Genomic DNA, 247,827 nt, shown 5'->3' with positions numbered 1-247,827 from the left:
CCCCCTGCCAGCCGCGCGGGCCCGCGGACGCCGCCGGTTCGAGTCCGCCCGCCGGACGTTTCTCAGACGGCAGCTGCTTTGATGCCTCCCCGCAGCCCTGCTCCGAGACGTGAGGCGCAGGTGGTTAGAGACGGAAGCGGGATCGGAGCCGGTTCGGGGCTTGGGTGCAGGGCGGGAGGCGGGTCCTGGGGGCGACTCCGACCTCACGCCTCACCCCTCCGACCCCCACCTGCCCTCTGCTCCTCTCTCGTTTCCTGCCAGCCGCCTGCGGGCCGGGGAGACGGGAGACTGACAGACACCCCCACGCCCCAGCACACACATAACGGATGAAGCTCTAGAACCTAGTGAGGTTCGGTGAGCTGAGGTCCGGAGCCGGTGACCAAGAAAGAATTCTTGAGACATCTTTGGTGCAAAATGGTGGTTTATTAAAGCACGGGGACAGGACCCGTGGGCAGGAAGAGCTGCTGCCCCGGGTTGTGAGGGTCGGCATGTTATATACCCCACGGTTGGCGGGAGGTGGTGAAGGGATGGGAGATTTCAACAGAGTTTTCCCATGTTAAGGAGGGCCTACAAGGTGCGGGGGGGGGGGCGCAGTCCTTGCCCATCTGGCTTGATCCATGTCGTCTTTAGGTCAGGCATTAACCTCAAGATAGTTGGGAGATCCTTGGTGCGGTGTTATGATCCTGCTGTCATTCACATTCCCTTCTACCTCAGTCTCCTCCAGTTAATGGTGGGGAGGGGGACATTAGGGCTTCAGGAACTGAGAGTTATTTGCCTCTGGAAATTTGTGCTATTGATCAGGTAACCTCCCTGTTTAGGTCTCTAGGACATCTGTAGGGCAAGGGAGATTCCTGTTCCGCAGGATTGCGATCCCTGCAAGTTAACTAGTTATCGTTTTATGGCAGTCAGGGGTGCCTGAGGAATGCCACACATATTACGGAGGGGAGAGGGGGTACAAGGTGCCAGCTTTTACTCTGTCCTACCTGCGGAAGCCCATAAATCCGCAGGAGGGGGACCTTCTAAAGACCTTAATCCACAAGGACGGGGAGAACAGGAAAGGAAAGAACCCTTTCGAGCTGAAAAGCCGGAAGACCAGTATTACCTGACTTAGCTGACTCCAGACTGCCAAATTATTATTATTTTTTAAAGATTTTATTTATTTATTTGACAGACAGAGATCACAAGTAGGCAGAGAGGCAGGCAGAGAGAGAGGAAGGGAAGCAGGCTCCCCGCTGAGCAGAGAGCCCAATGCGGGGCTCGATCCCAGGACTCTGGGATCTTGACCTGAGCTGAAGGCGAAAGTTTTAACCCACTGAGCCACCCAGGCGCCCCGGACAACCAAATTCTTCTGGACAGTGTGGAGAGCTGAGCCACCGTCCTCCATACAAGAGCCTTCTCAAAAGCTTGGGGACCGGCAGCTCTCGCCGCTTGTAGAGCTAAGGGTGAAAGAACATTAAAATAAAGAGGACTGTTTGAAGGTATCTCTGAAGAGCAGATCTTTAGAACCCTGTCTCTAGCCACTAAGTGATGCCCCTCCTTCATTCTGGCAAACATCTGGGGTTTAGCTCTGGAAAGGGTTGGATGGGCCAGGGACAGAGCTGAATGTGGGTACTTTGCCAAAACAGGTGAATACTGAATGCGGGGTGTTCTCCCCCACTAAGCTCCCAGAAACCCAAAGCTAGACCCTTACCCTCCACACAAGTGACTGAGGGACCCTGGGGAATCTGACTAGTCCAAGAAGAAATCTGAAAGACATTGACAGTCCCGGAAGTACCCAGACAAATGGGCCCCCAGGTTCCAACTTACAGTGATGCTAAACCAACAAATGCCATGCATAGACTTATTTTCTTCCCGCCTGATCATGAGCAGCCAGCCAAGAATTCCCAAGCATCTGAGGAAAGCCTCTTACAAACAGAAAACAAGAATAAAAAACCCACAATGCATAGGATTTAGATACTGAGAAGAAAATAACTTTTTTAAAGAAAACTATCACAGATAGTTGAGAGGTAAGAGAACTGGCTGTATCCATGAAAAATGAACAGAAAGGTATATTTAAAAAGAACATTTAGAAAGCAAATAAGAATCTCTTGGAAATTAAACATACTAAAGCAGGGGGGTGCCTGGGTGGCTCAGTCGGTTAAGGATCTGCCTTAGGCTTAGGTCATGTTCCCAGCATCTTGGGACTGAGCCTCACAGTGGGCTCCCTACTCAACAGGAAGTCTGCTTCTTCCTCTCCCTTTGCCCCTCCCCCTGCTTGTGTGCACACACTCTCTCTCTCAAATAAATAAATGAAATCTCAAAAATTTTCTAAAGGAAAGCAAAGCCATGTTTAACTCACAAGTTAGGGCGCCTGGGTGGCTCAGTGGGTTAAGCCGCTGCCTTCGGCTCAGGTCATGATCTCAGGGTCCTGGGATCGAGTCCCGTATCGGGCTCTCTGCTCAGCAGGGAGCCTGCTTCCCTCTCTCTCTCTCTGCCTGCCTCTCCATCTACTTGTGATTTCTCTCTGTCAAGTAAATAAATAAAATCTTAAAAAACAAACAAACAAACAAAAAAACTCACAAGTTAAATGAGAGGTGACCTTGGGGTAAACGGAGGAATCAGAGAGAATACCAGGAAGCCCCTGGGCCATTGGCAATCACCTGTTCCTTAACCTGGGGGGTGGATACTCAAGTGTCTTTTAAGTATTATTTTAAAGCATACAGTGTTTTATATACATTTCTGTTTGTATGGAGCATTTCACAATTAAGAAAACCAAGGCAGCAAATGTTTGTTACTGTAGAAAGAGGCATCTGATTTATTGTAAGGGGAAGAAAAATTATAAAATCATTTGTAGCATGAAGGCATTCTTGTAAAGATAGGTGTGATATGCTTAGAAAAATTCATGCAGGGGCACCTGGGTGGCTCAGTCCTTAAGTGTCTGCCTTCAGCTCAGGTCATGAACCCAGGGTCCTGGGATTGAGCCCCCGCCTTGGGCTCCTTGCTCAGCAGATAGTCCACTTCTCCCACTCCTTCGGGCCCTCCCTCTCCCCAAGCTCACGGTTGCTCTCTCTCTGTCAAATAAATAAATACAATATTTTTAAAAAAAGAAAAAGTCATACAAACACTCACTGAAGTGTTGACAGTACTTTGCTCTAGGCGGTGGGAGAGGAAGTTGCTTTATTTTTTTTTCCCCGTATTTTCCAATTCCTTTGCAATAAATTTGAGTCACTCATATAATTAATAAAATACATAAATGAAATACAAGGATATACTGTACTTGAATCACACCTGGAAACGGGAAGCTGAATGACCCACTGGTTAAGAGTGCAGATCCTGGGGGTACCTGAATGGGAATCCTGACTCCAAGGCTGACCAGCTGTGTGATCCTGGGATGTTCCCTATCCTCTCTGAGCCTGTGAAGTGGGGTTAATCCTCTGGGGCTTGGGAGGGTGTTGCCATGCCTTGTTCCTAGATCAACGGAGTCTACAGGTAGGTTTTTTGTTTGTTTGTTTGTTGTTTTTTAAAAATATTTTATTTATTTATTTGACAGGCAGAGATCACAAGTAGGCAGAGAGGCAGGCAGAGTGAGAGGAAGGGAAGCAGGCTCCCTGCTAAGCAGAGAGCCCGATTCGGGGTTCGGTCCCAGGACCCTGGGATCATGACCTGAGCAGAAGGCAGAGGCTTTAACCCACTGAGCCACCCAGGCGCCCCCAGAGGTAGGTTTTGCTTGTGTCAAATCCTCTAGGGTTTGGCCCAGACCTGGCCGCCCTGAGATGCTTAGGTATATATGCCAAATGCCCAAGAGAGGCTCTGTGTTTAGTGCTATGGAGTTCAGAAGTCATTGCCCACTTAGAATGGGGGTGGCCCAGACTTGGGGTTCTGGAAGAGCTTTCTGGCATGACACTGGAGAGCCATCCAACTCGGACATGTGGACTTGCCCAGGGTGGGGGTGGGGTCGGGGGTGACCTAGACAAGGGCATAAAGGTGAGAAAGGGTGGGGTGGTCAGCTTGACCCCAGGGCCAGGGAAAAGGATGGGACAGGACCCTAAGTAGTGGGAGCTTTGGAGGGTCCTTGCCAGAGGAGGGGAGTGGCAGGAACAAGAGGGGAGCTGGGGGCCAGCTGCGGCTGCTGCTCAGAGGAGGGACAGTGGCGGCTCCGGAGGGTCCATGGAGTTGGACAGGAGGGAGAAAGCAGTAAGGGGAAGCTTCCAAGACCAGTGGGGGGAGCATCTGCATGCAGACCTCCAGTGTGAACCCCTCTGACCCGTAGGTTGTGCGAGCTTCAGGAGGGCAGGGAGCCTCGAGTGTTTGTTCTCGGCCCCTCCCTTTGGCCCTGGCATGCAGCAGACACTTGGGGGCAGAAATTTCCTTGAGCCCGATGTGTAGTAGGGGTGAGGCTGGAGGAAGCTGCCTTGTCTCCTACCCCCGGGGTCTTCCAAGCCACAGGCACCTCCTTACAGGAAGAGGGTGAGGGCTGGCAGCTTGCTGGGAGGTGTGGCCAGACTGAGTTCATCCAGTAGGGCGGGTGCAGTGCCTAGGGCCACAATACTTTCAGGGACCCAGGGAAATGTTTTAACTTCTTTTAAAAATTAGGAGAAAGGGGTGCATGGGTGGCTCAGGGGGTTAAAGCCTCTGCTGTTGGCTCAGGTCATGATCTCAGGGTCCTGGGATTGAGCCCCCCCTGCTCAGCGGGGAGCCTGCTTCCCTTCCTCTCTCTGCCTGCATCTCTGCCTACTTGTGATCTCTGTCTGTCAAATAAATAAGTAAAATCTTTTAAAAATAATAAAATCATAAGAAAAAGAAACAGTCCAGACTGGATTATGCTTGTCTTTATATCAAAGCAGTCGAAGCAGGAAGGGCTCACAATGGCCAACATGGCAGGGCTTACTTTTTCCGTCTGCCGTCCAGGAGGCTAGCCGCTATGGCTGGGGACAAGAGTTCACATGGTCCCCCAAGGAGCGGTTTGGGCCACTTTGGCTCCTGCAGGCTGCGGGGCCCTGCTTGACCAAGTTAGCCCAAGGTGGCCAGAACAGACCCTGGGCTGCAGTGATAAAGCAGCACCCACAGGCGAGCTGAGGGGTCCAAGGCCTGCTGCTGGAGGTGCCATGCCCATCAGGGTGTGTCCCGGCCAGCTGGAGGCCACCTCTGGACCGTGACGGTTGCAGTCTCCCCTCACTGAGTGCCCAGCGTCTGCAGGGCGGCCTGCCCCATTACCCTGTAGCATCCTCATTAGTCCCACGATGTTGTGCCCATTTTACAGATGAGCAGATGGAGGCGGAGAGAACCAGTCACAGAGTGTCTGAGCCGGGACTCAGAGCCCCGCCTGCCGCCGGCCCCGGGCCCCAGTTCAAGTGACTGGGGTTTTCCTCTGGCGATGGGAGCCCAGGGCTACTGTGTGGGACGGCGTTCAGGGCTTTGCTTTCAAGCGCTGTAGTTCCCCTCTCTGAGGTCGGTCCCTGTTTTCCCATTTTACAAACGGGAAAGGTGAGTCTCAAGAAGAAGCGACCTGCCGGTGACACGGCCGGGACGGCGGCCACGGGAAGGACCAGGGCCACAGAGCCGCTCGGGGCCGGCCGGGGAGGTAGAGGTAGAGGGGAGCAGGCGCCGAGCGAGCTCTCCGGCCGCCGCGGCTTCCAGCCAGGCCGGGCGGGGCCGGCGCGGGGCGAGGCCGGCGCGGGGCGGGGCCTCGCGGCCCGGGCGGGGCAGGCCGGGGACCTGGGCCGCCACCTCGCGCCGCGCAGTGGCTTCCCGGAGCGCGTCCTCGTCGCTGGTGAGTGGGGACCCGACGCCGAGGGGGCGGCGGGCGGGGCGACCCCGCGCAGGTGCGACCCCCGACAGCGCCCGCGCGCCGGCGCGGGGCCCGGGGGCAAACGGAGGCAGGAGGGGGCAGGCTGGAGCTGCGGGGCGGGGACCCTAGCGGGCCGCAGGGGAGCAGCACCAGGGGCCTCGGTGCCGGGGTGGCGGGCTGCCGGGACCCTCACCTCCGCGGTCAGGGCTCCTGTGCCGCGGGATTCCCGGGGCGAGCGGGAGTTCGGAGGAGGGGAACGGGCGCAATCCGCCCCGGCTCCGCCCCGCCCCTCCTCCGGCCCCCGCGCCCCGCCCCCGCGCCCCCGCGCCCCGCCCCTCCGCTCGGGTCTGGCGGGAAGCGGAGCCACCGGGAGGGACCCGACAGTCCCGATTCCCGCCCCTTCCGCCGTTGAGCAAGCGGGATGGCGGTGGACGGGGAGGGCGGGGGTGGCCGAACGGGGCACCGAGAAGGTCACGAAGTGCCCTGGCTCCGGGTCCGCTTGAGACTTTCCGTTTCTAGGCGGGGAAACCCAGAACACCTGGGCAGGCTATTTGCGCACAGCCAGTTAAGGCCCCCGAGTGTCCTAGAACCGGGTCCCGAGCTTCCCAGTTCAGTGCTCGGGTGCGCGGTCGCCTGGACAGGGGTCTGGTGTGGGCAGAAGGTGGCCTGGGACCTGCCTGCCCGTTGCCGTCCTGCAGCGGTAGGGCGCTGGGGCTTCCGGCCGTGAACACCTTGCAGAGTTCTGGGAACCCGCCTGCTGGCCCGGCCGGCCGGGGAGCCTGTCTGGCTGGCCTGCTGGTGCGTCGCGGGACCCGTACCAGCCATGTGCTCTACAGGCGGGGGCGGGGGGCGGTGCTGGGCTGGGGCCTCCCCTAGGGACCAGGCTGCGGTGTTCCGAAAGGGTACAGAAGGGTGCCAGGTGCCTGGCATGCAGCAGGCCGTGGACCAAAAGACTTGGCTGGCGGAGTGTGGGCCTCGATCCTCCGGTTCCTAGGTGGGGTGAAGTGGGGAGCCCTGCGGGGCATCGCACTGGACGTCTGCTTCATGGAGAAACGCTGTTTGTCCACTGCCTTGGAAGGACACCAGGAGCAAGGGGAAGGGGGGGCGGGGGGCTTGTTTACAGATGGCTGCGCAGCACACCCAGAGGGGGGCTCAGAGGGGACCCTTTGAGCTGAGGGAAACTGAGGCTCACCCAGGAGCCCCTGTCCAGGGTGATATAGTGACAAGGCGGGGGGCAGGGCTTGAACCACTAGGGTTCCAGCCTCTGCGGGCTGGGTGCTGCTGTGTCAGGGGCTGAATCAGCCAGAAACCCTTGACCGTGGGTTGCTCAGGGGTGGGGTGAGGGGCTGGGGCTCCAAGGGAGGGAGCCTCCCTTTCCCAATATACACTTGCATCTTCATTATTTTGTTTCGGAATCTGTTTCTTTTATTTGTACTTCCATTTACTTATTTCTGATTGGGCAGCCATGCCTGAATATGCTCTTTGTATTTAGAAAAGGAGTCGGTCTCCGTGGAGCAAATTCCCCCTTGTCCCTCCCAGCCCCACCCCCTCCCAGACCTCCTGGTTACCAGCTGGCAGTGGACCCTTCCCCACCTGCTGGCTGGTGTACTGGGTACTTGCATAATGAAAAAGATTCACAGAAGTTCTAACGCAGATGATTAGCAGTGAGTCATTTTAGAAAAGAAAGGAGCCTCGGGGCGCCTGGGCGGCTCAGTGGGTTAAAGCCTCTGCCTTGGGCTCACATCATGATCCCAGGGTCCTGGGATCGAGCCCCGAATCGGACTCTCTACTCAGTGAGGAGCCTGCTTCCTCCTCTCTGCCTGCCTCTCTGCCTACTTGTGATCTCCATCTGTCAAAAAAATAAATAAGTTTAACAACCAAAAAAAAGAGCCTTAACACCAGTCAGGGGACAGCTCGTGGCTTGAGTGAGAGATGAGGCCTAGGAGGGCCGGGTACAGTGCGGGAGGAGGAGAGAATCAGAGAAACAAACTCTTTGTTCTGTGTGTGTGTGTGTGTAGGGGGGGCAGTTTCTGCCACCTTCTGCAGGGGAGGCCTTGGGGAACGGGGGGCCCCCAGGGACTCACTAGCCGAGCCCCCACTTTACAGATGGGGACAGAGAGGCCTGGGAGGTGGGACCATAGGGCCAGAAATGGGTCTGGAGTCTCTTGCCCGGATGCAGGAGTGCAACTGCTTGAGGACAGGAGATCCTGAGCGCCCCCACCTCCTTGGGAGGACGGAGAGGATTCAGTTCCTGTCACTGCTGCCCTTGGCTGAGAAGGGGTCTAATGCCCTATGGGGCCTGGGACGCTGGTGCTGGAGGGAGTGAGCCTCTTGGCCCTGAGAATCTTGTGACACGGGGCAGAGGGCAGGACCGCGGAGGTAGGGTGGGAGGCCCCTCAGCCCTCTGGGCAGGCCGAGTGCCATGTTGCGATGAGAAGGAGGTGACACGGTCATCGGGTGAAGTGGCCTTGTGGCCCAGATCTGAGGCCAGCAGACTCCCTGCTCAGGGGTGGGAGCGCCCAGGGCCCGAGAGTCACACAGGCCTGGAAAATTCTGGGACTCCCTGTGCCTCAGCGTCCTCATCTGGACAGTGGGACTAGTAGTGTCCCCTGTGGAGGCCAGGAGGGTGTGGCTCGGGGCCCCCAAGAGAGAAGCAGCTGGTGGCCACCCCTGCCGCCGCCGTGAGGAGTGAGTGAAGTCTGAGCATCAGGGTGAGCCAGCATGGTCACTGCTCTTTTCCCAGAGGCCTAGAACCTTCTCCTGATCCCAGGTCCTGAGCCCTCTGCTCTGGCTCTTCTTGGCCTCTGTTTTGGAAGCGCTCCTCGGTGAGTGGCCCCAAGCCCGGGGGTGGAGCCGTGTGTGAAGGCTTCTGCCCCGCTGACCGTCCAGCGCCCGCCTGGCTGATGTCTTCCAGCCTTGGGTCTGTGCCACGGGGCCGCTTCTTCCCCCAGAGGAAATGGGGCAAGTGGCTCCAGAACGGACAGCCACAGCCACTCACTGTCTGTTCCTTGTTTGAGTCACCGATGACCCCACAAAGCAGGCAGGACAGGTTGTACCTGCCTGATGTGAGGGAAACTGAGGCCCAGAGGGGAGCTTTGGCCTGGGATTGCAAAACAAATTGGAGGCAAGCCAACATCTGGGTTCACAGTCACCACTGTTGTTGATGGAAGTCAAGGGTGTGTGGGTGGCTTTGCCCTTCTCCCGAGTCCTTTCCCAGTCACAGGTGCTCCCTACTTTCCCCAGCCCTCCCTGGGACCCCATCCCAGAGCAGATCTCTCTCGGGTCTGCCTGGGCTCGCCCAGCCCAGCCCAGTCCGCTGAGCATGACTCAGCCTGGTGGGCCCCGCAGTGGGGTGATTCAGAAGCTGGGCAGTCCCCGAGAGGCCACAGGAAGCTCCCCATCTGGGCTTTCTCTGGGTGAGGCATCTGGCCTTTCTGTGTTTGACCTGTGAGCTCGGCAGACTCTCCGATCCCCGAGGCTCGTGAAACGTGAAACACAGCCAGGGTCTAGAAAGCGCAGCGGAATGGGGGCAGGAACACGGGGCTCAGACCCTGCTCTGTCACCGAGGCCTTAGGAAAGACACCACCCTCTTGCGGGCTGTGGTTTGTTCTGTACAGCAGGGGGCTCAGTTGATGGGCTCTAGGGCCCACTTGGCGGGCACCGCGGGCAAGTTCTGTGTGGCACTTCCTGGGCACGGGCTGGGATAGGAGTGCTCCTGCCCACCGAACCTTGTGGAGAAATATGGGCCGGTGCTGCAGGGTGCAGAAGCTCAGAAACATGCTTGGTGGCAGAGGCCAGACCCCAAAGGCCACATACTGTTTGATTCCATTTACATGAAATGTCCAGAAAAGGTAAATCGGCAGAGACCGAGGGCAGATTGCTGGTAACCGGGGGCTGGGGGAGGGAGGGCCACGGCGTGACTGCAGGGGGTGCGGGCGTTCATCTGGGTGATGGAAATGGTTTGGACCGTGGCATGGACGGTGATGGCGAGACGTCGGAAGTGCGCCAAATGTCCCTGAACCGTGTGCTCTAAATGCTTGATTTCATGTTCTGCAGATTTTACCTCGATTAAAAAGAAGAAAGTCCCGGGACAGGAGCCACTGACAGTCTCAGAGCAGGCGTGATGTGTTGGGAGGCGTGGGAGGCTCGGAGGGCCCTGGGGGCAGGGGGAGCGGGGGCTGGGGCTGGGGTCCGGGCAGAGGTCAGAGACAGTGCAAACTGTCATCCAAACCAGGACACTTCTTTTTTAATGTTTTACCTTGAACCAATTTTAGACTTACAGAGAAGGTTCCAAAGTAGTAGAGAGAGTCCTCCCCCCCCCGCTGGGAAGTCACCAGTGGTGTGGCTCTGACCGCCACAGCCTCCTGGAGCTCCGCCAGGTGGGGTTTTGCCTTTTCGGCGAGAATACCACAGCGCGTCTGTCCGCCTCTGCAGACCTTGTCAGGGGCTCGGGCTGCCCGTGTGTCTTGCCCTGGCGGCATTCACATTGAGCGCCTGTAGGAAGGACGCCTCAGAGCGTGAAGGGGACCCTCCGTTTGAAACAAAGTGGGTATAAAGTGGGACCGTCCCGTGCTGTGGGAGAAGGGACAAAGGGTGACACTGAGGAGACTCGAGGTCTGGCCCGCTTTGGTGCCTGACCCTCCAGCCCCTCCTCTCAGCTTGTGGGCCTCAGTTTCCCTGTCTGCATGTGAGGGTCAGGACGGCGTGAGGTGTCCCACCTGCCCAGCCTCGGCACGTTCCAGGGGAGGCCTCGGGCTTTGACCACAGCTCCAGTGGTGGCCCGAACGCTGTGGCTTCGCTGTGGACCTGACATTTGTTAGGCGGGCAGGGCAGGGCTGGGTCCCCGCGGCTGCTGAGGAGGCCTGAGCCCGCACCACGTGACCCGGTGGTGAGCCCACCGGGGCGGCCGGGTCCCGGGGATGTGTCTGGAGACCCACCCCCACCTGGCAGGGGCACAGAGCCAGCGTCGTCCGATGGTGGTGAAACAGACCCTCCCGCTCACCCAGGGACAGTCCTGTGCACCCCGGAAGCCGGCGGGCAGGGCAGGAGGGCAGGGGAGGGAGGAGCACAGAACATAGACCGCTGGGCGCCCGCATCACATGCCCAACCCTCGACAGTCACCTCACAGCGCACCTGGGTCTCGGCCTTGGGGGATGGAGGGACTGTCCCAATGCTACAGGTGAGAAGACCGAGGCCGGAGGAGGGAGGAGTCAGTCAGTCACTAGAGGGCAGAGCTGGAATCTGCATCTCCCATCGTCCTGTTTAAAATGATGCTCGTTGGGGCACCTGCGCGGCTCAGTCGGAGAAGCGCTTGCCTCTGGCTCAGGTCATGATCCCAGGGTCCTGGGATCGAGCCCCACATCGGGCTCCTGGCTTAGTGGAGAGTCTGCTTCTCCCTCTGACCCTCCCCACCCCGCTGTGCTCTGTCACTCTCTATCTCAAATAAATAAAATCTTTAAAATAAAATGAAGCTCATTATAGACCTTTTGGAAAACGATAAACAGAATTCTATCTATTTATTCTATTTTTAGAAAACAGAAACAGAATTCCCACTGCCAAGGGCAGCCCTTAGAATCCTCAGCTGCCCGCTTGCCGAGGGGCCCTGGGCCGATGCCTCCCTCATTCCCTGCCTCGGGTCTGCGCTGGCCGGTGGGATAAGAGGGGGCAGTTCCTGGCAGGACAAGCAGCGTTAGCTCTGTGATCATGAAGGCTGTGATTAGAACACCTTCGTGAATGTTAGTTTTTAAAATGCCTGTCTCTGTCATCTATTTTTTTTTTAAATCGGGGTGATTCTGTAGTCCACTTTATATGTCTCTTTCTTTGCTTAACGTTATGTTGAGGACAATTTTTACATTATTAGAGTCTTCAAAAGCTGGATTTGGGGGGTTGAGCAGGCCTTCATGGTCCCTGCTTGTTGGGGATGAAGGTTGCTTCACATTTCATGGGGCTTTCCGGGGCCCCAGGCTGGCAGCTGCCCCCGTCCCCAGGGCAGCCGTCACCCTTTGCTCCGAAGGCCTGATGACTGCACAGCCTTTCCCCTGCATCTGCTCTCCCTTCCTGTGTCCCTGTGCGGGAGGTGCTCACGGTCCTGGCCGGGGCCATCTTTTCCTTGACCCCGCATCCGGGGGTGCCCTTTCTGAGCTCTGTGGTCCTGCAGGGAGTCTCCCGTCCCGTCTGCCCTGGGCCCCCAGCCCCCACCCTAGCTGGTTGAGCTGCGGGTTTGCTGAAATTGATCTGGATGGCTTCCTATCTCATGCAAACAAACACCTCCAGTTTCTCCAGGTAGGATCAGAGTGGCAGTGGGGGCCTAGCCTCCTCATTTTATGGTGGGGAACCCGAGTCCCAGTCAGGGTGCTCACAGACTGGGGGTCCCACAGCAGGTCCAGTCAGAGCTGGCCCGAGATGCCCAGCCAGGGTCCCCCCGCCCACCGTCACTCTGGACTCTCAACCCCGATGGGCAGTTCAGCCTGTGGGCCTCATCCTCTGCTGGGCGCCTAGTAGGTCCTCGAGCAGACCTCAGGGCTGCTGGGGAAGGGGACATAGCTGATGGGCGCGATGGACAGACCTGATGACTGGGTCCCCAGCCCTCAGGGTGGCAGCTCCCAGGCTGGACACAGGGCCCTTCCCTGCCTAGCCCCTGGCGAGCCTCTCAGGGTGGCGAGGGGCCCTCGCTAGTTTGAACTCTCGTAAACTCCTGTTCTTTTCCGCCTGCCACCTCCGTGAGCCTGGGCTGTGGGGTGGGAGCCGCTTTTTGACTGGGCAGAGCCTGGCCCCAGAGTGCTGTGTGACTCCAAGCAGGCTGCTTTCCCTCTCTGACACAGAGGGAAGGAAAGGTGATTTTAGGGTGGGCCTTTAGGGGGGTGGTAAAATACCTTTGCACCTGGGTAACCCCCTCCCCCCCACCGGGCGGGGCCCAGGTAGACGGTGTTGCTATCCCACTCTACAGAGGGGGAAACCGAGGCCCAGAGAGTCGAAGGGACTTGCCTGAGGTCACAGGGAGGTAGTGGGGAGTCAGGATTTGAGCGAAGCTCTGTGATGCAAGTTATTGAATGAATGAATGATTGAATGAATGAATGAATGGTGAGAGAGGGAATGAGAGGTACTAGAACGTAGCGCACGGGGTGTGGGCCGATGCGGGCTTCTCCGAGCGCTGGGCTGTCAGTTGGGCTGGGGAGGAAGGGCTGGGAGGCTCTCTGGGTGGAGGGGACATGAGCTGGCCTTGAATCAGAGGAGGGGTCACTTGACAGGAGACCCAAGGTCAAGGGTGGGGGTGAGAGAGAGAGTACAGGATGCTGGCAGCAGGGAGAGGAGCCGAGGTGGGACAGGCTGTGGGGGCGGGGTCACCCAGAGGCTCCTGCCTCTCCGGGCAGCCTTTGGGTTTGGGGTGGGCGGGGCAGGAAATTTTGGGTGGAAATGTGCTCACTGGAGCCATTGCACGGGGCTGGCAGGATCTGCCCGGGTGTGCCCAGCCCCTCCCTGCCCAGGGCTAGGGAAGCCTTGCCCCAGTTCTGGAGCACCTCCTCCTCACCCCACCCCTGTCTTCTCTTGCAGAACTTTCCAGAGCAGCAACCACCACAGCAGCAATGGCCCCGCCTTGGGTGCCCGCCATGGGCTTCACCCTGGTGCCCAGCCTGGGGGGCTTCCTGGTCTCGTACTACGTCCGCGGGGAGAGGCTCCGCTGGTATGCCAGCTTGCAGAAGCCCACGTGGCACCCGCCCCGCTGGGCGCTGGGCCCCATCTGGGGCACCCTCTACTCAGCCATGGGGTAGGTGGGCTGTGCCATCCTCTCCCTCTCAAGGCCTGGGGGCAGAGCTTCTCCTCCATGTGCTCCTGCGGCAGCAGGCGTTTTCCGGGGCAGGAACTTTCTCCTCCAGGGCGTCTAGGGAGGGGCGGGCCGGATGGCTGGCACCCTGGCTGGCACCCTGGCTGTTTTCGCAACTCCAGGGGGAGGCGGGCTCAGTGTGTCAAGTTCAGACCTGGGCAGCTTCCAAGACCAATAGTGGCAGCAACAGTAACAATTCTCTTAGCTACCGCTGTTGAGCTCAGTGCCAGGGTCTGGGTTAATTTTCAAGACCACCCACTTGACAAGGGGCCTCCTGCAGGAAACCCTGTGACTACACCCCTGGAGAGGAAGAGTAGGATGGGGAGGGCACCCCCTGGTGGCTCTAGTGGGAACTGCACCCAGCCTGTGAGGCCAGCTCCCTGCCCTCCTTCTGGAATGTTCCCTGCATCTTGGGTCTAATGCCAGCCCAGTACAGGGTGGGGCTGCAGATGCCAGGCACCTGGGGAGCAAGTAGCAGAAACCAGGCTGGATGCCATGGGGTCCTGATGGGAATAGTCTGTACAACCTGGGGGTCATGTGGGCACCAGCCCCAGCCAGCCCTGGGCCCTGCCCCGCCAGGCTCCCAGCTCTTCCTGTGTCCTGCTTTCTCCTCCCTGATCCTGGCCCAGGCACCTCTGGTTCGGCCTCTCCTTGTTCAGCCTCCAGGCCTCCCCACTCCTTCTGGGCTTTCCTCCGCCGGTGAGATCCTGGTAAAGCCCAAATGTGACCCTCGTCTCTCCTTAGAGGGACGCTGCAGACACTTAGTGATACTGATAAGGTCAAATCTCTCATGGAGTATAGAGCTTGGACTCTGGCCCCGGCCACCTGGGTTCAAATCCTGCCTTCACCGGTTGCCTGCCAAGAGATCTTAGTCACTTTGCCGCTGCATGCCTCAGTTTCCCCACCTGTAACACAGGGGTGATAATACTGCCCATTTCACAGCATTATCATGAAAGTGAAATGAGTTAATACTTGGAAAGAGCCAGAGCAGTACCCACATGTGTACATGCTGGGGCCACTCGTTCTTATTAGCAGTGTAACTGCCTCCCCCTCGTGGTTCTAAGAACCCCCATGACCAGGTCCCCATCTGCCTCTTCAGCCTTGCCTCTCTGCTGCCTCCCAGACCTCAGCCTCCTGGCCCACAGGCCCCTAACCTGCCCCTAAGCGTTTGTAAACGCTTGTTTTCTCCCCCTAGCAGACTCCTACTTGCCCACTAAGGCACAGTTGAAATGTCCTGTCCTCTGTGTGGGCGCCCCATCTAGGTTAGGAGCCTCTTTCTCACTCCAGATCGTGATGATAATAATGGTAGATATTTACTGAGTGTCCCACATGCCAGGCGCTGACCTAAGCCCCGCCAGGATGTTAACTCAAATCCTCACAGCAGTCCTGGGAGCAAGAAAGGCCCAGAGAAGTCAAGCAACTTCCCTGAGGGCACACAGTGGTCAGTGGGAGAGCATGGCCGAGCCACCACTGTGCTGTCCCGTAGGTGAGCATGGCTCAGGGAGGCTTTTGGTCTCTTTCCTGCTGGTGCCCTGACTGATGGCCTCTGTTTCAGGTACGGCTCCTACATGGTCTGGAAAGAGCTTGGAGGCTTCTCGGAAGAGGCTGTGGTTCCCCTGGGTCTCTATACCGGGCAGCTGGCCTTGAACTGGGCATGGCCTCCCATCTTCTTTGGCAGCCAACAAATGGGTTGGGTAAGTGTGTGGCCTTGGCCAGTCTCCTTGGTCCCTGGAGATGGCTTGCGGAGGAGTGACCCTTCCTTGGGGGACACAGGGCATCACATCCTAGATGGGGTGAGGGTCTGAAGATCCAGGGGAGGGGATGGCACAAAGCATCTCGCAGGAGCTTTTAGGGGACCAGCAGCCTCCTGTGGAGCCCCCAGCTGCTTTTCCTCCAGTGGAGGAGGCTTGCGGGGTTCTGACAGCACCAGACGTGCTCACTGGCTTGGTTGAGGGCCATCGTATGGGGAAATATGACGCCTGGTGCCCTGTGTCCCTAACATGGCATGGATCAGGCGGGGGTGATTGTCCTCATTTTACAGGTGGGAAACCGAGGCAGAGAACAAGGGAGGGACTTGGCAGGGTCACTCAGGGTGGGATGGAGTGCTCCCTGGGTGCACCCCACGAGAGGCCAGCTGGGACACGCACCCGGTGAGCACAAGGAACTTCAGGCCTCCCTGTCCCTGGCGCCCCCGTCCGTGTCTCTGCAGGCACTGGTGGACCTCCTGCTGACGGGTGGGCTGGCAGGAGCCACGGCCGTGGCCTGGCACCAGGTGAGCCCGCCGGCCGCCCGCCTGCTCTACCCGTACCTGGCCTGGCTGGCCTTCGCAGCCGCCCTCAACTACTGCGTGTGGCGGGACAACCGAAGCTGGCGCGGGGGCCGGCGGCTCGGCGAATGAAAGTGCACCGTCCTCTGCAGACCCCAGCTGCTGCCGATCAGATGCTGCCCGGGGTGGCGGCCCATGTGCTTCTGTGGCCGCCCAGCCTGCGGGTCTGTCGGGTCTCGGCCCCGGGGGTCACCACCAGCTGCAGAGGTGCCCCAGGCCGAGCCTCTATGCCAGGAACGGCGTTCTGTGCTTCGTCCTGTGCTTCCTGCTCCGCTCCAAGTGCACTCTCAGAACACGGGAGGCTAGAAGCCAAATAAAGTTTGTAACCTCCTGGCCGTGGCTTTTTCACTTGGTGGGGGGACTCCTGGCTTTGGGGAGGGAGGGGTGCTTACCCCACTGCCAGATGTGGTCAGCGCTTCACCAGTGCTTCTCGGGTCCCTCCCAAGACCCTCTGAGAGGCGAGGTGGCCTTCCCGGAGCAGAGCAGCTCAGGTTCGGCCTGGAGCCCACACCCAGGCTCTGCTCTGTAGACTGGTGCACAGCAGGTCCGGGGTTTAGTCCTGTCCACTCCCTAAGCCCCCCAGCTTTGTCCACGTCCAGGTCCTCTGCAGGCAGCCGCTGGGGGCAGGGGAGGCTGGTGGAGGCCTGTCTCCCAGGCAGGCTCCCGCTGGGGCGACACCCCTACTCCAGCCAGAAGCCGTGGTCTGGCCCTCCACCGCATCGCCGCCGGGCACTGGGGCACCGGGGGGCCTGGGACCTGTGGGTCTTTGGCAGCTTGTTTTGTTTGGTTGTTGGTCACTCACACAGGCAAACAGGTTGTGTTTCACTGTCATTTGGGCAGGCCGGGTGCTCTGCTGCCGGCTCCCCGACCTTTGCCTTCTCACATTCAGACGGGATCCAGTTCCAACATCAGGAAAGCTCCGGGAGGGACAGCAGACCACACACTCGGCCAAGAGCAGGGATGGCTCTCTCCCAGGGCTTGTCACCTCTGCTGGGACTGGATGCTGGCAGATCGTGCCCGGCGGGGAGTGCCGGCAGCACCTCGGCCAGCTCCCAGGCTCTTTCTCCAATGCTCCCCAGAGGACAGGGCTCTGATGGGGGACTCTTGGATCATCCTTTCTATTATTTATAAAGTTCTCCAAGATGGTCTGGGTGGGAGGGCCCGAAGTGTCATCCCAGGCTCCCGTGGGCCCCTCAGATGTGCTGTACTTAGCACTTACGTGCCCCTGAGACTTCTTTAATCCTGTGATGCTCATGCAGGTTCTTTTTTTGTCTGTCCCACTCGCTGTGGCTTTGTTCCTCTCTAGCGGTATCCCACATGCCTCCTCCTGGCCACACGACACGCATAGCCACAGAAATGGCTAGGAAAATGGACGAGACAGATGTACTTAGCCATTGCGTCTGCCGCTTTTTTGTGACGCTCTGTCCCCCGCCCCAGTTCTTCCTAAGTAGACCGCCTTCTCTCATTTTCTGAGCGTTGGCTTCTGCTAGCAACCCGAGGCTCCGGACATGTCCACGTTGGTTTGATAGGAAAGTCTATTATCTCACAGATGTCAAGTCCTTCTGGTCTGCACTCCTTCCTGGAGCTACTTCGAGCTGTTGAAGTCTTAAATCTGGGCATTTGCTTTCCTCTGTAGCCAGCTGGCCACAAAGGACACAAACAAGGTGATTCACACAGCTCAGGAGGGCTTGGCGAGCTGGCCATCGGCAGGGACACAGCAGTGACTGTCAGGCATGTGCCGAGTGCTTTAATGTTTCCATTGGCCCCTGTGGATCTCTGGTACCAAGAGGTTCTATGTTGGTGCCTCTCCAGGAAGGAGCTGCCACGTTTGGTGGTATTTATGTGGCCATGGATCATCACTGAGGACCTTTCTAGATTTTGCTGTCAGCTTCTCAAGCTTTACCTTTTGGATTTCTTTTGTGTGGTTCTATAGAACTTTGGTACAATGATTACTATGGCTGTGACTCCCTGGTCAACTCCAGATTTCCAGCTCTTACAGATTTTGCACTCTGATGAATTCTGAACACGGAGGCGCCCGGGGGGCTTGTTGGGCGTCTGCCTTTGGCTCAGGTTGTGCTCCCAGGGTCCTGGGACTGAGCTCCGCATCGGGCTCTCTGCTCAGCGGCGAGTCTGCTTCTCCCTCTGCCTCTGTCCTTCCTTCCTCTATCCCCGTGCACTCTCTCGCAGATCAAGTCTTTTTAAAAAAAATTCTCAACACAAAGTGACCCCAGTGAAGATACTAGCAGAAAGAAGCATTTCCAGAGCTAAGAACCATCTACACTGCAAGCGGTCTGGTCTTGAAGCACAGAGGGAGCCCTGCCTCAGGCGTTGTCTGATTTCCACTGATGAGAGGCGCAAGGACGTCTAGAATCGGGGAAAAGCCCGTTTATAAATTATAAAGAGCCTGGATCATGTGGTCCTCTCATCACTGTTATCCTGGGTAATCAGGTTTGAAGTGAACTGGCAATGAGCAGGCCCACCCTCCCCATTGGGCATGCGGATGAGTGCCCTGTGTGAGTGCCCGTCCAGAGGGGCACAGGCGGTGCCCTGCAGGGCCTCTGCCCACCACGAGGGGGCGTCACTGGGCTGGCCTACAGTGCTCAGGCCCCTCCTGCATCCGCCCCCTGGACCCTCTGGCTGTCCAGAGCAGCTGGGGTCTCCCACTAACCCCAGCCCCAGGCTGAGGAAACAGGTAGGAAGAGAATCCCGTGTCCTGAGGCCCCAACAGCGTGCGCTGAGCTAGGATTCAGGGCTGGCACCAGGACAAGGCTCCTGGGCACTGCCCATGATGCAGAGGGGAGCCTCAGCTCCCCATCTGTCCCTGCTGTGTTCTGCTCTGAAATGGAACCAGTGCTGGGGAATCCAGCTTTGGGGGAGGAACCTGGTCAGAGTGTTCCCCCAAACCCCTATGTTGAATCTTACCCTCCACTGCGTGTCACAGGAGGTGGGGACTTCGGGAGGGGATCAGGTCACAAGGGTGGCGCCCTCATGAATGGGGTCAGTGTCCTTACAAGAGGCCCACAAAGTTCCCTTGCCCCTTCCAACATGAGGACACAGTGGCCATCCGCGAACCAGGACGAGGGCCCTTACAGACACCAAGTCGGCCGCCCCGATCCCGGGACGCCCCCACTCTAGAACCGTGAAGAAGCAACTTCTGTCGGGCAAGGCCCGGGGTTGTGGTATTGTTACCGCAGCCCTAACAGACCCAGACGGGCACCTGGCAGCCCAAACGCCATTTTCTCTCGTTTCTCCAAGGGGACGTCTGGATATTTTGGTTTTCTTCGACAACCGAACAGGAAGACGCTGACACACGGCGCCGGACCTGTGGTTCTGGGGCCTCCACACAGAGGGAGGCCGAGGTCAAGAAGGCCGAGTTTATTACGGTACAGGTCGCGTCAAGGAGAGGCAGGACGCCAGCGGCTCTCCAGGGGAAAAACCAGAGACCGTGTGTCCTGCTCGCTACATCACGGCTTGGCTGGAGGGAAGGGGTGTCTCCCCAGCCAACAGCTGAGGTTCTGGGTGACAAAGAAGACGGACACACACAGCCAAGTGGACACACGGACAGGAAGCGCAGCCCAGCCCAGTTTTGTTTCTTGGCTTCACAGTGAATGAAGCTCCGTGCCCCACCCCCACCCCCCAAGGAGGGGGTCAAACTCTCCCCCCAACCCCACTGTCAGCCAGGCCTGGGGCCACTGGGGCTACACAAAACACACCAGCATCCGACTCCAAATTTCAGAAACAAAGTTACGGAAATAACAAGAATCTTTATATATTCCTCCCATAAATGAAAACTAACAAAAATCCAACATTTTGACGCTAGACTCAGGTGAAAGGTAGCACCTGACAGTAACATCAACTTCTCCCTGGAATCCTCTTCCTTGGCCATCTGCTGCCGGGCTCCGCCACCCACACTTGTCCCTGAGGCCCCAGCCGACAGCAGGCGAGGGGGACAGCTCTGCCATGCCCGGCGGGCAGCCGGGTCTGCCGGGGTCCGAGGACAGCCTGCTCTTGCCACGGGGAAAGGGAAGAGCAGCCCAAGGCCATGGCCCTCCCGGCCGGGAACCTCATGGGAAGCTGCCTGGGAAAGGTTTGGTCGAGTGGGAACCAAGAAGGCGCAGTCCGGGAAGCAGGTGCCCAGCTGTTCTGGGGGGCAGGGGTGGGGACACCCCGCCCCAGCAGCCACGATACACGAGCAGGCCCCCTGGAGAAGCAGCCCACCCAGCTCCCCGTTCGTATGTGGGCTCTGCAGGTGTTGCTGGGGGAACCTCGTGCTCCCCAGAACCCGCAGCCGCCAATCCCCTGGGAAACGGCAGCCCAGGAACCAGACTCTCCAGAAAAAGCCCTCAGCGGAGCACGGATGGCGGTAAGGGAGCACGGACAGGGGCCTGGGACTCAGCGCTCGGCACACCCTGCCTGGCCCTGCTCCTGACCTCGGAGGGAGCAGGACACTGAGCCCCCCAAGGTGGCACCAGGATGACAGCTCCAAGACGAGGCTGTGCCCGAGGGAGGAGGGGAGGGGCTCGCGGAAGCAGCTCCGCCCGCTGAGGCCGGAAGGGGCTGGCAGGCAGTGCGGAGCCACGAGCACCTAGACCAGGCGGGTGACATGGCAGTGGCTGGGCTCGTCCAGGTACAGGGTGCTGAAGACGTCGTTGAAGAAGCCCGGGTGGTACCTGCAGGCCCGCTCACAGTCCGGGTTGAAGTTCACCTCCAGGATCTGCGGCTGCATCACTCGTGTCCCTGATGGCACAAGAGCACGGGGCACGAGCTCCCCCCTGGCTCTGCCGTGGCTCGCTGCCCTTCCCCCTCACGCTCTGTCCCGACCTGAAGGCCACCCCCTAATGGTGTGCCCCCGCCCCAGATCTCTGGTGGACCCGAGGCAGACACCATCTCAGATCTGTCTCTGTGCCCGGGCGGGGGAGGGCTGGATGATCGGCTTTGGGTGAAGCGGAGGGGGGGTGGTTTGGATTACGGGGCGGGGGCACCCCCTCACCATCTGGACGGTCGTCCCACTTGAGCATGAGGTCGATGGCATACACGGCCCGGGATGAGGGATAGTCGCAGAGGCCCAGGGGCGGCGGCTTGGCACACGCCACCTGGAACAGCTCCGTGAAGGCCTGGAAGATCTCAGCCTGGAGGACAGGGAGGCCGGGCTGGGGGCTACACAGGTCTGAGGCCGGGACCACCCCCACCCCCCCGAGCAGCTCCTTGTACGCCTCCCTGCCTCTACCTGAGCTACGGCCCCAAAGCCCACGATGCTTCCTCCTCCAGCCTCATGTCTGCACCCCTGGCTGCCACCGCCGTGTCTGACGACTGCTAAGCTGCCTGGCTACTGCCCCCGAGTCCCCAGTCCCCTCTGCGCAGAGGTGCATGCCTGCAGGGACCAACCTGGATCTCCGGCTGTGCCCGCCCCCTCAGGTCTGCCATTTCTGGGACCAGGTAGGGCCTACTGCCAGCGGGCGGTCCCAACCATGCTCCGAGTCCCTCCAGAACACCCCGCAAGGCCCGGTGTGGGAGGAGCAGGACCATCCCCAGGCCAAGACCCCCACCCAGCCCACGCCCGCCCGCAAGGGAAGGCCTGGCCTCTGCAGCTCTGCCCAGGACTCACCTGGACGCTCTTCCAGGGAAATTCCGGGTATTGCTTCTCAAACTCAGGGATGAACTCATCGTAGTGCACCTGCGACAGACACGCGGCCCATCACGCTCTGCCTGGGGCTACCTCGGGGCAGGGAGCAGGGAAGCCTGCCTTGCCTTCATATGTGGCTCTGGCACTCGCTGGGGCCACAGGTCAGTGCCAGCAGCCTATGAGCAGCCCCGCACCCGGGCACAGATGGGAGGCAGGAGCTGGAGTCTGAGCTCCGGATCTTACTCTGTGACTCAGGACAAGCAGATTTACTTGTCCGGCTCAGCGTCACCATCTGTGAAATGGGACAGTGCCCCTTGTCTGGCACGCTATCGGTGGGGCTACTGGGAGGCTGGACGGACATGGCACCACGTGGGTCTCAGAACAGTGCGCCAGAGGCAGAGGCTGGACCCAGGCCCGAGCTCGCTGCTCAGCACCGGCAACAAGCACGGCGCATAGCAAGGTTTCTCAAGCCAAGCCCTCATCTAAAACACACGGGCGCGAGCCTGCAGGGAGCTCGGGGGCCTTCCTCAAAGGATGAGCCAGGACAGGCTCCCTGCGGAAGCCTGATGCTCACATCCTGTTGGCGACACATCCCCCTACCCGGGGGCTTCCAGGAAAACACGACCCTTGGGGTGCTGGAGGGAGGCACTCTGTTCTCTCAGAGACAACTTCCAACCATGTCCCAGGGCCCTGCGGGTGGCGCAGTGTCCCAGGGACCTGCCTGCAACACAGCCCAGGATAGGCAGCAGCGGTGGGGCTGGGCGTGAGCAAGGGTACGGGCGCTCTGAGGCCGCCATCCACCCTCGAGGGCTGCTGAGACACGGGCACGGCGAGGTGTCCCCAGGAGTGTTCAGTGCAGCATATGTACTAATGGCGAAAACCCGAAATGACCTGAATGTCTACTAATAGGTGAATGACAAGAACATCCCAGGACAAGAACGCCCCCAGCCCCATTTAACAATAATGACAAATCTTGGGGCGCCTGGGGGACTCAGTCCTTAAGCCTCTGCCTTCAGCTCGGGTCATGATCCCAGGGTCCTGGGATCGAGCCCCACAGGCTCTCTGCTTGGCAGGGAGCCTGCTTCTCTCTCTCCCACTCCCTCTGCTTGTGTTCCCTCTCTCGCTGTGTCTCTAGCAAACTAAAAACAAAACAAAAAACAAAAAAAACCAACTTTATAAAAAGAACAATGACGAATGTACACGTGATGCTCAGAGAAGAATAAAACCATAGAAAGGTTTGCTCAGCAGGACAGCATTCACGCAAAACCTTACATACATATGCAGAATCGTCATCTGAAGAGTATTAGGATATACTCATGCTGAAAAGAATCGGAACACGCCTGGAACAGGTAATTCTCACATTCAGTGGCCGAGAGGGCCACCTACAGGCTTTGGGGTGAGCAGCGCGGGTGAGGGGGTGGGGAGGGTGAGCCCTACTTCCTGTAGACCTGAAACAACCACCAACCACTTCTGGGACGATGTGTGAGGCAGCCTTTCTCTCCTCCACCCAGAGCTGGCTCTGCCTCTGCCTGGGCTGAGCCCACCTAATCCAGGTGCACTGCTGGCCAGCCAGGGTCTGAGGCCCTCACCTCGGAAGGAGCTCTGCCCTGATGTCCCTTTGCCCAAAGTGCCCAGACAGCATGGAGGACAGCAGGGATCCAGGATCCAGGCAGGGTCACGGTCCAGCAGCAGCCTGCCCCGGGGGCCATGTGACTTGCACCCCTGTGCCGCCCACCCTCACTGGTCCCCGTGCTCGGGGGGATGCCGGACGGAAGGCAGTCTGTGCCTCCAGCTGAGACCTGCCACAGGACGTGGGAGGCTCCTGCTTTGGGATTAACACGGGTACCAGAAGGCAGCTGGTCTGCACAGTCTGCCCAGAAAACAGGCTGAGGGGTGTGGGGTCTGGGTCTGGCCTGCATCCAAGTGAACCCACCTGCTTCAGCACCACTTCCGGGTCATAGTTCATGACAGTGAAATGCTTCTCGTAGTCGTCCAGGTCGTCGAGCGCGAAGGGCCTGCAGGAGGAACACATGGACACAGTGCATGGGACAGTGCTCTGAGAGACCCCGCTGGACGCCTGCCCCCCCCATCAGAGTGAGGGGTGCCCCGCAGCCCCTCAGAGCTTGTCTGTGAAGACACCCGGACGGCCCATGAACGTCCTCACGACCTGCTCCGCTTGGTGCCCATTTGACAGTGACAAGCGCCGTCCGGGTCCCCGCCCGTGGCTGATGCAGGCTGGGCGAGAACTCCCGCTGGAGGACAGAGCTGGGCTCAGCTGGGCCACCCGCCAGGTGTGTGGCGGAGAAGGAGCTCCAGGACCGGCTTTCCGACCCCGCGATAAAGGGGGCCCCGTCGCCCACCCCCCCACCAGCGTCCCAGCTACCGGTTGGAGAAGCGCAGCCAGAACACGTCATAGACAAACAGCCTCAGGGGCTTCACCGAGCGCAGAAGCACGACGTAGCGGACATCGAACTTGACCCGCCCCACGTCTTCTCGAAGGAACAACACTGGGCTTTCGATGTACTTGGACACGACCTAGAAGACACACGCAGGGCTGCGGCAGCTCTCCCTTCGCCTGGGCCTGGCGATACCCCAACCTCGCCCCATCGGCATCTGTCCTCACTGGCGACGGGCTCACGCCTGTGGGACATCCAGACACGGTCCCCACATCCTGGAGAAACTGGCACACACTCCTGCTCTGGCCCCAGGAGCCTGTGCCCTGCACCTGGCTCCTTCCTCTCGGACTTTTCAAACCCTGTCTAGGCGGCGGCAAGTTCTGAATCTTCACCTTCACTTTAGCTGAAGGAAAAGGTCCCGACAGTTTTCAGGTTTTGACAACCGCATGCGAGTTCTCCGCTGTAATCTCGACTCCTCGTCCGCTGCCTGGAATCCCGCTCAGCCGTCATCCCACTGGCACGCTTTCCTCGACCCATAACCGTTCCCCTATCCCCCCCACCCCGATACTGTCCCTGCCGGGCTCTGTGTCACAAGAGCACCCTAGTCTCGGGGCTCCCTGGCTTGGCTGCCTCCCTCCTGCTGGGCGGTCTCGAGTGGGGCAGCGAGTGAGGACCCTGAGGTCAGACACGCCTGGGACAGCTCTGGACAAGGGCTTCTCCCTCCCCATCCCCGCTGGCCAGGGCACTGGAAGGAGCAGGGTCTGGGCTTCAGAGACACCAGGAGCCAAGCCCCGGCCCCGCCTGAGTCCCCGCCGCCGCATGGCCTCACCTTGGGGCTGCTCTCCCGGTGCCGGACGATACTGTGCAGGCTCCTGGTGACGTGGGTGTCCAGGCTGCGGGCCAGATTCCAGGGCTTGCAGATCCAGTGGTTGTCCTGGCCCCTGAGAGCACATGGGTTTGGCTAGGCTGTGCCCTGCACCCACCTTCTGGGGACCACGGTCGCCTTTGGAGAAGGACACCCAACCCCTCCCAGGGAGCAGTAGGAGCTGTCACAGCGGGGCCGTCAGGGGCTGACCTCACGGAGTTAGGAAGAACTTGCTCCAGCCAAGACATGGAGATGTCCGTGGCCATGGTCCCGGCCGTGCCCGGTGCCCACAGCCCTCAGTGCCGTGGCCAGCACGCAGCAGGGGCGAGCCGGGTGGGGGGAGGCTGGGGGGGTGGGGCTGCAGGAGTGACGGGGGCCCTCACCGCCTCTCCCGCTGCTGGAAGCAGCTCACAAACTGCGGCAGCTCGGTGCGCAGGTTGAAGGTGCGGGGCAGCCACGCCGGGCCCTCGGGGCCCCCAGCCCGGCGCGCGATGGAGGCCAAGCAGTCCTTCACCGTCAGCAGGTTCTCGCAGGGAAACTGGTTCAGCAGCACGTTGGGCCTCTCCTGGCTGAGCCTCCTGTGGGGCCGAGGCACACGCCCGTGGGTCAGGGGTGGCAGGGGCTTTGGGGGCATTCCACAACCCCAGGCCTGGCAGGGGGGTGCTCACCTATAGTCCTTGAAGTGGGAGAAGTTGTAGAGGATGTCCGCGTCCGCCTCGCTCTGGGCGAAGGTGAAGCGCGGGTGTGTCAGGTGCCTGAGCACCTGCTGGATGTCTGTGTAGACCCTGCGGGCAGAGTTGGGCTGAGCCAGCCGTGCCCCCCCACCCCACCCCGCGCCCCGGGGACTCGGGCGCAGCCCAACCTAGGCCGGCGTGGAGGAGAAGGGGACAGACGGATGGGCTCGGGCCTGAGGCCGGACAGGCAGTGCTGGCCCCACCCTCTCTGCTGGCCTGCAGGGTAGGGCGACGAGGATCCTTCTGACCCCAACGTCCCCGCCTCTAAGATGGGATCACAGCCCAACTCACTCTTGTCACTGGGGTGACACGGGATAACCCGAGTGTCTAACAGGTCCTGCCTCCCACATGGAACCAGGACGGACACAACCAGCCTCTCACTCACACACTGAGCATCGCTGGCCGAGAAGGCAGCTGGAGTCCAGGGGCCTGTGGGGGTGTGTGTAGCCAAGACGGGTGCCCCGGGCCAGGCCCTGTTCCACACCAGTCTTCACTGCTGCCAGCCCGGCCCGGCCCGGCCCCCACTGGCCCCGGGGAGAGGTGAGGACAGAGCCCAGGAGCTCAGGGGGCACGGCGCAGAGGCAGATGAAGGCAAGAGGGGGGCCCAGCCTGGAACAACAGTCCGGGGGAAGAGCTGAGGTGACTGCCAGGGGCAAGGCTGGCATGAAGCCCTCGGTCTGTGGCTGGAGCCTGGGGCAGGACTGGGAGCAGGAGGCCAAGACTAAGTTGGCCTCAGTGGGGCCTGTGACCCTGAGGGTGGATGGACACTGGGTAGTGGGCCTGGGCACCAGAAAGGACCCCTGGGCTGGCCTCAGGGAAGGGGCAGCGGGCTGGGCTGCCCATTTCTGGCTGGACCAGGCTTGGGTAGTAGCCAGAGGGAGGGACTCCCATGGAGGCAGAAGCCAGGCTGGGACCCGCCTCTGAGCCTGTGCCACATCCAGCGGCGAGCACGGCACACCCACCTCTCACCAGTACTACGGGGTGTCTGCTTCCACCTGGCGTCCAGCCTGCCTGGTGTCGCCTCACCTGCCAGCCCACACCTGCTGGCGCCTGCAAACCGCCCCTCGCGGCAGCCTGGCCGCCTCCGCTAGGCGCCCCACGCCTTCACGGTCGGCTCAGGCTCCCTGACTCCTGGGGCAGGCCTGGCTGTTTTCACCCCAGGACCAGAGGAACCCCAGCAGCCTGTCACCTTCACAGCATTCTCTCTGTGATCCTGGACTCTGCCCTGGGCTCCTGCCACTGCTGCCGTGCCACCGGGACATGGCAGGCTTTCGGAGCGCCTCCCTGTGCCAGGCGCGGCTCTCGGAGCCGGCGGGGGGCCTTGGGGGGTGCGGGGAGGCTCATCAGGAGCTGAGGGGGGCTACGCACTTGAAGACGTGGTCGCAGGGATAGGCCACCGGGCTGATGGCGAGCGGCAGCTTCTCCTTGTTCTCCTCCAAAATGGCCTAGAAAGAAAGCACTGAAAGTAGAAACAGACCTCCAAGACAGGAGTGCGGGAACACATGCCACCCCCCATCCTGGCATATCAGGGGGCACCCCAGACCACAGGTACAGCCTTCCGACAGGCCCAGCAGCAGCCAGAGCCCTCGGACCACCCTCGCCCCGGGACTCTGGGGCTCAAGGCCCCTCAAGTGCCAAGCGACCCATTTGTGTCAAAGAAAAACGGAAACACTGTTCAAAATCTTCAAAATCTCCGCGCTCCGCTCGCTCCAATGCGGGCAGCTGGGAAGGCATAAAGCCTGCCTGGCGGGGGGGGGGCGGGGGGCGGGTGCCTGATGCTAGCGGAGTGCCAGAGTGCGGTTCCAGCATACGCCACGTGATGGTTTAAAACACACCCAGACTGCGACTCCGACTCCGGGAGGTGGGAGGAACTCATCTCCTGTGGGTGTGGGTGGGGCCGAAGGGGCTGCTCCCTCGGGCGCAGAGACGGGGAACAGAGACGCTATGTGGGGAAGGCCCCGCAGCCCTCTCTCAGCTCCTGGGCTCTATGACAAGCCCGGCACACTCAGAGAGGGGCTCCGAGGCCAAATCCCCCCCTCCTGTCCACAGAAAGCATGGGGGATGACAAACGCGTGCCGTGTACCCCACGATCCTAAACTCATACCAGCGGCCCCCAAGCCCAGAGCACAGGCCCAAGCTGGATGTCAGATGGGGACAAGCAACCAGGATGCTCCGGCAACTGAGTTTGGCCTCCGGTGGGACGCCCAGGGCTGGCCCCGCCCCACCCCGCCTGCTGGAGCCACCCAAGATCAGGAAGCCTCTGGCCCTAAGCCACTCTGAAGGCTTCCACCTCAGCACGCACCCATTTACTAAGTACCTACAGGTACCACGACTCTACGGGGCTCTGAAACACGCCAGGGACTCAAGACAAGCGACCACACAGCTTCCTGTGCGGACAGTCCAACCACTACGGCTTACATGAATTCCCGGGAAAGGTGCCAGGAGGTCCCACCACGATGGCCCAGCCTCTCCCCAACCACAGCCACCACAGACCGGCTGACACCCCACGGTGCTTCCCATTCTCGCTCGAGCTAACCAGGCTGCTCCTCTGATCTAACACCCGCCGAGGCCCTCAGTGAATGTGTGATGTGCCCGTGTGGGCAGGCAGATTTCACAGTGGGGCAAGGCTTGTAGCCTCTGCCCACGGGCCGTCACAGGCCCCCTGGGGTTGTACCCCAGCTCTCCTATGAGCTGTGTGACCTTTGGCAGGTTACTTAACCTTTCTATGCCTGTTTCCTCATCCTCAGTAAAGACTGACAAACAGGACCTCATGCCCTTACGCTGCAAGGACTAGAGTCACACACGCCCACGGGTGCCAACTGCAGGCTCACTCGTGGCTGGGTTCCAAACTGCAGGCAGCCAACGGGAGGCGGTGGCAGGAGACCAGAGGGCAGGGGAGGGTGTTCCCTGTCCAGCCCTGCCTGGTCTCTTAGTGGCCATGTTCCTAGAGGCTCCACTTCCTCCCTGGCCCGGGGCCTCCCGAACCCTGACGCCCTGATTTGCCCGAGAGGCTGCCACAGATGAAAAGTGCCGCTAGTGTGGGGAACCGCAGCACGGATGATGGTGGGACTCGCTGGGGGCCTACTGTGTGCCAGAGAAGTCGCCGTGTGATGCTCGAACAGAGTCTTCATATCCCCGGGGAGGAAGAAACAGTACGGAGTTGGGATTTGTAACCAAGCTTGCAGCCCACACTGTGCCCCCCCACCCCAGTCCTGGCAAGGAGTCCCCGAAAACGAAGAGAGCAGCACTGACTACCAGCACCCAGCTCCGACCCTCGGACAGCATGGTCCCTGGCCTCTGGGCTGGACAGCCGCAGGAGGCCCCGGCTCACTGCCTGAGCTCGGAGACCCTGGTCTCTCGAATGTTCACAAACGCTTCACTCCCTCACAGGGCAGCCAGCTGGAGCCCGGTAGCATTTGGTGGCCCAAGAACGTTCCAGAAGCCACCAGGCCCCGAGGTCAGGGGCAGACGGTCACACCTGGTAGTGTTCGGCAGGCGGCTCGGGCGTGGAGAAGCTCAAGTCCAGCAGGTCGGCGGGGACCCAGGGCAGCAGCATGCACTTCCGGATCAGAGGGTCGGTCTCCCCGTAGGCAAAGTCCCGGGTCACCTCCTCTGCATCGAGACACGTGGCCCATCAGGGGGCAGCGGGAAAGCAGGGCCTGGGCCCGTCCTTTGGGGTGGGCGGGTGTGGCACTTACCGCCCGTGTCCAAGTCCCGCAGGGGCCACAGCAGCGTGTACGCCACCTGCTGGGGCATGTAGAAGAAGGGCGCGGTGGCAAAGCTGGGCGTGTCGGAGTGCTGGATGCGCGAGCCGAACTCGTCCATGATGTACCACACCGGCACCTTCTCCTCGGCCGTCTGCAGGCAGAGCACACAGAAACCGGGTCCACTGGTCCGGCCGCTGCCCCTTCTCAGGCACCCTCCAACCAGCCCATGCCCCCAACTCCCGGATCCTGGAGCGCCTACCAGGCACCCAAGCCCCTTCACTGGGCTGGATGTTACACAGTACAAGGGCCTGGACGAAGACACACAGCCTACCGGCTACACGGGTGTGTGTGGCAGGGAGAGGGCGAGGGGCCCTTCCTGGAGGTGGTGACGTCTGAGACCATGAGAAACACTCAAAATGGTGAGGCTGGGTCTGGGGAGGCTGGCAGGAGAGGTGGTGGAGGACACCGAGGACGTGTGCTTAAGGGACAGGACTCTTTGGATGTGAGCAAACCCTGACGGCTTTCAGGGGATGACAGAACCCGACGGCACTGGGCCACAGGAACCAAGTCATGAGGCCCACATCTAGAGGTCTGAGGTTGTGTCCTGTGAGCTCAAGGGCTCTGAGAACCGGGTGGCCCGAGGCTGAGTAACGGCCATGAGGGAGCCCTGGGGAAGAAGGGGGGCCCTGGAAGGAGAGTCTGCTCACTTCTGGGGCAGAGGCTCCTGGGGCTGGGTCCTGGCTCCCCCGGGCTGTCCCTGCTCACCCCGTGTGCCAGCTGGTAGGTCTGGTTGAACCGCCACATCTCCTCCAGCACCAGGTCCTCGGCCTCAGCGCTGGGCAGCTCGCCGTGGAACCCGATGCCCATCAGGTTGGCCATGCGGAGCAGCAGCCCGGGCACCTGCCGTAGCTGCTGGCGCGCGTGCTCCACGCGGCATGTCCAGGCGTGGTCGATGAGGAAGATGCTGTGGGCACAGCCGAGGGCAGGGGTGAGGGCCGGCGGGGGGGGCGGTCTGCCTGGGTGACGAGGGGGAGCAGAGGGGGAAGGCCTGCAGCTGTGGCCTGGCGAGCTTCCACGCCCTCTACCGGTTTCTGCAAAAACCAACGGGGTCCATACCTCCTGTCTGGGGGCCAGCGTGAGACTCAGAAGAGACAAAACACACAACCTGCTGCCTGGACCAAGTCCTTGCGTTCTCGCTGATCGTTACCATCGACTGCTGTCGCGGTGAGTGCCTCCAGCTGCACTTGCACCAGCCGGACCGGCCGCGCCCCCCACCCTGCCACCTGAGCTGTGGGCGCTCAGGACAAGCAAATGCCGCACACAACGGGAAGCCAGTGGCGGGGAGGCATGCAAAGGGGCTCCGGCTCCGGCGGGCACAGCAAGCCGCCACACATTTGGACCTCTGTGGCCCACATGCCCAGCCCCCCTGGAAGAGCCCAGGGGTGGGGCCACCGCGGAGGACCAGCCAGGCATTCCCACGGCAGGCCCAGGGCCACACCTGCCCTCCTACCCCTCAGGGTAGGGCTCCTGGACACCCTCCAGAGCCCTGCCGGAACGGGAAGCTCTGGCACCCAGGGGTGTGGTCTGCCTGCCGAGCAAAGCGACCCTCACCTCCCTTCCCTTGGGGGACAGCAAACATTCCAGCTCTTGGGCTGGGGGGCAGAATCAGCAGCACTTGTTCCACTGGGCTTCTAGGACTGTACGTCTGTCTGCACGCGCAAAGCAAGCGCTTGTGCTCAGTGGCTCTGACCACGGGAAGCTGCGCTTCAAGGTGGGACGATGCTCGGGAGGACTGTGCGGTGCTCGGGAGGACTGTGCGGTACACGGCAGGAGCGGGAGAGGATGAAGCTGGGGTGTGGCCCTCAGCGGAGACTCCGAGCTCTGCAGGCAGAAAGGCCCGGGAGCGGGGAGGGCCGTGGAGTGGGAGGAGCGGAGACCAAAGGCAGGACTCCGCTCACGTCCCCTCCGGTGCCCGCCTGGCAGAGGTATGCGCTCAAGGGCGTGGAGGGGCAGCGAGCTCCCGGAGGTGGCTGCGGGGCCCAGGCCCCAGAGCAGGTGCACTGAGCTGAATGTGACCGGTGAGCCTGCAAGTTTCTGAGTCAGACAGCCCGCTGGTGGAGGGGACCGGCTGCTGCTGTTCCCTGCGTGACCACTCCTGCCCCTCACAGGCTGCTCTGCAGACGAGGAGGCCGGCCAGACTCTTCCCTGAAGAGCTATGGACACAGGGGCCTGGGGACCCTGAGAGGCCGGCAAGTGTCCTCTCCAAGGGTCCAACAGTCTGACAGACGAGCCTGCAGGCCTGCCGTGGCTGGAGGCAGGAATCCCAGGGTCCAGTCTTAGCTGTGCCCCATGTACACAGAGGCCCCGGGCCACGCCAGGCCTGCTCTGGGCCCTGGTGTCCTCCCGAGGAATCAAGGAGACCACATTGCTCGCAGCCTGGACATAAAGCCCTGGGAGAGCCTGTTACAATCCCTGAGTAGCCCTGAGACTGGGATTCAGCAGGCCCGGGGGAAGGTCCTCCGAACAGTCCGGGCTCTGAGTCAGGCTGCCCGGCGTCCCACACGCCGGCTCTCGGCCGGCTGTGACTTTGGGCAGGTCCTTCCCGTCTCACTGGCACAATCGGCACACATCACCCCCCGACTGTGGGACCCTCCTGGTGGGGGGGGGGGGGAGTGCCGGGGAGGCTGCGCTCGGGTCTGTCGGAAACATGACTCACACGGGAACATCAGGAGCTGTCGGGGCCAACCCGACCACGGGGCCCGGCTGGAACCTCGGGTGGCCACGAGCACCCGGGACATGGCAAACATGAGGGCTGCCATGGCTGCTTCTCTCCAGAGGAGCCCGCACTGAGGACCACGGCACAGACCACAGACCACGGACCACGGGCCTGCTGCTCCTACCTGTTGGGGTCGGCCGCCTGGAGCCCGTTCTCGCTGGTCACGATGACCTTGTAGCAGAGCTCGCCGCCAGGGTTGGGCTGCTTCTTCCGTGCTTCCCGGGCCTCCTCGCCCTCACTCTCCTCCTCCACTTCCTGCACTTGCATTATCCCGAACATCTCCCCGGCATCGAAAACCTGTGGCCACGAGCAGGGGTGTTGGCGGGCTCCCCAGGCCAGAACCCCTGCCTCGCAGAGCGCCACACCCTGGCCTCAAGGACCAATCCAACTCCTCAGGGACGCAGGACCTGTTTATTAACCAACCACCCATCGTCTGGGTGGGGAAACTGAGGCTCCTGGAGATCAGCCAGAACTGCGACCTAACCAGGGTCACCAGCTCCTGTCCCGGGTGTGCTCAGAAGCGGGATGAAGGCACGCGTGGCCAGACCAGAGGTGAGTCTAAGAGCTGGGATCCTGGCAGGGCCGGGGATCTCACTCCAGTCCTCCAGCAGGACAGCAGAGGTGCCCCAGAAGGAAAACAGGTGGCTGAGAACCTCCCACAGCCAGGGCGCCGGCCCTGCCGAGAAGCGGCTCGGGCCTGTGCAGCGTGTGCTCTGGGCTGGTCTCCTGAGGTGCTGGGTCAGAAAGATAAGGACCCTGGTCCTTGAGTTTCCTTGCCAACCACACGCACATGAAGCCAGCCGGCCTGCCTCCCTCAGCCACACTCCCGCACTGTGTGTCTGCCACCACTTGGCAAGGGGCCTCAGGACAGATGCTGGAGCCAGGCCGTGGGGCCTTGAACAAGTCACTGAACCGCGCCGTGCCTCCGTCTCCCCATCCATACGACGGGAACAGCAGCACCGACTCCCCAGGGTTGTGGGAAGGATGAAATGATGAACAGACCTCCAAGGCTTGGAGGAAACTAAGCTGGGCCCCTGCCCTGTGAGCACACCACCACCGTTCTGCTGCGGAGAGCAGCCCCTCCCGGGGGAAGCAGCGTCCTCGGCCTTCCAGGAGAGCTGAGTGTTCCATCAACAAACAGTGCACGGACAGTCCCTGGCACAAGCAGGGACTCAGCAAGTGCCAGTTCCCCGAAACCCACTTCTCAGGACCCTGACGGAAGCAAGCTTCACGCAGATGCAAACCAGCTCCCTACTCAGGCACACACCGCTTCTCTGTGCCGGGCTCCAGCCTGTGAGGCCGAACCACTCACCATCTTGCCCAGGGAGCCGGCCGCCGGTGCGGAGCAAGGTGGGAGGCGCAGGTCCCTGGTGCTGGGGCCTGACGGGAGCTGAGTGGCACAGTAGGGCAAGATCTGAACACGTGGCTGGGGGCAGTGGCCCAAGGACCCGCAAGGACCCCTGGCCGGGGTACAGAGGCTGAGGGCAGGGAAGGCTGTGGAACCGGTGGAGCACGCCTGGGCCCTCCGAAGACAAGGGGAGTTACCTCAAGCCAGGATCCCTGAGCAGTCAGAAGTGGGGGTGGGGGGCTGGGGTGCAAGCTTCCCTCCAGGACAGAGCTTCTGAGAGGACTGGAATTCACTCTGGGTTTCAATCTAGAACCCAAATCCCCAGTCCTCTTCCCCAAATCATATGGGAGGGAGGGGGCACACAGTGAGGTAGCCTAAGGCCCTGGGGACAGAGGGCCTGCCTCCTCCCTACCCGCACTGTGAAATGACAGGTACCACGACCCCTCCATGGAGGAAAAGCCCCTAAGAGGTATCGAAGGGGAATGGCTTTAGCTGGGAAGTTCCTGCTGGGAGAGTTGGAATTGATCTTAAAACACTCCCCATCCTTTCCAACTGATTTGAGGCAAGGTACCAGGGTCACTGGCCTTGCGGGGAGGTGGAGGTACCCCATTCCTGTTGGCAGGTGCCCTCCCCCACACCTGGGCCCAGAGGAGAGTGGCAGGTTTCACGGAGAACAATGGATGCAGGTTTTGGGTCTAGTAAAGTGATGACTCACAGCTCTGCCCATAACCCCTCACGGCAAGGGAGGGTCATGGAAAAATACTGGCTGCCCCCTCGGTAGTGCTACAGCAGCCAAGCCAGAGGGGACGCTGCCCTCTGGTGACTGCCCTCCATGTGCTGGTGCCGGCTGATGCTCATCTCAGGCCTCCCCAACCGGTCCCCTCTAAAACTATGAGAACTGGGGCCCTATTCCACCATTGGGCTTTCCAGAAGGAGACTCTAGCTCAGATGGACTAGTGTTGCCTAATGAGGTTTTACTGCCCAGAGGCTGGCTAGGCCCGGGGGGGGGGGGTCCCCATATCGTGTACCTTTCACCCAGAATGAGGACCTTCTTCTCAGCCTAACAAACTGGAGGAGGTTCCCAGCATATGCCTGGGACCAGAGCCAAGGGCTCAGGAAACACTGGTGGAGTGGAGGGCGAGCCATACAGGAAGGAGATTCACAAGAGGCAGGGACCTACTGTGTGTCACTGACACTGTCTTTTTTTATTACCTCTTCCTAGCTCTGGGGCTCCGCTTCATCACCTGTCCCAGTCTGTCTAGGTCCCCAAGGCAGCCCCCCACCCGAGAAGAGCCTTGTTCCAGCTAAGAAGGCCTCCCTAACGGTCCTGTGTAGCGCTCTGACTTCAGCAGCTGCGCAAATGACCCCAAACCAGGGCCTGCTCACTGGCCAGTACCCATGGGGCGCCCCCCGGAGGCCCAGCTAGAGAAGGCAGGTGGGCAGAAGGGAGCCAGTCCCCACAAAAGGGCAGAGAATCTAGAAACATGGGAACCTTTTTCTTTAGATTTCCGTCTCCCACAATCTGTTTTCTTCATCTGCAAAAATGAGGGTGACCGGGGAATCCAATCAAATGATGAGACAAGAAATAATTCTGTGACCCGAACAGTTAAAGCCACACAGACTCTCGGGGCATCTACTCTCCCTGGAGGTGGCAGTGGCTGAAGGCGCGGGACAGGTTCCCAGCTCAGACAGGCTTTGGGAAACTCACTTCCTCTTCCTGTGACTCCGTTTTTTCAACCGCATAATGGGGATGACAAAGCTGCGGGACGCAGGCGTGCGGAGAACTCAGGGTAGGTCCCGACGCACCAGGGGAGTCGCGCACACAGCCCGGCCAGCCCCAGACACTGGCAGAACCGGGGCCACAGGTGCTGGGCCCTTGCTGCCACTCTTAGGCCCCAAAGTCTAGAGGCTCCTAAACCGCCGAGGAGGCGACGTCTAAGTCGGTCACCAGGGCACTGGCGCTCTTCACAGCCACCCCCCGCGTTTCTCCCGCCGCGTCCCAACACGGACACGCCCCCAGCGCGTCGCACCCCGGCCGAGGCTTCTGCAGCCCCGCAAGGCGCGCGCTCCCCTCCCGCCCCGGACACCCTCCCAGCCCCGTGCGCACCAGTCGTCCCGGGGGCCGCCGGCCGCCCCGCAGCGCCCCTGGCCCGGCCTCCCCGCGCCGCGCCCCCGCGGCTCTCGGCCAGCGGCCCGCCCGCAGCCACGCCCTTCCCGGGAGAAGGGTCCAGCGCCGCCCGCGCCCCGGCTCCCCCGGCCCCGCTCGGCGCCCCGGTCCTCCCGGCCGGCGCCTCGCCCGCCCGCGCCCGCACCTCGTGCTCCAGCTTGTGCAGGAGGCGGCCCCAGTACCGCTCGGGGACCCCGGACGCGCGCAGCGCCGGGCCGTGCAGCGCCGCGAACTCGGCCCGGGCCCGCGCGTCCTCCTCCGCAGTCCGGTCCGGGTCGCGGCGCTCCCCGTTCTCTGGGTTCTGCGACCCCGCGTCGGCGTCCATGGCGGCAGCGCCCGCGCCGAGTCCCACTCCGCCGCGGACCGCGGGCCCGGCCCTCCGACTCGGCCCGCCCGCGCGCGCCCCGCCCTCCTCCCGAGCTCTCCGCGGCCCCCGCCCACCGCCCGCCCGGCGCCGGCTCGCGCGGGCCGCCGGGAGCCAAGCTCCGGGACCCGAGCCCGGAGCCCGGAGGCCCGTCCGGCCGAGGGGCGCGCGCGCGATGCGTGAACGCGCGGGCCTGCGCGGGGGGGTGCGCGGGCGTGCGGCGCGTGGGGAGCTTGGCGCTGCTGGCCTGTGCGCACGCGCGCCGGCTGGGGGCGGTGTTTCCTCCCTCGCGCCCCGCGGCTGTCCCGGGGGATGCCGGGAGCCAGGTTGTGCGGCGTCCACGCGGTCGGAAGCGGAATTGTCCACGCACAGTCCGGAAAAGGGACCGGAGTCCGGCCTGGAAGCTGGGCTGTTCCGGGCGTGGACTCGCCTGTGACGCGTCGCAGACCCCGGGGGTGGGAGGGGGTCCCGGATGCTTCCGAAGGAGCCGCCAGGTTGAGGCTGCAGAGTCGCGGCCCTCCGTACTCTCCGTGCGTTCGGATCCAGCGCGTGCTTGTTCAGTGAAGCCCGCGCCGGTGCCTGGCCGGGGACGCGTCGCGGAGGCATTGCGCAGTGCGGGGGGCGGAATTGCAAGACCAGGCTTCGGACGTTCTGTGTTTCCTGGTGTCCCGCGTTTCACTGTTGTGTTTGCAACTTTGCAACCGTTGCTAAAAAGCGCGAAGGCTGATTTTATTTATTTTTTTTTCTTTGTGCTTTCGTTTCTGAGTACTTTGATTAAAAGTTTTAAGTTGTGTTTGGATTAAATGCAGTGGTTCCGGGGACTTGTTCAATCCTGCCGGGACACGTCACGTTGGTGTGCAAAGGTTCACACTTCCAAAGCACACTTGGTGAGGGCACAGGGAAAACGTTCCTCCGGCGCTCAAGGACTTTTATGTATCTGCCACCAGCTTCGTCACGGACATTTTGTACTTCAGTTACTCTAATGAAAAAATGTGAATTTTGACAACAACGATTTCTAATTCAACTGCTGTAATTTACAGCTTGTTTGGATGAAATTATTAACCACATCCAGTTCCAAGTACACTTCTGGTCTGTGGGGTTTTAAAAAATGCCTTTGGTGACACCTTGGTGTCACCAAAGTAAACACCTTGGTGCCTTTGGGCTGTGCCCATTGAACTTTTTTTTTTTTGTCTTATTTATTTATTTATTTGACAGACAGAGATCACAAGTAGGCAGAGAGGCAGGCAGAGAGAGAGAGAGGGGGAAGCAGGCTCCCCACTGAGCAGAGAGCCCTATGCGGCTCAATCCTGAGACCCTGGGATCATGACCTGAGTTGAAAGCAGAGGCTTTAATCCACTGAGCCACACAGGCAACGCCTCCTCCCTCCACCATTGAACTTTATATGAACGTTATCGTTGCAAAAAACAAAACAAAACATGGCTTTGGTGTTCAGCTTTTTAACAATTTAGCTGAATAGCATTTTTAATTTTTTAATTTTTAATTTTTTAAAAAAGATTTTTATTTATTTATTTCACAGACAGAGATCCCAAGTAGGCAGAGAGGCAGACAGACAGAGAGGGGAGGAAGCAGGCTCCCCACCGATCGGAAAGCCTGATGCCCGGCTCGATCCCAGGACCCTGGGATCATGACCTGAGCAGAAGGGAGAGGCTTTTAAACCCATTGAGCCACCCAGGTGCCCCTGAGTAGCATTTTTTAAAAATGATTTTATTTATTTGACAGAGAGGCAGAGATAGAGCACAAGCAGGTGGTGGGGCAGAGGCAGAGCCGCCTCCATGCTGAGCAGGGAGCCCAATGTGGGGTTCGATCCCAGTGATGAAGTCCCAGAACCTAAGTCAGGTTCAGTGGGGTGAGGAGGTTCGGAGCCGACGACTAAAGAAAGAATTCTTAAGACATCTTTGGTGCAAAATGGTGGTTTATTAAAGCACGGGGACAGGGCCCGTGGGCAGGAAGAGCTGCTGCTGCCCCGGGTTGTGAGGAGTGGTTGGTTATATACACAGGAGTTGGGTAGGTGAGGACAAAGGGGTGTTCAGAAGGGCTATTGGGGCAAAGAATACTATCAGGATATTGAAGGCTTAGTTGCTATCAAGTAAAGACAATTTGGAAGTCTGGTGGAATGTTACATTCCTGCTATCAAGCATCCTTGTTAATGAGATTTAGGTTTAGAAGAAATTTAACTTTATTTACTTTTCCTTCTACCTCCGCCTCCTTCGGTTTTTTATGGAGGGGAGGGTGACATTAGGGCTATTGATAAGGTAACTTCTTTGTTGTAATCTCAAGGATATTTGCAAACCAGGGGAGACTCCTACCTTGCAGGACTGATCTCAGCAAGTTAACTATTTATCATTTTATGGCAGTCAGGGGTGCCTGAGGAATGCTACACCTATGGAGGGGAGCGGATGAAGGGGGGGGGGTGCAAGGCGCCAGCTCTTGCTTTGTCCTCAGCCAGCCTCCTGCTCCCTCATCACCAGGACTCCAGGACCATGACCTGAGCGGAAGGCAGACACAACCAACTGGGCCACCCAGGCACCCCTAGCTGCTTAGCATTCACAAAAAGGTTGTGTGATGTGATGTGGGCCAGGAGGGAATGGTCAAGAATTCTTCAGATGTTTTCAGGGCAAGAGGGTGTTTTCATTAAAGCACAGGGCAGGACCCGTGGGCAGGAGGAGCTGTACTGGGGTCCGGAGGAGCGATGAATTATATACTTTTAAGTTGGGAAGGGAGTAGAGGTAAAGGAATTTCCAAATGGGTATTCATGTATTTCTAAGACTTAAAGGATTGTGAAGATCTGGCGGTTGTCCAGCTAAACTTGCTTTTTGCCTCTAGCAAAACATTAAGATGGTAGCGAACTCCTTGAGAATGTCAAACTCTGCTGTCTCAGGTATTTATCAGGGGCTGCAAATTATTAGGAAGTTGGGGCGCCTGGGTGGTTCAGTGGGTTAAGCCTCTGCCTTCGGCTCAGGTCATGATCTCAGGGTCCTGGGATCGAACCCTGCTTCCGGCTCTCTGCTCAGCGGGGAGCCCGCTTCTCCCTCTCCCTCTGCTCCTCCCCTTGATCATGCTCTGTCTCTCAAATAAATAAAATCTTTAAAATACTTTAGAAAAATGAGTGAAATGAGTGTAGAACAAGTCATATGCTGTAAATGAAGTCATGACTTCAGGAGTGGCAGGTCAGCCCACTTCTGGACACTCTTTGAAAATAATCACTGACTTGTGAAAATAGATGGGATGCTTCGGAGTCAGAATTGCGTCGTCTGGTGAGGCTTGTGGCTAGTGACGTCTCTTCGGCCCCCACAGTGGAAGCTAAAAGCCAACAAATATCCTGTGGAGGTCTCGGTTTCATAATTGGCTTTGAGAAATGGAGATTCAGAACCGATTTTTATTTTTTTTATTTTTTATTTTTTAAAGATTTTATTTATTTATTTGACAGAGAGAAATCACAAGTAGATGGAGAGGCAGGCAGAGAGAGAGAGAGGGAAGCAGGCTCCCTGCTGAGCAGAGAGCCCGATTCGGGACTCGATCCCAGGACCCTGAGATCATGACCTGAGCTGAAGGCAGCGGCTTAACCCACTGAGCCACCCAGGCACCCCAGAACCGATTTTTAAATGAAACATGGGCGCCATTTCTGTAAGTGAACTGCTCCTGAAAAGATGTACTGCCCAATCGGAACAAAATACAAATAAAAAACTTCTACCATACACGGGCCAATCTGCTGCCGCAAAATGTTCAGACTCTTCTGCACACCCCGGGGCAGGACCACTCAGCCTCTGCTTCCCCCGTCCGTCTCCTGCGCGCACAACTACCCTGTAATTTCCCCCGAAGCCGCCTGCGCCTTGCTGCCTACAGGATGGTGCACAAATGAGAAGGCAGATGGACGGCGGGGGCAGCTCCCAGTGAAGACTGAGTACAGTACAGAACGGTATTTTAACTCTAAGAACGATCCATTTCGCTGACCTGATCATCATGAGTAACCACTGTATGGTATTATTTATCATGCATTGCAGTCGGGTGCCTATGTAGATAGCGTGTGTCCTACATTATTATATTATGAGCAGCTACACGTTGTACCTGCTGAAAACCCACTTGTTCTCTTTGATACCTCCACCTCCGCCCCCTCCCCCTCCGCCCCTTCCCCTCCCCTAGGCTGCAGTTTATCTACTCCAAGGACAGTTAACTCCAACTGGGACTGGCTTAAGGATAAAGGGTATTTATGGACTCACACCGTATTATGCACTGAATGTTTGTATCTCTATAGATTCGTATGTTAAAGTCGTAACCCCCCCCCCCCCCGCATGACGGTATTTGGAGAAAAGGCCTGCGAGGAGGTGATAAATGTTAAATGAGGTCAAACGGGTGGGGTCCTTATCTGACAGGGCTGAGGTCCTTACAAGAAAGGGAAACTATCTGCCAAGTGAGGACACAGTGAGAAGCCAGGAAGCCAAACAGGCTGGCCCCTTGATATTGGACTTCCTAGCCTCCAGAAAACGAATTTCTATAGTTTACGCTACATGGTGTCATTTTGTCATGGCAGCCAGAACCATGGAACACATAGGCGTTCGTGTGGGCTTCAGGTCCGGCTTGATCGAGGGGCACACAGGCATCACAAGGATCCAGTTTTTCTGTCTACTCTCTCAGCTCTGCTCTTCTGTGCACAGCCTTTCCTCTCTGATAGGCTGCCCCCTTGGAGCCATAAAGCAGCTGCATCAGCCCTGGCCTGTCTCCTGCCAGAGGTCACTCCTGCTGGGAAGGGGAGCTTGAGGGTCTGTGTTTCTCTTGCATGATTGTTGAGTCCTATGAATATCGCTGACCCATCCCCCCCGACAGGGCAGGCCTGTTTCACATTCTCTTCATCAAATGCAAACCCAGCAGTATCAGGTCCCTACTTGAAATCGTGTGTTTCCCCAGTGCCTGGAAGTAAAAGTCCAGCCCTTCGTGGGGCCTCAAAGGCCCTGCTGACCTCTCCAGCCTCCTCTTAGCACGTCTTCCCTGTGTTTGACTCCTGCCGCTCTGGCCATCTCCAGCACTTGCAGGGGGACACACAGCCTCCGTCTCGGGGGTTGTGCTTCTCCTGCCTGGTGGCCCTTGCCCTCCAACTCCTTTCTGGGGTCTCAGCTGAAGGGGTGTCCCCTTAAAGAGCCATTAACTGTGCATTCTGGTTGACATTAATTTCTGTCTCTGCTTCCCTCACCCCCAGGGGGAAAAAAAGGACAGATAAATAGGAAAAAAGGAACTTCTATCTGGAAAATCACAAGCCTAGGGTGAACTTTGGCCCCTGAAAGCTTCTCCTGGGGAGGGCTGTGCTGGGAGCACACCCAGGAGCGTAAGCGCCCCTTTACCTGCTGCTCAACTGAAGAGGCAGCGGTCATCTTCTGTCATGGCCAGCACGACAAATTGACCAGGAAACGTGACGGTAAGAGGATGGTGAGAAGAAATTAAGAGACAAGGAGATGGGAACAGGAGAAGCACTGGGGATGATGTCCAACAGTACCGATTTTATTCCACATCTTACAAGCATTTATAAGGCAGACCACAACAGAAGGAGTAATACATCAGTCCCTAGTCGGGTGACCGCAAGTTTCTGTAACAAGTTTACATGAACTACAAGCAAACCTCCTGATGCCAGGTAGTCTCGGCTAATGCCATTAGCAAGACAGTCAACCAGGGAGTGGGGTATGGAGGTACAGGACCAACAAGGACCAACTAAGAATTCATGACCCTGACCTCATTGTTCCCTTCCGGAGGGAGAGGGTGTGGGAAGTCACGCAGGCGAGCGCACGACACAGAGCACAGACCCTTTCTCGGAGCTACTCGACTTTCCTGGCCTTGACTCCTTATCAAGGTGTCCGGACTTTTTTTTTTTTTTTTTTTTTAAATATTTTATTTATCTATTTGAGAGAGAGACAGTGAGAGAGAGCATGAGTGAGGAGAAGGTCAGAGAGAGAAGCAGACTCCCCATGGAGCTGGGAGCCCGATGCGGGACTCGATCCCAGGAATCCAGGATCATGACCTGAGCCGAAGGCAGTCGTCCAACCAACTGAGCCACCCAGGCGTCCCAAGGTGTCCGGACTTTGAAGGAGGCACAAGTCAGGGCCTGGTTTGATCCAGGACTCCCACCATGCCCTAGCCTCCAACATCTCCCCCTTCTTTTTTAAATAAAGCAAGCATATGAATTTGTGCCTGAGTACACAGCCGTTGTTGTCCTGTACAAAACAGGGAAACCCCCCATCCTATAATCAATATAGCCAAGACAATGAATATAATGATAAAAATCCAAAAGGGATATTTCATTGTATTTCCAGGATTAAACCCGTACAACCCATCCAAAATCTGAGATACTAGAGTAGCAGAATTTTGTACGTCTAGTTGTGAGTGCCCTGTATTAGCAATTTCCTTTCGCAACTCTGCAAGATCTAGACTTACGTTACTATGAAACCATATTCCCTGCAAATGTTGTTTAACAGCATCCCAAGAATAGTTCAAGGCTTTCAAGGGAGTGACACAAATATGTTGAAATCCTCCATGACATACTAAAGACATTGGAGTTCTTAACACCGATAATTCCCCCCCCCCCAAAAAAAAATTCTGCTTCTTCCACTCCTTCCAGCTGGCTTAAAATTTTTTGGTCTATATGCTCCTGAGTAGCCAACGCGTGAGAGAGACTTTGGGCTAAAGAACTCACATGTGTGGCAGTTTGTACAGATTGCAAAAGAGCTATGGTAGAAACAGTAGCCGTAGCAATTAGAGAAATTAATACAGTGATCCCAGCAGTAAGTAACTCTATGAAGCGCCTAACTCTTTTCACCTGGGCCTGTAATTCTAAGGCCAACTGATACCCACAACTGGCATACCAGGAACGCTCCACTTCCACCGGGAGGAGCACATATGGAGGTTGCATCATTACAAACACTATCATGGGACCTGTGCCTGCCGAAGGCAGGGACACAGGTAGACCATTTGTTAACACACAATGGTCACAATAGATATTATACAATAGATGTCCCCCTAGGAAAGAGGTGAGAACTTTTGATCCTGAGCCCACTACCAGTAAAAAAAGGTCCAGGAACACAGGCCCGCAAAGTCAGATTATCGTCTTTTGTGGCAGTATAACCACTCCTGGCTATTTGCACTCCGATTGGTCCCAGGGCAGCAAACAGTTTCCTGAGTTCTGCATGAAACATCCCTCTGGCTGTTAGGGGGGAGACGTCTTTTTCTCCGTCTGTTCTGGCCGTTCAACGTGAGGTGAGCCATCCTCTGTTGGAGCTGTGAGGATTCGGCACCATCTTTCTGGGAGCCATCGCGGGGTGTCCTCATCCTGTGGGAAAATACAAACAAACTTTCGCCCCTTTCGAAGCACTGGTTCTGGACCTTTCCATACTCCAGTCAAAGGATCTTTCTACCGAGTGTATGAAGTGGAGAAAAATCAGGGTGCCAGAAGCGCTCAGCCGCTGTCCAACCGGTATCATCCACATTTAAAAATTTTAAAACATACAGGGTTAAAGTTAAATGCATATATGGGGAATATTTTACTTTTCCCTATAGTTATCTCCCCCTCTTAATTTTTTGAGATATTATTTAAGGGTACCATTAGCTCTTTCGACAATGGCTTGTCCTTTTGAATTATAGGGGATGTCCATTGAATGTTCTGATTTGTTTGCAAGTAATTATTTTTACATTTTTGTAAGTCACAGATATCTTAAGAAAAATATCCATAGTCTGGAAGAGCAAACATTAGAGAAACAGCAATGTTTAAAATAAGACAAACATTAAGAGACACAACATTACAACTTCCTTCAGTTCATCTAGTCCCATGTTAGTAATTCTGGTTTACTCCGAATGTAGCTTTTTTTTTTTTTTTAAGATTTTATTTATTTATTTGACGGAGAGAGATCACAAGTAGGCAGAGAGAGGACGAAGCAGGCTCCCTGCCGAGCAGAGAGCTCGATGCGGGGCTGGATGCGGGGCTGGATGCGGGGCTCAATGCGGGGCTCGATCCCAGGACCCTGGGATCATGACCTGAGCCGAAGGCAGAGGCTTTAACCTGCTGAGCCACCCAGGTGCCCCCGAATGCAGCTTTTACTTCTGGAAATCCTTACTCATTTCAGTTCCCAGGATTTTAACATATCAAAGACCTGTATTTGTCCCGAACATCTCCTGTTTGACTTTCCTTTAGGGTGGTTACCCAAATGTAACGCGAGGTCTATCCTTGGTTCAGCAGTACTGAGTAACTTAGCATATCAAGGAAAAGCCTCGATTCAAAGAGGCCTCATTTACAACTCTGGGCAGGCAAAGAGAAAACCATTTACGGATCAACTGACCTAAGAAAACTTGGCCCTTTTAAATCGAGAAAACCAGCCTTTCTACCCCAGTGTTTCGTTTGTTCTTCCTAAGATTGAGTTTTCGGGGTCTCCCTCCCATCGTGAATGATGTCGCAGACAAAGGGAGGGGATCTTTCAGGTGCTGGCCTGCTCGCGTCCCTCGCGGGAACTTAGGAGCATCTTAGCTAAGGTCTGTCCGGATAAACCCCGGACCAGGCTACTCCGTGGAGCAGATGGAGTCGATGACCGTCATGCCATATGACCCCCCGCAAGACACAGGGTGCAGCCCACTCAAGACTCCATAGCGGTGGAGTCACACGGACACATTCACACAGCCAGGCACTCTTCAGATTCAAACAGGTTGGACACCCTCCCCCTTGGGGTATCCCTGGCTAAGGCGAGGTGATCAGTCTCCCCTTCCATTCTGTACGAATGGGTCTAGCTCACACAGTGGCCCTGGGGCTGGCTGTTACAACAGAATTCAGTTAAGCGCAAAAGATGTTTACCAACATTTCAAAAGCACAAACCTAGTTCCAGCGACCAGCGCTCTCGCATTTTATCCCATTTGATTTAAAGTTTCAGGTTAGCAAAGACTTTGAAAGCTACTTTAACAATTACCCATTAAAACTTTGAGACAATTAACCATCAGTTTAGTCATCTCTTTGCTAACAGAATTTAACCCAACAGATTTTAACAAATAACATGAGCTTATCTGACTTAAAAAGACTCTGAAGTTTCACATTTACTACTGTTAACTCAAAAGACATGTTTATCCTAATTAACCCAACAAACTTAACTTAGTTCAAATACTGATTTACGTTCTACCTGGTTCCACTCCGTTTCGAATGTTTATCTGAGACACAGGTGGGAAGATCTGGAGTGGGGGGTGGTGTTAGGTCCGGGGGGCGCTCTTGTTTCCCGACAGTGAGGAACAGAACAAAGTGCCACCAGGAGGCAGAGAAAGGGTGCCCAAATCTGTCCCTTTGGGAATGACAATCATTTGCCCAATGAAATCCTCATTGACCACGAGGACATAAGGCACTGGGAGCAGGCTTCCTCCCAATATTAAAGGAGGAAGAAGTTCCGGAAGGAATTACTCTCGATTGCTGGCGCTGAGCCTTAACGTGCTCAGGTTGTCCACATTGAAAACAAAGACGTTGTTGTAATTGCCCCTTTGTTATCTTAAGTTTTTGCATTTCTATTGGCGAAATACCCTTCAATGCAGCCACTAAAGTTACCCCTTGGATATAGGATGACCTGATCTCCGCACATAAGCACATATAATCCTCTAAAGTACCTGTTTTCTTCCATGCGAGGACAGCGGCTCTGCAGGCAGAATGAGCATTCTTAAAGGCCAATGTTTGACAGTAAGAGTTCTGGCTTCTCCACCTACCACAATTCTACCAACAGCCTTTAAGAGCGGGGCTACAAAATCCTGATAGGGTTCATCTGGGCCCTGCCGAATTTTTGACAATTCCTCCGTTCACACTCCTGATGAAGGAAGATGCTTCCATGCCTTTAAGGCACATTGTGAAATTTGTTGATAGGCAATTTCGGGATAATCAGTTTGTGTTTGTAGCTCAGCACAAGCCCCATCTCCTGTTAACATTTCGTAGGATATAGGAGTATTAGTTCTCCTGTTATAGCCATTTCCTTAGCCCTTTCAAAGAACTCTGTCTTCCATAAAAGATAATCTCCCCCTGACAGACATGCCTGTGCTATGACTTTCCAATCTCCAGGGCACAAGGCTTCTAAACTGATGCTATCCAGTAGAGACAAGGTATATGGAGCAGTAGGCCTATGTTGTGATGTGGCCGCTTTAATTTCTTTTAGCATTTTAAAATTTACAGTATTATAAGCCCTTCGGCCATCAGGCGGTTGTGTCACAGGGTAAGCGGAAAAGGCAGAGGTATCCTCTCCCGCCTGTTGGGCTTGATAAAGTGTCCGCTGTAGCAGCGTAGTTTTTAGTGGTTCAGCTCCTTCAGGAAGTTGTTTTGGATAAACGATCGAGTGTGGACTTACGGGAGACGTACTTTTAGGCATAGGCTCCCCATCTTTGTCAGGTACGCCAGATTGAGGATGCTGCATTACTGGAAATCCTACACTCAAGTCCTTAGGGGCAGATATCTTAAGTGATTCAGTCTGAATTTGTCTATGTCTCATAGAAGTTGTTTGAGCCCCAATAGACTCAAAATTTTTTCCAAAGTGGGGATACTCTGGCTGACAAACAGAAGGGCTTGGGCCTACAGGGCAGAGGCAAGCAATACTTCTTCATCATCGTTCAGAGGCACTCCATCTCCAGGAGTATCAAAAGGATCGGGATGAGAATCGGCGAAGCCAGCAACTAACTCAGGAGAAATACCTGCACTGAGAGGTTCATACTCATTCTCCAATTCATCTATGGCCAAATTACGAAGAGAATCACGAGAAGCTATAGAGGTTAATTCTATAGAATGTTGCGGATCTAAAGTCTCTCGAATATCTTCCCCAACTTTCCTGGTTCCTTCAGGGCAAGCACATGGTCCTCTAATTCTCAACTGATTTTTAATTTCTTGCCCTAGTTTCTGCCAAATTTGTAAATTTACCGTTCCTCTTTTAGAGAACCAAGGACAAAGGTCAGACACCACACCAAAAAATTGCGGTAAGGCCTTGAGTGCTGAGACCCCTTCTGCTTTAAAAGAGCCTGCAAGGCTGTAACAGAAAGATCCTCCTGTTCCATAGACTGAGACCGCCCCGTATTATCTTATTCCTGCCGTTGCCCGTCAACCTGGGCTCCTCTTACCGGAATCTTGATAACCAGTCACCTGTACTTGCGCGCTCCCTTGAAATGTGCTCACGGGTCTCTGTTCAGGCGCCACTTGTCACAGCATCGACCAGGAAACGTGAGAGCAAGAGGACGGTGAAAAGAAATTAAAAGACAAGGAGATGGGAACAGGAGAAGCACTGGGGATGATGTCCAACAGTACCGATTTTATTCCACATCTTACAAGCATTTATAAGGCAGACCACAACAGAAGGAGTAATACATCAGTCCCTAGTCGGATGACCGCAAGTTTCTGTAACAAGTTTACATGAACTACAAGCAAACCTCCTGATGCCAGGTAGTCTCGGCTAATGCCATTAGCAAGACAGTCAACCAGGGAGCGGGGTATGGAGGTACAGGACCAACAAGGACCAACTAAGAATTCATGACCCTGACCTCATTGTTCCCTTCCGGAGGGAGAGGGTGTGGGAAGTCACGCAGGCGAGCGCACGACACAGAGCACAGACCCTTTCTCGGAGCTACTCGACTTTCCTGGCCTTGACTCCTTATCAAGGTGTCCGGACTTTGAAGGAGGCACAAGTCAGGGCCTGGTTTGATCCAGGACTCCCACCATGCCCTAGCCTCCAGCAATCTTCCAAGCGGAGGAGAGGCACGGGCAGGCGGCAAGCTGGGCTCCAGGCTGGTCTCCAGGCCGGCAGCTTCGTAAGGAAATGTGTTGAAACCCACGCTTTGGCTCCGCTGTCCTGTAAAAGACTGAATGCATCTAACACCAGAGCGTGTCGCGTGGTCAGGCAACAGCGGCGCTGCCCCTTCCCGCATCACAGTCCCTTCCACCTCCGGGAAGGACGTCCTGCTGTGGGAGGGGACGTTGCTTACTTCCAGGCTTCAGAAAATTCCTTCCTCACATGTGTCTGCTCGTACGTACACAGTAGATTGTTTAGTTCAAGGATATGATGTGATGTTCTCAGGAAGCTTTCATTTCGCGCCACGTGGTGATGTTTTCTCTTGTTTAGATCGGAACCGGTTTTGCTCCCATCTTCGACACCAAGGGGCTCTGCACCTCTCTGAGTGTTTGATTCTGACAGTGTCTACCGGGAGTCAGCACAGGACCCACAGGTTAAGGGCTCAGTCCCCAAGACGGCACGCCCTGGGGACCCCGGGCATGTCCCAGATTGTCAGCCGCGCTCCTCACCAACCTGATATCAATTCAGGAGGTGCCCATGACCTTCTCCTTGGGTCTGATGACTTGCCAGAACGGCTCACTGAATCAGGAAAGTGCTTTATGGACTATTCCCGGCTTATCATAAAGGGTACAATTCAGGAACAGCCAGATGCAAGAGACACATAAGGCAGAGGCTGGGGCGACTGGGTCGGTGAAGCGTCTGCCTTCAGCTCAGGTGCTGATCCCAGGGTCCTGGGATCGAGCCCCGCATCGGGCTCTCTGCTCAGCGGGGAGCCTGTTTCTCCCTCTGCCTCTGCCCCTCCCCCTGCTCCTGCTCTCTCGCTCTCTCAAACAAAATCTTAAAAAAAGGCGGAGTCTACCTTGGGAAAGGGCTGTATGCCACCGTCGCAGAACCTCCACACATTCACCAACCTAGAAGCTCCCTGAACATTGTTATTTGGGGAGTTTTATAGCAATTCCATTATGTAACGAGTTTTGATTAAATCATTGGCCATAGGTCGCAGGTGGAACGGGAAGCTCCGATCCTCTGGTGACCAGCCCCACCCGGGAGCTCTCTGGGGCCCAGCGCCCCGTCCTTCATTAGTACCCAAAAGACATCCTTCTGGAGACTTCCATGGGTTTTAGGAGCTGTATGCCATGAGCTGGAATAAAGACCAAGTAACTGTTGCTTATTGTATCAGAGAACAAATTCACACCCCATGACGTTCGCCCCTTTAAGGTGTACAATGCTGCGAGTTTGAGTGTGTTCATTTTGGGAGGTGGGGTCGTGTGCAAACATCGCCAGGGTCTAGCTCCAGAAGACGTCCATCCCATGAAAACTCTCCACTCTTGGCAGCCACGTACCCACTTTCTGTCTCCAGGGATTTGCCCATTCTGGACGCTCATGAAATGGAACCACACAGAATCTGGCTTTTGTGACTGGGCTTCCTTCACGGAGGATTGGATTTGCAAAGTTCATTCATTCATAACTTAGCACGGATGGGTGTGTCATTTCCTTACACGGCTGAGTACTCCCATCTCGCTGTGTGGGTCTCCCACATTGTGTTTGTCTGTAGGGAAGGTCATGGGCATTTGGGCTGTTTCTACTCCTTGGCTGTTTTCCTTTTTTTGAATTTAATTCAATTTATTTATTTGTTTGTTTGTTTTACTTTTGGGGTGTTAACGAGTCACTCTGCGGTGAACATTCACGTACACATTTTCATGCCAACATTTCAGTTTTCTTGGATGTACACAACCAGGTGTGGAATTGTTGGGTCACAGACTGAGTTTACTAACTGGGGACCTGCCAAACTGTTTTTGCACATTGTTGTGAAATCTATTCCTAAATATTTTATCCTTTTTGATGCTATTGTAAATGGATTTCTTTTAAAACTAGGCGCCATGGGCACCTGGGTGGCTCAGTGGGTTAAAGCCTCTGCCTTTGGCTCAGGTCATGATCTCAGGGTCCTGGGATCGAGGCCCGCGTCGGGCTCCCTGCTCAGTGGGGAGCCTGCTTCCTCCTCTCTCTCTGCCTGCCTCTCTGCCTACTTGTGACCTCTGTCAAATACATAAATAAAATCTTTAAAAAAAAAAAACCCATAAAACAAACTAGGTGCCATGCCCGGTGGAGCCCAGGGTGGGGCTTGAACTCCCAACCCTGAGATCAAGATCTGAGCTGAGATGGAGAGTCGGACACTTAACTGACTGAACCTCCCAGGCACCCCTGAATGGATTTTTTTCTTAATTTCATTTTCAGATTATTCGTTGTTGATAGATATGCTGTAGTTTTTTGAATCTTGGTGTGTTGGTAACCAATGGTCAAGAAAGAATTCTTGCAATATCTTTGGTGCAAATGGGGGTTTTTATTAAAGCATGGGAACAGGATCCATGGGCAGAAAGAGCTGCTGCCCCCCAACGCCCCAACCCCCCCCCATTAGTGAGAAGCAACTGATGATAGACTTTGGGGTTGGGGGAAGTAAAGAGAAGGGAACTTTCAAAAGGATTTTCATACGCTGTAGAAGACACAAGGGGGACCAGAGGCCTCGCTTATTGTCAAACCAAGGTTGCTTTTCGCTCTAGCAAGGTGCTGAGCATCAAGGCAGTAGGGAGTTTCTGGGAGGAAGGTCGGTTGCTCTGTCTCCGCAAGCACTTTTCAGTGGCCGCAGGTTAATAAGAACAATTTTCTCTACTTTCCTTATACCTCGGTTTCCCACATCATAGGAAAATGTAATTGTTTTTTAAAGATTCTATTTATTTGAGAGAGAGAGAGAGAGAGAGAGAACGTGTTCACAAGCAGGGGAGGGGCAGAGGCAGACGTCCCACTGAGCAGGGAGCCCGAAGCGGGGCTCCATCCCAGGACCCTGAGATCATGACCTGAACTGAAGGCGGAGGCTTAACCCGCTGAGCCAACCAGGAGCTCCAAAATCCAAAATGATTTTTGCAGGTTGATCTTATCCCCGGTAAGCTTGCTGACCTCATTTATTAGCTCCAGTGGCCTTTCTGTGGATTCCTTAGGGTTTTCTGTGCACAGGGCAGGCTGTCTGTGAACGGAGACAGCTTGCTTCCTTCCTTGTCTCATCATCCTGGTGAGAGCCTCTCCTACTGTGACTGAACGGACACCCTGGTCTTGTTTTTGTATATCACATTAAAAAAAAATTAATTTAATGTGAATCCCAGTGGAACTAAGCTAGCAGTTACAAGAGTTTCAGGTGTAGGACGTGGTGATGCCACGCCTCCCCACAGCGCCGGCCGCTCACCGGGACCCGCTGCCCGTGCCCTGGCTGGGTGGCGCTCACGGCCGTCGGACAATCGCGTGTCCCTGCTGCCATCGCCCACGGACAGATGTTTCACTTCTGTAAATGCAAGGCTGGGGGGTAAGAGCCTCTCCGTTTCCATCGCAGAATTCACCCGCACCCCCTCCGACTCTGAGTCAGGCTTTATTTTTGCCAGCCTAGCGCCACAGTGGGGTCCGTATGTTGGCTTCCTTCGTATTTCTGTTTCCATTAACGGGGCTGCACATCTTTTCTAATGTGAATCGGCCGTCCCGCTCCGGGGCCGCCACAGCCCACGGAGCAGGCCAGAAGGAGCGGGAACAGGGGGCCTTCCGCTCTCTGAGGAACCTGCAATCCCTCTTGGGCTTGGCGGGCTGGGGAGTAAGTCCACTCACCCCACGTCCTCTCCTCTGCGTGAGCGGGGCTGCGCGTCCTCCGGCTCATCTTCCAGCCTGAAAGAAGCCTAGTTTTTTTTTTTTTTTTAAAAGATTTAATTTATTTGTCAGAGAGAGCTCGAGAAGCAGGGGGATCAGCAGGCAGAGGGAGAAGCAGGCTCCCCGCTGTGCAAGGAGCCTGATGTGGGACCCGATCCCGGAAACTTAAGATCATGACCTGAGCCGAAGGCAGACGCTTCGCCGCCTGAGCCTCCCGGGGAGCCGCTGAGCCTGTGCTCCTGGGAGCTTTGCGGCAGGGCGGGGGGATATAGTTGAATTGTCTGCTGTGTTGTATGTTAAGCAGATGTTATTATTTGCTTCTTAGACTTTTTAAACATTGTGGCAAAATACACAGAAGACAACATTTATTATTTTAATCGTTAAAAAACCATGCATTCTGATGGCATCAAATGCATTCATGTTGTTTACAACCATCACCACCCTCTGTCCACCTCCAGAACTTCTCCATGTTTCCTAGACTGGAACTGTCCCCACTGAACTTCCCCTTTTGCCTCCTCCCCAGCCTCTGACGCCCACCACTCTGCCTTCTGTCTCCTCTAGGAGACGCGGGAAACAGAGGCAGAAGGAAATGGAGATAAAGTTAAATGTCTTTATAATCTGTAGCTCGCTGACAAATACTTCAGGAGACAGATTATAACCTTCCTCCAGGAAACTCCCTGCTGTCTTAATGCTAATGCCTTGCTAGAGGGAAAAACAAACGTGGTTTGACGATGAGCAAGGCTCTGGTACCTTGTGTCTTCTTTTTTATTAAAAAAAAATTTTTTTTTAAAGATTTTATTTATTTGTTTGACAGACAGAGATCACAAGTAGGCAGAGAGGCAGGCAGAGAGAGAGAGGGAAGCAGGCTCCCCGCTGAGCAGAGAGCCCGATTCGGGACTCGATCCCAGGACCCTGAGATCATGACCTGAGCCGAAAGCAGAGGCTTAACCCACTGAGCCACCCAGGCGCCCCCTTCTTTTTTATTTTTTTAATTTTTTAAAAATATTTTATTTATTTATTTGACAGAGAGAGAGAGAGAGAGCGCATGCGAGAGAGAGAGAGAAAGGGAACCCAAGCAGGGGGGGTTAGAAAGGGAGAAGCAGGCCTCCCACTGAGCAGGGAGCCTAATGGGGGCCAATCCCAGGACCCCGGGATCCTGACCTGAGTGGAAGGCAGATGTTAACTAGAGAGCGACCCGGTGCCCCCTCTTGTGTCTTCTTTAGCATATGAAAATCCTTCTGAAATTTCTCCTTAGTTCCCCCAACCCTGAAGTGTCTCATCTGTTGCTCCTCTCTAATCCCTGCTGTGCTGGGGGTCAGCAGCTCTTCCTGCTGAATCCCGAGGCTTTAATAAGACCACTAGTCTGATGGAGGCATCACACTCCATTGTAATACGACCACATCTTCTTTATCCATTCGTCTGTTGAAGGGCGTCTTGGCTCTTTCCACAGTTTGGGGACTGTGGTCATTGCTGCTATGAACATTGGGGTACAGATGGCCCTTTTTTTTGTTACATCTGTATCTTGTATCAACATGGACGGGACGGGAGGAGATGATGCTGAGTGAAATAAGTCAAGCAGAGAGAGTCCATTATCATACGATTTCACTTACTCGCGGAGCACAAGGAATAACACGGAGGACGCTGGGAGATGGAGAGGAGAAGGGAGTGGGGGAAATCGGAGGGGAGGGGAACCGTGAGAGACTGCGGACTCTGAGAAACAAGCTGAGGGTTTTGGAGGGGTGGGGGTGGGGGTTTGGGTGAGCCTGGTGGTGGGTATTAAGGAGGGCATGACCGCATGGTGCACAAAAAATGAATCTCGGAACACTGAAAAAATAAAATCAAGTTTAAATAAAAACCAAACCAAACCACTACTTTGCACCAAGGGCCTCTCAAGAATTCTTTCCTTGGGGCGCCTGGGTGGCTCAGTGGGTTAAGCCTCTGCCTTCTGCCTTCGGCTTGGGTCATGATCTCCGGGTCCTGGGACCGAGCCCCCCCACCGCCCCATCGGGCTCCCTGCTCAGCGGGGAGCCTGCTTCTGCTTTCCTCTCTGCTTATTTGTGATCTCTCTCTCCATGTCAAATAAATAAATAAAATCTTAAAAAAAAATTAATTCTTTGGACACATGGGTGGCTCAGTCGGCTAAGTGTCTGCCTTTCGGTTCAGGTCATGATCCTGGACTCGAGCCCTAAATTGGGCTTCTTGTCAGCAGGGAGTCAGCTTCTCCCTCTGACCCTCCACCTGCTCCTTCTCCACTCTTTTTCTCTCTCTCTTCTTCTCAAATAAATAGAAACTTAAAAAAAAAAAAAATTTAGGATGCCTGGGTGGCTCAGTCGTTAAGCATCTGCCTTGGGCTCAGGTCATGATCCCGGTCCTGGGACTGAGCCCTGCATCGGGCTGCCTGCTCCATGGGAAGCCTGCTTCTCCCTCTCTCATTCCCCCTGCTGGGCTCCCTCTCTCGCTGTGTCTCTGTCAAATAAATAAAATAAAATAAAAAGACTAAAAAATATTCTTGGCTCTTGCCACCAGACCCCACGGAACCTCACCTACGTGTGAAAACGACACCCTAGGGACCTCGGGTAAGTGGAATCACAAAGTATTTCCCACGGGAAGTGGAATCTGCTGCTTGCGACTGGCTTCTCGCGCTCAGCACCAGGTCCTCCAGACTTATCCTGCTTGTAGCTGGTGGTCGAGCCTGGTTCATGCCGTGGAGGGACCGTGCGATTATCGGCTCATCCGCTGACGGACGCTTGGGTTGCTTCCAACTGTTGACTATTGCAAGTCACGCTGCTATGAACACAGGTGTACAAATATATTTTCGAGACCTAGCTGTGTATATTCTAGAAATTTCCTTAGACTTTTAAATCATTGCGTTAAACCAAAAACCAAACAAAATGAGCCAGAGTAACATTTGCCATTTCCTGTCACTTATCTGGAATATTAGTATCACTTATGAAATTGCTTTTTTCTCCTGTCGAGGGCCTGATGCTGGAGGCTTCTCCACATTTCTGAGGAGAGGAATGATTACCAGCCTTTTTGGTGATGGTCTAGGTTTCTTTGAGAATCTGATGAAAGCCAGGGGTCGTGTTCCCAGATAAACACATTCGCGTGTGCGAGCATACACGGCACTGACTGTGCGTCCAGCTTCGAGGGGTCCTAGATCTCCCGAGGCTCAAGGTGACCGTGACTCCGAGATCAAAGCCACGGCGGAGAGGAGCAGCTCTCACTCACGCCGTCAGGCATGAGAAACAGTGGACCTGGAGCTCTGGCGGTCCACCTCCCTGCGGCTCATCTAGGAACAACTCTGTCCCCGAACTTCGGGTGCCCTTCACGTGCGGATCTCAAACCTACTGCTTTGCCTTCCAGAAGCTTCCGGAAGCTCCTTTACTTGCAGCCCTTAATGATAGCCCAGGAATGTCTGAAAAGTTTTTTTTTTTTGATTCTAGTTGACTTTCTGTCCCGGATCATGACCTCCAATGAATGAGAGAAAGGAGCAACATTTAGGTTCGTTTCCTGTTTATTATTAAAGTGATTTCCACAAATGTTTAATTACATGCATATGTATGAACACGATGGAGAAGACAAAAACCTTGAATATTCAAGGCAACTAAAAGAAAAACATGATTGTGCCGGTATAGGTCACTCTTGTAGACAGAGGGGCTGCCAAAGCGCCTGGACAGTACGGCACCTGTGCGGATCCCGATGGGGGCTGGGGGACGAGGGCCCAGCTCTCTGCTCCTCTTCCCCCTCCCTGGCCCCCTGCCCCTCCCCCAAGCCCCCCAGTGGTGTTCAGATACCCCATTTCAAGAGCGGTATGGGCTGGGTCTGCCCAGGCTGTTCAAGGTTCTAATCTCAGCGGGCTAGACCTTTCCTGGGGATCTCCGTGGCCTCTGAACAGGGAAACAAAGTCCTGGGCATCAGCGAGTTTTCTTTTTGCCCCTACTTTTCAGTCCATGGTCTGCTGAGGGACACCCACATTGTCGCACATTTGTGCGCTCGAGTTGGGAAGAGGGGCCGACGGCGGGCAGCCAGCATCTGTCCGGGGGTGCGCAGGGGGGTAGTGCCGGGCTGCGGCTTACCTTGCTCTGTGGGCCAGAGTCTCCAAGGACACGTCCACCCTGTCCACGCAGCAGAGAAGGCAGAAGCCAGGCTTCCTCTGGGTTTCTAGTGCTTGTCCCACAGGGAGGGGAGGTCACGATGTCCACACCTCCTCTGCCTCCCTCCTCTCTACCTGCCACATCCCTGCCCTGGAACTCCCCAGCGCGTTTCCTAATCCATACAATTCAGTCGTCGGTATCTCACAGACAGACAGACAGACATCTCCTACCTTGGGTTTCGATGGGCTTGGGTTTGAGTCTCAGTTCCGCCAACTACTAGCTCTTCCTCGCCTGAGGCATGTCACTGGGCCTCCTAGAGTCTCCCCGTCCACATCCGAGGAGTGTCCGGCCCCACGCGCCCCGCAGGGCCCTGAGGATGGCCCCCCGCAGCCTGGCGACTGGGGGACTCAGGCTTTCACTGCTTCCTGCTGACACTCGAGGGGCCCAGTTTCAGAGGGTCCATCCGGGGGCTGGGGGTCCTCAGAGAAACAGAGGGTCCTGCTTTTGGGGGCCGCCTGTGCAGGGTGCTGGGAGGGAAGGCGCGGCCATGCCTGCGGCCTCTGGGCCTGGGGCTGGCCTTCCCCCTCCCACCGCCCTCGTCAAGCCGCCAGGCAGCCTGGACGCTGCGCACTGCAGCTGCTCCTTGCCGCGCCTGCGTCCGGCTTACAGCAGGTGCTCAGAACCGCGCCTCCAGCGGCAGCCATCGGGGAGAATACGAGCTCTCTGCTCGGACGTGTGGACTGGGAATGTCTCTCAAACGTCGGTCCTTCTGCCTTTGGCCAGAACGAAGTGGGCTTGGTGCTGTCACCCGGTCAGAAGGGCTGAGCGGCCCCCATGCGGATCCGTGGGGAAGAGAGGGGCCTGTTGTGTGTGTGTGTTGCGGGGTGGAGGCCGCTGTCCTGGGCAAGCAGGCTGAGCTCTTCTCCGCCTCTGTCTCTGCTGGTGGAGGACGGCGGCCACATCCTGAGGCTGGGCGGGCGGCAGCTCCTCCCTTGGGAGATGGACCTCGGGACTCCTTTGGTGAGCCCTGCTCCGTCTGCCCTCCGTCTGCGCTCGCCGTCCCGACCCAGGGTACTGGGACCGGAGCCCTGGGCTCTGTCCGGGGCCAGCCTCCATCATCTTTATCTCGGGGACCAAGAGGAACTTTCCAGAGGATTCTGCCTGCCCCATGGCTGTGGCCTGGCACACGGTAAGCACTTAGTGACCTAACTTAGCTCAGTATTTTATTTTCCTCCTGAGTGTGGCGGATGGAGGTGTTCAACTAATTACCCCATCCCCCAAATGTCACTTAGGTGCCCACTTTAGGTCCAGCAGGCGGGGGCCTCCTGTCGTGGAAAATGGTTGATCTTGGCCGTGTCCCCAGGGGAACGGGGGTTCAGGTAGGAAACACGGGTTTTAAGAGATTGAAGGAAAGAAGATCTGTCTTTGGGCTCTCAGAAGCGGCTTCTTGGGGCCACTGCTCTCTGGTGACTTTTTGGCCCGGGTTACAGTTCTCTTTTATCTGCGTGTCCCAAACCAACGGATGGCAGGAGGGAAAGCTGTCTGAGGCTGCCACCTTGGGCCCCATGGCCTCCTTGAGTCTGTCACCATTCTGCCTGCCAGGACGCGCTGGCAAGGACTGCCCCTGGGGAGCCAGAGCTGGGCAGGGCAAGGTCGCCACCACTGGCCAAGGCCTCCTGTCGGGGCGAGGAGCACAGAGTCCGAGACTGAGTGGAGAGCCCGGGGTGGGAGAGAGGCCAGCATGCTGCCGCAGCGGCAAGGCCCTGGCTCAGACAAGAGCAGAGCTGGGGGAAAGCAGGCTCATTCGGAGAGGCAGATGAGGCGACCCCAATGTTCCCTTGCTGAGGACCCAGCTGGCCACTGGACCTTAAGGCCGGTTCTCTTCTTTTCTTCGGCACGTGTCCATGGAAGCAGAGAGCCAGGAGACGCCAGGGGTGCGGGGCTGAAGGGCTTCTTCTGGGTCCACCACTCCTGGGTCCCGCCGCCACGCGGCACGCGGTGCAGGGGCAGCTCGGTCTTCCACTGCCACCCTTGGAGAGCTTCCTAGGCTGCCCCATGAGGCGCAGAGCCAAGCTCCTCAGGACTTCCAGGCTTGGCAGCTTTCAGTCCTGGCCAGCTGGGCAAGATTTTGCTTCCAGAAGCTTGATCCTTGGCTCTTTGCCTTGGAGTGATCGACTGGCCCGCTGAGGAGGGTCCGTGCCACTCAAGGGGTGGTGGCGGCGGGGCTGGGCCTGCGGCTGCTTGAGGTCAACGTCCCATCCAGGAGTAGGCCGTGCTCCTTCTGGTCAGCCCCTCCCTCGGGCAGCACGGGCCTCCCGCACCCTTGTCCTGTGCTGTTCTTCCCTGGGACTCACTGCCGGGACCTATCCTCTCTGGGGCCCGTCCATTCTACCTCCACCTGCTCCACCGACACCAGCCTGTCACCAGCTTCTGCAACACGGGAACATGGACAAACGTGCTTTGTTGCCCAGGGAGCTCTCCCCCCGAGCCACCAGGCTCCGATGACCGGGGACAGATCTTGTTTAACAGGTGTGACCCTCAGGTTCCCCAGGGTGGGGCTGAGGTCTGACATCAAGATTAAGGACAGACCCCTGGCCTTTGAGTGCCCCTGATGGGAATGTGCTGGCAGCTGGCAAGCTGGGGTTGCTGGCTCCCTGGTACTTGCGAGGGCAAAGGGTCCCACATCTGTTCTGCTCTGCTGGGGGAACATCGGGCAGGTCTGACCACAGTGGCGGGGAGAGCCATGCAACATGGCGAGGCTCCCACTGGAAGGGCCGGTGGGTTTAGTGGGGTTTGTGGGTAGCGACTGTCCGAAACCACCCAGAGGGGTGGCACGAAGTGTTCAAGAAAGGTTAGAGCTCTTCTGGTCCTCTATGTCTTGAGAACACTATAAAAAACCCCTCTCCCCTCTCCTGGGTGGTTGGTATTGGAAGCCTGTTCTGGAGGACACTCATGTAATTCCTGGGGATAGGCAAGGACTCGGAGGGAAGACAGGGGTCTTTCTGGAGACCGAGGCTGGCCTTCAAGGCCTGTGACCAGGGGAGGGTGGTGTGGGCCGGGACAGAGCTCAGGGCTCACACTGACCTGCCCACCAGGCCCCTTCCAGACCTGAGTTGGATTTTGGCAGAGAGAGCGCTGGTGGCCGCGTTCATTAAACTGGGGACTCGCTGTTGCTGACGTGGGTGGCAGCAAGGAACGATCTGAGCCCCCAGCCCTGTTTTGTATTGTGACATCGCCGCGGCCTGTCTTGTCATCGACCCCCAGACCCTGGTCGCCTGGCCTCAGGCTTCATCATCGGCGTCCTGCCATGGACGGGTCTCAGACCGAGCCCATTGCTCAGCGCGGGTGTGGGGGCAGGAGGAGGAGACAGCCTAGAGGCACCTGGGACAGATGACTGGGGTTCATTTTAAGATTGTCCCATGTGTTTTGCAACTGTGATCATTTGTTACCCTAAAGATACAGACTGCTTCCCACGCAAGGCTCATAGGCGGCAGCCAGCAGTCGGTCAGCAGGCGAGGACTCAGAGTGTCAGGGACGTTTCTGGCTGTGTCCCGGTGCTGGATTCCTGACCGAGGGGGACACCATGCGACGGGGTCAGCCTCTGGCCTTCTCTTCTTTAAAGACAGACTCTCAGAGGAACCCCAGCGTGGCACAGCAGAAAGTAGACAGCGCTCCGGGGGCCAGGCCTCCGACACTGGCTGCCTGCCTGCCCTCTGTCGCACGTTCTCCTCACTGGTAAGATAAAGGGGTGGGCTGCTGCCCTCTGAGGTCTCTTGTGGTGGCACAGCCTGTGCTCACGTGGGGACAGCCTTGTTTCCCTGTGGCACGAGGCCATGGCACAGACCCCAAGGTCATGGCCTCAGGGCCAGCACAGGTCCCTTTCGAGATTTCCTGCTGGGCCTTGGTACCCATAGGAAAGGGCCCAAGGGGAAATGGCCTTCTACAACATTCCATCAGAGGGCAACACTCCAGCAAAGCATCGGGGCCCAGTTCTCAAAGAATGTGCGTTCCAGAGCGTGTCCAGAACCAGCTCGTGCTACTCCCCCCGCCCTCACAGAACCAGGCGGTGAGCGCCTGGAGGGGCTTCATCCCTCAGGGAGGCTGGGGCCAGCTCGGGAGGGAAGGTGTGGGGCCGCAGTTTGTATTTACAGTTACTGAAGAGGATTTTCCTAAAGTACCCACAGATAGAAGTATATTATATTTATATTTATATTTATATATATATAGTACTTAATTAGATGCTCTATCAAGGAAAAGCACAAATCTACAGTTTCCTCCGCTAGCAGCTCTTCTCTGTCCCATCACAGAATCCTTAGAGCTCTGCCACGTGGCGCCCGCGTCCCGGACCCACGGCTGGAGGACAGGGGCGGGTGCAGACACTGGCTTATCCACGCTCCCCAGACGCCCTCCCACAGCCTGGCTTCCTGTCGCAGATGATGCCTCCCAGAGCCTGCCTGCAGACAGAGGCAGTCGCGTCCCCCTCTCTCCTGAGGCGTCAGGCAAGGCCACATGTGACCCCCAAACGTGCTGGCTGCGCGGCGGCAGTGTCCTGGCCCAGGTGGGTCCTAGTGTCGCGCAGGGAGGGTGCCCTCCCGGGACAGGCCAAGGGAGAGAGGGAAGGAGCAGAGCCGCCCCCCAAAAGCAGTGTTTTCCCAGCCGGGCGACCTGAGGAGTGCAGCGGCCCAGGGTCTCCGCCTGGATGTGGTCTCACCCCCACAGGCTGGTCCACAGGCTGGTCCATGTTTCCGAAGGGCAGACGCTGTGGTGACTTCCCAGGGCAGCGTGGAGGCCCGCAGAGCCGCCTTCTAGCCTCTCCTGTGGAGGGAAGGCGCGCTCCCCTCCCCATGGGAATACCCGGCCATCCCCGAGCAGGGCAGCTGCCGGCATTATTTGTAGGGCCGCAGGAACCGGGAAACTTTGGAGCGCAGCAGCTTGATGAAGGACCGCGGGAACATCTCCTTGGACTCCTGGGCTGTGTACTTGAAGTAGTTCTGGGGGTGCGCCAACACATCGAAGAGGGCCTTGATGAGTTTCTTGTCCTGCAAGACACAGTGAGGCGGGTGGTGAGGCCGATCGGGGGCCGGGGTGCAGGCCTCGTTGATGTCTGGGGCCCTGGCGGGGCCTCGGGGTGTCTGCTAGGATGAGGGAGGAGGAGGCTGCGCTGCCGGGCGGGCTTCGGACCCCGGGACTCTCTTCACCAGGCACGGTTTTTCGATTTTCTTTTTTTAATATTTTATTTATTTATTTATTTGACAGACAGAGATCACAAGCAGGCAGAGAGGCAGGCAGAGAGAGAGGAGGAAACAGACTCCCTGTGGAGCAGAGAGCCCGATGCGGGGCTCGATGCGGGGCTCAATCCCAGGACCCTGGGATCATGACCCGAGCAGAAGGCAGAGGCTTTAACCCACTGAGCCACCCAGGCACCCCTGTTTTTTGATTTTTTAAAAAAGATCCATTTATTTTACAGACAGCCCACACGATGGGGGAGGGGCAGAGGGAGAGGAAGAGCAGAGACTCCCCGCTGAGCACAGAGCCCAGCGGCACTGTGGCTTGATCTCATGACCCTGAGATCATGACCTGAGCTGAAACCAAGAGTCGGACCCTTCACCGACGGGGTCATCCAGGTGCCCCATTTTTTGATTTAGAAAAAAAAATAGTTTATTGGTTTTAACTCTTGATTAAAGAGTTACTATTAGTTACTACTCTAATAGTATTTTATTTAAAAAGAGTTCTGCAAAATAAAAAAAACCAAACCATCACATTGAAACCAGAGGACATGGAGCGGGGCAGAGGGTTTCGAGGCGGACAGATGGAGGTCGGAAAGCTGGGCCCCTTGTAGAGACGAGCACAAGCTGCGTCCTGAGAGCTGGGAGGGAGCCCGGCCCGCAGCGGAGCTCAGGGCTGGGTCCTGGGAGGGCGCAGCTTCGGGCACCGGCCAGAGGCTGTCTGCATCATGTCCCAGTGTCAGGCGAGACCTCGGGCACATTTGCTGCCCAGCGTCGCTCTGTCCTGGCGCACACTCGCGCTCTGTCCTGGCGCACACTCGCGTTCTCTCACGGGCATGCGCACCGGCTCGCACCCTGGCCCTTGAGAAACAGCCCCCCCCACCCCCGCCCCGTGAGTTGGGTGCGGGGGCCCATGCTGGGGATGGCAGGTCAGGCAGGAGCTCCAGCGCCTCCTCTGCCTCCAGGGAGGCCGGGGCCCAAATGATCCTAGACCACAGCTGACGGCAGGACCAACAGGTGCCAAGAGCCAGAGCCACGTGGGACTCTAAGAGCCTGTAATCCGCCCAGAGGAGGGATGCCTATGCTGAGAGTGGGACAGGCGGATGTTCATGGAGGCGAGAGGCCTCAGCCGGGGAGCGGAGGGAGTGTGGAGGTCGGAGAATGGCTTCAGAGGCAGGTGGGGGCCATGCCTAGCCGGGCCTCGCGGGTCAAGGATTTTGTCCTGAGTGACGGAAACACTTCCAGTTCTGCAAAGATGCCCCTGGTGGCGGGGTGGAGCCGTGGGCAGAGGGCCAGGGTGGCAGGGGAGGGGCCAGGAGGAGAGCCGGCATCGCCTGCCGGATGGATCGATGGAGGGGCCAGCACGAGCCTCCGGCTCCCCCTGCACAGATGGGCTCCAGCTTTGCTCCTGGGGGCAGCAGCATCGGGGTGAACCTCTCTGCTTACAAAGTGCCTACTGCGTGCAGGACCGTGAAGCTCACACTCTGTGAGCCGCCTCTGTTTCTCAGAGGGCTTGCCCAGGGCCACCCAGCTGGGGCGGGACAGCCAGGGAACCCAACCCCGCTTCAGCCCCGCCACCTCAGCTCCCAGGCTGGGAGTGTCAGCTCCCCAGAGCCTGCCGTATGACAGACATAGAGCCCCTCGATGACAAGGAGGCTCTGCTTCTTAAGGTCACTAGCAAGATGAGGGAACAGGCAGTGCCAAAGGTGGGGGCGGATTCTACCGATTTTAAGCTCCCACCACATCTCACAGATGAGGGAAGTGAGGCTGGCAGCTGGCAAGGAGCCTAAAGGCCAGTCAGAAGGTCCTGGGCTGGACGCCACCAGGGAGCTTGTCTCAGGCCTCCTGGTCTGCAAGGACAGAGGCCCGGAATCATCACAGGCCACCATCCCGGGATCATACGGACCCTTTCCCATAAAGAAGCTCACTCACTTTTAAAATTTCTTGGTGATTCTCTGAGGCGTAGAGCCGTCCATCGCGAACGATATCTTCTATCAGTTGCTGGTAGTCCTCTGTGAAACCCACCGGCGAGGAAGAAAGGAAGGTGAAGACACCAGACGCCCCCTGCTTCCCCCTCACCTTCTGCCTCCGCCTCCCCCTGCTCCACATTCAGACTCAGATCTTGGCCACAGGCACTTCTGCCTCTGAACCTCTGTACCCTCCACCCGAATTGTTTTCCTTGAGGCTTGGCTAGCTAGAAACTTCTATTCAACCCTCAAAACCCTGCTTGGGCAGTACAGCATGCTGAAGGCCACAGACACCGTTCATGGCTCCTTTGCCTGCACCACCCCCCACCCCGTATGTGTCTGTTGCCCCCGTGTCCGCAGGGCCAGCGTGGGCCGGGCACATAGCGCAGCCACACTGACCGTCGTAGGTGACATAGGGCACTTGGAATCCTTTGCCACTGTTGCCTTCATTGGATTTGAACTGGATCCAGAGCTTCCGGGAGCGGGAGGTGAAGGCGATGGGCCTCTCATAGGTCTGGCAGGTCTCATAGGTGGTGATAGACGCGGGTGATGCTGGGGACAGAGTAGGGGGCCTGAGTGGTTGGCTGATCCACAACCCTGCAGGCCTCCTTCTGCAGGCCACGTGCTTCCCCCACCAGGTCAGCCACCCAGTTCCCACGCCCAGTCCCCCAAACAGTCCAACTCTAGGCTCCACCCATGTTACCTCTGCCTCAAAGGCCAGTCCCCACCCTCAACCCCAGTTCCTTCTCATCCTACAGAGCAGGTTTCTGTGCCTCCTCTTCCAGGAAGCCTCCCTGACTGCTCCATCCTCACACTACCATGTTCCTGCTCTGCCCTGGTGAACCCCTGGTCACTGCCCCTCTCTGTCGGGTTGTCACTGTCTTTCTCCGGCCGGCTGCTCCCCCAAACAGGGCTCACGCCCACGCCCAGCACAAGCCAGGGCTGGGGCGGAGGGTCCCAGCTGGGACGTCCCCTCTCCCTGTGAGCAGATGAATAAGGGTGAGCCTGCTGACCCTGGGTGTGTGGGCCTGGCCAAAGGGTGCCCCACCTCCTCACTGCTCCCCGGCAGCCTTCCTGAGGTGTCCTGAAGGCGGGAGAAGCTGACCTCCTAGAGCTCAGCCCTGTGAGCAGACGGTGGGTCAGAGGTGGCTGTGAACCACCCCACCCCCGCAACGGGTGACCCTGGGGGGCCCCTCCGCTGCTCCCCTTCCCCCGTGCGTACCGCTCTTCCTCATGACCAGGACGTCGCCACACTCATCCTCCACAGGCAGGAAGATCTCAGGGACCACGATGAGGATCCTGCGCTTGGGGGGCGGCGAGATGTGCCACACGCACTCGGCGTTGGCCGGGTAGTCGCCGGGGTAGTTGGGGGACTCGATGTAGCCTGTGTAGTCGCCGAGCTCGCCGCCACAGTGCTGGTCTGTGGGCACCGGGGCCACACGGGCCTGCTCAGGCCTGCTGCACGGGGGACGGGGAGGGCGGGCCCTCGACAGCCCCGTGGCCGCCTCCACTGGCCTCCCCACCAGCTAGCCTGGCCCTGGGCCACTCATCCCACGGGGTCGTCTTCCCGGGGGGCACCCTGGGACAGGCCCGCCCGGTGTGGGCTCCCCTGCCAGCCCTGCTCCTGCAGGTGGTGGTGTGAAAGCTCGGTGAACCCCCCGACTCGCGAACCCCCACATCCTCTCTCCCTCCCTGCCCTCCGTGCTTCCTGAGGGCCTGCCAGGGGCCCAGGGTGGTCACCCTCCCCGCTGAGAGGGAAGGCTCGGGGACAAGCAGGCAGCACAGTCAGGACAAAGAGACATGCTTCCCTTTGGAGCTAAGCTTTGGAACCCTCAAGAAGCCAAACGCGGCATCTCTGTGAGCTAAAGGTTCCCAGCCTCAACCTTACAAAAGAAGTCACCTTAGGTCTGCAAAGAGAACTGAACCGAACACTAAATATACACAATTTTCTCATGCCTTTTCGTTTATGAAAACCCTCACATCAAAATTCCTGGGACACTTTTCATGTTTACCTCACCTTCCAGAAGCTTCCCTACTTGCTTTCTCTACTTTTATTCAGGAGGACGTTTCAACCCTGCCTCTGTGGAGCCCCACACTGTGCCTGCTCTTCTGTCCCCAGAGGCCATGAGCCTGCGGGACCCCCTGGGGAACTGGGGCAGCTTCCCGTCTAGGGTTCAGTCCTCGTCATGGGCCTTTGGCCTGTCGCAGACACGACCGGCAGCACAGGGAAAGGGGTAACTGGCTAGAAATTGATTGGGGGAGGGCACAACACTAGAAAATCTGTCCCAGAGGACTCCAAAAAATGAATTAAAAATATCTAAAGTCAAGTCTGTTATGCCCCGATGACCTGCCGGGGTAGCTACTTCCCTGGTCCTCAGCCTCTGAACCGCAGCCCCCCCGCCACGGGCCCGGCTTTCCCCGCCACAGACCCGGAGCCCTGGGCAGACCCGCCGAGCACAGAGGCGCCGGGGCGGGGGGTGTCACCTTGAGTGGACGTGCGGGTGTGCTGGAGCCGGGCGGGGTCCCTGGGGTCCTGTGGGCACTGTGTGGGGTGAGGGCTTGCCCCGGCCCCAACAGCCCGCCCCCCTGCGTCCCGCCCCTTTCCCCCTTCCGGCCGCACGGAGAGCTGTACCTACTTTTGCAGTGTGTGACGTTGGTGGAGCCATCGAAGTCCGTGCTGGTGTTGCCCGGGCAGGTGATGCAGTGGTTCTGGCCAAACTCGGGCTGGTAGGTGCCCACGGGGCAGCGGATGCACCGGTGGGTGGTGGTGTTGTAGTGGTGGCCGGGGGAGCAGTGCACTGTGGGCGGGCGGAGGGTGCCGTGGGAAAGGGCAGGGGACATTCTCCCCAGCGCCTTCCTGCCCTTGAGGTCTGTCTTGGTGCGAGTTCAAAGCCTTTCTTTACCACCCAGTGGCCGCCCACCATGCACGCCCGGTCCTGTCCACGGCTGTGCGGAGCTTGGGGGCCGCCCGGAGCTGGGCAGTGAGCTCCGTGACAGAGGTCCGCCCGCGAGGGGCATGTGTTCCGGGGCGAGAAATAGGACATGAGCTGTTGTAAGGCCGGGTGTGTGCCGCTCAAGGGGTGGGGGACCTTGCGTGGAGGCTTGAGCCGTGTGGAGCCAGCTGGGAGGCGATCTGGGGAGGGAGCGGGGGGGCCAGAGCGGAGGTCACAGGCCATGGCCGTGAGCTCCTGGGTCCCGGGGTCCTGCTAGGCTTCGCTCTGAGGAAGAAGGGGACCTAGAGCCCCCACATGGTCCAGGCTGCTGCTCTGGGAGTGAGCTTGGGGGTGAGGGGTGGGGGGGCCGGGCAGCAAGTAGCCTGGCTGAGGGGGCAACAGTGGGGTGCCAAGAGACCATCATTCAGAGCTGCTGGCCGGGGCCGCGGACAGACTGGAGGCGAGGTCAGAGGGAGGGCACTCTGGGGGGTTCCGAGGTCTCCCTGGGCCCCTGGTAGGACAGAGCTGGTGTGAGCTGGGTTGGGGGGCACTGTGTGGCCAAGATGAGGGGCTCTGGCCATGTGGGATGTGACCGGGGCTATCTCCCAGCAGGAGGGTGTAGTACTGAGTTCAGGACAGACGCGGGGCTGGGGTCACTGGATGCTCTTCCTACCCAGACTCTAGAGTCCGTGCCAGGCCGGGGACCCCAGCACTACCAGCCAAGGGGTGGCTGGGTGAGGCTGAGCGGAGCCTGAGGCCGCGGGGCTGCGGGAGATGCCGGCTGGGAAAAGACGTGGCTCCAGCCTCGATGGGAGCAATGACCGGGGGTGGGGTGGGGCGGTGGGGTGAGAGTCTGACTAGGGGAGAGAGGAGATGTAGTCCACGCGCTCCTTCTACAAGTTTCACAGCAAGGAGCAGAAATCCTGGCAGGAACTGGAGGAGAGGTGGAGTTTTCTCTTCTAGAAGGGAGGGTTCTGTCTGTCTGTCCCCAAGAATATCAGGGTCAGCGGTGGGAAGCATTGTCCCAAAGGCCCTTGGCAGGGCGGGAGCGTGTGGAAGGGGAGGCAGTGCCATCAGGGGGATTTGGTGACCGTGGAGGGGAACGTGTGGCTGGACAGCAGGGCCCCCACGGGCCTAAAGGGAGGGCGTCCAGGTAAGGTGAGATGGTCCGGCCTTGTCCCACGGCCCCTGCATTTCTTCATCCCCTAAACTGGCCCCCGCACCAAGAGCCTTCCCTGTGAGTCAGGTTCAAAGTTCTCATGTGCAATCACTGTGTCTGCCTGGCTCGCCCATCTGAGACCCTCGGTGGGCTTGTGTGGTCCCCGCTGTCCCTGTCCCAGGTGTGGCATGGTGCTGGTCCCATGTCTACTGCCGGCAGCTCCGGGCCACCCCTCAGCCCTTGGACATCGGCCACGTGGGAGGTGAGCGGTGCTGAGGGAAAACGTCCCTGCACAGCTCCGGCGACTCACCTTTGGCCTCGCAGTCTTGGAAGGAGACCGTGCCCTCGTGCTTGGTGAGCAGCCCCCCTCCGCAGGGGAAGCAGCCCGTGCGCCCAGGCTCAGGCTGGTACGTGCCCACCGGGCAGGGCTGGCAGGGTCGGAAGCCATCCGGGGAGAAGAAGCCTGGGGAGCACTGGCCTGGAAGTCAGGGGTCATGGCTCAGGCTGGCGGGAGGTCTGGGCGCCTCAGTCCAGACCCTGCTCTCAACCCTCACCTGCCCTGGGGAAGGGGACCATGGCTAGGGGTGGTGCCGGGGGCGGGGTGACTTGGGGGAAAGAGCTGGGCTGTCCCCCGCCCAGTCCGGATGCTGCCCGTGTTTCAGGCACTGTGCAGCCTCGGCCAGGCCTGGCTTCACCTCTCCCACTAGCAAGAACAGGTGGCTTTGTGGCTTAGCTGGGATGTGCGGACCCCACATGTACAGGGGAGAGATCAGAGGAGCTGCTCTCTGGGGGGCAGGCCACACTGTACCCTCCACGTGAGGAACCGCGCTCCAGTCTACAGGGCTGGGCCAGGCAAGGAAGTGTAGGGGGGGTCTGGGAGGTCCCTGATGGCATGGCTGGGACAGAGAGGGGACAACACACCCAGCATTAAGTTGGGATGCAGAGAGTGCTTTGGCATTGAGTAAGGGGTGGGCTGGAGACCCTCTTGACCCAGACCCTGAATTCTCTGCTCCTACCAGTGGCCGCTCTCTGCTCTCAGTCACTGGCCCTGCTAAGGGCAGAGACCACAGTCTCGGAGGGCACAGCCAGCTAGCCTGTAGGGACTCGGGGCTGGACTCTAATCCTTTCTGTACCCCAGAGAAAGCTGGCTGGTGGTCCCCACTGTCCCACCCACCCACCCTCACAGGCACACTTTTCCCCGTTCATTGTCTTGGGTGGTCCCCATGACGGCCGGGGAAGGGCGGCTGTTGGGTGGGGGTGTGAGCCCATACCGCAGATGTGGGTAAGTGAGGCTGTAAATGGAAAAGCTCTTTGCAAACCAAGCTGTGCTGGGTAAACGGCCAAAGGGCTTCCCAAACCATCTACAGGGCGAACCGTAAAGTTCTTCAGGTGGAGAACACCGAGGATGATGCGGGCTCCACACCACGTAACACGTCTGGTCAACCGCATCACACCAAGTGCCTCGTTACAGACGATATGCGGGCCCATAAGTGACCAGGAGTTTATTAACCGTAACGTCCTTTCCAAACTACGTGCTGCTGTTCTCCAGTGCACTAGGCCCAGCCTGGGGCCTGCTGGTGCACAGATGCTTCGCGGCCCCAGTGGCCACTGTGAGTGTGGCAGCCTGGAAGTCACGCCAGGCTCTGCACATGGCCGAGAGCTTTATGGAATATCACTAGGGGTTGGGCTTTGGCTTTGAGGAGCTCAGTAGAGACAGAAGTTGTCGCCGGATCCCCCTACCGCAACCCCCAGCCCCTCCTCCCTCCAGGGGGGACCCGCACTCGCCTCCACACTCGGATACGTTGCGGGCACCAGCCAGGCCGAGCCCATCGCTGCTGGGGCATGGCGTGCAGCTGAGTTGGCCGTCCCCATCCTGGTAGGACCCCGGTGCACATGGCACACACTGGCCGGGCTCTCCGCTGAAGTAGGTGCCAGGTGCGCAGGCCACTGCGGAGGCAAAGTGGAGAGATTGCCGGGGGGCAGAGGCGGGGAGCAGTGGCCGGGCGCTTTGTCTCCTGGTACCTCAAACCCAGGCTTTGTCCTCCCGGATAGGGCACATCCCTCGTCCCTTTGGCTCAGGGATCCCAGAGGGGCCCAGGGCCGTCTCAGAAGAGCTAAGAGTAGGAGCAAGGCAGCAGCGGTCTGTGAAGAGCCCCGAGGCCTGACCCTGGTCTCTGGCCCCATTCTTGCTGCTCCTGCTGAGCCCTGAGGTCTCTCTCTGCTCTGTGTGCTGCCCTCCAGCCCTGACCCCTCAGCCTGTGTCCCAACAGCTTCCTGGCCGTCCCATGCGCGTTTTGTCCACACCGAGACCTTCTCCCCTCCCCCTTCCTTCCCCATGGGGAGGAGTGGCCAGGTGGGGACAGTGTGCAGAGGGCATGGGGAGTGACAGAGGCAGGGGCGGGGAGGCCTGGTGGTGGAGAGTCGTCCAGAGGCCGTGCGGTCAGCTGCATATGGCAAACCGACGCGAAGAAGAATGACCGAGAAAATAGGGAGGAAGTAAGGAGGGAGGGAGCCGGAGGTTTCCTGGAGAAGAGATTTAGAAACGCGGAAAGAGGGGAGGTTAGAAAGAAGCCTGAGCTATTGGACTGGAGGCACTGGAGTGAATGCATGGTTTTATAAAACACACACACGCACACCCATGTACCCGTAACACCTGTGCAAGTCCATTTACACGCCCATGTTTAATATACACCCGTACTCGCTAGTTCTGTCCAGTGCGAGCCGGAAGGACGGACGCCGTGTTAGCAGTGAGGACCCCAGCGCTGGCTCCCGCATGTTTTCCTCCTCTAGGGGTCCCGGAGTCCCTGACGGACTGCGAAGGCTGGGGCAGGGGAAGTAGGGGTTTGGTGCCCTAGAACCCTCAGCAAGTGACGGAGGCGGGGAACCGGCCTGACTGGCTACACGGGGAATGATCTGAGCCCTGAACTAAGTAACGCTAGGCTTGGATTACAGCCCCGTAAAGAACAGAGGAGTCGCGGAGCCCACACTGATACACACACACTGACATGTAGGTGCTCAGACACATCCGTGGGGGAGGGGGAGGGGAAGCTCCTCCTTACAGAACGCTAATGCACCCGGACAAGGGCCAGCCGGAATAGAGGACGCCGTCAGGCAACCACTGGAGACGTGGCTGCTTTGGCGGGAGCGCTCACTGACTGCGATGGCTGCGGCTGGGCCGAGGATGTCTGACGCGGAGCAGTGTTTTGCATAGACTCAGAATTCCAGCCCCAGCAAATCGGCCTCAATGGCAAAAGGAAAAGGGAGGGGGAAGGACCTGTGGGGGCCTGGGTCAGTACCCCGCGCCTCCTGACGGGGGCGCTGAAGAGCAGGCATCGAGTGGGGTTTCCCTCCCAGCGGGTCATGGAAATGGGGGACGCAGCCTCATGAGGGTCATCCTAGGGCGGGAGGACAGGAGAGGCAGGAAAGAGCCAAGGGCTGGTCCTCACTGAAGGAATCTGGAGAGACACGACACTGAACGTGTGGGACAGGGACGCTGGAATGGGCTGTGGGCTGGACGCGCTTGGGGCAGCACACAGGGGAACCCGGACGAAGAAACCATGGACGTTTCTTGTTCTGCCTGGCAGTATTTCCGAATGTTTGAAATGATTTAAAAATAAAAAAAAAACGAAGAAGGGGGCGCCTGGGTGCCTCAGCCATTAGGCATCTGCCTTCAGCTCGGGTCATGATCCTGGGGTCCTGGAATCGAGCCCCGCATCAGGCTCCCTGCTTGGTGGGAAGCCTGCTTCTCCCGCTCCCACTCTGTCACTCTGTCACTCTGTCTCTGTCAAATAAATAAATAAAAATAGCAGAACAGAGCGCCTGGGTGGCTCAGTTGGTTGCACATCCGCCTTTGGCTCTGGTCTGATCTCTCCTGGGATGGAGCTCCACTTGGGGCTCCCTGCTCAGCAGGGAGTCTGCTGCTCCCTCTCCCTCTGCCCCTTTCCCTGGTGTGCATTCTCTCTCGCAAATAAATAAAAAGATAAAATCTTTAAAAAAAAATGACATCACAAAGGCCCTGCCCTCCTGCCACGCTCTCTCCACTGCTTCAGCCGGAGCCCCTCCTTCCCCCCACACGCCTAAATCCCACCTCTTCTCCAGCAGCTCCCCAATTAATCTCCTGGCCCAGCCTATGCTTTGTGCCCCAGGCTTGTGGCTCCAGCCATCCTAACCATTCAACGTCTTCACAGGGATGACTCACGGGCGTGAGCTAGTGAGCACAGACTCTCTGTCTCCTCCAGCCGCACCTTCCGCAGGTTCCCCAGATCAGAGCATGATGTCGCTTCTGCCCCGTGGCGCTTGGGGGCTGCCCTCGAAGCCTCCTTCCTCCCAGCCACCCCTCCAAAGTGCTCTCTCTGTCTTGTTCCTTCTTGTCCTGCTGCCAGCCCCCACTCCCCGTTCAAGGCTCTACCAACTCCCTTCCCTGGTCCTTGCTCGTGGAAGCTTCCCCTGATGAGAGAGCGATAATGTTCCTCTGCTTGGAAGCTTCCCGTGGCTCCACCGCACCAGAGAAGCACCGTGGCCCTGCGGTAAGGCCCTGAGGTGGCTGTGCGTGTGGGTGTGGGTATGCCTGCCTGCTGGCTGCCTTCCTTCCCTGGTACACGTGAACCCCAGCAGAGCAAGGGCTCCGTCCACTCTCCTGTAGGCAGCCACCGCGGCTATCTCTCGACTCATCCGCTCAACAGTCCCCGGCCTCCCGGGCCTGGACACAGGCTGGGTGCCCCGCCTGAGCTCCTGCCGTGGGCCCGGCCTCATCTGCTTCCTGGCAGCCTGCGCTTACCCCGGCGGCCCTCAGCCTCTGCCCTCGGCTTGCACGCTGCCTCTGCTGGGAAGCCCTCTCTAGCCACAGAGACTGGTCCCCGCGCCCCTTCTGCCACCCTGCTGCTGCGGAGCTGGCCCACGCTCTCCGTGTCCTGCCCGGCCTCAGCACCGTGGCGAGGATTTTGCGTGCCAGCGTTAGCCCAGCAAGAGCCTTGCCCAGGCACGGCACCGGGCGAGCGCTCTTCCAAGGACAGCGTCATGATGAGCATGGGACTGCTTCGGTCTCGCAAGCTTTTGTCTCGCTGTCCCCTCCCAGTGTGTCTGTCGCCCCGGGCCCCCCGTGGGAGGAAGGGCAGAGAGGGCTTGCCGAGTGGGCATCCCAGTGGCCACGGGCAGGGACGCACCGCATTTCCCGTCCTGTAACACCTGGCCTGTGCCGCACGCCCCCTGGCCCTCCAGGGCCTTGGCCGGCCACTGGGCCATCGCGTACTCTGTGCCTGCGACCTGGACGGAGAAGTGCTGCCGGCCGATGGACTTGCGCAGAGTCTTGATGGCGGCCTGCAGGCTCTGCTCGGCTCGCTTCCGCAGGCAGTCCGCCTCGCAGGTGTCTGCAGGGGCAGGAGGGACAGTGACTCGCAACCGCGGAGCCGCCTCTTCCCTGACCTTCCCCCGCCCTGCCGCCAGGCCTCTGCTCCCAGCACGGTTCACGCAGCAGCTGGGGGCCCAGGCACCACTGTGGCATCCATCCGACAGAGGCGGAGACTGAGGGCCCGGGAGGGGCGACCTGCTCAAGGGGACACCGCAGATCAGAGGAGTAACTGGGGCTCTGCCATGGCAATACGTCACCTCCCCCGGACATAGCTCATGGGACATAGCTCCTCCATGCCCCCCCAACACCCTCGAGGCTTTCACCGCTCCCAGGATAATGCCCAGCTTTCTGGCCTTGACTCCAAGGCCCCTGGTAGTGGAGCCCTTGCCCGCCTTGCTAGGCCTCAGCCCCAGCACTGACACCCACTGCGAACTCCACTTTCTAGCCGCTCTGTCTGGCTCACCGCCTCCTGGGCACATCTCATTCCCTCTGACCTCCATGCCTTTCCCTATTCCATTCCCTCTGTCTGAATGCCATTCCCTGCCACCTCCTCCACTTGGTGAACTTTAAGTCCTGATTCAAACGGTGCCTCTTCTGGGAAGACTTCCTGGGCCTCTCTCTTGGGGAGACCGCTCAGTTGCACGTCCTGTTTGTTCTCATGCCCCCAGGGTGTCCCTTAGCACTGGGTAGTTTGTGGGTCGGTCTGCCTCCCTGTGGCTGGGAGTGCTGCCAGCACGAGGACCCTTGTCTGGTTCCCTCTTTCTGCAGTGCCCAGGGCTCAGCACACACAGCCCGGGTCCGTGTACAGATCTCAATTCCTCTGTCACAACTCAACTCTCATTTACAGCCAAGAGGAATGCACCGATATGAAACACAAGCCAGCATTACAAGCCCCCTTCTGGAGCCTGGGAAAGACAGGCCCTTGTCTCAGTTGTTCCAGAAACTCTATAGGCATGAACCTTTCCAGGCCCCAGTGAGGGTGTGACGGGGTGGAGAGAGGACTTGTGGCTGTCACCATGGGCCCCTGAGCCCTGTCCCTCTCGTTGCCCTGGGATTCCTATTCCATCCTGGGTGACCCGGCGCCTCCCTCCCCTGCCTCCTGGCCTCTGCCTCCAGTGGCCGCAGCTCAGGTGGTCACCAGCTTCACACCGGGCAGACCCTGCTGGCCCTCCCGGCCCCTGCCCTCCCTGAGGCTGTCGAGCGCCTCACGCACCTGACGCCTCTTCCGTCTTCATCTCCACCTCGAACTCCGCTGTGATGTGGGTCACCTCCTTGGATGGGGACTTTTTGCCACGGCGCCTCTTCTTAGAGGAGTCACATTTGAGGGTCACAAAGGTCAGGTGGCAGTTTTCTGGACAAAGAAGGGACCACTATGGCAAAGGTGGCACAGGGCAGGAAGCAGGGTCCTCTGGAGCCCTGTGCACAGATCACCAGCAGCGAGGCTTCTGCGTTGTCTAACAGTCTGCGGTGCAGAGGGGAAACCAAGGCCAGAGGCCAGGCTGGCTCAAGGTCTCGCGAGGGGCTGGTGGCTGAGCCAGGCCTTGCACCAGCCATCTGAGCCCCTCACACTGCTGCCCACGGAGGCACTCGTGCATACTTGCTCAGTGACGCTGTGCAGCTCGGCTCCATGGGGCTGGGCCCAGGTTGGGTGTGCCTGAGGGCTGCACTCTGTTAGCTTTGGGGAGGAATCAATCCTAAGGTGTTCAGGAATCTGCATGGAAGCAGCTGGGACGCTCTTCTCCTGGGCTCTTCTCACCAAGCTTTCCCCTGGAAAGCCTGGAACGCCCTTCCTGGCCTCCCTCGTTCAAGAATGTGCTACCACGTGAGGCCTGGGAGGCCTTCTGGACAGTTGGGCTGCACACCAACACTGCCCTGGGGAGCTCAACTAACCCCGGCTGAGATAGGGACCGTGGGCCCCAGGAATGCTGCGGGACCCAGATTTTCCACTCAAACGCGGCCCTGGGACACCACCACTGTCTACAGTGCTCCAGGCCTGGCTCCTGGGGCTTAGGGACCATGACTGTGGGGACGAAGCGAGGTCCCCATCCTTGGAACCCAGCCCCGCTGGACCCTGGGCTCCCAGCTCTCAGGCGCGGGGACCCCTCCGCCCTTGGTGCGGCCTGGTGCCGAGGCAGCCCACTCACCCGGCAGCAACTGCCTCCGGGCCTCCTTTGCTGGCTCCCTGCTGTGGGGTCGGAGGTGGCACTTGGCGTCTCGGATCTTGAAGCGGGCCTTCTGCCTGATGGCGGCAGGTGCACCTGGGGAAAGCCCAAATCCCCCCAGGTGTCCGGTGGGCAGGGAGGGGGTAGGACCGGGGGCGACGTTGGAAGTGCCTGAGCAGGAGGGGGTGGCTAGTGGGACCAAGTCACTGGGGGCTGGAGGAAACCCGCTGCCTCTTTACTCTCCCTGCCAGGCCTGAAAAAGGTGCGAGCAGGGATGCTGAAGCCACGCTCAAGCGGGGGCCGGCCGGCCGGCGGTCTTCTGAGGAGGAGGAAAGGCAGGCCTCCCAACACCTCCCCCACTGCCCTGGACAGTTCCTGTGGCTCCTGCTGTTAGGAAAGGGGCAGAACAGAAGAGAGGGGAAGCAAGGAAGGGAAGGGGCTTTGCAATAGGACAGACGCCCCGAACTGCTGATTCTTTCCACGAGCAAATCCCAGCTGCCTAGATAAAGAACTCGACGGTGGCAGATTTCAGGATCACGTCCCATTACACGCCCACAGATGCCCCCGTGACATCGAATTCAACTTCCGGAATAGGCAAAGCTGCCAAAGACACGCCCGCAGGCAGGGGAGCTGGCGCTGTGTGGACCAGGACCCGGCTGCTGGGGCCTGAAGGGCACAGGTCTTCTGGGCCCTCAGGGTCACAGTGGAGGCGACTCCCTTCACTGGAACGGAGCCGGAGACCCGAGGAGTCCTAGCATGTCAGAGTCACCAAAGACCGGGAGTGTGGCCCTGGGGTCCCGGGCCTGCTCTCAGCTCACCAGCACCCCGGACGCTTCCCTAGGCAGTGTCCCTCCCCATCATCCCGCTCGGGGGTGGGCTGCAAGGTCCGGGGTGCAGTGGGCGCCAGCGGCGCAGACAAGCGGAGCTACCTGAGCAGCTGCGCCCCACGCCGGAACCGGTGTCATTGCGCTTTGGCGGCGTCTTGCCCTGGAGACCCGGGATGCCGCAGCTCAGGCTGTAGCTGTTCTCCGAGTCTGCAGAGAGGCCGGGGGAGAGATGGAGGCCTCAGATCCTGGAAGCCTCAGAGGGGTCACTGTGGGAGGGAACGAGGCCCCCGCACTGTGGAGAGGACCGCTGGGGTCCACAGGGAACCGGACAGTGGGCCAGGGTCTCTCAGTGATCAGGGCTGGGGGGCCTCGTTCCTAGGTTGGGCTCCTTCCTGGAGAATGGCAGGGAGCAGGGGGTGGACCCCAGGGAAGGAAGGCCCCCCCGCACCCCACTCCCTCATCCCTTCCCGGGGTCGGCCTCAGGTTACCTGGCACGAAGAGTGAGTGGGCTGGGCAGGAAAGGGAGCAGCTCTCCACACCGCCCACCTTGCTGCAGGACAGCTGGGGCCAGGGGGAGGCTTTGGCACGAGAAAGGCATTTGCCTGTGTCTGAGGAGGGGAAAGACATGAGAGGGCTGGAGGGGACCAGGGTGGAAGCTTCTAGAAGCCCTGCCCCTGAGTGTGGACCATGGGGGACTCCTGCCACATCCCCACTTTGTGACCAGATCCTGGGGGGGGAAGGGGCTAGGAGATGGAGGGGTCCACATGTACTTGGATGTGTGGGGATGCTGGGCCCAGAAAGCTGGCTTGTTCCCTCCTCCCTCTGACCAGCCCAGGCTGTCTGTGAGCAAGCTCGTGCCACAGGCCCAGACCAGAGGGCAGGGCTGGATTCTCCAGAGCAGGGCCATGCCCCTCTGGGTAAGGGAGCAGGTGGAAATGACATGGGGTTCTTGGCAGTGACCAAGCTCTGAGTATGTGAGGGTCACTGGGAGCCCCTCCTTGGGGCAGTCACTGACACCCATTAGGTGTCCGGAGAGATCCCAAACTAAGCTCTTCAGAGTTTCATAGGTGTTTTTTATTTATTTACTTACTTACAAAAATATTTTATTATTTGGTAGGCAGAGGGAGATGCAGACTCCCCGCTGAGCCCGACTCGGGGCTCGATCCCAGGACCCTGGGATCATGACCTGAGCCGAAGGCAGACGCTTAACCGAATGAGCCACCCAGGCGCCCTTCTCTGGTGTTTTTGACTCTTTTGAGGACTGACAGGTCTATAGCCCCGGTGAACTCAGAACTGATTTCACTCCCGTCTGGCTGGTCAGGGACAACTGACTGCAAAGGGCATGCCGCCGGAAGCATCCCCCGGAGGCTGTCGTCAATGGTCACGTTGCTTTTGGGAGCAGGCTGAAGCAGGGGACTCAGCCAGCAAAACAATTGTCAGTGTGGGTGATTTTCAACATGTGGCTTGACATCTTCAAGGAATCTTAGAAAGTTAACAATCTAGAAACGAAAACAAATTCGCAGCCCTCCAGATAAAACAGCTGGCCTCCAAGTAGATATAAGGCCGAGAGTCCTCTGTTCCCAAAGAATCAGGAAGTTTCAAGTAAAACCACCTGCAGATAATGCAAGACACAAGGGCCACGGGAAGAACCAATGTTCCCGCTGGTTGAGAAGCAGGAGAAACATCTCTAAGCTTCCAAGGGAGACCTAAGCCCCCAGGACCTTCCCTGAACTTTCTCCAGATTCCTAAAGGGAATTGGCAGTGAGAGCTGGCAGCTCTGCTTTCCGGCACCAGTGGGGGCCACTCATGGGGGAGCCAAACCAGCCCAACCCTGAGCATCCTGGGGGCTCTTGCTGGGGGCTCTCACTGGGACCCCCCAAGGACACAAAGCACTGATAGCTCTGGCCCCAGTCCATTTCTCAGAGTTGGGTTTGCCTTGAAAAGCTTCGAGGGATGAGGAACATCTCCTCCTAGAGAAAGAGCCCACTGGCTGTGTTCACTATAGAAGTGGTGAGTTTCCCAGGCTGGGTGGCCCTCAGCTGTGATGTAATTTCTCTGCTTGCATGGCATCGAGGGGACACAGGGGACTCGGGGGTAGGGCAGGGGGACCCACACAAATGTGCTCTCTACCCTGATCGCTGTGCTGAGTACTGATGTCCTTTGTCTCTGGCCCTGGGGTTCCGGGATGTCCCGGGCATCTGGGAAACAGCAGCAGGCCAGCTGACGAGCTGCATGTAGGCGACATTTCTGACCCCACCGTATGTACGCACTGATCTCATCACCGCCCAAAACCAAAGTCCAGAGAAAAGTTTAAAGTCACCTAACAAGCAAGAGGGAAGGCAAACTGACAGACAATAAGAAAAAAAAATCATTTGCCTTAAAGTAAAAATGCCTGGTTGTGGGAGAACATGAATGGAGATAGAAGAAGCAGCTCTGAACGCAGACAGGGAGAGGCAGAAGGCTGGGGACCATGACCTTGATTGGCTCTGGTTTACTAAAACAACTGAGGCAGGGGACACTCTGGACAAGCCTTGGTTCTTCCCCAAGTTCCAACATGTAACTGCTCCTTGGGAGCTGTTATGGGAAGACAGCCCTCCCTTCCGTGGATCAAAGCCCCTACCCATGTCGTGTGGCAGGGTTTCCTCTGCAAATGGACCCACCAGCTAAAATACGACTCCAAATAAATACATCTGAAATAGACCTGTGAGGTTATTTCTAGAAGTCCCAGAAAATTCTCCTACACATGATTCAATTTCTAGTGGGTAGGAGTCTTCATATGCATATCACATATGAGTCAAAACAGGATCCCTGGGGCAAAGTTTCCACAGCATCGGCAGAACAAATGGAACAGGGCTCCAGAAGAGTCCAGACTGTCATAACTTTTTTTTTTTTTTTTTTGGTATGAATACGCCACAGTTAGGTCATGCTCTCAGGATACAAGCTCAACAACATGGCGAACATCCATGATCAAGGCTCGTCCCCCCTTGCCTCAGGGCAAGGCCTTGGCTAGGGTAGTTGGAGCATCTTCAGATCTTGTCCTAGAATCACCTTTAATCCGAGGGTACCATGTGCAGAATGATCCCCACTGTGAACTGAGAGCACCCAGCATTTCTTCTGCTTGTCATTGAACTAATTATGGTATCTGGTTCCTTTATCCTTCTCATATTACCGCCAGGCAACTCCTACCCTTCCTAATGGAGAAACTCATCTCTCTGTGTCTGTACTTCAGACGTGCTCGTATCCAAAACAGATCTTTTGGACATTCCACACCAAGCCCTGACTCAATTGTCGATTGATGGCACATATCTTAAAAATGAAGAGACTTATAAATTCACGTGGAAACTCAAGATAAGTCCAAAAATAGCCAGATCAATCCTGAGCACAAAAAACTACGCTGGAAGGCTCTTGCTTTGTGACTTAAATACTCACTGTAAAGCTACGTTAATCAAGACAGCGGGATATGGGCATCAGGACAAGTGGATCAAAGGAAAAGAGAGCCCAGAAATAAACTCACATATTTATGGCCGATGGATTTCAAGAGGATGGCAGGATAATTCAACAGGGAAAAAGAATGGTGTTTTCAACAAATGGCACGGGCAAAACAATGAAGGTGGACCCCTGTCTCACACCATATAGAAATTAATTTGCAACGGATCAAAAGTATAAGAGCTAAAGTTTAAGTCTCCCTAAGTATCAGACCTAAAACTCTTATAAAGTTCTCAGAAGAAAACAGCTGTAAATCTTTGCGACCCTGGATTAGGCAGTGGTTTCTTTCTTTCTTTTTTCTTTTTTAAAGAATTTATTTATTTATTTGACAGAGAGAGATCACAAGTAGGCAGAGAGGCAGGCAGAGAGAGAGGAAGGGAAGCAGGCTCCCTGCTGAGCAGAGAGCCCAATGTGGGGCTCGATCCCAGGACCCTGAGACCATGACCTGAGCTGAAGGCAGAGGCTTAACCCACTGAGCAATCCAGGTGCCCCTAGGCAGTTGTTTCTTAAAAATGACACCCAAACCACAAGCAGCCAAACAAAAAAAATTGGTAAATTGGACTTTATGAGGATTAAAAACCTTTAGGCTTCAAAAGACACCATCAAGAAAATGAAAAGGACAGCTCATAGAATGGGGAAAATCCCCTGCAAATTATATATCCAGTAAAAAACCTGTGTCTAGAGTATATGAAGAACTTTAAGAACTTTTATAACTAAATAATAAAAACAGGTAACACAATTAAAAAAATAGGCAAAAGATCTGAATAGATATTTCCTGAAAGAAGATCTACAAATACTCAACAGGCACAGGGGAAGGTACTCAACACCACTGGCCGTCAGGGAAATACAAACCCAAACCACCGTGAGAACCCATTTCATATCCCCCACGATGGCCGTAATCCGAAAGTCAGAAAACAGCAAGGGTGGGCTTGGACGTGGAGAAATCCCACATGGCTGGCGGGACATCAAAGGGCACAGGCTCTTTGGAAAAGCGCACGGTTCCTCAAAAGTGAAACCCAGCATAAGTGCACGACCCAGCAACTGCACCTGGCGCACACCCGAGCAAATGGCACCTAATGGGACCGTTCACAGCATCATTCTTCATGAGTGCCTCAAGCTGGAAACCCACGTGTCCATCAACCGATGAACAGACAACCAAGATGTGGTGTAAGCAGACAGCGGGCTATCATTTGGCTGTCAAGAGGAATGAAGCAGTGACATGCACTCTGACATGGGGGACCCTTGAAAATACAACACTAAATGGAATAATAAGGCCCCATGTTGTATGAGTCCACTTACGCCAAGTGTCCAGAACAGGGAAATCTACGGAGACGAGGTAGATGACGGTTGCCTAAGGCTGGGGGTAGAGGGAGAATGAGGAGTGACTGCTATGGGCTTAGGGTTTCTTCCTGGAGTAACGAAAACGCTCTAAAATTCATTGTGGTCGCACAGTTCTGGGGTTATATGAAACACCACCGAACTGCACATGAGGGGGTAGGTGTAGGGCATGTGAACTACAGCTCAGTGAAGCCACTACTAAAAACAAAAAACAAAAGGAGGCAAGACAACACTCGGTTGGATTTACAAGAGCTGTCCAGGCTGGAATCAAGCCACCCTGACTGGCTGAACCTCTGACCATCTCTAGGGCACGCTCCATTGCTCAAGATCAAGGGTAGCTCTGTGTACCGACCACTGTAGCGTTCAACTTAGTGGTGGTCTGGAAATGGGAGGTTTACTGCCCATAACGGCGGCTCAGAGGCCACAGCACGAGGGACGGAAGTCAGAGGCCCTGTTTCCTGGATCATCACGCTGTGTGGGCTGCTCTGGCCGTGATCCCTAGGCAAGGACTTCCGACAGCATAGAGAGGCGTGAGGATTCCGCCGAAGACACACTGCATTTGCCTTCCTACTCTGAGGAGGAGCCAAGGGGAGCAGTCGTGGTACAAGCCCCCTGAGGATGGTATCCCAGTGAAGCCAGGACGGGTCCCCTGGACCCACCAGACCACCTCACGTGGGCGTGCGCGAATGTTTCCTTTAGACAACTCATCCCGGGGGTGGGAGACAAGCCGTCTGGTGTCAGAAGATGGGGTGAGACTCTCCCAGGCCAGCAGAGGAGATGAGCGGTTCAAGGCTCGCTTGTAGTCAGCAGAACCCTGGGTACCGTGTAAAGACCAGAACAAACCCTAAGGGACCCTTTGGGTATCTCCAGATGGATTTTTTTTTTTTAAAGATTTTATTTATTTATTTGACAGGCAGAGATCACAAATAGACAGAGAGGCAGGCAGAGAGAGAGAGAGAGGGAAGCAGATTTCCCGCTGAGCAGAGAGCCCGATGCGGGCTCGATCCCAGGATCCTGAGATCATGACCTGAGCTGAAGGCAGAGGCTTCACCCACTGAACCACCTAGGTGTCCCTCCAGATGGATTTTATGGGTGATAAATTGTGCACTCATAATAGCACATTTACTTTCTGGGTGAATCGAAGCAGTCACTTGGAAAAAATGCTGCGCGTAGAGGAGCTAAACTACTACGAGGTCTTGTATCCCTTATCTGGGATGGCTCAACTTACTTAGTCACATGCAGCACCTTTTACTGGGAAGGCTACTCATAGATCACTCAGAGTTCCACTGTCTTTCTACCCATATCCCTTGGGAACACAGAAGTGGATTTTTCAGAACTTACTAGGAAGTCACGACTTATAGACCGTTGACTGCTGTCCTCGACAGAACCCTGGAAGAGGACCGTGCACCCAACCAACCATTTCCCAAGATTCTCAGGACGGACAGAAGATGATACACTGGGACGGCTCTCAGCCAAGGCCACGGAATAATTCTCCCTGACGTCTGCGACTACTGACGCCCACGCGCTCCCTGGCAGACCCCTGTTCTTAGTTCTTGGGCTCACGCTCTCCCACCTCACGTGTTTAAGGTCACGCACTGCTGATCAGCTCCATTATGCTTCCCTCGCCAATAACTGGCCTGGATCTGGGCCTTGCTAGTGAGAATCACCATCTGAATTCTTTAAATCCGTCCTCCCATGCACTGCTAGGGAAACAGATATTGAACAGCGGTATAAAGTACGTCACACACAGCTTATTAACGACGACATCGGCTGTGGACAAACACAGGAGAAGGACAATGCCCACGGGCTGGGGGAGGCACATTCGGCTATCTTGCAGCGTGGCGGGCTGGTTCTCACAACGACACCACAGACAAAATCCCTACAGCTCCACTGGGGTAGATCCCATGTGTTATATGGGATCTGGCTCGTCAAAGTCGCCTGGGACCACAGCTGACAGTTCTGGGGGGCTACTAGTCTGTTCTAGGTGCATGGCTTCCCCAATCCCTCAGTGAACGAGGCCTTCTTGCAAACGATCTGAGGACAGAATTCCCTTCCAAGGGACGTGTATGAGCAGATTGTGGAGGCTGTTGGTCCCACCCCCAGGAACGGGGTAGCTCCAGCGATCATCAGGAAGGTGCCCCTTGCTGTGGGTGCTATGAGACAGCCGATGGTGTGGGATGAGGGATATCCCGGACCAGGAGGACTTCCTAGGGCAAGCGCTCAGGGGAACAGTGAGACCTTGGATTTTCTTCTGACCAATCAGGGGGTTGTCACTGCCAGCCCTTCCCTTTGGACCTGGATTCACACTAGAGATGAGGGGAGACAATCCACATCGAGGTTACAAGGGAAAGCAACCTACACGCTGATGGCAGACTCGGGGAGTTGGTGGAACCAGTTTTCTTGGTCAGCCCTGGGAACTCTTGGGTCCTGGGTCTGGAGGGCCTTCCAGAACCTTCTAAGAATGCTATAAGTCATGACTGTCTGTCTCAGTCTTCCCACATCTAGTACCCAGAATGTTAACTGCTCTATGTAGTCACCAAGGTCCTAGCAGATGACTTGGAAGAAACGGGATAAAATCACACTGACTGACAGTGACCAACAATCAGACTCTTGGTGCAGGGTCGGTGGCCGTGTGAGGACCCAGACAAGACCCAGTGGCCGCTCCTGAAGCTCTGACCGTGGGAGGGATGACCGATAAGGTGCTGAGGATGAAAGGGCCCCTTCCCCATATGCCCAGAGAAATCCTGCCGATCCGACAGCTTTGGTAACAAGTCTACACGAGACCCAGCACAACCTCATTGATTAGCAGACACGCCTCTGAAAGCCAATCCATCCATGAATTTCCAGGCTCGGAAAGTCAGCTAATAGATGGCAGATTCACTCCGTGCAGGCTCCTAAGGCGGGTCAACCCATTCAGCCCTAGTACCCAGCATGAGCCATGCTCCTGGGACGGACCCCACAAGGACAGGCTCCTTCCTGCAACTCAGGACGAGACCAGCGGTGGGCTTTGCTGACCAGGACTGCCTGAGCAGCCCAGCAGTCCTTATTGAAGTAAGCAATACTTTCAGCATAAATTTTATATCAGATGCTAAGTGATGGGATCCATTCCTCGATACTTCCACTCATTCATTCGACAAGTATTTACTGGGGGCCTACACTTGCCAGGCTCTGTCCTAGGTGCTGGGGATACAGCAGTGAACGAGACTGCCGAAGTCTCTGCTCCACGTAGAGAGCAGGCATCGGCTGTGTCTAGCGGCGGGAAGTACAGTGGGAGAAAAGAATATGAGGAGGCAGGGCGTGGTGGGCGTGGTGCAGGGAAGGCCTCCCAGAGCAGACAGCGACAGGGGTGAGGAGCCCTCCAGGCCAAGAGGGGAGCACTGGCGTGGTCATGTTCGTTGGGGGTGGGCAGCAGCCTCAAGGTCCCCGAGGCGGGCGGAGGAGGCAGGTGAGGGAGAGGGAGAAGGCCATCAGGCCAGGGTCCAGCAGCCGTTGGGCCATTCTAAGAACTCTGGCATTGCTTCCACATGAAGAGGAGTCATGGAAGGCTCTGAGCAGAGAGAGACACATTCTGAGTCAGATTCAGCTCTTGGGGGTACCTGGGTGGCTCAGTCAGTTAAATGTCTGACTCCTGACCTCAGCTCAGGTCTGGATCTCAGGGCCGTGAGTTCGAGCCCTGTGTTGGGCTCCATGCTGGGCATGGAGAAAAAAAAGTTTAAAAAATAAAATCGAAGGCTGCTCCGGCTGCCCTGGGGATGTTAGGGCCTGGCGGGGCAAGGATCTAAGAGCCATTTCAGGGCCGTGGTCCCAGCATCCACAGCAGCCCGGCACGCAGTGGGTGACCATGTGTTCGTAGAACCAGGGAATGTGGGGGCTGTCCGGAACTTAGCCTGGAGCTGCCCCAAGTTCTCCGGAGCCCACAGCAGAGGACGCAGGAACCCTGGGCTCACTGGGATTTCCCCTCTTCTTCCCCTTCTGGATCTTGTGGGGCCGGTGGCCTGGGCAGGTGGTGGGGCTGTGGAGACCCAGGGGCTCTGCTCTAGACCTTGATGCCACAGCAGTCCGAGCAGCCACCGCCTTTCCTCCCCCAGGTTCCAGGGCAGGACCAGGGGCAGATGGGGGAGCCGAGGCCTCTGTGCCCTCTGAGCTTCCAGCTCCTCCTAAGCCCACAGCTCCGAGGACCCTCAGATCCTCAGCTCTGTGTCCCCCTCCCCCTGCAGGTCCATTTCTGGGTCTCTGGAGGACACCCAGAGTGCTCTCCCACCGATGTCCCCTCTTCTTCCGCAAGCCCTTCCCGTTAGCCCCTCTCAGCAGCAGAGATTCCCTGCCAAGATCGCCTCTCCCTGCGAGGCCCACCCCACGCTCACCCCTCCCTGAGAGGTCACTGCCCTTCCCATCCGGGCACCTGGTGGGAGCGGGGAGGCCAGCACCCAGCCCGTCTTAAGGGGTCCCGGCGACGGCCCACCCCACGGCACTCACCCACACAGTCCTTCCGGTTCCAGTGCAGCCGCCTCCCCGGGGGGCAGACGCACTCGTAGCTGCCCTTGGTGTTGACACAGCCCTGGTCGCAGCTCCCGTTGTTCATGCTGCACTCGTCCACGTCTGGAAGCACAGGCGGGAGGAAGGGCATCAGGGCGGGAGGCTGGCTGGCAGGGCAGGGCCACCCAGGACAAGAGGGCCGAGACTCCCCTGACCCTGCGGGCAGCCGGCCACGCGTGAGATGCAGACAGGCGGCCGCACGCATCACACGCAGGAGCGCGCACCCCCGAGGCTGATGGACACAGACAGCAGCCCCTCCCCATGCCCCAGCGGTTTGCAGAACTCCTGCAGCTGCACCCGAACTGGGAGGAGGGCAAAAAGCAGCACAGAATTCAAGTGGCAAGCAGGTCTCACGAGGCAGGAGTCTCGAGTTTTCTCTTGCTGGGGCTTTGGACAGGCCGTTGCCCTCTGTGCAAAGCGCCCGGGGGGGTGAGAGAAGCCACCTCCAACCCTCCAACCGGGAGACAGACTGGCCCAGGCTCATGCTGGGATGCTGGGCTCTCAGCGTCTGCGCGGCCTGCAGTGGGAGCGGCAGGCCCAGCGGGGCCAGTGCCCAGGTTTTGGGGTCCTTCCAGAAGAATCTGGAACCCACCCCAGGAGCCCCTTCCCCCGAACACCAGCTGTGCTCCATCACTTCACGTCTCACCCTATCTGACCTCCACGGCTGCCCAGCAGAGGGAGTGTGGTCACAGGAAATGACACCCTAGGACCTTGGGGCCATTCTTGGCTCCCCCACTTTTCACCTGCCAGGCCCACACACCTCCAAGTCCCATCATCTGTAGCTAAATACTTCTAGAAACTTCCCCTTCTCTGCACATTTCCCACCCTGCCCGAGCTCAGGGGCTCTGATTCCCATGCCTGAGTGGTCTCTCTGCTGGTGCTCTGGGTTCCACTCTCCTGAACATGTGGCAGTTAAAGTGATCTCATGACCTGAACATGCCCACGTCACACCTCTACTTAAGCCCTCCTTTGCATTAGGAAGAAAACCCAGGTCACCTGCAGGCCTCACACAGCCCTGCTTCCTCTGTCTGCACTGCGCACCACATTCTCCTTCCCTCCCGGGGCTCTCCCTGCTGCTTCTGGATCCCTTCTGTGCTACCTCAGTGCCTTTGCATATGCTGATCTTTCTGGCATCCTCTCCCTCATCTCGATCCAGAAGATCCTCCTTTAGGAACTCCAGCCCCCTCACTGCCCCCGTCTCCGTTTGCAGCCTTTCTCTTTCGTCAGCTTCTCCCACTGGGACGAATCTTCTGTGGGACTCTGTGTAGTGGCCATTCCCCGTTCTGGACCGAGGTTCCCTTGCAGCTGCCGTTTCCGGGGGTCTATGCCCACAGCCTGGCCTGACGCCTGCCACCTAGCAGGTATTTGCTCCTCGCCAGCCCCATCTTCCCACCTTTGCTCTCAGCTGAGCCCTTCTGCCCACCAGAACCTGGCCTTGCTTTAAAGTCCCTTCCAGGCCCTCTGGAGTCAAAGTCGGGGTCAGGGTGTGGGGTGCAGCGGAGGTGGCCGTGCGGCCAGGCGCGTGCCTCAGGGGGGAGGTGGCCCTGGCGGGCGGGCTGCAGACCTCCGCAGTGGGTCGTCCCATAGAGCGTGTAGCCGCGGTGACACAGGCACTGGAAGCTGCCCGGGGAGTTGATGCAGATGTGGTCACAGGTCCGCTCGAAGGAGCACTCGTCGATGTCTGTGTGGCCACAAGGAGACAAAGTGCAGGGAGGAGCGTCAGGGTGCGGGGGGGGGGGGGGGGCGTGGCCTGTCACTCACGCGGTCTGTCAACACACAGCTGCACACAGACAGTCCCTGAGCCCTGCGGCTTGGGGCACAAGCCAAGTGAATGTTGGCCTTCCGGTCAGGGCCTGATTTTCCAGTCTGTCTCCAAGAACCTTACATTTCTGGGTTAGAAGCCATTTCCCATCTCTTCAAGAGGAGGGCAGGCTGGAAATACTCTGGATACAAGGTCTGATGAATTTTTGTCATTTTAATATCTCCCATTCTATTGTGATCAGGATGAGTATTTAATCTACATCTGCAGAAAATAGAGAGGGGCTTGCTTGAGGAGACCAGTGAACTGGGACACGAAACCAGGCCTTTGCGAGCCTGACCCCAGTGTGTTTTCTGGCCACTCCAAGAGGTCTCTTGAGAAAACAAGGAAAACAGCTCAAAGAGAAAAGGTATGGGGGGGGGGATATGCTGCCCATAAGGGATAACAAAAAAGCCTTGATGGTATATGAAATTTGATTCTGAGCTTCCTGGCAGCTAGGGTATAAAAGGAAAAAGGGTCACAGAGTGCTGTTACTGGAAAGGAGGAAATGGACAGCATGCTCATAGAAGACAAGTCTGTCCTGGCCATAAATTCTGAGGAAAATGGCTCTCATGGGACAGCTGATAGGGGCTCCTAAGGGCAAAACAGCCACTGACCCACCTTACCATGGGCACCGTTGTTGGAGGTCATTCTTTGAATATACTACCTCATGGGACTATCCATGTTGCTGATCTATGTGTGTTGGTAATAATTCTAGCACAAGGAAGGAATCACACTGGGGTGCTCAAAGGAGGGTGTGACCCCTCCCAGCAGGAGAATCTGGGAGGATCTCCTGGTACTGGTGGCACTGGACTAGACCTTGGCGGATAAGACTAGCTTGGAAGTAAGGAATGGAAGTAGAGGAAGGGCACTCTGAGCACAGGCCGGCAGAGGGCAGCACGGGGCCTCCAGGGAGTGGAGAAGACCGGCTGGAGCCCAGAAGCAAAACCGTCATGGCCCCCTCCTCAGCGGTGGCCCTCCGGTCCCACGGGCCAGCTGGGGGTATAAAGTCAAGGGCCCTCCCTTAGCCCTCCACAGAACTTAGCAAGGCAGATGGAGAAACTAAGTCAACGTGCAGAGGAGTCTGGAGACGTGACGTGCTCCCAACGGCCCCATGTGCTAAGGGGAGGACAGAGCCAGGAGACCCACTAGGGAGGAAGAGGCGAAGTCAGGGAGGAGGCTTGGGTCACAGGAAGAGTCCAGGACAGGCTGGCCCCAGAACCCCCTCACCGGTCTTCTGCTCTTGCCTTCCTCGGTGTCCTTGGGAGAGCACATCCCCTGTCCCTGAGGGCCAGTCCTGAGCGGCACAGATAGGCCGACTCAGCCACGTGCGGTCTGCCAACCTTCTGGGAAAATGCTTATTCACCAGTGTCCCCTCCCCCAGGAAGCCTTCCCTGACTTCCCACTGCCCATCCTCTGGGCTCACACGGCATCCTGGATGACTCCTGGCTTCTGCCCAGACCTCACACCATGCCGCTAAGGTGCCCAGGAACCCTAAGGACTGCAGGAGAGCGCCTGCAGTGTGCCACACTGTCCACCAGGTGGCGGCAGCCCACCTCCGGAGCCTCTGGGGGTGGGGGTGTGGGTGGGGGTGCGCCACCAGGAAGGACAGGGTGCTGGAGCTGACGAGCTCTGCCACCGGCTCACCGTGGCACTGCCCCCTGCCGCCCTCCCTGCACATGAGCGCGCGCGCGCGAGCGCACACACACGCTGATGCGCCTCCGGGCCTTAGTTTCGCATCCATAAAAGGGGCGGGTTGTCCCGGGTGACTTGAGGAGAAAGTGGAAAGGCCAGTGGGGGCTGGCACACCCCGGCCCTTGCCCCCCACCCCCACAGGTGCCCGCGCAGGCCCGGGAAGGGCGGGCAAGGCCGCCGGGGGCGCACGGGGTGGGGCTCACCTTGGCACGTCCGCTCGTCGGTCAGCAGCTTGTAGCCCTTCCGGCAGCCGCACTCGAAGCTGCCCACGGTGTTGCGGCAGAAGTGGTCGCAGCCCCCGTTGTTGGCCAGGCACTCGTTGATGTCTGCGGGGCGCCCAGCGGGCAGGGCGAGGCGAGTGGGCTGGGCTGCCAGGTGGCGGGGCCCCTGCCTCTGGGACTCCCTGCGCCCGCTGGTGCCCCGGCCTCGTCCGGTCCCCGCATCCCCATCCGAGTGGCCCAGGGGCCTGACTCCCAGCAGCGGGGGGCAGGGCGGGAGGCTGAGTTACGATGGTCTGCTGCGGGTGCATCACACATGTCCCCCCGACTCACTCGTGAGTTCCTTCCCGCCCCCGCCTCGGCCTGCTTCTCCGGGTGTTGCTCTCTGGGCTCCAGGCCAGCCTGGCAGACTGTGTCTTCAGAGACCTGTCCCTGAGGTGCTTCTTCTGACTCCACCGTTCCTCCTGCGCCCCGACCCCCAGGCTCGCCATGCTGGCACGACCCAGCACGTAGTAGCAGAGCTTTAGGAACGGGGTTCTCACCCTGATTTGGAGGCGCGGGAAAGAAGCAAGGAAACCAGAAACGACTCCTCCGAGGTGGTCACTGGCCGTGTCTCAGCGGAGCTGCTGACTTGGACCCCTACCCCCCTGTGCCTGTCCTGAGTGTGAGGACCTGGGCGCTCTGTCCTGTGCAACTGGCACTGCTGTATGAGCAAGGTCCACCTGCCCCCTTTGTGTGGAGCCCCACGGAGGGGACTCTGTCCCACCCCGGCGACTCCAGATCGCGGATGGCGCCTCACTTCTTTTTCCGCAAACCAAACAAGCTAGACCCGACACCTGCAGGACGGTCCTAAAGTGGTGTTCCCATAGAATGCTCCCGAAACAAACCCCAGCTGTGTGGTCCTGAGCAAGGCTGAGGCGCCCCGTGGGCAGTCCTCAGAGCCTCTGGGAGGGGGTGTGGCCTAGCCCAGGACCACAGCAACCAGGGTGGCTTTCCTGGGGAGCCCCTGCGGGACCTGGCGCTGCGGGGCACCGGGCACCCAGCGGGCATGCTGCTGCATCTCCTTGCCCTTGGCTGTCCTCCTCCCCACCCCAGGCACTTCTACCCCAAAGACCCACTCTGTTTGCATGTTCTGGTGACTTTGGCACCAGGAAGGTGGCAAAGGAAGGGAACCCCAGATAGTCCCCAATAAGGGAGGCCTGTGGGTTATCAGATCTGCCCCTGAATCCTGGCTATGCTGCTGCCTGGGTGACTTCAGCCCACTGAATACAGTAGGTGCTCTATATGTGCTCACCAAGGTGATCACGAAAAACAATAATTTCTCAAGTCCGGGAATTCTGCACACATGTATGTTCCAGGAACAAAAATGCCTAAGGATGAGCCCAGACCCCGCAGCAGGCAGTCAGACCTTGTGGTGCTCACCGTACGTACTGGGCATTAGCTCATGCCGGTGCCCAGGCCAAGCACTTTCTGTCGAAGTCTTGTATGATCTTCAAAACACCTGGGGGACCAGATCCCCCATTCTAGAGGGGATCACAGCTACACGTAGCAACCAAATTGGGGCCCGGCTCCAGCTGTCTACAAAGACAGGCTCTCTCCAGAGCACCATGCCAGCCCCACAGCCTCCAGAGAGTGGACATTAAGTTCAGCTGAGGATCTGTCCTGGGTGGAGGCTTGGGCATCTCTGTCATCCTCTCTCCTTGGGAATTATAGGAAGACGGGGAAATTTCTAGCTAAAAGCCTCTGGCAGGAGAACGGAGACCTGTCTCAGCTCTGTCCCAGCCAGCTGTGTGATCCTGGGCAGGGAAAGGCGCCTCTCTGAGCCTCACGTTCCCCATCTGTGAACGGGGTTGGGAACAGGTGCCTCTCACAGACTAAATGTGCAGAGGCGGTCTGCCTCCTCAGGAATGCCTCAGACCTTCTGGAACCCCCAGTCCTGTCCTCATCCCCATCTGGGCCCGTCAGCCGAGGGGCTGTCATGACAGCCAGACAGGCCAGGGGAAGCATGTTTGCTTGAGGCCAGGCTGGTGTGGCGGCAGCCTGGGGGTAGGAGTGGGAGAAGCACCCCGCAGCTCTAGCCAGGGTACAGTCACACAGCCCCTGGACCTTCATTCTGAGGGGAGCCTGGGGTGTGGCTTCTGCCCCTCTCTCCCCTTCCTGCCCTTCTAAGGCTCCTCTCTTTCCTCACTGTGCTCACACTGGTCCTGATCCCATAAGGCAGCCAGCAGACCCCTACCTGTTTACAAGTCTCCCGTGGCCCCCGGGCATCCCAGGATGAAGGGCCAGCCCCTTTCTGTAGGCCCTTCCCTGGGCATCCGGGCCTGGGTGTCCTGCCTTCCCCTTTCTGTGCGCTTGGCTTCTGCCTCCGCAGCCCAGACTCCGGCGGCCTTACCCAGTGGGGCCCCCACATGGCCTGTCCCTGCAAACAGCTGCCTCCCTGGGAAGCCTTCCCTGACATCCCCTCCAGAGTTGGCTGTCCCCTTGACATGGACACAGATGGGGGAGCTGGCTCCTGTCTGGGGGCCCCGGACCCAGGATGCAGCCTGCACCGTGTGACTGCCCGCAGCGTTCACTGAGGGGATAAAGAATGAAGGAGTCAGAGTGGCTGAAAGTAGGGTCAGGGGAGGGAAGGCGGGGTGGGAGCTATAGGAACACACAGAACACACAGAAGGACAACGGTTCCTGCTCCTTCTGCCCATCCCGCTGTGGGGGCACAGCACGGCACCCCAGGGGCCATGTGGAGCGCTTCCGGGCGGGCGTGGGCTGGCGTTGCCCTAGAGCAGCCTTGTGGGGAGGGCGTGCTCCTGGGCAGAGGGCAGGTGAGGGAGAAACAGATGGTGGGTGGGAGTTCTCCCAACTCTTCTGGAAGGTGTTGGGAGGAGGGGCCAGTGTCTCTGAAGAAATCCAGGTTCCAGCTCTGGGAGTCAAGGCCCCAGACCTCCCCGCTCTCAGAAGGGCCGATCAGCGAGGTGCCCCCTTCCCAATGTCAAGCAGGTGCAGCAACTAACAGGGAGCCTTGAGGCTGGAGCCCTGCACTGTCCACACTCTTGATCACATCCTCCTGATCACACCATGGCTCCTGTGTCTCCGGCAGAACTATCCCCACTTTCCCATGTGTGTCGCTAACTGCCGCGTGACCCCTGTGGCCCGGGCTTCAACTCCGGATTTTCCAGGGCCTTTGTTACCTTCACCCTCCAGCCATTGGTCTTGCTTCACAGTGGCTTGTGGCTTCCAGAATACGCTGAACCTTTGAAATCACTCCTTTGATGTCCCTTCTGGGCCCTTGCCAGGACCAGGGCTGTACGCCCACTGCGGAGCCAAAGCCTCGGGGCCGGGAATTCCCAGCTGGGCTGGTCCCCGCCAAGTGCCCGCGCTCTGACCTGCGTCTCTCCGGTTGGCCCCAGGGAGCTCGGCTGTGCACTCGAGGCTCTGAGATGCCAAGCCCGGAGGTCAGCCTTCATTTTCCAGTGTTCTCTGATTTGAGGATATGATGCAGTTTTTGACTAGTCCCCTAATCCTTAAATTCTACCTCCAAGGACAGTATCCAGATACCCGGTATCAAGGACAGCATCTCATCTCTACTACTGTGGCCAGCACCTGGGTCAAGCCAGGTCATCTCCAGCCTGGGTGGAGACAGCGGCCGCCTCCCTGCTCTTCCAGACCCTGCCTAGAGAACCCCGTCCAAGCTGTGGTCAGGGACTGGCTCAAAATGGAAACCGAGCCAGTGCTTTCCCTGCCCGGGAGTGTCTGGGGGGCGTGCCAAGGTTTGGAGGAATGAAGGGCCCAGCCCCCCAGCACACCAGCCCCCCAGCACACAGCCCCTGCACCATCTGGCCTGGCCTTCCCCACGTCTCACATCCCTGGGCACCCTGGACCCCTTCGGGTCCTTGCACCCTGAGCCATGGTGCCTCTGGAAAGGCCGCCAGGATGAATGCCGCTCCCCACGGCCTCCCAGCCCCGGAGCAGGGCGGGCTCTGGTCCTTGCCTGCTGCCAGGCTCTACGTCTCCATCCGGCACCAAGCAGTCAGTGACACATGTATAGCTCGTGATTTAAAAAACTGAGAAACTGTCTTCTGCATCCGATAGAGGATCTCCAGGGACAGGGAAGCTCTGGTTCATGCACCTGTCTCCCCAGCCCCTGAACACGGCGGGGGGAGCCCAGAAATCCCATCTGGTGGGGCAGTGAATGAGATCTGCCTGCAGGGCAGAGGGGGGAGGGGGTCCAGCTGAGGGCAAAGGGCTGAGCAGGGGCAGCCCTCGTTAAAGAGCTGGAGTGGTTCAGGAGAAGCTGCGGGAAGCAGCGTGGGGGGCTCATCAGGGTCGGCCTCCGGCTGTGGGCAGCTCCCCTCGGCACCACCCGTCCCCCAGACATGAGGTGGAGGTGGGGCGGGGACAGGTGCCCCCCCAGCCTCTCAAAACCCGGGCGGGGGCAGCACAGTCCCCCACAGGTGCTCTGCTGGGGCATGGCTGTGGCACGGACAGCTGGGCTTCTGGTGCCAGCTCCTGGCCTCAGGTCAGGGACTAGCTGTGCCGCCCCTGTAGTTCCGTGCCCGAGAGGGAGGCAGCGTGGGCCGACTTTACCCTCTTCTGCCCCAGCGCTGAGGGCACAGGGCCAGGCCTACTATGTCATTGCCGGCTGTGGGGACGGCTGGGCCCGCGGGGAGCCCTGGCCCGTCCCCCTGGCACCGAGTCCACGTGTTGCGGCTCGGCTCCAAGTGGGCCGGGCAGGGGCCACAGAAGGGCTTTATTTTCAAATAAACAGGTGCGAGGGCTGTTATTTCTGTCAATAACCCCTAATTTCTTCCCAGCAGAGCAGCTAGGAAGGGGAAGTCACATGCTATCTATTTTTATAGGCTTGAAAATAGCCCCCCTCGGACTATTTAAAACCTACAGAAGCCTCCACTGTCCGAATCTTCAGCCACTGGACTCAGGGAGTTCAAGCCCCTTTGCCCTTCCGCTCGCGCACCTCCAGCCTGGCCGGATCCCTGGCAAGGTGGAGGCAGGGGCCCACGGCTGCGGGGGGGCGGGGCGGGGCGAAGGGGCTGCCCTCCCTCCCTTGCAGGGGCGCTGGCGGTCCCCTCCACTCCCTGCCCAATGGCTGTGGCTGCTCGGGCTTCTCTGCTGGGGCTGGGGGGTGGCCCTTCAGTCTCCAGAGTCCTGACAGCTCTCGCTTCTCTGCTCCCCTTGCTTCTTGTTTCCTGAAGGAGCCCTAGCACCCGAAGTGCCCTCGGAGGCACTCAGGAACTCTGTGGGGCTGAGCCAGCGAACCCGCAGGAACAGGAAGGTCTACCTGCTCTCTTCCAGAGGCTGGGAGATTGGCCCGTTCGCACAGGCGTCCCCTCATCCTCCGAGAGCCTCATTTCTAACTCCGAGTGGATTCCTTCTGCCTCCCCAGTTCCCAGTTGACAGCCCCCACCGTGTCACTCCTCCAGCGACACGGACATACAGCGTCCGCATTTTTCTATGGGTGGCGAGAAGACAATCCCATCCCTGTACAAGGAGACTGGTCCTTCCCAAACTTCCCCGGGTCATGCTGTTGCCCCAGCTCTGCCGGATGCTACCACGAGGTTGAGGGTGAAGAGATGGCCGGCGCCCACCTCTGCCCCACGCCCCACCCAGGGCCTCAATGAATCACTGTGGGCCCAGGAGTTCCTGCAGTGAAGACACCGCTAGCCTAGCACGGCGGGCAGCCCTTTCCTTGGACAGCAGGACCCTAACTTGAAACCTGCGTAGTGCCCTGGTGTGGACCCTCCCTCTCGTCGGCCTCTCCAGCAGAAGTACGGCTGACCCCGGACTCCCCCCTGCCATCACAGGCAGCCATGGTCACACGTGCAGCGCGAGCATGCAGCCCCCACCCCTGCCTGAGTGGCTCTGAGCTGACCTTTGCACGTCTTCCCGTCGGGCTGCAGCGTGAATCCCACGGGGCAGCTGCACCGCACGCCAGTGGCCGTGTCCCTGCAGGTCCGGTCACAGCCTCCATTGTTTACCGCACACGTCTCTGGGGGGAGGGGGAGAGACAGAGATGCTCAGTCTCCTCCGACAGCAGCCACCTCCTTTCTCCATCTCTGCGGGGACCAACTGAGACAGGAGACCCGAATTGGAGTTCTGGCTGATCCCCTCTAGCTGTGGGCTTCCCCAAGCCCCAGGCTCCTCATGTGTGAAATGGGAGAATGGCACCACTCCTGTGGGGCTGCCGGTGAAGACCCACTGTGATGATGATGGTGGGTAAAGGTCTGCACGCTCCGGAGGGCTCTGCTGGAGTAAACGTCACTGCCAACAGGTCCGCCCTCCTGAGATCAGCGTGGCTGGTATCTAACTGCCTAGGGCCAGCTTCTTAAACCCTTGTCCTGCCCGGACTTGGATTCCAAACCCAGACTCGCAGTCCCTGGGGCTCCCAAAATGGTCTCAGCATGGACTGGCTGGTGGTCCTGGCTGTGGAGTTTCCGGGGCGGGGTTCCCCAAGCCCGCACACCATCCATCACCTTGATGAGACACTCAGCTCAACATCTGTTCTCACTGAGCCGTAAGCTAAAGGCGTCTGGTTTTTGTCCACTTGAAGCTTGTCTAGTGTTTTTTTTTCCCTTTGCAAATTCAAAGGGCCTGGAATGGCTGGGGCAGAGCCTAGGTCACCGAACCCGTCGTGTGGTGAGAATGATCCTCCCCAGGCCTGGAGAAGGGGCTGGCAGAGCTGGGTCACCAGGGCGCAGGTGGCCCGCACACGGAGGACCGCATTTCTGGGCCTTTCAACCTGGGTTTCTTCCTGAGCAGCTGTGTGCTTTGATCTTGTGGAAACCGTGCCTGAATGGGCTTCTCTCTTCTCTTCGTTGTTGGGAGCTGAGGAGTCAAAGGCCCCATTTTTTAAAATCCAAAACTCTTCGCCTGCCTACCTTGGCTTCCTCTGGGCACCTGGCCCCATGGACCTTTTTCCTGAAGGTTCCCCCTAATTGGTTTATTGTCTGTCCTTCTTCGCTGTCTGTATTCCCAGAGGCGTGATCACTGAATAAATATGCCAGTAGCCAGGAGTCCCTGCTGCTCATTTTACCAAATTCCTGATACCTTTCCTTTGAACTTCAATTTGTGTGCGTGTGCGTGTGTGTGGGGGGGGCTTGGGTGGCAGGGCAGGGACGGGGAGACATCTGGCTTTCCCTTCTGTGTCTACATCTGCATCTCTGGGATCCTGCCGGGTGGAGGTGGGGCATAGCAGGTGTCGTCCTGAGTGTTCTGGACACAGGGGCTAGGGGTGGCGGAGGGCCCCCGACCCTTCTTCCCAAGGCTGAAGTCTTCACCATGATAGGATGAGTTGTAACTACTTGTGAAAGGCGAGTCCCCCTGCCTCTGACTCCTCCTGGCCTGTCTCTCTGTGCGTCTCCACAAATCTTAGACCCCAGCTGGGTGTGCGCAGTTCTGTGCGTTTTCCTGTCCATGTGTGTGCTGGCCCAGCAGCGTGGAGGCCTCTCACGAGCTGGTGTTCCCAGGCCCAGCTCAAAGGCCACCTCTGCAAGGAGCTTCCCAGGCCCCAGACGCAGAAAGAAGGCCACCGCCCTTCCCTGTACTAGGGTGGCCTTTGTTAGCGGAAGCCGGGCTCTGCCTGGAGTCTGGCCTGCTCAGGCCCTCTCGTCTCCCCACCGGCCTATTTACTGGGACAGCGCAGGTGGGCAGGGCAGAGTGTGAGCTTTGCCCTGTCCTCCCGGACTGACCCAGGTAGGCTACCCCCCGGGCTGGACCGCGACACCCGCACCTGGCAGGTGAGGACAGCACGCGTTCCCTCCAGGGCCGGAGGTGAGATCAAACGGGTTCCTGCTCGAAGCGCTTGGTCTGGGTCCTGGCATGTAGTAGCTGCTCCACAAACGGCAGCTGCCCCTCCTGGGCTTCTAACCAGAGAGGAAATCCCGCCTCCCAGCCCCACATCAAAGGGCCAATGCAGGCTCCAGGTGCCTTTTCAGCCTTTCATGTGGGAGAGCCCCACTGAGGGCCTGCCTGCTCTCCAGGGGCAGGGAAGTAAGGCTCAGGCCCTGGAGAACTGGGACTGGAATATAGCTATGACCTTACTCGGGGACAGTGACAGCGACTGGGCCTCTCTGTGGGGAGGTGGGCTGCGGCTGTGTCCCTGAGATATGGACCTGGTCAAATGGGCTCCTGTTGGGCCTTCATATCTCTGGGGTCCTGGGGGGACTCAGAACTTGGCCTTCCAGAACTGATGGGACTCCGCACACACAGGGCAGGCGGAGGCCAGGAGGGGGCCGGGGTCTGGGTGAAGACTCATCCACTCTCTAGCTTCTCCCCTGCACGGTCCACATGTTTAATCTCCTATGTTGCCCTAGACAACGTCTGGGGTCTAAACTTCACGTTCTGAGTGAGGGGCTCGGGGGCCCTGGGGAAGGCCCTGCGGGCTGTTCTGGGCGCTGACACCATCACTCCACAGCACTTGGTTATGGCGGGTCCTCTGCTCCAGTCCCAGCGCAGCCCTCCAAGCCTGAAGTCCCCCAGACTCTCAGCAGCTCTGAGAGGCAGTTCCCGCCCCTTCCACCTCCCAGGCAAGTAATCAGCCCAGGGTTGTGCGTTAAGTGGCAGAGCTGGTGGGACCTGCTGGGTCCGACTCCAACCCGCGTGACAGCCTGAAATCTCCAGTCCCAGCTCCAGGGCCCTACAGCGCCAGCAGGTGCCACTCTCTCCACATTCCACCCTGACGGCTCCTGTTCCAGTGCTCCCGGCCTCCGAGCATACCGCTCCCTGGGGCCCCCAGGCCTGGTCTTGTATTTCTTTAGCACCTGATGCCAGTCCCTCCCCTTAACAGCTGCCGTTCTGGGCCTGGCGACCAGAGTCTGCCTTTGTGACATTCATAGCCTTGCCAACGGTCCCTGTCTTCCTGGCCACTGCCTCACTCTGGGTAGCCGATGCCTCCAGGCTCGTGCAGTAACGCTAAGAGCCAATACTTACTGAGGCCAGGGCCTGGCTGGGTGGGGGAGGGGGCAGTGCACCGAGCAACCAGCCTCCAGCCTGTTCTCTATGCGGCCCACGCCACTGTTCCTGCCAGGCCCCTAGCATCCCCTCAACAGCACAGGGTTGGTGGCTGTGTCCTTCTGAGGACAGCAGATGTCCACGGCACGATGTGAGATGCACCGAAAGGACAAAGTCTACCCAGTCCTTTGGGCTCAAGTCAGGTTCGGGGATTAAAGTCTACAGTTACAGGATGGGCCGGCCTGGGTGGCACTGGGAGCTTTGTGCCTGGGAGTTTCCAAGCGGAGGCTGCTGGGAGCTGCTGAGGGAGCTCCTCGCCTTGGGTGGCCGTCAGCCTGGGACCCTCCCCCTGGACCGCTTTCTCTGCTTGCCTCAAAAAGCAGCCTCACCTCCCTGCTTCCCAAGACTAGAGGCACCCAGGCCTGGCACTGGGTCATCACTGTCTCAGATGCAGAAACCAGGCAGCCTGTCCTCTCCTCTGACTGCAGGATCCCCCACGTGCAAACAGCAAACACGGGCTGGGGACTGCAGTGGTGCTGTCTCTGGCACCTCAGGGAGGGGGTGCAGATGGGGTGCCGCTGCTGCCCTGCGAGGCCACACCCCATCTAGGAGCATATGCTGCCAAGGTAGGCTGGAATCCAGGCGCCAGACCTCCGGGGGTGCGAGGGGGAAGAGGGCAGAGCCATACCCTTAGGGTGTGTCCCAGGGAACTGAAGACATTCTTTCTGGACTCTGAGAGCCCTCTAGTCTCTCCAAAAGAGCTACTGGGTCTTTCCAAAGTCTCTCCTCTCCCCCTGGGGGCGACAAGGGGAACAGCCCCCCCCAGAACACAGTCCTCTACAGCCGACAAAGGACCCTCTCATCTACTGGCCTCGCATCAGCCCCAGAAGTTGGCTTCTTCTGCAGGCAGAGAAACAGAGGCTCAGGGAAGTTCAAGGACTTGTCCAGGCAGGACCGACTACCCATTGTGACATCCCACGCGAAGAAAAAATGAAGGGCCCTCGCTCAAATATTGGAAATTTCAAGATAGAGGCGACCAAACACTCAACCAGTTGGGGGCCCTTCTGAGGGTAGGGCCTGGGGCAAGTGTATGGGTCACACACCCGTGAAGCCAGGCCCGTGTCTCAAGTCTCTCCATTACTTAGAGAAGCCAATATTTGGACCCAAGGTTGGGGGACTCCCGACGGATGAGTGAGCCAGACCAGGTCAGAGAGCCAGGTGTGGTCGGGGGCCACGCAGCTGGCAGTGGGGCAGTGGAGATGGGCATTCATGGTACCTGGTCTCCTTCCCAGCAAGGTGGGCCAACTCTTACCCTGCGTGGCTGGGCTGGAGGCAGGGGAAGCTGGGCATGGGGTGGGGGTTAAAGCGGGAAGGAGCCTGGGAGTAAACCCCTTTTCAGCAGGTAGAAAAACCCTAGATGTGTCACCAGGCCAGTCTTTGGTCTTTTCCCTACGGAGGCAGAGCAGATGTGAAGACGGGAGGCCAGCCCTGGGCTGGAACAGCGGGCGGCTCTTTGAGTTGGAGCTGTCTGCCTGCTCTGCCCTAGGTCTGGGCCAAGGTCTGGGAAGGCCTGTGGACAGTCTCGGTGATTGCACAGGGGCTGACACAGGAGCTGCACACCTGGCCCTGGGGCCTTAGGCAAGCGCTTGTCCTCCTGGAGTCTGGGCTTCCTGACATGTAACATGGAAGTGATGGCATTTACCGCAGAGCTTGTGCAAGGCCCGGACAAGTGTGGACATCATGGTGCTTTGTAAACTGTCCCAACAGTGACCACAGGCTTGGTCCCGGACCTCCACGTGCAGAGTCTTAGCACTGAGTCTGTCGAGGCTTCATCTGAGCTCCTGCTCTGGCGGCGCAGATATGCCTCAGAGAGTCCCTGGGTGTCTGGAGACCTCAGCTTGGTGGGGCAGCAGATGGGTTCCCTGCTCTGTCTCAGCAACAGTTTGGGAAAGACTCCTTGGTGCCGGGAGGCTGAGAGAGAGGAGCAGAGCTAGAGATGCGTCTGACACTGACCCAGGCCTCAGGGCAGACAGAATGGGGCGTGGACTCTACCTACTGGCTCAGGAGTCCGGACCCCCCTCCCCCCGGCTCACCCCATCGCATCCAAGCATGGGCTCCAGGCCCGTGCACCCCTCAAGACTCAGAAGGCCCCTCCGAGTTCTCCTGAGCCCTGCTGGCTCTCCCAGGCCCCAGGCTTCCATTCGTGTGGTTGTCTCCCCCAGAGACCACTCACTCCCCAGGAAGAGCTGTGTCAGGGGTACCCCATGCCCAGCACAGGACCGATTTCTGCTGAAAGAACAAGCCCCTGGAGGAAGGAGGCGGGGCGAGGTGACCAAGCTCCGGCCCTATGCTGGGCCTGGCAGGGGGAGGCAGCCCGACGAGCCTGCCAGCACAGAGGACCTGCGAGTGTAGCCACCTGCGAGTGTGGCCGCGCTAGCCAGGGGCACAGGCACGGGGCGAGGAGGACGCTCACACGGGCTGACGGCAGGCCGAGCAGCGTCCCCTGCTGAGAGTGCCCCGAGGAGAACTGGACATGGGTCCAGAGGCCCGAATGCCACCCTTAGTTCCCAATGCACTGGGGGACTTTAGGCAAAGGATCCTCCGGTCCCTAGGCTGTGGCTCTCCCCCTGGTGTGACTGGGAATCCCAGGAATCCCAGGCTTGTCTCCAGGGGACGGGTCAGGCCCCGCTCGGGAGGCTCTGATCGGTGGCGGAGCTGTGAGCCCCAGGACACAGAGAGACCCCGCTGGCCCAGACATCTGCCCTGTCCCCTGCAGGCCCCACCCTGGTGGTTGTGGAGGAGCAAAGCTCTTGCTGCCACCTGTCCAGGCCTCAGTCAGGGCTGGCCCACCTGCCCTTCTGCCGCTAAGACCAAGGGAAGCCCGCTGGGAAGAGGGGTTAGGCCCTGGCTCTCCCTGCCCAGCCTCGGAATCTCTGCCTTTGCGCTCTACTCTCTCAGCTGATTCCTGAGCCGTCCGTGGCCCCTGTCACTTTGGGGTACAAGCCATGCTCCCTGGCAGAGGTCTGCACACTGGCCGGCCTCTCCTTCACAGCCCACCTCTTTGTGCCGGCACCACTGACCTGTGGGTGGCCCTGTGGCCTGTCGTGGGCCTTGCCAGCAACGGATGACCCTCTGGCACAGTGAGCCTGCTGGTTTTCTCGAAGTCCCCTGGGCAGGTGACAGGGGTCGGGCCCCCAGCCCCTCTGCAGGGAGGGGGAGCAGGGCTCATCCCTGTCTGCGGCCTGCCACCCCTGCTCCTGCCTCCCTCCTCTGCCCAGTGACCCTGCTCTGCCTCGGCTGGCGGATGCCCACTCCTAAGAGCCGTCTGCAGAGAGCGGCTCTTGCCTGTGCGGGGAGAGGCACCATGAGGGCTGGGCGCTGGGTGACTCTGCCCTGGGGGCACCTGGGGCTCTGAGGGAAGCTGGGCCCTGGGGGACACCCTGGGGAAGGCGGTGCGGGGAGCCAGGGCGACTGTGGAGGCCAGGACAGCAGCCTCAACGGGAAGGGGCCCAGGCCGGGTCCCAGGGAAAGGGGGCCTTGGGAGCCCCGCTTGCCACCCAGCACTGTTCTCTGTCACATCTGAGGCCAGAGGACCCCTTGGCCCGTGGTTTTCACGGGCTGACCTTGAAGCAACCTGGTGGGTTCTGGATGCTGCCTCTATAGCCCATAGTGGGTGACCATGAGACCCAACCTGGGCCCTGTGCTGACTCTGGTCCAGCTGCGTGGAGGGAACAGGCCCTCAGGCCCGCAGCACCCCACCAGCGCCATCTACCTGGGACCTGGCCCTGCTGAGGGCAGTTTGCTGTCAGCGTCAGTGGAACTGTCTTCTGGAGGCACGGGGCAGGCTTGTGATCTCAGGGGTGACACCTCTCACGGGCCTGCCTGCTGGGTGGGATTTCCACACTGGTGCTCAGAGAGCGGGACCCTTCTGGATCTGAGGGACGGTGCCTGGCAGTCTGTGGCAACAGGCGTGGGGGCTGCGGGCAGAGAAGAGGCTGACCAGGAGTGAGACGAGCAGACCTTGGGGAAGTTTCTTCAATCAGAGCCATGCCAGCAAGGCTTCTCCTGGCCTCTGGCTCCTGCCTTCAGTCTGGCTACTAAGGGGAGGGGCGCTGCGAGCAGACAAAGTGGGGCTCACGTGCACCCTCTTGTCGGAGGCCATCCCAGGAAGGACAGCGAGAGATCGTGACGCCCATTCTACAGCAGCCTCATGAAGGCCCAGTTGGTGACCCTTCCTCGGCACTGCCTTGCCCCTCCCAGATGTGGGACCTTCTCAGAACACCCACCACCAGCAGCAAATGCCCGCTGAGCCCTCACATGCCACGCGCAAGGCCCCTGCCCACCGTTCCCTGGAGGGAGCGTGGGGTGGCATCATGCGCAGAGCAGGCCTGTGTGACACATCCCTGAGCCTCAGTCTCCTCATCTGTGGCCTGAAGGGCACCCCTGCAAGTTGCTGGCAACTTTTCCATGTCCAGGGAGCCAAAGACTCAGCCCAGACGCTGCTCAACAGAGGGGAACTTGTTCCGCATCCCCCATGGCTGCCGGGACTCAGGGAAAGTTAGGGCAGCGGACAGCCTGGGGCCCAGGGAGACAACGCCCGGCATCCACGCGCCCCTCTTCCCCCCCGACCCTGGGACTTCCGGGGGCCAGTGAAGCTGACACATGGATTCTGCCTTCCCTCTCTGAGTCCTGGCCTGTGAGCCGGGCAGACCTCAAGGAAGGGTCCAGACTGCAGGTGCCCAGCTGGCCGCCGAAAGGCCCTCGTTCACGTCGCTGGTTCTTTCGGCCCGCTTCCCTATGGCACCACCACCTCCGACCTGATCGAGGTCAGGCGGGCCCCAGGCTTCTCATCTCATGGCCTGGGCCCAGCATTCCAAGGCCCCTAGGAAAGCACCAATGGCCTGGGCAGGAGAAGGCGGGAAGAAAGAATGGAATGTGACGGGGCAGTGCCTTGTGCCACACGTAGGCCAGGCGTTCCTCACTGAACATTTCATCCGAGCTGCTTCAGAGTACAGACTACGGCCCCCCTTCTAGCAAAAGAGAAAACCAAAGCTCAGAGACGTGAAGTGCCCCCGGCCTGGAGACGATGCTGATCCCTGGGGAAGTCAGGACAGAGCCCAGGTCTGGCCGCAGAGCCTGGGCCTGGACAACAAACTGGAAACAATCACTGTCAGCAAAACTCCAATCCCGTACCTCTGAGAACAAACGCACAGTTCTTCAAACAAAGGTACCGCCCGCGGAGCCACCCGGACCCACCCCGGCTTCCTTGGGACAGACCCGGGAGTCTCGCTGTGGGAAGCCCTGAGCTCTGGTTACTCCTTGGTCGAGAGGCAGCTGCCGACGCCTGGTCTGCGGCCAGCACCGGGCCTGCCCTTGGCGGAGCCAGCCAGCCACCCTGGAGGCGAGGGGAGCCAGCAGGAGGGATCAGCAGCCAGGAAGGCTGGACGGTCGCCTGCCCAGGTGGCTGGGGCGCGAGGGGAGCCGTGGGTGGCTGACTGGCGCTCCCAGTCACTTCTGCTGTCTCTGCACTTGGGGACTCCTCGGAAGAGCGCGGACGAACCAAAGACTGTATTGGTAAATAAAGGTGCCCTGGACTCTGTGGCTTGGAGTTCAAGTTCCAGGACCCTCTGGAGTGTGGCAGGACAAGGAGCCTTGTCAACCAGTTCACGCATCAGGAAGTGGGCCATCAGGTGGCAAAGGGCACGGGGTCACATCCTGCTGGGCTGTGGGGCCCATCTGGACCAAATCCTGAGGGGCCAAAACACCTAGGGAAGGGTGAAGGCAGGACAGGGAGGGGCTGGGGACAGGGTGTGCAGGCCCAGAAGGAGCACGTGGGGGTCAAGTGTACCTAACTGCCCGTAGGATGGGGCGGCATGAGGAGCCGTTGGGAGCAGGCAGCCACCTACCCGAGGGGCTCCCCTCAGACAGGCTATGTCGGTGGGGAGCTCTGGTGGCGGTTCAGGGCAGGGGCTGGCTGTGGGGGCACGCAGGCTTCAGGGCTAAGTCAGAGGGAGGTTTGGGGGGCTGCTGCCACAAACCAGGAGGCATTTTGCACAAAGCCTGGGAGCTGGGCCAACCACTGAGAGTCACTCTGACTGGGGAAGCACTTGCCCAGGCACTACTGTCCCAGCTGACCCTTGTCACAGCCCCAGAGGCTGGGGAAACACGAGGTGCTTTTAAGTTCTGACAGGGGAAGGGACTTACCAAGGCCATCCAGGGGAGGGAGCAGCACGGCAGGCCAGGTGTCCCCATGCCCAGTTCTCTGGTTCATGCATGGTCTCCCCCAGGGAAGCCATGAACACGTGCCTCCAAAGAGCCACGTGACCCTGGCTCACCCCTCAGCCCCCCTGAGCTGGGCCAGCTCTGTCAGGAGACGAGGACGGCATTATCTCCCTCAGTTCTCGGGGTCACCCCAGCTGCCCGCCTGAGCACATCCCTCTCTCTGTAACACCGTTCTGTGCTCCTTGCCCTCTGTCTCCAGCCGCACGAGCACCCCGAGCCCAGGCCCCAGCCGTGCCACCATGCACTGGCTTCAAGCCGTAGGATTCTCTACTAGCTGCTGTGCCTCCAACACCCCTGCCTGCTGCGAGTTCTGAACCCCAACCACTGGGCCTGAGCGCACGCTTCCTGCTCTGTTCGCTCTGACCCCACCACTCAGGGACAGCAGCAGGGACCCCCCCGCAAGCTGCAGGAACTGGGGGGGGGGTCTTGCCAGCACTCACCTGTCTGCAGAGGGGCAGGGCGCACACGACCTGTAACTGTCCCCCTAGCCTCATTCTGGGGGCTGAGAGAAGGGTGTTCAGAGTGCGCCTTGTGTTAGCTGTGCCCCCCGAGGGGACAGCTCCCCTGGTTTTTACACTTCATGAGATGAGCACACAGCCTCGCTAGAAGCAGATTCAAACTTCATCGGGGGCCCAGAGAGAGGAGAAAGCACTAAGGCCTCAGGCTCCAAAAGAAGCCGAGGGGCTTACAGGTGAGTGCTCTGGGCCTCTCCAGGACAGGAGTAGGACCGGTCCCTCCAGCCAGGCTTGGGCTTTGGCACTGGGAACCCTGGGTCTGGTCAGACACACTTTGAGTCTGGGGTGAGTTATGTCCCTCTAAGCCGCAGCTTCCATCTGGGCCAGCCGATGCCCTGCCCGTTCTTGTCTGCCAAGCCCTGCCAGTGCCCTGCCTCCACCCTCCCCTGGACTACTCAGCCAGTCACCAGGACCCGCCTCCTCCTTCCACCAGCCCTTAGGGCATATGTGTGTGTGTGGGGGGGAGGTTGGGGTGTGTGTGTGTGTGTGTGGCGCTAAACAGAGGGCAGGACCACAGCCAGAGTCTCCAGCTGACTAGAGAGCAGTCACGCTTGGCAGCAGTTCATGGAGACGGACGAAGTCTAACTGCGCTGGCTCTTCCTGCGCAAGAGCCCAGTGCCTGGAGCTTGGCCCAAGGTCTGCCTAGCCTTCTCCTCCGGCCGGCCTCCGGCTAAGCGCCTGGCTGGGAAACTGCCCTGTCTCATCACCTCCCTCGTCTCAGATCCCCACTGCCAGGCTTGCCCAGCCTTCCAGATCCGCGTCTGCCCCCTTTCTCTCCCAGCTGGACACCTGCCTGTGGCAGCGGTGAGCAGCGAGGCCCCACTCAGCCCCAGGTGTGTCTTCCAGGAAGCCTTTGTTCATGCTCTGGGCCGACCGGCCTTCCCTGTGTTCCTGCTCTGGGCCATGCCCTGTGCTGTGCTCCCGGGGGCTGTGAGAGCTGGTAGACTTGACCTCTGTCCCAAGTTGGGGAGCCCCAGGCTTGGGATAAAAGAGGGTGTTGGTGGAGGAGGGGTAAGAAGCGGGGATCGGGGTGGCAACAAAAGTCCGGTTACGTGTGGACAAGCCTTTGCCAGGTAGAACCGGGTCAGATGGCACCTGGTGAAAAGTGGTGGGTGGCGTGGCCCAGATGGGAAGCTGCACGTGCAGGGGTTCTAGGAGGGGACTTCCAGGAGGTGACTGATGGGTGGGTCTGGAACCAGCGTGGGGGGCATGTGGTTGCCTGGGAGAGGAAATCAGGAGAGGCCCAGGGATCCTGGAGATGATGGCGGTAGAGAAGAGGTGGCAGGTTGGGGGACAGAGGAGCGGGGAGCCGGGCAGGAGTGTGAATGTGTGCGACATCAGCTGGACCTCTCAGGGGCTTGTATGGTTAAGAGATGGGGCTGGGGAAAGCACAGGGCTCAGTCTGCAACCCCCAAGTGTCAGCCTTGAGCACAACTGCCCTGCTTTGCCTGGTCCTCCCTGGCCTTCCAGGGCTCCATTCCCTGGGCCCCCCTCCCAGAGCTCTCTCAGCAGCTCCCCTGTCTGCCAGGCCCCTCCGCTTGTTCACGCCACTCCCTGGGAGCCCCGCTAGGTGAGAGGGTTATGGGACCATGCCGACGCAGGAAGGGAAGCCTGGCTCAACGGAGGGACGATGGAGACGGGCCGCTGTGGGAATGGAGGGAGCCAGCTCCTGATACTTTTTTGGGCCTCTGTGTCCTCAACTGTAAAATGGGAACTGCTTTAGCGCTAAGCCTCAGGGTGGCTGGGAGATGAGTGAAGGCCGGGACAGAGCAAGGACAGAAAGGCTGGGGTTCTCGGCTAACTATTGCTGTATGCACCGGACCTGGAGCACCTGGCTCCCCTGGGCTCAGAGGGACCCCTAGGTGCCTATGAGGACACCTTCCAGTCGGGAGGGCTGATGCTACTCAGCTCCTGACTTAGGGTCCTGGGCTTGAGAGTCCACAGACCTCAGACCCTGGCACAGATCACGGTGAGGAGGAAGAGTCCTCCAGAATGAGCGGGCTGATGTGCACGGAGGCTGCCGAGGAAGGGGTGGGTGCCTGCTCTGGGGGCACCTGCCGAGGCTGTAAGTCCGGGGCGGGGGGGGGGGTTTCCTGTGTGGACCTGCACATCCCATGCTGCCAGCTGTCACTGTGCCACCCATGTGCCCCGAGATCAGTGCACCAGTCGGTGGAAGTGAAGAGGGCGGACGGGGGCTCTGCCTCTGGAGCTCACAGCAGCCATCCTGGGAGTTTCCTCCCAGACTAAGTCTGAACCATTTGTGGTCAAGAGAGTAACAGTCCCCTGAAATGTCCTTTTCTTAATCCTCCATGATATAATGTGGCAAAATGGACTCAGCAGATATGACTAAATTAAGACCCTTGAGATGGGTGCTTGTCCCGGATGATCTGAGTGGGCCCACGTAGTACAAGATTCCTTAAAGGTGGAGAAGGAAGGTCAGAGAAAGCGAGCCTGATGGAAACAGGGTCAGGCAGATGCAATGCCGTCGGCTCTGAAGACAGGAAGAGGCCTAAAACCAAGGAATATGGGTAGTTCTAGAAGCTTCTAGAGCTTCCAGAAAAAATGCAGCCCTTGCTGACACATTGACTTTAGCCCAGTGAGTCCCAGGTCCATCTTCTGACCTATGGAAGCTGAGGTGCTGCTGCTGCTGTAAGGCACTGAGACTGCAGAACCCTGTGAGCAGCAACAGAAGGCTAGCAGGGCGTCCATTCCATGCACACTGCGGGACTGACTGAATACCTGGGTTGGCAAGAATGCCCCAGAGTGTCTCATCAGTCTTGCTAGGACTGGGGTCCCAGGAGCCCATGGTAAACTTAGCTGGGTACTCAGGTACCTGTAGTCAGGTCTGCACAAGTCAGCCAGATACTTGAAATTTATCACTCCAACCCTCATACCCAAATATTTTAACTGATTTTAATGTAAATCAAATGTCTGTCACATATTTTGAGCCTCTTTAAAGAAAACATAACTGCCCCCGTTCTTAGCCTGTGCTCCATGACTGGGGTTAATTATAGATGGCACTTGCTGGGTATAGCTGAGACCCCACGGCTGGCTGAGGCAGGGCCACTTAGCCCTGAATGGCCCCCGGCTGCTCTGCTACAGGCCACCACCCGCTCTGTGATGTGGGACGGGGGTGTCACCCTGGGCCTGCAGAAGCAGTCTGTTGCTGATGTGGTCACCAGAGGAGGGAGGTTTTTTCCTGCCTGTGGGGCCGAATGGGTTCTAAAGGGATGTGTGAGGGGATTTCTATCACGAGAGGTGCGAATTCAGGGCAGGCCAACGATCATCCTTTTCCCTAGCTCCTTCCGAGCCCCCCAGTTGGCTCCCCTAACACTGCCTCCCAAACCTGGAGCGAGGGTACCTGTGTTCTCAGCTCATTCCTTCTCATCTCCCTGACCGCACTCCAGGCTAGCACTCGCTGACTGTAATTCGAAAAAACAAGTCCACAGCTCCTCTCTGCACCTTGCCATCACCTGCTTGACGCGAGTTCAGCTCAGCCCTCTTCTGCCATCACTCTCCTGCTCGGAGGTGTACAGGGCCTCTGGGGACCCAGTACATGGCCCTGCCCTGCTCTGGAGCTCTGGTCTTGGGCAGCAGTACCCACCTCTCCCAGTAAGTGAGGCTGGGGCCTCAGCGTGCCCTCAGAGCACCAACAGCTCTTAGGTTCCCACCACCCACCTCCAGCCACCTTTCTGACTCACACCTTCCGGGATGGTAGTAGGCAAACCTGTCTGCTGGGGCCTTCAAGCCCATTCCTAGGCCATATCCAGCCCTTCCCAGGCCAACCCAGACAGCACAAGTCAACATGACAGGCCTGTCCCGAGAACTTATAGAGAGGGAGCTTCCAGACAAACCGTGTCCCATCTGCCTGTTACCAGAGGTGAATCTTCCAGACTCTTTGAACCTTAGTGTTCTTGTTTGAGCAACATGGCTATGGCCTGTCCTGCCCAGCACGGACCACAGGCCGCACAGGGCACCAGCAGCCCGTCCAGATCTCCTGGCCTGTCCTGCCCAGCACGGACCACAGGCCGCACAGGGCACCAGCAGCCCGTCCAGATCTCCTGGCCTGTCCTGCCCAGCACGGACCACAGGCCGCACAGGGCACCAGCAGCCCGTCCGGATCTCCTTTGCTCCTCCAAGCCCCACTGGGGGAGATGGGCTTCAAGCTTAGTCCCCAACGTGGAAGGTCATATTCCTTCCATGGCCCCACTTACATCTCCCTTTGCCCTGGGTGCCTGGAGGTTCTTATGAGGACCATAAAAGCAGGCGACCTCTCCAGGGCTCTGTGGCTCTGAATTCCATGGTCCTGTGACCCTAACACAGCCATGAACTTAGGGCTTAGCTAGGCTGTGCAGGATAGTATGTGACTGTGGGCAACCCAGGGTACCCCAAAGACCCTGTTTCCTCCTCCAGGACAGAGGAAATGTACCACCTGGCCCCACAGCTCCCAAGGCTGCTATGGCCTATCAGACTGCCACAAAGAAGGTTGTGAGGATCCTAAACCACCCTACAGCTGTGCTCCAGAGGCCTGGGAAGCTGGTACCATCCAGGGACCAGCAAGTGCAGAACCACGGAACTAAGGGGCAGACTTGCTCTGTGAGCGAACAGCCATCTCCCGCTCCTTCTCTTTCCTCACCCTGCCGAGGATCAGCCACACCCGCAGGCCTCCCTGAGGAGGCCTCCCTGAGCCACCCTGAGCAGTACCAGCGGTTTTTGGGCAAGACTCCCTAGAATCTGGATCCAGCCCAGGGTCAGTGTCCGGAGTGTAGCCCACATCACACCTGCCTCTGTTCCTTGCGCAGAGGCAAGCGGGTGCCTAAAGTTCAGGGGAAAGTGGGCCAAGGCTGCCCACTTGCACCCACCTCAGGCTGGGTCATTCACCGAGTCAGGAGCCTGGGGACCAGAAGGGGTTGAATGAACCTTGTTTTACCCAGGGCCTGCCAGATGGCCCGAACAGGCCGGTCCTCTCTGGGTAGCAGATTTCCCAACTACAAAGCCAGTGCCCACCCGAGCTGTCTTTCTCGCCCTGGATGTGGCTTCTCTCCGGAAGGAGATGGAGAGGCGCCCTGCCGCGTGAATGCCTGCTCTACGCTGGCGGCCCCCGTCGCTTCTGGGTGTCCCTGTTGCCTTGCTGATCCTGCTTACGTACTGGAAGAGGAGGAACGCAGAGCAACCGTGTCCCCCGCAGAGGCCACTGTGCACCGGCTCTGGGCCCCTCACCACACACACGCGCACGCACACGTGCTTGATGAAGGGCGTAAACGTTAACAGAGAAAACGTCAGCTCCCACCGGGACTGGAGCCCCCACTCACACGCGGCCCGTGCGACCACACGCACGTGGACACTCCGCAGACAGCCCCCCCACGCACACCCCGTGCGCCGGCACGCACACACGCACGCACCTCCCGCGCGCCAGCACGCACGCACGCACGCACACCCGCGCGCCGGCGCACACGCACAGCCCGACACAGCAGCACGCGCACGCGCACACACGCGGACAAAGGCGCGAGCACAACAAAGGAAGTGGAAGAAAAGTGTTACCCATGAGGAGCCGCCGTTTCACCCGCTTGTCCACATCAGCTACTGACGTGGCATTGAACTGAGAGCGCTCAATTGCAGCCTCATCCTTCTCTAAAACACAAGTAAGGGACAAACACGGAGCCGGTGATTAATGACAGCCCACTTCCCGCGGCCCAAGACAGTCAGCCTCTCGGCGTGGCGCACACACAGCCAACGCAGCATGCCGGGCCGGGCGTCCGCGCCGAGGGGCGAATCCCGGCAGCCTCCAAGGTGGCGTGTTCGGGGCAGGAGGCGGCAGGGGTGGGGGGTGCAGAGCGGGGGACGACCACACAAGGGCACAGGTGGGACCCAGGGCCCCCCGCGAACACACAGAGGCAGCGGCTGAGGTCAGAGCGGACAGACCCAGCTGTGGGGGTGGGGGTGGGGCACAAAAGCACACACACCCCTTCAAGCCGCACATGGAGGCAGAAGTGATCGCAGATGCCCCCTGCTCAGGCGGGGGAGGCAGGCACAGGACAAGGCACATGACAAAGGGACAGGGCCATGAGGTCCGGTGATGGCTGTGCCTGGACAGCAGACGCCCTGTGTCAAGGCAGGAAAGTGTGTCAAACACTCATGCAAAGTTAAGAACAAAACATAACAGAGGAATGAACAAAGACACCACAATGGATCCAGTCGAACAGACAGAAAGAACAGGGGCTCGATTTGGGCAGCGCTGGTTGCCTGCTTGTCTATAGAGGACTAGAGCGAGACATTCAAGTGCTTGACGAGGGGCTGCACAGATGGGTCAGTCATTTTAGGAGCGTGCGGAGAGGCAGGTGGGCAGCCGGGGAGCATTCTGGCCGCTGGGCAAGATGCTTGGCCAAGATGCTGCCCGTGGAGGAGCACGTGAGGTTAGCTGTTTGGCGGCCCTCTGCTCAGTGGATCACACGTGGAGCGCTCTGGAGAGGGGAACCTAAGCAGCAGTGAGCAGAGACAGAAGGAAGGTTCTCCTGGCCAGCAGAGGGCAATGGCCCAGGCGCTGGGTCTGGAAGAGGGTTTCTAGGGGTAGGGGAGGGGAGGAGGGGTGAGGGAGGTTACATTAGAAAGTAGATCCAAGCAGGGACCTTCACATGCAGCAGACACTAAAAGATTAAAAAAAAAAAAAAAAAAGGAGAAAGGATGAATCAGGTGGACAAAGACAAGATGTGTTAGACGAGGCTGGGTGTGTCTGGCCGGCAGCTGTTTGCACTGGTCCCGTGGCCGGCAGAGCCAGCTGCGCTGCAGACATAAACAGTGAGGGAGACCCAGCAGACAAGACAGGCAGGGGCCGCTGGGCCTCAGAGGCCCCGGGCAGGACAGAGGAGACAGGGAGAGAGGTGGGAGAGGGGGTTCTAGATGGGATCAGGCTGCAATAGAGACACTGGTCTGACACCAGGTTTTGCTTTGAAAAAAAAAATATATATTTTTTTGGTTGTTTGGTTTGGTTTGGCTTTTGGCTCTGAAAATAATTAATGAACGTCAGTTATCAGACAAGACAGGCAATCAGGGACCATCACCAGAAAAGCAGGAGGAATGAGATAAAATGAAACCAAAACGGCCATCTGAGAGGAGACCACACAGAGGAAGGGGAGAACCGAGCAGCAGTTCCCAGGACGATAGCCGGGACTAGGGTGAGACGCTGGTGGCCTGCCGCACCCTGGCACCCCCACCCGACTCTGAAGTACCAGGGAATAGTCACAGGGACAGAATGCGACAGCAAACTCTGGCTTCACGGCTTTGCTTGCTTGCCACCCCTTTTTTGTTACTTCAAAGTCCCTCCAGAAAAATCTTCAGAGTCAGTAATGAGAGATGGGGTTCCCCATTAAAAAGAATGCATATGGTCACTGCCTGTGGGCTTCTAATGTTGCCCGACACTGAAGAGAAAGAAAGCAAGAGGATGAACAAAGTTGGATGGGTACCAACTTTGAAATTCTTCTTTTTCTCAGTTGAAAGATAAGCAGGGAAAGGCGCTACTACTGATTATGGCATGAGGAAACCATGGAAATTCTAGCTTCCTCCTGCAAATATGGACCAGGAGGAAGGAGGTGACCAAACTCAAATTGAGACTCCATGAGACAGGAGGTGACAGAAGGGGCATCGCTGAGAAGAGACTCCAGCTGGGAGAAGAAGTCTGGCAAGAACCCCATTAGCTCAGGAGCAGAAAGCAGTTAAGAACACCCAGAACCCCTTGGGATTCTTCCATCCAGTCTCCCCTGGTGAAGACAGCGAAGACTTAAAGCTGCTTTCTCAGAAAACCTCCTGGTTTTCCAGGCTGGCGGTCAGCTCATGTTGCTAATGGGGCTGATATGCAGGTTAAATGAATGTGCCACGTGTTCCCAAATCAGGGGAAGAAACCCGTATGCTTTAAAACAGAAGCTGCCCTCCTGAGGCACCCCCCCCCCCACAGACCACCCCCACGTTGAGGATGAGGACCCACAGAAAACCCACAGTGACACAAAGCAGAGGTGCTTGGTCCCGGGTGACTGGGTGGCCCTTGATAAGTTTCTCCAGAAGGCTTCCCCTGGGGACATCTGCCAGCCCCATCAGTACTGTGGGGTGCCTCCTGTTCTTGTTCCCTCAAGCTTCCTTCTTGGAAACTGGGACATGGTGGGGTGATGCTGGGGTGCCGGCCAATGTCAGGGCCACAGGGTACACCCTGGCGTGGGGGCAGAGTGGCACGAGGTAGAGGGGTGTACTTACCAATGCACGTCCGCCCGTCTGAGTGGAGGGCATACTTCTGGTGGCAGCCGCACATGGGGCCCGTGTCCGTGTCCTCGCAGCTGTGCTGGCAGCCTCCGTTCCCGTAGTTACACGTTACTAGTTAGGCCCAAAGTGTACGTACGTGTGTATAAAAGGAATGACAACAAAGACGGTTAGTTCATCGGTGTTGGTTGGTTCTCTCAAGGGATGGGGAGCAAAGTGATGGCTTAAGGCAATCCGTGAATACAGGCGCACATTTCCCCAGAATGCAGCCCCCGCAGGGCCTCGAACGGCATGGCTCGCTCTCCTGATGGGACCTATGACACGGGGACAGACCTGGGTCATGTGGGCTTCCAACAGGGCTGGCACCAGCTGACAGACTCAGATGGTGTCAGGTGAGGAAAGGGACAGGAGAGACCATTTTCTCCTTCCTCAGTCCCAGAGACACTTAGAAACTGTCTCAATGGGACAGACGTCTGTTAATGGCAGGCATCCTCCACAAGGTGGGGGAGGGCGGTGGCAGGCCCTTGCTGACGAGGACACTCATTCAGTTCTTGCCCAGCTTGCTCTCCTCTGCCCGGGACTTGGGCCTGTGGAAAGATGTCTCCGCAGAAGTCTAGTCGGTCCTAGTCCCAGCAGCCATCTCAACCCCTGTCCCCTCACAGGCTGGGTCCTTCCAAGGCAATGTCCGAACAGACGGAATCTGGGCAAATTAATGTCAGCTCACGTGCACTTTGGAAAATGACCTTTTATTTAAACGTGTTACATAGTTTGTTTGCAGGGTCTGTGGCCTGGAGGAGCTGGATGGAGCCCTGCAGCCCAGAACCCTGACATGTTCTACAGCATCAGCAACCTGGGGAGGCTGGAAGGGAGCTGAACAGAAAGGAGCCAGTTTGAAGTAGGAAAAATGATAAATGCAAGTTACTTTAAAACAAAACTGCTTGTTACCATATTTTAAGACAAGCAGTATTGCCGAAGGGGATCCCAGATCTCTGTAAAGCAGCCCTGCTTTATTCTGCTCACAAGACAACCCTAAAGATGCTCGAAGATGCAAAAATCAATCTCAGACCAACCAAGCCAAAAGTTCCAATTTGGCAGTTGGGGTTAATGTTGTTCCATCAGGTTGATGCATGGCAGGGCTGGTGCCAGAGGGAAGCCATGGGTGGCAGCTCCTGGAGATGGATCACAAGCATTCCAGAACTGTGTCCCGCAGCTGCCTCTCCCAGGCAGTGCTCTCCCCAGGGGCACAGCACACAGCCTCTGGGGCGTCCATCCCTGAGTGATGGTGGCGGCCCTGTCAGCCTGGACACGTGCCGTCTCCCTGCCAGCTAAGGAGGACTTGAAGAGAGTGGTTTTGCTCAGTGTCCCAGCTGTCCTCACGACCAGAGAGAGGCTCTAGTGGGCTGCCTCTTCCAAGGGGAACTAATGTCCCGTTAGCAGGAGGGGCCCGACTTCCGGGATGACGTTTCAAGGACCCGCAGAACTGCTCCAGCTCCCTCTGGCCCTTTCTCCAGAGGAGCATCTCTTCTCTCAGTTTTCCCGGGAGCCCAGTGACCTGCAGTCACATTCTCTCATCTCTGAAACAGCTTGTCTCTCTGCCTGGGAAGAGCCCCAGGGAAGCCACTGGTATAGACCGGCGGGGATCTCATGTGAGGGCAGAGCCCCAGGAATAGCCCTGCCTTGGCCCGGACCTCACAAGCCCTTCCAGACCGAGGAGAGCCCCGTTTCAGACCAGGCAGGAGTGGAACACCACAGCCAGTTCTTTCCGAGCTCTGAGCTCCCGGCCATGGGCCGTGCCCTGCAGGTGACTCTAAGGAGGATGGAGAGCTGTCTGAGGCAACCGGAGGGAGGGCCATGCTTAGGGTCCATATCCCTCACTGGGGTTTGTGCATCTCATGGACCCCAAGGGCCGAGCTCGTGAGCACCTAGGGCCTACAGCTTGTACATGGTAACAGTACGGGTGCTGTGGGCTCTTGGATGACCAAGAAAGGACGGAGAGAGCCCCCTCCAGCCCTGGAGTGGGTCCTGGACTCTGGAGAGATGGAGTTTGGTGCAGGGGCCCTGTGTTCCCGCTGGTCCACAGAGGCTGGCTAGGCCAGGCCCTGGCCCCCACCCCAAATCCAAATCTAGAATTTCCTAGACTCAAACTGGCTTCCAGGGCTAGAGAGAAAGCTTCAGAGGTAACATCACATGAACTCAGCATGCAGACCGCACAGCAGGGGCCAAAGCTGACCGGATTGCCAGCCTTTCCCAGGAGGGCTGCAGGGTGCTCGCCCGCTCCTTGGCCCCAAGGCTGGTATCTGATTCTCCACACAGCTGGACGACACCCAGCGCCCGAGCCGAGAGGCTGGGGCTGCTGTTACTTTCACCAGCCAACATTCAGGGCAAGGGCTTAGCTCTTCTCTGTTAGGGGTGGTGGGGGCTTTGCCACTCACAGCACTGCCTTATCCCTGACCTCTCGGATCAGGTTGGTCCCTTGGGGGATGTTCTCTGAGCAAAGCGTCCCCTTGCCATGCTCATCCCAAACGGACCGGTCAGTTCCAGCCACTGCCTGTGGCCTACGGCTCTCTCCCCAGCACCCAGTGCAGGGCCTGGCCAGTCTTGCCGAGTGAAGGAATGCTCTTTACTTGTGGCTGAGCCTTTTAACAAGTCTTGGCCATTGTCCAGAGGACTAGGAAAGCTGGAGCTCTTCGCTTTCTGTTCTGCTGAGGGGCAGCAGGTTTCTTTGTAGCAATAGGAACCGTCTGATGTAGAGGACGGGAGGGCCTGGCTGGAGTCCTGGGGCTGGAGCTGGGCGCCTGCCCGTGGTGACCTTGTATATGTTAATCTGTGTGATCCCACTGGAAAGCTCAGGAACAAAGAGGAAGGCTGCCCACATCTCAGAATATACCTGGCCAGAAGGGAGCATCTTCACATGGGGGGTGGACAGATTGTGAGTGGGCCTGGAGCATGGTCTCCGTGGAGACAGGGGTAGTGTCTAGTGCATGTGGATCCCCAAGACCTTGCTGACTGAGGGAGGACATGGGTTGGGAAAGGTGTAGCTTGTGCCAGAGGAAGCTGATGACAACCAAGACAGTCAGACTAAGAATGACAAGCCAGTGAGGGTCAGTTGTTTCTTGTCCACAGAACGAAGGCTGGAAAGCAAAGCCCTTTTCTTCGTGAGAGCTGGGCAGCTCAGTCTCCCATTTCCGGGGCAAGTTTGGGTCTGCTTCTCTACTGGGAGCTGGGTTTCCATTTCTCTGTATCAGAAAGTGGGCCTGGAATGAAGTCCTTGTCTCTGGCCAGATGCGGGCCGGGCTCACACCGGTCTCTCTCAGCTCTTGGTACACACAAGCCAACCCGGTGCCAGCACAGGCTGCCCAGCTGCCCAGTGAGTACAGGCTGCCCCACCCCTCCCCACAGAGCTGCTGGGAGCTGGGTCTGAAGCTCTCGAGGACTATGAGTGTGTTCAGCCCCGGTCCTACTTCATTTGCCGTCTCCCACTGCTCCTGGGGAGCTGGGGGACCACATTAAGAGGCTGCCTAACACCTGAGCCGGACCTCCAGCCTGATCTTGGACGGCACCTTTGGCCAGAGGCCTCATTCAACCCAGATCTCACAGGGCATCACCATTTACAGCGGGCCCTGTAGGGGCGGACTGCAGAGTTGATCTTTGATCCTGGAATTAAGGTCAACACAGGCTAGGCTGGGACCCCCCGGGTCCCCCAATCTAGCTCCTCTCCTCCTTCCCCACCCTGTTCCACCAAGGGCTGCCCTGGTCCACCAAGAAGCCCGGGCTTGTAGGCCTCTGTGCACAGCCCGCCATACCCGCTGGAGAGCTCAGGCTCAGGGCCTGTGGGGCTCTGGGGCTGGGGTTACAGCAAGCACCGTGGGGCTCTTGAGCAGGGTTCTGTGCTGGGGCCGTTGGTGGTGGTATGCCGGGGGGGCACAACACCGTGTCTGGAGTCCACAGCCCCTGTCCCTCATGCCTCCCCTCGCTTCTTTGGAGACCCTGCCCTTCTTTCCACCCCGAGGTGCCGAGAGCCCTCCCTGGGCAACGTCCAGCAGACTGGACAGACCCCCCCCACCCCCCATCCCTCATAAAGCAATGGCAGGAGACGCGTGGGGATGTCTGACCCATTTGCCTCCATCTACCTACGTGTGCAGTCCTTCTGGTTTTGGGCAAGGTCAAAGCCGGGCCTGCAGTCACAGGCCACCCCACCTTTGGGCGTCTCCCGGCAGATGTGGGCACAGCCGTGGTCTTTGTTCATGCAGTTCATACCCTCTGGGAAGAGACAGACGGGGGAGGAGCAGGGGCCGGGGGGAGGGAAGAGAGAAAACATTTTAGGCTGAAGAGAGGCGGCCTATGAAATGTCGCCGTCAGACGCGGCACTCCACGGCTGCTTCTCGCTAGTCCCCCCGCCGCCCAGCGCGTGCCAGGGTGAACGCCTAGCCGTCCACGAGGGGAAGCAGGGAGAAACCACCGACACCGGGCCCAGGTCTCGAACCAGGGCTCACTCTGAGAACAGCACTGTGAAGGCCTCCAGCGAGCCCACGAAGACGCGTCCCTGCCTGGGTCAGGTCACAGAACCTGGTCCGGCTCAGGGGTTTAGACCGTTTCTTCATTAGGGCGGGCGCGTGTCGGGGAAACGCGGCACCTTTCCATCTGCCCAGGGACGGCACATGCCCCACACGGGCAGGCGGAGACTTTGGTTTCAGACTGGGCCCAGGGCGGGCGCTGACGGGTCAGGGGACTGGGTGGGTGGGCAGCAGCCCTAAGCTAATGGGCCCTGGCGGGCTGGATCTTGTTCCCTGGGAGGCCTGTCCATCCTGCACGGCCACCTCTCACTGTGTCCCTGCACAAGTCGGAGGCTGCCAGCCTGGTCTGCTGGACCTCCGGGCTCGTCCCTCAGCAGCCCCGTAGCCGTGTCCTGAACTACTTGCCACTCATCTCCCCTCAGCTGCCCGAGGGGATCTCTCTTTGTCCCTGGTCACTGCAGGGCTCCCAGGACCCATGGAACCCTCACTCCCAAATGCAGAGCCCTGCACGACCTGCTGCTGGCCTCCAGCTTCACGGCACATCCCATGCCCCACGGAGCCTGTTCCTGGTCCAGAAGCACACGTGTCCCTATTTCCAAAATCTCAGCCCAGGGTTCCTGCTGTTTGGCAGGTTTCTTTTTAAAGGAAAATGTCTGCCAGCCTCAGATACCTTGTTATGTGAAGCCTCACTTGGAAGGGCAGCCGGCAGCAGGCCTCCTTGCTGGCTGGGAGGCCTCAGAAGGGGGAGAAGGCCCCAGGGTGCCAGGGCTGGGCCCCCCACTGCCTGCTAGTGTCTAGCCCTCTGGCTGCAGCGGCGGAGTCACCTGGGGCCCCGTTCCTCTGGCCCTTGCTTCGGCCCTTCCAGCTTGTTCTCTGGGCCGGCTCGGAAGCCGCGTCCCTCACAAGGCCGGCTTTTTCCTGTCTCGTCTCCTCCCAGGCTCCCCGAAATTCTACTGTGGTGCCAAACCCTAGGCAGTGGCAAAGTTCTGGGCACGTTCTGGGCCCCTCGCCCCTATAAAGGCAAGCACGCCCTTCAGAGGTGGGAACACAGGGTTAAGACACCTGTCCAAAGGCCGATGGGGCACTGAGAGGCACCACCAGGACTTGGACCAGCACCTCAGGCTATAAACCTCTGTTTCGCTCCTGCCCCAGAGGCCTTGTGCAGTGCAGGGCTGGGCTGCCCTGGATTTCCAGGGCAGGCACCGGGACCATGAACATGGAGTCTCCAGAGGCCTGGCCTCCACTCATGCTGAGGATTCTACTGAACTGTGCTCTGAGGGCTCTGGGATGACAGGGACAATGAGGCTCCCCGGGTGGGACCCAGTCACCCCTAGTTCCTGGGACGCCCACCCTCCCATGCCCCATCCCAGGAGACTTGATCTGCCTGGAGTGGCTCAGACCCCTTTCAGATGACCCCAGTTGATGTTTATCTTCCTAGTGATTTGTGAGGAGTTTCCAGAATTTATGAGGTCATCAGGGGTCAAGTGAGAGGTGGTAGGTCACAAGTCCATGAAGAGGCTAAAGGCAGATGAAAGGCAGAGCGGCTGTCTGCCCACACGGCGCCGTGAGACCTTACTTCCATGTCCGGTCCGAGAGGAGGCGGCCCCGGACAGAGGGGAGGAAGCCACAGACGGGGACACGCAGCAGCCTCCTTTCCCCAGCGTGGCTGCCCCGTGGGCCAGGACCAGCTCCATCTTGACCCTGTCCGCTGTAAGCACGGGTGTGGGACCACAGAGATCTGACATACACTTAAGAACACATACACCCCAGCAGCTACCACGAAGATTTTTTTAAAAAGTCTGAATTTAAGTGGAACAAAGAAATGGTCCTGAGGGAAACCTGCCCTGTGCTGGGCGCGCTGACCTCTGCGCTCACCTGGATTTCCCCCTTCCCCAGATCACACCGCTGGACCAACGCAGAGTGGGACCAACTACCCAACGGCTGAGTGAACGAGCGCTCCGGTGCCAGGGCTCCTCGCTGGAAGCTTCTGGTGCATGTGGAGGGACGCCCCCTCCTCTCCCGGAATCCACAGCAGCACGTGCCCACCTTGCAGGGCAGCGTGGGAGACACAGCGGGCAGCGGAATGATGGGTGGGGTGGGGACGGTCTGGGGCTGGTGTGGCATTTCTGGCTGCTCCACCGCAACCAACGCCAAGCTCCGGGGAGAGGTCTCTGAAGGTGCAGTGGGGGAGGGGGCACCGGGGGCCCTTGTGGGCCGGCAAGAGCCAACCTCACACGGAAAGTATGGCTCTCTGAGGTCACAGGCTTAAGTCAGGCAGCTTGGGGTAGGAGTCTGGTCTTCTTACTAGTTGTGTGTCTCAGAGAAAATCGCTTCTTTAATAAAGTGGCCATGATCATCTCTGCCTCACAGACAAGGCAGGGTGGGTATTCTGACACCAGATCTTTCCATGGGGGCGCTGACTGCAGAAGGCTGGTGCCTTTTCCTGCGGAGCCAGAGAAAGCACAGCTCCTCGTGGGGACCTTGGCTAGGCCGGGCAGCCCCTCCTCAGGTAAACTGTCAGTGGAGGGGCTCTCCTGGGCCACGGAGACATATGCAGCCTCTCACCAGGTCTCCGGAGAGAGGCTCGCTCAGAGACTCGCTGACCTGAGGTGCCGGCCGGCAGATGGTGGCCACCAAGTGGCCTCCCGGGCCATCATCATGGCTGTGTTAACAGTGGGCTAAGTCCGGCGTCACCCTTCACTCCCCGCTTAAGTGGCCCTTCTGGCTCCCCAGTGCCCACAAATGTACAAGGACTTGTTGTTCCTGCCTCTTGGCAGCCTTGTCTCCCGCCACGCACGACTCGAACTCCACCGCCCACAATTCCGCACTGCCCACTGAACGCCCCCAGGAGTGCCCCATCCACGCCCCTGCCTCTCTGGTCTTCCACAGACAAGATCCTAGGCCTCTTCAAACCCCACCAGTTCCACGGGGCTTCCTGACTGCTCCCCTGTCGCCCCCACGGGGCTTCCTGACTGCTCCCCCCCCGTCGCCCCCATGCTGCCGCCCCGCCTTGATCTCCCAGGGCCGCCCTGTGGCTGGCCCAGGCGATCGATGCCACTCACACAGATCTGTGCTTTCCTCCTAAGCTGGGAAGGGCCCAAGGGGCCCTGTTCAAGCTCAGGCTTATATGTGATGAGGAAAGGGAGATTGAATTTCCATTCCCAGCCAAAGAAACACAACTTACGAGAAGCGCTGCTAATCATCACTAACCATAAATTTGTCACTGGGGAGCTGATGTGGCCCTGAACGTTGGATGCTAAACAGAGCCTAAGGCTTTAGAAGTCACTCAGCTTTCTCCCACACCATGGACTTGTCATGAGGCAGTCTTTCTTCCTGAGAATCTAGACTTTTAATAATGAGCCAAGATGTTGATGTTTTGCTGACAAAGGATAATTTGGGGTGGGGGTAACCCAGTGTCCCAGTCTAAGTCGATCTAGAAGCAAGCAGTGGAAACCCGGAGCAGGGAGGGTAGGCCTCGGGCCTTGATTGTGTCCACGTCAGTGGGAGAGGCAGGCAAGGCCCCCCATCTTCTACAGAAAGAATGGAGTGAGGTCACCTGACTCACTGAGGGTCTCCCCGCCCGCCACCCCCAGGCTCTGGAGCACAGGGCCCTCCTTCTAAAGCCGAGGGCAGGGCCAGCGCTAGGTCCCCCGTGAAGAGGGCTATGGGACCCCTTTACCTTTCTGACAATTACAGAGGAGCCTGAAGAGTTTCTGTTCAGGTGTTGACAGGCTATAGCTACTCATGTTTACTACAGCAGAAATTCAATGGGGGAAGCTTACATTTAATAATTTATAACAATAGAAATTAAAAAATGTATTACATGTTAACATTAATTTTTTAAAATTAGAAACTGCATTTTCCAAATCAAGGGCAGAGCTAGCCGGGAGGAGAGTCCTGGCAGAGGAGAAGGGAGCTGGGTGGGCGCGGACTCCTGACCCTGCTGTGTGAGTCCTGGGCGTGAGGCTGGGCCTCAAGCCACGTGCCCCCTCCCCTCATTCTCCAGGCTCTTGTCACTTCTTGTCTCCACTGGGTTAAGGGGGTGTCTCAGTTGGCTGCACCTGCCGCAGCCTGGACGCTACAGGAAGTGGTCAACCCGTGGTGGCACTCCAGAAGGCGCAGGCTCTGTAGGGCCAAATGCCACCGTGTCCCTCCTCCAGGAAGCCTTCCTCGGTCCCCCAGCCCAGTCAACGGCCTTCTGGACGCCTGTGCTCCCCTCGCTCACAGCACTGACATGGTGGCCATGTTTCTCCTCCCTGGTCTTCCTGTGACTCTCCGACCAGCCCCTGAGGACAGGCTAAGCTCTGAGCCTGTCGGTCCTCACTGTCCAGATAGGTCCTGCCCGGGACGGGCTCCTCCGTGTCCTCACCGTGAAGGGAGGGAAGTGGAATAAGCTTTCCCCTCCTCCACAGGGGGCTGGGACACAGGTCTGGCCCTCACACGCCGGCAGCCACCACGCTGGGAGACAGGCTGACAAGGAGCAGGCCGCCCCCAGCTGCCGGCCTCACGGAGCCTGGAGCCCTCTCAGCCTCACAGCTTCTGGAGGAAGCTCCTCCGAGCTGGTGGCCATCAGGGTGTCACCCTCACGTCGGCAACCGTCGCAGAGAAGGTCGCAGCTGCCCAGCCTGGGGCCGAGGACTAGGGTTTGCTCTGCGCTGGTAATTCAGCTCCTCAGCGGCTGGAGACACAGAAGCCACATTACCTTCCCCTGGGCGCTGGGGCCCACGGGCTGCTGCGGGCCGCGGGAAGATGAGTGTCACGGCGGGGCAGAGCCACAGGCTGTCAGGGCTGGGTGGAGCCTTGCAGTCCTGTCCATCCATCTTGCAGATGGGAAGAGGAGGTCCCGAGATGGGACGTGTCTGTCTCAGGCCAGACGGCAGGACTCCAGCCCAGGCTGCTGGGCTCGCAGCCATCTTGTCCCGTCCTGGGGTCCTGCACTACGCGTGTGGGACCCAGTAGGCTGACTGGCCGCAAGCTCTTCCTGGGGTGAACAGAACGGGGAGCCTGGCGCAGAGGGTGGTAAGTGGCAGCTGCCACTATTAACTGTCTTCAGAATTACGAACCTATTAACGTTCAAGGCCAGCGCAGATGCTTCTTCCTCCATGAAGCTCTCTGGGCAGCCCCTCAACAAAGCACATAACCCCTAGCTCCTATGACCTTGTAGCAGCTGCCCCTGAGCACAAGGGGGGAGCCTCAGCTCACCAAAGAGCCATCAGGTGACTCTGCCTGTGTCACCCACTAGCCTTTGGGAACAGCGCGAGGGTCCCTCCAGAAGCCTGGCCCGCCCACCCTTCACCTGCTTGTCCTCTGCACCCCGCTCTCCTTCGGCACCCTCGCCGGCCCCCCCACCTGCTGCAGGCACCACAGCGGCCTCTGGCAGGCCTGGCCCCCACACACAACCGGCTCTCAGCAGAGCAAGGGGATGGTCCATGGGCCAGCCTATGACAGCCATGCCACTGGCCAGCACTGAGAGGCGTCTCTGCCACAAACGTGCTTTCTCTGGACTCCCCTCGCCGGCTGCCTGATGCCCCCATTCTTCTAGTGTAGCTCAAGACCGGACCCTGCAGACCAAGTCTCCTGGCTCTCTGTCTCTCCCTTTCAAATGGCAAAGTGCAAATGGGGTGGGAGGCAGTGGTCCACTCTGTTTGTCCCCCTGTGCTCGTCTACCTGCCGTCACCTCTCCCACCAGCCAGAAAGCTCCTGCGGGCAGGGAAGGTGTCCTGTTGGTGCTACGTCCTGCTGCAGGGCCTCCACAGGGCAAGGCTAGCTGCCGAGCCTGGAAGGTGGCCAGTCCCAGTGCTCACCACCATCAAGGAACCCTGAGGAAGGGTGTGCCAATCCCAAGAGGGGTAGGGGCTGGAACCCACCTGTGTTGTACCTGACTGAGCCTCTGGTCAGACCTTCTTCTCTTCTCTTTTTCTTTCTTTAAAAGATTTTATTTATTTATTTGACAGACAGAGGTCACAAGTAGGCAGAGAGGCAGGCAGAATGAGGATGAAGCAGGCTCCTCGCTAAGCAGAGAGCCCGAAGCAGGGCTCGATCCCAGGACCCTGAGATCATGACCTGAGCCGAAGGCAGAGGCTTTACCTCACTGATCCACCCAGGCGCCCCGGGTCTCTGTTTTCTTAGCTGCGAGATGGGCTGTCATATCCTTTACCTCCAGGGGTTGCCGTGAAACTCAAACGAGAGAACTATGTAATGGTGTGGCACAGTCCGGGTTCCTGACTCAGCCTACCTGGTGCTACAGGCAAATCCTTGCTAAGCCACCTCTCCCACCCCCGTGGGGGAACTTCAAGGGACCTCTTTATCCTTGCCTGGGTCCTTAGTGCCCAGCACAGGGCCCGAAAGCACGAGGAGAGCAAAGGTAGGAGAGAAGGAGGGAGGAAGAGGAGGAGAGAGACAAAGGTTGCCCAGCCTCCGCGTGCCTCAGAGAACTGTGAGAGCATTCTGCGGCAGTCGCAGCTGGGTGTTCTATGAAACAGCCCCTCAGGGACCCCACGGCATACATTAAAGACTCTGAGAAGTCCTGTAGTCACTGGTGGGACAGGGCCCTGCCTCTCCTCTAACACAGCCCGCTCTAGGATGACCATGTCAGTTCCTCATCACCTGGCAGATGAGCTTGTGGTGGCCCAGGGACCGAGGCAGTGCAGGCCTGGGCAGGGGATGGGGCCCTGGAGCCTGCGGTGGCTCCCTCTGTCTCAATCCCAGGGACGGAGAAGGTGGCACTCCCTCTGCCCTCTTCTGGGAGGGCTGTCCTGCAGACAGTGAGCGAACAGGCAGCACGGCCAGCACGGCTCCTGCCAAGGGTCCGTGAGTTTGGCAGGGGAGCACCGAGGCACATGAGGCGCTGGACACCAAGCACTTCTGCTCCAGGGGATGGCCCCTGAAGGGTCTTCAGGGTCCTTGGCTCTACCCGCTCTGCTTCCACCCCACCCCAGCTCCTCTGAGGGGGCCAGACCCCTCTGGCCAGCTCTGGCTGGCCCATGGTCTCCATGATGCCAGTCCTCAGGCTCCTTCAGAGCAGGGGCCAAGCCCAGGCCTGGGCACAGATTGGGTTTCTGTGAGCCTGCAGAACCCAAGGGCCCCGGCCCAAACTCTGCCCGCCCACGGCTCCTGCTTTGTACCACATCTGCTCTTGGGGGTCGAACAACAAGATGGCTGTCCTGGGGCCACGTGCGGCCTCCCCTGGCCTAGCTCCCTGTCCTGATATGGGGAGTGACACAGAGCCAAGTTCAGCAGAAAGCCTTGTTTACCTCCGTGCCTACAGGGGAAATAAGATTGAATTTCAGAGTCGTTTCCAGAAATCCTGGTCCTCAGGGGCTTGGTGCCAGGCAGGCCAGGCTGCTCGCCAGGTCGAATCTAATTCGATCTAACCCATCCAAATCCAATTATGTTCTGCAAACTCGGACCGAGTGTCTCCTTGTGCCCAGGACCGGGCAGGGGGCAATGAGGAGGCAGATGCTCCACTGCCAGGACACTGGGCGCAATTTCAGATTCTGCCACTTGCCGCGTGACCTTGGGCAATCACTTCCCACTGAGCCTGAGTTTCCCCGCCGTGTAACAGTGGCTCGTCGAGGCCCTGCCTCCCAGGTGTTCACTCAAGCCGCCTTCCCCTTCTTGGGCCAGTGAGGCTACGGACACAGGTGAGAGCTCCAGGGACGGCAGCCGTGGCCAGGGGAGCCACAGAAAGGTTGTAAATAGGGCGGGGGTGCGCTTATGTGGCAGGAAGATCTGTGGATGCGGCAGGCCAGGGCAGCCGCCCTGACAAGGCTGCAGGCCAGCAGCACGTGGGAGGCTACTGCCATCACGCTGAAAGGGACAAAAGAGCGTGGAGGGAGGGCAGTGGCTCTGGGGAAGGGAGGAAGGCTGGGTTTGGGATGCAATTAGGAGCCCCTTTCTCTGGCTTTTCCAGAACACATGGTGTAGGGAACTTGGGCTCTAACAACCCTTTCATCTAACTTAACCCTCATCACAGAAGCGAGTATCACCATGTCCATTTCACAGACAAGCAAACGGAGGCGGGATCCGGCGGGGAAAGAGCGGCCAGGGCCACACCATGCCTGAGAAGCAGGGCCAGGTTCCCAGCCTAGCCTTTTGCTCCCCAGAGCCCAGGACTTGCTCGCCATGTTCCCCTACCCCCATTCCTGCCTACTCTGGGCCCTGGGACAGGCTCTGGCCGTTATTTTCCCCAAAGGCTTCCTATCATTTTTGGAGACTCCATGAGGGTATGCACAGAGGTAATCGATGGCAGAATCTGCCTGCCCCAAACTGTGTGCACCTCGCGTCTTTGGCAAAGCAAAGTTCACGGGTGCATCTAAAGCAGGGCAGGGGGAGGCGGGCCCAATCTGTTTGTACTTCAGAGCTGGCCCTTTCTCCTAGTCCTGGCCCAGGATAACAAAGCCGGAATGTGTGCCTCCCAAGGGTCGTCGCTATGGCGACTTCAGCAATACCATCACTTTCCGCATCCATGTCCCTTGACCACAGGGAAAGGAAGGCGAGCTGGGAAGGCAGAGCAGGGAGAAAAGAACACTTAGCCTGCTCCACCCTTCCCCCCACCTCAGCAGGAAGGGATTTTCCTCCCCTGCAACCTCATCAATAGAAAATCACGGAGCCCAGAAAGAGGCTGGAGCCTTGGGGGTGGCAGGGAGAGGCTGCTGCCTTCTGCAGCCCAGACTTGGCAAGCCGGCCGAGCGAGGCAGGCGGAAACAAGCATGGGCTCCCACATGCTCTGAAGGGGAATGAGGCAAAGAGGGAAAGGTCCTGCCATGGGGCAGAGGCACGGGAGCGGGGGCAGGGACAGGCCTCCTGGAGGGGTCTCGGGGACAGCCACGGCCCAGGTGTGGAGCTGTCTCACGCCCTGTGGGATTCTCCCCACTTACCAGAGGAGGGTACTGAGGCACAGAGAGCTTACAGCTGATGTGAGGCCACGGGGGCCTGCATGTAGGGGGTCCAGCCAGAAACTCGCTGTGGGCTGATGTCAACCACAGCTACTGTTAGCGAGCACTTACTGTATTTTTTTTTAAAGAACTTTTAATTTATTTATTTGACAGAGAGAGAAACCACAAGTAGGCAGAGAGGCATGCGGGGGGTGGGGAAGCAGACTCCCTGCTGTGCAGAGAGCCCGACGTGGGGCTCGATCCCAGGACCCTGGGATCATGACCTGAGCTGAAGGCAGAGGCTTAACCCACTGAGCCACCCAGGCGCCCTTGAGCACTTGAGTATACTAAGCCCTTCACGAGAATCATGGCCTGTAAGCCTCACGGGCACTTCAGAGTAGACCCGGTTACCCCCACTTCACAAGTGAGGAGAATAGGGTGAAAGAAGGCTTGGTGACTTGCTCAAGGGACACAGGGTGGACAGGCGAACATGGGTTTCATGGAACCTGCTCTCCCAGGGCACTTCCAGGAAGTGACAGACTGTCAGGTTGAGGGGAGGGCCAGGGAAGCCCGGGTTCGTCCCCTTCGGTTCCTTAACTTTCCCCTCGGCGACATGGCGCACCGGAACGACAGCTCCTGTCCCCACTGCCTGTGTCCACATGTCCACATCCTGTCTCTCCAAGGCAGCTCAAATGCCAGCTGCTCCAAGCGGCTGAGCTCTCACCCTGACCCTGCCTCCAACCTCCGCGTTCCTCAGACCCTTTGCCTGAGGCTCACCGAGGCTCCCGACTGCCCAGGGCCTAGCCCCAAGCCTGGCACAGAGACAAACGACTAGACTGCAGATCTTTGTAATGGCACCCTGCACGGCAAGTAGCTTTCTCCTCGTTTTCAGAATTCACAGAGGTTAAGCAATTTACCCATGGCCATTTAGGTAGGACGTGACACAGAGGAGACTTGAACCTGTTCCCTGTGACTCAAAGACCTGCCCTTCACAAGCTGCAAAGGGAACTTTCTAGAGCATAAATCTGACTGTGTCTTCCCACTGCTAAAAACACATCGATGTCCTCTTAGTGCCCCAAACGCAGTGCCCAGAGGATTAGGCTGAGTTCTCAGTATGGTACTTCAGGTCCTCCTGACCCCACATGGCCCGCGGTGGCCCTAGGTAACAGGGACACCGTCAGCCTGCACGTCCTGCCCTCCCGTCTCACCTTGGGGCCTTTAGGGATGTGGTTCCTGGGACACACTCCCTCCTCCTGTGAATGGCAGCTCCGACTATAGTTTCTTGAGATTGTGACTGAGTGTCACCTCTTCTAGGAAGCCTTCCTTGTCTCCATCCTCCTTCAAGGTCCCTGGGCTGCATTTGGGGATTGGCCGGGGCCTCTGAAGCCCTCGCACTTCCCTCTCTCAGAGCACCTACCGTGCTAACTCTAACTGCTGGGCCTGCCAGGCTTCCCCCTGCCTGCCCCAGACTAGGGGCTCCTGGAGGAGGCAGGGCCCAAGCCCAAGTCACCTCTTTACCCCGATGCTCTGCGCGGGGCCTAGCCCAGACTGAAGGCCCGAGAAATGTTCTGTGCTGGTGAGGGGCCTGGGCTTGGCCACTCTGGGCTTTTGACTCTTCATCAGAACAGGGGCCAATGCTCAGGCAGGAGTACATCTGTCTGCAGGCCCAGACCCGGCAGCGGCCTACGGTTATGGTGCTGGCTGGGACCTTGCACATCTCCCCGCCTGGTTCTCCCTGGAACCCTAATCACACTCCGACAGTATCTGCGCTTGGCTGGTGCTCTGGGAGCCTCTCGTGATGAGGCCTGGGCTTGAGTGAGGACACAGGGCTCTCCCTCCTGCCTTCTGTCCCTGGAATTATATCATCCTGGGCAATGCCCGGCCTGGCCAAGGCCCCAGACCAGACCCCCGGGGGGACTCGGCGCCTAGCCCGCTGCAGGCTGTATCTCTGGGCAGTGGGAGTAATGAGGACTGTGGGCTTCCACTTACCCCGAGCTCCTCAGGGCCAGGCCCCATGCTAGGCCCCTTACACGTGTCCCTGACCGTCTCTCGCGACTCTGAGCACCAGGTCCCATCAGCAGTCTCACCTGACAGGGGACGATGCTGGGGCTCAGAGACAGATTGCCCGACCTGAATCGTGGAGCAGGGACAGGAGCCCCTTTGGCCAGCAGGCTGAAGGCGGTTCCAGCCCCTCACCTCACAGCCTACCTACTGCCCCCTGGGATCCCCTGGACTGCCTTAGGGGCCCTCAGGGGACCCAGCTCCTTTCCTCCACCTTGCCCACATCTCCTGCCTTTGCCTGACCTTCCTCACTGCTCCCCCAACCCCACACTTCCGGGCGGGACCCCTCTGCCCTCTCATGGCCACCCCTCCTTCAGGCGCAGTAGCCCCCGTCAGGGCCCCAACAGGACTGGCCCTTCCGAGCTGGCCTCCTTCTCTGGTGCAGCCATGAAAGTCCAACCCTTCTGTGACTGGACGTCCAGCACCTTCCATGTTCATCTGCTCACTTGCCTACTTGCTGTCTCTTTCTACAGATACTGAGGTGGGGTCTCCTTTATACCTCGCCTCTCCACAGGGCCGGCCTGCTTCTCGTCTGTGCCTTTCACCAGCGCTGCGCTCCCAGGGGCCGACCACCGGTGAGCCCCTCGTGGGCATTCAGCGTGCACCTCAGGGCGGCAAGTTCGAAGTGCGCTGCTGACAGGCAAGGGGCATGGCTCCGCAGTGAAGCTGGTCTGCTCTGAACGACACGCGTGCGAACAGCCAGAGCGGACCGGGTTTCTGCAGAGCTAACACTGGAAGGGGCCTTGGAGACCATCTAGACGAAGACTCGCCTTTTCCTTGAGGAGGTTGAAGCCGCCGGGACAGTGACCTGCCCTGGCTCATGCAGCTGTCAGCGTGGGAGTCACACAGAACCTTTCGACGCTCAATCCCCTGGGGTTCCCAACACCCCAGCTCTCAAGTTCAGCATTCTCGTTGCCACATCAGATGGTGGCTCACGAGGCACGGCTGGCTTAGGGCTGTCCACCAGCCTATAAGGTGCGTACGCATTCTGTAAGCCTTTGCAAAGTGCCACCTGTGTGAGGCTCTATGTGCAAGCCAAGAGCAAGGCCGGCGGACTGCCGACCCGCAGAGCTGACACTAAGTCCCTTGTCACAGCTGCTCCCTAGGTGGCAGGCCCTGTGTACACGGACATATGGACAGACGGATGAACGGACTGCTGAGACCGTGGCTGGCTCCTGGCATCCCAGGTGATGCCGGCCTTCCTTTGGCCCCCACCCCGGGGCCAGACCAGTCCTGACACTGGGATCCTGGGAAAGCTGTGTCTGTGAGACAGGTGGCAGAGCCAAAGAGCCGCAAGGACCACGTGGCACTCCGTGCCGGCATGTGTGCGCAAACAGGGGCGGAGCTGCAGAGTCCCACGGGAAGGCGGCACCACTGTCGGGTGGGCCTGGCTCCCCGGCTCGGCCTCACACCTCCCATTCTGGCCCATTCTAAGGCGTGTGGCCCTGGGAGTTGTGCTGCTTCCTGCTCTGCGAAGTGTCTCATGACTCAGGTGTTCAGCAAAGGCGGCCGGTCTCCCCGCCCCCTCCCCAGGCTGGCTCTGCAGCACCTGTCCCCTCTTCACTCTGGCCCCTGGGTCACCTCCCAGCACCCCCACCCACCCCATCCGGCCCCCTGAAGTTCCCCTGATGACCACTAGGTGTCACCATGAGCACAGCCAAGCCTCTCAGGCCTGGAGTTCGGGGACCCAGAGGATATCTCACTCCATTGAGGCTGGGGAGGCTGGAGGCGCTTTCCCCTCTGGGGGCTGCCAGACTTCCACACGTGCCACATAAGCACATCAGATGGCTGGTTAAATCTGGATTTCAGATAAGCAACAAATACTTGCAAGTATTAAGTATGTCCCTAATGTCGCATGGGTCATACTTCCACTAAAACAGTATTCAGTTTATCTGAAACCCAAACATAAACGGTGTCCGCTATGTTCTCCAGCAACCGTATCCCTCCCTCCACGGGGACCCACCCAGGAAGCCGTGGGGGTTCAGTCAGCTCATGCAGCCCCCAGACCATGGCCTGGCCCAGACCAGGAACAAATCGCTTTTCTCTCCTGAGAGGTGACTAGATGGAGGGAGCCAAGCTGCCGGCGGGGCCAGCATCCCAGCCTTGAGAGAGTTCCCGCAGCAGCCCTTGGGCACCTGGGAGGAGCAGCCAGTACAAATGCGAATGCAGGGGACATGCTAGCAGGAGATCCTCTAAGGACATGAACCGCTCCTAGCATGTCAGGCCGTGCCTCTCCTCCGCTGCCTATCACAGGATGGTGCCCGCCATGATGCCCACCATGGGATGGTGCCCGCCATGGTGGCGGCCACGGTGCAGTGGAGCAGAGCAGGGGCTCGAGAGCTGTGGCCGCTCGGGCTCTGTCTGGCTCCATCCCAAATCAGCGGTGCCACTGCCTCCCCGCATCTCTGTTCCCTCCCGTGTGCACTGTGGCGGCAGGTGTCACTGCCAGGTGTCCTTGAAAAGGAAAGGGTATAAAGCGCTCGGTACACAGCAGGGCCCCAGCAAAGGCTGAGTTTTCTCCCTTCCCCATGAGCTCACAGCAAGGGCAGGTACACGGCTGTGGGGGCTTGGGCACTCCCACTCTTCACTCTGACTCGAGCACACGGCCAAGCTGTGGCTCTGCTGGGTAAACAAACATGCGGGTGCGTGCCAGCTCCGCTGCTGTGTTGGGGGCCCTGGGAAGAGGAGGACAGCGCTGGGGCAGCGGGGATGACAGGTGTCCCAAAGAGGAAGCAGCTGCTGCAGAGAGACAGTAGTGGCAGGGGGAGTCCCCTTAGCTGCGGGCAAGCTCGGGCTACCCTGCCGCAGGGCCGTGGCGGAGGGTGAGCTGAACGCAGCTGCGGAGCCAGCTCGACCACAGCCAAGCCCCACGCCCTGGGCAAGTCCTCGCAGGGGGCTGTGCTCGCTGCTCACAAGAGGGGCCCGATGCCGCCCACAGGGCAGATCCAGATCTCCCTCACGACGTGAATCCCATCTGGTCCCACCACCACTCAGCACGTCTCCTCTGCCTCCTGCCCGGCTTAACACGTAAGAACCACAGCTGTGTCCTCCTGAGGAGCCCGCACACCGGCACTGCCAAAGAGAGGGCCGAGGAGCCCCTCGTATCTTGTGGTGCACACCGAGAGGAAAACATGCAAGCCAAGAGTCAGAGAGGGCTTCCTAGAGGAGGTGAAAGCAGGCTGGGTTTTGAAGGATGACGATGAGTTCTCTGAAAGTGAGGGGACGGGGAAGGGCACTCGAGGTGGAAGAAATAGCACAGACCAAGGCCCACACTGGGCAAAGGGCATATGCAAAAGGGCTCCTTGGTTCCGGGGAGAACAGAAGGCTGGTGGGCGGGGGGATTGGGGAGGAGGGGCAAGGCTTGGAAGGCAGTGCAGGCGGATGTCTGGGGCAGAACAGATGGGCTCGTGGTGGCTGCTTCACAACATACACAACAAGGAAAGGATCATGCACAGGTCCTGAGTGGGGAATGACATGGCTGGGGGAGCTGACCGAACCGCGGTTCCGGCGGCCATCAGTCGGTCAAGTGGGGCAGGGAGGCTCAGGAGCCAGCCGCTGCACCAGCTCAGCACTGGGGTGAAGCCTGACCTGGAGTTGGGGCCCCTGTGCCATAAGGAGCTCCAGGCTGTGGGCCACCCCTGCCCCCACCCTCCACCTGTTTGTTCTCAGCAGTACCTTTGGTCTTAGGAGTTGGACCTGGGTTTAAATCTTCACCGTGCCCCTTACTCACTATGCACAGATGTCTCTGCTGCTCACGGTCCATTTCTCCCCCGCCAAATGAGGACAGTAAGAGCTGTGTGGCACAGGATCGCTCTCAGGATCCCACTGCCCGCAGCAAAGTACGGGCTCAGTGCCTGGCGCACAGTGATGCCTGGTGACAGCTGATGGTGTTGCTGTGCTCAGGTCGGCCCATGCCATCAGGGCACTCAGGGTGTCCCCAGCTGTCCTCATAAACAATTCTTTAAAGAATACTCATGTTTGCCCCACTTTACAGACTAAGAAACTGAGGCCGGAGGGCTTGTGGTCGAGAAGGGAGCCAGGGCCAGAGAAGCTCCCTCTCTGCTTGGTGCTCACCATCTGCCCGGCGCTGTCCCCTCTGGGAGGCCTGAGGGGCTGCAGCAGGGCAGATGCCCCTGCCAACGTGGTGCCGTCGGTGCTGGGGTCCCGGTGCCTGGCCAGGGCTGGCTGGAGGCCAGGCCAGGAGAAGGACGTGAAGCTGGACTCACCAGCCAAAGGAGTTGTTTATGGGGTGGGAGGCTCGTAAAAAATAATGGGCTGGATTTATTGTCCCCGCCTCAAGAGCCGTTCCGGACTGCACAGGGCCAGGCCAGGCCTTCTCCGGCAGCACCATAAATCTTCCCGCTAAATGCGAGAGCTGTTCGTTCTCCCGCCCACCTGGTCTGCAGCAGGCAAGGGGAGCGAGGAGAACCCGTGTACCCCCTGCCCTGGTCCCTCCTCTAGCCTGGCTGGTCCACCCCAAGGAGCAGCCGGAAAGGGTTGCCCTGAGGCAAGAGTTGGATTCTCCGGTGTGGCCATGCTATTTCCCCTCATTGAAAACAGAACATTCCCACCACCTGCACTCACAGGGTCCTCAGCACCTAAAGCTGACGACAGAAAGCCCTGGCACTGGGCTGGGGATGCTTCTGGGCCTGCGGGAGCCATGCTGCAGCCCCCTGGGTCACGGCCTGGCCCGGATCCCGCGATGCGGGAATCCATCTCTGGAGGCCACAGGAGCCCGGCAGCCCAGCGCACAGGCAGGAGGCTCAGCCGCAGCATGTGGCTGGGGTGATGAGAAGGGACCGTGGGTCTGCCCGTAGGCTTGCTCACTGGAGTCTGGAGGTGCATGGAGCAGCAGAAGAGAAACTGGCTTTGGCATTAGAAATGTGTCCGTCCGCCACCCCCCTGCCCTGTCCTGAGTATTGTCTCACAGGGTGGCCCAGCTCAGCATTCCATCTAGCGGTGGGGATGACAGTGCTCACCCAAAGCGCTTCCCAGGGGGTTACAAGCGTGGGAGCGACTGGGAGTGTAAGCTGAGCGGCAGAGGACTGGGGGTGAGCCTAGCAAGGGAGGGCACCTGCTGGCTGAGAAAGGGGTTGGGGGAATAGAGTCCAATCTGCCTGCAGGCCAAGGCCAAGGGCAAGTGAGAGTAGGAGGGCAGGGTGGAAGACAAAGTCCAGAGGATGGTCAAGGACCCGCCCTGGGGGAGCATGGAAGGAGGGTCCAGGACAAATGCCGCTGGGCCAGGCAGGAGGTGGGTGCCGCCAGAGGCTGCTCCTGGGGCTCTGCGGCTCCTCGGGCTTGGTGGCCTTCTGCTCTGGCCCACCCCCAGGGGTCTGCCCAAACTCCCCAGCAACCCTTGCCAGGGAGCTCCCCAGCCAGTTCTTCGGCAGTACGGGCTTGGAGCAGTGGACGCAGGGCCTGACAGCGAGGCGCACTCAGCCTCCTTGGAGTCGTCTCGCTGTGGCCCACTGGAGGGCCCCCGTCCTGCAGGGCCTCTACTGCGCCCTCCCAGGAGTCTGGCTGGAAGGACTGAACCTGAAGGGCAGCACCAGCAAGCAGACGGTCTCCTCTGCCGCCGGAGTGAGCCCAGCAGCCCTCCCCGCCGCCCCGGGCCCCTGTGCCAGGGCCCTCCACACACGGACGCTCAGGCCCACGGCGCACGCCGTCGCGTCTGCCTCCCCAGGTCTGTGTGCTCCGGGAGGACGGGCCCTGGCTCAGAGGTGGGGCTTCTGAGCACTGCGGGGTTGGGGGAACCCAGCCCCTTTCCATGCCTGGCCACAGGTCACCGAGTGAAGTAAGGACGGCAGAGTGCTGTCCCCAAGCCCTCAGGACACCTACAGGGGAATCAGAAATGCCAGTTAATTATCCCAAGCCCCTAAACCCTGATGGAGCCCCAGATTTCCGAGTTCTCCTCATACCAGTCAACTCCCAGCGACCTACTCGGGCCCCAGGCTGGGGCCAGGCCTGCGTCTGCTGACCGTGACAGGGGGCCGGCGCCTGCCCTTTGCACGAGCCTCTCCTGGACATCTGTGAATCAGGACCCCGACTGAGAGGGCTGGGATGACCTGCATTTTCAGCGTCCCGGGAAGGGCGGCTGCTTCTGAGCCTCCAGGCTCCCCTCCAGGGCTCCATCGGTTAAAGAGGACACGGCCCCACCTTGTCCAGAATCAGCTGCCACTGAACTAGTCCGCGCCTGCGCACAGCACGCCTCTGCAGAACTCCCGGCCTACCCTGCCTCTCACCTTTGCCTGGCCACCTCCTCTCCCCCTCCTGTCACCTTTCCCTCACCTTCGTGTCACCTTCCCCTCACCTTCCTGTCACCTTCCCTCCATCCTCCTGTCACCTTCCCCTCGTCCACCTTTCTGTCTTCTTCTCCTCAGCCACCTTCCTCTCTACCCACACTGCCCCGGTGGAAGTTTCAGACCCTGATGGCCGCCAGTGCCACTTGCCAGAAAACTGCTTTATCTCTCTGTCCACCCCAAGGTGTTCAGGGACAGTCTCAAATGGTGGGCCATGCCCCGACCCCCAGGACTGACAGGTGGCCCATAACACTCACAGCAAGTCCAAACACCCACTGAGCACCGAATCCCGACCCTCCGATTTGCACCCACTTCAGGTCTGGTTTCAGGGTCCAGGACTCACTGTCCAACAGGCGAGAATGACTGCAGGGACACGGCCTCCCCTGGCCAATGAGAACAGAGCTGAAATCTTGGCTATCAGAGGACCCCCGGCCAGAGGGGAGGCCAGGCCAGCCGGATGGCCCGTGGGGAAGAGCACAAGAGTGCTGGGGGCGGGAGCGCCTGGAGACCCAGAGTCCAGGTGAGGCTGGAAGCAAAATCCAGAGCAACCACATCGGAGGAGCATCAGGCACGCAGAGGAGCCTGGTGGGAGCCGCCTCCCCGCCCGGCACAGACGTGACCTGACATTGGCGCAAAGCTGGCGCCCAGCCGGTCAGGCTCCATCAGGTGGCCCCACAGGGGGTGGTGCTGAGGGCCCTTCCTGCTCCAGGTGATCCCAGAACTCAGGCCCAGGATGGGAGGAGGCGGGCTCTATGTCTGTGACCCTGCGGTGGTGGCCTGCACCTGTGTCTCGGGCTTCTGCCTGTCACCATGGCCTACTTTGAGTGGCTTTTCAAGGTCAGCTGCATCTGATCCGTTACTTTCAACCAAGGCCTGGACCCCGATGGTCCCAGCAGCCTCTCACCCTTTCCTTCCCTCCACAAGCGCCACGGCCCATCTCCCTCCCCAGTCCTCCAAGAGACCCAGGCCCACTGCCCGCCCACTCACTCTGCCAGTTGGCTACCTCGGGGGCCACCTGCTCTCGGGGGCTTCTTCCACACGCTCCACCTCTCCGAGGCTCCGGGCCCCAGACGGCGCTCCCTCTGAGCCGAACAGGCCACTGGCCGAGCCCCTTGGTGCTGCTGCCCAGGGCCCACGCTGACCACCCAGCACACCAGGCCACACCACGTCATGCCCAGGGTGCACGCTTGGGCATCACCACCTCAGTCGGGGTGCTGAGCACCGGTGGGTGAGGAAGTCCCTCCTCTCTTTCGAAGCCTATTTCACGGCTGACTGAGGAAGGTGAACTGTGGGATGGCTGTGGTTGCTTTAAGTGGCGGCAGGCAGCCCCAGGAGGTGGTCAGGATCTGAAGCCAGACTGCCCGGGTCGGGGGTGGGAGCCCTGGGCATCCCGTGACTCTGGGCACAGCTGCACAGGGGAGCAGCCAGCATCTCCCTTCAAAGGTTCAAGGTGTTAAATGAGGTAATATTAGGGTGACCTGAGGCCTCGGATTGCCCAGGACAGTCCCAGGCTATCCCTGCTGCCCTGTCACCATGAATCACACCTCCTCTCACTCTCGAGGCATGTGGTTTAGACGGGGCCTCGTACAGCCCCCAGTGCAGAGAGGGCGAGAGCTGGCGGTGTGCCCAGCGGCGTATTCAGCTAGGCGGTCGCTGTGACGGTGGGAATGCTTTTCAAAAACGATTCTGTATTTATTGATGCAATCTCTCCACCCAGCGTGGGGCATAAACTCGCGACCCCGAGATTAAGAGTCACGAGCTCCATATGTGACTGAGCCAGCAGGCGCCCCTCTGATGTGCACTGCGGAGTGCAGGGGGGCTCCGCGGGTCTGCACCCAGGAAGAGGCACAGAACGGCGTGCGCACACAGTACAGACACCAGCTCCCCGGGCCAGTGCTGCTCTGCAGAGACGGAAGATGCTCTCTAGCGGGGAGACGGGGCTATGTGTTCATGGGACCTCTCTCTACTATTCTTGCATTTTCTTATGAATCTGTGACTCTTTCACAATAAAAAGTTTAAAAAAAAAACCTGTTGTTTTGGGGAGCCTGGGTGGCTCAGTGGGTTAAAGCCTCTGCTTTCGGCTCAGGTCATGATCCCAGGGTGCTGGGATCGAGTCCCACATCGGGCTCTCTGCTCAGCAGGGAGCCTGCTTCCTCCTCTCTCTCTGCCTGCCTCTCTGCCTGCTTATGATCTCTGTCAAAGAAATAAATAAAATCTTAAAAAAAAAAAACCCCACAAAAAACCTGTTGTTTTGTCTTCAGCTGCCCTGGGGTATTTACCCTCACAGACTTGGAGATGAAACGAACAGACTCCAACACTATTTCATGTCGAGCTCTAAGAGACTGATTTAACAGAGGCCATCCTGGCACAAGGCAACCATTCGTAGCTATAAGCTCCGAAACAAGTGATAAGGTTCCCACGAGGCAGACAGCTGGTGCGAAGCCCAAGCATGTCCCCGGCGAGCCCGGAGCCCCGTCTCCGACCATGTGGGCGCGTGGAACACCCCCCACCCCCGGCCCCATGGTCTTCTCAGTGAGACCCACTGCGCAGCAGCAGGACGGAACGGCTGACACCTGCCATGGCAGCCCAGGTGTCTGCGGACTCCGCACCGGGACAGACACTGACGAGCTTTCTCCCTCGCCCGGAGGGGAGTGGCTGTCTTGGTAACCCCAGTTCATAAAGGTTTTGCGAACTACACAGAAAAGAGGTAAAGGCTGACTGGGGCTGCTTCCCCAGTGGGTGAGCCGCTTCAGGAAATTTCCATTCCCTCCATGCTTCGCAAAGCACCTGTGCCATAGGGAATGCTCCCTTGTGGGGACCTGCGGGTGGTGCCAACTGAGGAGGTGTCTCTGCTGTCCCTCAGGGCCTCCCCTGGGTCTCACGTAGCCTGTGCCAGCTGAGCCTTGTCAGAACCCTCTGCATAGTCCGCCTGGGCTTTAGGGCCAGACTGCCAGAGCGACGGCTAGGCAACCTTGGGCAAGTTCCCCAACATCTCTGTGCCTCAGTTTCTTATTCCGGAAAATGGGCTCACTTAGAGCTCGTGCATGACAAGTGCTCAGTGCCGATGTCTGGCAGGCAGTGACCGCGCGGTAAATGCAAGCTCACGCTATCAGCATCGTCATTTAACATAAAGCAAGCTGCACTTTCCTATTCCACGCTGCACCTCCGATTTTTGCTGGAGTCAGGGTCACCTTGATGCCAACTCTTGAGTTCTGTGAGACATTGCATGAGGAATGCAAGAGGTTTCCTAGCTGTACTGAAACAGGCTCGGAGGTGTATTAACCGGAATGTTGGAGGCACTCAGGTAAACCCGTGATGCCCCTGTGGGGAGAGTGCCAGGCTGGCATTGGCTCAGCGGGGGCCTCGGGCTCTGAGGGGGCACAGAAGCTCAGCTGCCCTGAGGCCCGTTCCCGTGCATCAAACATGGGGAAGGAGGCACTCAGGGACCCGCCAGACACCTGGTATGAGGATGAATGAAACGCAGCCTGCAGACTCCCTGCTGATCAGACCCGTGCCTTTCTGAGCACCTTCTCCTCTTAAGCCAATGCTACTTAGACCGAAAGAAAGAATTCTTTATTGGGAGGAAAGAGACAATTTCATCCAGGAGGCAATACCTTCTTGGAGCACAGACGTGACATAAATTTAAGAATAAAGAACAGGCACGGGACAGAGAGAGCTAGAAGGTTCTGGCTCCTCGGTGGCCCATCCACTCTGGGACTGGAGAGGCTCCCAGAGCACACGACCACCAAGGTGGCAAGGCAGGCTGGGACTGGCCAGGACTGGCCAGGACTGGCGGCCAAGGCTGAGTGGGAGCAAACTCAGGCTACAGTGGTGCCAGAAGCAGCACCCATGTCCCCTCCTGCCCAGTGCTGGCACACAGGGACAGCTGTCTCCCCAAACTGAGCCTGAGTTCTAAAGATCGGAGGAAGCTGCCTGGGAGCGGCCACCCCAGGGAAGGGATTGCATTTGCCTGCTTCAGAGCATCTCCCTAGTGGCTCCCTCACTTGCCTGCGGGGGCTCACTGGTCCCAATTTACAGAGGAGGAGACCAGAGAGGCAGGAGTGGCTGCGCCGAGGTCCCATGGCCGGTGCAGACAGAGCACAGCTGAAACCCTAGAACTCCCAGCCTCAGCCTGGCCAGATCCACGTGCCTCAGGCCAGGGCTTGCACTGGTGCCTAGGAAGTGGGGGCGCTCAGGAGGGCCGAGTCCCACGCCCTTGTTTCTTGGCCAGGAGCCTAGACTGACCCCGGCTGACCTTGCTCATGCATCCAGGCCCCTCTAATCAGAACCAGCCCTCGTGCGTTTCTCTCTGCTCTGGGGAGGCTCCGAGAAGCTGACGGGCATTAGGAAGAGTCAGGTGACACGAGAAGTCTGATTTGCCAGATGGCTCTGGACTCACAGGCTGTCCCAGCAGCAACAGGGATCAGAGGACACTTAGGTGCAGAAAAAGCTGGGTCCCCGCACCCCGGACACTCTGATTTCGAGCTCTGTAACAGTCGTTTCTCTGGTTGACACACAGTTGTGGTGGGCAATTGTCACAGCCAGTGGAGGCTCAGGAGGGAGGCAGCGGGCCGAGCACTTAGCGTCTTCTTCGGACCTTCCACACAGCCTTTGGGGACCCTGGAAAAGCTGCCACTTGTCCCTCAGGAGGGATCCAAGATGGTGTCTGCTGCTTTTTAGACTGACTCATTGCCCAGATTTAAGAACTGAGAGATTCGTAGACCACGTGGGTGGCTCAGTGGGTTAAGCTTTTGCCTTCATTTGGCTCAGGTCATGATCCTCGGGTCCTGGGATCGAGCCCCACGTCAGGCTCCCAGTCTCCCTCTGCCTTTGCCATGCCCCTGCTTGAACACACACACACACACACACACACACACACACACACACACTCTCTCTCTCTCTCTCTCACTTTCTCTCTCAAACAAATAAATAAAATCTTTAGAAAAAATTCAAAAAATAATAAAATTTGGGAGAGTCACACAAAAATCCTCATAAGAAAAGGGACTTCTTTAACCAGTATGCTGGTGGGTGCTGGTTAACAAAGATTAGGGCTGAGGCCTCCACATCTGTGTTCCAGCTAAATCTTAATTCCTGGCTCAGGATCTGGCTCCCCAGCGCCTTTGGGAAGGGTGAGGCATGTGGCCTCAAGGCTCCCTGTACAAGTAATTTGAGGTCCAGTATCTGAGATGCTCTGAAGGCCTCCACTCTCCCCACCAGCACATTTCCTAGGGCTGCCCTCTGCATGTGATCCAAACTCCTACCCACACTCTAGCAGCCTCATGGGGTCTGGGCCCTGCCAGACTCCCTTCATCCTGGGCTCCCCTCCCCTTGGCTCGCGGTGCTCCACCACCCTACCCCTCATTCTGCTTTTCACCAGAGCCTGGTCCATTCCTACCCCAGGGCCTTTGCACACACACTGTCTGGCATGCTACCCCCCCCCCCAACTCCTCCCATGGCTGGTCTTGCCGGTCATCTGGTTCCAGCTCACATGTGGCATCTGCCTACTCCTGTCTATTCCTCCGGCTTCCTTCCTTCCTCCTCACCAGCCCCATCATCACAGCTGAACACCTGCACCGGAGTCCTGACTCTGCCACTTCCCTATGGTGTGACCTTGGGCGAGGCTCCTAACTTGACTGCTTTGTCTTCCCCACCTGTCCCAGGGTTATAACATCCCTGCCTCACCAGGTCGCTGCGAGGGCCTCGCCCGGTGTGAGCACAGGACCCAACAGCAGCCTGTGTCGCTGCCCCCACACTGTCACGTGCCCCCCACCCTACTCTTCTGGCTGATGCTGAGGTTTGTCTGGTGGCATCTGTAGCCTCCAGGCCAGACCAGGCCCCGGTCACAAACAGGACACAGCTGTGGGCTCTCATCTTACATCGCACTGGCTCCCCTTTCCGCGCGCCCCCCTTTCCTGCAGGGGCCTGGCGACCTCACCTAGAGCCCTGTTCGTGGGAAAGCCGTTCTTCAAAGAAACAGAGCACGGACAACCTGGCTGGAAAGGAAGCTCAGGCCAACCTGGCCTCAGGGACTTGCTCAGAGCAGCCCCCTGTAAAACCCCCTCCTTGATGAAAGTGGGACCCCCCCCTCCCACCACCACCACCACCACCACTCACTCACTTCCCCATAAATCTGCTTCTTATAAAACTTGACTTGGGCGCCGGGTCCTCCTCTTGGGCAGCTCGACCCCACAGCCCCACAGCCCCACAGGGTGGCCTCACGGGCACGGGCTGCCAGGAGGTCCACGCAAGGCAGCTGCGGCAAGTGGCCAGGGGCCACAGTGCTCAGTCTTCGTGTCCTTCTGGGGACACTGGGGACCACCAGGCCGGTCTTGTCTCTGAGGAAACTGCCTAAACAAGCACCAAGTACCGAAAGGCAGCCAGGAAAGTAAGTTTGCTTCTTTGCCTTGGGCTTTTGTACTTTTAAGAGTTTCCCTCTTTTCTTTCTCAGGAATTGCTCTCTGGTAACAAGCACACCCGCCAAGCCCCGCCTTGCAGCCTCTGTAGCTCTAGTGCGCGGCACCCCTCACTCCCGAGCTCCAGCCCCACCGTCCAAAGACCCCGGTGGGTCAGCGCCGCATGTCCACTTTGTGGGTGAGGAAGCTCGGGGTTCAGGGCGGTAGGGGCTTCCCCGGCCGGGAGCAGCAGAACTGGGTCACATGTATCAGGCTGCCCCGGAGCCCAGGATTTGTCCCCTCTCATTGTGAGCCCCTCCCTGGTCTCCTGCCGGTGCCACAGATCGCAGGCCAGGCCCCTCGAGCACCTCCTCCTTGGGGACGGGGCTCAGGCTGGGGCCATGTGGCCGTCCTGGCCTCTGTCCCCATCTACTTTTTTTTTTCCTTACTAAACTTCTGTTTTAATGGGTCTTAAAATTCTATGACAAATTTCTGGCCAACTTGTTTTCATTAAAAAGTACTGACTAAAAAAACGGGTAACTTAAAACCATCACTCTCTTGACCACACATAAAGGCCAGGCCCCAGGAGCGCGGGCTCTTGCCCTCGCCCACAGCCTGCTCTGCTATGGCGCACAGCCCGCCTCAGGATTCCAGACCTTGCCTTTATGTTCAGAGGGATAGGCCTCCAAGCCTCCGCAGATGCTGTTCCCTCCACCTAGAAGCCCCTCTCCTCTAGGCACGTGGGTCCTGCCTTCTGGCCCGCTGTCTCACCTCACGGTCTTGCTGCCCTGGGCCCAAACTCTCAGCAGCCTCCCCCGAAACCAAGGCCTTCACCTGCTGGCCTTGGCTGGAGGCCAGGCTCCGTCCCAGCCTGGGGCTGTGCCCAGGCTCCTCTGGCACTCCGGCCAGCCCGCCACCTCCCCCACTCCGGCATCCAGACGGCAGCAGGCTCCCGGCCACAAGGACTCTCTGCTGGCCGGTGACCCGGTGAACATGCAGGGACCGAGAAATTGGCACTCGGCCTGGTCAGGCCTCCAGCTCACTCTGGGGAAGGGGACCATGGGGGATGGGGCCCCACTCCTCCTGGCCACAGCCGGCCTTCAGCCCAGAAAGGAAAACAGCTTCTCTGGTCACATCTGCCCATTCGTGGCCCCACCTCACCTCCACAGAAAAACACCGGGAACACCGACAGCCCCGGCGCGGCGGGCGGCGGGTGGCGCTGGGAGGAGCTCCGGGCAGAACCAACACCAGAAGCACAAAACGGCCATTCAGGCCGCCACCAAAATTCCCTGCCCGGACACTGAGGCCCCCGGAATCAAGACGCGGGGAAGGGAGTTTCCAGGGCCCACCTGTTTCTGGGGGGCGGCGGGGGTGCCCGGTCAGCACGGGCAGTACTCACCGTTGGAGCGGTGGATGCAGGTATGCTGGTTGTCGCTGAGGAAAAAGCCACTGTGGCACTGACACTCGTAGCTGCCCATGGCGTTGACACAGATCTGCTGGCAGCCGCCGTTGTTGTCCTGACACTCGTCCACATCTGCAAGGACACAGAGAGGGACACGGATGTGATCAGTTTCCCCAGGCTGCTCAGCAGGCACTGCCCGGAGCGACACTACAGTGACCCTCCACAGAGGTACTCTATGTGGTACTCCTCGGCGGTACTGCACAGAGCGATGCTATAGCAACACTCAGAGGTACTCCACGGCAACACTGCACAGAGAGAACTAGGGATACTCCATGCGATACTCCATGGAGCTGTATCCTCAGTGGTATTCCACAGAGGGACCCTCTGTGGTACTCCACAGCACTACACTACACTACACAGTGATACTGCACAGAGGTACCCCGTGTGGTACTCCACAGAGCTGCATCCTCAGTGATACTCCACAGAGGTACACCATGTGGTACTCCACAGCACTATACTATGGTGATACTCCACAGAGGTACCCAGTGTGGTACTGCACAGAGCTATCCTACAGTGATATTCCACAGAGGTGCTCCACGGTGATCTGGCACAGAGCCATAGTATGCTGATACTCCCTGGATGTACTGAATGTGTTACTTCATTCAGAGTGCATACTACAGTGATACTCCACAGCGACACCACACAGAGCTATACTGCGGTGACCCTCTCTAGCAGTATTCCACAGCAGTACTCTATGGTAGTACCCCATGGACATACTCTACACGGTACTCCATAACAGTACTCCACGGAGTTACTCCATAGAGGTAGAGAGTTACAATGGTTGTTAATGCTAACTGACCCTCAGCATCCTGTGTGACCCCTGCCATTCTAAGTATCTGACCTGTCCTAACTCCTTTAACCCTCACGGCAACCCCGTACATCAGATTCCGGTAGTAGCTCATTTTATAGATGAGGAAATTCAGGTCCAGAGGGGCCAAGTCACCTGTCTGGAGGTCCCACCTGGGAGCCTGGCTCCTAGACTGTGATCTTACTGACACTGCTGGCCTGTCCCTCTCTAGGAAGACTGTGCAACTGGCGCTGCCTGCCCCCAACACACGGAGCCTCTCTAACCCAACTCTAATGCCCCCTCTTTCTTCAATCGCACCTCAGATTCGCGACCAGTAACACAAGATCTGGCTGCCAGGGAGAGGCAAGAGGACAGGTCAGCCTGCCTGCCTCACAAATTGATTTCAAAAGTCTAGAGAACGGGGAAGTCTTCCAAAGGCCCTAAGCTCTGGCTGCCAAGACAGCCACGGAAGGTCGCCGACTAGTCTTTCCTATTCTCCGGGAGAGACACAGCTCAGGGCCGACACTCAGTTTGACCAGAGGCCGCTGGCACAAAGGCTGCTCTTGGCTGAAAAGAGTCTTTATGGAGTCCTGGTCTTCAAGAGAACAGCATGTTTCAATTACCAGAGTCCTAACCCCCTACACTGTCAGTTTGTTTAATGAAAGAAGGGCTTCCTGAACCTTAATGTGCCATGTCTGTATTGTCATTTTAATAGGCAAAAACATGAAACCACAAAGCCAAGGTGAGCTACTGGCTGCTTCTAGCCAATCCCCTGCCCCCCCAGCATGCACATACACAGACGCGCACACACACACACTTTGACAATAAGCTTTTCATATGGTTCTTTTAAACACAGCTATCATTTAGTGCTGGCACGAAAAGAATGTGGATATTCTTCACATCTGCCCAGGTCAGAAGAACCAGGCAGACTGACCTGCACTGAACCAGAAGAGGACTCAGCTCTGGAACGGTGTCAGCTGGGTCCCACTGAGGCTTAGGGATGACAGCCCGCTTCACCACCCGAGAGACCACACGGCTGCCTCTGAGGTCAGGGCTGAGGCAGGCTGTTGTTCTCCGGCAAGCTCAAATGTCGGCTGTGTGGCAGCCTGGAGGGAGGCAGAGCTCTGAACTCTAAAAGCCACCAACCGTTACAGCTAAAATGGGGAAGGTGGCTCTTGCTGAGAAGAGACCGCGTGCGTGTGTGTGTGCGCTCCCAGGGGAGCTGGGAAGTCCAGAGAAGGATTATTCTGAAAACTTCACAGTCTCTGACTTAGTGAGGGCTTCCTCAAGGTCCAGTGCCAGTGTCACCCTTGGGGGGCACCTCCCCTCCCCCTCAGTAGTGTCTGCCTCCGGGGATCTGTCCCCTGCCTGCACTAGACCATGAATGGCTCTAATCCGGGCACCAAGTTCTGCTCATCCTACCAATAACGCAAAGCGAACATCCCTTAAGCACTCATTACGTGCCCGCATGGGCCTCACAGATACCAGCTCACTCCATCCTCGCTGCCGCCCCGACGGGGATGCCCTGAGGTTGTCGGATGCCTCCGTTGTACAGATGAGGGCACCAAGACACAGACGGCCAGAGTCACTTGAGCAAAGTCGCACAGCTGCTCGGAGCAAAGGCAGGACTTGAACCTGCTGTCCCCTTCTGAGCACGAGCCTTTGCCCCATTCCGAAGCCAGCTGCGCCAGCAAGCACATTCAGACTACGCCTGTGAAGAACCAGCTCTTCTGAATGTGGGCTGGAGCTGGGTCACCTTGAACGTGTCTGCGAACCCCTGATGCACATGCCCAGCCAGAGCCAGCCTGCCAGAGCATGCCTGGGGTTCCGTCCCATCTCTGCCCCAGGGACGCCCCACAAAGGCACGTGTGGTGGCACACGTGTAAAGGTGAGATCTGCTCGTGGGACTCAGCCCAGTCCTCTTCGAACCACGTTCTTTGTTCTTCTTCCTGTGGTTCTCACATTCCTTGCTCTGTGCCTCAGCCTCCCCAGCTCTAGCAAAGGTTCAGTCGGAAACCAAACTAAACAGAGGCCCTGAGTGCCAAATGCATGGTGTGAAAACACTACTTGGACCCCACCGTGAATGAGCTCCCCAGTGCCACCCATTTGGCCTGGCCCCTCTCCCCACTTCCCTGGGAGCCGGGAGCCAGAGAGCTGTTGACGCTGCACATCGACAACTTCAATGAGCGGGCGGAGCGCTGGGCCTTGGGACAGTGCTGTTTACACTAGCCGGGAACAATGACTCTCCAGCACTGGTGAATAATTTGAAACAAATGCAAGGCCGTGTAAACATTTCTTTTCCCCACTCCTAAATGACAAAGCCCCAAGATTAAGCAGGAGGGAAGAGGGGGCTGCCCCCTCTGCACCCTTTTCCACAGTGGACCAAACACACGCCTCCCTCAAGCTGGGCAGGAAACCACGGTCTCAGAATCCCTCTGGGTAGCCCGTGGTCATGACCAACTTCTCTAGGGGCTGGATGAAGGGCCTGATGCCCTCTTCATACCCCTCACGCCCCAGGGCTCAGCCCCCCGACGGCACTCACAGTGAAGTCTGGAGAGTGGCCAGCAGGAAGGGCTGGGTCCATGAGACGGCTACCCATGGGCCTGGGGGAGGCTCGGTTGACCTGGGGCAGAGCACTATGGGAAATACATAACCCCCAGCCCTCCTGAGGGGGCAGCCGGGCACACATTGTTCCTTGGCCCCTGTAGGACTCAGAAAACTCTGGGATGAGAGATCCCCCATGGCCAAGAGGGAGCCTACATCTGGGAGTCAGACAACCTGAGTTCTGGCTCTGGCTCGTGGCCTGTGGCAGGTGCTCAGGCCCCATCTGCGGAGGAAATGCAGACTGCTTCCCCCAGGAAAGCCCTCCTAGATTGCAGGAGGTACACAGCCGTCGTCCCGTGGAACTGTTCTGTGCAAGGATGGGCCCTGGTGGGGGAGTCCCCTCCCACCACGCCCCTACCAGGGAGCACCGGGGTCGCCTGCACAGGGCCGGCAGCCTGGACAGAGAGGTTAGGACTCATCAGTGGGGCACATAGGGTCTGTCTTCACAGATCTGCACCAGAGCTCCATACCGGGGGCATGTTTCTTACCAGACAGATTCCCAGATGAGAAAATGGAGACTCCGGGACGGGAAGAGATATGCCTAATGCTATAAAACAGGAAGAAGAGGGAATTGAAGCCAGATGAGTGCGGGTCCACAGCCTTTCCCTGCTCTTCTGTGATCTGGCTTCTCTCAGTGAGGACACTTAAGTCCAATCATGGCAACCAGAGTTGGTTTCCTGGGTGTTTCTGCTTAATACACCAGCCCTGATCTTATGTGCTCATGTCTTCCAAACTCCTAGTCTCTGAAGTCTCCCTGGTGCCCAGCAGAAATTGCTCACCTCCTATGCCTGGACTTGCCCTGCCCTGGACCTTGGGCTTGGTCATCCTGTATCTGCTCTGGGCTGAGGAGAGACGTGAGTCTCCCCTATATGCCCGACCCCAGTGGCTGGTCAGACTGAGTAGGCACTAAGGATTAGCAGGATAAACTGAATGGCACCCGTGTGCTTGTACATACCAGCGATGGGGAGCTCACTAGCTACAAGGCCAGTCCCCTGGTGCAGACAGCCGTCCTGGTTCCTTCTGGGCACACAGAGGGGTGCATTCAAGGCTCTCCACAGCGTGCCATCTCTCCTGTAGCGGCACCCACTTCTGCTGTTCTCTGAACATACCCTCTGTTCACACTCGCCTTCGTATGCATGCACGTACCTCCTCCTGGGGTACCCTCTCCCACCTCCTCCAGACTGAAGTCCTTGCCTTCAAAATTCACCTGAAATGATTTTGTTCATTCATTCCCTCTACAGACCCTGAGCACCTGCTATGTGCCACCCTCCCCAGGAGCTGCCGGACGTCAGTGAATATCTCCGTTAAGTCCCTGTTCACCAAGCTGCTGCGGGACCGCCCCGAGCACAGAGAACAATGGCGAGCTGGGCCCAGGAGGGCAGGGAGATTCGTGCCATAAGGCTGGAGGACCGAGAGGTATTGTGGAAGCAAAGCCTTGTGGGCATGATAGAGCACAGGTGGGGAAGAGCCAGTGACCCCCTGGGCAGAAAAGGAGCTCTGAAAGCTTCGTGGCCTGCACACCCCCAGTTGAGGAGACCCCAAAGGCTTTCACAAACCCTGGCTCTGTCTGGACCCCACTGACCCCCATTCCCATCAGTGCTGCTTGGGGAAGAAGCCCGAGCACCGTCAGCCAGTGCGGCCTCGGGCAGAGGCTGAGCCCGTGTGCGGGGAAGGTGTTCCTTCTCTGCACCCTGCTTGAAGCTCATGGTCCTCCCTCTTTCTTTATGGCCACAGCAGAATGAATATTCCCAGAAGTCAGGGAGCTCCTGGGCACAGGGACTTAGCTGCAGAGCAGAGAGGAGGCCCTGTGGGTTTGGGGGCAGGCTCTGGGCTCACAGCGGGAAACTCTCTTCACTGGCAACGGAGGAACGGGGGGATGTATTGTGGCAGCCAGACTGCAAAGCCCCTGCTCTGTGAGGGTCCTGTGTGGCCTTCCATCACGGGCGCCTGGACCAGCCAGATCATTCTCTGCAAGGCCCTGGCCTGCAGCTGCCTCCCTGCCCGCCCCTGGGGACCGTGCTCCCCTCTTGGACACACACACCTTTGCGCCATGATGACTGGCAGAGCCCCTCTTTTGGGCTGGGGCGGGGCCAGAGGGCAAGGGTGCAGGCAGGGGAGGGGAGGGGCAGCTGAACTGTGGCTGGTCACGGCCTCAGGGAGCTGTTTGCTGGTGGGGCTGCGGGGACACCCTCAGAAACAGATCACCCCGAGGTATTCTGGGATAGAAGACACACGGCCTCTGCTCTGGGCAGGCTGCTCTCTAGCCCGAGGCCCAGCGTCTCATTCATTCAGCCAACAGCTGAAGGCGGACAGAAGGTTCGAGGGAGGGAAGGAGACTAGGGTGTCAAAGAGGGCCTCACTCCAGACCTGCTCCCTATCCCAGCCACTCTGGCCTGAGAAGCCCCCACCCCACCCCCGACCTGGGCAGTCACCAAGGCTGCCGACTTCCTTACGGCCTTGCCCGTCTGTTTGCCTCCGTGACCACGGCACCGTCCTGGCTTGCGCCGCAGCTCCCACCCAGAGGCATAGTCCACATGCCCCTCCTTGACCTCCAGGCCTCCGGCCACCCCTCCCATTCACGGTGGCCAAGGTGACCATGCTGGCACCACAGACCAAGTCCAAACAGAGTCCCTGGGGTCAGGTGAGCCCCCCTGACGCTGTAGGCCTGACAGGAGGTGTGGGTGCCGGGTCGGGGAGAGAGCTGCCAGCTGTGACTATTGCCTAGCTCTGCTGGGGGTGCCCATCGCTCACGGGCACAGGCCAGCCAGAGGGCCGTGTCTGGGATGGGCCCATGCGCTGGGATGGCCGCACTCGCTTCCCAGCGAGGTTTCCAGAGCTGACACCAACACGCTGCAGCTCGATCCGGTTCCGGAAGGCCTCTGCAGGCAGGACTGTGGTTTGCCCTGAGGTTTGCTTTTTGGCCCAAGGTGCTAGTGTTTATTTTTATTAATAGCTGGCTGTTTGTCCTACTTTGGGCCAAGAATCCAGGTTTTCAGCTATTTATAATAACTAAAAATTACTTCTGGATCCAGCTTTGGTTGCTTTGTGTTTCCCACGAACGTTTCACGATTTGAAACAGAGACTCTGTGTTCTGCGTGGGCCCCACCCATGTTTTCCTGGCTGCCAAGAGCCTACTATGTGTCAGACCCTGCGCCCGGCTCCGGCATCACAGACCCCACTGAGGGTCCGAGAACAGAGGTAGAGGCCCCGGTCCATCACAAGAACCAAACTTGACCTCCGACCCTGACAGCTCCCTGCTGGTCCCTGAGGGCTGAGTACGCAGCCCTTCCCTGGCCCCTTTCAGAAGGGAGTCTTAGGCAGAAAAGCCTCTTGGCTATCCAGCGGCTCTTGCAAAATTGCATTTGATGAGTTAAGTGTAAATAAATGCGAACCAGATGGATGAGATTTCGGGTAAAATACACATGGGTCTTAGAGCTTTGGGGCCTGGGTTCTGCCAGATCCAGGACACTCCCTGAGCTGTCAGAGGTACTGGCAAAGGCAGGGGGGGAGGTACGACTGGGATCCCCTGGGACCTGTCCGCTTCCTGGTCTGGGCATCAGCTGGGGCCTTCTCTGGGGCGCCTGCCTCTCCAGCAGGTCAGCCAGATGTGGGAGACACGGGGTCTCCCACTGTGGTCCTGCTCTGACACCAAGCCCCTCGGGTTGGGCCTGTGACCAGCTTAGGAACCAGAGGTCAGGCACATGACAGGTAAGGTCACCTTTCCAGACCTTCAAGCTCACTGTTCATGTCCAGACCGGAGGAGCCAGCCCACAACAGGACATAGCTCTGCGGAAGATGTTGGCCTTGACACTCTGGTTGCCTCATCCCTCATCTGGGCCCCAGCTTCAATCCTAGCAGCTGCCTCGTGGTCCTCCGGAGATCAGGGAGCAGCCCTGACTGCCCCTAAGGACTGGAGATGCCGCTGGCCACTCCCCCTGACGAGAGTCTCCATGGGGTCTCCCTGTGACCGCTACCGTCAGGTGCTCATCCTTGCCTTACCAGCTGGGGTACGAGATTCAGTGAGTAACCTGCTGTGTGACCTTGGGCAGGTCGCTTAACCTTTTGGGACCTTGGTCTCCTTCTTTACAGAAAAGGGATAATAGGTGCCCTAACTTGTACCGGGAATTAAAGAAAAGAACACGGTAAAGCACTGAGCACGGTGCCTGGCACACAAAGAGCACCAACAAATGTCCCCAACCGGTGAGCTCGGCCACTGTGAGTGCTTCAGAGAATCGCAGGTGTGAACTTGCCCTGGGGGATGGTAAGGTCCCTTCCAGAGTGTAAAAGTGACAACGAGCCGCATCCTAAGGGAGCCCTCGGCCTGTGGTCTCCAAGCAGGGCAGCTTCAGCTTCTGGAACCGCTCCCTCCTGACACAGGTGTGAGCTAGCGAGCCACCCTGTCACCCTTCCCTGGGGACCCCAGCCTATCCTCAGAACTGGACACAGAGCCTTGTATGTGGCCTCCTTGGGGTGTGGGACAAACCCCACTCCCTGTACATGCTACCTATTTTATTTGTCCACATAGTCTTAAAGACGTTTTTTAAAAAAAATATTTATTTATTTATTTTACAGAAAGAGAGAGACTGAGTGGGGAGGGGCAGAGGGAGAGTGAACCTCGAGCAGATTCCTGGCTGAGCGCAGAGCCTGACGTGGGGCTTGATCTCACGACCCTGAGATCACGACCTGAGCCAAAACGGAGTCAGATGCTGAACCGACTATGCCACCCAGGCGCCTCTCCACTTAACTGAGATATGATTCACAGTATGTAAGATTCACCATCTTAAAGCATACATGTCAGTGGTTTTTAGTGCATTCACAAGGTGGTGCGAACATCACCGTGATCCAATTCCAGAACATTTCCATCACCCCAAAATGAAACCCTGTGCCTATGATCAGGCAACCCCAATTCTCCCCTCTCTGCTGCTTCTGGCAACTGCTTGTCTACTTTCTTTCTCTATGGATGGGCCTATTCTGCACATTTCCTGTCAGTGCAACCAAACAGCATGTGTTCCTTGTTGTCTGGTTTCTCTCACATACCATGACGTTTTCAAGGCCTATCCATGGTGAAGCACGGGTCATTCATTTTTACGCCTGAATAGTATTCTACTGTTGGGAGCGACCCATTCCCCAGCTGATGGACCTGCGGCTCGTTCCACGCTTCAGCGGTTGTGATGAGTGCTGCCGTGAACATCGTAATCAGGTTTTTGTGCGAACATGTTTAAATCCTCTTGGGTGTAGACGCAGGGGCAGCACATCAGGTCACATGGTGGTTTCATGGGTAACCGCTGGAGGAACTGTCAAAACCGCTTTCCACGTGGCTGCACCATTTCCCGTTCCCATCAGCAAACCAGGATGGCTCCGGAGTTTCCACGCCCTTGCCAACGCTTGTTGTTGTCCCATTTTCAAAAATTAGAGCCATCCTGGGGGTGCAAGGCGGTGCTGATGACGGTTTTGATTTGCAGTTCCCTGACTGACGGTGTGGAGCGTCTCTCCACGTGCTTGCTGTCCATCATGCGTCCTTCTCAGGGCAGTGTCTATCCAGTCCCTGGCCCACTTTGACACAGGATTGTCCCTCTCTCTGCTGTTGAGTTCTGAGAGTCCTTTAAACATGCACGTACCAGCCCCTTGCTGGATGGCGGCAAAGATACTTTTGCATTCTATGGGCACGACCTCCTTAAGGCCGCCTCGGGAAGCACTATGCCCTGGGAGCTGCACGCTGGCGGGCTCTGCTCCGGGAGAGGCCACCCTGTCCTGTGGCTTTTCTTGCCGCCTAGTTGCCAGCACTGCACACAGCTCTGGGCTCGCCTGCTCCGCCAGCCTCAGGCGTCGGCATCAACGGCTAACCCCCGGCCTGCACTCAGACTGCCAAAGGCATGACCAACCTAATGCAGCCCTTGTTGAACTGCTAATTCGACCTCCCCTGGGAACAGAACAGAACCAAGCAAGGCCTGGCTCCGCCCTTAGCCTTCCCATCTGGCCAATGGCAGCACAGCTCACCGACACTCCAGCTGCGACACCTGGTAGTCAGCCAGGGTCCCTGCCTTGCCCATTCCCCGCGGGGAATCCCGAATCCCGTTAGCAGGTGCAGTCCTGTCAGCTCAGCCCACAAACACATCTCCTCGCCCCCACCCCTCAGGCCCAGCTCCACGCTCCTCTCTGGTCTGGGTTATGGCGGCGGTGTCCCCACGGGCCTCCCTCCTGCCACCCTGGTCCCGCCACCGCACACAACCTCCTCTGAGAGCGTCAGCCAGCTGTGTCATGCCCTGTTCCTTGCTGGCTTCGGATAAAACACAAACGGCCTTCCCTGGCCGACCAGGCCCAAGTGAATGGTCCCCACCTCGTACTGGCCGCCTCCCTGCTCGCCCGACTGCCGCGTATGACAGAAAACTACAGAAAACTTGTGAAGGAAGTTGAGAAAGGCACAAAGAAATTGAAAAACATTCCATGCTCATGGACTGGAAGAACAAATATTGTGAAAATGTCTATACTACCTAGAGCAATCTACACATTTAATGCAATCCCTATCAAAATCCCATCAACTTTTTTCAAAAAAATGGAACATATAATCCTAAAATTTATATGGAACCAGAAAAGACCCTGAATAGCCAATTACCGTGCGTGGCCTCCCCGACGTCCCCTGACCCCAGTGGTCTTGTTCCCATCTGGAGGCCTTGGCACTTGCTGCTACTCCGCCCAGAATGTTCTTGCTTGACCTTGGCAGGGCTGGCTCCTCCTTACTCAGACCTCAGCCCCCCCCCCCCAGCAGAGCCGCGGAGCTGCTCCATCCCATTGTCCCTGCCATCTCCCTGCTGTCTTCCCTGGTCCCCAGGGAGCCCAGAGTCCTTGACAAGAAGGGGGACCTGGCTGTCTTGAGTGTTGCCGTATCTCACGGTTTGAAATAGTGCACGAGGCACATAAGTCACGTTTGTGGGCCAAGTGACTGACTGACAACTACAAAATGTGGCCGGGGTGGCAGCTCTGGCCTGGAGGCTCCGGTGCTAGGCCTGGCCCATGAAGGATGCCCTGTGTGGCCCTGAAGGGGCTGCCTGGGGAGGCTGAGCTCCAGGATCCAGTCAAGGAGGGCAGCTCCAGGGGAACAGGGAGAGTGAGTGCCAGTCTTCGGGACGGTAGGGTGGAGGCCATGGGCCCGTCAGGAAAGCGAGGGGGGGCTGGTCAGAGAGATGCTGTGTTCACTCATTCGCCTACTTCAGCCCTGCCCGGTGGGGGTGAGGTCAGCATGGAGGGGGCGCGGGTGTTCCTCGAATCCTAGCAGCCTGTGAGCTTTGCTCCTCCACGGATGCGTGAAGCCAGGCAGGACTCCCGGCAAGCCGGCCCAGCTGTGTCAGTGCCTTCATGGGTATGAGGACAAAGTCCTCAGCTGAAGAAACTGGTTCTAAGCGGGAAGCAGGTAGAGAGGATACTGGCTGGGAGACAGCGGGACGCCCTGAAAGATTTTTTGTTGACCCCCGTCTCTGCCCCTTCTGGCAAGACCAGCTTTTCCTTTTATCTCAAGCACATGGCCAGGAGAGGAGGCTGCCGGGGACAGAAGGGGAGCCACGTCCCCTTGGGCTCCTGCTCGGCGCCGGGCACGCTCGTTTCAGTGTCACTGAGCCACAGCCCGAGGCAGTGGCCGTGTGTAGCCGGGAGCTCCGAGGGGCGAGCGGCCTGCCCGCAGTCGTGGCGCGTCAGGGACAGAGCCAGGCTGGGAACCGGACACTTCCGTCCCTCCAGCCTTGGGCCTCTGACAGCACAGCTGTGGGCATGATCCTGGTTGGACATCTGTGGGAGGCACTGGAACTTTAAAAAATTTCTTTTGATGGGGATAAGAACAGAGGACTGGAAAGAGAGAAGGGGAGGAAAACCAAACAAACAAATCCTGGGACCAAAGAGAGACGCTCTGAGAAAAGACAGGGGAAATGCTCTGACAGGATTCCGCGCGAGCATCCTCAGAGATAAAACAGGCCCCGCCGGCTGCGGCTGCGGCTGCCTCCGCAGGCCCATGCATGGGGTGGCCAGAGGGAACGCGCCGCCCTGGGAGACACTCCAGCGAACCAAGGAGGGCCTCGGAGCTCCCCACGCCACCCGGCCGGCACAGCCCTTCCTGCCGCGCTCCGGCCAGGTCAGATGACCGACTCCCAGCATGCGCCTCCCGGTCTCGGCTCTGCCTGGAATTCTGGACTGATTCTTCCCAGTTAGACTCTACATTTTCTTCCACCTTCCAAACTGTCGGCCTCTTCCTTCTTCCCACCTGTGTCCTCCACACATCCGTCAGCGCCATCGGGAGTTCTCCGTGAACGTGGGGCCCCCAGCGTGTCCCGGTCCCGTGGCCTCCTGCCCACCCTGCCCTGGCTCCTTAACCGGGCTTGCCGGGAGCTGGCTCGTTCCTTCCCGCACTAAGTGGGTCCTCGCTAACAGGCTCTGGCTGTGCTGTGCAGCCACAACAGGGTGAGAAACAGTTTTGTGCCAACAAAGTCAACACACTTCAGAAAGCTGTAGAGAGGCTGGAAGAGGGCAGACATGGAGGGGTGAGGGTAGGCACCAGGGAGCTTCATGGGAAAGGGGGGCACTGAAGGTGGCTAGAGTACTGGAAAGATCGCCAGGCCAACCCCTGGCCAACCCCATGTTTTCTAGCCTACTTGTGGCCACTTCCTTTCCATGGTATTTGTCCCTTCAAGGACCTAGCATGGCTCCCTATCACTTGCCCAATAAAACTGCTTTATTTGAAATTCTGTATTCAGGGCACCTGGGGGACTCAGTCACTGGGCGTCTGCCTTTGGCTCAGGTCATGGTCCCAGGGTCCTGGGATCTAACCCCACATTGTGCTCCCTGCTCAGCAGGAAGCCTGCTTCCTCCCTCCCACTCCCCCTGCTTGTGCTCCTTCTCTCACTATCTCTCTCTCTGCGTCAAATCAATAAAATCTTTAAAAAAGATAAAAAGAAAAAACCAAAATAAAATTCTGAATTCACAAAGAATTCTGAAAAACAGAGACAACAATGGATCAGTAGCCCTACATTCTAGCTACGACACCTATTTTGTTCATCTTTTTCATGCACCGGTTTTCTCCTGGCGCAGGCAGGTCACGCCGTAGGGGACCTTTGCACCCTTCACTGAGAGCCGAGTTAGGGTGTTTAGCAGGACTCGGTCCCGGTGCCCTTCTCACCTGCTGCTGGTCCAGGGGAAAGGGGACCCCCTGCCCCGGCCCTCGGGGCACTCGTCTCTATTCTGCTCTGTTAATTAAAGTCCCCATGAGGGACACAGGGCAGCCGCAGCCCCTTCCGTAGGAGGATTCTCTTCTTCGGATGGGTTCCCCGAGGGAGGGTCCCAGGCCAAAGACTGACAGCTTTTCCCCTCTCACCACTCCTGGCTGGACCGCCTTCATCTGCGAGGTCTGCCCCCGTGCAGTGTGCCTGTGCTGGCCGCTGCCTTTGCTGAAATCACTTTCTCGCGCCCTTGTGCCCGCAGAGGCCCGCGGGTGCGCAGCCACGCCAGTCTGTCCGTGTGCGCGCTCTCTCTCAATAAGGACACGGCGAACATGTGGTCAAGGCCTGCCCGCAGGGAGCGGTCCGGCCAGTGGAGCAGAGAGGAGGGGAGATCGGTGCAGGTGAACCACTGACTGGGGTCTCTGAGGGCTGCGTGTGAGAAGGCTCGTGAGGCCACACTGAGGTGTAGGGGAGCCCCTCCCTCAGCCACATGAGGACCAGGGCGGGGAAAGGTGGGTTCGGGGGTGGACGCAGGCGTGTGCAAGCGTGCGTGTGCATATGTGTGTGCGCAGCGAGGCTGGAGCAGCAGGCGGGGCCCTGGCGGCTGTGGAAGGGGACTGGGGGCCAGGCTTGAGTTGACGCTGTACCCACCACGTGGCCAACCATCACCCCCGACACGCGTGCATCTGCAGGGACACAGCTCCACGCCTCAGGCCCGGAGGGCGTCTAGCCGGCAGAAACCCCTGTGGATCCATCTCCCTCTTCTCCTGAGTCCCCTCTCCTACCTGGCTGAGCTTCTCTAGGCTTTGCACAAGCTGTTCCTTCCTCCCTTTTCCCCATCTCCACCCCCGCCTGGTGACCTCTCAGCCATTCCTGGTAGACGAGCTGTCCCCTGTGCTGGGTGTGGTATTAATTACATCGGGGACAGCACTCTGGAAACATTCCTGCACACAGCCTAGAGCTCCTTGAGGCCAGACATCCCATGGAAATCATCTCCGGACCCCTTGACCTGGCAGATAAGGGCACTTGAGGGGCATCAGCTGTTCCAGTGGTCACGCACCATCCCTCCCGGCGTTTCTAAACCAGCCCGCCCGCCCCAGCAGCAGCAGCGCTCACTCGCAGGCTGCCGGCTCTCCTGTCCTGGGCTCTGATTCTAGTCCCACGTCTTGGCCAGATGATTACGGGTCAGCAGAACCCCGGGAAAGCAGCGTGCAAACCTGAGTGCGTGCCCGTGAGCACACCGCGTCAGAGTGGTGTGCGGACGGTACTGGGCAAGAGCGCTGGGACAGGAAAACTGCAGAGCTGGGCAGCTACCTTCTGTTTGGCCTAGTGAGTTCGCTGAGCATATCTGTATAATCGTCACATGTGGAAGATGGACACGTAAACAGAACTTGCGACTCTGCGTGGTAAGGACTACGACTGCCGGCAATCCGAAAGGAGGCGGGGAGGCAAGAGCCCTGGACGGGCGGGGAAGATGTGCAGAAGGACGACCTGGAAGGCTCAGGACAGGCAAGAGAGACAGCCAGCTCTCCAGGCAGAGGGGAGCACAGGGCTGCGAGGTGCCCCAGCTGAGCCTTAATACACACGTGAACCAAGACCAGGCTGGCAGAGCCCAGACCAGGAGGGGCCGGCTGCCGGGCTTGGGAGGTGAGCTCCAATGGCAAGAGGGGCCCCCAGAAAATCCCACTCAGGGGGACCGCCACGAAAGCTTGTCCCAAATGATTGCACTGGCGTCTGACCTCTTGGTGGCCAGTGGCTGAGCCAGGGGAGGGCAAGTTGGCCTGTGGGATCCTCTCCCCCATGAAGGCAGGCTGTGAGGTGACTAAAGCCCCCGACCAAGCTGCTGGGCGGCTGCCATGGCTACCCTCTGCCCACAGACCGGTGTGCCAGCTGGGCACTAGGCGTCTCCGCCAGCCTGTCTATTTCTAGCCACATGCGGTGGGTACGAGGTAGGTGACAGGGCGGGTTGGTGCAGCAGGCCATACATGGGGCTGGCTGATGGCCACCACAAACAGCCAGGGGCTGGTGCTGGGGGAGACGGGTCATTGCAACATCTGTCCAGAGGCAGCCAAGGCCCAACAAACGTCCAGGGTAACCCCAAGCCCCGTTGAGGGCCCAGGCTGCTCCAAAATAAGTGAGCTGGCGGGCAGAGGAGGTGCCGGACTAGAGGTTCTGGGTCGCTCACACTTGTTGATCTACGCCCCCTTTTAGGCACGCGGCTCATCTCTGGTTTGGGACGCATAATTTGGTGGTAGGGTGTTTTTAAAGAGTCTTCACCAGACACTTATTTTTTATTTCTTTCTCCGCGTTCTCACCAAGCCCCTGGCACACAGACTGCAAACGAGATGGAGAGCGTCTGCCTGCCTGTCCTGTCCTCTGAGACCCGGTGTTTTTCTCTGCTGTTCAAGCACTTGGCATGCTCTGCCCGGGGACAGGGTGGGACTTCTTCCTCAAGCCACCGAATCAAGATTTAGTCAATGGTGGGGCTGGCACAGGAGGAGGGACGAGAGATTTCGGCCCAGTCATACCCACAGGAAGGGCAACCATGCAGTCCCTGCCCAAAACATCCAGTCAGAGGGAGTGCGGGAAGGAGGTGGGCAGCACCGCTCTGGATGCCGACCAGGCCCCCCTGTGCTTTCACAAAGACCACCTCGCAGTATTTCTATAGCCCTATCCCTGGGGAGAGAGCAGACAGCTAGCCCCAAAACACTGCTAGGAAGAGAGCCAGGAGCCAAGTCCCCATCACCCCTGGTCTGGAACGGAGACTAGCAGGAGTCGGGCATGAGGCTATGAGGCTGGGGACACGGGGCGCTGTCGTCACACAGGCTGCTAGTCCTCCCCAGTGGGGCTCTGCGGCTCTGAGGGCGCTGATGCTCTCTGTCCCCTGTGGCAGTTTGCGCGCCCACCGCTGTCAGATGCTGCTCCTCCGGGAGGTCGGCATCAGGCACTCTGTCCCATGCCCCGGCCACCTGCCATCCCTCCATCACACAAATGAGCTTGTGCTGGGCCAGGCGAAAGGAGCAAAGTCATGTCAGAGCCTGACCCCACTGGAGCTCCTGAGGCCATAAGGGAGACCTCAGATGTCCAGTGACAAGCGTGGGGGCTGTGGGCACCCAGCGGAAGAGTGTGCCACTTAAAGAAGGCCCTTGGAAGGGGCTGATGCCTGAACCGAGTCCTGAGGGACGAGGGGCAGTCAACCAAAACAGCATGGGGAGGGGTTTGGGGCAGAAGGAAGAGCCGGGGCAAGGACGCTGCCGAGCAGGACAGGGTGGTGTGTTTAGGGGGATGAAAGCTGTTTGGTCTGCTGGAGATGCCAGTTCTGAGAAATAAGACAGAGGCAGACAGGGACCGCGTCTGGCAGAGGCGAGGACACAGCATAGGGCTTGGCCCCTGTCCTCAAGAACATGCCATGCCACCAACTCATCAAGTCACAAGATACCGAAGAGAGAGGAGCTCTGGCACCACAGCCCACTAGGGGTTCCAAACAGCGCTGCAGGACCCGAGGGGTCTTCCAGCAGTGGGCAGGGGTGGCGGAGGGAGGGTACTTGCCGGAGAGCAGGACTCTCACTTCCTGCCAGCCCTGCCTCCCATTTCAGCCTGAGCAGCAGCACCACTGCAGGATTCTGCTTGAAACTACGGGTACTGCTCCTAGAAATCTGAAAACCACGGTCACATCCCATCCTTCCATTTCACACCCGATGGGGAAACTGAGGCACAGAGAGGCAGGGAGTTTTCTAAAGCCCCCAGACAAGTCTGTGGTCCAAAAGGGCCAGACTTGGTATACTGCCTTTCCGCCCAGCACCACCTGCCCCTTCTGCTCTCCCGCACCCCTCCCTGTCCCCATCCTGTGCTGGCTGTAGGCGTGAGGCCACTGAAGGTCACTCTACCCTTGAAAACGCCCCAGGTCTCCATCAAGCCCCTCCCCACCCCGACTCCATGATCTCCCTGGTCTGGTGGTGGTTTGGGGAAAGCAAGAAGCCCATTTATAAAGACGCACAAGTGCCCAGTGGTTTCCTTTTCCTCAGGCCAAAGAATTTCCACCAGAAGAACAGTGGTAAAAACCTGGGCAGGATGGGAAAGCGGGCCTGACCCGGCTCGTGCCTCCACGGCAAATCCCTCCAGCCGCGGGTGTGCACATGGCCTGAAGGGGGGCCGAGAGTGGGCGTGGGGGCAGAGGTAAAGACAGCAGGAAGAAACCTCTGGAGTTTACCTGAGAAAACACTGGTGTTTATGGAGTGAGTATATGACTATCCAATGTGGTTTAGTTTTACATTAAAATGGTTGGCATTTTTTTCCCAGCAAGAAACGCATTTGAGCTGTTGGAAGTATAAAGACAAATAAACAGAGGCAACTAGAGCCTTCATTAGGGGTTTGAAGGAGCAACACATTGTCTCCAGCTGTCCTCTGGCATGAGAAGGGGCGCCTTCAAAAGGGGCCAGGCAGCACGACCCTTTCATCCTGCCAGGGACGGTCCGGCTGCCGGAGCCCGCCGGGACTTCCCCCGACGTGTGCAGCTGGGCTCCTGGGCCCCCTCAGCGTGTCCCGAGAGCCTCTCCCTCTCCTCTTAACCCTCTGCGTGGCGGCCTGCACTGTCACCTGCACGTCCATGTCCTCATCTGACCTGCACGGACCAGGATGGTGCTACTTGGTAGAGGAATAGGTGACATGTATCCAAGCTCACAAAATGGGTATGGGGCAGAGCTGGGATGAGAAGCTCTGGGGCCACAGGACCCGTGTCAACAGCAGGGGCCCGAATCCACATGAGACAAGGGGAGAGCTTTCTGACCCCAGGAGGGTGGGGAGGAGAGGTGGGCAGGAGCACCGTGTGGAACGGGGGGGGGGGTGGTCCCCAAGGGGCTTCATGCACAGCCCGGCATCTTTGCCTGCTCAGAAAGCACATCTATTGTCTTCGCAAAGTACTCTGACTTTACACGCTAGGAATGAGTGAAATTAGGTAATTCACATCCGTCCAGCCCCCTATGGGCCGTGCACTGGGTGTGTGCTTCACGTAGCTGATCTCACTCAGTGTCTGCCTCACCCGTCAGATAAGCTCTGCGGGTAGCTCCCCACGCTAGAGGAGGACTCGGAGGCCCAGGGAAGTGAAGTTACTTGCTCAAGGTCACCCAGCAAGTGAGTAAGCGATGGAAACAGGATTCAAAGCTGGGCAGGCTGGTTCCCCGTCCTCCTTGAGGGCTGGGCCTGTGTCATCTAACTCCCAGTTGTGAGCTCAGGGCAGGTGCTTGTGAAATCTTCAAGAAAGGAACGGATGTTAAGGAATTCCAGCTTTCACCGCCATCTAGAAGCTCCAGACTCTCACATCCCCCTGCCTCAGACCTGACGACTCCACTAACTTCTGAACAGGCACCCCATTTCCATTGGGATGGCTGTCGGTCACCCCAAATGAAACATGGCCAGACTGGCTCTCGAGTCTGCCCCTTCCCACTCCAGCCTGTCCTGCTCCTAGGTTCCCCACCCGAGCCACAGCACTGAGCCACCCACGCACTCCAGGCAATAACCTAGCAGTTGGTGTTGGTTTCTTTTTCTCTTACCTTTTCCACTGAACCCATCAGCAATTCCTGTGGGCTCTCCTTTCAGATATATTCTGAATTCAACCATCTGTATTCACCTCTATCACTGGCACTCCGGACTGAGCCACCACCATCTCTGACCCTGACCGTGACCACCACAGGGGTCTCTGCCTCTTCCTCCCTGGAATATATCCCCAATTTGGGGCCAGAAAGCAAATCCCTTTAGGTTAAAATGTCAATCAGATTAGGTCAATTCCTAGTTAAAATCTCCCATGGCTCCCAGCTAATTTAGAATTAAATCCCAACCCCGTTCTAGAACCGGGAAGGCCCTGCCTACATCCTGACTTCATCTCTGGTCCCTTTCCCTCACTCTCGGCCTCCAGGCACACTGACCTGCTCTCAGACTCCCCGAGTGTGTCGCCACCTCACTGGTCCTCTCCCTTCTGCCTGGAGGGAAGGTCCTCCCTATTATTTTCTAGAGGTATCTTCCTCCTCCTCACTGAGGCCCTGTCTTCTTGTCCCCTCTGCTCGAAGGTGGGAGAAGCTTTGTAACGGCTTGAGGCTGGACCGTAAAACTTCGTGGATGCAGTGGCCACGCCATGAGGAAGCCCACACCGACCCGTGTAGAAAGACCACATGGAGAAGTTGCCCCGAACGTTCTGGCCAACAGCCAGCATCAACCACCTGACATCAGCAAAGATGCTTCCAGATGATTCCAGCCTGCTGTCAAGTCCTCCCCAGCCTGGGCGTCTTCCCAGCGGAGGCCCCGACCCCATGCAGCAGATGAGCCGTCCCTGCTGCGCCCCGTCTGAACTCCTGCCCCGGGGAGGCCAAAAGCTGACTTCAATGGCAGTTTGTGCCGCAGAGGGCGGGGTGGTTTCTGGAGCACTAGCGACCGCAGCGCTGCTCCGTCCGGCACCCCAGCCTTCTCCCCGTCATCTTTCATCGCGTCGTGTCAGTATTTTCCACTGGAGCTTCCCTGACTGCACTGCCCTTCCTGAGCTACGTGTCGGCGTGTTCACGGTCCCCCCGCCCTCCGGCTGCTGGAGTTCACACGTGTGTGCCTGTTGGTGGCTTTGCTTACACTCCCTGGTCTCTTTCCCACCTGAAACCGCGTCTGGCCCACGGCAGGCGCCCTGCAGAATTGTTTGGAATAAACAGGTAAACCCGAGGTGGAAGGCTTTGGCGTCACTGCTATCACAGCCCTTCTACCTGTCCTCGCAGTCGTGAACACCTCTGCCTCTCTGATGCTCCCGGGAGTCCTGACAGAGATGCCCCTGATCTTCACCCTGAGCCCCATGCGCCGTCTGCTGAGTGACAGTGCCCAGATGATGAGACACCTTGACAGATTTGCTTATTTTCTTTCTTTCCTTTTTTTTTTTTAAGATTTTAATCTATTTATTCAACACACAAAGAGCGATCACAAATAGGCAGAGAGATAGGCAGAGAGAGAGGGGAAGCAGGCTCCCCGCCGAGCAGAATGCCAATGAGGGACTCGATCCCAGGACCCCGAGGTCATGACCTGAGTCGAAGGCAGAGGCTCAACCCACTGAGCCACCCAGGCACCCCACAGACTTGCTTATTTTCTCATTCTCCAAATACTTATCATATGCCTAGGATATGCCAGACATTGCACCAGGCTCTCAGGAGGAAGACAGGGGATGAAGAAGACAATTTCTGCCATCAGGGGAAAGTAGAGAGCCACAGCAGTGGTGCATACAATATGGTCATGGAAGACTCCAGTGCAAAGGCAGGTGAGTGACAAGAAGGACCTCACTGGGTCCTTGCTGGGAGCAGCTGTGAACAGCAGGGATGTGCAGAAGGACTCCATGGGTTTAAGGAAGGCTGGGCCAGAGGGCAGAAAATAAGCAAATCTGTGGGGCGCCTGGGTGGCTCAGTGGGTTGGCCCAGGAGAGAGCAAGGGGGAAAGGCTGACAGGGCCCTGGTGAGGGGCCTCATGAGCCAGTGGGCAGACGCACTAGGAGGCCATGAGAGAGTGAGTTCTGGAAGAACAGGGCTCTGCAGTCACACGGGGTAAGGCCAAAGCCTGAAAGAAGTTCCAGGGTGACACAAAGCTCCTACACAGGTGGCAGGCTCTTGCCTTGGCCAGGGGAGGCAGTACTGGCTTTGGGGAGGAGGTGCCCTTGGGAGGAACTCTCTGGAGCCAGGGGCTCCCTCTTGGCCCCTGGTACGCCACCCACCTGCCTGGCTTGGCAGATGCTGGGATTTCTGGATGTCCTCCATGACTCCCCAGCTCATGTGGGGTACGTCCCTAACACCCAGGGAGGGAAGCCAACCCTTCCCTGAACCTGGCCAGCCTTCCCGAGCTGGTGCTAGTTTGGGCACTGTGGAGCAGGGGGTTGGTCAGCGACTCACAGGCTTGCGCTGGCAAATGGTCCCAGCACTGTCACTTACTGGCTGGGTGGCCTCGTGCAGGCCACCCTCCCTCTCTGAGCCTTGGTTTCCTCATTCATAAAAAAGGGCCATGAATGGCTTCTGCCTGTGGACACCGTGAGGACTGACTGAGGGAACGTGAACACAGCGTCTTGTACAACTCTGGGCGTGTGGCACAAACTCCAGCCTGGCTCCCTCATCTCACCCAAGTAGAACTGCCCACCTAGCACAAGGGTGGGCACACAGTAGGTGCTCAATGAGCATTAACGGGAAAGTAGCCATCTTGTTAATAAAACAACTTCTCTGTGGGACCTGGCTACAGATGACTTCTCTTCATGGGGGGAAAAAGTGCTGAGAAGCAAGTTCAAAATTCAAACCGTGAGCAACTTGAGGAACATATTTTTCAGTAAGTCAAGGTAAAGACTGGGTCGAAGAAAACATCTGGCTAAGTGAACTAATGGCTTTAGAGAAAAAGGACCCTTGCTTTGTGGAGACGGGAAAAAATTATCCACTGCTGGTTTTAATTTAAGATGAAAAAAAATCTTATTCTATTAGCCTAAATATTGCTCTTATGTCCAATTGCATGGAGTTTGGAATAATATTTTTCAAACAGAACTACTGCTATTTCAAGTAATTACAATGCTAAAAGCAGTCATTTGGGGTTGAGCAAGGATCTCATCATGGTTTCAATTCCCTCTGGTGTCATTTTCTGTTATATTTGAGAAATTCCTCAATAAAGATGTCAAATAGAGAGAGGGTTTTGCTCCCCAGAGGACAGATTTGGCCACCCTCCCAGGCAAGCCATCTCTATAAGAAAATAACCTCTTTTGCTCAAAAGAAAAGGTCCAACTGTGAAAACTCAGGCAAGAAACTAACCCCGAAGCCATCAGCCTCATTTCTCCTAATTAACTCAGAATGCTCTTCGTACTCTGCTGATCAGGATTTAGTCCAGCCATCATCCCCGAGGAATTCAGTAGTGGTTGAGAGAGGAATGTTACAGCTGGACAAGACTCCTGACCCAGACTCCTGGAGACCAAAAAACAAGAGATGTGAACAGCCTTCACTGTCCCCGATGGGTGATGGGCTGTGAGTGGGCTCCTGGTGATGGACCAGAGATGGTCAGGACTGCACAAGGCAGCAAGAACAGAGAATCTTCCAACAACTCCATTAGCCCCCAAGGCCACTGAGCACAGGGGGGCAGGCCCTGTGCTGGAAACTTCACCAGGAAGCATGAACATGATCCCTACTGAGACCAAGCAGGTAATTAAATGCCTAAAGCTACTGATGGTGAGCAATAGGGCGTGGTGAGGATTATAGCCAGCAGGAAGCATACCTCCTCCAAAGTAGGTGGCTGTGGCCCAGCTCCTGTCAGTTGCCCTAGTCCTACACTGAGATGTGGGCAAGAGGTACCCCTGCCCTGGGCCCTACACTTTGGGGGTCCCTGCTCTATCTCCGGTCTACAGCCCTCCCTGTGGAGTAAGGAGCCCGCAGAGGATCATGGGCATCTGGAACACAGACCTACCCTTCTAGACCACACTCGAGGTATTTCAGACCCTACAATTCCCTGTCCAAATGGCCCCAAGTCTGTTTTCAGAGTGACAGATAACCCTTAGGACCAAGCAGTGGAGAAAGGAAAGGTGGTTTGGGAGCAAATGGCCAGAGCTTGAACATTCAGGTGAGGGTCTTCAGGCTCCTGTGGTATAGGATGGAGTCAGCCATGAGAAGGACTGGGAGGGGGCACTGCCTACACAACCACTTTCTGACACAAAACTCCAAGGAATCTCAGATTTGAAATTCCAGTGTAGCCTTCTGGGTCATTAGGAAGGAGTATTTGTCAAGGCAGAAAAGACAGAATATATTCTGGCTTTGAACTTTCTCACTCTACCATATTTACCTATAAGTATGTGCCATGAAGGCCTCCATCTGCACTCCTGCCCAAGGTCCACAATTTCAGGGGTCAGATGACTGTGGCCAAGCGGGAACAATGCTGGAAATACTGATTTTTATGTGACATCCCTTGCTTTTTTCCAAGTTATTTTTATTAGTTACTTTTATTTACTTGTTTATTTTTAAGTTTTTATTTTAATCGCCTGGTGCTCATCACAACAGATGCACTCTTTAATCCCTGTCATCTGTTTCTCCCACCACCCCACCCACCTGCCCTCTGGTAACCATCAGTTTGTTCTCTACAATTCAGAGTCTGTTTCTTGGTTTGTCTCTCTCCCTCTTTTTTCCCTTTGTTTGTTTTGTTTCTTAAGTTCCACATGTAAGTGGAATTATATGGTATTTGTCCATCTCTGACTGGCTTATTGCACTCAGCATGATACTCTGGCTCCATTTATGTTATTGCAAACGGCAAGACTTCATTCTTATTAATGGCTTCTTTATCCGTTCATCAGTTGATGTACACTTGGGTTGCTTCCATCTCTGGTCTATTGCAAACAATGCGGCTATAAACATGGAGGTGCCATAAACATTAGTGCCTTCATATTCTTTGGCTAAATACCCAGTAGTCTGATTGTTGGACCAGAGTGTAGTTCTATTTTTAACTCTCTGAGTACCCTCCATACTGTTTTCCACGGTGGCTGCACCAGTCTGCCTTCCCACCTACAGTGCACGAGGGTTCTCCTTTCTCCACAGCCTCGCCAACAACTGTTGTTTCTCATGTTGTTGATTTTAGCCATTGTGAGAGGTGTGAGGTGATGCCTAATTGTGATTTTGGTTTGCATTTCCCTGATGATGAGTGATGATGAGTGATGATGTGGGGCATCTTTTCATGTGTCTGTTGACCATCTGTATGTCTTCTTTGGAAAAATGTCTATCCATATCTTCTGCCCATTATTAAACTGGATTATTTGGGGTTTGGGTGTTGAATTGTATCAGCTCTTTATATATTTTGGACACTAACCCTTTATCAGATATGCCATTTGCAAAGAACTCCTCTCATTCCGTAGGAAGCCTTTTAGTCTTGTTGATTGTTATCTTCATCATGCAGAAGCTTTTTATTTTGATGTAGTCCCAACAGTTTATTTTTGCTTTTGTTTCCCTTGCCTGAGGGGACCTACCCATCAGATTTCTCTGATGCCAGAGAAATCATTACATGTGCTTTTCTAGGAGTTTTATAATTTCAGTTCTCACATTTAGGTCTTTAATGCATTTTGTATTTATTTTTGTGTATAATGTAAGAAAGTGCTCTGGTTCCATTTTTTTTTTTTTTTTTACATGTAGCTGTCCAGTTTTCCCAGCACCATTTTCCCCCCACTGGATATTCTTTCCTGCTTTGTCACAGATTAATTGACCAGATAACTATGGATTTGTTTCTGGTTTTCTTATTCTGTACCATCGATCTATGTGTCTATTTTTGTGCTGGTACCATTCTGTTTTGATTACCACAGCTTTGTAATAGAACTTGAAGTCTGGAATTGTGATGCCTCCAGCTTTGCTTCTCTTGTTCAAGATTGCTTTGGCTATTAGGGGTCTTTTGTGATTCCATACAAATTTTAGGATTGTCTGTTCTAATTCTGTGAAAAATGCTGTTGGTATTCCAACAGGGACTGCATCAAATCTGTAGATTGCTTTAGGTAGTATAGACATTTTGACAATGTTTGTTCTTCCAACTCACGAGCATGGGATGTCTTTCCATCTCTTTGTGTTGGCTTCATTTTCTTTCATCAGTGTTTTATAGTTTTCAGAGTACAGGTTTTTCACCTCTTTGGTTAGGTTTATTCCTAGATATCTTATTATTTTTGGAGAAATTGTAAATGGGATTGCTTCTTTAATTTCTCTTTTTGCTGCTTCATTGTTGGTGTATAGAAGTGCAACAGATTTCTGTAGATTGATTCTGTATCCTGTGGCTTGACGGAGTTCATTTATCAGTTTCTAACAGTTTTTTGGTAGTTTTCTACACAGAGAATCATGTCATCTGCAAATATTTAGAGTTTTACCTCTTCTTTACCAGTTTGGATTCCTTTTATTTCTTTTTGTTGTCTGATTGCTGTGGCTAGGATTTCCAGTACTATGTGGAATAAAAGTGGTGAGAGTGGACATCCTTGTTTTATTCCTGATCTCAGGGGAAAGGCTCCCTCTTCTTCCCACTGAGAATGATGTTAGCTGTGGGTTTTTCATACATGGCCTTTATGATGTTGAAATATGTTCCCTCTAAAACTTTGTGGAGGGATTTTATCACGAATGGATGTTATACTTTGTCGAATGTTTTTTTGTGTCTATTGAAATGATCATAAGATTCTTATACTTTCTCTTATTGATGTGATGCATCAGGTTGGTTGATTTGTGAATAGTAAACCACCCTTGCATCTTGCGAATAAATCCCACTGGATCACGGTGATTGATGTATTTTTTAATGTACTGTTGGATTTGGTTTGCTAGTAGTTTGATGAGGATTTTTGCATTTATATGCTTCAGAGATACTGGCCTACCGGTCTCCTTTTTTGTGGTGCATTTATCTGATTCTGGTTTCAGTGTAATGCTGGCCTCACAGCATTCTCTTCTACTTTTTGGGACAGTTTGAGAAGAACAGGTATTCTTTATCTTCTTTAAAAGTCTGGTAGAATTCGCCTGTGAAGCCACCTCATCCTGGACTTTTGTCTGTTGGTGGTTTTTTGATTACTGATTCAATTTCATTGCTGGTAGTGGGTCTGTTCACATTTTCTATTTCTTCTTGTTTCAGTTTTGGTACTTTATAGGTTTCTGGGAATTTGTCCATTTCTTCCAGGTTATCCATTTGTTGACATGTAAGTTTTCATACTATTCTCTTATAATTGTTTGTATTCTGTGGTATGTGTTATTGTTTCTCTTCTCTCATTTATGATTTCATTTATTTGAGTCCTTTCTCCTTTTTTTGCTAAGCCTGGCTATAGGTTTATCAACTTTATTATGTTTTCAAAGAACTAGCTCCTGCTTTCATTGATCCATTCTATAGGTTTTGCTTGTTTATTTTATTTATTTTTGCTTTGGTCTTTATTATTTCCTTCCTTCTGCTAGTTTTGGGTTTTGTTTGCTGTCCTTTCCCTAGCTCTTTTAATTATAAGGTTAGGTTATTTATTTGAGATTTTTCTTGCTTCTTGAGGGAGACGGGTAGTGCTATAAACTTCCCTCTTAGAACTGCTTTGGTTGTATCCCAGAGACTTTGAACCATTGAGTTTTCATTCACATGATTCCATGTACTTTTTTATTTCTCTGTTTATTTTCTGGGTGACCCATTCATTGTATAGTAGCATTTTACTTAATCTCCATGTATTTGTGGTCTTTTGGGGTTGACTTCTAGTTTCATAGCATTGTGGTCAGAAAAGATGTGTGTATGTCTTTGATCTTTATTAGAATTTGTTGAGGCTGCTTTTGTGGCCTAGAATGTGATCTGTTCTGTGACATCCCTTGATTTTTAAATGTTGACAAATCATTTAATGAGATGACAGTGACAGTGATGATTACAAAAACACCGGAGGACAAATGTGTCTGCCGGCTGCAGGAGGATGGCAGGCTGCCTGCTTGAAACCTCCATGACAACATGATGACAGTACCCAGCACCTGTGCAAAATGTGACATCTGTACATGCAGCTCTCCAGACCTGCTTTTTAATTTAACTGTCACGGCACCCCTCTGAGACCAGGATTACAGTTAGGGGAACCTGCTTGGAGGGTTTGAGTAAGTGGTCCCAACCCACTGACTCATGCGTGGTTGCGCCAGAACTTGAGTCTAAATCTTCAAACCCCAAGCCTGGCTTCCTCTTCCATCATTCTATGTTTCTGCCAACACTTATCCTGATGCCATATCAGGCACTGTATCTCTCACCACCTGTTATGGAGGAGGGATGTGAGGCTCTGGGAGGTCACGTGGTCAGCGTGGGATGGAGATGGTTGGAACCAAGGTCTGACTTCTCTAGAGCTAGTTTTGTCTTGAGAAGGAAAAAGCCCAAACAAAAACACGTCTGTCGGGAAGGTTCTGCCCTCAGCTAAAAGCAGAGGAGCAACAGAGAAAGCCTTTTCTTGGCTGCCGTATGTGTGAGTGAGAGCCGTGTGAAGTTGCAATCTGTGCTCGGAGGTGGGGGTCGGGGAAGTCTTATCCAGTTCTTTAAGTTAATCAGTGTAAAAGAATCTGTTCTAAAAATAAAAATAAACCCACCCAGACTCTGCCGTTAGTCGGGAGGCACTGGATATACCTGCCATCGTCCAGAACAAGAGTATTTAGGAATGGGTGGTCCTCCACAGGTAAGAGTGTTAGGACGAGAAAGGGAATCCCATGGGTCAGAGGCAGTGCAGGGAGTGCAAATGGCTGGCTCTGGCCTTCACAGGCCTAGCCCAATGCATTTCTTACTGAAAGCTGGTGAGCAGGCTCAATGCCCATGACACTGTGAGTGCTCGATGCCAGGCCTTCTCTAGATGTTCTAGAGCCAGGATCTCATTCAATCCTCACGAGATAGGGACTATGAATTCCATCTTACAGATGAGGAAACTGAGGCACAGAGGTGAAGTGACTGGCCAAACGACACACAGCTGGTAGCTGGCAGAGCCAGGACCTGAGCCCAGAACGGGCAGTTCCCAAGGCCTGTCATCTGGACCACTGAGTGCTACTACCTGTTATCTCACGGGGATATCAGCTCTGCCTTCCCAGACTAATCAGTTACTGAAGTGAACTCCTGCTGTCATCTGAAACAGTGGCAAAATTGGTAAAACTCAGGGCTCATGCTTTGGGAGGATTAAACAAGATAACGTCCTACGGCACAGCCCCAATCTTTACAATCTAACCAAATGCCCAGCCCACTGCTGTAGCCTCCTGGCACTCCAGCCTCCCGCCCTGAGCCCAGCCCCCAGGAGCCCCCTGTGGCTCTCTGCACAGGCATGCCCTCGTCCCAGCCAGCTGCTCCCCGACCTTCGCAGAATCTGTTCCGTGCCACCTCCTCTTTGAAGCCCCCTGGGGAGCCACTCCATTTCCAGCCTAACCTCAGCCAGTGCAGGGGCGTCTCTTCACAGAACCCTCAGGGATCCCACAGCCTGCTGTCCAGACCTCATTTCAGCCCTTATTTTGGGTATAATTACATGTTCACAGATCTGTTTCCCATAACAAGTCTGTCTGAGAGCCAACATCCACTAAACAAAAGCAGCAGGGAAACCTACAGCTAATGCGCCACTGGGAGGACGGGTTCCAGAGGACTCGGGACGCCGCACTTGCCCTGCCAGGCACCCACAGGCCAGCTGGCACAGGCGAGGTCTGCCGAGCCCTTGCACGAAGTACTGCCCCGAAAGCCATAAAAACATCCCAATGACCCTCTGACCTAGTCATTCCATTTCTGGGAAGAAAGGGTAGAGGAAACAATAAATTAAGAAAAAATAATTTTCTGCCAAGAATCACACCTTGGGATTCTGAGGGTAGGAATAAAACAAAAACATAAACAAACAATTTAAATGTCCAACCACAAAAGGGAAGCTGAGTCACTCAGAGTAATAGTAATGCCTGTTTGTTGATGATTTGTGCCCGGTAAATGCCAGTCACTTCACCTCGCCGTGTCATTTTGTCCTTGCGCACAGCCTGGTGAAGTAGGCAGCATCGTCATCCCCCTTTCCAGCAGGGAAGCAGGCTCAGAGGTTGTGGCCGGAGTGACGGCTACTAGCAGGGGAATGCCGGGCCAGGCACGCCTCTCAGCAGCAGGACACTGTCTCAGTCACTGCTCACAAGAGCCCAGGACGAAGCAGCTCTTCATCCTCTCCCTTTACCAACAAGGGACTGAGACTCTGAGATAAGAATAAAGTATCCACAGCCACGCTCCTGCCCAGTCCACAGTCTTACCTCCTTGGCTCTAGCTGTTGGGGCCTGTGTCACTCAGCAGCCAGCAGCAGAGGAGGGCCTAGGGGACAGGCACAGCTGCTTTGAGACCCCATGCTCTCTGCCATGAGATGGTTCTCCGGCTGCAGATGGCAAACCACCTCTGTTACGAATTATGCCCCCCTAAGATGCTGAAGTCCTAAGAACCAGTCCCTGTGAACCTGTAACCTCTGTTGGAGATAGGGTCTTTGCAGAGGGGTCACAAGCCTAGGACTGTGTCCTTCTAGAAGAGGGGAATTGGGACACAGGGACAGATGTGCACGGAGCAAAGGCCACGTAAAAGCACGGGGAGACAATGATCTACAAGCAGAGAATGCCGGAACTTAGCAGAAGCCAGGCGAGAGGCCCGGAGCAGATCCTCCCTGGAAGCCCTCTGAAGGAACCAACCCTGCGGACGGCCTGACTACAGACATCTTGCCTCCAGCCTGGGAGAGAATAAATGTCCATTGTTTGGGCCACTGAGTTTGTCACATCGTTACAGCAGCTCGCACGAGTCACTTCTCACACCATGAGACAACTGGCAAAATGGTGATAACGGGGGCCGGGGTGGGGCTGGGGTGGAGGATATCTGGGGGGCGTGTGATGGGGGCCACCGATTGCCCCCACAGGAAACCACATCTGGGGGCAGGGAGGGCTGCGAGGAGACACACCAGCACAACAACGCTGCTTTCTAATCTCTCCTTCTTCTCCTACACGTTCCCAATTCAGTCCAGCAAAGCTTACGTTACTCTTCTAAATTCCATACAGCTGGCTTAAATCTATGTACTTGAGCCATGAGAATCTAGAGGTAGATGAGAATCCTTGTGATGGGTCATTGTGTTCCCCAAATCCAGATGTTGAAGCCCTGACCCCAGGACCTCAGAACGTGTTTTACCTGGACACAGGGCCTTTCAAGTGGTAACTGGGTTAAAAACGGGTTCTTAGGAGGGGCCCCATTTCAATAAGACAGGTGTCCTTATAAGAAAAGGAGCCGAGGACACACATAGAGAGGCAGAAAGAAAGAGAGCGCACGATAAACCAGCTCTAGGTACACCCAGATTGGAGTACCACATGAACACATAGCAAGAGGGTGGCCTTCTGTGAGCCAAGGAGAGAGGCCTCAGAAAAACCACACCTGCCAACATCTGGCCCTTGGCCTTCTAGCCTCCAGAACTGAAAGAAAATAAATTCCTGTTGTGGAAGCCGACCAATCTGTGCCGCTGTGTGCCGGAGGCCCCAGCAAAGTAACACAAGGAACCAGAGGAGGGCGAGGCTTCCCACCGCCCCCGCACTGTAGGCTGGAGCTGAGGGACAGGCAGGGCGTGCTCAGCGAGCCGGGCACGGCCGTGTCACTCACCCAGGCAGTTGTGTCCATCATGGGCCAGCATGAAGCCGTCAAAGCAGGTGCACCTGTAGTTCCCTGGGATGTTGATGCACTCGTGCACGCAGCCCCCGTTGTAGTAGTCATTCTCACACTCGTCGATGTCTGCAAAACGAGGGCCGGGAGAGCATTCAGAGAAAGGGCCGGGGGGTCCCCTCTCCCCGCTATCACTGAAGCCACCAGGGTGTGAACAGTTCGGGGAGGACTCAGTAGGTCTCTGCTGAAGTCCTTGCTGGGTGCTGGGGCCCCAAAGATGGCAAAGAGGAAGAGCCCGGCTCTGGACTAAGGCCGGCCCCCTCCTCAGGGGGCAGCACGGGACGCCCTCACCACAGAGAATTCGGCAAGAATCCACCCCCAGCTCTGCCTCCCTCAAGAGCCTCTAGACAACAGCATGCGGGGACCCTGGAACCGGCTCTCTGCAGCTCATGTGAAAGCCTCCCAGAGATGGAGAGCTCAGGACTGCCCAGTGCGGAGTACTGAGTCAAATCAACCTTGCACGCCACCGAGAAATGTAACCTCTGGAACGAGAGAGAAACGCACAGACTCCGCCCAGACAGTTTCCTTCCACAGCCGCGCCTAAAGCCCGAGCTTCTAGGGCTCCAGAATCCTTGTTATAACAAAGGCTTCTGTCTCTGAACAATGGCCAGTAGCCTTTGTAAAGGTCACTCTTTTTGCTGTTTTAAGCCTTTTTTCCACATTTCCCATCAGGGGTTAAAGGGCTATCCGTTCTGGAGCTCCAGAGACTTGGAGACCTCGGAGAGTAATAGGAACGCACGACACCCAACGAGCGGCTTCTGTGCCCAAGTCCCGGGCAATCCCGTCTGTCATTCTCTCCTCACAGCCCGCAGGAGCTCAGGGAGGTGGGCACCGTCACCCTCCCTCCAGCTTCACACGGGCACTGAAGAAAGCCGGGCCCAGGGAGGCCAGACCCCCGCCCAACGGTCACACACCTGGGAAGTGGTACGAGTGGGATTCGAGCAAGACAGTCTGGCTTGGGAGCTCCTGGGGACCCAAGCCGCCGCATCTCTGACGGCAGCGAGCCAGGGACGCCGGAGGCCCAAGGGGAACCACCAGCTTGGCCTGTGGACCTCGGTAACCCCGGCCCAACCGCTTCCGGGGCGCGCTGTCTCAGCACACACCGGCCCTGACCTCCACAGAAAACCCGTGGAGGCAGCGAAGAGGAAGCGGAAGTGCCCACCTGGGGGAACCGGAAGTATCGTGGTTGGCGGAACCGGAAGTGTCGAACTGAGCACAACCGGAAGTGCCTCACAGGAACAACTTGTCCCTCCCCTCCAGGGTCAAAGAGGGAGGTTTGAAGCCCTGTTGCAGCTACGAGTGCTGGCCGGAAGAAGAGAGGGCACCGAAGGCAAGCCTGGCTGCTCCCTTAAAGGCCCTAGGAGCTGGCCCTGGACCAGTGAATAATAGGTGATTTGGTAAATGGAAGGATAGTCAGCTGCAAGCTGCAAGACACCCAACTGCAAGCTCCCTCCATGCTGGTCCTGAGCCAGAGCTACACGCAGTGGAGGAAAGCCATGGGGGGCCAATTAGAGTCGCAGGTAGGAATGTCCATTGGAAAACTGCTCACTCAGGAGGTGGTGAGCTCCCTAACTCCAGAGGTGACCAAGCACTGTTCAGCTATCTGCCTGCCAGTAGAGGGGATAACTTCAGTGAAAAGGGCAGCACGAAAATGCCAGAAAACAGAGCCTGGGCTGTGCAGTCCGCTTCTTGTGCCCACCCTTCCAGCCATGACGAGGGGAAAACAAAGTAGCCCGAACCTCCGAAGGAAAGAGACAGAAGCTTCGGCCCAGCCCACCTGCAGCGGTCATCAGCATCAGCTGGGAAGCTGGCTCAGCTCTGCAAGTCCTTTGAATGGTTTTTAATCAGATTTAATATTGAGACATTTTATTTTTTATTATTTTATCATTTTTAAAGATTTTGTTTATTTGACAAAGGGAGACTGCGAGAGAGGGAACACAAGCAGGTGGAGTCAGAGAGGGAGAAGCAGGCTTCCCGTGGAGCAGGGAGCCCGAGGCTGAGCCCGAGGTCGGCTGGATCCCAGGATGCTGGGATCATGATCTGAGCCAAAGGCAGACACTTAACGACTGAGCCACCCAGGAGCCCCAGACATTTTAAATAACATCGAAGGGGGATATAAGATTTTATGTTTGAAAGGGCACACAGGCGTAAGAAGACTGAGCTATTGATTACTTCTCATTCTCTGCAGCCCTGACCTTTTTGCCACAGCCCCAGATAAACCAATATGACTGCTTCCTGCTTCCCACCCCCGAATCTCCCAGACACTCCAAAGGAAACATGGCCCGACTTTAATTCATCAGCCTTGGCTTGACTTGGGTTCCTTGTCCCTGTGAATATTGTTATCCTTCCACCCCTCCACAGACATGGAGTCAGCTACCAAAGCATGGTTTTTCTACAGCGTTACCATGGGTTCAGTCTGTCCACTGGGCACCCATTCCACCACCTGCTCATCATGGCCATCATCTCTCATCCAATCTCAACTGGCAGCCCCAGACCATTCCCTCCCTCATTTCTTCATGTAAACAGGTGGCTCGGGAGAAAATGGCCTGGTCCCGACTCGGGTTGCAGCCTGGTTGTTTAACACAAACAGTATATGTAGCAGCAACTCTTCGTCCCAGGGTGGGCACATGACTTAGGTTGGATCAGTGAGACTAAGGGGAAGCACTTTTACTCCATGCTTGGGTAAAAGAATTCTCTCTTGCTCTCAAGTTGTAGCTGTGAGGGAATTATGCAGATATTTACTGAAAACACACACCAGGTCACTTAATTTTCATAGCAACCCTCTGGAGTGGGTATCTTCACTTTATTTTATGAGTGAGCAAACTAAAGTGCAGAGAGGAGAGGTAATTGCTCAAGGTCATATAGTAAATGGTAAGGCAAGGGTCAGAACAGAGGCCTTTCAGTCTCAAAAACCTGTGTCCTTTCTAATAAGTTAGAACACCCATGACATGCCAGTCATTGGCAAATTACTATATACACATTATTACATTATATATGTACATTGGTACATCTATACTGTGTGTTGAGGAAGTATTATCTAAGGCTCCAAGCACCCATTTATCCATTCATCCTTCCCTTTGTTCATGCTAAAATCTATTCATCTAAATATCCAATCAGCTGACTATCCTTCCATTTACCAAATCACCCATTATTCACTGGTCCATTTATCCAGCCAGATATCTACCCATGTATCAAATATGCATCCACCCATCTACATATATGGCCAGACACACTCATTTTTCATTCATCTAAACATCTAAACATCCACCCATTCACTCATCCATCCATCCAAACATCTAAACACCCATCTATCTATTCATTGATCCAAATGTCCACCCATCTACACACACACACACACCACCCACTCGCCATCTGTCTATCCATCCACTCACGAATCCATCCATTTACATATGGACTCATCCACCCATCGACTCCTTCAAGCATGATCCATCTAAACATCCTACAAAATACACACAATTAGATTTAAAAATAAAGATGGTGGGAAGAAGAAAAAGAAATGAGGGTTTAAGAATAAGAGAAAACTGGTGAAAGTATACAAATACACTTAGTAATTTCAAAAAGTTGGCCACAAATATGGCTCTAAGCTGCCCGGAAACCAAAGCAAAGAGGAAACGCAGAGTCGCCACATCCATAAAATGCAATTAAACTGGTTTGAATGGTGGTGAGGTCTAAGAAAAATGTCTCTTCCCCTGGTTAGGATAATCATATGCCCCGATCTGTGTGGCACATTTCCACTTTATGCTGTTGTCCGGGTGTCATTATTGACAGCACACTTTTCACTCTCAAAATAACAACCTATTTGGTCACCATACCCAAAAGGCATTATAAAGATATTGCTGAATAATCAATAAAACAACTCTAGCCTTTTTCCTTCCCGTGATACCCTATAGTATGGGCCACAATAGATGCCAGTAGGTAGTAGAGTGAAGAAATGTTCACTGCTCAGACCTCTTCCCTTAACATCTCCAAAGGATTTCCCCCAGATCCAAGCATCTCTTAGAACCATCAGTTCCTCTCCAACCCCCAGACCTGCTGTGCTACCACAGGCTTCCTAGACCAGCCTGCAGCATCTGCTCACAACTAACGCCCCTCCCCTGATTTCTGTGCGGGTGTGTTGAAATTTTTTTTAATCATGTGAGCCTCCTCCTTTAAATAAGAAATAAACACACAAATAAATCAACCCAAAAAAGTCTCTGCCAAAGCGAGTGGATTTATTCTGTTAAAAAACATGTTCATGAGCCACCAGGCTTGGGGGAGGGCCCACAGGCCCCCAAGATGCCCAGCAGGCTCGGACCACGTTTTAAGGACTGTTAAAGCCAGAGAATGAGGAACAGGCAAATGGGGTAGGGAGAGGGTGAAGGAATGGAGGGGGACAGAGCCAAGCTCTCTGGATGTTTATTCTTGAAGGACTATTGTGGGCTGAATTGTGTCATTCCCAGAGATGTACTAACCCCCAGTATTGTGAACGTGACCTGATTTGGAAATGGGATCTTCGCAGTTATGGTGAGGTTATGCAGTAGGGTGGGCCTAATCTAATGCTTGGTGTCCTTATAAGAAGAGGGAAATTTGGATACACACAGAGAGGATGTCGGGACAGAGAGGAGAACACCATGGTGAAAGACGCAGAAGGAAGACGGCCACGTGATGGCCACGGCAGAGATCAGAGGGAGGGAGCCGTGTAAGAGCCTGATGTTAGTTAGTCCCATTTTGCTGATACAAAGCCTGAGGCACGCATGGCTGAGCACCTAGTCTCCCGGCCCCGAACCGGCGGTGTTCGAAGGCAGATTCTATACCTGTTGGAGTCATATTCTCAGCATGCATGAGATGAACACTTTCTAAAAGGGCATCAGGTCCAGAAGTTATTAAGGAGGAAAGTGGGAAGGAGACATCATGTGTCTCATTGTTTTTTATTCCCAAGGTGTATACCTGCCCTGAGGTTGAGGGACAGTGACAGGGACCTGAGTGCTGGGGATGACAAGTCCAGCAGCTCACCCTAGCCATCCGGGCTCCTTCTCAAGCTTGGATTTTTTTTTTTTTTTTGGTTATGTTTTCAACTGTTTTTTTTTTGTTATGTTTTCAACTCAACAGAAAACAGCTTCCAACATCTCACAGAGCAGAGAAAAGCAGCACAGGAGTGGCTCATTATGGGATTTTTAAAAGCACACAGTGTCATTTTTCCTGTGTTAAGGGCAGCATGCACACGCGATCGCACAGCTGTGGTTGTGTGCCAACAGTAGCGGTTTGGAACGCGAATGGAATGAGTTTAGCCCTTTTTTTCATTTAATTCAAAATTGATTCTCGTTGCGCCATAAAATGTATATTTACTCTGTGGTGCCTGGGTTCTAGAAGATCGCATCGCAATGTGTCACAGCTCCTTCTTGTTTCATCTTCATACTATTTCAGAGCCTTTTCCTAAAAATCAGGACCGACTGCAAAAGTTCTCAAAATGAGGATTTTTTTTTAAAGCTGCCTGCTCTCCGCTTTCAGAGATCATTACTGAAAAACCTCTTCCTATGTCCCCTTGAAACTGGCATTTTTCTTGACATTCCTTGAAGACAGTGGAGACCAAGTGCTCTCGCAAAGGCCCCTTCCCTGGCTGGGCGCTAGCCTCTCTTCTTTGTCTGGGGGCTTTAGGAAAAACCGTGCACTCCTCAGATCAGGCAACCATTCTGGGAGAGATGTATGGCTTAGGAAGTTGAGTCCTTATTGGTGAATAAATCTTAATCCGGTTTGTTGGCTAATTACGCTCGGGGGAAGGTAGTTTCTCGGGCCGCCTAGCAGGAAGGATTAAGCCTCCTGTCTCCGGTGGCACAGGGTTAAGCTCTGGGTTTGTAATGATTGAGTAATGAGACGCGGCTCTCTGTGGACCCCTGGCAGGTTTCCCTTCTGCGGAGACAATGCCAGAAGTGGGCCCAGCAGTTAATTATGGGAAAGGTCAAAGGTCATGCAAAACCAACACACATCTATATACTTTTTCATTCCTCACTGCGCACAATGACCATGGCTCAGCCAGAGGGTGGGAAGGCCCTCCCCACTGCCTACCTCGTGATCCCCAACGACCATGGGGTCCGAGCGGCTTGCCAACCTCCCCCAGGGGCCACCACACTTCTTCTCACACCGTGCCCTTGCCTAGGGCTCCTTCCTCTTCACAGACACCTCTGACCATCTGCAGGCTGAGCCCCAGCATCGTCTCCTACCTGCTACCTGTGCCGATTCCCCGGCAGATGTGACTCCTCCTCGTCCTCCGGACCTCAGAGCCCCATAAATGGACCCCACCATTACTCTTGCTTGCCGTGTACCTGTCTTTTGGGGCTGTGAGTTCCACGGGGGCAAGAACTGTGTTCTGTTCAGTGTGAGCTTTAGAAGGACAGAATGTGTTCAACGAGAGTGTACACCGCACTGGACAAATGAATGAGCCTCCGTCGACCGGTACCCCTCTCCCCGCATGTAGACGGTATGCTGGCCCCTCGCCCATGACCACCCTGAGAAGTGCATACCAGCATCTTTATTTCATGGCAGGCGAGACCAAGACCCAGACAGGTTACCTCCCCTGCCCGAGATCACACAGCTAAGACAGGTGGAACCAGAAAGGGGGTCAGGACACCCGACTTCCAAGTTAATGCTGTCTTAGTCACAAAGGACCACATATTGTAAGATTCCATTTATACGAAGTCTCCAGAAAAAGCAAATCTGTCGAGACAGAAAATAGATGAGTGGTTTTCTTGGGCTGGGGAGCTGCGGAGCGATGGTGAAGGGGTGCAGGTTTCTTTTTGGGATAATAAAAAGTTTCTAAAATTGACTGTGGTGATGGGGACACAGCTCTGTAAATGTACTAGAAGTCACTGAACTGTACACTTTCAATGAGTGAATTGCATGGTATGTGAATTATATCTCAATAAGGTTGTTACTATATATGTCCATATATGTCCATATATATATATTTAGAGAAAAAGAGAGAGCGTGAGTGTGCACAAGCAGGGGGTGGGAGAGGGAGAGAGAAAGAATCTTAGGCTCCACACCCAGCGTGGAGCCTGACATGGGGCTCAATCTCATGACCCCGAGATCATGAACTGAGCCAAAAGTCAAGAGTTGGCTGCTTCACTGACAGAGCTACCCAGGCACCCCAGATGTTTACAGTTTTAAAAACTTAATGTCATCAATGCTATCTGTTGCACTGGCTGGGTCCCTGGCACTGTGCCTGGCTGCAGGGACAACACAGGATGCTTATTCTGAATTGACCTCAAACGCACCTGCCTGGTGTGGTCTCATGGCGGGTGCACAGCTCTCAAGCCTCAGGTGGAATTTTCCCACGAAACCAACCAGTTGATTATTCCCTTTCTCCCTCAAAAAGGCCCGGAACCTTTCACTGGGGGGGCTGTTCCCAGACTCTGACATCAAGCCTCAAGGACCTCAAAGCAATCTGGTCAAAGGAAAGCTGATCTGTCAGAATGTTCTAGATGGAAATGAGAAGTTGTCCCAGGCTGCCGACTCAGAGTTGAGGCCCCACTCCTCCCCTCTGCAAATGATAGGTATGGCCATTCTCCTGTCCCCTTAGCAAAAGGCAGGGGAGAAGCCCAAACCACGAAGCCCCCTGAGCCCCCCAAACTGCAAACTCCAAGGGGGCTGCTGCCCAGGCCCAATCACCTGTGAACACAACAGGAAGACACTCAGACAAACGTAGCTGCTGGAAAGCCTGAGCTGCCACTCAGAATGGGTAAGCAGGTACCCCCCAAGAGCTTCTCCGATGCCCCCACCAGATTTTATTTTATTTTGTTTTTTAAAAAGATTTATTTAATTGACAGATCACAAGTAGGCAGGGAGGCAGGCAGAGAGAGAGGAAGAAGCAGGCTCCCCACCAGGCAGAGAGCCTGACGTGGGGCTCGATCCCAGGACCCTGGGATCGTGACCTGAGCCGAAGGACAGGCTTTAACTCACTGAGCCACCCAGCCCCCCCCCCCATCAGATTTTATAAGGGGAAACCGAGCCCAGAGAGGGGCACTGAGGCTCTAAGCTTATCAGCAAGTCAGGGGCAGACAGCAACTTGAACCCAAGGCTCGACTCTCCGGGGCCGCCCTGTGGGCTCAGGCCTCAGGCCAACCTGAGCTGGCCCGGCGCAGTCATCTTTCCTTCTTTCTCTCTCCAAATGCCCCGTGCAGTTTCTCTCCAACACACAGCAAAGCAGTGGCAACTCCCCGCCAGACACCAACTCCGTTGCAAGTGCCTTACCCCTCACCATAGCCCAAGCAAGAAGGCTGAAGTTCCCTTATCACAGAAAAAGAAACTGACCCTCAGAGAGCTCAGTGATCACCCAGCTCGTAAGAGGCGAAGCCAATACGGGAGCTCAGGTAGGCTGGTTCCAGACTCTGCCCTCCTAGCCTTGACACAGTCCTCTGGAGAATTTCCCCGTCTCCACAACCCAGGAAGTCAGGGCTCTTAGTCCTTGCTGAGGATCAAGCCGCCTCCCTGCCTTCTTCCCTCCTGTACCAACACCTTCTCCAGGCTGGCCCCCCAACCCCAGGTCAGACCCTGGCCCCAAGGATCTACCAGCCTATTGGGGGACCATGACCCGTATGCAGACAAGTTCATCTGAGGAGAGCTTCCTCTGCCAACACACCAGCCAGGCCCAGGGCCTGTCTATGGGGCTGCCAGTGGGCAGGGACTGGAGACTAACAGTCCAGCCTGAGCCCATCTGCCACCCCCAGAGACTAAGCCCGCATTAAGCACCATCAGGGCAAGGAGGATGCTTAAGACCCACCAGGGGGTGGGGTTGTTGGGGGCTAAAGGGACCTGAGATCTAGCTCTGGCCCTGAACTCTGCAGTCAGACTGCTAGAGCCCAAGAGGCCCACAGACACCCCACATCCCCGCCAGGTCACACCAAGCTTGCACCCAATTCTCCATATACCTACACCTAGCTCTACTCCCCCTGGCACAAGGGGCAGGAGGTCCAGACAGGAGGAGGGTGGTTCCCGGAGGAAGGAGTACATCCCGGAGTGCTGGAAGGGAGTGGGGAGTGATCGATACCAGAGCTGTTATTAGCCAGGCCAGAGTCCAAGCTGGCTGGCTGGCTGCGCTCTTAAACTCTCTCCTCCCAGGACTGCAGCCCTGGCCCATCTGGAGGACCCCCTCGGAGCCCCTCCGAGGCCCCGTGACCTTGCCCGCACACACAAGCCCTCTGGCCCTCTTTGTCTCAAGGCCTTGGGGGAAGGCTGCCATCCCTTTCAGTAGCATCCCAAAGGCCGACAGGCCCGTAGTTTATTTTCTTAGAAATAATGGTTTTTTCTGGTTAGCATTCCTCAGATGGAAAAACAAATACAGCCACTGTAATAAGAAGCAGCCAAGAGGAGGAGAGAGAGCCCAGAGGAAGGGGCAGAGAGGGGCCTGCCGCCCGGGGCAGAGGCTGGGCCTGCAGGGGTGGGGGCAGGGGAGAGACCCTCTAACCCTAGGAGAAATGGGGATTTAGAGGAAAAGGAAAACATCACGCGCAGGCCCTCCTCTGCCTTCCACACACGCTCCCTCCTCCCACCCCTGCTCAAACAGACCCTACAGGCAGGTGCCATTGTTCTGACCAGCTGGATCAGGAACCAGGCCTCTGGAAGGTTCAGTCACTTACTGGACTTACTGAGTCAGGGGAGCCCAAAAAAGCCCTCTGCATTCATCTGCAGATGGCTTCCCGGACCATCAGAGCTGGAAGGAACGTCTGCTTTCCTGACCAACACCTCTCCGGGGAGCCTCTCCAGTTTCTTCCCTTCCAAGGCAGAGATCTGTGCTCTCTCTTCTTTGCCCCCGGGTCTGGTCTACGTTCTCATGGCTGCGCTTCCCACACTGGCTTATGTTCCCGTCTTTCCTAGTCCCAACTCTCCCACGGACCAGTGAGGTCACGAAAACACATCTTGGCCTCGGAGCCAAGTCTGGCACAGAGTAGGTGCTCAGTGAACATTCTCAATGCTAAGCTGAATCTAGCCCAGCGGATGCATTTTACAGATGGGCACACTGAGGCTTGGGAGGTGAACCTGCCTCCACTGCTTAAACACCAGTGGCATGACATTTTCATTTTTCCTTCTGAAAAGGAAAATTCCAAGCCCAATCTCTGCAGCAGAACTGGGCCCCCTTGGAAGCAACGCCATCTAATTGCTAGCTGACAGCAACTTGGAATTTTAAGTCACATTTGACTTCTTCCTGCCTGCTGGTCTGCTGGACTAGAGGGCTTTCATCTTCAGTGGGGCTCACACGTTAGCATGTATAATTGCACGTTTTAAGACTTGAAGAAGAATTTCCCCTCCACTCCCCCACCCCTGCAGCCCACCTCCTACTGCCTTTCCTGGCCTCCCAAAAAGCAGATTTTTATCTGGAGTTTCAATAAAGTGTGCAATAATAATGAGGAAAGTGACTTAATAAGGTTGTAGAGGTTATTCCCTAAAAAGGCCAATTGGTTTCAAGTTTTCTGTGGGTTTTTTTTTTTTTTTTTAAGTTTCTGATCTTAAACTAAACAGATCACCGGGTTTGTTATTAGGAGTTTTGTTAAAATGCCTAATACCATGCCCTGTAATCTACCTGACTTCAGTGACTGACAGGGAGGCGGTGGGGATATAAAATTCAGGAAGTGGCTATTTACTTTCATTACATACACGCTAATTTGTGATCTCTGATGCCCACAGGTTGTCATTTTTTCCACTTTGCATAAAAAAAGGGGAAAATAATATATTTGATATTCTGTGGCCAAAACAAAAGGTTATTTCCCCCAAGAGTTTTAATTATAGCATTCTGGAAAAGGCCCGAGTTGGAACTTGCAAGTGGAATAAACGACTTGAATAAATAAGTCTAAAAAATTAAGTACACATAGAAGGGGTGATGTACACTGCTGGTTCAGACTAAACAGTGATTATCAAGAGGGTCTTAGTTATTTAAACAAACCATTTGAGGGTGGTTTGCTCCTCGTTTGGGGCCTGGTCCTGATTATAAACGAGAGCTTTTAATTAAGATTAGTAAGACCCAATTCAAGCTATAATTTGGTCCTTTTCCTTAGCAAATGTCTATGAAAACAAAGCAATTAAGGTTAAATGAGTTGAAGCATTTAAAAGGGATGAAATGCCCCCTCCTCGTCCCTGGCTTGCCCCCTTAGCCAAAGGAGCAAAAACAGGCCTGACTAATTCAGACCAGGAGGCCAGCATAAGGGTATGGAGAGCTGGGGGAAGCATAGGCGTGGCTTATTGAAAAGAGGCAGGGAAATAGAATGTGCAAAGGTCCTGTGGTAGGAAGGAGCTGGCAAGTTTGAGGAATCAAAAAATGAGTGATGCTATGGTATGGTCAGGGAGGGAAAGGCTGAGAATGACAGCAGCTCAAAGGCATTAGCTGAGTGCCGGGCTCAGCCTGAGGGATGTCCTCTCTCAGCTACATGGATGGGTGGTGTGCTTCCTGCAACTCGCATTCATAGAGCCTGCCTCAGATGAGCTGGTGGCAGCAAGGGGCGATATGAATAAAGGAAATGGTCTCTGCAGTCTCTTCTGACTCCAGAGCTAAGGAACTCTTCCCACTTTGTTCAGACAGGCTGCTGGGGGCCTGTGCCATGGCCAGGACCCCATGGGTGCCTAGGGTTGGGTCTTGGCCCTGCAGCTTCTCAGCGGGGTGACCTGGCCAGAGATTGACCTCCCTCAGTCCAAGTACCCCAACCTCACTCTGCCACTGGCCTACACCAGATGTTCTCACACTAACCCCTTCTCTTGTCAGGCCTCAGCTTCCTTACCTATAAACCCCCCCAGAAGCTGGAGGCTCTGCGAGACTTTTCCTGGTGTTCCTGGGATTTATAATGATCACTCACTACCCACTGACGCTTGCTCTGGACCCAGCCCTAAATGAAGTCATGTGGGTCATTGCAACCCAGTGTCACAGGCGCTCTGAAGGAGGGATGCTCACAGCTAACATGGGCAGCATGGAAGGCTTCCTTTAAGAAGTAACTGCTGAAACTCACCCTCCACCCTTTCACTCAACAGATGCTTTCCAAATTCTGGGCCAGCCCAGCATTGGCTTCCAGGGGATGGAGCAGAACATGTCACAAACACTGTCCTTGAAGAGCCCACATTGCGGGAGGAGACACAGGGAAACATAAATGCAGAGACGCATGGACACAAGCTAGGGGTGTGTGGGAGGGGAGGGTGACAGAGAGTGCTGGTCATCTGTAGAGCGTGGGGGCTCCCCTGGACACCCCTTCCAGTTCCTTCTAACTACGCACGTCCATGAGCATACCTGGAGTCACTTCAGGATCTTTCAAGACACATATCATCAAGAAAACACAGATTTTTCCCAAGCCTTGCCTGGAGCCTTTTGGAACCCTCTGAGGCACCTCAGCCTGGTGACGGCAAGCCCCCTGTGTGGAAGCCTGCTCATCGTCACACGTGCACTGGCCACGTGGCAAGATGGCCTTGAAACAGTGATGAGAAACTGTCCTTGGACAGTTTCCTTGGAGGGGGACAGGCTGCCTAAGCTGCTGGCTTTGCTAAAGGGGTTTCATAACCAGCAGCAGCTTCGGGGTGAAGCAGTTAAGGGTATGAGAGGCTCAGTTGGCCCCTCGCAGGGGTTCCCATAACCTGGGTCCATTTGCTGTGAAGAACTAGTGAGCTTGTGGAAGCCATGTTCTCTGGGCACACTTTGTGGAGAATCTGTCCTCTGTGCTTATCACAGTGAGTGGCAAAGTCTATCAGATTTGCAGAATGGGATGCTCACTCCCCCAAGACTCCAACCCCAGCCTCCACACAGCCCCACACCGGCTCAGCACCTGGGATGAAAGGGCCTGGGGAAGGAAATGGGTTTCCTCTAAGGTGGAAATTGCTGCCTGGAGGGGGCTGTGATCGATTACTGGTGTCTGCTCTGGCAGAATGGGGCAGGCTGTTTGCCAGCCAACAGTAGGTTTCATGGAGCAAAGGAAGGCCTTCTGTCCCTTGGAATTTTTATCATGCCTTTTTTGTGAATGGTCATTTGTGAATGGCCAATGTGTCTGTACATCTCTATGGGGATATGGACATACGCATATGGCTTATCTGAATAGTCCATGAGCCAGAACACCCCATTCCCATTTCCTAGCCATTTTAGATCCCAGCAACTGTTGGAAAAAGAAAAAGTTTTACCCCTTTTCATATATTGAACAACATTATGACCAACATTATCATGAGGCATCAACATCAACATGATGACAACGATCAATATCACCATCATTGCCATCATCACCACCATCACCATCATCACCGCCACCATCACCACCATTATCGCCACCATCACCGTCAACATCATCACCACCACCATCATCAACACCATCATCACCATCATCACCATCACCACCATCACCACCATCACCATCATCATCACCATCACATCATCACCACCAACATCACCATCACCACCATCATCACATCATCCCACCATCACCATCAACATCATCACTATCATCACAACCAACACCATCATCACCACCATCATCACCACCACCATCACCATCATCACCATCATCACCATCACCACTGTCACCACCACCATGACCACCATCATCACAGGAACAGCAGGTAAAGCTCACACAATGTGTCCTAAGTACCAGGCTATGTTCAAATGCTTTATGCAAGTTACCCCACCTAATTCTCACACTATCTCTGTGAAGTAGATATTTTTGTTACCTCTATTATATAGACAAATGGAGTCGAGTAACCTGTACGGTCTACATGGGCAGGATGTGAACCCAAGACATCTGGGTCCAGAGTCCATGCTTTGATCACTGTGCCCAATGGCCTCCTGACCATCTATCCCACTTCCCAGAGCAGAGAGCCACAGACAGCAGTATGAGAACTGGGCCTACCAGACCTGGGCTTTGGTCCCAACCCCAACAAGATCCCTGCCTCCTCAGGCCTCCATTTCCCCATCTGTAAACCAAGGAGGTGAATGAACATCTGGATGACCTCCAAGCTCCTTCAGGCTACCACTGCACGTGATCTGCCAGCCCCTCCAGACTTCAAAGCCTCCAGAAATCTCTGTGTGGTCCTCCTGGGGGAGTTGGTAGGGGATATTATGGCCCATGAGGGAACACTCCAGTGGGCTCCATTAATTCTGACTGATGCCTGTCCTTATGGGTGAGAAAAACCTCAGTGCCAGTGGAACAGTATCCACTCAGGTCCCCAGAAACCCTTACAGAAGGTATAGGGAGTGAGTGGCCAAATGGTGTCCTCTTAGTTCTTGACCACTAGTCTCCATACTTTTCTTTTTTAAAAGATTTTATTTTATACTTTATTTCAGAGAGAGAGAGAAAAGAGAAAGAACACGAGTAGTGAGTGGGGCAGAGGGAGAAGCAGGCTCCCTGCTCAGCAGGGAGCCCAATGTGGGGCTCGATCCCAGGACCCTGGGGTCATGACCTGACCTGTAGGCAGATGCTTAACGACTGAGGCACCCCCCCCACCCCTGGGCACCCCAGTCTCCATACTGTTAACAGGGCGACTCCACAGGTAATGACTTAACCACCCATAGGACCCTGTTGATTAAGAATTTCTATGGATGTGTAATTTCAGCTCATGCAGCCTGACCCAGATCCAGAGCTCCTCAAGGAGAAGGGCTGGGTTGCACTGTCATTATCGCCCGAGGTGGGCTGCACGGAACCATTTTCAAAGGTCTTCACCATTGAAGTCATCATTAAATGAGTCTATTCACACCACCTCTGCCAGCCAGCAGCTACAGTGAGAGGTGGTGAGAACATAAGACAGAGAGGGTGACAGTGACAACAATGCCACTGTCAACTGTGTACTGAGCTCATACTCTACCCTGAGTGCCTATCACGAGCCGGGCACCATGACGGGCAGCCTTGGGGTTCACCACTTGGCATTTCATTCCATCTTCAGGAAGGCTTACGGTGAGGGGTATTTGGGGCCATACAACCAAAGGAGAAACCGAGGCTTGGGAGGGCAAACGATCACCTAGACTTTCACGTCGAAGGTGGGCTGCAACCCAGATTCCCGCCCAGAGGCTGGGCCCGTTCTTGCTTTCCTCTGCCATTAGACAGGGTGGAGAGGACATTGTGACCAGAGCAGGTCCTCCCACGGCCCCAGCACACCCCCTTCCCTGCTGCCCGCACAGCCCCTCTGTGGGCAGTTTCTATCTATGTGGCTCCTCACCTCCAGGGAACTCCAGTCTGGGCAAAAGAGAGCCAACTCAGACTAAACATTTTCTGCACACCCATGCTACGCCAGGCTCTGCCCCCCAGAGCGGGGAAGATGAGGACAAGCCTGAAAGGCAGTTTGGGCGCTCACTGTGAACCCAAGTTGGACAGCTGCTGTGTGGTGGGCCTCAACGCTGAGCCCATCGCCAGCCCTCAAGTGGGCTCACTGTTCAGCGGGAGAACAAGACACATAATTATATCCAAAGGTGGAAGTGCTCTGAGTGGGGGGGAACAGGGTGGTGCAGTCAGTTAAGGGTCTGACTCTTGTTTTCAAAGCTCAGGTCATAATCTCGGGGTCATGAGATCACTTCCCCCCTCACCCCCATCTGGCTCTGTGCTCAGGATGGAGTCTGCTTGACATTTTCACTCCCTCTACTTCCCCCCAAAAGAAATAAATCTTTAAAAAAAAAAAAAAAGAAGTGTTATGATGGAGAAAAGCACTCAATGTGGCTGTGTGTGTGTGTGTGTGTGTGTAACTGTGTAGAAGCAGAGGTATCAAGGAAGGCTTCCCAGAAGAGGCAAATCTAAAGCCTGATTAGGAATTGGCCAGGACACAAAAGGTAGAAAAGGAGCTCCTGGTAAGGGGAAGACCTGTGCTGAGGCTCAGAAACATGGAGCGGCCTGGTGTGTAGGTGTGCGGCCAGGACACGAGGGCCATTTGGGGTTTCAGGAAGTGAGGGGCAGAAGCCAGAGCCAGACTAGCGAGACATGGAGGCCCCTGGCATTTCCAGAGGCACATTCACAAGCCTCCGCCTTTCTCATTCTTACCCTGAGCCAGCGAGTCTAACCCCCAGCCTGGGCTCAGGCAGAGTGGAGAGCTAAAGCTGGACTCTGGAGGACGTCAGGGAAACAGGCAGAAGAAAAAGTGTGGGCCTCCAGGCCTGGGGACAGCAGAAGGGACCCTAAGGAGCTGGGCTGGAGTAGGAACAGGCTGGGTCAGTGGCTTAAACAAGCAGAGATAGAGGGCTGCCCTTGGCCCTCCCTTGTCAGAGCACTGGGCCTGGAGCAGGGAGCAGAGAGTCAGAAAACGGCCACGTTAGAGCCTCACATGTGCCACTTGGAACCTCCAGGCCCTGCCAGCAGGGGGGCCAGCCCGTGCCACCAGGCTCTTTGCTCATGACCTGGTCTACCTGACTCCAGCCAGGCCTTCTTCCAGAGGTCTGTGGGTATGCGCCAGCTCCCCACTCAGGCTTCTGGGCCCCAATCAAGGCCAGAGATGTGGCCAAACCAGGCACGATCCAGACCACTGCCAACTGCCCAGCACTCAGCCCTAAGAGACACCAGCAAGTGAGATGGATGAATCATGTCAGCGTTCCAAGAAGGCATATCTGCATCTCCCAAAAGCTCCAGCGCCTGCAAAGCTTTAAAGAGAAGGAACGGGCCCCCATCACACTCTCATGGGTCGTTTACTTAATAGAATTTCGTGCTTTGCGAAAGTAAGCTGGCAGGGCATGGGGAGAAGCAAACAAGAAGCTAGGGAGCCATGGAGGGGGAGTCCAGGGTCCTGGGGTTCAGTACTCGCCATGCCCTGTGGGACCTGGGGGCTTGTTTCTCTTGGGGCCTCAGCTTTCCTCATCTGCAAAGTGGAGACAGACAGGGAAGATTCGGAGCAATGATTCTCAGCCAGGTATGCATGCGGGACACAGAGAGAGCGGCTTCCAGCTCCCTGATGATGGGGTTCTCCAGAGCAACACAGAATGGCCACACAGTCCCTCCCTGACACATGCTCCCATGAGTTCCATCCCGCCTGGGGAGTCCTGCTTTCAAGGACAGCCAAGGCTGCTCCTCTCTCTCTGACTTTCAGCTTGCCAGGGAGGGAGTTTCCAGCACCAGATAGTCAAACCCAAATCCCAGGTGCAGGGAAGAAAGGCTGGCAGACAGACAGACAGACAGACATGGCACAGATGTATGTCTTCGCCCAAGCTCTCGTACCTGAGCCAGCCCACAAAAGCTGTGGCTGGCTACTAAGCAGGTCCTTTGGGGAAGCTACAGCCACATGGGGTGGGGTGGGTGGTTTCGAAGTTAGGGACCTGGGGAGGGTTACCCCAGGCCTTTACCCCACATGTAGCCAGAGACAAGAAGGATGAACGTGCCAGTCAACACTTCATCTCATTTAAAATAAAACAAAAGTTTCAATTCCCAGGTGAGTCAAGTACCCTGTGACTCCAGATTCCTCCCTCCAGGGAAGCAGCTTAGCTTCCCAAGAAGCCCCCGGCTCCCTCCCACGGCCGAGGGAGGCCTGTGCTGCTGGCACACCACGGGGTGGGCATCGGCCCCGGGGTCCGGCCAGGAGGGCCAGGCTGGGCTCACCTTCACACTGCCTGCCTTCCCCTTTGTAGCCCGGCTTGCAGAGACATTTGTAGGACTTGGGTGTGTTCTGGCAGATGGCATCGATGTGGCAGTCATCTGTGCCCTCCGAGCACTCGTCCACGTCGGCTGGCCCTGGGGTGGGTGGGGGAAACAACTGGTGAGATGTGGTCCGGTCGGAGGGGGTCGGAGGGGGTTGGAGGGGCAGACCGCGGTGGCTGGGGGGCAGGGAGCTCCTTCTGCCCTCTACCTTCCGTTGATCGCTGGGGTAATTAACAGTAATAGCCATCACACGACAACCCGGCGTGACGAGTGGTGACTGGTAGCATTTTGGGGGCAGCTACTCTGTGGCAGACCCAATGCCCCCTGAACGTGGCCTCCCATTTAATTTTCACGACGGTCCTATCAAGTTGATCCATTACTCCCGCGGAAGAGATGACAAAACCGAGGCTTAAGAGCACCGCCAGGAAAGCCTCTCTGTGTGTCTCGCTCTCCCGACAAGCACCATCCCTCCTCCACTCTCCTTATTCTAGAATTCAGAGCCAGAAGGGCCTTGGAGGAATTTAAATCTATCCCCTTTGGGTTACAGTGGGGGCGGGGCGGGGGTGGGAAACCAAGGCTCGAATGGAGCCCAGAGCAGCGGCCAAGCCAGGAGGCCCAGGGTGGGTGATCTCACCCCGCTCAGCCCCAAGGCTGTGGAAATCGAGGATTCTTCACCCAGTTTCCAGGCCTCAGACTGCAGCGGCCAACCACAGAGCCACACCCTCAGCAGGGCTGACCCAGCTCACCCGGGGTCCTGACCTCCCCATCCTCTCTCCTCTCCACATTAGACACCTACGACCTGGCTCTCAGATCCCAAATTCCAAACTCAAGTTCAGTCTAGGTTTTGAGGGCTCCTGGCACTCCCCACCTCCCATCCTAACTCGCACACTCACACCTTCGGTCTGGAATAGCTGTTGGCCGAAGTAGAGCAAGATAGATCTTGAGTTTCTGTCTCTCTCTCTCACTCTCTTCCACATACACACACATAGCACGGAGCTCAAACAGGGAAAAGGACCCTCGGGACACGGGATAGCACAGCCAGAAGAACTTTAGTTATAATCTGGGTTACAGATGAGAAAACTGAGGCCCAGAGAGGTCTGGTGTAGGTCAGTAGCTCATGAGGGGCAGAGACTAGAGCTCAGATCCAGAGCTTTCTATGGGCCGTGTTACTTCCAGCTAGCCACGAATAAAATACAGAGGGATGACAGAGAGAAGGCCCAGACGGGCAGCACAGGCAATCCTCAGCAGCTACTCCAAAGGCAGTCACCCAAGGGCAAGGCTGGGGAAGTGCTGGAGAGACCTCCTCTCTTCCTGACCCCAGCCTTCCCCTAAACTGTCTGGTTCTCAAGACTGTCCGATCTGAATTACTCCCCTGGCTGGCATCAGGGTTCTAAATCTGTGTGTGTGGGGGGGTCTCTCTAAAAGAACAAAGCTCCTCTCTAAGTGTCTAAGGGCCGCAGCCTCCCACCAAGGAAGAGAGGCATCAACAAGGAGCCTAAGAGCAAAAGTTCCCGCCACAGGCACGCACACGCACACACACACACGCACATACACATGCATGCACACACACAAACACACGCACACACGCACACACAGCAGGTGGTGCCACTTTTCAGGGTGGTCGTATCTGATCAGGTCAGCAGCCCGTCCTCTACAGCTGCCCCAAGGAAGGTGGAACAGGAGCCAGGAACGGGCCAGAGCCAGCCACCAAATGGTCAGGGACCAGTGGGAATGTCAGACCAGCAGAGCATCCCCTTCTGGGGAAGTGCCAACACAGGCCACCCCCACGCAGGCTGAGCCCGGCCTCCAGAGCAGGAAGCCAAAGGCCAGGGAGGGCCAGTCTGCATCCTTCCACTGGGGAGGCCTAGGGCCACTTCTAGGATAGGACCAGCAGGGAAAACGGGCCACAGATGCACATCCCAAGGGTCAGTGCACAGAAATGAGGGAAGGGAAACTGCCTGGAGTTCTGGAGCCCCTTTTGCCCCGTATCCCTAATCTTTGACCCAGGCAGGTAACCTCGTGGGAAGGGAAAGGGATGAACCTTAGCCATGGGACTGGTGCGGGGTGGGGGGGCGGAGAACACCTCCCCACACATCTTCTAAACATGTCTTTAGGTAGGGGCTGGGGAGAGGGAGAGGAGCCAAGGCCATTTGTTCCCCTGGTCTGACCTTGCTCCCTGCCCAGGGCTGGGGACTCCCTCCAGAGGGCAGCCCAGCCCTTCCTTGGCCTCCTGCTGCTTGCTTTGACTGGTTTGTGTCACAGCACAAGGCTTTCAGGGAGTGGGACACACACTGAGGAGGGACAGAGAGGTAGAGAGAGGCACACGTTCAAATAGCCAAACAAGGGCAAAGGATCCTAAAGTCTGAGAGAGACACCCACAGCCACGATGGGGGCTGAGGGCCGCAGGGCCCAGCCTCCAAGGGCTCCAGCTGCGGGAAGAGTTTAAATGCCTGGCATCCTCAGGGAGCAACTCCCAGGAATAGATTTCTATGCCACCAAACACAGACTTTGGGGAGCCCAGCATGGTAGCTGGGGGGAGGGGTGTCCAGAGAAAGCCAAGGACAGCAGAAGCAGGCAGGATACCCCCCCCCCCACACCCCTCCAGGAGAGAGGGAGGAAACTCCTCCGGAGCAAGCTGTGGGAGGAGACACTGCTTCCCGCTTTGTGGGAGCACCCCTGCCAGACAACCAGGAGAGTGGGAGGGTGGGGGGAGAGGGTGCTGGGGAGCTCCTGTGAAATCCTGCCCCTTTCCCCTGCGCTGCTAGCCTCTTCTGCCCGGCCCAAACCATGCCCCAAATGCTTGGGATCCGGGATGATCCCTTTCTTCCTTCAGTGCCTCTTGCCTCCCTCTCCTGGGCCTCCTCCCCTCGGTCCCAAGCTTCGGCTCCCCTCCCTCTGGTTCCCACCCATCTCCTTTGCTCTGTGTCAGTCCCTCTGCCCCTCCAGTCCTGTCTGACTGTCTGTCTGCCCGTCCCTCTCCAGCCACGTCCCCTTCTGTCTTTCCCATGCGTCTGTCTTGCTCCCTCCCTATCCCCCACCCCCAGTCTTCTCGTCTCTTTCTCTGCTCATCTCTCTCTCTCCCCATCCCTTAGTCCGTGCCTCACATCTCCCTTTATCTGTGTTTTTCCTTCCAGCTGCCCGTTTGCCTCCTTCTCTCTCCCTTGGGTTTCCTCCTTCCCCTCCGGTCTTCGGTTCTCCCTACTCTCCGTGTCGGTCTTTCTCTGGGATTCTTTCTGCGTCCTTTTGTGTGTTCCCTCCGTGCCTCTTTTTCCGTTCGTCGGTCCCTCGATCCACCGCCTCCCCCCATCCCCTTTCTCTCTAGGTCAGTCCTTTGCCCCGGCTCCCCTCCTCTCCGTCTCCCCTCTGGGCCTCCTTCCGCCCGCACGCCCCTCTTCCCTGGGGGAGCGCCCGTCGGGCTCCGGGGTCCCCACTCCCTCTCGCCTGCGCTCCGAGCGCCGGGGCTCCCCTCCGCCGGTCGTCGCGCTTTCTTTCTTCCTCCCGCCCTCGCACTCCCTCTCCCGGGGGCCCCAGCCCGTCCCGCCCCTGCTGCGGCCCGGCCGGGTTCCCGGAGCCCCCCACCCCCCACCCCCGGGCCGCCGGGCTTCGGGGAGGGGGCGCCCGGCGTCGGCCCCAGAAGTTACTTTGCGAAGAGGCGGGGCGGGGCGCGGGGCCGCGCGGGCTGCAGCCCCCTCGACGGCGCGGGGCGGGGGCCCACCCGGGACCCCGCCGCCGCCCCGCGCCCGCCGCCCGCCGCCCGGCCGCTCGGGGCTTACCTGGGAGCCCGCTGCCCCCCGCCAGCCGCCCGCGCGCGCCCAGGGCGAGCAGCACGCACAAGTGCCAGCGCACGGCCGCGGCGCCCATGCTCGCTGCGAGCCTGGCCGTGCCGGCCGGGCGTGCGGGCGTGCGGGGCGCGGGGACCCCTGCGACCGGCCGCTCGGCGAGCGCTCCTGGCTGCTGGCTCCTCCGCCACCGCTCGGGCTCCCAGCCACCGAGCCGGCGCGGCTGACGAGCTGACAGCCGTGCGCTCATTGGCCCGCGGCTGCCGGGGGCGGGGCTCTGCGCGCGGCCGGCCAATGGGCGCCGGCCGCCGGGCCGCGGGGGGTGGGGCGGGCGCGGGCGTCGGGGGCGCCCCCTCCCCTCGGAGCTGGCGGCAGGTTGTGGGGTGGGGGCCGGGACCCGCTCCGGTGGCCGCGGGATGCACAGTCTCCGCCGGGCTCGGGCTCGCTCGGAGGCTGCTCCCTTCCCCGGCCCCTACCCCCAGCCCGCCGTGTCGAAGTCGTCGAGGGTGACCAACCCCTCCGGGGGCAGCACTCCCATCTCTCCAGCACGCACACTCTAGGGAGGGGAGGGGGCCTGCCTAGCGGCCCTCAGAGGTCGAGAAAGGCCCGGAGACATCCATTTGTAGTGGAAGAAATAGGAATGCTGAAAGCAGAATTGTGCGCTCACCCAGCGGGGTGGTGTTTATTGAGAGTCTACTGTGTGCGCAGCGGGGGCCCTGCAGCCAGAATGAGCCAGAAGGGAAAGAAGGGAAAGAAATCCTGAGGTTCGATTAAAAATCGACTTTCAAAACAAACTTTTTACCACTCCCCAAAGGACAATGGCTCGTAAGTGTGCTTGTCATAGAACAGCCGCAGAATCCGCATCCAGAAAGTTCCCTGACGGCGGACAATGTCACTTTGCAGGCAGTCCCGGCCCACGGTGCACCCCATCTGCGGGCTGACCCCCTAGCCCGCCAAGTTGGATGCTCTGAGTATTCAGGGCGGGGGGGCCTCTGCAATGACAGCCCTGGGCAGGCAGGTGATGGGCTGGGGGCTGGAGGAACATCACGGTCCTTCCACCCAAACACTGCTTCCGCCTGCTCTGGGATCTACACCTGACACTTGCCGGCCTTTGGGCCTGAACCCAGACCCCCCGCCCAGGAGGCACAGCTGGAAATAAATGGCCCCTCTCAGCCCCAGGCAGGACGCTTTAAGGGAAGAAAGTTCAGCAAACCCCAAGGCCCATCTCCTTGACAACCACCAATAAGAGCTTCTTTTTTCTTCTCCTGCTCTCCAGGCCCAGCTCAAAGACAAGACTTTCCTCTTTTTGTCCACTCTGCCCGGCTGGGTCTGCGCCTGCCTTTCCTTTCCGTACTGGCTCCCTTCCCTGCCCCCAACACACATGCGAGTGCGCGCGCGCGCACACACACACACACACACACACACCCCTCCCAACACACATCTTCAGGCATACAGACACATGTTCTCTCTCTCTCTCTATCTCACACACACACACACACACACACATGCATGAACACACTCTCACAAGGCCTTCTGTAGACAATCACTGCTGTTCTGGAAAGTTAAATCTGCATCCAGACACCCATACTCCCAACCTGACGTCCTATTACAAATAGCTCATGGCACTGGCCTGGTGGCTGAGGCAAAGGGTCCCCAAGATGGGGGGACAGGAAAGGGCCAGGTATGGCTGTCCAGGATGGGAGGGAGGTGCTTCTCTCTGCCTCCTCTAAGACTTTCCCTCTGCATGGTCAGTCCTAACTGGTGGTTTAATTTGGGAAGACCCCCTTATCTTTATAGGCTTTATTTTGTCCTCCTCCCAATTGTGTGGTTTTGGGTTTTGAGGGGGAGAAAGTGCCCTTAGAAACACACAGTATCTTGTGCATCAGTGACAAGGGCAAGCAATGTGAGTTTGATGACGAGGTAGGTCCTTTTTGGGAGCTTTAACTGACCATAAACAATGCCTTTTGAATGCCTGTTCCTTGGCCAGGTGTCTTCCAAGCTTGACAGCAGCAGGCTCTGTCCCCCTAGATCAAGGAGGGAATGGATGCACAATCTTTTCAGATTGTGACCCCCACAATCTGAGGGCAGCTCTCACCCATCCCAAGTTCTTGTCTCCAGCCTGCCTCCTGCAAGGTGAGAAGATGGACAAAGGTGGTACCTTCCAGGAGACTGTGGTCTGTGCAGAGGAGCCCGGGAGTGGAGACGGGGATGGAGAAGGTACTCATGTGTAAGTCCCCACAAACCCGCTAAAGACAGCGATAGAGAGACAGGTGCTTACTTCTACTCCTGGGGTGGTTTGGGAAGCATCCTAGACCCCAGAGTTGGCTACAAAGTATGAGAAGATTTTCCTGGTGGTCAAGAGAAGGGCCAAGGTCCACTGAAGAAGGTGGAGACCGAGAAGTGAGTGTTCTCGAAGTACCTTGCCAACTGTAAAGCCCTGCGCCTGAGTGGTAGTGACATGGGGGAAAGCTGCCCACAGAGATGGCAGTATCTGTGAGGTGCACCTGGCTGGTGGGCTGAGAACACGTATGCCTGGTCTCCGGCTAGGGGCATCTCAGAGCCTCTGGAAACTGAACTAGGAGAAGAGAGACCCAGGGATGAGCCTGACAGTCACTTTGGGAGGGAACACTCCATAGCTCCCTATCACCTTCCAAGCAAACCCTCAATGCTCCGTGCAGCTAACAAGGCGCTGGCAGCTGTCCCAGCCTCATGCAAACACCCTGCTCTCGCACCCCTGAACCTTTGCCTCTGCCGGGAGCCCTTCGTGTTCTTCTCCACAAAGCTCGCTCCTTCTCTGCACACGCCCTCATCCTGTCCCCTCGCCAGGTGTAGGGGCTCCCCTGGGCTCCCACACACCTGGGGGCTGCCCTCTCAGAGTCAGACTCACCTTGGGTTTCCCGTCTGCCTCTTCCCAAACTGTGGGTTTCTGAAAACAGGGCTCACACCCCATCTGCATCTGGGGCCATAGCGCCACCCCCCCATCCCCACCCCCGGGGCCTAAGAAATGATTGTTGAACGAATGAACAAAGAAACAAGACGGACATCACTTAACCAAGAATTTGCATCGCTCCAGGGAGGGGTTAAAGATTCTTTGGCTATGTGATGGGGTTTGGGGGAGTGAATCCAGCTGCCCACGACCTCCCCGCCTTCCCCATCCTCTCCGCCCTGTGGGGAAGCTGGGCAGCCTGGCACGACCGCCGTCCTCTGGGGCCTTTGGCTCCCCCTGGTGACACCTCGTAGAAATCCCAGGAAGAAAGAAGGCAGAGGAGGCTTCCTTCCAGCACACACACAGCCTCTGCCCCCTGGGGTGTTCCCGCTGACCCCAGTCCTCACAGAAGGAATACCTTACTTTAAAAAGAAAATTTACTCAAGAACAAGTCTCTTGATTAATAACAGTTGTGAAAGCTCTTTAAGAAAATAATGTTCTCTGCAAGCATAAAATGTCATTCCGAGATGTTAGAGGCTTTGTTGCCTTTTCTTATTAAAAATGGGGTTTTGTGGGGCGCCTGGGTGGCTCAGTGGGTTAAGCCTCTGCCTTTGGCTCAGGTCATGATCTCAGGGTCCTGGGATGGAGCCCCACATCGGGCTCTCTGCTCAGCGGGGAGCCTGCTTCCCTCTCCCTCTCTCTCTCTACCGGCTTCTCTAGCTACTTGTGATCTCTGTCTGTCAAATAAATAAATAAAATCTTTTTTAAAAAATGGGGTTGCATAATAATCCTTCTTCATATTGGACACTTTTTTTTTTTTTTAAATAAAGGGAAAGGGGGGAGGGACAGCAGGAGAGGGAGAGAGAGAATCTTAAGCAGGCTCCATGCCCAGCACGGAGCCTGATGCAGGGCTCCATCTTACCACCCTGAGATCATGAGCTGAAATCAAGAGTCGAAAGCTTCACTGACTGAACCAGCCAGGTGTCCCCATGTTGCACACTTCTTTAGCGCTTTGAGGGGAATCTCCTTTGCATTGCTCCCATGACCGTGGGATCCACAGTTGGGTTTCTTGTAACAGCCCCAAATTCATGGGGCCGATTTTAAGTACCACCCAATTTTAAGCTCTCTCATCTTTCTAACAGGAGCAAAAGAATTTTTCCTGTGTAGGAGAGCAGGACCTCACTTTTGGGAAGGGCTTGAGTAGAAGTGGAAAGCGGGGGGTCATGGGACTCACCTGCACACCCACATCCCATGTCAATGAATCCTAGAGGTGGCCCAGGCCACCCTCCTCGTTTTACAGATGGGGAAACTGAGGCCCAGCCTCACAGATCTGCCACTCCCTCCAGCGCCTCTGCCTGGGTCACGTCCCAGGTCACGTCCCCTCAGGTCCCGCTGCCTCTGGAGTGGCACCTCATGCTTCTCTCCTCACCACCCACGTCAAGCTCTGTCAGCTCGGTATTCGCGACCTCTCCTCTCTGTCCCTGCAGCCCCTGGCTTTGTTGAGACAACACCAGCTCTCACCGGAATGACTCCACAGAGGCTCAAACTCATCGCTTCAGGCTCGCTGGAATCCGCTTTCCAAAGGCCGACCTGACCTCTCCACTCCTTGCTGCCTCCAGGACAGAGTTCAGCCAAGACCCGGGAGGTGGGGCCCCGTCGATCTGTTCCTCCTCAACCCTCTGCTGGTAGGCGCCCCTGCTTCCTCTCCACTCCATGCTGCCTCACACCTCTGAGCCACAGTCTGCTCCCTTCCCTCTTCTCCCAATGCCCTTCCCACCCATGTGTTTGGCAGACCCAGACTCACGGCTTGGCTCAGACACCCTGCCTTCGGAGCTTCCCTATCTGGCTCAGGGCCTTGGGGAGGGAATCCAGCTGCCCGCTTTCTCCTGGCCATCTTCATCCTCTGTGCCCCATAGGGAAGCTGGCCTGGCCGGTCAGACCACTGTCCTCAGGGGCTCAGTGTGGGTGATCTGGGGCTTTGTTGCTCCATGATCCCCCTCCATGGGTACTGGTTCAGCTTTGAAACCTGGAGCGGATTGGTTAATAGCTCTGTCTTCTCTTTAGGTCAAGGTGAAGAGGTTAGTTAGACTTTCTGGTCTAACTCTGGCCCAGTAGTGAACGGGTGGCCCAGGGTGGGCCATTCCTTGTATCCCACTCCTCCAGGCACAAAACTGGTCTGGGCAAGGATTTGTGACTAAGCCAAGCCAATCAGATGACTTCCCTGGGAGTCTCTAAATGGGCCGGTGGGCATGACTACTTCCTATGGGGGCATGGAAAAAGGGTGGGGCTGATTCCCTGTCATGGATCTGTCCCAGTCTAGACAACTGGACTGAGAGAATAGACCCACCAGTCAGAGAGACACCGAGGGGAGAGATGAGGGGGGAAAGGGAAGAGAGAGGGAGCAGAGGAGAAGGGAGGGGAAGGAGCGACCTGACAGTGTTGAAGCCCTGGCTGAGTCATTCCTTTGCTCTCAAGACAATTGTTTCTGTCTCTCAAGGTCAAATGCATGGGGTTGGGGAGTGTCTCCAAGAAGTGACACCATTGACGAATGACACATCCAGGCCTTGTCCTGAACACTTGACCTATATTAATTCATGTAATTTCTCATCAGAGGAGGTAGGTGCTATTATCCTCATTTACAGATGTGGAGTGCAGCCCAGAGAAGTTCAGTGACTTGCCCAAGGCCACACAGGAATGAATGAATGAATGAATGGGAAATGTTGCCCTTTGTCACCCAAGGAGAGGAGACTGTGGGCTCCTGATTCCCTGTCTGGGGTCCCTTGACCCTCCCTCTGACCTGTTGTCGTAGATGATCTGCAGTGGAGTACAGGGAAAGAGCAGAGGGTTGGCGGATCAGGACCCAAATCCGTGCACTGTCCCTCACTCGCTGTGTGGCCTTGGGTAAGCCGCAGAAGCTCTCCGTGACTCAGGATCCTCATTGGTAAAATCAGGAATGCTTGAGGATCTCCTAAGATCACGCTTGTAAAGTCCCGGGTACAGAGTCAGCATTGAACGCTCAGTAGCCAGGTGGTCCAGTCATCCAAAGGATGTTTATCGAGCACCTGCTTTGTATCAGACACGGTTCTAGGTCTTGGGGATACAGCAGTGAGTGGGCCAGGCTGGATTCCTGCCCTCGTGGAGCTCACGGTCCATTTGAGGGAGGCGGGCAACAAGAAACGAGAAGTAAGAGAAGCCCAAGATAGAGACGAGGTTCTCTGCGGAGGGCTGAGGCTGGGCGGTGGGATATACTGATGGTGGGGTGGGGGTCCCGTAGGTGGGGGCGGTCAGCAGAGCTCTTTCCCAGGAGCTGATACTTGTACCAAGACCCAGATCTCAAAAGCAGCCTCCATGCCAAGGTGAGAAATCTGTCTCAGACAGTCACAGAGTGGACTTGACCTTTAAATTATCTAAGAATCCTTTTTTTTTTTTTTCAACTACAGTGGACCCTGTGCTGCATCCCCCACAAGGATGACCCAGGCTGCCAACAGTATTTAAACAGCACTGCGGGAGAGGTGTGGGCTTGGGTGTGCTTCAGACGAGGGCACGAGTGTGTTCTCACCCCATGCCTGGCAAATGCTCATTTGTGCAAGAACATATTTTGTGTAAAAGTCACACTTTTTCCATATTAAAAGTTCTGTCTGCTCAACACAGGAAAGACCCAGAGAGGATGACAATGAAGCTTTTCCCAGATTCCTTCCAGTCTTTTTTCTATGAATGTATACATTTAAAAACTAAAATTAAGACCACATTACACACAGCATATTTTTCCAACCTCTGTGTTTATTTGTTTTAAATTTGTCGTCAAATTATTTTTATACAGGCATGCTTTACATAAAAGAAAATGCATCAGTTTAACTGCATGGTTTGTTGAGTTAAAAAATCTTTTGTAGTAGGGGCTCCCGGGTGGCTCAGTGGGTTAAAGCCTCTGCCTTTGGCTCAGGTCATGATCCTAGGGTCCTGGGATCAAGCCCCACATCAGGCTCACTGCTTAGTGGGGACCCTACTTCCCTGCCTCTCTGCCTACTTGTGATCTCTGTCTGTCAAATAAATAAATAAAATTTTTAAAATAAAAATAATGTGTAGTAAAATATATGTAACAAAATTTACCATTTCAACCATTTTTAAGCGTACAGTTCAGTGGCAGGAAGTATCTTTATGTTCTTGTGTGACCTTCCCCACCACCCATCTCCAGAACTTTTTCATCCTCCCAAACCCTGTCGCCCGTAAACACTAACTCCCCACTCTCCCGTCTCCCCGGAAGATGGCACTCACCATTCTGATTTCTGTCTCAATGAATTCGGTGCCTCATATAAATGGAATCATACAATGTTGGTCCTTTAGGTCTGGCTAGTTTTACTTTGCCTAATTTTTCAAGATTCATCCGTGTTGTATTATCATCAGAATTTTACTCCTTTTCAGGAACAAAATGATATTTTTTTCCCACGTGGAGAGCATATTTTCTTTAATTGTTCATCTATGGATGGGCATTTGGAATGTTTCCATCTTCGGCTACTGTGAGTGACTCTGCTACGAACAAGGGTGTGCAAATATTGGCTTGGGTCCCTGTTTTCAATCCTTTTGGGGGATATGTAACTACAAGTGGGATTGCCAGATCACATGGGAATTCTATGTTTAATTTTTGAGAAACTGATGGTTCCGCAGACACTGCCCGTTCTGTGAGTTTTGATGGACATGCACACCTGTGTAATTTCCACCATAATCAAAATAAAGAACACTTACCACACTCCCCAAATCTCTGCTTGCCCTTCCCATCAATTGCTCTGACCCCCTGGCTTGGGCGACCACCGGTCTGATGTCTTAGACTACGGATTCGAGTCACCTGTTCTAACTTTGTAAAAAATGACATCATGCCCGGTGAGCTACTCTTCTCATCTGACTTCTTTTCCGCAGCACGCTTTTCGAGGTTCGCTCCACACCAACAGCTTAACCACCCTCTTTCTCTCATTTCATTCAGAACCAGAAGCATTAAATCTTATTTTCAAATGAAATTTTACAAACTGTCTATATAGTACTCTGTTGCAAGGATGCACCAGAACCAGTCTAAGCTGATGCTGATCTTTTCCTGTTATAAACAACACCGAGTGGAGCATCCTTGTACCTAAATCTTTGCCTGTGTCTCTGATCTTGGCTTCGAGATAAACTTGGAGGTAGAATAACTGGGGGGAAGGGAACCAACGTCTTTTGTCTCCTCACATCGCTTGCCAAATTGCTTCTCAGAAAGGTGTTACCACGACGGGTCAATGTCACCTCCTTAGTGTTCCTTGAACCTGTGGACCCATAGCCTCAATGTCCTCTGCCCTTTGGGGTCACTCCCTGGCACTCTCCCTGGGGCTGCTGCCCAAGGTGCTACCTGTCTGAGTTGGAAGCCACCCTCAAAACCCAAGACCATATGGTCCTCTAAGGAGGCAGAACCATCGGGAAGCTAGGCAAGGGCCTCGCGGCGGCAGATGCCACAGAAATCTTGATACTCAGTCCAGAGCGAGGACCCTGTGAATGAATTAGGGGTCACTAGTCCCTTTCCCTGCCTTCGGATGCCAGTGCCCAGCAGTGGTCCAGCAGAGGAGGCACAGATAATGTAGGTGTGGCTCTGGAATCCCCTCAAACCTGTTGTTTGGGCTGATTCGTGGCTACGGAGTTACCAATCAGGAGGCACTGGTGCTGGTCAGCGACATCCCAGGGTGGGTCTCCTAGGGTCCAGAAGGAAGGCAAGGGCTCTCCGGCAAGAGACCCACTGTTTTCCCACCCTTGGGGCCCTTCCCTGGGTGGCTATTTAATGGCAGGTGCTAGCCCTTCTCGGGTCCCAGGCCTGGTCTAGTTCAACTCAAGAATGTCCCTAACACAAAAGAGGAGGGGCTGGTGTGGCCATGATAAACGTCTCCCACAGCCGCCCACGCTAGGCTGCAGACTGACGGGGCTCCTGGCGTACAATGAGCCTTTATGGCATTCTTGCCTGCAGCCTTATCTCTCAGGAATGTTGGGGGAGTGAAGTAAACTGACCTGAGAGGGCTTGACCAGGGGACCTGGGCTCTCCGGCTCTGCCCCCAAGGTCAGCTGAGCTCTTTGGTAACTAGTCTCACAGGGCAGGTCATGCTGACCGTGACAATGGGCATTTGTGCAGGACTTTACAGCTTACCAGACTCACTCACACCCATCATTTTGTTTGATCCTCAGAGTCAAAGGCTGACAATCAGGCGTTTCATAGCCTCCATTTTGCAGATGGGGAGACCGAGTCCAGGAAAACTAAGTATCCCTCTCACCACCCCCCGCCTCCCAGGCTGTGCTGGTCCCACCTAAATTATTAGAGAGAGAAAAGAGGTCCTCCGTCATGCTAGTGCCCAAGAGAGACGGAGGAAGTTGCCCTCCATTTGGAAAGAAAGGATGCCCAATGCTAAGAACACAGGAAGAGACGTGGTCCCTGCTCATGGTGGGCTGGAGACGGAGACTCTGGCACATGAATTTGGCAGAAAGCAGCCAAAACTCCAGCCAGAGGGTCCTGTTTCCCCAAATCCACCCTTGTTTCTTTTTGCTACACTGCGGGTCTCCTGCCACGGGTGCATGAACTGGTTTTAGACCCCGGGTGGACACAGTACATATACGTAACTCGCTGTGTGCCCTCAAGAAAATGCCTCAGCCTCTCTGAACTTCAGCTTTGCTGTATGTGAAATAAGAATGAAAAGCTCTCATCACAGGGGCGCAGGGAGGGAGAGACCAGATGACACCTATAAAGTCCCTGGCATGGTCATTGGCATACAGAGGGCACTCAATAAATACTGATCGAAATTTTAGATAAGCTAGAGTGCCAAGAAACAGATGTAAAGAACACTGGGTGGGGGGCCCGCCTGGGTGAGATGAGGAACGCGGCTTGCCGGTGAGGGACACAATTACCAGGACAGAATGTGAGTCTTGGTAACTTCAAGTACACGAGACCTGTTGCAAGGAGGTGGGTATCTTTGGGGGAAAAAAAAAAAAAGAAAAAGGACAACCTAAAACACAGGCCTCAGAAAGAACAGGGCAAGGCAGATTCAGAGTTCAGGCAGCAGGAGCAAGGGCCACGCTCTCCGGGCCCAGGATGAATCGGCTTCAAAGATCTCTGTCCTCGAGTCAAGATTCAAGTTCCCAGGAGGGAGTCTCGTGGGTCAAGCGAGGGTCCTTTGCCCATCTTGGCCAGGGTGGATTAGATGCCTTGCCTGAAGAACCCACCAGAATGCAGGCTAGAGGAGGCTGGGGAGTTTCCAGAGGAGGTGCCAGAGCCAGAAGGGACACGGTAGATATCCGCTCGAGGAGAGGAGTAAGAAGAAAAAAAACAAAACAAAACAAAATTCTGCTGAGAACTGCTCTGCGCCTCCTGGAGGGCTTTTGGGAGGAAGCGGCACTGACACTAGACCTTGAAGTGTAGGGAGAATGCCATTCCCCAAGGGTGTTGGGGAGAGGAAAAGGGATGCTATCCTCAGTCACCATCCTCAGGAAGGACTTAGTGAAGGATGTCACCTCCCTGGAGCCTAAGGGACAATGACATTTTTGGCAGTCCCTCTTCTGCTAAGCCAGTGACCTGGCTTTAACTTCCTTTTTGGGTTTTTGGTACTAGATAACCAATCCACAGAGCTTGGTGAGAAGAAAGTCACAGCATCCAACTACTACCATGAAACCATTGTGCTTTTGTTTGGGTCACATTCTGTTAGAGCAATCAGCCATTCAACAAACATTTACCAAGCACCCACCCGTTCCTGCTGAGCTGAGTGTAACTGAGCTATGCTGAGCACTGTTCTTGGCATGGAGTCTGGAGTCTCGTCAGGGATAGAAAGAAGTAGATAGTTATCTCTGAGAGAGGTATTTGAGGCCGCACAAGGTGCAGGTTAAGGTAAAGGAAGAAGGTGTCACAGCAGCCGGCCTGCTGGGATGGGGAGGAGGGCATTTGTGAGGGTAAAATTTCACAGAAGAGGTAAGGCAGGTTTTGTCGGATGAATAGGAGTTCGACAGGTGGCTGTTAGCTGAAGGACATTCCAAATGGAAGGACAGGTGCAAATTATCCCGAGAAACAGGACAACTGCACATAGATTCCTCAGGCCTAGAAGCAAAGCCATGGACAGTGGAGGCCAGTCTGGTTCTCCAGGAGCTCTGGCTCTATCCTGAAGGTGGTGGCGAGCCACGGGAGGACTCTAGGCAAGGGAATGACCTGGCAGATCTATGTTCTAGAAAGATCCCTCTGGCCTCGGTGGGGGGCTGTGAATACGGTCAAGGCATTTGTTTAATCCTATCCCGAAGTCTTCTTTGCAGATGGTTCTCTCTGAGAGCAAAAGCCTGCTACTCTGGGGAGTCCAAGGTCAAATCCTTCTAGGAACAACCTCACTTTATATGCACCTCGTCCTCTTAGAGAATCGTCCCAGCTATCGGCCTTTATTAAGGGCTCTAGGAGAGCCTGCTGCAGAGACATCCTATGTCTTGGCTTGACTCCATGTGCTTCCCATTGGTTTGAACACAGTCCCTCACCTCCTTTATTTTAATCGTGATACACCTATTAAGCTTCTTTGGGACATTCTTTGAAGAACAGCCTAGGCCCTTTTTGACCACAATGGCTTCAAAAAACTGGTCTCAAGTAAATTTTGGGGTCCTCACCACCGTGGACCCGGGAACCTCTAGATCCCCAGTCATTCCTCGCCTTTTGGCCACAGGAATCCAATTCAGGGGGCTCCATTTTGAAACCAGAGAAAGGACTGGAAGAATCTGGTAAAGGCTGGGGCTGGTCACCTTTCCTGCTGCTACCATTCACCCAATTCTCAATACCCCCAGCTGGTCACAACCTCACTTCATTCCCCAAAACAAACTTGCCCTGAGGTGTGACTATCTCTACTGTACAGATGGTGAACCTGAGGGCCAGAGAGGCTAAGTGACACGTCCAAGGGTTTCAGGGTAAAAATACCACAAGGTGGGTACCCGGAAGCAAGCATAGGAGGACACTTAAATTCTCCATAAACTAACAGTGTAAAGAACTTGGAAATGTGAAGCTGGATGCGGGAAGGAGGAAGGAGCTCAGACCCATCCCAAGTTCCAGGTGGCCCAAAGAATGAATTCTTGAGGGATAGGAGTGAATTGGCAATTTATGGGGGAGGAATTTCTAAAGCAGAGGGTCCTGCTGGAGAAAAAGAAGTCTGGGCCCACTCTCATCAAAGGGGTCACCTAGGTCAAGGGGATTGCCAAAAAAGACAAAGGTCCACAACACCCAGTGCTGAAGAGGTTTTTGGGAGACAGGCGGTCCCAGACACTGTCGCAGGAGGAAAATTGGAGCGGGACTTAGCGAGGGCTTATCTGTCAAAGCTTGAAAGTCCCCCTTCTCGCCTCTAGGGAGGGGGGTAGACTGGGAGGGAGCACAAAGGAGACTTCTGGGGGTGCCGGAAGTGTTCTATGTCTTGGCCTGGGTGGGATTATGCAGATCCACACTTGCGGAAAATGTTACGGAGCTGAACAGTGAAGATTGGCCTATATCATGCAAACCCATGCACGTGTCCTATAAAAAAGGAAAAATAAAATAAAATGCAACAACCTTTGAGACAACAGTCGCCCATCCTGGAATCTACAGGGTAGGTAAGGAACCCTGGGGGACGATCCGGCTTTCAGCAGGGAAATGGGTGCAGAGTCAGTCACGGCAGGGACACACCAGAATCTCAATATGCGACCACTGAAGAGCTTCTGGAAAGAACGTTCCTGCTGTCTTGTGACAGAAGCAAGTTTACAACAAAATCGGTTTGTGAAGCTGTGCTTGCAAAAGCACAACCAAAAATCGCTCTCTGTGTGGGCCCGTGTTTGGATAAAGAAGCCCCAGAAAGCCACATCTGAATGTTAACATCATTTTCCTCCCTGGAGCGGGATTAGGAGCGCCCCGGTGGGAACTTTCTACCGTGTACCCATAGTGTATCATGGGCTAGCTTTGCAATCTGCATTCCCTGCTTTTGCAATGAACAACAACAAATCCATGAAAATAAAATGAATCAGTAAAGATGCTTGGCACATAGTAGGTGCTCACGGAATTTTTGCTGAAGACAAGGATTCAGCTGTCTGTAGGCTCCAGTGCCTTGTCCCTCAGTTGGGGTCTGCGTGGGCTGGCCACCCCTGATGCTGACTGGGTCCCCTATTCCCTCTCCCCCACCTCTCGAGGGGGCTCTCAGGGGCTCAGATGCCGCTGGAATGGATGTCAGGGAAGCTGGAAGCTGGCGGCCACATTTCCCCGGTGGGGGACTTGCTTTAAGGCCAGAGTTCTCTTTGGTTGGCCCCAATTTTTATTTGTGGGGAGATTAAGGGAAAATAAAATAAAACATTAGAGCAACCCAGCCCTCCTTTCCGACCGCGGAGGGTGAGTGGTGGGGCCTGGGGCGGTCGCAGCTGCCTGCGGCATCGTGCCGCAGGGGGACGGAGGCAGACTCCGCGCGCCCGCCCGGGGTCCCCGCAGCCTCCGCGCCCTCCCCTCCCGGGCCGCCCCCGCCCTGGGCCCCGCCGCCGCCGAAGACTTTTTGAAGTTGATCAATGAAACATGTTTTATTTACGGGGCCGTTGGTGCGCGGGGGCTCGGGGAGGCGAGGCCTTCATTGCATAAAGGAAGAGTGGGCGGACTCGGGGAGGAGAGAGGAAGGAGGGAAAGTCACCGCTCCGTCTGCTCCCTGGAAAATAAAGGGGGAGAGGGGAGGAGGAGGAGGGTCGAAATTGTGGATTTGCTCAATAAAGAGCCCGCGGGGAGAGAGGTCCGCTCAATCCTCTTAGTCCGGACAATGTAGGGCCCGGGCGCGCGGATTCCACCCCGGGATCGAAGGGCCGTGGGCTGTTTAAATTGCTACTTAGGTTTCCAGCTGTTTTACCAGTGATTTGCCCAACTTAATAGCTCTTTAAGGCTTTAAACAAGAAAATAGCTCTTCTCACGACTCAAAGGAGCGGCCCTGGTTAGTTCAGACGGCGCCCATTGTCTGAGGCTTAACCCTTCCCGGTGCCCAGTCCCCTCCCCCTCGGCCCAGACTTTGTCCTGCTGGAGACTGTTTATCCTTTTAACATGCTGGTTTTCCGGGCCTCCGTCCAGAGGACTTCTAAATAAGTACTTATTTGAGGGGACTGCCTGTCTGCGGCCTTTGAGCGTCCCCCAGCAATTTCATAACAGATAGTAAGAATAATTATTAGGGCCAGAGAGCCTCCTTAGTGAGAACCTACTATGTGCCAGACCTTGGGTCGACGGTTTTCTTCATGCATCCGGTTTCACTCTCAAACTCGTCTGCGGAGGAGGTGGGCGCTCTGCTGTGATGGCCATTGTATGGATGGGGAAGCTGAGGCACAGAGGAAGGAATCATGTAGGGTGTACAGCAAGGTCACGGCTGGCCTGATTGCCAGGGACCAGACTCCTGACAACCAGCCTGCTGCCAGTTAGCCGTGGAAGCTTGGGCTGGCTAGGAGAGGGGACTCTTGGGCTGTGGGGGTCCGGCATGGTACCTCTGACCATGGACACTTAGAGGCAGCTGTGGGGCCCAGTTTCCAGGGAGGCTGGAAGTGGGGGTAGAGGCTGGGAGTGGTAGGAGAGGAAGGGACCATCCAGAAGGTGGGGGGAGGGGTCTGACCTCAAACCCCTGTATGCAGAACCTGCCTTTGACTGCATGAAACCAATTCTCCATGTACCACAATTTGACTCGAATGTGCTAAAAACAACAGTGGCTTCTCCCATCATGAGAGTCAAGCACATAAACTGTAAACGTGAGCTACCACCATCATCATCACTGTCCCTGTTATCGTTACTTCTAGATAAGAGCGCTTGGTCCTGCTGTATTTCCCTCCGTCTTATTTTTCACATGTATCTACATACTCAGAGTGATTGTAATTACAGTACGCCCTACTTCGGATCTGTATGCTTTTATCTTTTCTCGAAGATTCACCAAGCCAGAAAGCTTTGGTGAAAGCTTGTCAATTTTCCCTGTCGACGCTATGCCCTTCGATTCTTACACCAGATCACACACGTAGATTATATGCAAGGGCTTATAATCGTGCAAAGGCAGTCTTTAGAGATGGATGGGAGAACTTCGCAGGTGAACAAAACACAGAGGAGGAAAAGGTGCCAGATAAGATGTATGTTCAAGGCACAGTTTTCTGGGAGTGGACACTGTGTATCTGGCCAGACCACAGAAGGAGGTGGGGCCAGAACCTGGAACCTCAGGGCTAGAATCAGTCCAAGGGTATAGCTTTACTCCTCAGGTCATGGGGAGCCATGGATGGTTTCTGAGCAAGGGCTGTGACCAGATCAGTGCTGGACAGCCCACAGCTGAGACTCCAAGAAAGACAGCCCTGGGGTCTAGCCTGCCTCCTGGCAGAATAACGTCCACTTCTCTAACAGAGTGGAAATTGGCTTCCCATCCTTCTTCCTTGGGCACAGCTGGGAAGTGCGACCCAGCCCGGTCCTCCCTGGACCGCTGCAGTCCTTTGTGTGACTGTGTCTCTGGTGTATAGGAGAGAAGAGAGATGACCTCTCATCTGCTCCTGCAGACTCTCACAAGTAAGATCGCTTTCTTGTCACTTGGTGAGTAGGTTTTAAAAGGGCCACTCTCTTTCAGTCCTCTTATTTTACAGATGGGGAAACTGAGGCCCAGAGTGGGGAAGGGAGCATGCCAAGAATATCATGGTGGGTAAGCGGCAAAGGCAGAACTGAGAAAAATTCCTTACATTTGTACCATGGTTTGTTATTCCCATCCATTTCCATCCAGTGCCTCGCCTCATTTTTTTTTTTTTTTTTTTAGTAACACACTTAACAAAATGATAGAAATGTTACAATTCTCGGTGTTGGCCAGAATATAAATTGCCATAATGCTGTGGGAAGGCAATATGGTAAGGTACATCAACATTGTAACACAAAGGTCCATTGACCGACCAGTTGCATGGCTGAGGATCGTTTCCACAAATAGATTCACACATGTACGCAAAGATGTATGTGCAAAGATGTTCATCACAGAGCTGCTTTGTATACCCAAAACTTAGGAGGAAAAACCCAGCAGCTCTAAATGTCTATAAATGAGGACTGGTTACATACATTTCACTATGGCCAACCGTGGAGTATTACATAGCCATCAGAAGGAGTGGACTAGACCAATTTGTAACTCTACTAACAGTGGTTGAGAATGAGTATTTCTCCAGAAGCTTGGGGATCCTCAAACATTAAAGTCTTCGCTCGTTTGACAGGTTAAACAAAGAACATCCAATCATTTTCTCTCACATCTAGTAATTATGAGGGAGGTCGAACACTTTCCCATATAGCTATTGCTCACTTCCCATCCTTTTCCTGGGGATTTCCTTTTCATATCCAGCCTTTGTCCCTTTTCCTGTTAGGCTTCGAGTCTTCCTCACTGGTAGGACTATTTCCTAAATTAAAGCAATTAATCCCTGGGAATGTCACCCCCTGTGTAGCTTTCCTCATGGTATTGTTTATGCTTTTTTCCTTCATTCAGAAACTTAAAATTTTTTATGCGGTCTTACTCTTTTAACTTTAATTTTTGGGGTTCAGAAGACATTTTTAAGAAATAGTTCTCCTTACACTTCTCTGATTCCTCAATCGTTTTGAAGCCTGGCAAGTTCTCATCCCTCCAGAGAGCTGCTCAATATTCACTGATAGTTTTGGCCAGTCTTTTGAGGATTTGATTTGCTTTATAGACATTTTACTCATCCCTATACTTGAAAATGCAGTTAAACTTATATTTTCCCTTACATGGTCTCCCAACTGTCTTTACTCAACATTCTTTCCATTGGTCATTAGCTAGAGAGGACAGTGTTCTGCTTTGAGCTAGTTTTGTGTAGGAAAGACAATTCCGTTTTCCACTAATCAAGTATTTTAATATTGGAGAGGGCTTATCTTTCTCTTTTTGAAAATAATCTTTGGATTTCTCACTCATTTGTTCCAGCAAATGAATTTTATTATGGCCTCTGTGTATCCTGCTTAGAAAGATCTTTCCCCCTAAGATCCCTAAGATTATAAATAACTTCACCTATGTTTTCTTTAAGAGTTTTTATGGTTTGATGTGTGTGTGTGTGTGTGTGTGTGTGTGTGTTTTAAATCTTGGATCCGTCTGGAATTTATTTTGGTATAAGGGGTGAGGTAGGGATTCAACTTAATTTTTTCCAGATGGCTGACTACCAGTTATCTTAATACCCTGCTTTGACTAGTACACCTCTTTTCTCTGATATGAAATGCCTCCTATTTCTTTCCCCCACATGCTGACTACCCACATATGTTTCTACAGATTTCTGTTCTCTGGGTTGGACTGGGCGTCTAGTTCTCTTCCAGTACTGAACTTTAAAAATTATTGTACTTTCATAATATGTTTTAACATCTGGTAAAGCCAGTCCTGCTTCATTAGTTTTGTTTTTCCTTAGAATTTCCCTGGCTAGTCTCACGTGTTTATTTTTCCAGATGAAATTGGTATCATTTTTTCAAGTTCCACAAAATAGAAGAAATTAAAACCCAATTGGTTTAAGGGTTTTCTTATTAATGAGAATAGTCTTGTTATAGATTATTTTTATTAACCTTTTGCCATTCGCTTGGTTGTCAGTCTGTTTTTTTCTCATCAATTCCTCCCCCCCAACAATTTTTTTTTATATAGTCAACCCTGTTCTCCTTTTCCTTTAAAAAAAAAAAAATCTTACAAATTTTAAAGCTTGGAAACATCCCATTTCTCCAGCAATGTGGTCAATATTCACTTATATTTTTGGCCAGTATTCCTAAGATTTGATTTGCTTTATAAGCCATTTCTATTTTCAGCATGTGTGAAAGATGGGAAGCACGAGTCCAAGCTGGTTTTTTCTGTGCTGCCCCTTCATGGTTCCTTGTCTCCCAAAGACGACGCTATCGAATATTAAATTCTTCTACGTGAGAAGGCTCTTTGGCTCCCTATTCTGTCCCATCCGGGCCTGCTCTGCAGTTTGATCCAGGGTTTAATCATCAATTCTAGCTTCCGAGAGGGGCTGATTGCTTATGTTTCTTAAAATATTCTTTGGATTTCTCACCCTTCTATTTCCCAAAATACCCCAGGCTGCGTGATTCATTTGGCCCCATGAGAACCCTGTGAAATAAGCAAGAACCATTAATTCTGCCAGCTGCGTGTCTGCCTGGGCTGCGGGGCTAAGCGACAGACCAGATGACACACGGCCGTCATAGCTCTGGGGGAACAAAAGCGTTCCTTTAGGATCTCACGTTCCCCTGCCAGGAAAGGACTCTGGTTAGCAGCAATATTGGTTGTTGCGTTTGACACGAACAGGAAGAGAGTGGGGATGTGCGTGTAGCCCGCATCCGATCCTCAGCCTCAAACCGTCGGGGGCCTGGCACCTGGGGCTTTTCAGGAGAAGTTGACCCCCACAACTGTGAGTCAGTGTGGGGCGCCAGGGAAGCGGGGCAGGGAGCCCCATCTGGGCTGGAGGGGGGGTGCGAGAAGGGATGAGGTCCCCGCATGCCTGAGGCAGGCCCTGGATGGATCCGACTTTGTCTCTGTGACCTCGGGGGCTGGGAGGGTCTCTGGAGGGCCCGGAACTGATGTCAGCCTGTGCCCACGTCATTAGCGTGTGTGGTGACAGCCCTTGGCAGCAGGGCTTAGGGAACTGGGTTTTGGAATGAGGGGCCAGTCCTAGCATCCCTGGGAGGATCCCTCATTAGCCACTGACCTCGATGTATTAGCAATCTTGACCCCTGTCCCTGAATGAGGGGGAAGGTCCATGCAGCGGGCCATTCCCCGCCAGGATCTGCATCCAGTCTGGGGCCATTAACCCCCCAGGAGGTGGGGGTGGAGGATGGCCCTGATGATGCTGGAGGGCTAGAGGGGCTGCTACCCGGTCACCCGAGAGTCACGGAACCGAGAAATAAAGTGACAAGCCCCGCCCCCGGCCCAGCTCCAGGTCCCGCCCCCGGCCCCGCCCCGGAGGGCCGTTCTTTGGAGGATCAGGGAGACGTTGTTTATTTCTCTTCTTTATTTTTAGCATTTATTTTGATCAAACGTATACAGGCAAGTAGTTCTACAAGGTTTGCTAAGAGAACAGCAGTCCCTGCCTCCGTGCCCCCGCTCTCCCGTACGCCCTCGCAGAGGCAACTGTCGCACCTCCTCTGATTATTTCCGGCTCACCTCCTCACCTCCGGAGCTCTGGGGCTGCAGGTTGATCTTGGCAGCTGTCGGCCTTGGCGGCTGGCTTGTCCCTCCGGAAGGCGAGCATTTTGCTGTTCCCTGCCTCACCCCTCACCGCACACCTCTTCTCACGCACCTGTCCGCAGAGTCTTCGAGTCCTGCTCACCTGTGTCCGGTCATGAAGGGCGTGTGGTCCTGAGCCTCCTTCCCGGGATCCAGTCCTCCTCCCGCCACTTACCAGCTGTGGGATTCTGGACAAGTTACTCTACCTCTGGGCTGACCACCTTGCCCCCGCCATGTCTTGCTGGGCTGGAGCTTTCCAGGAGTTAATTCACCTAAAATGTTCACTTCATTTGAGTAGGGTATGATAGACAAGGCACTCCACAGGGGTAAGAGGAAAAGGCTATGGCTGTGACAACCTTCTCTGCACAGCGGACCCCCTGCCCTAGCTAATAATTGTCTTGTTTCTCCTTTGCTTGGTTTTCTATGTCGTTCATTCCATCTTGAACTTTCCTCACAGGACTTTCTGGATGCTCCAGGCCTTCTCTCCTGGGGTTCCCCAGGCCTGGGCCCTGCTGCTGTCCTGGGGTCTCCCTCCCCTAGCAGCAGGGTCATCCCCTTGCCTTTAATTATTTCCTGTATCCCAGGATTTGCCCCCTCATCCTGGTGAAGTATGTCCCCTAGTAATCTCCTGAGGAACCCTATAAGGATAGTGGGGGTGATGCTCCTTTTATGGAGTAGTTACGTTCCATAAAGTCACCATAAAGTCACCAGGCAATTGACCCAGCCAACAGGGAACCCTCACTCCTGGGAGAAATACAGGGGCAGGGTTCTCCCTGTCTGTGGTCACAGCATTTTCATCCACTGATCAGTGACTAACCTTATATTATGCATGTTTTATGTGTACTTTCTATCTGAAGACCACTTAACCAATAGATGTTGTAATTCATTAACCTTGAACTTATGCCCAGCAACGCTATGCCATGTCGGAATGAAGCACGTCTAACACACCTGTTTTCTCTATAAGGCACGTCGTTGCCTTCCTGTGCTTGGAAGCACTGGACAGCTTTCTAGCACTATGCTTGGGATCATTTAAAATAGCAAGATCACCAACAAAAAGCCCCAAATGTGAAACATGCGGCATCAGACAGATGGCAAAGGGACACTTGCCTATGGGCTGACACTGGGGCAGAGAGTCACTGAAGCCTGCTCATGGTTTTTTTTTTTTTTTTTTTGCCACTCTGTACGTGTCTGCAAATGACTGTCGATGCACCATGAGGATCGATTTTGAGGTTACACATAATTTTTAGTGAGTAGATGAATTTGCACATAAGGAATCTGTGAATAATGAGGATTAACTGTAAATATCTCAAGACTCCACATACTGAAAGATCTTCATTCTGTCCTCACCCAGGATTGATAGCTTGTCTGGGGAAGGAAATCCAGCTTGGAAATCCATTTCGCTCAGCACTTTCCAGGCCATTCTCCCGTGTCTGCTGGAAGCCGGTGCTGTGAAGAAGTCCACGGCTATTCCTGGCCCTCACGGTGGCCCTCCTCCCTGGAAGCTTGTGGAAGAGGAAAGGACCTCTGCGCCAGCGTCTCAAGTTTTCATAATGATGAGCCTTGGCATGGGTTTCTTTTCATGCTTTGATGGGTCCTTGCAAGCTATAAATTTACGTTCTTTTGTTTTGAAAAGTTTCCCAAGTTGTTGATGAATTCTTTCCTTCCATCTTCTCCGATCTGTCTTTCTGGAACTTATTTTAATTGGACATCATGCCTCTTGCTCCATTTTTTTTTTCTCCTTCCTGTGTTATTAGTTAGGATTCTCCAGAGAGGGAGAGCCTGTCTGCATTTTATTGGTTCTCTATCTATCTAATCTCTCTTTACTCACAAAATTATGGAGCCTTGCCCCTTGGCTACCTGGAGTTGGGGAGAAGGTGCTGGGTTTTTAACTCTTCCTTGGGTGGATGACCAGTCAGTCTTCCTCCTCTTTTTAGGCAAGTCCCATTTATCTCCTGGTACAGCCTGTCCCCAAGCCTTTTGGGGATTGCTGAGTAAGTCCAGTTGGGCTTAATTTCCCTCACCATTGTCTGGAGAAGTCCCTTCACGATTCTTTTTGGAGGGGTTTGGGAGAGAAAAGGTAGATGTAGGAATTGTTGGATTTGCCACCTTTACTGAAAGCTCCTGTTTATTTCTTTAAATGTCTACCTGGCCCATTCGCCCATGAGTTCTCCCAGGATAGGGAGTGCGTGCAGTTCATTTCCAGGTGCCCTGAGTGAACACAGGACCTAGCCTCAGCTCAGAACAGTTGGATGTTTTGTTTTTGTTTTTGTTTTTAAAGATTTTATTTGTTTATTTGACAGACAGACATCACAAATAGGCAGAGAGGCAGAAAGAGAGGGGGAAGCAGGCTCCCTGCTGAGCAGACAACCCAATGCAGGGCTTGACCCCAGGACCCTGGGATCATGAACTGAGCCAAAGGTAGAGGCTTAACCCACTGAGCCACCCAGGCACCTCCAGTTTGATGTTCTAGAAGAGAAAAATAGGGCTGCCCTCCTCATGAGATCGCAAGTCAGATCTGCGTACAAATCCCAGTTCTGCTACTGACTTGTTGGAATCAGACAAGTCATCTTATTTCTCTGTGCCTCAGTTTCTCCATCAGCAAAATGGGTATACCTAGACTAGCTCATGAAGTTGATATGAAGGAGAAGTGAGAAGGTATGTATGTGAGCACTGATGGAGCATCAGACCACTTTGGAGGTTTAGCTAATGGTGGGACAGAAGGTAGGACCACAGCATTAGAAACGAGCCGCAGGGAGGGACACTAGGATCGGAGGTCAGGAGAGCTGGGCTGAAATTCTGCTTCAGCTGCGGCTTTGTTTTCTTAAATGACTTTAATCATGTCTCTTACTCATATTCGATTTCTTTTTTCTTTTTTTTAAATAAATATAAACTAGGAGAATTCATTGTGAGCTCTCCTGAACTAATTTTATTTTATTTTTTAAAAAGATTTTATTTATTTATTTGACAGGGAGAGAAAGATCACAAGTAGGCAGAGGCAGGCAGGGTGGCGGGGGAAGCAGGCTCCCTGCTGAGCAGAGAGCCCGATACAGGGCTCTATCCCAGGACCCTGAGATCATGACCTGAGCCAAAGGCAGCATCTTTATCCCACTGAACCACCCAGGCTCCCCTCACATTTGATTTCTTCCCTTCCATCATCATCATTGTCATCATCTCATAAGTACCAATGCAACAACAATAACCAAAAAATGCAGTTTCTAAGGTGGTGGCTGGCTGGCTCTGTTGTTGGAGTGTGCGACTCTTGATCTCAGGGTCGTGAGTTCCAGGCCCCCATGGGAGGTCGGAGATATTACTTAAAAATGAAATCTCTAAAAAAAAAAAAAAAAGAAATCTCTGAAAAAAGAGGCAGGTTCTATCATACAAGAAACACTTACTACGCTTTAGGACCTTGCTAAACACTATGACTGTGTGTGATGACACATCTGATTTTATTTGATTGTTAGAACAACCTCATGGGAGAGGTTTATTAGCATCACTTCTGTTTTATGTTCAGAAGGTGGAGACTCCGGGTGAGCGAGTGGCCCAGGTCGGGGAGCTGTGCAGTTAAGGCTGTGCTTAGCTCCAGTGTCTCGGGACGCTTCCCAAGCCCTGAGGCCACACATTCAGGGACCAAGAGGCTACCTCGGATTATAGCTCGGGAGAGTTTCCTTTCTGACCCTCATTTTCACTGGTTTTAGCTCACAAGCGTTTGAAGGTGTTTTTTTGTAAAGTTAAAATACACTTTCACGAGGTTGGCGGATCCAAGGCAGACTTTGAGACACTGTTTGGCTTGGCACGGCTTCCAAACGTCTCCCAGCCACTGTTGCTCCATATTTCTTTGCGCCGGGACCAAGATCAGAAATAACTCAACTGTGAAAAAAATATATAAGCTTGCCAACAGCCCCTGAAGAAGATGAATTGCTAGTGGGTTATTTTTCCCCCTTGAGTCAGAAGTGTGAAGGTAGGTGGGAGAAGGAGCAAGGTTTTGAAAGACCTGTGTATATTTAGGTACCAGAATGCATTCCATTTTAAGAAAGATGAGCACCGTCAGACAGTCCGGCTCACTCCCTGCCAGGCTCTTGACGCCCGGCAGCCGAGCCTTCTGGTCAGGACTGTGGCGGTCCATAGGCCCCAAATTTGGTTGGTGTGATTCCAACTGGCAAGAGGAATTTTCATTTTGTGGCATTGAAACTTGTTATTTTGCGGGTCAGTTTTGAAGCTCTCTGTGACCATATCCTGCTTGAACTGGGGGCCCCGGGACCGAGGCAGAACTGTGATGAGCAGTGGGTCACGTGCAGATAGTCTGTGCAAACGTCGTCCTGCCTCCCTGCACTCCAGGAGGCTGTAAGACAGGCCAAGGGTCCTGGCTGTGCCTGTGTGGCCAGAGCAGGTTAGATGTCATAACGAGGGTGCATTCATTCATTGTCCAACTATCCGCACACATTTCTCAGGAGGCTTCATGGGTTTGTGTCCACATCAGGATGGAGAACTCTGAGCTTCCCTTCATCCTGGCCCTCAAGGAGCCCACAGGTTTGTGCAGAACACAACCACCACAAACCCACCGATAATGACGGTGTGCTGTACGGTGTGTTAAAGGGGAAGAACAGACTAAAGGGGAGTTCTGGAACGTTCTCACAGAGAACATCTATTTCTGGCCCTCTGCCAGAGTAGATACCTTTTAGAACTCCCCTGGTGACAATTAACATGCTGGATAAAATACTTTTTAAAAGATTTTATTTATTCATTTATTTGAGAGAGAGAGAGAATGCACAAGTGGGGGATGGGAGATGGAGAGGGAGAGGGAGACACCCCATGGAGCAGGGAGCCTGATGGGGTCTCCATCCCAAGACTCTGAGGTCATGACCTGAGCTGAAAGCAGACACCTAACCAGCTGAGCTACCCCGATGCCCCAAAATATTTTTTTAAACTCTTTTTTCCTTTTTCTTTTTAAAAAAACATTACTGAATTGATAGGAAAGTAAGTAAATGATAAATCTCCAAAATGAAGCAATCTCCAAAATGAAGCAATCTCCAAAATGATAAATCTCCAAAACGGCTGTGTGAGGTGCAAGGAACAGGAGGTAAACACCGAGCACCACCCAAGAGGAGGGTCCACCAGGAGACCCCTCAGAGCTGGAGTCCAGAAGGGCTACATCCAGAACGTAGGAAAGAATGTGCAAGAAACTTCATCCTGAAGACCAGACGGAAAGGAAAACTACCTCTGCTGACCTTGATCTTGGGTTGAGAGAAAAAAATAGCTCTCTTGAGAATTTGTAATCACAAACTGGCCCTCCCGTGACTTCCAGTTTGAATTCATGCAACTTGTGTGGTTTGAACAAACCCAAGCAGAGAATTTCACTTGAGGTGACCCTGCCTGGTGATACCTCCAGTCAATGGGCTGGGACGGGCCCTAACACTCTCTTGAGGAATTCAACGACAAGTCAGCCTTAGAATATATCCACAAATAAGGCTCCAAAGGAAAGGAACAGCTCTCAGTGAAAAACAGGAGACTTCCCAAGGCGACAAAAACACCCAGAAGAAACAAGAGACAGTAGAAATAGAGCCTTAAAGCCTTTAGATTTGAAATTATCATGTGAAAACTACAAACCAATTTAAAAGAACTATTTCTGTGTTCTTAAAGAAATAAAAGAGAAGTTTGAAAATATGAGCTGGGAATAAGAGACTGTAACGCACAGCCAGATTTGGAAAAAGAACCAAAGAAAACTTACAGAGATGAGAAATAGAATGCTTGGAATTTGAAACTCAATAGAAAGATTGAAAAGCAGATGAGATACAGCCAAAAAGAGGATCAGTCCACTAGTGGAGCCAAGGGGACTATCCAGAAGAAGAGAGAGGACCCAATGTACATCTCTGCAGAGTTCTAGCAGGAGATCGTACAATAGTGGAGCAGGTGGTACATGGAGATAGTGCCCAATAACTTGGTGGAAACGGTATAGATACCAAACCTCAGATCCAGAAGTCCACTGAATTCCAAGTAAGGTAAATAAAGAGAAATTCGTATGTAGACACACAACAGTAAATTTGGGGCATTTTGAGGAAAAAAGGGAAGATGTTAAAAGCAACAGAGAAAACAAGAGTCTCTCAAAAGGATCAATTGTTGGGTTTACAGTTGATTTCTCACTGTCATCAATGGAAACCAGGAGACAGTGGAATTGTATCTTCAATGTGCTGAGAAAAAGAATAACCATCATCTTAGAGCTCTGTACTGTCCTTTGGGAATAAGAGGACAGTAAAGACATATTCAGGCAAGTACGAGCTGTGAGATTTTACCACTGAAGGATACTTCCAAGAGAAAATTCTAAATGTAATGGACTCCAGGCAGAATAAAAATTACAGAGGAAAGGCCAGATATGAAAGGAAAAACGAGCAAAGATATTGGCAAATATTTGGAGGGAAACTAAGAAAAATATGGACTCCACAATAATAAGGTCTAATTTATGGGAGGGAAAAACAGGCTAGTACTAAAATACTGGTTGATACCATATAATTTTGGAGGAAGTGGTCAAAGTTAAAATTTTCAAGTCCCTTCCATTATTTGGCAGGAGGGAAGCTATACTGATTAAATTTAGACTTTGTTAGTTAACTGCTCTGTGTTAAAATAGCTAGGGGAAGCATAAAAAATTAGTCATTGGGTGTATAATTTTTAAACAGAAAGAAAATGAGCATTAGAAAAATAAGATAAGGGGCACCTGGGTAGCTCAGTGGTTTAAAGCCTCTGCCTTTGGCTCAGGTCATGATCTCAGGGTCCTGGGATCGAGCCCCACATTGGACTTTCTGCTCAACAGGGAGCCTGTTCCCTCTCTCTCTGCCTGTCTCTCTGCCTACTTGTGATCTCTCTCTCTGTCAAATAAATAAATAAAATCTTTAAAAAAAAAGAAAAATAAGATATAAATTGCAAATGATTGGAAGGAAGGTGAGGAAGGGGGCTGGGGACAGGGAACGTTAGAATGAATTGAGAAAATATTATGAGACCATAGAAATTAATCTAGATTTATACTATCAGTAATATACATCAAAAGACTAAACTCTTCAGCTAAGAAATGATGGTCAGACTGGGTTTGTAGAATATCTAGGTCATGTTCTGTTTCTAAGTGACAGGACTCAACCTTGGGGACCCAGAGCTGTTGAAGGTCCAAGTGTAGAAGAAATATCCGAAACAAATACTAACTTAAAAACAGTTGCTCTGGCTTTGTACTCAAAAGTAGAGTTGGGTGTCTGGTGGCTCAGTCGGTTGAGCATCTGGCTCTTGATTTTGGCTCAGGTCATGATCTCAGGATTGTGGGATCGAGCCCCACGTTGGGTTCTGAGCTCAGTGTGGAGTCTGCTGTCCCTCTCCCTCTGCTCCTCCCCCTGCTCTCGCTCTCTCTCTCAAATAAATAAATAAGTAAATAGATAAAATCTTTAGAAAAAAAGGTAAAAGTAGACTTCTGGAGAGAAGAGCATTATTAGAGGTAAGATGGTAATACATAATGATTCAGGGTTCAGACTGACCCAGCAGCTGTAACAGTGCTTAATTCACATGAGACTACCATCACAGCTGCATGAAATAGGAACAAAAACGCAAACAATAAGAAGTAGGGACACACCTGCCTGCAGGCAGGCCATCTCAGTGGAGATGCAGAAAGTCTGAAGAATACAACTGCGGGTTTAATGTGAACAGATGTAGATTATGGAATCCCAAACACAGGCTTCTCAGGCTCACAGGGAACATTCAGAAAACACGCCAGACTATACAGCTGACCTCAACACATTTCAAAGATTAGGGTTGTAGACTGAATCTCCCAGTCTGACATGGAGACTGGGGAGTCAGAAGTTTGTGGGGGAACGGTCCTAGGAGGGCCTGGCAGCAGCGAGAGGGAGGGAAGGAAGCAGGCTGGGAAGCAGGAGATGCTGAGCTGAAATGCAACAGCAGCCTTAGCCAGCTCTGGGGAGAGCTCTGCAGCAGGGCCATTCTTCAGAGGTTGTCCTTGGTTGGAGTAAGAACCCCCTGACTTAGATGCAGGCCGCCATATTGGAAACCCAGGGTTGGTGTGTTGCATTAAGAACATGTAGATTAGGCCTGCTGAATGAAGAAACACTAGCTGCCCACCCGGGGTCAGGAGGCAACTTCAGTGGCATCTGAGCTCCTACTCTGGGGAAGTGGAAACCTAGGGGTCGTTCTGATTGAAGGTGCAGTTTCAGGGCACCCACACAAAGGAAATAGAATCACAAGATTTGTTACTTACCAGTCTCAGAATGGGAGCACAATGAGCCGGGGAAGGGCAGCCGTCCTTCCCAGATCTACCGCAAACAGGAGACAGAAAGGGGGTAGCAAGCCCCTATTATCTATAAGGTGGTTAGGGCAGAGGTCACTAGGATTCCCAGCTGAGTGGTCATTTTAAAAGATGCCCCAGGAGAAGCAAGGTGGGAACTGAGGCAGCCCCAGTCTTTCTCTGAATGTCCAGACTCTGGGTGAGAGCAGGGTGGTCACACTGTTAAATGCCTGAGTATCAGATTGGCTGTGTTCTCATCACAGCTTCCCTTGGAACAAGGCACGGCCTTGTTTGGGCAAGGTCGTTTCTTCAGCCCAGGCAATCCCCAAGGCTGACTGTGAAGGGCCACCTTGTGGGAGCTTCCCAGCAGCTGGGGGAGTAAGTCCTTCTCTCCCTCAGGGACACCTGGGTAGTAATCACAGAATCCAGCCCAGTTTGTATATGGACTGTATTCTCTGATCACAATCCAAAAAACTCAGAAGCAGACAACCAAAAAGATAACTAAAAAAAGCTCAGACTTCTGGGAACTTGAAAACAGACACCTAAAACAGACTCGCAGGCTGAAAAAGAACTCATAACCAAAATTAGAAAATACTTAGTACTGACCAATAACAAAAATATTTGTGTTAAGCCTTATGAAATGTAACTGAAGCAGTACTTAGAGACTTCAGAACTCGGAACGCTTGCATTGGCAAAGAAGAGATGGTCAGAATCAACGCGCTGAGCATCCAAAAGTTAGAGTGAGAACAGTCAAACCCAAAGGAATCAGATGATTAGGATAAAAACAGAAATTAATGAAATAGAAAACAAACACAGAGAGTGGGATGACTGGAAGCGAAAGACGATTCTTTGAGAAGATTAAAATATTAGATCTCTTACAAGATTGATTAAAAGAGCACAGATGCGTAATACCAAGCATGAAAGAAGAGACATCATTATAGATTCAGCACAGACTAAATGGATAATGTAAAGATATTGTCAATTACTTTTATGCCATAAATGTCTTGAAGAAACAGATTTCTAGAAAAATACAATGTGTCAAAATTGACTCAAGAAGTAATAGAAAACCTGAGCGGTCCTATAATTATTCAATAAATTAAATTAGTAGGTTAAAATCTTCCTTCCCTATAAAGAAAATTTCAGTGCCAGCTGGGTTCATAGGTAAATTCTGCTAAATCTTCAAAGCACAGATCATGTCAAGCTTACCCAAATTTCTACCCCACAGTGGAGAAACGTAGCCAGTCAACATACTTTATCCTGATCGTCAGGTAGACAGAATACTAAAGAAAAATTTCAGGTTAATTTTACTCATGAACATAGACGGAAAACTTCTTTTAACATATTAGCACTGTGAGGAGCACCTGGGTGGCTCAGTGGGTTAAGCCTCTGCCTTGGGCTCTGGTCATGGTCTCAGGGTCCTGGGATCGAGCCCCAGGGCTCTCCGTCTGCTTCCCGCCCCCCTCTGGTTGCCTCTCTGCCTACTTATGCGTGTGCGCTCTCTCTCTCTCTCTCTGTGTCAAATAAATCAATAAAATCTTAAAAAAAAATCCATATTAGCACAGTGAACCAAGATACAGACTTAGCTATAGAGAACAAACTATGGTTACAGGGGAGAGGTGGGCAGGGAGAGGTGGGGAGGAGAAGTAGGGGGTGGGGGGAGGAGGGGGAGGGGTAAACAGGTGATGGGGATTAAGGGGTGCATTTGTACTGAGCTCCAGATGTTTCACCAGGAAGTGCTGAATCACTATACTGCATGCCTGAAACTAATGTTACACTGTATGTTAACTGGAACTTAAGTAAAAACTTAAAAAAACCCAAAATATCGGCAGAGCGAATTCAACAATAATAACTGAAAAAATATAGTACATCATGATTAAATTGTGTTTATGTTACGGATTCAAGTTTGCCTAATTGGCAAGGAATTACTTAATGTAATTCTTTGCATTAACAGTTTTTTAAAAAAAGATTTTATTTATTTATTTGACAGACAGAGATCACAAGTAGGCGGAGAAGCAGGCAGAGAAGGAGGAGGAAGCAGTCCCTGCTGCAGGGCTTGATCCCAGGTCCCTGGGATCATGACCTGAGCCAACGGCAGAGGCTTTAACCCACTGAGCCACCCAGGTACCCCTGCATTAACAGTTTTAAGGAAAAAAAACAGTCATCACATTAGATTATAAAGTTCAGTACAATTCAACATTCATTCATTATAAATATTTCATATAAGCCAGGAATTACAAGGAATGTCCTTAACTTGATAAAGAGAAACATATATATTTAGATATATAGAGATAGATAGATCGACAGAGATGCTATCATACATACGAATGAAGTCTTAAAATATTAACTTTAAAATCAGAAACAAATCAATGATGCCAATTCTTTTCAATGTCGTGCTTAGGTTCTAGCCAGAGCTGTAATACAACAAAAAATAAATAAAAGACATAATGATGGGAAGAGAGAAATAAAACTAATACTATAGATAAATGGTAGGATCATCTATACAGAAAACCCCCCAAAGAATCTCCCAATCAATTATTAGAATCAAGCATCTAGCAATTTTGCTAAATATATAAAAACACAAAAAGTCAATTATATTTTTGTATGTCTTCAATTTTAGTTAAAAATGTAATTTAGAAAGGATACCATTTAGCAATGTTAACAAAAATATAAAGTACCTAGGAATTAATCTAACCAAGAATGTGAGAACTCCTTATAGAGAAAATTATAAACTCTAGAGTGAGATTTTAAGGAAAATCTACACAAATACAGAAAGACACCCTGTTCTTGGATTGGAGGACTCAATATTTTAAAAACTCAATTCTCCTCAAATTAGTATGTGCAGATTCAATGCAATTTCGAAGAAAATCCCAAAAGAAATTTTTATAGTATTGAAAAGCTGAGTTTAAAGTGTGTGTAGAAGAGAAAAGGTCTAAGGGTAGCCAAGACTTTCTTGAACAAGGGAAAAACTTGTTCTATGAGACATTATAAAGTTATAAACCTCGAGACAGTTAAGGTGTTGTTTCATAGACAAATAAATCATCCATACGTGGAAACTTGCTTTATGGCACAGCTGGTATTTCAGATCATTGAGGAAATGGGTATCCATATGGAAAAAGTAGATCCTTTCCTCACACCATACCAGATCTGACGAGTTATATTGACATATAGCAGGCAAGTTACATAAGAGGATAATAAAGGAGAGTATCTTTATGGCTTTGAGTAGAAAGGTAAAGGAAGGGTTGACAAAATTTCACTACATTAAGATTTTTTGAAAATCAGAAGTCCATCAGTAGATGGCAGAGACCAGCCACAGTGCTGGAGATACCCACAAGTTGAATAACCAGCAAAGGGTTATTATCCAGAATGGATCCAGAATTACTGAGAACCAACAAGAAAAAGCAAACAGTAAACAATCTGATAGAAGAATGGTCAAAAAATAAACATCATTTCACAGAAGTAGAAACCCAGATGGCCTGTAAACGCATGAAAAGAGGACCGACTTCATCAGAAATTAGGCAAATGAAAATCAGAGCCCCAGGAAAATCGCTGCACGCTCAGCACTTCGACAAGATTTAAGACCTGTGACAAAACCACGGATTGGGAGAGATTTGGAATAACAAGAACTTTCCCATACACTAATAATGGTACAGTCACTTTGGAGGACATCTTGGCATTATCTCAAAAAGCTGAAGTGGCCCACCAAAAATCCTCTGTGGTCCAACAGTTCTCCTCCTAGGTGTGTACAGGACTGGGGAAGAGACAAAATGAGATTTGAGCTTTAAGTAGGAGTGAGGTCCCGTTGCAGGAGGAGCATGAAATCAAAAGATTTAGTCTAGATGTAGCCTTCTACCCCCCACAGTTAACAAAGAGAGGTGGCATTAAAGCGGAAACAGCTCTGGGATTCTGAAAGATTCCCCAGCAGAGAGGGTGAGAGCTCACACAGCTCGGGTACGACAGTGGGCAACGGGGAACGGGAAGGGTCATCGACTCTATAGTCCAGACACTTTCATTCTTCATGAGAGTTTAGACCAAACCACAAATACTGTCCACCTGTAAGGGGCCAGCCTCAAATGCAGGAACAGGCAGCCCCGGGTTTTGGTGGGGTGAACTCTAAAACATAAGCAGGTCCTAGAGGTCCAGGTCCGCTCTGAGTCCATCTCCCTTTCGCCAAAGTTGGTCCCTGCAATTGGCAGACTGGGTGGCACTAGGCACCACCAGCCAGACGGCTGAAGCAGAGAGACCAGGCAGTGGGAACTGGATGGGGAGACCAAGGAGGGGGTGCACGGGAGTGGCCGTGATCGTGCATCAGGTTGGGGAGAGAACCATGCCCACACCCGCTACTAGGGACTGGAGAGGAAACCCAAGTAACTCTCCTCTGTGACTGCTCCGGCCCGAGGGCTCCAAAGACTGTAGTGACCAGACAGGTGTCAAAGAAGGGCATTGTGACCTAAGTGTAAGAAATGGCATGCAAACCCACGGTGGCTACACACCAACCCCTAGAAGTTGCCTTCTCTTCCATGAAGGAGGTTGTCTCTGATTTTTTTCTTCAAACAGGAAGCCTGCTCTGCCCAGCTGTCTCTCCCGCACTGTCAGGAGCCCATGAGGGCAACCCAATGCAATTGAAGGTGATGTGGGGACCTGACCTCAGAGATGCGGCAGGGAGTGGCAGGGCTGGTGTGCGCTCCAAAGGGACAGGATGACACCTGTCATCCTGAAAGGTGGGCCTGGGGAGAGTTGATAGGGCATGGTGAGAGTCCGGGTGTGCGGCTGAGGGACACAGAAAAGTTGAGTTCCAGGTCTGAGGGACTCTGTGCAGTGGGGCCACTCGCCAAGTGGGGAGACAGGAGAGGGACTTTGGCTAGGTTGTGTCTATGATAGGCTGTGGGACACCCCGGAGGTGATCGTTGGTGGGTCTTGGTGGCAAGCAACCCAGCTCTCTCAGGACGATGGTGGGACTTTAGAAATGAGGGAACCAATATGGTCTCCCTGTCCTGGCTCTGCTCCTACCTTACCCCGACGTGAGACCTTGGACAAGTCGTGGCAGCCTTCTCCAATCTACTCATCATCATGGAGACAGAGACACCCACCAGGCTTCCACTTCTTCCACAAAATGAAAATTTGAACACTCGGTGGATCAAGGATCAGTCCCTGATTGTCCTGCCATTCCCCAGCCAGACCCCACGGTGCGAACGGTCTGTGTTATCTAAACGCCGGGCGGAAGATGTGATGTCTGGAGCCTGGGCTGCCTCATTGGGGTTGCACGCCCCAGACCCAGAAGACCTGGTGAAAGCTTCAGACTGACGTGAGCACCCCTCCCACAACTTCCCTTATGGGCTCACAGCTCATCGTGAGGGGGATCCTAGGGACCAGAGGGTCAGATGTCCCCTGCTCTCGGAGGTCCCCTCATCTGCTGTCCCAGAGTCTGTGTTTATGTACTTGGGGGTGTCACTGACCATCCTTTAAAGTGTGGGACGTCCCTCAGACAATAAAGAATGATCTGACCCCTAATGTCACTAGCGAGGTTGAGAAAGATGCCGTATAGGACTTGCTGCTGGGGAGCCCCCAGTTGTCTCAAACACAAGTGCCTCCTGAAACTCAAGGGCCGCAGGAATGAGTGTACATGTGGGGGTGGGGGAGGACAGTGGTGCGAAAGGAGACAGAGATGTCCAGCCCAGCTTGTCACTTCAGGCAGGTAGGCTGGGCACCCTGTGTTGCCAGATTTATTTATTTATTTATTTTCCCCCCAAAAGCCTAGAAATCTGAATCTGGGTATGAAAGCTGGTTTTTAACCGCTGGCAGCCAATTATAATTTTGGAAAAACTCTGTGTAGGTTGACTAAAACCATAGACTTCTCCCTCTGTGCCTGGTCCTGCCACGACCCGGCCCCTCCCGCCAGCCTCCCAGGTCCAGGCTGAGCTCCGCGGGGAACGGACGCGCTCAAGGAGAGGCCCGGTGATGGCCGGGATGCTGCTGCCCCCGTGTGGCCTCGGCGGGGAGGTGCCGGCTGTGATGTGGATAAAGGGGTGTGGACTTTCCACAAGGACCCAGGACCCAGGGTCCAGGCTCCTCCCTTGCGCAGTGGACGCTGACAGTCCCCTAGACCAGGCTCTATTCCAGAGCTGCCCGCTTAAATCCAGCTCCAGCCCAGAACAGTGTGACGCTGGGAGGTCGCCCTGGGCAGCTCTCCCCGTCAGGGTTGGCTCCCCTGAGCGCTAACCATGCCCCGCTGTCCCGCCCTCTGTGTAGAGATCCGACCCTCCCACCACGGGGGGGACGCGCGTGGCCGTCTTCCTCATTTCACCGGAGAGGAGACTGGACGTGAACGGACAAGTTAGGTGGATTCCAACCTGCTCTTTCTTCTGCCACGTTTATAGAAAAGTGCATTAACTTACCCACCAGGGGGCTTGGGATGCCCGCTCTGGGAGGGTCTGCAGATACAGCGAGCGGCCACAACTCAGAGAGGGAAGGGGCTGGGCCTGGAGGTCTGGTCTGCGGAGCCCCGGTGGGGGCCTAGGGTTGCATCACTGTCCCAAGGGGAGGCAGAGCTGTCCCGGCAGCTGCGGCCAGGTTTGCCTTTAAGGTCCAAATCATTTTGGCTTTGGTCTCCCAAAGATGGGCCACCGTGGGGAAACTGAGGACGCTCAGCCCTGCTAAGAGGGTCTGTACGTCTCTGCACTCACTGAGGAAGGGAGGTGGGGGATTGTAAAACTCTGGTCAACCTAGGTCTCGAGAATGTCCAGCCTGATCCCTTGCTAGGCAGAAGAGGAAACAGGCAGGGGAGGAGATGGTGAGTCCCAGCCGGCCCAGGGACCTCCACTCTGGGGTGGGCTCATGCGACGAAAATAGGATGGGGTGGGCAGAGCGGAAGCCGGTCTCTGGGGGAACATGTTTGGGGACTTTACATTCTGTCTGATTATCCCTTTATGTTTTAAAAAATTATTTATTTGATAGTGCAAGAGAGAGAGCGCACGCGGAGGGAGAGGGAGAGGACTCCCCGCTCATCAGGGAGCCCAAAGCAGGGCTCGATCCTGGAACTCTGGGGTCGTGACCTGAGCCAAAGGCAGACACTTAACCGACTGAGCCACCCAGGCGTCCCTGCTCATCCCTATAGATGGGAGAAGAGCACAGCTTCCTGCCTGCAGGGCGCACGGGGACTGTGGTGATCTTGCTGGTCACGTGTCAGCAGTGCCTAGCCTTTAGTGATTGACACACCTATAGAGTGACACACCTCTGACATGTAAAAACGTCACATCTGTGAAAGGCACGTGAAACAGCTGTTGTGAGAAACTTCTGGCAAGGAGGAAGCTGCGCTACCCTCCGCCCTCCCACTCGGGCCCCCTCAGGACACACCTGCTTAAGGCATCGGCGTCCTGAGCGTGGGCTCAGGCGCGAGGACCAAAGCCGGTGCACGTCTCCCCTGCGCCCGGCAGGTGGCGCTCGTCCCTGCCCGCCGGCCGGTGGGCGCCCCGCGGTCGCGGTGGGCTGTAGTCGGGGCGTGTGCGCACAGCTTCCCGACTGCGCAGCGGACTTCTGCTCCTCCTTCTAGGCCTCGCCGAGGGGCAGCTGCACGCGGGAGTGACTCTTACTTGGAGCCTGCCTGGCACTTGTCTGGGGAAGGTGCTCCCAGGGGACCTGAGCGCACGAGGGAGGCTGGGGAAGCCAGAGAGGAGGGCCCTGGCCCGTGGAAGGGGGAGGATCCCTGGGTCTCGTGTTTCATTTGTTAACAATGAACAGATGTGTAACTACATAAAATCCTGTTTTTGAATAGGTAATGTGGGAGGGAGGGGAGGAGGGAGAGAAAAAGCGAGCAGAGAGATCCAAGCGGTACAAAAGGGCTTTAAGTAAGAGCTCGGCCTCTCTGCGCCCCTCCCTGCCAGCTCCCTACCTAGCGGCCCCTGCGGCCCTGGCTTCTGAGCTCTCCTCCCGGGGCTTCTACCCAGACCTGCGTGCGTGTGCGGTATGTGTGCATGGTGTGTGTGTGTGTGTGTGTGTGTGCATGGTGTGTGTGTGTGTGTGTGTGTACGCGCAGGGCCACGACTGTGTGGGAAGAAATGGACTTCTCTCAGAAAACCCCTTTTTAGCCAGACAGACTTGGGTTTGACTCGAGAAAGATCTTCTTGGCAGCTTGTGGGAGTGGAGAGCAGGTTGGAAATTTGACCCCGAGTCGGTGCTTCAGAGCCTGACTCCCAAGACTGCAGACAGTTTGCAAAGCCCCCCCACTTTTATTTTATGCTCAACATTGTGTTTGGGGCTCCCAAAGCTCAGTGGGAGAGTATTACGATTTCCTCATTTTACAAATGGGGGCCAGGGCCGGAAGGACAAAGGGACAACTCCGTGTCCCATGGCCAGTGGCAGAAAAGCTGGAGAGCAGAGGTGGGGGTCCTGGCAGCCTCCCCATCCCCCACAATTTTCTAGCTACCAGTGGTGAGGGAAAGGGCAGAGGACTTGGGGGGCTCTGACCTCTGTGACAGTCAGCGTCCCAGGGATGGGCAGGTACGTGGACACCAAACCAGCCCCCCATAGCCAGGCCCTTCCAATCCCAGGGATCCTAAAGCCACTTAGCGACCAGCCTTCAAAATATTTTCCTCTTCTCCCTCCTCCTCCTTCTCCCTCCTCCCTCTTCCCCGCCTTGTCAGGAATCTGTAAGAAGAGTGGAGAGCGGATGATAATTGCCCCCCACGGAACTCACCTGCCATGAAAGGGTGTTAAATAACACGCAATTTACATGTCTTCCCTGTAGGAAATTATAGAATCAGAGCTTTCAAATTAGCAATAGATTTTTCTAATTGAATCTATTTCCCGGACGGCAGGTGAAGTGAGAAATGATCAGGTAGTTCAGTTTCCCCTGCAAATGGACCACCAGACAATTGAAGGAATTAAATGCTTATTAAAAGTGCAGGTAAAATTGATATTATATTTCTGGGAAATATGTCTGCAGAATGAGGGTGCAGGTGCATTTGTGTCCATAGGATCACTTGAGTGACAAGACAAAGGGTGTCTGTGCTCAAGGAGGAAAGAGGATGGATCTCGGGGTTGGGGGGAAGGGAACTGGCTGGTCGCCCCAGGCTCCCTCCTCTCTCTCCTGCCAGTTCTTAGCACACAGCCAGGCTCCGGGATTTGGGCCTTGCTCTGCTGTGTCTTTCTGAGCTTGTTTTCTTCATCTCTGCGTGGTAACCACAGATGGTTATGGCGAGTGTCAGGAATAAGTGAGACAATGCACGTGAAGCCCTTAAGATGGTCCTTGGTGCATGGTAGGTTCTTGATAACATCAGTATGTCTTCCTAGTATTACTACTTGTCATATGATGTTTGCCTTGTGTCTTGGTTGTGTGTTACTGCATTAACTATCACAGTATCAGTGGCTTAAAACAACATACGTTTATGATCTCATGGTTTCTGTGGGGCAGGAGGCTGGGGAGGGCTTAGCTGGGCCCTCCCAGCTTCAGGGGCTCCCCCAGATTAAAGTCAAGGAGTTGACCCAATGTCTGCAGTCTGACCTGGAGGCTCGAGCAGGGAAGGCTTCACTTCTGAGCACACGTGGGTGCGGGGGGCCTTCAGCTGCTTGCTGGCTGTTTGCTGGCAGCTGCCCTTTGGCCCCTGCCATGTGGGCCTCTTCCAAGATGGCGGATCAAAACATGGCGGCATGCTTCTCGAAGCCAGCAAGGGAGGGAGGCTGCTAGCAAGACAGAAGTCATAACCTTGTGTGACCTCATCACAGAAGTGAGATCCATCACCTTCACCATAGCTCCTGGTTAGAATCAAGTCACAGCCCCTGCTCAGACCCAAGGGAATCAGCGGGAGCCTTCTTAGAAGCTTAGAAGTCCACCACAGCAATACTCAGGGCCCTGGGCACACATTTGGGTACCGAGGGCTGGTACCCAGCTGGCTGTGGTTCCTTGCCTATGGGATGACCCAAACCCACATTCTTCTTCTTCTTCTTCTTTTTTTAAAGACTTTATTTATTTATTTGAGAGACAGAGAGCATGAGCAGGGGGAGGGGCAGAGGAAGAGGAAGAGGGACAAGCAGACTCACCACGGAGCAGGGAGCCATCCATGGGGCTCGATCCAAGGACCCTGAGACTATGACCTGAACCGAAGTCAGATGCTCAACTGCCTGAGCCATGCAGGCACCCCTCAAACCCTTAAAGGGTCTGGGCTGTTAGTGGTACTGCCGGACTGAGTCGTTGTCACTTCCCTTCAATGTTTTTCTAGTCCTGGGCCACCTGTAGGCACAGGGTGCTCAAACTCCCGGGCTGTGTCCACTCCACCACGTGCCCTGATCTCTAAAGCTCTTTGAGGCCAGGAGTCAGCACAGCCCTCGAGTCTTTCACTCAGCGCAGGAGAGATCTCACCAGGGGAATCACCCAGCCCAAATCAAACTCCCGCACCTTATTCATTTAGGGGTTCAAAGAAGGATCAGACCTTCTCAACAAATTTGGAGTTTGCAACATCAGTATGTGAAACCTTGGCCTTGGCCTAGAAGAACTATCACCCAAGGAATTATCACCACAGCAGAAGCCTGGACGGGCGAGATGCTGACATGGCAGAAAGACCGTATGAAAGGCGAAACCCTCAGTGAAAATGCCGTAGGGCAAAATACTGATCCTGTGAAAATAAGCTCAGGAAAGTGAAAACGAAAATAAAAATAATAAATGAGAAACAGTTTAGCCACACTTGAGAAGACCAGCCAGGAGGCTAAATAATCCGGAAAATCTTACCCTTGAAAATTACACAATGTCAATGAAATTTTGAAAATGTTTTGATTCAGAAACAAGAGGTCAGAAGGCTGGGCCGGGTGTCCTGTTGTCCATCATGTCTCGTACCGTGTCCCCACCAGGCCCCACATGGATCGCCTGCACGAGGGGCTCACGGAGCTGGGCGCAGGCTGTTTCCAGCATCCAACAGTGGTGCTGACGCAGGCCCTATGCCCCTTCCTCAAGAGAGGAACCTGAGGACAGGGACAGATACGCCCCTCCTCAGGGACCCCTCAGGAAGGGGACAGGGGTGTGGTGCTCCATACGACAGCAGTAACCAGGCACCCAAGGCAGAGTTTCTGCTGCACAGACTAGGTCCAGAGCCTGCCCTGGGAATGAAGGCCCTGGGAATGAAGCCTGCTCGAGAATGAAGGCCCTCCTCGGTGCACCCGGTCCCGAGCCCAGGAGCCCAGAGCAGGAGGCGTGCCAGGGGACACAGGGGGAGGGGACCCTGCCATGCTCTGGGCTCCTGGGGTCAGCCCCGGGGTGGGCAGCTGCAGCTGGGGGATGGGAGGGTTTAGAGGAAGGAAGTCTAGGCAAGAGAGTGGGGAGAAATAACTCTTTATTGAGCACTTACTGTGTGCGTGGTCCCGACATCTGTTACCTAATAGAGACTCATAGCGAGCCCATGGTTGAAGGCATGATTATTACTTGTCCATTTTACCCATGAGAATACAGGCTCAGGGCAGGGAAGTCCCTGGTGTAATGCTGCACCGTGGGCTGGTTTCTAGCCCGTGTCTGTCTGTCTGTCTCTGTGTCTCCAAAGTCCCCCTCAGGCGCGTGGCCTCCTAGTCCAATCTTCCTTTGGGATCCTTTCTTATGGATTAGTGCCCTCCCCCCACGCCCCCCAATTTCCCCTCTAATGAAAAGCACCCTTGTCTTCCCCTTGGAAACTCTCCCTCTTGGGAAGGGCTTCGCTCCCCTCTGGCCCTTTGTCCTAGACCTCAGCCTCCAAGCTTTCCCAACCTGGGCCTGGCCAGCCCCCACCCCTTCTCCCCTCCTGGGCCCCCTCTCAGGAGGCCCCGGTGAGGTCATCCCTGTGTCAGCAGGAGCCGCACAATAGGGGCCAGGGTCTGCTTTCTGCTGAAGAGGGAGACTCGGGGTGGGGGCGAGAGGCAGGGGCCTGCAATTATGGGTTCCACAATGCGGGCTGTCAAGGGGGCCTCTGCCAATTAGAGCTGCTGCAGGGAGCTGGGGGAGGGGGAGGGCGCAGGGGGCCAGGCAGGCCTCAAGGATCAGGTCAGGTAGGCTCCAGCACTCACTGTTCGCCCGTGTGTGCATTCATTCATTTATCCCCATGCACACATGCACACGCACACACACACACATTCATTCATTCTGCTCGTACCGTCTGGGCACTTACCACATGCTAGGCGCTGTGCTATAAGCAACAGGGACCCAGCAGAACACAGGCGTAGGCAAGACAAGCAAGCAAGAGATAGATACACGTGACAGATAAATGTGAGTCACATTTGCGAGACAAGTGCCACAATGGAAAGAAGACAGCCTGAGATCACAGAAAGCAGCAGGCAGGTGGGTGAGGGGCAATATTACTGAGGTGGTCAGGGCAGGCTTCTTGGAGGAGGTGGTATCTGAGCTGAGACCTGGTCAGCCATGCCGCAACCAGAGGAGGAGCGTTCCAGGCAGAGGACATAATAAATACACAGGCCCTGAGTTCGGAGCCTGCCTGGCTGTGTGGGGGCCAGAAACATGGCCTGTGTGGTTGGAGGGCGGGGTGGGGGGCAGGGGAGGGGAGAAGAAGGGGGTTGTGGGGTATTGGAGCTGGCTTTCATTGGGTCCCGAGAGCTACCGCACACAGCTGTTCCCAGCTCAGCCGCACAATAGGGGCCAGGTAGCTTGAAATGGACCATACTGGGAGAGTTTACACCCTGAAAATCAGCAAATGCCACAAATCAGGGCTTTCTCCCTGGGGAGCCCACTGTTAAAGGTTCACAGCACACGCTGGAGGGGAGTGTGAGGGGTCCCCTTATTGCCATGGAGAGCCAGAATTTTATTCCCATGTATTTAACCTGATAACCACCCCTGGGGGCAACCAGGGGGCTTCTGCACATTGCACATAAAGAAGACTGAGGCCCAGAGAGGGAAACATGTAGTCATGGTTATCTACCGTGCTAGCCGCGTGGCCACTGGCGGTGGGGTGCCCCCCCCCCCCAGCCCAGACTTTTCTTTTCCAGGAATTGAGCCCCTCACCCCCACTCCCTTCTGAACTCAGGCTCTCCAGGGACTCACAGGTCAGGGCGGTCCCTGCCCCTCCTGCTCAGTGGATCCAAGCACCTGTGGTCTCGCAGTGCCTTGGTGATGGGGGCCACTCAATGCTCATTGACCTTGGTCTTCCCCAGCAGTGGAGGGACTGTGTGCGCAGGGGGCTGTGTGCGGGGTGCATGAGAGAGAGAATGCACAAGCAGGCGAATGAGTGAGCCTCTTTTCCAAGCTCTTCGCAAGTTCAAGGTGTGAAGTCTTATTAAAACAGGCATCCATCTGGCTCCTGCTGTTTACAGGTACTCCCTTGGCCACTTCATGCTCCTTTCCCCATCGAGTCGTCGCAGAGAGCTCTGGCAAGGTTAAACGACATGACCAAGGGCACCCGGCTCTTGCCTGATGGGACCATGTCTGCCTCACCCCTCCCTGGGGCTCCGCCCACTTTGCCTGGCCTCGGGCCCCACACCTATCCTTCTTTGTGACCCCTGTACACACTGCCCGTGACTATGCCTCATGGCCATAGCACTCTACAAAGCTTTTTCCCAGGAGGGCTCAGGGGACAGATGACAGCAGAGTGTGCTTCGGCTGAGTGTTTACGGTGTACTGTGAGCTGTCACCTGTTGGTCCCAGTCTTGGGCATTTCTCTCTACAGTCCCATAGCATGGACCCGATGTCACCAGCCCCGTTTGACAGAAGGGGCTCATGGTGGTTCGTTGGGCCCTGGGCCTCCCCGGGCTGCTGTGTCTCTCAGGAGGCTGGGGCCCAGCTGCTCCCGGAGCGGGGGTTTCTGCTTATCCTGAGATACCGTCTCGTCAGGTCCTGGGGCTCAAGACATTGACAAGGACATGAAATGGGCCTCAAGGGAATTCGGTGCAGGAGACGCCGGCAGGGGCCTCAGAGAGGACAGAAATTCCCCGCGGTCTCTTCCCACCCATCTGCCCTGCGTGATAGACAGACGTGACTTTGGACTGCATTTCGCCCCAGAGGAAGGAAGGAAGGCCCCAGAGGGTGTGAGGGCTCCGTCGGAGCCAGAGCCCTGGGGAGCTTGAAGACCCTATGAGAAAGAGGGGACCGTTAGGCCAGGATCCACCGCCCAGTGAGAGGGATGGCCGCCCTGTCCCTGCCCGAGATGTGGCCCCAGGGCTGCTGGCCTCCTGGGGCGCACGGACTCTGGGATCAGCTCCCGGGGAGCCCCTGACAAGGCACTGTGCCCCCCTCCCTCTCCCAGTTGTTTCCAGCTGCCTGGAGGATATGGGGTGACCTCCATGGTCTCCTCTATGAGTCTGACCTAGGCCAGCCAGCAGGGTTTACAGGAGTGCAGGTGACAAGGAGAAGCACCATTGCCCTTCCTCTGGACCCACAGGTCCCAGCACGGACGATGACAGCAATAGCACGACCGGTGACCTCTGCTCAGTTCCCACGCTGAACCAGGCGCTTTTGAAACTTTACCTGCCCTGCTTCATGCTCGTGATGGCCCTCCGAGGGGCGGCTTCTGATGAATGTCAGCCCATTTCACAGGTGAAGAAATAAAAGCTAGGACAGTGCAGAGACTTGTGCAAGATCGCCCAGCCGGGGAGTGGCAGGCCTGGGGGGCCAGCTCCTGGATTCTTCTCACAGCTTCTGTCTCTCCCGTGGGCGGGAGCCTGGCTCCCTCGCTTCGCCCTCCATTTCTGCTCACAGGCGCACTGGGGCCCAGGCACTGAGTGGGGAGAAGCCAAGCTCCCTGAGGGAGAGCCCACACAGGCTGCCCCCCAGCAATGTGGGGGGGGGTAAGGCGCATCCCTCCACCCCCACACAGCACACACCGTCCTGCATCCTGGGATGACGAGTGGAGCTTCTCAAGCTCTGGGGTGCAGGGCAGGCAGCGAGAACCCCTGGGAACCCGGGCAAACACACCCTCCAGGCACCTGGGCCTCCCCTCCTGCTGCATCTCCAAAGCCTCTGTTTGCAGTGTAAACGCTTAGCTTCCTGTGTGCCTGCATGCCGGGTCCTACCTGCCCTCCCTGGGTGCCAGCCAGAGCGGTGGGGGGTCCGCCCAGCCCAGGGGTGGCTGGTTGTTTCGAACAGGAGTTTCAAGCCATCTGGGCCACACGATGACCGCTGTCAACGAGAGGAGCTCAGCGAGGACTCAGCAGGGACAACGTGACCAGCTCCGTGTTGAGACATGTCAGCCCGGAGGCCTCCCAGGAGGGGTGAGATGCCGCCACGGCACAGGCCACGGCACAGAAGTAGGAAGTGCGAGATCACATTCTTAGGACATACGGGCACTCTGTGGGCCCCCCAGCCTGCTGGGCTGAGTCCCTGTCGCTCTGTCCCATCAGCTACCTGAGGGCTGACGCTTGATCTTTAATTCCCTTCCGATTCCTGTTGGTCAACACCCAACCGAAACGCGGCTCCTCCCTCTCCGGGCCAGGTAACCGTCCCAAGCACAACTCACCTAAACCTTCCACCAGCCCCGGGAGACAGACATATAAACCTGTTTTACAAATGAAGACATCCAAGGCTCTGACAGCTGTTCCCAGCCTCACGGGCGGGCCTCCAGAGGCCCAGTTCAGGCTCCTGGATGACAGGGCTGAGGCCCGGGAAGAGGGAGTCTAACCCCCTCGCTCCCACCCCCGTCCCATCCCATGACCTTTACTCACAGTATCTCTTGGAGCAAGGTCAGGGGCAGAAGGAGGTACTGCTGCGTTGGGCACCAGGGTCTCTGGTCCCAGTTCTGCCTCGGACTGCGTGTCCTTAGATGAGCAGCTTCTACCTGTTTTCCCATCTGTGAGATGGGAATAACCTTGGCTTTGCGAGGGGGCCCTGGGAATGGACTGCTGCTATCTGCCACACGCTTCAGACCCTGGCTCCTTCTAGCCAGAGATCTCTGCCGCGATGGGCACTGCGGTCCTTGTTCTCAACACGATGGAGAGCTGTTCCCAAGTGTGGAGAGTCAGGGGTACGGGGAGTGCCTCTCTTCTCTCTTCCACCATTTCCGCCCCCTTGGGGACCCTCTCCTCAAGGTCTCCTCTGACCTTCTGGTTCTGAAGTCCAAGTTCTCTTACTGAGGCCCTCCGGGGCTGGGGCTCCCCCCTCCCTTCTCCTTTGGCTTCCTCCCCCACTCTTTCCTGCCTGCCTCTCCAGAACACGGGGCTCCTCAGAGCTGGCCCCGACAGCTCTTCTTTCTTAGGCCTCCCCCAGGCCTCCCCCATTCTCCTGACCTTTCAGGCCACCTCAGTCCAAATCCCTGAGGGCAGCCCAGGCCTCTCTCCCCTGTGGCCAACCCCTCTAGCCCTCCCTCCTTCAGGCTCAGGAGCTTTCCCACGGGCCTCCCGCGAGCAGCTCCCACCACCCCCCCCCCCCGCCCCGGATTCTCCATCTCACCCTGCAAGTGTGCTGCGCCCTGGAACCCTGGCCAGTCGTTCGCCCTCCCTCCATCTGCCCCCAGGGGTTTGGGTCTCAGTTTACCCTCCTGTTCCTGTCTGCATCCACTCCCTCTCCTCCTGGATCCCCTGCTGGCTTCTCATCACCAGCGTCATTGCTCAAAACAGGCACCTCGTCATGTCTGTCCGGCCGCACGCCCGGAAGTCCGCCACCTGCCGTCGGGGTCCTCTCCATTGGGGCCTTGCCCCACATCTTCTCCCTTAGCTTCCCCTGAAGCATATCGGGCTCGCTCCCATCGCGGCCCTTTGGGTTGGTCCAATGATGCGGGGACACACTACGGAGGGACATTGTAACCTGGCGGCCTGCCAGACTCCCAGGCGAACCGAGGATCCACCTGCTCGCGGCTGCCCCGCCCACAGGTTCTCCGCTCTCTGGGATTGGCCAGACTCACCCTGTACTGAGGGCCCCGCCCCCTACCGTGGCTGATTGGTCCAGGCTGAGCACCTGACCCAAGAGCGGCCCAATGGGATTCTCGCTCATTAGGCGGACCTGGGGCCTGGAGCGGTCCAGCCCGTGGGTGCTGAAGGTGTCAGGGTCAAGGGCGTCGGAGCTGTATGGGTCAGTCCCTCCCATACACTTGCTTCTCGACCTTTTGTCAACTCACGACCCTCCTGGATAGCAGCTCCTCTCCCTGCGTTCCTTGGATGCGGCTCCTGCGGCAGACCCTCTCCTCCCTCTCTGTGGGGCCAAGCGGCCAGCCCTCGACCCCTGCCCCCAGCCAGCCTCTGCGGCCTGGGCGGCCTGGGCTGTGCTTCTCTGCCGCAGCCCTGAAGTGGCAGATGGGGACCCCGGACAGGACCGGCCGCGGCCTTTGCCTCTTTCCCGCGGCCCTCCGTTGAGCACAGCCGTCTCCGACGGGAGGGCGGCCGGAGGGCAGGCAGAGGCAGGGCCCTGCGCCTGCCGTCTCCTTTCAGCTGTCACCAGCCTGACCAGGAAGAATGTATCTGGCAGAGGAGCAAGTGAAGTGTCCGGGACTCGAAGGAGGTGATCCTGGAGCCAGAGCCGGGCTCTCGTCCAAACCTCACTGCCAAAGGTGTACCATACAGTTTCCTAGGCTACTGGCGCCTCTGTGGGGTCAGGTGTCCCTGCCCAGACCTCAGCTGCCTCTGGGGGCTTGAGGTCAGGATAGGGACAGAGGTCCAGCCTCTAGGAGCCAAGCACAGCTGTCCCGAAAGGCCAGACTCGTGTCTGCACGTGGAGAGAAGCAGGGCTGCGTGTGGAGGGACAGTGGAGCCCAAAGAACTGCTTTGCTCCTGAGCTTCCCACCCTGGAGCTTTCTTAGCCCTCAAGAGCCCCTTGGGCTGACAACCAGCAGGGGGTCTTCTGGGGGGATGCTATGAACACTGAGAGGGAGCTTTGACCTGGTTGAAGGGCGGGACCCTTTAAGGAGGTGCCCACCCTTGCTGAGCTCTGAGCGGCTCCTGGGGGGTTGACTGGAGAGCATTTCAGCACAGGGGGGTGCCTTCCATAGACACTAATTGTCACCCGGTGGGTCATCTTGACCAATTCAGACATTTCAAAAGAGGCGGACTGAATCCCCGCCTCAGTTTCCTGATTTGTAATGGGGAGAGCTAGATCCCCCAGCCCTGACCCTTTCCTCCTCCCGCAGCCATGGGCCTGGGGCTGGGTGCCCACCCTGTGGGCCTGACGTCGGTGCCCGAGAACACGTGGCGGGTGGCCGGAGTGGGTGTTTGCCGGGGAAGCTGCTGGCACTCTCTCTGGCTGCCTCGGGGTGATGAAAGGAGCTGACGGCTTGGCAGGGGTCCCTGGGGACGCAGCAGCCAGGCTGGCGGCTAGGCGGTGGAGATGGGGTGGGGGGACTCCCAGGGAGGAGAACAAAGAGTTGCAGGTGCTGGGCTCCAGGGGCAACTGAGGGGGGAGGGGTGGGACAGGCAGGATTCTGGGGTCCATTTGGAGTGGGTGGCCCCCGGAGGCCATGGCATGTGGGGATAAGTGGGTGTAGTGTGTAGAGTTTACCTTGTGGCTATGTGAGCCCAGGCAGGCCTCTTAGCCTCTCTGAGCCTCTGGGGCCACACCTGCACAGTGGAGGTGATAATACCCACATCGAAGTTCAGGGTGGTGCCCTAGTGGTCACAAAAAGGCGCGGCACATAGTAAGTGCTCAATAAATATTTTTGGAGTCAGCAAATAAAATAGAGTTGAGGGAGGATGGGGTTAGCTGGTCTGTTTCAGCACGACGCCTGGCATGTAGTAGTTCTAAATAAGCCACTGCTTTGTCATTGCTGTAAGTATTTGTCGTGGGGGCAGAAGACTGAGCCAGAATGGAGTCCCAGAGCCAACCAGAAGGAACTGCGTCAGTCCGGAGCATAAGGTTGAGGGGGGGGTGTGGGGCTACCTTGGAGATGTCCCCAGGACCAGGATGTGTAGATTTCAGGGTCACAGCCGGAGGCTGGAGTCTGTGCTGGTGGCGGGGATGGCAGGAGGGCTACACGGCTGGGGGTGAGCTGGACATCGTGGGTACCGGGAAGCTGTTGGTGAGGGCAGTGTGGGAGGGACAGAAGTCTTATTTCTTGGGTCAGGAGACACGAGCAGGTAAAAAGGCAGTCAGAGAGGAGCTGGTCCCCTGGGGATGCTCAGTGATGTGGAGAAGGGGTATTGGCTGCAGGGGGCCCAGAAATGGGAGGGGCAGTCTTTGAGGGGGCTTTAGCTTCAGGTTTAGGCTGGGGTTTCGTGGCTCAGTGGTGCAGAAACATGGCCATCCTCAAGGTAGGGTTGGCTGGGGCCCTGGAGAGCTACAAGAAAGGGGCCAGTGTCTGGGAAGAGAGGCGGTTCTGCAGGACTGGGGAGCTTGGCGACACTACAGTGGGCCCCTGGTCAGCTTCAGACCCAACCTGGCAGGGAAGTGACTGCGTCTGTTACACACAGCAGGGCAGAGAGCTGCCTGGTGAGGCCCTGTAGACAGGCAGGAGATCTGCAGGTCCAGCAGGTCCTTTGAGAAAGGCAAGTAGATGCTCTTAGGGTCAGTCCTCAGTGGCCTCCTGGGGCCCCCTGTGGGGATCTGAGGCTCTAGCCCCGGGAGCACGTGAGAGCACTGTAACTGATGAATGATGTCTGCTCTGGGCACCGGGGCAGTACCAGAGAGCCAGAGGCCACGGATGAACTGGTACCACAACTGGGTGACATGGCAGCCCTCCCAGGGACTCAAGGTGTGAACTTGCGCAAGTCCCTTGTCTCTGTCCCAGCTTGTCCTCTGTAACCTGGACATAAGAAGGCCACCTTTCCAGGTGGCTAGATGGATTAAGAGCTTAATGAGTGTGCTCAAATATAGAAGTTTCTGTTCCCTCTGAACACACTGCAGGGGGTTGTGGGAACGGCAGCCAGGAGGGAGGCTGAACGAGTGAGGTTTCATTGGGGTGGTGGTCTGGGGACAGCACATGGGCACACATCTTTCCCTACCCTCAGCTGCCTGCAGAGCACTGTCAAGGATGGAAGCATGGGCTGGTCAAGGTCAGGAAGATCAGGGCAGTTGAAGTGCACCTTTGGTGAGTCACTCAAAGGCTCCGACCTCGCTTACCTCATCTGTCCAATGGGTGACCACTTACAGTAAGGGTTATTAGCCACCCCTATGGGCTCAGGCATCAACAATCCTGGATGGGAAATCACAAAAGTCTGTCTTTAGCCCCCTCACCCCACTCTCGACGCTGCTTTTCAGGAATTGTTTATCCTTTCCTCTAATCTGGGGACAGAATATGATTCCCTTTCCTGTGTTTCTTTATAATTGGGGCCTCAGTTTCCTATTCGTGCAGTGAGGAATTTAAGGTGAGGTTGGAATAGAAGGGCACCGAGATCTTTCCCTACCTACCTTTGATGATTCTGGCTCAGATACCCTTAGGAAAGGCCTGGGAATATTCAGACTAGGGTGTGAATGACTGCCACAGTGCTGATCAGGATGTCACACCTCGAGGCAAGAGAGAAGCTGGGACTTCTCTAGAGAGGAGAACCAAGATGGGCAGGGGGCATATGGCCAGTATAGCTGAGGGACAGTTGCAGGATGGGACTATGAATCTGGGAAGGAGCAGACTCAGGGAGTTCAGCTGGTGGCCGCAGGGCCCCTCATGGCTCTTGGAGGGAGCCAAGGATGCTTGCGGCTCTGGAGGTGGGGTGGGGAGCAAGGCAGAGAAGAAGGTACAACTCAATGGAAGGAAGAACTTCAGACATGAAATACCCCAAAGATGGGACTGGCCCCAGGGGGAGCAGGGCAGGATGGGCATGGGATAGAGGATTCCCCGCAGGAATGTGGAGGCCCGAGGAGGCTGGCTTGGCCTCCCCCGGCTCGGCTGCTCCCCCACATACTGTAATGCCGCGCTGGGATTTTGCCTTTCACCAGGATAACAGCTCCCCAGCCCGGAGATTTCAGGCATCACCAAGAGTGGGGCTGCTTCTTGGGGTTCCTGTGTCTAATACGTCTGGCGTGTAAGTGTCCGCGGAGAGGCTGCTGGTGGTAGGAATGGGGCTGGGGCCCAGCAGTGAATGGCCGAGCACGGGGACACCAGCAGGCAAGAAGAGCCTGGGGCAGGGGCCTGATGGCTCTCCCGGGGACGGTCACGGATTCGTACTCGCTGACAGTATAGCCAGCGCTCGGCTGCTCATCATCCTTATCATACGTGGTCAGCCTAACAAGGCAGGTGGCTTTACCCTCATTTTACAAGTGAGGCAGCAGGTCAAGTGCCCTGCCTAGGACCCCCAGCCCTGGCCTGTGGGCATCTCAGACTATGCTCTCCCCTCCCCCCTGCCTTTCTCAGGTGTGGGGTGCTGGGAGAGGGGAGCTACCAGCAGGAGAGAAATGGGGTGGGGTTTTGGGGTGGCTTAGGGTCTGGCTTCAGGGACGTCCCTGGATGGTAGGAAGCCCCAGCCTCACCTCTGGCTGGCCCCCAGGCCTGCCTGGCTGCCCCCTTAGCTCTTGATCCCACTCCTTGTCACAGGCTGAGGCAGAGGGTAGAGCAGTTCTGGTCCCACGGTGTGCCCAGGAGGGGTAGGGTGCCAGGACAGGTGTACCCTGGAGGGGATGGCCAGGGTGAAGACTTAGGAGCTGTGGGGAGACACCTAGTGTTTTCACGCAAGGGAGGGCAGCAAGACGGCAGTGCGGGGAGCAGGGAGCCCCTGAAGGGCCGTGGATGTGGGAGGGCTTGATTCGGGAGAGAGGGATGTGCAGCGGGGCACAGGGTGTCAGGTTTTATTGCATTGGCTGCAGGTTCCTGCTCTGAGCTCCCAAGTGCCTTCCCCTCCTCATTCCCTGTTTTCTGGGATGTTCATTCCAGGGTCTGGCCCATCCTGGGGGCCCTATTGTCTGTTGGGTCCTGGTTGGGTACCTGTGCAGAGACCCAGGCCCATGTCCTGGGCATCTTATCCAAGCTTCCCACAGGCTTCCTGGTGTGGCTGGAGGCAGCAGTGGTCTGGGTCTGAGCTCCCACAGCCAGAGCCAAGACCCCCCCTCACTCACCCTTTTCCTGGGTTCCGGGACCACCCCTCCTCCCATTTGCTCCCTTCTCCGTGTTTGGCTCCAGCACCAACGCTGACCTGGCTCCTGGGTCAGACGGTCTGATTCCAGTCCAGAGCTCCTGCGATTGGCCGCAGCCCCTGGGCCCTCTGTGAGATCCTCATAATGCTGGGGTCCATGCCCACAAATCCAAGCTGGTTTTGGACAGAGTAATTGGGGTGGGGCAGCTCCTAGGTGGCTGTTCCAGACAGAGATAGACACAGGGGACCCAGCTGATGCCAGAGCCACCCTGGGAGAATTCTGGTGAGCTCCAGCAGTGGAGTCAAATGTCCCCAAGGACAGAGAGCCTGATACTCAGGTCAGGTTGACAGATGACTCAGTCCTCACCAGGACTGAGCCAGGCAGTACTTTCTCTTATTTTTCAGGTGAGGACACAGAGCTCAGGGACATGGAGGAAATCCTAAGTTCAGCTGGAGGGGGATGCTGGCAGCCTTGTCCCACTATGTCCCAGTCCCTGCCCACTGCTCCACACTGGGCTGGTGCATGGTTATGAGCACTGAAGGAGGAGACACACGTAGAGTGACTGGGACTAGTTACTGTTACGAGATCTGAGTCATGGAGCTCTGGGCTTCCTCTCTCTGGGGTTGGGGGGGATGGTGTCTTTCGGCCATCTCTGTCCACACGTCACACCAGCTACTGCCCTTGGGATCTGACCAGGTGCACCAGGCCTACCCTCCCCTGGGGCTGAGCTCTGGACTCTGGAGGTCCGGGGCCCCTCCCTCCTCTACTCCAGGCTCCCTTTGGACTCCTGCCTCCGGGTCTTTGCTTATTCCATTCTTGCCCCAGAATGCTCTCTTCCCTTCACCCTTGCCACCAGGCACTCCCCTGGCACCTCCCCTTTTCTGCTGTCTGTGGGGGAGGGAGGTCCCTTGTGCTCCCCCAGCCCGTATCCCCCTCTGCTCCCCAGTGTGTGGTCATGGTTAGTTTCCAGGCTCCACACTCTCTGGACCCGTTGCTCAAAGGCAGGCCCAGGTCCAGTCCCTGCAGCTCTGGCTTGGCTGGGCCCCGAGGACAGGCTCTTGTATCTATGCAAGTTTACTGAATACGAGCCACCTTCTGGCCCGGCCCCGTGTTGCACCCATTCTTCAGAAAATGAAACCAACTGTGAGTTGAATGTGGTTTCTCAGGGTTCACAGGGAGCCCCAGGACAGACCCAATGCCCCGTGTTCTCACTTCTTTGATATCCGGAAGGTGGGAAGAAGTGACAGCCCGGGGAGGGATCAGAGCAGGCTTGGGGCAGGGCTGGGCCTGGCCAGGACCCTGGACAGCTCAGCAGAGCCCAGCAGCCCCAGCCCCTGCTAGGACAGTACCTGACTTGTGTTGGGGCCTTTAGAGGGGTTGGAAGGAGCTGGCCTGGCACCTGATGGGGGCGGGGTGTGTGTGTGGAGGGGAGATCAGGTGCCCTGAAGTCTGAAGACTGGCTTTGCAGTCTCAACTTTAACATATACTGCCTGGACAGGTCTCCAAACCTCTTGGGGGCTCAGTTTCTTCATCTGTAAAATGGGCTTTACAGTCTTCCCTCACAGGGCAGATTGCCCCCAGCCAAGGTCCCAGCCAGGCTGTTGTGAGTCATAAACCAGCTACAAGGATTCTGGAAAGGCTCTCTAAAAACAATGAAGGGTTCACAGGCAGCATGCGAGGGGCTGGGCCATGGGACCTGGCAGCCCAGGCCACCCACAGGGGGATTTGCTCAGGAGTGGCGACAAGACGGTTAGCAGGGGTGTCGCCTCCCCTATTCTCCCTGCCCCAGGAGAGCCGTGAGCTATGGCACCCTCCTAGCTCCTGCCCGGGTATGGCCTCCGTCCAGCTCCTGGGGACTCCCAGCCTGTAGCAGCATCACATGGGGGCAGAGGACACCCATCCCGAGGCATATCTTGGGCCAGTTTTCCAATGACAAATGCCTCCCCGTCCAGGTCCTTCTGCCTGGAGCCGCCCCCCTGGCGTAATCAGCTAGCTAGTGTCCTGAGGCTCGCTCTACACTGGGCCCGTCTCCGTGCCCGGCAGTCTGGGTGATGGCTCAAGGGTCATTTTGGGGGGGCCTCCTGGAATGGGGGGGCTCATTTGGATAGCAGCCTGGCTGGAACCTCAGTCAAAGGCAAGAGGGGGAGCTCCTGGGGTCCTTCCACACTTTCTCATTTCATCTCTGACCAAACACAGGAGTGAGCGATTACATCATTTTTCTCCCGAAGCTGAGAAAATCGAGGCTCAGGGAAACATGAGAATGTGCCAAGCAAGTTGGCAGAACTGGGTTAAAATCCTGATCCCTAGGCTTGGTATCTTGAACAGTGACAGCAAACACCACTAGCTGAATGCCCGCTGCGTACCAGGCTGTCCACGTGCACTGACCTCGGGCACGTGATTGTTGTCTCAGCTTTACAACAATGAAGACTGAGAGACCGTGTTTCAGAGTCGGGATAGCCGTAAGTGGCAGAGGCAGCATTTGAACCAATGGTCAGAGCCTGGCTCCGGAGTCGGGTGCTGTCATTGTGGGCTGTACTTGAGTCTGACCAGAGGTGGGCAGGGCTTGAGTTCCCTGAAAGGGCATGGCTTTTCCACTCGGGCCCTGGGTCTGGATGAAGGTCCTGGTTGTGCTCTGGATCAGACAGCTGCCTTGATCTTGACCTGCCTCTGGGCTGTGTCAGAATCCAGAGAGACCTGGGCTGACAGGCAGAAACCGTGGCAGTTATAACGGAGGCAGAGGTGGGGGTGCAAACCCAGGCTTCATCCTTCCCACCACAGGGAGTTTCTCCCGACCCCTGCAGCACATACTGATGTCCCCTCCCTGAAATTCCCTGGCTTCCCCTGCTAGGATGATCGCTGGGGCATGACACACTTCTGGCACATTGGAGGAGCCCAGGGACTCTGCGGAAAATTCACCATACCCTGCACGCTGGTGGTGCGCCAGACACCATGGAGGACCAAAGGAGAACACGAAAACCTAAGCTCCTTTGTCACTGAGCACGAGGCCCTCCATGGCACAGGCCTCACTGTCCAGCCCATCCCAGCCCCTGCCCGATGCACACCCTCCACTCTGAATGCCTCCCACGCCACTTTCCATTTTTCATGATATTCTGATGACCGTAGAAAGGCTGGAGGCTGGGGAGCCTAGCTGGCTCAGTCATTGGGTGTCTGCCTTCGGCTCAGGTCATGATCCAGGGGTCCTGGGATCGAGCGCCACATCGGGCTCCCGGTTCTGTGGGAGGCCTGCTTCTCCCTCTCCCATTCCCCCTGCTTGTGTTCCCTCTCTTGCCGTCTCTCTCTCTCTCTCTGTCAAATAAATAAATAAAATCTTAAAAAAAAAAAAAGGAAATGTTGGAGGCTACAAAGGGTTCCATCAGTAAAGTCAAACAAACAAACAAACAAACAAAAACACCCATCACCTTATGCCCGGGGTTATTTTGCTGGACATACTCCCTACCCCCCCCTTCCTTCTTTTTGGAAGCCCAGAATCCGGAGCATTCTTGTGTCAGCTCCTTCCCTGGCTCGCGGGATGTATGCCGAGCATGGAAGTGATTTTCATGCGACATCACATTTCAGCAGCATGATTCGGTTGCTTGGGACTCTGTGGGCATACCGGCGTTTTTAAAAACCAATCCCCTCTTGCTGGGCATTTAGCTTGTGTCTGACTTGGGACTATATTTAAACATGGGCAGTTATTACCTCGGGACACCCTCCTAGGAGGTGAATTTCTTGGCCAGTGGATAGCCTACCGTGCTTCCGAGACTCTTGAAACTTTGTACAGACTGGTCCCTCTGCTGGGCTGTCCCTTTCCTATTTATCCTCATCCTGAAATCATATTCCCCTGATGTGCACACATAACCTTCTTCGGAAGTGTCCCTGGGCTGCACCTTCAGTCCTTCTCCCTGTCCTCAGCTGCCTTTTTTTCCCCCCCGGTGTCATAAGCTCCTGTCAACCTCCAGCTTTTCTGAGGGCAGACGGCCTGGCACGGTCTCCTTCTCTCCCCAACACATAGTAGGCTCCTGGGAAATGCTTCCCAGATGAACAAGCCGTCCCCTGGCTGGTTCCACAGTATGGGATTGTGTGGTGTTTCTACTAGTCTCCATGAACAAGTGCCACTGTGTTATTAAATTTTTCCAAAAGCAGAATGTCTGCTGTGTTTGCCAATTGGTTGCTCTTTTAGGAATGGGTCTACCCTGCCCATCCTGTACTCCTCAATCTGTCTTTTGGAGCCCATCCACTGGACACCTGTGGCACCAGAAGCCCTGTTGAAGCAAGAAGCAACCTAGACCAGGGTAGGTGTGGGTCAAGCTCAGAGCTCAGTGCCTGGGCCTGGGTAGGGGGTGGTGGTGTAGGTAATGGCAGCCTCTTTAGGTGGGGGGCTCATGCTTTCCTCCAAAAGAAGTGACACTCAAAAGAGTGTCAGGCATACAGTAAGTGCTCAATAAATGCGTGTCCCAGCAAGGCAAGCGATGGTGTCTGGGAGTTGAAGGAAGGGCTGGTGGGACGAGAAGTGGTGCGGAAGCTGGTTTTAGAGGATGAGCATCACAGGAATTTCTCTGTTCTCTCCCCAGGGACCAAGAATGACAATTCTCCACCATCCCAGACCATATGTCCTCCAGGGTCTCCTGAGATCACTACCAGGCTGTGGTTGTGTCTTTGGCAGGCAACAGGTGGACGGAGTCTGTTGGGCTGTTGAGCCCAAGACCTGTCTCTCGAGCAGGCATGACAGTCTTCCTTGGAGACGATGTGCGGAGAAGCCTGCAGCCTTAGGACGAGAAAGCTGCTCCCTGCTAGTCTGGGATGTGGGATGCTGCTTCGTTCATCCTCCAGGGAGTTGGGCGGCCCAGCTGGAGGAGCTGGGAGGCTCCATGTACCAAGAGGAGTTTGAGATCAGAAGGATCTCATCCTTCACTTGCTCAGGAGACACTGGCCTTGCCCTGGGCACTGGTCACAAGACACCATAGGGCATTTCGTTCAAATGAGCCCAGGGACCCTGTGGCCTGCTGAGCATGGCCCTCAAGGCCCTGTGTGGCCTTAGGGACTTCTCCTGTCCTTAGGGTGTCCACACCATCCTGTCCTGCCTGCATATCACCTCCTGGGGATCTGAAGTTCCTACCGTGGGGAATGTCCATCAGACCATCTCCCCTGTCCACCTTCTGTATCTTCTTCCAGGCCCAGCCCCCAGGCCCTCTCCTGGGAAGCCCGGCTCTGTCTCTCAGGGTGGGCATCTCTCCCTTTCCCAGCCCATGCTCGGTCCAGGCTGATCTCTGAGCACGTCTCCCCTCTGGCTTTTCACTGGCCATGGCTGGATGGCCAGAGCTGCCTCTGGGTGCCCCCTGCCCCGCATCCCTGGGCACTCAGGGATTCCCAGGATGACACAGGTGTCAAATGGGTGTTGCAACCACCCAAGCAGTGGAGCAACCACGGATTTGGGCCACTGAGGAAACCTTCTCCTTGGCCTGTGTGTCTACCTGGGGCTTCCTTCCCAAGTTCCCACGTGACTGCTCTCACACTCCCCACTTCCTGACTTGGGAAGAGCCTGCCTTGGGGCCCTGACCTTCACGGGGCAGGCACACTTGAGCTGGGCACCTGCAAAGGTCAGCGTGGACCTGAGGGACGGAGCGAGTGATCATGGGGGGGTGGTCTTGCCTGGTGGCACGAGGGCACTGGGGACCCTGGGGGGAGACCATGGGGCAGCTCTCCGCTCCCGAGGGGAAGCATAGGGAT

The 247,827-nt window shown here is 56.0% G+C and overlaps 4 protein-coding genes and 1 long non-coding RNA gene across 7 annotated transcripts; 2 read left to right on the top strand and 3 right to left on the bottom strand.

Moving 5' to 3' along the window:
• Nucleotides 1-4,793: 4,793 nt before the first annotated feature.
• LOC123393099 (translation initiation factor IF-2-like) lies at nucleotides 4,794-9,546 on the bottom strand. Its single transcript, XM_045083985.1, has 2 exons — nucleotides 9,496-9,546; nucleotides 4,794-6,056 (listed from the first exon to the last, which is right to left on the bottom strand). Exons 1-2 carry the CDS (start codon nucleotides 9,544-9,546, stop codon nucleotides 5,268-5,270), a joined length of 840 nt encoding a protein of 279 aa, XP_044939920.1. The 3' UTR covers nucleotides 4,794-5,267.
• Nucleotides 5,647-16,131, top strand: TSPO (translocator protein). The gene is made up of 4 exons (XM_045083745.1): nucleotides 5,647-5,749; nucleotides 13,319-13,532; nucleotides 15,145-15,283; nucleotides 15,799-16,131. The coding sequence occupies exons 2-4, from the start codon at nucleotides 13,351-13,353 to the stop codon at nucleotides 15,985-15,987; spliced, it is 510 nt and encodes a 169-aa protein (XP_044939680.1). The 5' UTR covers nucleotides 5,647-5,749; nucleotides 13,319-13,350; the 3' UTR covers nucleotides 15,988-16,131.
• Nucleotides 16,132-19,659: 3,528 nt separating this feature from the next.
• On the bottom strand, nucleotides 19,660-36,516 carry TTLL12 (tubulin tyrosine ligase like 12). The gene is made up of 14 exons (XM_045083744.1): nucleotides 35,677-36,516; nucleotides 32,141-32,313; nucleotides 30,006-30,204; nucleotides 29,232-29,391; nucleotides 29,012-29,145; nucleotides 26,902-26,978; nucleotides 25,468-25,584; nucleotides 25,183-25,377; nucleotides 24,764-24,875; nucleotides 23,922-24,073; nucleotides 23,472-23,553; nucleotides 21,521-21,589; nucleotides 20,906-21,044; nucleotides 19,660-20,652 (listed from the first exon to the last, which is right to left on the bottom strand). The coding sequence occupies exons 1-14, from the start codon at nucleotides 36,499-36,501 to the stop codon at nucleotides 20,501-20,503; spliced, it is 2,586 nt and encodes an 861-aa protein (XP_044939679.1). The 5' UTR covers nucleotides 36,502-36,516; the 3' UTR covers nucleotides 19,660-20,500.
• An 18,339-nt stretch (nucleotides 36,517-54,855) lies between these two features.
• SCUBE1 (signal peptide, CUB domain and EGF like domain containing 1) lies at nucleotides 54,856-193,032 on the bottom strand. 3 transcript variants are annotated; one of them, XM_045083742.1, is made up of 23 exons: nucleotides 192,821-193,032; nucleotides 189,009-189,140; nucleotides 171,433-171,561; nucleotides 141,685-141,819; nucleotides 116,278-116,403; nucleotides 112,141-112,257; nucleotides 109,441-109,530; nucleotides 94,026-94,142; nucleotides 88,130-88,252; nucleotides 85,998-86,114; nucleotides 84,374-84,496; nucleotides 75,562-75,681; nucleotides 75,176-75,280; nucleotides 74,229-74,342; nucleotides 73,298-73,435; nucleotides 71,900-72,103; nucleotides 68,523-68,684; nucleotides 67,048-67,215; nucleotides 65,282-65,443; nucleotides 63,868-64,065; nucleotides 63,045-63,197; nucleotides 62,611-62,690; nucleotides 54,856-60,492 (listed from the first exon to the last, which is right to left on the bottom strand). In XM_045083742.1, the coding sequence occupies exons 1-23, from the start codon at nucleotides 192,906-192,908 to the stop codon at nucleotides 60,340-60,342; spliced, it is 3,054 nt and encodes a 1,017-aa protein (XP_044939677.1). In that variant the 5' UTR covers nucleotides 192,909-193,032; the 3' UTR covers nucleotides 54,856-60,339. The 3 variants fall into 3 exon arrangements, with proteins under 3 accessions (XP_044939677.1, XP_044939678.1, XP_012900588.1); XM_045083743.1 differs by lacking the exon at nucleotides 109,441-109,530; XM_013045134.2 differs by lacking the exons at nucleotides 189,009-189,140; nucleotides 192,821-193,032 and adding an exon at nucleotides 172,407-172,659.
• On the top strand, nucleotides 155,229-161,037 carry LOC106003660. Its single transcript, XR_001176270.2, has 2 exons — nucleotides 155,229-155,985; nucleotides 160,401-161,037. It is a non-coding gene; the product is annotated as an uncharacterized LOC106003660 (long non-coding RNA).
• Nucleotides 193,033-247,827: the final 54,795 nt, after the last annotated feature.

This window comes from Mustela putorius, unplaced genomic scaffold (genome assembly GCF_011764305.1).
Source record: "Mustela putorius furo isolate JIRA1106 unplaced genomic scaffold, ASM1176430v1.1 tig00000738_pilon_pilon_pilon, whole genome shotgun sequence".
Taxonomy (NCBI): Eukaryota; Metazoa; Chordata; class Mammalia; order Carnivora; family Mustelidae; genus Mustela; species Mustela putorius.
The sequence above is the reverse complement of the archived record's forward strand: the minus strand, read 5'-3'. Positions and strand labels throughout refer to the sequence as shown.

Excerpts from the sequence above, each read along its gene's own strand:
- LOC123393099 (XM_045083985.1), bottom strand. The coding sequence starts at position 9,546 with ATGTTTCTGAGCTTCTGCACCCTGCAGCACCGGCCCATATTTCTCCAC. Across the intron at positions 6,057-9,495 it reads GGCCCATATTTCTCCACAAG|GGGCGGGGCGGAGCCGGGGC; the intron begins GTTCGGTGGGCA and ends GGGCCGGAGGAG.
- TSPO (XM_045083745.1), top strand. The coding sequence starts at position 13,351 with ATGGCCCCGCCTTGGGTGCCCGCCATGGGCTTCACCCTGGTGCCCAGC. Across the intron at positions 13,533-15,144 it reads ACCCTCTACTCAGCCATGGG|GTACGGCTCCTACATGGTCT; the intron begins GTAGGTGGGCTG and ends CCTCTGTTTCAG. Across the intron at positions 15,284-15,798 it reads GCAGCCAACAAATGGGTTGG|GCACTGGTGGACCTCCTGCT; the intron begins GTAAGTGTGTGG and ends GTGTCTCTGCAG.
- TTLL12 (XM_045083744.1), bottom strand. The coding sequence starts at position 36,501 with ATGCCTCCGCGACGCGTCCCCGGCCAGGCACCGGCGCGGGCTTCACTG. Across the intron at positions 24,074-24,763 it reads ACCGGGAGAGCAGCCCCAAG|GTCGTGTCCAAGTACATCGA; the intron begins GTGAGGCCATGC and ends TGTGTCTTCTAG. Across the intron at positions 23,554-23,921 it reads TGGCTGCGCTTCTCCAACCG|GCCCTTCGCGCTCGACGACC; the intron begins GTAGCTGGGACG and ends TTCCTCCTGCAG.
- SCUBE1 (XM_045083742.1), bottom strand. The coding sequence starts at position 192,908 with ATGGGCGCCGCGGCCGTGCGCTGGCACTTGTGCGTGCTGCTCGCCCTG. Across the intron at positions 116,404-141,684 it reads CTGCATCCACCGCTCCAACG|AGGGTATGAACTGCATGAAC; the intron begins GTGAGTACTGCC and ends GTCTCTTCCCAG. Across the intron at positions 112,258-116,277 it reads AAACCAGAAGGACTGCACAC|TAACGTGTAACTACGGGAAC; the intron begins GTAGGTAGATGG and ends GGGCCTAACTAG.